At 48.9% G+C, this 288,358-nt stretch overlaps 1 protein-coding gene across 1 annotated transcript; it reads left to right on the top strand.

Moving 5' to 3' along the window:
• The first annotated feature begins 7,386 nt into the window (after nt 1-7,386).
• On the top strand, nt 7,387-173,202 carry PAX5 (paired box 5). Its single transcript, XM_030884263.3, has 8 exons — nt 7,387-7,472; nt 14,847-14,911; nt 18,257-18,385; nt 52,320-52,495; nt 93,155-93,284; nt 130,387-130,488; nt 166,176-166,262; nt 173,065-173,202. The coding sequence occupies exons 1-8, from the start codon at nt 7,387-7,389 to the stop codon at nt 173,139-173,141; spliced, it is 852 nt and encodes a 283-aa protein (XP_030740123.2). The 3' UTR covers nt 173,142-173,202.
• The last annotated feature ends 115,156 nt before the right edge of the window (nt 173,203-288,358 follow it).

Here is a 288,358-nt window from a genome sequence, read left to right on the forward strand (position 1 = left end):
TGCCACTGTGTTTTGGGCAGAAAATTTAAATTGCCAGTAGTATAGGGAACAGGCCGTTACAGATGGCTCCAATGCCTGGACTAGTAGGTTATCTCAAAAGTGTGCTAGGTGCTTTTAGCTTCCTTTTTGTCCTCTCAGATAAGCTTGTACCAATTTTCAATTTACTTGCCTCTTAAATCCAGCCTATTATTGAAAGATCCATATAACTCTTTTTTATTAGGTGCTCCCAACCCCAGAACAAAGCTTTCTTAAGCCCCTTGACTAGGGGTGGCTGCAGTCTTTTTGTTTTAGATGAACTATGTAGTTGTGTTCTTAACTGTAAAATTCTATTCGAGATGGTTTTCCTTTTTCTTATGTCTGGAGTGTTTTAGAACAATTAAAACTGTTTAAAGCTCATTTTAAAAATCAAAAAAGAAATTCAGCTTAGAACTAGAATTAAGTACTGTCGTCACCTATAAAATGGGTTTTTTTCCCCCTTGAAATCAACCTGAACTTGAAAATTTGGGGAAATATTCAATTTGGACTATCATGGTAAACTTCAGTGAATAGCTTTGGCAGTTTTTAGGAAATAGGTTATGTTATGGGTAGTGTTTCCCCCTCTATTTCAGATACTGTTCATGAACACGGATAGTAGTTGAGTGCTGGGGGGGAATAGCTGAGATGAGGTGGCTACCTTATGTTTTAGAGTTGGAGTGTGTGTGTGTGTGTGACCTCTGAGATGCCCTGGCTTCCCTGGTACAGTCAAGTCCCTGTCAAGTCCCAGTTTAGGAGGAGATTTCCCCCTCCTTGACCTCTGAGCTGCCAGCAGCATTGGTGAATGCTTGGACTTGGCTTCTGGCTTTTGACAGTCCTCAGAGATGTCAGTTAGTGGCTGATTAACAGCTACGAGGTCAATGGTGTTGCTACACTGGATCACTCTGTGTTTACTGGTTTGGCTCTTCATTTACTTAGATCCCTGTTTCCCTCCAGATGGACCTTAATGTAAGAGAAGAGAGCTTTTTGGGTGCAGGAGATACTTTCCCGAGCTCTTTTTACTTAAAATCCATCCCAGAGCCCTTGTAAAACCTGGGACTCAGAAGCCTTCTCCAGCATCTTTATTTCCCCTGAACCAACTTAAAGCTGCTTGTTGATTGCAAAACAATCCAAAAATTCCAGGGAAACTCCTTTATAACAAATCCTGATACACTAGAGTGAAATGTGATCCTTTGACCCATTTCTTTCGTGTGCTCTAAGAGGGTACAGTGGTCAAGTCTGCATGTCAGCCTCACCTTTTTTGTGTATTTTTTTCCCCATCTTTATTGAGGTATGAGTTGCACCTTCTTAAAGAAAGGGTTTTTATCATGGCAATGGTTGGGTTTTGTCTCAGTAATCTGCAGATACTATTAAAAAAAAATGTTTTTTAAAGTCCTTAGCCCCTGAATCAGATTGCTGATTTAAAAAGTATTTTCCCCCCCTGAGATCTAGCTTTATTAGAGCAGTCCTTTTCACTTTTAAAGATATTTGTTAAAAGGAAAGAGTTTCATTTTAAAAAATCTCTTTAAATTTTATGCATTTGGAAATGTATTTTCTCCCTAGGATCTATCTTAGACCTCAGCATCATGTATATAATAAGTTCTGTCCCTGGTATAGTTTGAGGTCTTCATATATTCCATTGTTAAAAAAAATTATAAAGAAAATGCTAGTTACTAAAGGAAACATAGTATGGAGATGCTTGCTATCAATAGCCCAAATGACTGGCTGAAGATGGACAAAGGCTAAGGTTAATTTTAAAAAGCAATCTGAGGTGTTCATGTAGCCTGCATGATCAGACCCCAGGCTCAAGATAGCCAGCCCGCAGCCATTTCTGATCAGAGGGACTCTGGGTACTCAAAGCAGTGTTTCTGCTCCTGTGTGACTGGTTCTAACCACCCTTTCTCTTGCCTTTTGTTTCTGATCTGTTTCAGGACATGGAGGAGTGAATCAGCTTGGGGGGGTTTTTGTGAATGGACGGCCACTCCCAGATGTAGTCCGCCAAAGGATAGTGGAACTTGCTCATCAAGGTGTCAGGCCCTGCGATATCTCCAGGCAGCTTCGAGTCAGCCATGGTTGTGTCAGCAAAATCCTTGGCAGGTAAAGGCAGACGCTTCAGGCTTCCCTTGATTTTTCAAATAATGACCTAAAACATGACCCAGAAGCTGTCCAATGTGGCAGTGTCATAGTGAGAATCATGGTGGCGCTTCTCTCACATGCATAGCACTTTGGAGTTTGCAAAGCCCTTTTGAGGCCATTCAATTCAAAGTAGCCCCAGGAAACTCCTGTTGTGGAACGGGGTGACTCAGATAAGAGGGTGACATGTTTTCTGAAAACCTGGTGAATTATTCCAAAGAACCCAGAAGTAAGAGGTTCTTGGGAATTTCCCTTCACATCTTTGGTGAGCTCAGGGCCTTAGCAGGGCTGGGTGGAAAATCTACAAGTTATAAAATCACATAACCAGACTTCAATGTTTCATTTTAATGTTTTCAAAAAGCACATTCCATTTTTAAAAGTCAGCTGTCATTTTCAGTTTTGGGTTATCATCTACCTTATTATTTTGGGCTGTAGTGTTTTCCTTCTGTATGTTTTGTTTCCTTCATAGTGACAGGCATCCTAAATATATATGAAATTAGAGAAGGGGAAAAAAAAAACCCCAAACAAACACTAACTCTCAAATCTGACATTTGAAAGGTGCCACTTGACCCGGCGATTTGCTGCAAGCAAAATACTAACAATGCCAATTCTCCCAGAGGGCTCTGCAGCCTCTTAATGCGCCTGTTTTTTTTTCTCGGGTGAGATGGTCCAGGGAAGCTTGTTTTGAGATGAGGAGACAAATCTACAGGGCGAAGTGACTGATTCAGGTCCATCTAGCCAGTCAGCCAGCACTCGGGCTGGGAAGAGGCCTTAAGAACTCCAAGACCATCTGCATCTCACGGTACTCCCAAACCAAAGCCGCAAGTGTGTTTCCAGGCATGTGAAGTTGTTATAGGTCTGCCCTGGCAGCCAGGAACATTCTCGGGTTTAGCTGTCAATGCTCTCTCAGGATTTCTCTTGCCAGGTCAGAAAACAACCTTTGGCCTGTAGCTTGCGTTACGGTTTGCGAACAGGCGCCTGAATAGAAAATAAATATTTTGAAGTATGTCAGTGCCATTGTGATTTTCTGCTTACTCTTTCCCTTCCATCGGCTGGAATTTAAGACATCCTCTCAGATGGAGGGAACAACAGTATTTAACCTTGAGGAGACTTGCTGGAGGCCGAGAGAAGAGGTTTCAGGGCCAGGGGTATGGCAGCCCCTTTAGAGACCATATCCCCCTGTTTATTCCTTATGCCCCTGCCCGTCCCAGGTCACTCTAGTCATGGAGGCTGTGCACTCCACTCCTGTTTAGTACTCAGCAGCAAACGAGCCCCAGCCCGAGTTCAAGGAGAAGGTCAGGACATCAGCGTGGTGTTTTTGTTAGATGGTGATTTTAGGCAGGACGATGAGAGTGAAAGTCGAAGGAAAAAGAAAAAAAACTAGAGGAGAGGGAGATAAAGAGAAAGAAAAAACAAAACAGAAAAGAAATGGACTGATTTATAAAGAGAGAGAAACAGAAAGAGAAATGAAGACAAGATAGAGAGAGAAAAGAAAAATATTTTAGACCATCTCTGAGTGAATCTTAGATATCTTCTTGGGAAGCCTTCTCATTGTACGGAGGTAGAGAGAAAGAGAAAAAAGAGGCCCTTCCTTTGTTTTTGCTGAGATGTCTTTGCTGAGCCGACATTTTGCTTGCTATTTGAAATCTTCTCAGGGCAAGATGCTGAGCCCTTCTCAGAGGGGACATCCAGATGCCGGGTCCTCACGTTCTGGTGCCCGGGAGCCCTCCACATCTTCCCTGGGGGACTGAAGGAGAGAGACAGTGACCCTCCCAAGCCCAGCCGGCAGCCTCCCGCGGCCCGGAATAGATTTGTCACTAGGTAGAGTGGCACTCGGAAGTTACGCGCCGCTCGGGTGCCTGGCCGTTTAAGTTGTCAACAATAAATTGGAATTTCATAGCTCATTATTTTCATAACTAAGAACCACAGTGGACAAAATGTCACTCTAATTAGAACTGCCTTTTAAGAAACAAGTTCAGCCCTAAAACAGTGTGACTGGGAATTTCTGAACTGGGGTTGTTCCATCCACTGATTTTTTTTTTTGGTCACCGAAGAATTTGATGGGCACACACAGGGTGACAGATTGTCGAGAGCGTGTGGTGTGTGGTGGCTGTGGCTTTCAGAGGCTGTATGGCAAGGCAGGCAGGGTCCCTGGGGCAGGCAGAGTCATCTCGGAAAGGTGGCGGTCTGCCAGGAGTATGGGCATTCAGTCCACAGAGCTCAAGGCTCTGGAGGGGCTCGAGGGGCACAGCCCGGTGGCATTTAAATCCACCCAGAAAGCTGGGCTGTTGTCTTCTTTCACTGGAGCCTGGCTGGGAGGTTCAGGCCATTTGGAATTGGGTCGTATGTTACACAGTAGTAAACACTCAGAGGATTTTAATCCGCAACACGTGCTCTTTATGTTTTGCAAAGCTTTTTCTTAACCATTCTGCATTTCTGTCTTCACAACAGCCCTGCAAGGTAGGCAGGGCGAACATCCTCCCCTTATTATATAAATGGGATAACTGAGGCCCAGAGAGGTTGAGCTGGTCAAGGTCACACAGCGAGTTAGTATTAGAGCCACTGACTGGCACCTACACCTCTTCACTCTCAAATTAATGTTCTTTGCGCCGAACTGCACTGTGTGTTAGTGGCTATTGTTCGTCTTATTGTGTATAAGCCAAAGTGCTGCGTGCCTGTTTTGCTGAGATGAAAGGGTGGTTGTTTAGTCTGACACAGTTGCCAGTTGGGGTTTTCTGGAGTGACAGGGCTACCTTCTAAGTGCCTGGCCCATGTGTCAGTCAAAAGGAAGACAGAGACCTCTTGTATCAAGACCATAGCCTCCTATGGTTGGCCGTGTTAAGGTGGGATGGATGGAGAGCCATGGGCACTGCCATCCACAGCCATACAAGCAGGACAAGTGCTGGGGGGTGAGATTTCATCCTGCCACCCTCTCAGAGTTTCTGCATGAATACTGCAGTCCCATTCAGCTAATATATTTGAGCGCAGGGTTGTCTGTGTGTCTGAACCCCTGCCCCAAGATAGTGCTTTGTCCTAACAGACCCTCTGTGACTGTCGATTAAGTGAGTGAATGACAAGATGCATATGGAAATGCCTGGTAAACAGTAAAGCTCTCTACAATTGCATGGGATCATTATTAGTAGTATTAGTATTATTTTAATTTTTACAACTAAAGCAGCAGTTTGTTCTAGTGCAAAGAGCACTGGATTCAGAATCAGGTTTGAAAGCCCAGGACTGCTTCTAAGTTCCAGAAGGGAGTTGGGCAAGGTACTTGATCTTCTGATCATCGGTTTTCCCTTCTATAAAACCATGCTGGCCTCTCAGGATTGGTGTGAGGATGAAGATAATTCAAGGAAGACTCTGTAAACTTTAAGGCACTCTGACTAAATAGTGAGTTGTTGTGTTGATAGTAACAGATATTTTTCTATTGTAAAGTTGAAAGGATCTGCCAAATCTGCAGAGATTGCTGTGTGCTTTGATTTAGATACTTTTTTTAGACTTTTGGCAAAAGAGTATTTTCTTGGATATTTCTAAAACCTATTTGTGACTAATAACAAATTTTTAGCAATTAGAGAATGAAAGAGCACAGATTGAGTTTTGCTTTATGGTCCAAATTTGTACATGACTCACTCTTCTTAGTGAAAAACAGAATTTGTGCATCCACATCACTGGTCCCAAATTATTTCATCTGTTTCTAGAATGTTCACTAACTTGGCCGTAACCAGTCTTACCCAAGCTGAGAAGCATCTCTTTAAATGTAACCAGTCATTGTTCTGGGTTACCTTTCCCACCCATCACATGGGAGAATCACCGCTTTCCCTTACCTATTATAAACTTTTGTTAGGTTTAAAATTTTCCAGCAATTTCTAAAATGTCTTTTTCATTAAAAAATTTTTTCAACTGCAAGATAATCTTTGCAAGAGGAAGTCAAGAATTCCTCTGTCAATGTTGAGAGAGACGTCCAGTGAAGGCTCAGATTCAGAAAAGGAATCAAGTAATTTTTTTCCCCTGAAATATTCTTTCATGGCATTCTTTTCCCTGGTCTCGGTTTTACTGTAACTCTGACATCCTATTTGCATTAACAAGGAAGAGCTGATAGCATGGAAATGTCCTTGGAAACAGTGATTTACCTCAGGGGCGGTCCCTGGAAGAGCTGCGGTGACTTGTGGTTGGGTGTTTTTGTTTGTTTGTTTTTCTGATTGCTTGGGTTTTGACTTATACGTAACTCATATTTCTAGCTAATTCTGGAATCCAACACTCTTTGTAATTTTACACCAGGGTTCTTGTTTATCTCTTATGGAAAAAGAAGTTGCACTTTGGGGGACAGTTTCACAGAATGAGTCTGCTAGGGGATGGGAGAGCTGGCAAATTAAAGGCACAGGGCAGCTTTCTGGGGAAATTGTAGCTCAGGAGGCTGGGCCACAGTCCTAGTTTGGCCACTGGGTCTTGGGTGAGCCCGGGCAAGCCATTTAACCTCTATGGATCTCTGTTTATATCTGTAGATGGAGACCTATTTGTTTATTCGTTCACTCATTCAGTCATTCAAAACTGAATTTTGTGCTTTAGAAATTCAAAATTATGTGCTTTAGAAGTGTTGTGGGGATCAAAGGGGAAAACCAACTTGAAAGATTTCTGTAAACTGTCAATGGTAGATAAATGTGACAGAATTAATTAATTAATTAACTAATTAATTAATGCAGAGCATTCCGACCAGCGCTGTCCAATAGAAATGTAATGTGAGCCATGCATGATATTTAAAATTTTCTAGTAGTATAGTACATTAGAAAAGGAAAAAGAAAGAGGTACAATTAATTTTAATTCTATAGCTTATTTAACCCAATATATTAAAAAGATGATCATTTCAATAGGTAACCAATAGAAAAATCATTAATGAGATTTTTACTTTTTTTTGTACTAAGTTTTGAAAACCTGGTGTGTATCTGATACTTATAGCACATCTCAATTCAAACAAGCCACATTTTAAATGTTCAAAAGCCACATATGGCTAGTGGGTACGTACTGGACAGCACAGGTCTGGACGTTTCCTGGACAGAATAATCCATTATTTTGTTACCAACACCCATTTTCCAGGTCTCTCATGGCTAAGCTCCTCTCTCCTTGGGTCCTAGGTATTATGAGACGGGGAGCATCAAGCCTGGGGTAATTGGAGGATCCAAACCAAAGGTTGCCACACCCAAAGTGGTGGAAAAAATCGCTGAGTATAAACGCCAAAATCCCACCATGTTTGCCTGGGAGATCAGGGACCGGCTGCTGGCGGAACGGGTGTGTGACAATGACACGGTGCCCAGCGTCAGTTCCATCAACAGGTGAGGGGCTGGTGCCTGTGGGAGGCTAGGGGTCTGGGTTGGGTGGGGATACTGGGGGCTCTGCATGTGCCTTTCCTGAAGATCCGGTCTCTCCTTTCACCAAGTCTCCATAAGGGTTATCAGACAGGAGGGATGCTAACGGGGCTGAATGGATCGCTCTATCACCCTGTCTTCTCTCCAAAGTGGGCAGGCGTCCTAAGCCCAGGGAGAGGAGGCTATGCCAACACTCTGGCTGCTGCAGATTCTTCTGAGCCCAGAGTCATTTCCATCACTCCCTTCACCACTTGCCTCCGCATGTGAAGCACCACACAGTGAATTGTCCTGTTAGGCCTTCACAAATGTCACTTCCTTGTGAGCCCATCCTCAAGGTTGGCACTGGCCCACCTCAGGGCTTCCCAGCCTCCAGTTTGCGCAGAGTTTGAGCTATTGAGTGTGGGGAACAGAGCCCGGACTTGCACTTGAGAGATTTTAGCTCCTGTGCCAGCTCTGCCACAAACTCAGTGTGACCTTGACAAAGCTATTCCTCTCTCTGAGAGCCCAGGACTTTGGTGGTGCTGATATGGGTCTGTGATTTCCAAGAGTGACATCCAGGATGCTAAGATGCTGTGGAGTTAGGGGGTTGCCCTCTCCCCAGTTGCCCCGAATCTCACCGGTGGGGAGAAAGATCCAGAGAAATACCATGAGTACCAGGCTGGGGATCTTCTTGGGAGCTCCTTCTTTTTTCCAGTCTGGTCCAGAGTGCATCCAACAGAGCTCTCAGAGCTTCAAAACTGAATTCCTGAAGGAAAGTTTTCTACCGTAGATGGTACTGTCTCAACTCCATTGAAACCCATAAAGTCAAGGATGAAGTTGTGAGATGACAGAAATGATTGATTGTTCTCTAAAACCCACAAAGAAAAAGGAAGCCAGCAGACTGAAAACCTGAACAGTTCCCATTTCTCCAAGGCCACGCCCTGCTCTTGTCAGTGCAGAGCCTGTCTGGGCATAGGGGATCCCTCACCCCCAGCAACTGAGGTGATCAGACCAGCTCCCCTTCTGGTCCTGACATTGTTCCTTCTGTGATGACTCAAATGCACAGAATCACTGTGTGATTTTCCGTGTTGGTGTTTGGAGTCCTGCTATTTCATAAAACATTAGCCTGTTTTTTGTTTCTTCTCTCAGCAAACCTTTACTTTGGCTCTGACATCCTTCAAGGTGCTACGAAGAGAGAGGGGAATCAGGCATATGGTCTCTTAGTCTCCGTTCTAGAGGGGCTTCTTGTCCAGGGAGGGACTCTGGCCTTCACTGAGAAGTCTGGACAGCCCACCATAGGTACAGAATTGCTGGAGAGGTAGCAATTATTGTGGTGGGTTTGAGGGGCATCACTCCTGTTCTTTTCTTGCTTATGGATGGCTTCATGTGCTTTCTGAGTCCCCTACTTCCAGCTCTTTGAAAGATTTCCATGACACAAAGCAACGTGACTTTTCTGCCTACCTGTGTCTCCAAAAGCCCTAACATGGAGTGAGGACTGCTCTGCTGAGATCAGTGAAGGAGTAGTCAGCCTGCTCTGCAGAGGAGCCTCTAGCAAACTGGTGGTCAGGCTCTGGAGGCCCCGAGATTTTTCAATCTAGGTTACACGTGTGGTTTGAAAGATACCTCAGGTTGCCCGTGGGGGTCACAAACCTTAATGCCAATATGGGGTCAGACAGATGATGCAACAAGGGAAGTGGCCCAGGCATAAGGCAACAGGGGAAGGTCGGTCTGTGGCAAACTAGGAACACAAGCTCTACTGAAGGGGCAGTTGCCTCTCGGCTGTAGCTGAAAGCTGCCAGGAACGTGGGCCTGGTGGCAGCCAGATATTTTTTCCGTTCTTACAGAGGAGCCAGAAACTAGGACTTGTGTGTGCATGTATTTGTACGTTTGTGTATATGAAATCTCTATATCTTTAAACAGTGACAACTAATGTCAGTGAGAAAATGCCTTTGCGGGACAAGCATAAATCACTTTCAGGGCCCCAACTTCTATCTTCTGTCATACAAGGAGAAAAACTGTTTTGTGATGAAGTTATTTTAATGTACTTTAGAAAAATAGAACTAGCACTTGAAACCAGTGAGTGTGAACTTTATGAACTATCCCCCTCATTTATGGTAAAGAACTAATATTGCTTTATAAAATAAGTCTAAGTCAAAAAGTAAGTGATTTGAAAGAAACGTGTGAAGCAAATATAGCACAGTGATTACAGATGTGGTGAAGGCTATGAAGGGGGTACTTGAAAGAGTGTCCAGGGAAATCATGGCTCAACTGATGCTTTGTGCCCAGAGTTGTGCTGTGTGGAGGGTCAGACTGCTAGTTGCTGGGGCCATGGCTAGCCTCAGGGGCCTCCTGGGTGTCCCAGGCCATAACGGTGGCCCGGTGGCTCCACCGGCTGTACCTCTAAGGTGTTGCCACATCTGTGGTCTCCTACAGCCCTCAAAGCTTAACTCTCTCCTGTGACAGGTATAGAAACTAAGGCCCAGATGGGGAGTGCACAGGAACAATGATTTTGAGCTAGAGGTGGGAGTAGAGCCCAGGTTCCCCGATGGTAAGAGAAGGGATGTTTCTTTCCACCACTCTCCAGTAGGACTCTGGCAGGACAGAACTGAAGATCTGTGAGGAGAGACAAGGAAGGGCAAACAGCCATCCCTACTGCATCCCCATTCCATTCCTGAGCCTCACAGCCTGTATGTTTTTCTGCCTGTCTGCAGGCTTCCTCTGTGATCTATAGCCCTTTCCTGTGCTCCTCTCTGGGGCTCCTCCCGGGAGCAGTCTCTGGTTCCTCACCACATTCTTCAGTGAGAGCTCTTTGGTGTCTTTAGCAACAGACTGCGCAGTGCAAATAAACTAAGTGTGGAACAGTCTTGAGTTGCTGCATCCACCCCCCAACCCCGCACCCACAAAGCCTGAGCCATCCCAGCGCACAGTTTTATTTTCCATATAAAGATCCCACTGCATTCAAACAGATGCAGCTTCTAAATGACTGTCTTGCAAATGTTGCGTAAGAGGGTCCATAGCTCCCTCTCCCAGCCCCTGCTTCCCCGGGAGGCAACGTCTCACTATTCCAATACTTCAGACATCTAGGGAGGGAAGGGTGTCTGGATCTATAGCTACTCTGGTGGCCACAGGGCCCTCTCCACCTTCCCCCCCAGAAGTGTGTGCCTTCCTGCTGCCTTCTGGGGATCCTGCCTGGGAAACCATGACTGACATGGGGTGAAGCAACACTGAACCAGTTCTGCTAGGCTTGTGGGAGATTCCCTGGGACACAAAGCATCATGTTTATGTGGCTTCTTAAGGACAAATACATGCTGGGGTGTTGCACAACCTGCATGAAGGTTCTTGGAATCCAGCCAGCCTGAGACAGTTGGAGGTGACTGTCTTAGAGCTGACGCCAACACCGGGTGGAACGGAGTCTTCCTTCTTCGTCTGTTCCAGTCCCGAGGCTCTACACCAGGGGCCGAGTGACATTCCCAGCTTAGAGTGCCAGCTCTATTTAGTACCAACCAGTGGTTGTCCTGTGAGGATGCGGGGCCAGTATTCTGGGTGTTCTGATTTTTCAAGAGAAGCTAGAAATCCACGTCTTTATGTAAACGCTACCAACTTACCAATACTGGCAACTAATTCAAATGAAAATAAATATACTGTGCAGGCCAAACAAAACTTGTCCAGGGATGGATGTGGCCTGGGGATGACCATTTGTAAACCCTGCTCTTCATCCTGACTTGGGCAACAAGCCTTCTGGGCTCGTTCATCCCTTCCCTCTTTGTTCTCTGCATCAGCGCAGGTGTGAGTGTCACCTGTGGATTCTCTCCCAGCTTGGCCTAGTTGGTCTCTTGGTTTCTGGATTCTTAACACAGCTGATGGCCCAGGATTCTTACTGTATTATGGCAGTTTGATCAGTGAGGTAGACGTGGGTAGTTCTTTCAGTCTTATAGCCCCATTTCTTTTCCTAAGGCCCCACGGTTTTCTCTTTCAGTGGAATTTTGTATATGGTGTAGGGGAGGTGGTGGCTGGGGTGCGGGTGAGAAGACCTAGCCTTTCAAAGCAGCGGGGGTGATGTTGAAAAGGGATCCTTACAAATACCTGTAATGTCTAACGTTCCTCGGACTTTGAATCTTCGGACTCTAGATGGATTTTGAATCCAAATGGGCTTTATGCCTCATACAGGCAGTATTTAGCAGAGGGACTGCTTCCTTTGAATGTGGCTCAAAGAAAAGTGCTCGGGCATGGGAGCTGACTTGCTGTGGGACCTTGGGCAGGTCATCTGAGCACTCTGGGCTTTAGTTTCCTCATTTATAGGAATTCTTTGACTGCTGAGCTTCCTTCTCCATTGGACCATCTAGGATGATCCTATGGCATCCAAGGTCGTGCTAATGCTCAGCAAAGTAAAGGTTGCACCTCTTAGCGCTGACTGTCAATTAGCTCTGAATGTCTCTGGTTTAGAACTGGTCCAGAGCATGGCTCTTATTGTGATGAGTCCTGATGTTAATTTTTTAATTTTTAATTTTTTTAGAATTGTTATGATTCAATTATAGTCTTGTTCTTCCCACTCCCATTTCTTCTCAATGGAAAATGATGCTCTTTGTTCTTTGCTTGGCAGCTGCTACAAGCAGATGGGCAAAATTTCTATCTCTGGGGATGGGTTTGGAGGGTTCCCTAAGATTCAAGTCTTCCTTATAAAGGAAAGCCCCACTACAGCCTTAAAATAGGGTATGGGGTTGGCTACCTTCCCCTCCCCAGCTCCCAGGGGGATCCCATGTGTTTTTAAGGCGTTTGTGGAAAATATGAATCTTTAAAGGTTGAAGCTAGTCATTAATCTTTTTGAAGATAACAGTGAAAATAACAACAGCTAACATTTATCGAGAATTTACTATGCAGCAGCCACTGTTCTACGTACTTAATTAATTTAATCCTTGTAATAACCCTATGAGGCGGGAATGATTCTTAGCTTCATTTTGCAGATGAAGAAATTGAGGTACAGAGGGGTAAGTAATTCACCCAACATTATACAGCTGGCAAATTGCAAAACTGGGATTCAAACGCTAGAAGTCCGGATCCAGAGCCTGTTCACGCCGCTGCAGCTGCCTGTCAATGCTTTATAAAAATTGATAATGTTTTACCAATGACTTATAAATATTTTTAAAGAAAAATAAGGAAAACATAATTTTCTTTGCTTACGTAGAAAGTTAATGGCAAGACAATGCTTTGAAAAGTTAGGACTTTATACGGGACTTCAACAGGAAATAGTTACAATCTATTAATATTTTACCATATGTTTGTATGTACATAAACCATAATATAGACAAACTATATTTAAATCTGGCATATCCGTATATTCACACATCTAGCTATATCTCTGTAGACACACATACATGTATACAGAGAAGGTGACCCACACAAAAATCCAAAATTAGGTCAGATGCTAGCTTAATTCCAGGTAGTCAAAAAGACTGCCTCAATCCCAGGTCTTTTTTAATACGCTCCATGTTTTCTTAGTCAAAATAAATTATTTGAATATTGGAGAAAACAAATAAATGCTCAGTATATTTGGGGCAGCACATATGCTGACTCATCAGAAAATGGCAAAAGGCCCTATGCTGAGCTCAAGTGGCCATGGCTCCAGAGGGCCTGTGGCTAGGCTGTGGTGTGAACAGAAACATCCATTCCAGGCTATCAGCTGAGGATACTGAGCACCCTCGGTGCCCAGCACTGAGCTGTGAGATCACAGAGGTCAGGGGCCCCGGCCCAATGAAGTTCAGGAGACACTTCTGTTCTCCGTTTCCCTGTGCACAAGCAGTGCAGCTTGAAAAGAGCTTCCAGAAAGAATGGTCTGAAATGTGAAAAAGCTCCTTATATAATGCTGAGGGAAAAGAGCAGGACAGAAAACTGTATACACGGTTTAATCCTGATTTTGTTAAGAAGAAATGGATATTTCCAAATATGCACAGGAATGCTACCATAAAGGAAATATACCAAAATGTGTTTTTAGATGTCTTCTTTATACCTGTTGTCCAAATAGTCTACAATGAACACAAAGTACTTTCATAATTAGGAAAAACTCTAATAAATGTTATTTTAAAAGGTCATAGTTGGGGCTTCCCTGGTGGCGCAGTGGTTGAGAGTCAGCCTACCGATGCAGGGGACACGGGATCGTGCCCCAGTCCGGGAAGATCCCACATGCCGCGAAGTGGCTGGGCCCGTGAGCCATGGCTGCTGGGCCTGCGCGTCCGGAGAAGGTCATAGTTGGAGACTGGAATAGAACTTTTCCAAAGAAATTGCACATTTTATTACCACCTATCCTTCTCCCAAGTGCCAGGGAAGGAACTTTCTTGCAGGCCCAAAAGGGACTTTTGGTCTGGCCCTGGTCAGCTGCTGTACGATGCATCGGGCTTGAGGTCTCATGGAGGCCTCACATGTTGTCCCAGCTGGAAAGTTACAAACTAAGCTTCTCAGAGCCCAAGTTTCTGCAGAAGGACATCAGAGCTGCCAGGTAGCAAGGGGAAGGCACTGCTGCTATTATCCTTTATATACAATGGACTTTTCCATAAGATTTTTTTTTTTTCCAAAAAGGATTTGATTACTTAAAGTAAGCAAAGATTGGTCTGTTCCAACTCCCTCATTGTACCAAGGCCTTCAATGGAATGGACTTGCCCAGGGTCACAATCCAGTTCATATTAGAACTGAAGCAAGGTCTCTGGAAAGACAGTCCAGGACAGCCCTGGGTCCCAGCCCCATAGAGCCTTCCACTGTTTTGTATAATTCAGGCTTCCTCTTAGCAAAGCCAAGCCAGGCCAGGCCTCTTCTGGCAGCACTTTAACCCTTTCTAGTTTTGTAGCAACATTCACATCCCTCCCCCTACCCCCTTGATAATTTCTGATGGGCAGGGATGTTATTTTTCCTGTGGCTCTCTAAGGCAGAGAAACCAGAGTGTGAGAGCTGCCAGGGGACAGGGAGGTCACCTGGTTCAGTGCCTTCACTCCACAGATGGGAGGTTGAGGTCCAGGAAAGGGATGGAACTTTCTAACCCACTCAGTGAGTTCCTTATGGAGCTGAAGCTGCTCCAAGAATGGGATGCCTCTTTGTAATATTAACGCATCAATCTCTTCCTACAGAAGAGGCACTTGAGGGCCAGAGAGGGGTGCAAGTTACCCAAAGACACCCAGGGAGGTAGGGGCTGAGTTGGAACTAATCTATAATTCTTCCAAACCCCCAACTCGGGACCTGGGTTCATAATCCGCCCCCACTTCTGCCCCAGCTTGGCCCACGACCCAGCTGGATATGGGTTTCTGGCATCGCTAGTTGAGATCTCTTCTCCTCCATCATGGTAAATAGCCATTTATTTTTTTTCCCAACTGTTCACAGGATCATCCGGACAAAAGTACAGCAGCCGCCCAACCAGCCGGTCCCAGCTTCCAGTCACAGCATAGGTAAGAAGAACTTTTAAAAAAAATTTAAAAATCTAATGGGCTCCAAATACTCTAAAGAACTTTTAATCATTCTTATGGACAGATAATTCTGCATAAAACACTTCGGCACACGTACTAATGCGCCTTCTTTGTCATTCTCCAAGGGCTGAACCTGGTAAATGAATTTTATAAATACTGCTAAAAGGTTTTGAATTTTACTGATTATTATGATAAATAGCTTTCACCATGAGACAGAAAATTGAAATCTAAGCCAAAAAAAAAAAAATCCACTAATGGGGGTCTATAGAATGTCAGATAATTAAAGTAATAAATCAAGAAAGGGATACTTATTCATAACATTTTCTGCATCATTAGTCAGTAAGTAGTTTTGAATGTGTTTTTTTCTTCTATCAACCAGCCCTTCTACAATTCTTTGTGCACTTGCAGTCTTGAGTGAAGATGTGGCAAAACTTCCCAAACTTTCTTTCTCTCTCTCTCTTGCTTCGATCTCATGTGCTCCGTGAACTGTCAAGGGCTGCCAGTGGGGTTTCTGACACTCATGGGTGAAGTCTGAGAGTGACCATGACTCGTAAGGAGAAGAGTCATATTTCCTACTACCCAGGAGTTCAGAAGTTTCCCTTGCCTTCCCTTCCCTGCAAAGATCGTGAGATGAAAGTGACCTGTGTCTACACAAGGTGTATGATTTCTCCACTTTGGATAAAGGAAACACCTCTGGTTAGTTGGGGGAAAGCTTATTTTACTATAAGAAAGCGGGCCACCATTCAGCAAGCCTCTGACGGTTCTGGCTGCCACAGGCCCTGTCAATTCCACTTAATCACACCTTAATTACACAAAGATTGTGTACCCTTTGTTGCTCCTTCTTTGACTGAAAACTTGAACTCCCCATGGTGATGGGGGACAGGCAGAGGCCTGGCTTATAGTTCCAGCTTTGTCATTAAGTCAACCAGTGAACTGTGTTAAGCCCCTTCACCTCTGTGAGCCTCAGTTTCCCCATTTGTGGAGCAAGGGGCACAAACCCAGTGCTCTCTGAGGTCTCTGATTCTTCACGGTTGCTTCTTTGAATAAAGGTAAGACAGAATTCTTCCCTTCCATAAAATAATTCTTCATTTAGTAATCCATCCAAAAAGCGTTTGCTAAGCCCCTGCTATGCAGCCCGTGGTGGTGGAGACTAATGTTATAAGGAAGGTAGGACAAAATCCCCCTTCTCAAGGGCTTCTCGGTCTAATGGGGGAAAATAACAAGGAGAAGTCTGCAAAACACTGAGATTAGGCTCAAGAAGAAAGTACAGGGTGCTGTGGGAGCAGAAGGGAGGGAAAGATCAGCTTTGTTGAGCTGGAGTGGAGAGGGTTAAGGAGAGCTTTCTGGGGAAGTGTTTGTGGCTGGGATTTCATTTGCAGCTTTATTTCAGGTCACATAGCAAAGGAATATCAAACTTAGGGTAACTGATAATATTCTTTCAATTGGGTAAGAGGAATAACTACATTTGACAGTCAGCAGAATGCCTTATCTCAGAAATGTGTATAAAATCCATATCTTATTTGTGTACAGCCCCTTATAATTTATTAACTTACTGAGGAGTAAGGAAATGGAAGCTCTAGAGAGATGAAATAACTAGCCCAAGGTCACATGGCCAGTAAGAGGCGGAGCCAGAATTGAAACCTGAGTCTTTTGAGCCGGGTGATTACAAAATGTTGAAACACATGTCATCGGCTCTGTCAGCAACGTGGTGAGCCGTGGTTATACGTGGTGGTTGTTTAAAGTACCGAATGACTGGTGAGATTCTTTCTTCCTCTGTTCTTTGCACCTTAACACAGAAAAGGTTGTGAGATTTGCATAAATCTATTTTGAGGAGCTTCATCTGGTGAAGGAAAAGAGAAGTTAACGATTTCTACTTCTGTGTCTCCTAAGGAAGATCTAAAATCAAACTCAAATATGAGAAGAAAGGCACTGCTCCCTTTAGGTCTGTAGGAGCAAGAGCTGGATGTGCTCCAAGGAAAGCAACAAACAGCTTCTCAACCAATCACCACCATTTCTAGTAATTTCCTACACTTTAGAGTCAAAAGCAGCTCCACCTGCCTCCAGCTAGTTATAGCCGAAGGAAATGTGTCTGAGATTGGTCTGTAGGTTTTAATGAACCAAGGAAGAATTCCCACAGCCCAGAAATGGAAATTCAGCTGCACAGCTTGAGAGGACCCTGATGACCGACAGGTCTCCCCCTTGGATTCTGGGGCCAGGAGTTAATGTGAAACTTGCACAAACCTCCCCTCCCCCATTCTTATTTTTAGGAACTTAGATACCTGGTCTCAGTCACAATAAGTCACCAACCCACATTTCTGGGCAGAAGAAATCTAGACTTTAAGTCAGTAGAACCAAGGCTGAGCCCTGGTGCTACGGCTTGTTAGCTAGATGACTTTGAGCCAATCACTTTGCTGTGTGGAGGCTCAGTTTCCTCACCTGATGAATGCGGATGAATAATAGCACTCTTGGTTATTGCAAACATCAAATGAAAAGCACTTTATGAATGTGAAGCATATTATTGTTTTTCATTATTCATTAGTGAGGAGCAGATTACTATAGGGGTTGACTTTAGTTCTTGGGTTCCAGTCACCACTCTGCATCTTATTAGCTGTGTGACTTTGGGCAAGTCACTTACCTTCTCTGAGCCTTGGTTCCCTTACCTCTCCAGTGACCTAACTTATAAGTTTGTTCTCAGAATTAAATGAGATGATGCCTGAATGCCTGGCACAGAGTAAGTTCTCAGAAAAAATTATCATTATTATAAATCAATATATATATAACATATAGTATATTAATATTATAAAATTAATATAAAATATTAAAATCCAGGTAAAGTGGAAGGAGAAAAGACAGCGAGGAACTATAAAAAGACAGATAGTCTGCATTTGGTGCTTTGCTGGCTCTGTGTATGAGTGTGCAGATATTTATGTCTGCGTGGATGGATGGATTTGTAAGTAGGGAGTGAGCCTGACTGACGAGTAGGTCGTTTCTAGCACTGGCTGGTGGTGGGCCCCAGCTCCCCCGTTTCTCTGCTCCATCCGCCTGCTTCCTGCATCCTTGGACAGGCTGGGGTTTGAACTGGTGCCCGTGGTCCCTTCTGTAGTGTCAGTTCTCTTCGGGGCTGCTCTAATGGCCCAGGTTTGGCCGCTGCCCTGTGGCGAGTGTCCTCAGCACACACCTGCCCTGCCCTGCTCTCTCTCAGTCTCACCAGCCCCCTGTAGGGGGCGTGTCTTCGTATTGGCCCGAAGGCGGGGGCCGACCTTCCTCCTCCGCGGCACCGCCCCCCAGCCTCCCGCCGGGCCCTGACCGCCTTCTCCCTCTGTGCAGTGTCCACCGGCTCCGTGACGCAGGTGTCCTCGGTGAGCACGGACTCAGCCGGCTCCTCCTACTCTATCAGCGGCATCCTGGGCATCACGTCCCCCAGCGCCGACACCAACAAGCGCAAGAGAGACGAAGGTAGGAGACGCCGGCGCTGCCCGTCGGGGATGGGCCTGGTCGGATCTGTGGGATCTCTTTCCAGGCCTTCAGTCAGGGGCGGAAGCACAGACGCCCTCCGAGCACCCTTTACCTGCAGAGCGCTGGCGGCGTCTGGCCCAGCTCAGTCCCGTCCTGACCACGGGGAAGGGGCTGAGCCCTCCGGGAGAGGAAGAGGGCCCCGGCTGGGACTGGACTTCTCGCTGGCCTCCTCCCATCTTCACCCCTTTGGTGGGAAAGCCGGGCCTGGCAGAGTCCTTGGGGCCTGTGCTTTGCGGCCTCTTAGAAGCCCTTGCGTTTGCAGATGTGATGCCCAGAGGGCAGGGTGTGGAGGGTATGAGCACAGCAGCAGTGTCCCCCTTTTGGGGGGAGGCCTAGGGGAGAGGGAGGGGCTGGGCAAAGTGAGAGGGGCACACATGAGGTGGCAGGGTCAGCGGGTGGGCTCTCCGAGGGTCTGAGCACACCTCTTTCAGAAGGCCTTCAGTGCGGTGATGGGGGGGCCGTTGAGGAAGTGAATAATCTTCTCCTCTCTGTCCTTGGGCCTGGAAGGAGGGAGTGCAGGGGGCCTCCCTGGGATTAAATAGATGACAATCTTCCCTGTTGGTTTTTCTCAACCCTCGGTGTGCCGCCTGGGCCTCGGGAGCTGGCCGCCTCTGTCCTGGACATGGGCCCACCTTAACCTGGGTCTCCTTTCCCTGGATAGGCTGCCAGCGGGCTGACATTAATGGGTTTGAGAGGAGAAATGACCCCTGGGAGTCTGTAAAACCTTTGTCAGGAAAGGAAAAAACAAACAAACAAACAAAAACGGGCTATAGTCTAGGGGCTGAGAGCAGGGTGACAGAAATCTTGATTCAATTATTCTGTTCCTCAGCACAATTCCCTTTCTCAGCTCCCTGTAAAGGATGTATGTTCTCACGAGCACATGCCTAAGTACTTAAGACCTGTAACTAGAAAATTGAGTCGGCCCAGCGGTGGATTGGCCTGTGGTGTGTGGGCTCCAGGCCATGCAGGAGCTGGGCCCGTGGCCTATGTTTGGAGCTGTGGAGTACACGGGGGATGAGTCACGGCTTCTGGAACCTGCCTCACCTCTCCGCCCCCTCACCCCCCAACACTCGGAGCAGATGTGGGAAGTCTTTGACTCAGGGTTGCTGTACTGGGTACTGCAGGAGACAGTGGGCCTACCATCTCTGTTGGTTTATGGGGTTGATGGTGTCATCTTTTCTCCCCTTGTCACCTGGACTCTCAGCAGATGTGCCCAAGCTGGGGCCCACTGTGTTTGATCATGTGGAGGGGCGGGTATGTGAGGCTCCCTCAGAGGTTGAGGGATACAGGCAGAGAGTTTTGAAGAGAGAAAAACATTGACTTTGATGTTTACCGTGAAACACACAGGTCCTGAAATGGGGGGACTGTGTCACTGTGTTTGTTGAGTGCTCTGTTGGCTTTTGGCCTCTGATCAGTGGTCACTATTTAGCCTCTCAAGCTGCTTGAGAAGGTGTAAGAGTGGTCAGGATGTGAGTGTTGTTCATCTAGACTGCTCTGTGCTGGGCAGATCCTTCCTGGAGGCTGTGGCTTATTTGTGGTATTGATCTTTAAGAGGGACAGTGACAAATTAGGATGTGTCCAGGTGGGTATAACCCGGATGGAGAGGTATTTGGAGAATACCTCAAGGCTCTAGGGATGTTTTGGTACCAAGAAGAGGAGAATGAGAAGGACTGGATTGTTGCCTTCAAATATTTGGAAGGCTGACATGGAAGGCAAGAGGAATGAGACTTTGCTGTGTGGCCTCAAAGGCCAGTGTGTGGCAGATGCAGAATAGATTTCAGCTCAGAGTAAAAAATAACTTCGTAAATATGCAAGTGGTCTACGGCCAAAGGGGGCTGCCTCAGGAGGTAGTGAGTGCCTTGTCACTAGAGGTATGTTAGTAGAGCCTAGGTGGCCATTTGCTGGGCTGCTGTATAAGACTATCAAGAATCAGATGCAGAATTGGATGATCTTTGAGATCCTTTCAGTTTTGGAATTTACGATTGAGCCCTGATCCCCAGAAAGACTTGGGAGGTGATCCAGTCTGTGGTCTGGATTTGATGGTCCTGAAAGCTTACAGGATTGGGAAGATTGAGAGACTCAAGCAAAAAGCAGAGCCCCTGCCTGCCCCCCGCCCTGCATCACTGAGAGTGAATATGGCTGGGCAGAGAGGTGGGCAGAAGTGCCCTTGCTCACATCAGCAAACTACCTGGGAGCAGTACAGTGTGGTGCTCCCTACTGCCCTTTCCCATCCTCCCTCTATAGCTCCCTGCATCCTTGCATTGGCTTCAGGAGGAGTTGAAGAGGCAGAGATTGCCACCCCCTTTTTATAGGGGAGGAAACCAAGGCCCCAGGGAGTTCCATGATGTTGGCAAAGCCACAGGGCCGGTATGGCCAGGTGGTGGAGTGGGGTGGGAAGGAGTGGAGAGAGCCCCTGAGGCCTCAGCTCCCTGGCATTGTCCAGCCACCTGCTGCTCCTCAGCCCCTCCAGAGAGATGCTTTGGAGGTGGAGCAGCCTGGGGCTGGGCAGAGCCTGGAGGGTTTCAAGCAGAAGGGCGTGGTCAGCAGGCTGGATGCTGCCAAGAGTGTGGTGAGAAAGTAAGAACCAGCCACTGGGGAAACACAGGGGAAATGCTGGTGCGCTGGATTCCGGCCCGTTGAGGCTGCAGACCATGGCACCATTTTCCTCAGGAACCGTCAGCAGCCTGAGGCAAGGGCCATGGGGCAAGAGAGGCAGTAGAGGGCCAAGAGGAAGATGGCTGAGGGTCCCCATCCCCATTTTTCAGATGAGGTGACTGATGTTCAGCAGGGTGGAGTTGCTTGCTCAGCTCTGGTTCACAGTCATCTTCCACTTGGACTTGGGTTTTACCCTGTGGGCATGGGCTCAGGGCAGGGGTGGGTGGTGGGAGAGTTCCGTCACAGAGGACCTGCCCTCTAGACCTTGCAGGCCGGTGGGCAAGATGGGCAACCCGAAGTCCCTCTGATGGGCAGTGTGTGGGGTGATGCTGTGCTGGGAGGATGACACCAGAGAGGGAGGGCAGGGCGGGCCAGGGAAGGGCTGACATTGACCAAAAGGATCTGGTAAGGGCTCTTATAGGAAGTGGCACTTTATAAAGGGAAAAATATTTTATACGGCTTGTTTTTAAACTTAAATGAATTAAAATCTAATAAAATGAAAATTTTAGTTCCTCAGTTGCACTAGGCACATTTCAAGGGCTCAGTAGCCACATGTGCCCAGTGGCTACTGTATTGGATAACATGGCTTGAATACAAATGCTTGGCACATAGTGGGTGCTCAATAAATGCTTCTCCGTAGAATGGGTCGGTCACGTGCCTGTAGAGGGTTCACAATTAGTGAGGATAATGGTGGTGGGGAGAGTCTCTAGTCTCCTCAACTAGAAGTGTTCCTCTTGGTAATTTTGCCTTCCGTGGAAAGCTCTATTTGAGTAAAGAGTTCTGTAGCAAAAACAAACAAGTTAGAACACTGTTAGACCAGTGGATTGCCAAGGGCCCTTGTAATCTAGAAATTCTAGGATTCTCCTTGGGACATGTGCCTCCAATACCAGCCTTGGGGATGTGGCCACTGTGTCCAAATCTCAGATGAACGGTTCTGCGGCTGAGGCAGCAGATAAGGTCCGTGCGGCCTCTGAGGGCAGAGCTGGGGCTGGTTAAAGGAAGCTACAGGGAGGAAGATCATGGCTCAGTGCAAGGAACAGCTTTCAGACAACACCCAGGCTGGGCCAAGGTTAGAAGCATTAGCTTAGAAAGGTAGTGAGCTCCCTGTCATTGGAGGTATGAGCAGGGGTGAGGGGCAGAAGAGTCAAAGAAGGCATTTTGGTTTAGACTCCACGACTTTTTTAAAAGTAAATTTATTTATTTATTTTTGGCTGTGTTGGGTTTTCATTGCGGCGCGCGGGCTTTCTCTAGTTGCGGTGAGTGGGGGCTACTCTTCCTTGCGGTGCGCTGGTTTCTCACTGCGGTAGCTTCTGTTGTGGAGCACAGGCTCTAGGCACGTGGGCTTCAGTAGTTGCAGCACGCGGGCTCAGTAGTTGTGGCTCGCGGGCTCTAGAGCACAGGCTCAGTAGTCGTGTTGCATGGGCTTAGTTGCTCCACGGCATGTGGGATCCCAGTCCAGGGCTCGAAGCCGTGTCCCCTGCATTGGCAGGTGGATTCTTAACCAGTGCACCACCTGGACTCCATGCTTTTTAGGCCTGTTACAATCTGGGGGACAAGTGCTTCTGTGACTGCTTGGCATCTGGAAGTGGTTCTGCCTAGTTGTTTTCCCTCCTGCTGCTTGACTCTGAGTCCGCCATCACGTGGGCTTGACTGGGCGGGGCCGCATCGCCTGTGTTTCTACCCTCAGCCTGGCCCCTTGGCACAGGGCCTGGTGCCCAGAGGGCTCAGGAGGCTTGTGGATGGTGAGAGTCAGGCTGGGGTGCTGCCCAGGCATGAGAGGCAGCTTCGTCTCTTGATTGGACTGTCCTGTGAGGGTCTGTGGAGAAAGCTGTGGCATGGGCCTACAGTATCCTGCGGGGCTAGGGGGACAGAGCCCGGGCAGTGCCTCCCTCCCCGGAAGGCCCAGAGGAGGTCGTGGCGGGGCTGGACTTGGCGGAGCAGGCAGAACTGTGAATAGCGACCATGGGTGAAAGGGCAGCCCCAGGCCCTCTGTTCCTTTTTGGGCCTTTGATCTCTGGTGGGGCCTCCTTCCGCCGTCTCCAGGGCCCCCATTCAGGTCCCCTTGACCTCCCCCTCCCTTCATCCCCCCAGTTTGAAAGGCCCTCAACACACCGAGGTCAGCCGAGTGCGAATGCCTTTCACTAGCTCAGAAGGCTGGCCAATCCAGCACCAGTGTGGAAGCTTCTTTGGGGGCAGTGGAGGGCACACTGCAGGTGGAATTTCTGGGCACTGGACTGCCCTCTGCCTGCAGAGGGCACAGGAAGGGGCCTGTCCTTTTCAAAAGATGCCAAGTCCAACAAGACCCTCATGGGGAAGTTTGGGGGGCATTTAGCGGGGGCTCCTGTCATGACTATGTCTATCCCTCTTTCTGGAGGTGCCTGTCTCCTCTCTGTCTTTGTGTCTCTCCCTGTGTCTTTTGTTTGGGGGTACATCTCATCCAGCGCCCTCTGCCTCTGTTTATGTCCTGTTTATCGAGACTTCCTCTGTGTCTGCTTCTGTCTGCTGTTCCAGCTTTCACTCTTTCTTTTTCTCATATTCACTCTCTTCTCTTTCTCTCTCTCTCATGTGCACTGCCCCACTCTCTCTCTTTTCTTGTATTGGCTCTTGCTCTCTCTCTTACTAGCTCCGCCCTCCCCTTCTCCCAGGCTGGGAGCCTCAGCTCAGCCCTGCGGACCTCCATGGGAGGCATTTTGGGGAGGGAAGGGGTTTCAGAAGTTCACAGACCATGCAGGGCCCCAGGGACCCTCTGACCTTGGGCAGGCCCTGGCCTTCCTCTCCTAGGACCCTCTTCTTTTACTGACACTCAGACTCTGTCTGTTGCTCCCGGACTCAGGACCGAAGGCACTGGAGCAGGAGATGCAGAGACTGCTCTCAGATTTCCCAGCAGGGACTGGGGTGTGTGGAAAAGCTCAGGATTCCTGAGTCAGGGGGGAGTTGTAGGCACCCTTGCGGCACCACCATTCCAGAGATCAGTGATCTCTGGAGACCCCCAAATAAGGTGAGGTGTTGAGGCAAGGACCCAGGCTCACAGGCCAGGGACCAGCTGGTTTGAGGACTCTGAGTGGTGAAATCTTTGGCAAGTTACTCAGTCTCTCGGAGTCTGCATTTTGCCATCGGAAAGTAGAGGGGGCACAAGTTTTGTGCGTTATTGTGAGGATAAAATGAAGTCGTTTTGGCAAAGGGTTTAGCTCCAGGGCCTGGTGGTCCTAAGTATTTAATAAATGGCCCCTGAAGGAGACCGGGGCTTGAGCGTGTGAGGCCGGTCCAGGCTGAGGGCTAGCAGGCTCCCGCTGCAGCTCTGTTTGGCAGCTGAAACTGGCTGATCCTCCCCTGCCCCCCTCCCTGACTTCCTGTTTGTAACAGTCAGCCTCTCTGGGCGCCAAGGCTGAACAACAGCGCCCCCAGGTGGCAGCTTCAAAGGGAAGGGCCCCTGGCTTTCCTTTGCTTCCTTTTCCTTCAGGACCTTCACTTCAACCCCTTGATGGAAGGATAAAAGGGTTAAGCCTCAGTTTTCCGTGAAGTGACATCTTGGGTACACAAGGTGGTGGAGACCTCCAGGATGGAGGACAGAAGGCAGAATACTTGGACCTGGGAGGGCTGGGCCTCTAGGGGTTTGGGGTCACCAACTTGGTTTTCACCAGCCCTTGTCAGAGCTGGAAGGGCCTTGCAGAGCATCTGGGATGTGTCACCTAGTCATTATTCAGATGGGAAAACAGGCTTGGAGAAAAGAAGGGGTCTGACCAGTAAAAATGACATTTCACATGGTAAAAACCCAGAAAACCTAGAGGGACAGACAGACTCCTCAGAACATCCTTGATATCCTACTGCCATTTGACAGGCCAAATCTTAGTTTCTTACCTCCCCTCCTTTCCTCCATTCTCCTCGGCCCATCTGCTGCCCCCACTGTTGAAAGCTATGAGCAACCCTGACCTGACCCCATCAGCCTATCACCCCTGGGCCTCAACTCTTGACAATGAGCCCTGACCTTCCCTCCCTGGCCTCCCGTTCCTCTTCCCCATCCCTTCTGTGCTTCCGGCCCCCGCATAGTCTCTGAGCTCTCCTGTCTCTGGGCCATTATCCAGGCAAAGCCCTCCACCTGGAATGCTGTCCTTGAGGCTGGTCTGTTGACCTGGCCTGGTTTCCAGAGCCAGTCCACTCCCTGGGGGATTTTCAGTGTTGAGCCGTTGGTCCCTCCTGACTGGCTGGGGCCCTTGGCTTCATCCCGGGCCAGCATGGAGCTTTGGAGACCAGACAGACTCTGCAGAGAGAAGGAAATGACCACCACTTTGTCTTGGTCTCTCCTGGGGCTTCAGCAGGGCAGGTCCCCTCCCTGCCCTCCACAAGGTGTCCCCTGAATGTACCCTCAGGCTGGACATGTAGGGGACCCTTCCCTGAGTGTTTTTTTTTGTCGGGGCAGGGGCCCGGACCAGCATGCTTGCTCAGAGGGCATCACTTTGAATCTGATTGCCAGCCTTCTCGTCATGCTTTACTTGGCTTGTCCTGTATTTAAAATGATTTTGAGTTAGTTACCAACATTTAAAAATAAGATTTCCTATCTGGATGTCTAGCCTTTCTTGGAAAAAAAAAAATCAGATCTTGTGACACTGGGCAGGCTTTCCTACACGGCAGCAATCGTCCGGGGCTGCTGGGCCTGTGATCCTCCGGGTGCTCTGTACTCACCTTGTTCACGGCGTTTGTGCTCTAATTTTCTCTACCTGAATGCCTTTGAGCTTCTGGAATCCTAGTATGGACTCTGAAGAACACGTCTGGTTGAGTCCAGCCTGTGGCAGCTAAAGCCTATGGGAGGCAGGGCCCTGATCGAGCTGGGTGGGGCTGTGTTTGTGTGTGTATGTGTGTGTGCATGTGCGCGCGTGCGCGTGCATGCGGTCAGGGAACTGGGCAGTCAGGCTCTCAGGCCGGAGGTAGGTGAGGGAGGGAAGGCAGTAGGGCAGGGCCAAGCAGCCCCACCCCTTGGCAGCCCAGAAGAACAGTGAGACGGGAGTCATTCAGTTCACACCTGCCAGATGGGTAGTCCAGGCACGGGGGCGCTTAGTGGCAGTGATGCTAGGGACCCATCTCCCAGCCTGGCTGGCCACTCTCCCGTCCTTCCGGTTTTGCAGTCATTGGCACCTCAGCCAGGCAGACAAGTGTCCGAGGCTTCCTCGGTAAAGCAGGGGACTTGAGGCCAGGTGGTCAATCAGAGGGGCTCCTTGGGCCTTTCCCTGGTGCCTAGGGTCTGTCCCTTGGGTGGGGGGTCAGGTTTCGGTTCCTCCTGGCCCCTAGGTCCCTGAGTTTCACTTTGATTCAGTGACTGAGGTGAGAGCCAACACCCCGCCCCCACCCCTGTTGTTTGCACACCTGCTTCACCCAGGCTTCCTCCACCCCTCCCCCACCAGCTTTTCCCACGGGACTGTGCACTGGTGTCCCAGAGAGCCCTGGGGGACGTAAAGAGCAGGGGCCACAGTGTGAGTCGGCTCTGGGGTCAACCAGAAGGAGAGCTGTGCGGTCTCATCCCTGGCAGACAGGCCCCCTGCCAGGGCTGTCTGGAGCTCAAGGTGGAGTGGACTTGGCTTTCTCCCCCACTCCGCATGCCCTGGTGCCCTGTGGGGCAGAGAATCCCATGGTCCTTTCTCTGTCTTTGGAATATGGTTAATCCTTGGCTGCAGAATCTGCAGTTCAGGACTTTGCAACACTCTGAGTACTAGAGGCTCATGAGGTGGGGAGGGAGCCCAGAGGAGGGAGCCTGGGGCTCTGGGTTCCAGTCCTCAGTCTGTGGCTGACTTGCTGGTGACCTTGGGGAAATCCCTTTCTCTCTCTGGGCCTCAGTTTCCTCATCTAAAACATGGGATCAAGGTTCTCTTTGGTACCAAGATTCTGATCTGCTCCTGGTCCCATCTCAAGTCCTCTTGGCATTATTTTAAACAAGTGGTTCTCAGACTTTCAGTCTTGCAACCCTTTTAAGCTCTTAAAAATGATCAAGGACCCCAAGGAGCTTTTGAATTTATGTGGGTTAATTAAAATGGACAAAATTTTAAAATATTTATTAATGTATTAAAAATAGCAGTAATAACATAAATAATGTGCTGTTTGAAATAAGAAAGGACAATATTTTCCAAGCCAAAACATTTAGAGTGACATTGCTTTATGAGTTTGCAAATCTCTTTAGTGTCTGGCTTAATAGAAGACAGCTGGGTTCTCATATCTGCTTCTGTATCCAATCTGTTGTGATATCACACATCTTAGAACCTCTGGAAAACGCCAGTGTATACTTGGAAAAGCATCAGAGTGGAGAAGGCCAAGAATAATTTTGTATTATTATGAAAATAGATTTGACCTCACAGACCCCTTGGAAAGGTCTTGGGGATCACTCAGGGGGTCCCTGGACTAGACTTTGAGGATCTCTGCTTCAGGCTGCTGCAGACTCTGAGCTTACTTATCACTCATACAGAGAGGGAGAGCAGTTAAGTGGTTTTCATTAAAAGAAAAGTGCCATCAGTTTCTCCTGTTCTTTTTTCCTGAAGGCAGTGGGAACCATGGCAGGCTTCTGAGCTGGGGAGGGAGTGACAAGACACGCTGGGCTTTGGAAATCGTCCTTTAGCAGATTAGGGTGTGCAGGGCTTCTGGGTCCTCTCCCAAGCTTGAACTTCCACAGAAAGGCACAGCTACGGAGGCTCCTTTTACTTCCAGTGGAATATCGTAGGGTTTGAGGTCTGATCTCCGTCCAGCAGGCTTCCTTTGGGGCCAACAACAGCTTCCTAGTGCTCCCTAAGAGCCCAGGGAGTGGGCGTTTGGGGACCCAGCCACCTCTCCCCATCCCAGCTCAGCTCTGTAGCTGTTCAGGGCAGGCCCGTGAGACCCCCACCCAGGGCATAGTTTTGGTGGGGAAAACCCCAGCAAATAATGTTGATTTGGAATGAAACAAAATAAAATGAAATAAAGAAGTAGGTTTGGTGTTTATCTTGACTCCTGGCCTTTGAGGAAAAGCAGGTGTGAAAGGCAATTGAAAAAAAGGGAGATTTTTGTTCTGATTCTACTGGGGCTTCTGAGTTTTTCCAGAATGCCAGTGGTTGGTCACGTGTGTGTGTGTGTGCGTGTGTGTGTGTGTGTAATTTCATTTTGAAATTTCCAGTTTTCATTTTCATTGGTACAAGTTTATCATTTGCATTAGTCCTTCCTTGGACTGATGGACTGAAATGGAGGAGAGGAAGAAAAAGAGAATTTCCTAAGGTCATTTAGAGGACTTGAAAGATGCTAGAGGAGATATGCTTGTAGTGAGATGAACTGAGCTATGAGAGGAAACAGAGAAAGGCATGGCCCCTAGAGAGACTAGAAAAGCGGACGGTAAAAAGCGACAAAGGGGTCAGACTCTTCCCAGCACCAGCCACCAGGTGGCACCATCGACCCAAGACAGCTTAGTTGCTGTCCAGGGTTAGGGACAAGAGGGGTGACAGGACAGTGTGTACTGACCATTTCCGAGCTTGGTATGCTTGTAACTCGGTGGGCGGCAGCAGTGCCCAGGTAGGCTGCCCATTTGCCTGAGTTTCACTTCTCTGCCAGCATTTAGTCACAGCAGTGGGAGACTGGGCCATTGCTGTTGGGGATCACTCCCGTCCTTCCTCACCTCCATGGTGCAGACGTCTTAATACAAACCTTTTTGGGAGTCAAGTTCTCGGTTCTAGTCTAAGCCTTTACTTGCTGGCTGTGTGACCTTGGGCAAGTCACTTCTCTCTGAGTCTTGTTTTCCTTGTGTTAAAATGTGGATATTTGAACAGATGACTTAAGGGATCTTTTGGGCTCTGACATTCTGTGGTCTGATGTGCCAGAGAGAGCACTGGAGTTGGAGTTAAATTCAGGATCTTTCTCCATTGGCTGTGTGACCTTGGGCAGCTCACTTCCCATCTGTGGGGATTGCAGTAACATCTCCCTCACAGTCTGTTATATGAAGTAGCAGGTTGGAAAATGCTTTGAAATCTCTTTTGGTGCTTAGGAGAGGGAGGGGTTGCTATTTATTTATTTTTCCAGGCAACTTAAGTTAGCCAGAAGCAGGTCTTCTATCATCCTCACAGCTCAGAAAGTTTGTGCCTCTGCCTGTGACCACAAATCAAAGCCTATGGTAGGTGTTTTCTCAAGGTCACTGCATCTCTGTCCTAACTATTTCATGAATCTGCTCCCTTTTTTTGGTCCCCACTGCTACTGCCTTAGTCCAAGCACCCTCTCTTCTCCTTTGGACTATTGCTGTAGCCTCCTAGTGTGTCCCCACCTCCAATGTCACTGACTTCTCCAAACAGTCCACCTTCCGTATAGCAGCCCTAGGGGCACTTCGGAAATACAGTTTGGATCGGTGACTCACCTGAAGGGTTTTCACCCTTCAAATCTGCCCATTGTTCTCAGAAAGCATCTAAACTTCTTAACAAGGTTGCTAGGCCTTCTGTGGTCAGACCCGTGCCCATCTCATGAGCCTCGTCCCTCCCCACCCTCCTCTTTTCATGCTCACCCCAGTCATACCAAACCTCATTCCATCCCTTGAGCACCACTTGTTCTTTCCTGCTGGCAGCCTAAGGGTTATATGCACGGGTTGTAGTCAGGCAACCAGGGTTCTGGTGCTGACTCCACCAATGCCTACTCGTGTAACTTTGGGCAAGTTATTTGACCTCAGTTTCCCTCTTTGTAAAACAAGGACACCCATTGTGCCTATGATTGGGTTGTTACGTGGGTTGAATGAGGTAATGCATGCGCAGTGCCCTGGAGGACCCCGATGCATGATATGTGCTCTATAAAGGATGCCTTTTATGGTAATGTGTTCCCACCGCCTGGAAACTGCCCCCCTTCTCCACCCTACCATTTACCCAGCTGACGTTCTACAACTTCAGGATCCAGCTCATGCCACTTCCTAAAAGTGGAGGCTTCCCCGAGGGTCCCTCCTAACTGTCAGCTCCCCTGGGCCCACCTGCAGCGCACAGAGCCTGCCTGTTGACAAAAGTATCACATTTGTCACTCATCTCTCTTCCCTGTGAGACTGGGAGCCCTGTGTGGGCGGGACTAGTGTCTGTAGTGGTCACCATTGTGGCCCTAGTGCCCAGCACAGGGCTGGTTCTTGGTAACAAATATGTACTGAATAGGGACTGGATGTCACAGAAGCCGGGAGCCCATCTGGTCCGTAGGTGCAGGCTGCTGAGTAGAACCCAGAGCCTTACACGTCAAAGGCTTCTTCCTTTCACTCCTCCCTGACTCCATCGTCTCCATCCTCCAGCGCTGCTGTCTGGCTCCCTAGAAGGGATTTCATGGCAACCATTCTAGAGGGGGAGGGAGCTCTCCCGTGGTCTAAACACACACACGCGCACGCACACACACACACACACACGTGCATAGCTCTGCATGCTGGTGCCTAGGGCCCTTGTTCTGCCTGCCTTACCTAAGCATATGCTCCAGGTGTATATAGATCACAGCCTCAAATGGGAACTGTGACTCTAATGGTTAGCATTTACTGAGTGTTTGCCATATGTATTTTAAACTATTAATGCATTTAATATCGCCACTGTACCAGGTGAAGCTCTTATCATCCCCATTTTATAGAGTTTCAGAGAGAGATCCAGGAAATTGCCCAAGGTCACACAGCTCCACCGTGGCACAGTTGGGACCAGCCCCTGGGCAGCTGGCTTCCAGAGTAGCCTTACCTGCCACCCTGGTCTGCCTCTCACAGAGTGTTGCACAGGATGGCATCAGTGGGAATGTCCTCAGCTCTCTCCAAAAGGGGGCTTTGAGCCCACCTTTTATTTCAGTTCTACCATCCCCGTCACCCTGCCAGGCTGAGCTCAGGGCGACCTTGGTGCAGAGCCCGCTTCCTCACTCAGGTACTCAGCCATTTCTGAGGCTTCCCCTGACACTGCTATGCATGCTTCCCTGTCACATCCTCCAGTTGGTCACCTTCAAGTGCAGTTGGCTGATCACATATGGACTTTACACCACAGCAGGGTAGCACAGTGGGTGGACTGGAGTTCGAGCCCAGCCCTGCCACTTACTACCTGTGCGAGCTTTGACAAGGGCCTGAACTTCTCTGAGCTTCAGTTTCCTCATCTGTCAAAAGGGGATAATAATTCCTGCAATTCCTGGTAATTAAAAAACGTTATCTATAGTATTTTGATCAGCTCTGGCACATGGCACATTTTAAGAATATTTAACTCATCAGAGCAGAGTTTCTACCCTGAATCCAAATTCCTCAAGAAGACCTTCTTAAGAACTTTCTAAATTCCCAGCTCTTTTGTTTTCTCTTTCTCTTGCAGGATCTTAGTTCCCCGACCAGGGATCGAACCTGGGCCACGGCAGTGAAAGTGCCGAGTCCTAACCACTGGACCGCCAGGGAATTCCCATCTTTCTCTCTTTTTTAAATGATTATTTTATTTATATTGCTAAGTCTAATGATAGGATTATTCGGGCTAGGGTCAGAAGAAAAAGATGTACACACCAGAATTTACACTGGCAGAATTTTAGCTCCGCTTTTTTTCAGAAACCAACAATTCAAGTTGTAGCTGAGGGCAGCTTGCAGAGGCAGGATGAGCCTGTCACAGGGTGGAGAGGCTGGGTTCCTGGCTCCAGTTCACCACTATCTTGCTGTGTGGTCTCAGTCAGGTCCCTACCCTCTGGGTCTTTGATTTGGATGCAATGAGCCCGGATCACCCTTCCATCCCCAGATTCTGCCCCGTCCCTCCTCCCTGCTGTTCCCCCTCCCTCCTCCATCTTCTCTGTCTTCGTTTCCTTTCTGTGTGAGACACAAACGCCATCCAGCACTTTTGAATGGGACTTTTGTTCTGCTAACATCTCTTTTCTGAAAAGAACGATTGGTCAGGTTTGTATCTTTTAAATGCTGGCACATTTCATCAGTTAAGAACCTGCATACCTCTCTCTCTCAAGACAGAGCTTTAAGGAGGCAGACAGAAGCAGCAAAGGGGGAGGTTTATGGCAGACAGTGGAGGAAAATCCACCCAGTCTCTTTGGGGGCCTAATGTATGGTCCTTCCCGAAAATGCCATCTTTCCTGGGTGCCCCCTTTCCTGCTCTCCCTGTGACCCTAAGCATTTTCCAGCTTGACTCCAGTTATGACTTGCGTACTACTCTATAGCTCCCCACAGAATGGGGAGAGGGGACGAGTGGGACCTGTGCCTGCCTGAGTCATTTTTCTCAAGGTCTCTTTGAGGTAGGGCTTGGGGCACAGGATCAGGAATCACAGGGCCTTGGGTTTGAGTGCTGGTGATCTTGGGCCAGCCTCGCTGGGCCTGGGTTTTCTTACTGGCACAGAGAGAGCAGAATTCCTTCCTCAAAGTCTTGTGCCAACTCAGGAGGAGCAATGTGTGAGAAAGTGCTTTATAAACTGTCAAGCTCTATGTAGGTATGGGTGTCGTAGTTCATTTCAAGTGCCTGCTCTGTGACCTTGGACAAATTCCAAGGGTCCATTTACCCTCGGAGAACTAACTTCTCCAAGGGTCCATTTACCCATCTGTAAAATGGGGACTCTAATCCTTAGATCATACAGTGAATGTGAGAATTTCATATGGATGTAAAACAACTGGCAAGAACAACTGTTCTTGGCAGTGGTGAGACAGGCTGGGACCTGGGACCCTTTGCTGCAGCGCTGCAGTGCTTGCACCTGGACACACCTCGAGCAACAAAATACAAAGAAACTGCCTGGGACTAAAAATAACTGTATGCATGCCCAGTTGGGGCAAATTCTGGACCCAAAAGATAGAAACCAAAAAAACCCAACTGCCACTTTTGAAGAGCCTGGAGCAAAAACAGGGTGTCGGGAGCAAAAGTAGGGTAATGCGGATGCCCCCTGCCCACACCACCACCTAAGGGGTGGGCAAAACACCTAATCCACCCCTCTGGCCCGACCCCTGGACACAACCCTCCCGTCACCCCATGTGAGAAACAAGCTTGCCCCCTCTCGGGGAGCGAGCAAGAGAACCTGTGGTTTGCTCTCGCGGCCCCCCGCTGCAGCAAGGGCCCCAGTAAAGCCTTGCCTGAATTTCTTGTCTGGCCTCTAGTCAATTTCTATTGATCGGGGGAAGGCCAAGAGCCCTGATCGGTAACAGTGGCAGGTGCCCAGGTCTAGGTTAGTGCCCTGTCCCTTTCCCTTTCTTATTTCTTCACGGTGCCTCCCCTGAGAGTACCGCGCACAATAATGAAGCCACGGGCTTCTGAAGCCTGGCTGCCCATTCCGAAACCCAATCGGCCGCTTCCCTAACCTGTGCCTCAGTTCTCTTGCCTGTAAAAGAAGGATAATAATACCTACTGCAGAGGGCTGTTGAGCAGATTAGCCTGTGCCCACGCATGACCCGGCACAGAGTCGGCGCCCAGTGAATGTTTGTGATTCTGCTGACCTTGCTCCCTCCGCGCACCCAGAAAGAGGCCCCCAGCCGCCATCTCCTTCAAGCCCCCTTGGCCGGCGAAGAAAGCCGGGCGGAGTGGAGCGGAAGGGGTATGCTCAAGGTCGTACCAGGAGTCCCCTGCTAGGATCTCTGGGGAATTTTCAGGGATTCCGCCGTGCCACCCAGCGAATAAAGAAAGCCCTTCCAAGAGGCCGAGGGCCCTGGGGAGAGGCCAGAGGCCAGACCCCGCTCCTCCGCCTCGCTCTCGGGGCGCCCCATCGGCTGGGAACGGAGGGCAACTGTCTTCCAGGAGGGCATGGGGGTTTGCTGCGCGGGGTGGCAGGAGAAAGAAATCCAACCGCGTCAGAACATGGCACAAAAAAAAAGGGAGAGCGCGGCGCCCTCGGCAAGGAGGCGGCCCGCCTGCCCTGCCTCCGCCAAGCATTTGCAATTTAATTGACATTTGGCGGCAGGAAGCCAATCAGTATAAGTCAATTGACGTGCCGAGATAAAACTAATCGGCGGCCGGCGCTCACCCCGCCGGCACAGCGTGGCGGCCGTGGTGCCGCGGGCCCGGCCCCGGCAGGTACCAGAGTTGGCGCGTGTCTCGGCCCGCGAGGGGGCGGCGGGCGGCCCTCTGCCTGCCGCGCAGCCCACGGCGGCCGGGATAGGTCCGTAATGAATGACTTTATTTGCCGGGGCCCTGCTGAGAACAATTGAGTTTGTTATGGTAACAACGGATGCCAGCTTTCCGGGCCCCGGGGAGCGCTGGCGCGGCGGCAGCCGGGAGCTGGGCAGAGGAGCAGATGAAGCGCGCCGAGGCGAGGGGTGCCGGCGGCGGGGGACCGGCCCACAGAATGTCAGGAGCCCGAGGGACACTGTGCGCCCCGGAGCCGGCGGAGGAGAGGCCGGATTGCTGGGCCTCCTTGGACGGAGGTGCTGGGGTGGATGACGCACACCACTCTCGCCTTGGTCCGCAGTGCAGAATTGGGCTGGGGGGGGGGGTTCATAAATTCCTTGCTCTCTTGTTGGACTGGCCCGTCCTCCTGGCGTTCCTGCGGCCTCTTCTTCCATCTGCTTCTGAGTGTAAAGGTTCTTCTGGTCTTGCTGAGTGATGCCCTGACATCAGTTTTTTGTCTTTTGCTCCAGTGGAAAAGTAGAAAAAGACACAAAGTCATCCCTGCCCCCTGGGGCATGGCTTGACAAATTCAGGTCTGCATATCAGCCCATCACATGTGGTGATGCTGTCTCTGAGCCCTCTGCTCTGGAGAGAGGGCCTTCCTTCCATCTCTGTCCCCTGTCTGTATCCCCATTCTTTGTGGCGTGGCACCTCCCACAGGAAGCCCTCCTTGTCCCCACAGAGAAGGCTGCCAGCCACATGGCCCCCTCTGAGTCCCTGCGGCCTTCTTCTGCCTCCCCCATCAGTTGGTGACTTCCAAGGGCAGGGGCCACCTCTGATTCCTCCCAGTTGCTCCCTTAGCGCCCAGCTTGGGGACTGGCACAGAGCACGGGTGTGGAAGGGGTGGATAAGGAGATGCAGTTTTTTCTTCTTTTCAATCTCTTGCTTTCCCTCTAGTTAGAGAACCAAGGCGTTCCTTTCCCCCTCCCACCCCCCTTTCTAGTTCTGTTTTCAGGCACACTATCATTCATTCATTCACTCAACCAGTATTTACTGAGAAGTAGCCATGTGTCAGATACTCTGATATGAAAGGCCCTTGACTTTGGGGAACTTACTGACCAGTGAGAGAAGATAGTGCAATGCACGTGATAAATATGTGTCAGGCGCCTACTGTGTGCTGAGTAACGGCCTGAATTCCTTGAGTTGGCACAGGCTTAATAAGGGCTCGCTGAGGACTTTGCCCCGTCATTGCATTCAGTGATCCTTGGTGCCACCCTGTGACAACCACTCTTATTCAGAAATGTACAAACTGATGCTTAGTGTGTTTAAGAAGCAGCACGATGTTGTGGAAGGAGTCTAGATTGGGAATCTAATGCTAGTTTGCTGTGTGAGCTCTGTCCATTTTTTTTCCCCTCTCTGGGCCTCAGTGTCCTTGTCTGTAAAATGGGGGAATTGGAATTGATGGTCTCTGAGGACCAGTCGAGTGTGAGTCATCCACAGGGGAGATGGAGGCAGGACCCAGGTCTCTGCTCCCAGCCCAGTCTTGCAATGTGACCAGTGCAGCTGACGTTGAGACTGAAACACACTCACTGTGTGACAGGCACCGTGTACAACGCCAGCCTTAAGAAATGTAGGTACTATTACTGTTTCCCTTTGGCAGATGGAAAAGATGAGAGGTTAAATTAGCAGTCTAGGGTCATGCAGCTAGTAAGTTGCAGGGCTGGGATTCAAACCCAAGCAGACTGGTTTCAGAGCCTGTGCACTTAATCACTCTGTTAATGGCAGAGGTAGCACGTAACCCCCCCACCCCTGCAATCCCTCCCCTGCGCTTACACCTCACCTGGTCTTAGTCCCACCTCCCTTGCTCTCCGAGCTCCAAAGCTCATTCTGCATGTTTGCAGGGCAGCAGGAGCACTGATTTGTCAAGGTGTCTTTTCTACCCCTGGCTTTTTGCTCTTTTCCTTGGTGCAGATGGCTGAGAGAAGACCCAGCAGGAGGGGGAAGCTGTTGTGGAACCTGGGTCCCTTCTTGGCTCTGTCCTAGCTGGATTATTGTATCTGGAATTGGGTTGCTAAAAAGAAGAGGGGGAATCCAGTGTTGTCTTTTAGGAACAAGCTCTTACTATTCATGCCTGAGGAAGTACATTTATTTTATAGCTAATTTTGGCACCTGTCTTCCTGTTCCTCAGAAGGGGTCTGGAGAACTCTTTCTCTCCCCAAAAATACCCTTTTTCAGAAAGACAGATTAGGGTGATAGTCTCAATATGAGATAGTCCTAATTGGCAGAGCTGAAGGGGCCTTGGAAATCGTATACAGTGAGTTTAAATCCTGTCAGATTAAAAATTGTTAAATCCTCCCCTGTTTAAAACAACTATTTTGTAGTGCTTCCTTTGCTATCCTAAAATGAAATTTAGAGAAAATATAACCTACCTATACACATAATTTAAAAATCAATATAATGCCCCAATTGTAACAAAAAGGGGAAAGAAAAATAAAATCATAATTAAATGATGTATTTCATTATGTAAATGCTCAGGCCTGATTACACCAGAAGACATAATAAAGTAGTCAGTTGCTTGCACTTATGCGTAGAATCACCATGAATGTGGCAGCTACAAATGTGGACAGCTGTGTTTTCTGGCAATACAAATACCTATGGTGGTGTTGCCATCAGCAAACTGATTTTCTGAAATTGTGAACATGTCTTGATAAAATTGCAACCAAAGCGAAGCATAATCTTCCCTCAATTTATGGGATGGTTGTATTCCTGGAAAATTCAGTGTAAATTAAAACACCAAGTTTGTGTATGTAAGTAAAATAGTGTTAGGTTCATGGCTCAAATATTTATAAAGAGAGTTTTCACCAACTTGAATGTATGATGAATCATTCCAAAGATGTGTGGGATGCAGGGCGATCCTTCACTGGTCTGGACTGGGGAGCACCCTGGCTCTGCCCACTAAATGCCATAACTCCTCCCCAAATAACAGTAAGTCACAGATTTCCGAAATCTCTGATTTGATCACCCTTGTTGAGATCCACTGCAACAAATGAGTTTCTCTTTGGGGTCTCTTCCTTTGGGAAGTTCTGTGACTCTGTGAAAAAGCAAAATCTGCATATATCGTGCATTTTGTGTGGAGGACCCTGTGCTGGGAAGGCAGAGATGCGTGGCCTGATGTGCACCTGGGGCTCCTGCATGGGTACCAAGCTCCCAGGGAAGCACAGTTGGTGAGAGCCCCACCTACATCTTATCTCTGTCTGGGATACCCTCTGCCTCCTCTCTCACGCCTCCAAGTCCAAATCCTGGCTCAAATGGCAACTCTTTCCTCCAGGAAGCGTTTCCTGACCCTCTCCCTGACCCCTAACACCAGACAGACTCTGTCTCTTGGCGCCCACTGTCTGCTCTTTGGTGCTCTCGTAGGGTACTTTTCGATGCTTGAATCCTAACTCCATCTCTAGGCTTCTTCCCCCTGCTAGAAAATGGGCTCCCCTTACAGGGCTATGCTTGGGGTCGGAGCACCAGCAAAAGACGAATGAATGCTTGAACCAAGGGATACAGCTTAGCCAGGTGCTCCTCTCTGAACACACCTTGTCCTTTTTTTTTTTTTTTTCTGGTACGCGGGCCTCTCACTGTTGTGGCCTCTCCCGCTGCGGAGCACAGGCTCCGGACGCGCAGGCTCAGCGGCCATGGCTCATGGGCCCAGCCGCTCCGCGGCATGTGGGATCTTCCCGGACTGGGGCACGAACCTGTGGTCCCCTGCATCGGCAGGCGGACTCTCAATCACTGCGCCACCAGGGAAGCCCCACCTTGTCCTTTTTAATTAGGCAAATGGCTTCCCTTTTCATGTTCTCACTCCCTGTCCTCATCGGCTGACCCGAGATGTTTGCCCTGCAGATGATACTGTCTCAATTTGCAGTCCCCCTGGCTTGCTTGCTCTGACCCAGTGCTGCAGGCTTGGCAGGATTTATTGACCCCATTGCACAGATGAGATGAGATGTGCTGTGTAAGGTCACACAGCTGGCAAGTGGCAGAGCCAGAGCTGGCACCTGGTATACTACCATCTTTGCAATTTAAACTCTTCTAAGGCTGGGCCTCCTCCCTGGGGAGTCATTCATCCATTCACTGGCTCCTGACTGAGAGCTGGGCACTGGAGCCTCAGTGATGGTCAAGGCCTGGCGGCCCCCTTTGTTTTCCCTGAGGGAGTTCTGTCTCCCAAGCCCTAGGCCAAGCATGGAAAGGCTCTTCATCAGATGCCCCCAGGGAGGGAGTGAGCACTCCTTCACAATGGGAGGCTGCCAAGGAGTGGCTGTCTCCTTTGTACCTGTTTTTGTTTTTGCTTTTTTTTCACTTTCAATGAAATATCCACTTTTACCTGTTTATTCTACACGTGTTTATTTTGTGCCTACTATGTGCCAGACGTTATTCTTGGTGCTAGGGACACAGCAATGAACGAGACAGACAAAACCTCTGCCCTCATGAATGATATTCTAATGAGGGAGAATAAATAAATAAGGAAAATAAACAGCATGTCGTTAAGTGCTCTGGAGGAAAACAAAGCTGGGTAAGGAGATAGAGAATGAAGCAGGGCCGGGGGTAGGGTACATGCTGGTTTGTGGAGGGTGGTCATAATGATGAGATGCCATTTGAGCAGAGACTCTAGGGGAAGGAGGAGGGAGCCAAACAGATACTGGGGGAGGAATGTTCCAGAGAGAGGGAACAGCACATGGCAAGGTGTGAGTGAAGCAGGGGTGTGCTTGGCATGATTGAGGGACAGCAAGGAGGCCGATGTGGCCAGAGCAGAGTAAGTGGGAGGAGGGGAGGTCAGGAAGGTGGGACTGCAGGCCAGGGGACCCAGATACAGTAGGGTCTTGTAAGCCATGACCCACTGTGGATTTTGCTCTCAGTGAGATGGGGCATCAGTGGGTGGCAGCCCAGAGCGTCTAACAGGGAAGTTCAGAGGTGTGTCTGTCCTCCACCACCAGTGAGTCTCTTAACCCTGGCAGACTTCCCCTCTTCATCATCTCCTGGACCTGCCCCTGAACCTGGGTAGCCATTCCCGCCGTGCGCTCTTTCCTGGGTGAGGGCCTCCATCTGGCCGCTGGGCCTTTTCTTATCCCCCTCCAAGAGGGTCTCTACTCTGTGGCCACAGCAGCCACATGAGCGCCTCTACCCTCTACAACCCTCTACAACCTCTACAACTGTTCTGTGTCTGGACTGAATTGTAAGTGTATTGACAAGGGCCCGACTATTTGGAATACAGACTGAAGGATCTGGGAGGTAGCGTCTGGGGCTACTGGAAGGTGTACGGGGAGGGGGGGCAGCGTGATGCAGTGTGAGTCCCAGAAGCCCTTCCCCCACCCTCAACAAGCCCTTCATCTAAGCCCCATATCTGGCCTCAGCAATGGCTCCCCCCAGAGGCGCCTACTTTATTTATTGCTTCTCCCCAGCTCCCTGTGGGCAGAGGAAAGTCCATTAGTGTGTTTGCAGACTCTGCCAGCTCTAAGCAGATGCAAGGCTTATTTGCAAACTGTCATTGCCCTGGCCTCTTCCAGAGACCTGCATGCTGGGCTCAGCTTTGTGGTTCCAAGAGCCTCCTCCCCCAGGCAGACAGCCGGGTGGAGCCCCTGTGCCCTGATTTCCCAAAGCACAACATCTTAGCTTGCAGTTAGGAAAATTAAATTAACTGCCATGAAGGAACCAAAGCAGCACATTGGGCCACGTTGAGAGTGGAGAGTGAGGTTCTCTGTTGATAGGAGCTCATTGGCTTGGCGTGAATCAAGGGAGGTGTTGAGGGAAAACATGAAGAATCCTGGGCTGAGGGCCTGGGATCCAGGTTTGAGTCCTGACTGGGATGCTGAGTGTCTTGGTGACTTTGGAAAACTGTTTACTGCCCTCTGGGTCTCAGTTTCTAAGCTATAGAAGGTGCTGCAGCTGATCTTAGAATCCATCGTAAGCTCTAAAATTCTGTGAACCGAATTTTGAGGACGTTTCCTTCGTCCAGGTAGTCAGGGACAGAGTGGTATACCCAAAATGACTCCACAGTTCTGAAATTGCCTGGAGGTCGGCCTCAGCCGGGTAAGAGGCACTCAGGAGCTGAGATACCAGTGCTCTCAGGCCCAACTGGCCTGATAGCTCTGCTATGTGACCTTGGACAAGCCGCTTCCCCTTCTCTGAGCCCATTTTCTTGTCTGTAAATGGGAATGATAATCTCTTGCCCATCTCCTGAGGTTATGGTGAGAATCAGAGAAGCTGATGAATGTGAAAGGTCAGCGTGAATGTATACTTGAGGAGTGGCGATTGTTATTGTCGTTGTTGTTACCATTTCCACATGTGCCTTACTCTGTCTGGGCGCATACAGCTGCCAATTATAAGAACATGCCACCGCTGAGTACAGAGCCCAAGCACATCAATTTAGCTATGTAAAAGGGAATGATGGTGCTTCCGTGCAGAATAAAGAGCCTCTCTTATAATTTGTGCTTTTTCAATTCCATGCCATCATAAATCCACCACTCGTGTGTATGTCTGGTGGAAAAACACATCACAGATTTACACAAAAGCCTCTTGAGTTCTTTTCAGCTGGGACAGGAGATGACACACGTTGGCAGACAGAGGCTGATCTCTGTGTATCCAAGAGGAGTCAAGCCAGTCCAAGTATATCTAACAGGTCAAGCTCTGAAATGAAGAAGCAATAAGCCAGTGAAATGGTACTATCACCGAAACATGATTGATCAATTGAATTCTATCAGAGACAGTGGACAGTGAGATTAACTCAGGCCTGATAGGTTCAATGAGTTAAAGCATGATGTTCATTTCAGCTTCATTTCACCAGTCTTTGCTTGTGAAATTGGTCAATCAATAGAGGTTGAAGATCATATATATATATATATATATTGGGGACCATCTTTATGGGCAATATAATCTTGGTAGTTGGCTCCTGGCTGGGGCTGCCTGCCTTGGGTAATGGAGACAGAACAGGGACTCCATCAGCCCCATCGAAATGGCCTGATATCTTCTCCAAATGAAAAGTATTTTTGGATCTCTGATGATTTATCTTTTTTTCCTCCCTCTCACTTTGATCTATGACAAAACCCATACCCATCTTGGAGAAATATAGTGATTTCTCCCGAAAACATTTGTGCAATGATCAGATAGATACACTTCAAAATATGAACCTTCTTTGTAGTTATATTGTCCTCAGAAAAAAATAAAGACAGTAATTTAAAAACTCAAATGGGGGTAATGCAAAGATATCAGAGTAAATATGATTTTAAACCCTTTTATTTATTTATTTCTGCACAGTGGGGGATGGGGAGAGACTGCTGTGTGCGTGAAAGCCGAAAAAGGGATGCATGCCTGAGAAGTCCTTCTAGGTATAACTAAAACGAAGCCTTTAGCATTCTTTGATCTCATTTGAAAACACAATTCACAGAAACAAATCACCCTTTTGCTCTTAGTAATATTTCATTTGCTTTGGAATATTTTCACTATGGTGGTTAACATCCTTCCTAATTAGTGTGCATATCTCTCTGTAAGGTGGAGTGATTAGGTACTACTGTACGAGGTAATGGACTTGGACAGTACGGATTAGAGAGAACAGACTTGTCCTGTGGAAATGCATAAGGTATTACTTCCTTCCTGCCTGTTCTTTGAGGTCATCTTGATTCATTTAAGCACAAAGAAATCCCGTCTCTTCATACCAACACCATGGGAGCTTCAATACTGTATTTGTACTGTTTGTACATCAGAGTATATGTTAGGCTCTGGATAGTAGATAATAGTACCAGGCTGCTAAATGGGGAGGAAAGAGCCTTGCACACTTTACTCCCTCCCCTTCCCCCAGTTCCTGCCCTCTAAACCTACTGACTTATAGCCATTCCCTGGTGCACCAGGCTTTTTTGTGCCTCCAGACCTTTGCATGTGCTGTGCCCTCTGGTTGGAGTGCACTTCTTGCCTGCCCCTTTCTTTGGCTAACTCCTTCCTACTCATCCCTAAGACTTGGGCTTCATCTTTTCCAGGGGGCTTTTCTGGATCACCCCTGCTCCCAGTCTGGATTAGGTGGAGTGGTTTAGTGTAGGGGTGGGAGCAGTCTCTGGAGCCGGATTGCTTGGGTTTGGATCCCAGCTTGTCCATCTCTTAGCTGTGTGACCTTGGGCAAGGTGCTCCCTGTGCCTCCCTGTGCCTCAGTTTCCTCATCTGTAAAATGGGAGGGGGCAATAACAGACTCGACATCACTGGGTTGTTGTGAGGATTAAACAGATAAGTTGCTTAGAATAGTGCCTGGCACAGAGTAAGCTCTGTATAAGGAGTGGCTACTACCGTTTTGTTCCCACGGCTGCCTCTGCTTCTCAGGTTTGCTTCTGCCTTTGGCTCTCGGGGCGGCTTACCGTACTGCACTGGAACTTTTCACTTGTCTGTGTCCCCCACTTGAGGACAGGGGTTAGAACTTACCTCTTTAGCTCAGGTGCCAAGTGCTGGGCCAGACACTCAGCAGGAGTTTGGTGCATGCCGCTCAGGAATGAATGGATCCGTGAGGCTTGGAACAGGAATCAGGGGCCTCATGTGTTCCTAGGCTCAGCTCACCTTGGACCTACCTTCTGGCCCCAAACAAATCCCTTTGCCGTTTCTGAGTGTAGAATCATCAGTCCTTTGGGGTCTTTCCCTCACTGACAGCCTATGACTCATCGGGTAACACACGGCACAATCAGATTCACTCTGGTCGAACCTGAACGTATTCGGCAATTTTACAATTTTGCGTTTTCCTTCCCGAGAAGAAAGATTGAGTGAAACTAATGGCTGAATAATGGTCGTTCCAATGGAATTTTCCTCCATGCCGTTCTGATTTTTCTCAGCGTGCTGCCCCGGTTTAGGATGGCATTTATAAAATCACCTGGAACATCGAGTTTGGTTCTGGGCTGCCGTGGGACCTTTCCAGCCCTGCCACCCTGATCCCCAGCACAGGGCCTGGCTCACGTAGACGCTCTAGAAATGTTGCCAACTGAAGTTAGTTGTCCGGGCCTGGAATCCTTTCCTCTTATCCCAGCACCTTGTCCCTTCCCCTTATCTGAGGTCTGGCTCTGATGTTTCCTCCTCCAGGACCCATCTCTGTGCTGTTAGTCATCTCTGAGTTACCCTAATCATTCAAAACACCATGCAGAGAAGAGAAGCTCTGTGAATTATTTTGTGTAGAAGAATTAATGGCATTTTGTTGTTGTTGTTGGACTCTGAGCACTATGAGACTTGCTGTGTTTTCCTTTTGGTGTGTGTCACCAGGAAGCTTAGCGCTCAACTGAATTTTGGTAGTTTATCATCCTCTTGTTTAAAATTTTGTGAATTGCCTCAGCACTTTCTTAGAATGTAGAACATAAACTCTTAGTTGCTTCACTCTTTCTCCTCCGGGATCACTGATATAATGGAGGTCACTTCCAAAGGTTTTCTCCGGAGTTCTCTGATGACGCCAGACACTATCCTGTTACTGAGTTCCCTTGAACCATTCGGACCTGCAACCCCTCAAGTCTTCCCAGGTCACTCATTCAGTCAACAAACATTGATTAGCATCTCCCTTGCTTGAGGTGAGCCAGACATGGGCTTTGTCCTCAGAGAGCTTATACTCTTAGCAGGGAGGGGAGGAAATACAGACATACCTTGGAGAAATTTCGGATTTGGTTCCACACCACCCCAGTAAATCAACTATCGCAATAAATGGAGTCATACACATTTTTTGGCTTCCCAGTGCATATAAAGTTATGTTTACCCTATACTGTAGTCTATTAATTCTGCAATAGCACTATTTCTAAAGATGATGTATGTACCTTAATTAAAAAATACTTTATTGCTAAAAATGCTCACCGTCATCTAAGCCTTCAGTGAGTCATAATCTTTTTGCTGGTAGAGGGTTTGAACTATCATGAGAATGACCAAAATGTGACACAGAGACACGAAGCGAACAAATCCTGTCGGAAAATGGCACCAATAGACTTGTTGATGCAGGGTTGCCACAAACCTTCAATTTGTAAAAAATGCAATTATCTGCAAAGCTCAATAAAATGAGGTATGACTGGGATAATCCTAGAAACAGCTCAGGTTTATTGAGTACTAACTACGTGCCAGGTACTATGCTAAGCATTTTACATATATCCTCATTCAGTTCTTTCATTGATCCCATGTATCATTATGTATTGTTCCATTTTATGGATGAGAAAACTGAGGATTAGAGAGGTTAAAGAAGTTTCTCAAATATCATAGGCTTGTAAGAGACAGAGTGAGGATTTGAACCTCCCTAGTATGCTGTATCACATCCATCACGGTGCTCAGCTTGACTCTTAAGACGTGTTAAAAGGTGTGCAAGTGCTCTACCATGTGACCTTGCTGTGACCTTGAACAAGTTACTTATTATCTCTTCCACTTTCTTTAGCAATAAAATGGGGATTCCAAGAGGATGGACCTCACAGGGTGGGTTGTGAGGAGTGAAATCCAGGATAATAGTGGTGGCCCATGCAACTTGCTGAGGAGACCTAGAAGACAGGGTGATTAATTGAGCCTTGTGCTTCAGAGAGGCTGAGGCTTTGATGGGCAGGGGTAAAAGATGAGTCAGCAGAGGGAATGGAAAGAGCAGTGGTGTCAGGGAGTGGCATCAGGGACACTTGGGGAATGAGGAGTAGCTTACTGGGATGGTGTTGGGGGATGATTAGAGGGGTGACCTTGACTGGAGGGGCAGGTCATGGAGGCCTCGGAGGATTGGGCTTTGTCATGGGACAGCCTTGGAAGGGTTTTCCTGATGTAAATGATGATGACAATAGCTTACGGTGTTTGGACACTAACTTTGTGCTAAGTGTGTCACAGGAATTATCTCATTTAATCCTTATAAAAGCCCTAGAGATGGTCCTGCTTACCATTGTTCCCAGTTTACAGATGAGGAAACAGAGGGCTTTAGTCTTAGTAGCTGACCTGAGGAGTAAAGGGAAGTGGAGAGAGCATTGGATCTGCAGACAAGAGACTGAGGTCCAAGTCCCACCTGAGTGATCTCAGTTACTCATCCTCACTGAGCCTCAGTTTTCTCATCTGTAAAATGGGGTAAGAATACACATCTCACCCAGATGTTCTGAGGATCAATGAAATTTAAGGATGCGAAAATAACTTGGCTCAGCCCTGGCACGGAGCAGTGTTCTATCCAGTGGCAGATCCTGGGGCTTGGAGAGCCTGTGTTCCCCATTATCTCTGTCACTACCCCTATATTCTTAGCTAGGGACAGATGATGCTCTCTCACTTTCAGTGGTATGCAGGGCATTTTGCTGATGTAGCCCCAGAACAAGTACCCTGTCCACCCTCACCCCCCCCCTTTTGTAACCCATAGTCATGCCTATCACCTCCTATGGAGAAAATTCTGGCGCCACTACTGCCCTCAGCAAGCTTCCATTGCATCAGAAACAATTTCTTAAAGCTGCAAGTTAGCATGGTCTGAATTTGGTTGGTCTCTGCTTTATGGATTGCTTTAAGAATTAGCCATGGCAGCCATCTGAGAAGACCAACCCCAAGCTCCCTGGACTCACCTGACCCTAGCTGGGAATGCCCCAGGTCACACCAGTTCAATGTTCCCAACCTCCCTGGCTCTAGACTCCTGTGGCAGATGACCCACCAAGACCTGGCTCTGTCCCTGTCTTCATTGGGGGAGGCAGGGCTATGAGCATGGTGGGTGCCAGAGTCCAGAAGCAGCAAACTGGCTGGAAGTCAGCCTCCGTGGAGCACTGCCAGCCAGACCGGGAGAAGACCTCAGAGCCTGGGGTAAGGGTGGGGCACGGGAGTTATTTTCACGATTTCAAAAAGATTAAGGGTGAATGCAGCCCAGTGAAGAAAAAAAGATTTCTCCTGTCTCTGACTTTCTCCTAGAAGCCCCCCCCAAGGACCCCCTCTCCTCACATGTCCATTCTTAAAGTAAGTATTAGCAAAGAGAATGGGATCTCCTGGGTAGGTTTGGCCATCATTTAGGGGTAGAATGAATATTGGGGGGTGTCCCCTACAAAGACTGCACAAACAACCAAAATGGAAAAATAGGTTAATGCTCATTTAATACTATTTAGTTGACAAAATCCCGGTGGCTTTTGGAGGAGAAAATGGTTAGAAACAACTGACGCAGCCTCCTTAGTTTATTGATGGGGCATGTGAGGCCCAGAGAGGGAGAGGAACCTGTCTGGGCTCACACAGCAAGTAAGGGCAGAGCTGGGGCTAGAACCCAGGTCTGCTGGCTCCCAACCCTTTTCCCACTGGGCCCTGCCACTGCCCTGCCATGCTGAGGAGCAACTGTGAGGATAAAGGAGGCTGTGTCAGGGCTCTGGCTTGGGCTGGGCTCTGCAGGGAAATGGGACTCTGAGAAAGGCCAGAGACTGACCCAGTAGCTCCAGCCTCCTTTCCTGGGCTCTGGAGCCACCAGCTGGGGCTGCATCCCAAAGGCCATGATGCCAGAAGGAATTATGGAGATTCCTGTTTGTTTTTATTTTCTTTCTTCCCAGGGAGCATCTGCAGACATAAGGTACATGACGATTTTTAAAGAAACAAACCAGAACCCTCCAAGAAAAATGCAAAGCCCCTGAATCTGCTGTGCTCTGAAGAAAACGCAATGGGTTTATGATCTTTTAAGACACACAGGAGACAGCTTTCTCTTGACAGATGGGAATCTGAGGCTATTTTGCTTCCTCCCTCTTTGCGTGACCAGACCCGATTGTGTAAAGCCTTTAGCTTCAAAGCCAGGTTGTGAATAACATTGGTTTAACCTGAAATTTAAAGCCAGCATTTCTCTGCTCCCCGAGATGGAGCTTCCTGCCCCTTGCTCCCCTGAAGCTAGCTTCCAGAATGTTAATTCTACGAGCCATGGTTGACTAAGCCCAGCACTGGGTCTATTACATATTATTTGATTTGGAGTAGAAAAAAAGATTTAAAGATACCATGCCCCCTGTATACCTTTGTACTTTTGCCCATGTCTGTCCATATATTTAAACATACCATTCACATTGTGAGTTCAGATTTTTCTCCCTGGAATACAATGGGTCCGAATGCTTCTGGAGCCTGTCTCCAAGATCACATTCTCCATTGAAGTGAGGCAGCACCTTTGTGGATGAGAAACGCTATGGAAGCGTCCATTGGAGGCCTGGAGCTTCAGACCTGTCCTTGTGCAGGGTGTGATTTTCTGGTGTTCACTTTTGTAGCCATCTCTTTGCATGTAATCTGTTTCACTCATGCTCACCCACTGTCTGCCGTACCCAGAGATGGGTCAGCCATGTCCCTGGCCTTTGAGAACCATGAGCCTTTTTGTCAGAATATTTGTCTTGGTTGACACTTGCACCTTTACTAGTCTGATTATTTTTCAGTTAACATTTGCCTCTTCCACTGGATGTAACTCCACGAGGACAGGGCTGGGCCAGCTCATCACTCTGTGCCCAGCGTTAGCCCAGCGCCTGCTCTCTAAGGTTCGTTGAGAGAAGAATGAACCAATGAATGAATGAATGGGTCAAATGGAAGGACTGTGACTTTTACAGGCCAGACCTGCGGAGTGAAGGTGGTATTACTAATTTGTTTATTCCACAGATGTTCTCTGTGGAGGAGACAGAGATGAATTAATTGTGGTGTTTCTCCCCAAGGTAGCTGATAGTGCTATGTGAGAGTGAAGGGCCCAGGGGCTTGACTTCTAAGATGAGGGAGAAAGTGGTCAGATGGAGCAGTGACTGAGGCATGAAGGAAGACACCCTGGAGGAGGCGGCATGTGTGCGCATGATTAGTGTTCGTCCTGGCAACAGGGCCCACGCCAATGAGGAGTGATTTACCTTCCATATGGGCTCTGTGGATCACCTGTGGCCGACAGGCTGACTCTGGGCATCACCTCCAAATGTGCACACATGTAAAATTCATCTTGCCAGTTCCTAGTCTTTCCAGACCTGGGGAGCAGGGCTTAGAAAGCACAGCCTGATCTACAGGAACTAGCATTTCAGGCCCTGGGACTGAGAAATGTGGAGGGCGATTGCCTCCCCAGCCCCCTTCCGTGGCCCCCCTCCCCCCAGCGAGGCTCAGATGACCTCCGTGGCTATTGTGGCCTCTGTGGCTGCCTGACAGGACCCCCGCCTGCCTCTCCAGAGTCTCCTGGGGTCTCTTCTTCCCACTCCCTCTGTCCCTTTCATCTCCTCTGCCTGGCACACCCCCTCCATCCCATCCCCCACTTTGCCCTGCTGACATCTTGTCCTCTGCTCTCAGTTCGAGCATGACTCCGCTTTGGGCGACTTCCCTGACTCCTCCCCGTGAGGTCATTACACATGGCCATTTGAATATATTTCTAGGCACTTTTCCTACTTATCACAGTTTGTAATCATATCTGTTTGTGTGAGCACTTGACTAAAGTGGGCTGCCCTTTCTAGTTTGCAAAGAGGGGCCTGTCTTGGTCATCGGTGTATCCTCTGTTTTGTGTTTGGTTTTTTAAAAATATTACCTGGTGCAGAGTAAACTCTTTATCAATATCTGTTAAATGAATGAATAAATGATCGTATATTTAGGAGTGCCCCAGGCCTTCTTAAGGAAATGACAGACTTTCTGTGCAAAGTGGCCGGTAGACTTCACCTCCTTCCTGAGGAGAGAAAGCAGGTGCAGGTGCTGGCAGGCGGGAGCAGTCAGAGGGGTCAGGATTGGGCCGAATGCCTGGAGAGGTGCCTCTTCCCAGCTCACAGTCCTCCATTCCGAGTCTCTGGGTCACCAAGACAGCCTGGACACTCTCCCGGGCTCCACCCATGGTCCTGTGGCTGACTGTCGGAAGGCCAGAGTGGGACGCGGTGAGCCTTCCTTCTGGGAGACTCAGAGCAGGCCCCAGCGCGGCTGCCTGTGCTGAAGAATGCGCGGTGTCCTGGGGGGGCGCTGGTCCTCCAAGGACCCCCAGTGCATGCACTTGAGTCAGCATGTGCCCTGAGCCTTAACTCTGTGCCAGGGTCTCCCTGGTGACCGGACAGTGACCTTGCCCACAGGAGCCCTCAGCCAAGCCATCTCCTCAGAGCTTCCTCAGTGGAGGTACAGCTCTGCCTTTCCAGAGCTCTGAGCTGTGCACAGAGCCCAGCCTGTGAAGCCCATGGGAGAGGATATCAGCGTGAGGACCGGCTGGCTGCCAGGGAGAGGCCTCCTCCAGGGGCAGAGATGTGGAGTGTCTGAGGGGGCAGCCTGAGTGGGAGGGAAGAGGTGGGCACTGCCCAAGGGGGCTCAGCAGGGAGAAGCCTTGGCAGGAGACGTCAGGAGCTGGCAGATAGGAAGGAGCCTTTAATAGGGTCTGGCTGGTAGGATGGCGGCTGGGGACTATAAGTGAAGTTGGTGACCAGGGAAAAGTCTCCTAAAGTGGACGTGGTCTCTCTGACAGGGAGAGACTCAGTGGGAGCACTGGGGACCCAGGCCAAGGTCAAGCTTTGGCAAGAGTGACTGGGGCCAGGATAAGTGGCCAGAGCAATAGCCGAGGAGGAGCCAGCTGAGCCTCCTTCCCGTGTGTGTGTGTGTGTGTGTGTGTGTGTGTGTGTGTGTGTGTGTGTGTGTGTGTGTGTGTGTGTGTGTGTGTGTGTGTGTGTGTGTGTGTGTGTGTGTGTGTGTGTGTGTGTGTGTGTGTGTGTGTGTGTGTGTGTACCTGTGCACGCATGGGCTACTTGGTGGATGCCAGCCAATGGGAGAACACTGCTGGGCAGACACAGGCTGGGCCATGAGCTCCCACATCCTGCTAGTCTTGGTGCCCTTGTGGGAATGATCCCCATGGATATAGGCCGTGACGAAAGAGGGGTCTCTGAGGATGATGTCCCGTGGGCAGGAGCAGGGACCTGTCTCGTGGAAGGCCAGTGTCACAGGCTTCCAGGGGAGGGCCTCAGGCTTTAGACCGGGGGACATCAATCAGAGAGACCTGCTCCCTCCTTGGCCCACACATTGGGGTGTCTGGTCATTCAGTCTACAGCCAAGCTTAGGTATCCTCTTGGGTCAAAATTGATCTGGGATCCATTTTCTCAGGGGCGTCCCAAGCCACCTCTAAAGGCCCTTCCTGTCGAGGATGCTGAGGTGCTCTGAGCTTTCAGCCGCCACAGGGGACTCTGAAAGGCCAGCACTCATGTGAATACCCAAAGCTGGTGTCTTTGTTCAAATGTCAGAGCCTGTATTGCAGTTGTCCTGGGTAGGACAGTTGGGGAAACACCAACCTGGGGCAGTGTCTCAGGGACACAATATCCCGCTGCTTCAAGCTCCTTGGTTCAACTTCCTTCCTCACATGGGTGGGGTTTTGACATGATGGATTAAGCCTAGGGTGGCAGTGGACTGGCAGGGTGGGGGGTGGAAGGGGGATTGGGCAAGGCCTTGGGTAAGGGCACCTGCCGGGGAGAGATCTGACACACGCTGGTTTCCCACGGGGGCTTCCCAATGGCAAAGGCAGGCCTCACCTCCGGGCCTGGCTTCCAGCAGTGTCTCTGGGCAGCCCAGCACGAGCAACTCGGTCCCAGAGGGCCCTGGGGAATGATGGCCCTGCAGGCCATTTCCTCACTGGACTCTTTCATCCTCCTTGTTTTCTCTCATTTTGAATGGTTCAAGCCCAAAGCTCACGAAAGATATTTCAACCGTTTAATTTTTAATTGATAATTCGTAGTATTTTCTTTGAAATGTAGGCATCATCACAGTGAAGAGCTAACAATACAGAACCCATAGAGAACTTAATCCTGTGCTTTCTTAGTAATTTACATTTTGTTGAATAGGCAATACATTTAAAGTTCTGTAACGAAACAAAACAAAACAAGCATGCTTTGAAAAGTCTCCCTCCCCTTTGCCTCCATCCATTTAGCTCCTACCTCCCTGAATGGGTAACCACTCTAAATGTTTCTCGTGCTGCCTTCCAGAGCCATATATGTGTGTGTGTGTGTGTGTGTGTGTGTGTGTGTGTGTGTGTATATACACACACACACACACACAATGTGTGTAAAGTCTTATTTTCTTCCTTTTTTACACAAAACGTTGTATATATATTTTTTGATATATTTATTTATTTTATTTACTTATTTTTGGCTGTGTTGGGTCTTCATTGCTGCGCGCGGGCTACTCTTTGTTGCGGTGCATGGCCTTCTCATTGCCATGGCTTCTCTTGTTGCGGAGCACGGGCTCTAGGGCGCACGGGCTTCAGTAGTTGCAGCACACAGGCTCAGTAGTTGTGGCTCGCAGACTCTAGAGCACAGGCTCAGTAGTTGTGGCACATGAGCTTAGTTGCTCCGCGGCATGTGGGATCTTCCGGGACCAGGGCTCGAACCCATGTCCCCTGCATTGGCAGGCGGATTCTTAACCACTGCACCACCAGGGAAGCCCAAAACGTTGTATATTATACATGCTGTGCTGCATCTTGTTTATTTATTTTTCATTTAACGATGAATCTTGAAGATCTTTCCATATCAATTCACAGATGGAATCCTCTTTCCTTTTTGTTGCCATACAGTATTCTACTGTGTGAGCATACCATAACTTATTTAACCAGCTCCTACAAATAAACTCTTGGGTTGTTTCCAGTCTTTTGCTACTAGAACCTTGCATATATATTACTTCCCATATGTGTAAGTCTAACTGTAAAACAATTTCCCAGAGGTACAATTGCTCTGTCAAAGGGAACTTGCATTTGTGATCTTGATAGATTTTATCAAATGGTCCATCACGGGTGTGTGACCGGTAGACTCCCATCAGAATTGTGTGAGAGCATCTGTTTCCTTGCAGCCTTCCTAACACAGTGTTTTGTTGGCTGGTCACATGATGTGGTGGCAGTTGTCCTGGGGAAGGGCGTCAGCTCTGGGACCAAACTATACCTCCAAGGGGATCTTCAGAGCAGGAGAGGCAGTAGCACCTGGTGGTTAAGCCTCTGAGTCAACCCAGGCTCCAGTCCTCAGGCAAATCAGTTAATCTCTCTAGGCCTCAACTTTCTTATCTGAAAAATGGGGGAAATAATGCCATCTACATAGGGTTCATTGTGAGAATTAGATACAATGACACATGCTTCATGCAGGGCCCGGCCTGTGACCGTGGGAAGCTGGCTCTGGCCTAACCAGCAGGGCAACCTTGGCCAAAGACCCCCGCGTCTGAGCCCCTGTTTGTTTCCTCTCTCATCAGGGGCGGGGCTGGGCTCGTGGGTCTCTCAGGCCCTCTTCCCAATCCAGGGTCTGACATGTCTTCCCCAGCAGCTTGCGTGACCTGCACTCACCCCTGCTCTCTCATGCTCATCAAAGGTATTCAGGAGTCTCCTGTGCCGAACGGTCACTCGCTGACAGGCAGAGATTTCCTCCGGAAGCAGATGCGGGGAGACCTGTTCACGCAGCAGCAGCTGGAGGTGCTGGACCGCGTGTTTGAGAGGCAGCACTACTCGGACATCTTCACCACTGCAGAGCCCATCAAGCCCGAGCAGGTATGCCCCCAACTCGCTGCCTCCACACCTGCCACCCTCACGCAGGCCTGGGTGACCCACCCAAAGGCATTCAGTGGGGGGTGGGTGAGAGTGCCAGCTTCTACTCAGAGCCGGGTTTCTCGTTCTCCGCCACACCTGGCCAGTGGCAGCATCCCACGAGGTCTGGAGCGTGTGTCTGGGGCTTCTTCAATTGCTTGCCCTGGTGCCTCCTCTCTCTGGCCGGCGGGGGGTTGTGCCGTGTCTGGCTGCTCTGCCAACTGCTGTGGGGTGGTGTCTTTTCCCAGGGCTCTTTGCACAGGGTGGTGTAATGATCTTCTGGGCCATTTGAGGTGGTCTTGGGTCATTATCCTGTCAGTCAGGGTGCAGGTGGAAATATGTAAGCACCGTCTGGCCATAAACCAGGTTATGATGACACTGGTGTGTCCCCTACTGTCAGCCTTCTCGTCACGTTGTCCTGTCATGCTTTTAGAACTGAATCCAAGAGTCTGGAAATAAGGAAGTGTCTCATTGGACAAACTCGCAGCTGGGTCATTTGCAAGAGAGGGAAGGAAGCAGGATGATCCCTTGCTGAGCTGCTCCCTGCTCTAACCTGGGCCGAGAAGCAGTCACTGCCTGTGGCTGCAGAGATGACATCAGAAAGGCTCTGCCCAGTGAGAGGCTCTTGGGGCCTGGATAAGGTCCCCCCAGTACCAGATTCGATTCAGGAGACTGTTTCCTGATGCCCCGTCTGTGACAGGCTTTGGGCTGTATACCTCGCAGGCACGGGCGGCTCAGACTTGGCTCCTGCCTGCCGAGAGCTCCCACCTGGTGGGTGGGTCACAGAGGCCTGTGAGTAGTAACTTTCCCCAGCACTTGCTGGCTGGTCCTGGTGGGGAGGACTGGCCTGCTGAGCTTCCTCTACAGGCTAATTAGATGATGCTTCTGAAGTTTTCCCAAAGAGCCACTCAAAACAGTATAGGCTGCAGCACAGGCTCCTGTGGAGAGAATAGGTACTGGAGGGGACCTTGGACGGGGAGGAGTGAGCAAGGCCTCAGGGACCACCATCCTATGATAGTCTGGCTGTCTCTGTGCAGTTCCTATGAGGGCTCTCACAGACCATCTAGCTACTTTGTTTTCAGATGGGGAAACTGAGGCCCAGAGAGGTAAAGAGACTTGTCTAAGGCCACCCAGCAAGTCATGTATTCACTTAACAAACACTGATGAGTGTTTATTATGTGCAAGGCACGGAGCCAGTCACTAGGTACATGAGTGAACAAGACAGGCTTGGACCTGCCCTCAGGGAGCCTACAGACGTGTAGAAGAATCACAATAAAGAAGGATTACTCAAAGGGTCACGGATTACAGATGTACTAGGCACTGAGGAGGGGATGTCTGAGGTGCTCTAAAGGTATAAAGCAGATGCTGAGCCAGCCTGGAGGCCACAATGGCTTATGCTGAGCCCCGAAGGGATGCGGTGGGGAGAACGTGCCTGGCAGAGGGAATAGCGAGTGCAAAGATCCTGAGGTCAGGGGGAATGTGGCAGGAGTGAGGAATGGAAAGAAAGTGCGGCTGGGCTTCAGGGAATGGGCTGGGGAGGGTGGGAGGAGATTTTGGGGAGCTGGGCCTGGTCTCGTAGACTGTGCTCAGGATTTCAGTCTTTCTCCTGCAAGTTGAGTGACACCTCCTCTGGGAATGACATAGTCATATGTGCTGGTAAGAGCTGATCTCACACGCTCTAGTTCCTGGGCTTCAGGGAGTCTGTTTCCATCACAGGCAGCCTCTCCCACTCAGAGCCCTTCGGAGAGATGGCCGAAGCCACATTCCATCTGACCCAGGAGGAGAAAGAAAAGAAACTCAACCCGGAACCTTCCTTGGATGAGGCCTACATTTCCCTCCAGAATCTGGGAGAAAAGTTACCTGCAAACCTTTGACAATATTACAGAATTTTAGAGCCAGCAGGGACTAAAGAAGCAAGCTATCAACCCCCTCATTTTCTAGAGGTCCAGAGAAAGGATAGGGTTTGTTTCAGGTCACCCAGCAAGCGAGGGCCATACCTCTGCACAAAACCTCTGGCATTTCTATTAAGCCCTTATTTACTTAATTCAGACATCAGGTGTTAGGGATTGGGTTTCCGTGTGTTTCATGTGATTCTCATGGAAACTCAGAGTCTAATCATAGTTCATCCAGCGTGGAAGGCCCTGGAAGCCTGGGCAGACTATAGGGCTTCGTATGTGACAGGAGTCCATCCAGGTATCCATTCACTCACTTGCTCAGATGCTCAGATGCTCATTTATCCCGCGTATTTCTTACATGCTGGCTGTGAGCCTGGCACGGTGCCGGCACCCAGGGCAGGGAGGGCAGTATGAATCAGGCATCAGCTCAGCCTCCAGCCACACAGGTGCAGTGTGACATGGATTCAGAAGCTGCAAGGTGAGGGAGAAGGTTCTATGGACCCTGATGAATGGAGATGTTGCCTCTGCTGGGAGCACAGGGAGAAGTCATGCAGGAGGCGACACTAGGGGACAGGTCATTAGGCCCATGTAGAGATGAGCCTCAGGGGAGGAGACCTGAATCACAAACTCTGTTTCTAGCAGTGTGGCCATGCAGTGTCCTTCAGAATGACGCGGACACGCCGAGGGCCTGTCTGACCGTGTGGGTTCTGAGGCAGGGCCTGCCGATAGGATAATGACTGACTCAGTGCTTTCTGGTTAATCAGCTTCACCTCCCCGTAATGGGGTGTAATGAGGAGAGATGGGAGGTGAGGCCACGGGGCTGCCGGGTACACACGCAGGCACTGGACTATGAATGACATACCCTTGCTCCCCACTCCCAGTCACTTTGGACGAATGTCGGCCGAGCAAGGGGCCACAGGCTGGTAAGGGATGCGTCAAGGGTACGGGTTCCTTGAGCCCCTCGTGCCCGCTGGCGGCCTTGCTTTGTGAGCCCAGAGTGCATGGCGGCGGTGCCAGGAAGGGGCCCAGAGCTCTGTCTGCTGATACTGACCTCTCTTCCATTTGTGAACATCTGGTCTCCAAGGTCTAGTGGCAGTTTGTGGGGAAGAAAGATCGTGTGCCGGCCTTGGAGGTGGGGGAGTTTGACTTGAGACCGGCTTCTGCCCGGCGGGGCAAGTCACTTTTTCTCTGGACCTCCGTTGCCATATCTGGGACAGTAGTAATTGTGGTGGTGACAACAGCAGCACAGCAATAGCCTAACAATAGCGGCAGTGATCCTGTACAGTTTTCTAAGGTCTTTCACATCCATCCTCTCATCGGACTCTCCATGTAAATGCCTGCTACACAGGTTAAGCAAGATTTGTGAGCTCCATTTTACAGATTGGGACATTTTTTCCCAGACTGTTCACCCCATTTTCAGGCCCAAAGGGGACTCGTCGAGGATGCAGAGCTGGAATCTGACCTCAAGATCTTTTGTCCATCTTGTGCAAGATGGTTACATGGGCCTCCATGTCCCCAAACAATTCTAGGGGCCAGTTTTCTGACTGGCCAGCTTTCAGAACTGGCCTTTTGCAGCTAGAGTCCGCTGGTCATTGTAGAACCCTCAGATTCTTGCCATAGGCTTGGGTGGTCAAGTCCTCCTTAATCACCCACCCCTAACTGCCCAAGGGAAGAACATTCCTCTTCAGGGCCAGGCTGGAGTCCCACCTGTCACTTCCACGAGCTCAGAGCCCACCCTCACCTGGCTGCTTTTCCTGCCGAGATCTGCCCTGGGTGGGTGGGCCCAGGCTTCTCCCTTTTTAAAATAAATTTATTTATTTATTGGCTACGTTGGGTCTTCATTGCTGTGCTCAGGCTTTTTCTAGTTGTGGCGAGTGGGGGCTACTCTTCGTTGCTGTGTGCGGGCTTCTTACTGCGGTGGCTTCTCTTGTTGCGGAGCACGGGCTCTAGGCTCATGGGCTTCAGTAGTTGTGACACGCAGGCTCAGTAGTTGTGGCTCGCAGGTTCTAGAGTGCAGGCTCAGTAGTTGTGGCGCACGGGCTTAGTTGCTTTGCGGCATGTGAGATCTTCCCGGACCAGGGCTTGAACCCGTGTCCCCTGCATTGGCAGGCGGATTCTTAACCACTGCGCCACCAGGGAAGTCCCAGCCTTCTCCCTTTCATGTGGGAACTTAGTAAACCCTTGTCCCTGGGTGGAAGGGGTTAATATATACACACTCCTGGGGCAATGAAACACTTCCTTTTCAAAATGGTTATTGAAAAAGCAATTCTGTTTTCCCTACATGTGGAGTGAGTAAAAATCACCTTGGAGGAGAAGAAAAAAAAAAAAAAAGGAAACAACGGTGGGTGGTATGTGTGCGTGTGTTTCGAACAGTGGCATCTGTTTCAGTAAAAGTCGCATTGACGCTGTGGTGGGTGCTGAGCTCCTGGCAGGAGCTGGTCCCTCCTCTGGCCACCAGGAAGGCCGCCGCCAAGCACAGCCTGCCGTATTTACTCTCGGCAGACTATTAACCAACACTAGGCTATTAATCTGGCTTTTGAGCCTTCACTAAAGCCCATAAAAGCTCACAGTTGTCAAATGGAGTTCATTTTAATTTCCTTTCAATCACAGTAAATTATTCAGGTGATAAATCAGCTGGAGCAGCCTCCTGGCTGTAATAGAAACCCTAATTCCTGGCTAATTATCCAGCCCATTGCTGCCAACAGATCAATACGGACGCAAAATGGAACAGGCCCAGGGCCCTCCCTCCCATCAGGCCAGAGACAGAAAGACAGCTGGGGAAGGGGGACGTGCTGCTGACCTCCCAGGAAGTTCAAAGGTCATGGAAGGTTAAACTGGGAGAAGTCCTGTCCCTTGTCTAACAGAGAAGTCACCAGAAATGCCTCCTGCTCTCATAAGCTGCTTTGCCCTCTGAACGGTGGCATTTCTCCAGGCTGGTGGGCCTGGGGCTGAGCATTGCCTACTCTTGTGGGTGTCCTCCTCCTGGGAAGGGGCTGGTTTGTGTTTCTGAGCATGATTGAGCTTGGTCATCAGAGACGGCTTGAACCCTCTCTGAGTCAGAAAAAGGGCTGGGGACTGTGGGGAAAAAGATGAGGTGGTAGACATGCTTTCCTTCTTCAGGGAGCTCCAGGAGAGAGGCTAGGGAGAGAAGGGAGCGAGGAGACAGGTGTGCCAGGCTAAGAATGGGGGAAGGCTTCCTGGAGGAGGTGTCATTCGTGCTGTGCCTTGAGGGATGGGCAGAATCCAGCTCTGTGGAGAAGGTAGAGTTGGTTGGAGAGGGCATTCTAGGCAGAAGGAGCGGCACGGATGAAGGCGTGGAGGAGTGCAAGTACAGCAGGGAACTGCAGGCTGGTCTAGGTGGTTGGAATATGGGCTGGGTGAAAGAAAGTCAGAGACAGAGGGGCTGGAGAAGCAGGAGGACCCTAAACCCCAGAGGGCTGGAATGTGGAGGTGAGGAGGTTTGGCTTTGCTTTGGGGGCAGTTGCCCTGAAGGGCCCCGAGTCTGTAGCCTGGACTAGTCTGCTCTCCTGGAAGCAACCTTCAGTGGGGCTCCTGCCTCTTGTCCTGTCCCTGCTGCACTGTTGGCTTTCTCTTCCTGAAGCTCATCCTCACATACTAGCCCCTCGTGGTTTCCCACTGCTCAAAACCTCAATCCCAGCTCTTCATCTCCCGCATGACCCTTCACCACTCCCACAGCCCTCTGCTTGCCTACAAGATGCTCTTTCTGAAGCCGGGCCTAACCCCTCACTACTCCACATGGGCTGGGCTCCTCCTGTCCGAGGGGGCCACAGACGATGGGCTGGCGTGTGCATGTGTGTGCGTGCGTGCCTGTGTGTATGCGTGGGCACGGGAACCCCAGGGATGGCTCTGAGCATGCAGGGTGGCAGGGACTGCGGTTATTATTACTTTCTTGATGTTGTTGTTCTCACTCCAAACTCCTGCTCACAGTTTCTCCAAATGGAACATTCTTTCAGTCTGTTTCTAAATCTATGCAGTCCAGCCCCAGCAGGAGTCCTGCCTGCCCTGGGAGGCCCTCATTGACCCACTTAGCCTGCACTGACTTACCTCTTGTCTGAGTTCATAAACGCACTGTGTTCTAATCATTACTGTAGTAATTGTTGTAGCGACTGTGTATTCATTTCTTACCATGGGCCTGGCTCTGTTCTGAGGAGAACACTTCTAGCCCCATCTCATTCCAAAGTCACAGAGCTCCTATTATCCCCACTGTGCAGACAGGACAGCTGAGGCTTGGTGAGATCAGTGCAATGACTCAGCCACAGGGCACAGTGAGTGTGGAGCCAAGTCGGAAGCCAGGTCCAGAGTCCAGGCTGGTAGCCACTGGGTTACCCCCAGTTGTAGCACAATCAGGCTGTCCACTGATTCTTCTGGGTGGGCAGTGTCCTACAGATACACCCTGAGGATCCAGTCGGCTCACCCTGGGAGCTGTGCATGAATTAGGAAGTGCTGGGTCTGCCCGCAAACCAAGGTGGTCTCTGGAGGTATGAACCAAAGTCGGGACAGTGACTGTCCCCTTCTACTCTGTGCTAGCTGTGCTCCTCTCTCCCTGCCCTTCCCCTCGTAGGGCTGTGCTCAGGGCCAGGCTCCTCCACTGCAGACAAAATAGAGTTTGCTCAGAAGAGGTGATTAAAAATCTTACCTAGGGGCTTCCCTGGTGGCGCAGTGGTTGAGAGTCCGCCTGCCGATGTAGGGGACACGGGTTCGTGCCACAGTCCGGGAGGATCCCACGTGCCGCGGAATGGCTGGGCCCGTGAGCCATGGCCGCTGAGCCTGTGCGTCCGGAGCCTGTGCTCCACAACAGGAGAGGCCACAACAGTGAGAGGCCCGTGTACCACAAAAAAAAAAAAAAAATGTTGGAGGGATGACTGGAGAAATTAGGGCTGTTTGGTATGAAGAAGGGAAGGCTTGGGGGTGTGAGCAGGGAAGGAAACAAGCTAAGAGAACTTTCTAATAGCCCAAGCTTTCTCACAGTGGAGTGGGCTTCCTTGGGAAGTAGTGAGCTTCCCGTCACTGGAGGAATATAAGGAGAATCTATCCTTTTTCATATATGCTGTATTAAAAGTTTAAGAATCCACAGAGATGGAAGATTGGGATGGATATATACACACTACTATATATAAAATAGATAACTAATAAGGACCTACTGTATAGCACAGGGAACTCTACTCAATACTATGTAATGACCTATATGGGAAAGAATCTAAAAAAAGAGTGGATATAAGTATATGTATAACTGAATCACTGTGCTGTACACATGAAACTAAAGCAACATTGTAAATCAACTATACCCCAATTAAAAAAAAAAAGAATCCACGGAGGGCTTGATTAGCTAAAAGTCAAGGTCCTTCCAACCTGAAAGAATGATTCTAAGGTAAGAAGAGTGAGAAGGTCCACTGGGAAGAGGGGAAGCAGTAGGAGAGGCAACAAAAGGAGAAGATCTTTTATGCTGCAGCATGGCAGGGACACTGAAGGGCGGCTTCCCCTCAGGGATCCTCACTAGGGTAGGCAGAGAGGCCTGGGTCACAGGGGCCATGGCTCTGAGCAGTGAAGGGCTGGAGGCTGCAAGGTCTTGGGAGGCCAATGATGAGTCCAGCTCCTCCAGTGCACAGAGCAGGGCTGGGGTTTCTGGTGAAGACACCAGGGCCAGAAGTCTGGATACCAGTGGCTGGTGCCAGCCTCAGGGCCCACACACAGTACCAGCATCCTCTGCCCAGGAGTTCACGGCCAGACGTCCCGGGAGTAGGGAGTGGAGCGGAGGATTAAACAGTGTCCTGCCAGCAGGTGCCACTGCCTGCAGGGGGGCTGGCAGAGTGTGAGGCATAATTGAAGGTAGAGGAATTACTAATTTAAAAACCCCGAGGGCTTCCCTGGTGGCGCAGTGGTTGAGAGTCCGCCTGCTGATGCAGGGGACACGGGTTCGTGCCCCGGTCCGGGAAGATCCCACATGCCGCGGAGCGGCTGGGCCCGTGAGCCATGGCTGCTGAGCCTGTGCGTCCGTAGCCTGTGCTCCGCAAAGGGAGAGGCCACAATAGTGAGAGGCCCGCGTACGGCGAAAAAAAAAACAACCCCCCCCCCGATAAACTTTCACATAGCCTTCTTGCTCCCAGCGACCCTAAGAGGTAGAGTGTATGCAGTATAATCTTCATGTGGCAGATGAGGAAACTGAGGCAGAGACAGATTAAAGTAACATGCCCCAAATGATGTACCTAGTAAGACTGCCACATTCCCTGCTTCCTGCCTTTTGTGGGTGTAGACAGTTCTCTGGAGTCAGCTCCCTGACCCCTGCAGGTGTAGACATCTGAGTGACTGATTTCATTCAGCAAATATTTATGGAGTACCTGCTCTGTGCCAAGTACTGCGCTAAGTGCTGAGGACACAGCAGCAACAAAGATGTGGTTCCTAGAATTTACCCAATAGCAATGGAGACAGATTCTTTTTTTTAATAAACTTATTTATTGGCTGCATTGGGTCCTCGTTGCTGCGTGCAGGCTTTCTCCAGTTGCGGTGAGCGGGGGCTACTCTTCCTTGCAGTGCGTGGGCTTCTCATTGCAGTGGCTTCTCTTGTTGCGGAGCACGGGCTCTAGGCACACGGGCTTCAGTAGTTGTGGTACGTGGGCTCAGTAGTTGTGGCTCGCGGGCTCTAGAGCGCAGGCTCAGTAGTTGTGGTGCACGGGCTTAGTTGCTCCGCGGCATGGGGGATCTTCCTGGACCAGGGCTTGAACCCATGTCCCTGCATTGGTACAGTTTATCATTACCAGTAATTACAGAACATGATGGGTGCTGTGAAGAGACAGAGCAGGGTGTGCTGAGAGTAAAGAGTGGGACCTCATTTAGATGGGAGGTCAGGAATGTCTATCTGAGGATGGCGCCTTTGAGCTCAAGATAGGGAAGGGTGGTGGGAACAGTGTCCCAGGCAGAAGGAACAGCCTGAATGAAGACCTGAGGCTGGAAAGTAACCAAAAGATGTCCCGTGGGTAAGCATGGTATGTGGTATGTGGTACAGTCAGGGAGGTGGTGGGGGACGGCTGTGAGGGGACTTGCGGACCAGGGCCAGGGGCTTGGGTTTTATCATGAAAGTAAGGAGAAGCCTCTGCAAGATTTTAATCCAGGGACTAGCAGGATCTAATCCAATATGGATTAGAAGATTATTCTGGCTGCTGTGAGGAGACTTGGAGTGTTGGTAGGCTATTGCCAAGGTGCAGACAATGTCACTGCATCCCTGGAAATCGTTGCCTGCCCTGTCTGGGGCTGACCTTCTCTCCAGTCCATGGCAGCGCCCATGAGAGGAGCTAGAGGAGGGTGGAGAGAGTGGTAGTGGCAGGAGAAGGGCAAGAATTCTCTACCCAGTTCTTCCCAGGATGAGAGGGGCTAGAATCCTGAACACTGAGATGCTTAAGCGAGATTTAACTTGGATATCATCTTGCCTTTGAAATGAGATAATGACAAGTCTTATGCTGGAATTCTTGCTTCCTAGATCTCTAGAGGTACTGGGTGCCTCTATACCAGCCATACTGTCCCTTATCCTTCTACTGTCATCATCTCAAAGTGACCCAAGGGTGAAAATTACATGGACTATGTGGGATCTCAGCTTTGCTCTGAGGATCTTGCCTGAAGAGGCCCAATTTTCTGCCCAAGAAAAATCATGCCTGTTTTGCAAGACTGGGGAATGTTTGAGGGAACACTGAGGAAGTTGCCATAGTGTAAAAGCATGGGATGGACCGCTGGGCTTTCATAATGGCTCTTGGGCTAGTCACTTCTCTCTGGGTCATGGTTTCTGCATTTGGGGTGGGGGATTAGCCTGTGTCATCCTTGAGACGCATTCTAGCTCTAACATTCTGTGAGAGCTAAAACAAATTGGGAATTCATCTCTTATTTTTTTTTTTATGGTTTTCATTAAAGTTTTTTTTTTAACATCTTTATGGGGTATAATTGCTTTACAATGGTGTGTTAGTTTCTGCTTTGTAACAAAGTGAATCAGTTATACATATATGTATGTTCCCTCATCTCTTATTTTTATTTTGACTTGTTCACATTTTTTTTTTCCTGTCTGTTCCACTCTTTTAGATGACAGGCAAATTCTGTATATGTGGGGTTTAAAGATTACAAGTGAATTGTCAAAGAGCTGCCGGCACCTTGCTGGGTTGTTCTTTCATTCATTTATTCATTCATTCATCCAAGAAACTTTTACAGATGTGCCATGTCAGTGACATTGACCACCTGTACTGTGCTGTGTGGCATTAAGTAACAGCAATAGATGTAGCCAAAGATACTATGTGAAAACTGATTTTTGGGTAGAGATATTTCCCCCTAAACAATGCTAACCAATACTTGTAATAAAGAAAGACAAAAACGCTAGCAGAATAGGTAATTCCAGTCCTACAGCTTATTTGTCTTGAGAGTGCACCACAAGTTTGGCTTAAGGAATTTGGCTATTCACAAAGCTCTTTAAAAAAATGCAAACATTGGGCTTCCCTGGTGGTGCAGTGGTTGAGAGTCCGCCTGCCGATGCTAGGGGACACGGGTTTGTGCCCCAGTCCAGGAAGATCCCACATGCCGCGGAGCGACTGGGCCCGTGAGCCATGGCCGCTGAGCCTGTGCATCTGGAGCCTGTGCTCCGCAAAGGGAGAGGCCACAACAGTGAGAGGCCCGTGTACAGCAAAAAAAAAAAAAAAAAGAGCAAACATTATTTTGTAAATTACAAAAACCAAAAAAACCTCCATAGAATTTTTCGTTCCGATAACAAGGTCTGACCTATCCCATCTTAAACAATAGAAATACTGGATCAAGTATAACAATGAAAAAAATATATATCTAAATACCTAAATACATATATATATATATGTCTTTGAGGTTTAAATAAAGAGAGCGAAATCCTCTGGTGCTGGAAATTTAGAAGGAACTCAGAGCCAGAATTCTATATGCATGAGCTAATGTCCCAGCGGCCCAGGATATTGTTCCTAGTGAACAGGGGCTGGAGTTTTGATGCTGGTGTTAAGACAGAAGATACACTCTTAGACCTATGTAATATGGGAGTTGAAACTGAAACTCTTGCTAAAAACTTGAAACCTGGAAGGACCATACTTTCCATGAAATGAACAGTAGGCTGAGGGAAGCAGCAAGGAAACTTGATTCTGTATGAGACTCAGGGGAGAACCAAAGTTTCCTATGACAAGTTGAAATCCAACTATGGCACATACAGGTGTTGCATCTCACTTTATATTACTCGCAAGAAACCCAAGAAGAGAAATTAATATAAAAACTGGGCTCATGTCAGTGAAATTCTTGAGATGCCGAGCAGAAGCACATGAAAAGTTCTCATCTGGATACTTTCACAGTCCATTACGTATGATGTGCCTACAGAGTTAATGTTAATTACTGAAGATGAGCTCACAATTAAAAAATTGCAAACCACAGAAGGGCAAGTCAGGAGACATAACCAGGAAAATTAGTACTCCAAGAACCTAAAATACCAGGCAATCTGAAAGAGACAATAAAATGACTAAAGAGATGAAAAAAGGACTAGAAACATTAAAAAAGAACAAAACAACATGAAAAAAGAATAAGCAGATTAGGAAAAGAACCAAATAAATTATCTAAAAATAAAAAATTTTGTCATCAAAGTTAAAAATTCAATTGATGGGTTAAATAACAGGGTAAGACACAGCTGAATAGAAAATTAGTGATTTGGGAGACAGAACTGAGGAATTTGTCAGGAATGCAGTATAGAAATCTAAAGAGTTGGGAAATATGAAAGAGAGGGTAAGAGATAAAACACTATTTCATGAGAAGGTCCAATATACATCTAATAGTTGCTCTGGAAAAGTAAATAGAAAAAACAGAGATGAGGCAACATTCGAAAAAATAACAGTTAAGGAACTTATAGAACTGTTGCAAGACACGTCATTAGATTGAGGAAGCATACTAAATCCCACACAAGTTGAATAACAATAAATGCACATCTAGGCAAAGCTATAGTAAAATTGAAGAACATCAAAGACAAAGAGAAAATTAAAAGCAACCAGAGAGAAAGTATAACTTTTAGATTGACAGGATACTTTTTAAAGCATCAATAGAAGTCAGAAGACAATAGAAAATGTCTTCAAATGTTAAGAGATAATAACAATTGATATATCCTCAGATAAATGATCATTTAATAACAAAGGAAAATAAAAACATTTTAAGACAAAGGAGAGTTTACCACTTACACACTCTTGCTGAGCTGCTAAACAATGTACTTCAGTAAGAAGGATATGAGAGACTTCCAGTTTTGGCTCTGATGTATAAAGAACTTGGGAGTCATCATTCCCATATTTGCAACAAGAAATAAAGCTGAGCAAACTGAACAACAACTATTCTCGACCCATCAGAGAATTAAGGTTGCAGGGCAAACAGCTACAGCAAAATCTGGAAAGACAGGAGAATACAGAGAGTTACAGCTAAGATCTGCCAGATTAACATAAAACCTCATACTAAAGGCCTATTTACCTCAGTTTCTGTACCCTGTCTGTACATGGTGTCCAGCTTTCAAAAAAAGTTAGGCAAGAAAAAAACACAGTCTGAAGAGACAAAGTAAGCATCAGAACCGGACTCAGCTATGACAGAGATTTGAGAATTATTAGACAGGGAATTTAAAATAACTATGATTGATATGTTTAGGGCTCTACTGGAAAAAGTAGACAGCATGGAAGAACAGATTGACACTGTAAACAGAGAGATGGAAACGCTAAGAAAGAATTAAAAAGATGCTAGAAATTTAAAAAAATACAGTGACAAAAATAAAGAAGCCCTTTGATGGGTTCATCCATAGATTGGACACAGTCAAGTAAGGAGTCAGTAAACTTGAAGACATTTCAAAAGAAACTTCCCAAAATGAAATACAAAAGAAAAAAAAAAAAGAGTGAAAAAGCAAAGGCAGGGATGGGATGAGTCAGGAGATTGGGATTGACACATATACACTAATATGTATAAAATAGATGACTAATTAGAACCTGCTGTATAGCACAGGGAATCTATGTAGTGCTCTGTGGTGACCTAAATGGGAAGGAAATCCAAAAAAGAGGAGATATATGTATACATATGGCTGATTCACTTCACTGTACAGTAGAAACTAACACAACATTGTAAAACAACTATACCCCAATAAAAATAAAAAAAGAAAAAGAAAAAGCAAAGGCACAAACCAAAAACCAGAACAGAACACAATCCAAGAATTATGGGATAATTTTGAGAGGAGTAACATGTGCATAATTGGAATATCAGAGGGAGAAAAGAGAATGAAGAAGAAATATTTCAAGTAGTAATGGCCAAGAACTTTCCAAAATTCAGTCAGATAATCAAACCACAGATGTGGGAAATTCAGAAAATGCCAAGCAGTAGGTGTAAATATCAAAATATTTAAACCTACACATATTGTTTTCAAACATCAGAAAACCTAAGACAGAGAAAAACCTTGAAAGAAGCTGGAGGGGGAAAAACACCTTACGTAAAGAAGAACAAGGATAAGAGTCACAGTGGATTTCATGTCAGAAACCATGTAAACAGGAAGAGAGTGGAGTGAAATATTTAAAGCACTGAAAGGAAAACCCCACCAACCTAGAACTCGATATCTTGGAAAACTGTACCCCCAAAATGAAGGAAAAATGAAGACTTTCTGTCAAACAGAAATGGAGTGAATTCATGACTAGCAGACCTATCTTGCAAGAAATGTTAAAAAAAATTTTTTTTAGGGAGAAGGAAAATGATATAGGTCAGAAATTCAGATCTACAAAAAATAAAAAGGAGGGGAGTCAGAGAAGGAATAAATGAAGATAAAAATTCTTTGATTTTTCTTATTTTTAATTGATCTAAAAGGAAACTGTTTAAAGTAAAAATGTAACAATGTATCCATATGGTTATTACATATGGATAAGTGAAATGAATGACAGTAATGTCACAAGGGACAGGAAGGGGGAATTGGGAATACTCTGTTAGAAGGTAACTGTCCTACAATTTAAGAAGTACAATGTTATTTGAAGGTGAATTTAGATTAATTATAAATGTACACTGAAAACTCTAGGGCAACCACTAAAACTATTTTTTTTGACTTAAAAATCTTTTTAAAATTGTGATAAAAAACACATAATGTAAAAATTACCCTCTTAACCATATTTAAGTGTATGGTTCAGTAGTGCTAAGTAGATAAAATGGAATCATATGGCATATTTAATTAAATCCAGAGAAAGAAAAAAAACAGGGAAAAAAGAAATAAAGAACAAGTTCAATAAATAGAAAACATTTACAAACATACTAGATATTAATCCAACTATATTAATAATTGCTTTCAATGTTAATGGTCTAAGTGTACCCATTAAAAGAGTGCATTAAAAAAAACAAACCACAAGATCCAACTGTATGTTGCCTATGAGAAGGATATGAAATACAGAAGGAAAGAATGGAATTTAAGAAGCAATGGTAACCAAATAACTGATAAACAAAGGATAATTTAAATAACTGTTGATTATAAACATAATGACTAGTTTGGGGGATTTAAAAACAAACTAAAAAAAGACAATAATAATATATAAGATTGGGGGTAGGCTGCTCTGAGTTAAAAATTCTAAGATCCTTGTATTACTCAGGTGGAGGATAGATATATTGATCAACTGTGAATTTGGGTATGTCAGGGATGCAGGTGAGCAAATTAAGGGTCATCATTAAAGGCATAGTAGTGGAATGTATAACTTCGGAACCATAAGAGGCAAAGAGATATATAGAGTACTCAGTAAGCCCAAGAGAAGACAGGGGAGAGGAAGAAAGAAGCAAAGAAAAAGCATGGTCAGTTAAAAATACAAAATTAGATAGTAGATGGTAGAAATAAAAATATTTGAGTAGTCCCAATAAATATAAGACTGAATTTGTTAGATAATACAGAGGTTATAAAAAATAACCAAAACTCAGAAATATGCTGTTTATAGGAATTGACCTAAAACAAAATGGTACTGAAAGGTTGCGAGTAAGGAGATAGGAAAACTAAATAAAATATGATAGAGTAATATCACTCTCAGATGAAATTAAGGCCCAATGTATCCTCAAAGACAAAAAGGATAATTACTCAATGATAAGAAGAAAATGATATAGCAATCTTGAACCTGTATATACTAAGCAACAGAATCTCAAAATATTTAAAGCAAAAATTGTCAACGAACAAAGGGAAAAAAATCCCATAATATTTTTTGGAGACTTTAACATACCCCTCTTATTAATGGATATATCAAGCTGACAAAAAATTGGCAAGGACATTTGTAAGTTTTGCACAACAAAATTAACAAGCTTGATCAAATAGACAAACGAAAGCCAACAATTCGAGAGTACAGGTGCTTTTCAAACACATGGAAGAACACTTACAGAGATGGACTGTGTGTTGGTTGTGAAAGCGAATCTCAGCAATACACCAAATCCACATGATAGACCATGTTCTTGATCGCAGTGCATTAAAATTACAAATTAATAGTCTAAAGCAAATTACGGCTTCCAATCTTCTCTATGTTTGAAAGTTAAAAAACAAAATTAATTTTCTGAAAAAATCCGTAGGTCAATAAAGAAATCCTAATTGAAATTACAAAATATTAGAACTGAACAACCAAAACCAAAAAACAGCACTACCTATAAAAACTTGTGCAATAAAGCTAAAGTGGTACTTAGAGGGAAATGCATAGCTTTAAATGCATTAATTTAAAAAAGAGGATAAAAGAGTAATGAGTTAGCATTCAACTCAAGAAGTTAGAAAAAGAGCAGAAGATTAAATTCCAATTTGGTAAAGCAGAAGTAACACATATGAGTTGCAAAAAAATTCGAACAATACAGAATCATGCTAAGTAGAGGTGAAAGACCCTCTTCCTACTTCTTGCCTAATCTGTGTCTCAGGGAGCCAGCGTTAACTAATGATAGAAGAGTTTCTAGACTTGTATGTATGGCTATGGGTGAATAGTTCTAGCTATAGTAAGAGTGAGTAGACCTCAGCGTAGGAATGGTTCAGTGGTTTCATAAATAATAACCTCCTAGTTATAAAAGTAAAATTTCAGAAAACCATGGCAAGTGGACATGAAGATTAACAGAAGCACTGGTGAGAAAAATCTAGGGGTTTTAGCTGTCTGTGAACTTAGACATAGCTGCCAGTGAATGTGAACTCTTCTGTGTTGGTCAGGCCACACCTGTGATGTGGGATTCCAGGTGAGTGCCTCCCCTTAAGAACGATGTTGACTAATTGGAAGATGACCAGAGGAGGTGACCAGGTTGGGGAAGTGACTACACCTCTAACATTTACTAAGCACTTAGTATGTGCCAGGAAACTGTGCTGAAATCTTTATGTAGCTCCTTACTCTATGCTTTATGAAGTGGGTGGTGTGGAATTATTCCCATTTTACAGGTAAGAAAACTGAGTGGAGAGAGGACAACTTGTCCCAAGACCCATAGGTAGAAACATTTGGAGCCAGATCCTGAAGCCAGGCAGTCAGAGTCCAGGGCCTGTGCTTTGAACCACTATTTATCCTGCCCCCACTTACACCACCCTGCTTCCCCATCCCTTAAACCTGTCTTGTGAGGTACTTGTGGAGGAAGTGGAACTTGCCTGGAGAAGGGAAAACTCACTGGATATACAAGAGTGTAATCTTATCTCAGAGGGGTTCCCATGGAGGAGAAGACTTATTTGTGGCTCCAGGGGGCAGACCTAGGACCTAGAGGAAATTAGAGACGGGCAGCTTTCAACCCAGTCGAAGGAAACTTTTCAAACAGGCAGAACTGCACACATGTGGATTGGTTGTGGGTTTCCTGTCACTGGGAGTGCCTGGCCTGGGCAGTGTGGCCTCTTGGAAGGAAGGCTGAAGAAAGTCTTCAAGCATTGGAGAGGGGCTTGGAAGAGATGACCAGTAGTTTCCTCTCCAGTTCAGAGCTTTGGCATTCTGTGACAGATGGGGTTGTCTTTCCTCTCTTCTATTTTGGAGAAAAGATGGATTTATTGACCTTTTCCTGATGTCTTGGCTGTTAAGCACAACAGAATGAATTTATTGAAGACCATCACATAGAACAACTCAGTGTCAGTGCTTTTTTAAGAGGATATGGCCATTCCAGGGTCGAGGTAAGGGAATTGGTGATGTTATTACCATTTCAGTCCACCAAAAGGGCACCACCTTTTTATCCACCTGTTGTAATTTCTGCGGGTTCCTGGCAAGAGCCAGCTCATCAGGAGGAGGGTGTGAAAGGAAGATGATGAGAGGCTGTACTTGGAAGGAGCTTAGCGGGTGAGGACTTGGAGGTGGACCTCCAGATGACAGGATAAGGTCTTACCTGTGGCCATCCATGGGGCTGGGCAGGGGGTTGGAGATCAAGACCAATGGAGTCAAAGAGGTGTGCTCAGTGAGGTCAAGGGCAGGTGAAGATGACGGTGGGAGGGCCCCAGGAAGGGGTCATCTGTCAGGAGGGATGCAGGCAGTCCACTAACAGTGTGGAGGGACTGGCTTGGGCCCACTGGTGGGGTTCTGAGGAGGAGATGGTGTGGCAGGATGGTGTCGGGGAGCAGTGGCCTGGGATTGACACTGGGGAACAGTGAGTGTGCAGACCCCTCTGCCTCTCCTAGGAAGTCGCTGCAAGAGGAGGGAGGCGTGCTTTCCACTGGGGCGGAAGTCAGGGACCCACATCTGCGGGACCGCTGGGGGAGGTACAGTGTTGTGGTTAAGAGCACAGGCTTCTGAAGCAGCTGCTCGTGACTTCACAACCTGTTAAGTTACGTTTTGTTTTTTTTTTTTTTTGAGCCTGGGGAGATTCTGGTAATAAGTGATGGAGGTTTACCTCTAGAGTCTGTGTGATTATTTCTTTATTCCTGGACTTGAGCACGCTGGGCACTATCACTTAGACAAACATTAGCTTTTCTTCCTTTGTGTGCAAAGTTACTATTTTAAACCTATTTGGCTTTACCACTGCTTTTACCTCAGTTTTCTCATATCATGGGATAATAACAGTTCTTGTGTCATTTTGGTTGTACACATTAAATGAGGTGAATGTCAAAAGGGCTTAGCAGAGGGTCCAGCTCATAATAGACACCGGGTCAATGTTACTTCTATTGTTGTTGTTGTTATTATCATTATCATCAAGGAGCATTTGTCACAGCTGAGGTTCCACAGGGCAGAGAGACAGGGTCATGGTGGGAAAGGGACCAGGGCTGGATGGACAGGAGGGGAGTTTGAGAGGAGGCAGAGAGACGGGGATGCCGGGTGGGAGGGATGAGAGACGGACCAGACGCAGTGGTAGAACATTTGCAGGAGTTGCTGGGAACTTTCTCCTTCCCAGGCGTTCCCTGTTTTCACTGTTTGCCTGGCTACAGATTACACAGCAAATGAGTTTAAGCTTTGAGGGGAAAATACTATTAAAGTAATCAAAACAATTTGTATCACTTTTAGAACTTCTGCCTGAGGAGCTAAGAAACCTCCGTAATAAATTATTAATTCTGGGTTGTGTTATAAGAATCTTCCCCTACAAACAAGCAAATTAATATTTTCCTTTTGGTACAACAGAGGAATTCTCCAGTCCCCTAGATCTGTCTTGAAGGGAGAACAGGGTATTCCAACCCAGACTCTGGTACTTCTGAGCTTGTGAATGTCCCTTCTGGCAGGAGGAGCTGGGACCGCCAGCACCTGTGATCGGGATCTCGGGGACGCCTGCCCCTCCCTGTCATGCTCAGCTTGTCTGGGAACTCAGGCAGCACTGCACTGGTCACCCAGGCTGGCCACAGGCAAGGTGGTTCAGAGTGAGGGCTCTGGAGTTCGCCTGGTGCTGGGACCTGGTGCCTGTACCTACTGGCTGTGTGATCTTGATCACGTTGCCCAACCTCACTGAGCCTCAGTTTCCCCATCCACAAGAGGAAGATGGGGATGTTAGTGTGCCAGAGTTGGTGTGAGGATAGAACGGGAGGCTCATGTGTGCAACGTCTTGGATGGCTCTTGGCACATAGGAACACTCAATAGGTGTTATTTATCCTTATTACTTACATGCTCAGAGAATGCCTGAATGATACAGACAAGGCTCCTATCCCTACAGAGCTATAGTCAGGGGGCTGCACAGGAAGCGGGTGGGGAGGAGTTTGAGTAAGAGGGTGCTGGAAGGAGAAGAGGAAGAGTGAAAGCACAGAGTCCTGTGCATGTATAGTCTGGGGAAGGGGCAGTAGTTTCAGGTGGCTAGAAAATGAGGGCTACATTTGATGACTTTGAAAAGCCTGTTTTAAAACACACACGCACACACACATGCGTGCACACACACACAGAGTACAATATAATATGGCATGTAAATAATACTATAATATCTGGACAGTGCATATGGTTCAATACTTCATATTATCTCATTTAATTCTCATAACAAACCCTTCTAGCTTGGTGTTTATTTTCATTTAAAATATAAGGAAACTGAAGGGATGCTACTTGATATACAGCAAGGTTTAAAATTTTTACATTACATTTGATTGGCAAGACACATGCAGTAGGTTTGGTTACACAGTGTGATTTTTGTCTTTTCAACTTAAGCGCTCATCACTTTCGGATGTTGTGGTATGAGGATTGGTGGGGGGGGTGGATAGGGCTGTGTCTGGAGCTGCTGGGAAGGGGATTATTGCTCCCCTGTGGGACACTCTTTTAGGAATAGGTGTATTAATTTATACAGATTGTTCTCAACGAATTCATTTATGAACAGCATCTGGCTGTTAAATTATAGCACATGGAATAAATCTGGAGAAATCCTGTGCCGTCTCTGCCCTGTGGACAGCACTATAGATTCTCTTGCTACTATCTTTTTCTGGGCTTCTGATCCTCTTTGGAAGGGACATTTAGGTAACCATTTCCCTCCTGTTTTGGCTCTGGGCATGGCTGACATCATTTATTCTTTGTGGTTTGGGAGGTTAGGAGCTGAGAAACAGAAAGTGGGCTGTGGGGCTTTCAGATTCTGTTGGGGACTTGCCTATTGGTAATAAGTTGTCTCAAGTGTCTCCTGGGGATGCCTCATAGCTCACCAGTGACTTCCTAATATCGTAAAATGGACTCTCACCCCAAAGAGCCTGGTGAGGCTGTGACCTATCACCAACACCTGGTTTCCCCTTCTGTTATCCAGTTAACACATTTAATCCCTTCAGCAGCCCTGTGAGACGGGAACTTCTATTATCTTAATTTTACAGATGAGGAAACTGAGGAACAAAATGACTAAGTAACTTTCGCAAGGTCACGCGGCCGTTGGGTGGTGGTACTGGGATTTGAAAACAGGCTCTTCTGTCTTCAAGAGTTGCCCAAACAATTGGACCAGCTGATCCAACCTGCCTGAAAGAACGGCTGTAGGCCAAGTATTCTAAAATAAAAGTTACTGTTTTTAGGACCTGTTTCCCATGTTTGAACAGATTTATAAATAGCAATCCCTTTTAACAAGCTACTTGTTTTGGTTATCTTGGAATCGATTTCATCCTAGAAGGTAATAGAAGTGGCATTGATCAAAGCTAGTTGTCCAAAGGGAGTTTTATTTCCTTTATTTTTTAATGACAGAGATGGGAGTGGCTACACCTGCCCCAGATATCTTCTGGGACATAACCCTTGTGACAGTGCTAAGTGGAGGAGAACTGTGGGGTCTCCATCATCGAGATATCTCTGTGTTGGAGTGGATCCAAAACAATTTTCTAAGGAGATTCCTGTCCCTGCGGCAGGTAGCTTCTCTGCGTACCTCTGAGACTTCAGCCCCAGGTTCCTACCAGACCCTTCAGTGTTCATAAGAGGGTGTCAGCTGCCAGCTGGGTCAACTTTGAACTGTGCGCACAGAGGAGCTTCCCTCCTGCCACTTGTTAGAATCAAAAGCTTCTCATTATTATCAGTTTGGTTCAGAGAAAAAATATATAGGAATGATTACTTGGAGAACATATAATCGATGAGTCTTCCATTTATTCTAAAATGATTCCCAGATCGGGCCATTCAATTGAGTAACTGAACTACCTGTGTGATCCCCTTAGAGTTACTTTTAGTGAGTCGAGGGTGATGCCTGAACCTGCGTGAGGGACACCCTAAGAAACAACCTGCGTTCATCATCCCTGGGTCTGGAGGAATTCACAATTTCTCAGCCTGCTCTTTAGGGAGGGCCTGGGGAGAACCCCTTCCTAGCCTGAAAGCAGTGAGAACCTGTGAGCAATGGACAGTTTGCATCTCACGGACTCTGTGAAGTAACACACCAGGTTCCTCTTCTCCAGGTGGCAGCAAGGAGGGCTGGCTGTGGTCCCTCCTTGTAGCAAGCTCATAAGCCTCTAGCCCCAGTCTTGGTGTTGATGGTGTGGATGGTGTGGTGTTTGAGCGTGTGGGCTCTGGAGCCACACTGCCTGGGTTCATTCCCAACTCTGTCGTCTGTCAGCTGCGTGGTCTCAGGCAGCTTCCTTGGCCTTGCTAAGCCTCATTTCCTTCATCTACAAAATGCGAGTAATGAGGGCTTGCCTCCGAGGACTGTGTGATGGTTTATGTGAGGGTCCCTGTGCAGTGCAGGGCCCACCTGGGCAGGTCTTACGTGCTCACTGGTGGCTCCAGTTGACTATCGTTGGTTCCATTCTATGCTCTCCTCTTGCTTTCCTTTCTGCCTTTCCCCGCCTCCTCGTATTTTTTTTTTTTTTTGTCCCATTGTGAGCTGCCGTAAATCTTTTCTGGAAAGTGATGAGGTATGAAAGAATGAGTGAACGAATAAATAAAGTTAATACAACAATTGCTAATAGGCACACTTGTTTGGACTCTCGTCTATTCTTCTCAAAGTCTTTCATGTATCTTTTCTGATTTTAATATGAAAATTCTCTTGCCGTATTATTTTACTCTGAATCCTGACACAGAGATCCCTAGGCCTTCTTTTTGGGTATTAAATAGCTTGCAAAGATGTGGCTCTTGTGTGCTTGTGTGAATGTCAAACCAACCCACAAATCCTCAGCATTGTCTTCAGTCGAGTTGAACTAAGCGAGTTAAGATCAGCTTTATCTCACCACGAAGTTCTGCTTTTCAAAAGAAAGTTTGGGTGGTAAAACTCCAGGCTCATGTTCTGGAGGCTGGGCGTAGCCATTTAAAATGAGAGAGAGGAAACGATGGGAAATGAATTGGAGCTAATGCCTGTGGGATGCTAGGAGCCAGCCAGCAGACTGGGGAGGATCTGGGCACCTCAGAGCCCCCCTCTCTGCCGCAGCTCCCCCCTCGGACTGCACCCACGTCAGGTAATGTCCCTGGGAGATATATTCATTCAGTCGTCCTGCAGACAGACCAGAGAGCCACCAGGCAAGATGATCCTGTTCATGTCACAGGAAATGGGGAGACAGGGGTGTGAAGCGGTTGAGGTGGGGATGGTGGGTCTGAGCTGGAAAAGAATACGTGGATTTGGCTGAGATGGGGTGAGCACCGGGGGAGAGTAAGCTAAGACAGAGGAGGCTCTGGGTAGGGGGAACTGAGGGCTGGGCGCAGAGGAGACGGCTGGGAGAGGAGGGTCAGTGGGTGGTCCACATTTTGCAGCCTTCCTGGGGTAGAATCGGTTGTGCTGAAGGTAGCTGACCGGCCATGAGACCCTGCCCGTTGGCCATAGCCTTTCACGGTAACTGGTGCTACGGTGCCCATGCACCTTGGGAACAAAGCCTGTTTGCACTACCACTAGCAGCATCTCTGAGAAAAGCTCAGCCTCCAGCATCAGCATTTGTGGCTGCATGATCTAGGTTACAGTTCTATTAATTGTGTGACCATGGGAAATTCACTTCATTTCCCTGTGCCTCAGTTTCTGCATCTGCACAAAGGAAGAGTAAAAATGACAGTACGTCTCTGATTGAGTTGGAGCAAAGCTCAACATAAAAGCTGTGCTGGGCTTGCCTGGTGGTGCAGTGATTAAGAATCCACCTGCCAATGCAGGGGACACAAGTCCGAGCCCTGGTCCGAGAAGATCCCACATGCCGTGGAACAACTAAGCCCGTGCGCCACAACTACTGAGCCTGCGCTCTGGAGCCCGCGAGCCACAACCACTGAGCCCACGTGCCACAACTACTAAAGCCCGCGCACCTAGAGCCCGTGCTCCGCAATAAGAGAAGCCACTGCAGTGAGAAGCCCTGGCACCACAATGAAGAGTAGCTCCCACTCGCCGCAACTAGAGAAAGCCCACGCACAGTAATGAAGACCTAACGCAGCCAAATTTTATATATTTTTAAAAAATACAAATATATTTTTTACTTATAAAAATAAATAAATAAAATAAATAAATTTTTTAAAAAAGCTGTGTCAGCATCTAAGCACAACACTTGTAACCTAGCAGGGGTTTGTAAATGTCCCCATCCTAGATCTTCTTCAGGGCCCACCCAGCACATCAGCGGGGGATTCTGTCCATGTAAGGTGCTCAGAAGTTTCCTGACTGCTTTCCTACCAGTGACCTTATTTGATCCCTGTTCACACTTTTGGGATACAAAGGGCAGACAGACATTCTTATTTCCATCTTGCCAATGAAGCAATTGAGAGCCAGAGAAATGGCTCCTGTTTCTTTCCTGCTCCCAATGGCAAGTGTTGCTTTTCCTGAAACCTGAGCTCTGATTTGGGCCAACTTACTTCTCTGCAGTGAGCAAGTTTTTTTTTCCCACACCAGGCTTCAAATCTCCATCTGAAAATGATGAATGGGGATACCCCACATCTCCTCCAGCTCAGACACTGTCTGCAGCTGCGGGTCTGATGCAGGAGGGCCTCAGTCCTTCCCTGAGCTGAGGAGTGGGGCAGGGGTCTAGACACACAGGTGGGCACAGGAATTCATGCATCTGGCCACCAGCTGCTGAGTTCGCTGCCCGGAGACTCGTGCTAGACAGGCTGGGTGATGCAGAGGTGTGCGGGGCACCCTTTAAGACAGATGGGGTCCTGAGGGGCCCATGGGCACAGCCATGGCCCTGGTCAAGTCCAGGCAGCCCGTGCTCATTGCCACTTACCTGACCAACACTCTTTATTTTTTTATTCAAAAAAATGTTAACAGGTAGTACATGCAAATGGTAAAAATTTCAGACAATATCAAATGTATACAGTGAAAAGTAAGTCTCCTCCTGACTCCTCTACCTGCTACCCAGTTCCCCTCCTGGGAGGCAACCACTCTTGGCAGTTTCTTCTGTATTCTTTAGAGATTTACATACAATACTTTGGTGAGGGTAAGGTATATGTGTGTATTTATGTGTGTGTATATATATATATGTGCACACATATATATGTGTATATTTATGTGTATGTGTATATATATATATACACATACACACACACATACATAAAACTCCCCTCCCATTGTTCTATTTTTGTTCTTTTCCATAACAAATATTTATTGGCAATTGTTCCACATGGATAGAGTGCTGCTTCATTCTTTTTAACAGCTACATAGTATTCCATTATATGGGGGGTATCATAACTTATTTAACAAGGCTCTTGTTGGTTGCTTCCAACCTTTTTCTTTTTCAAAAAAGTCTGCAGTGGGAATTCCCTGGTGGTCCAGTGGTTAGGACTTTGCACTTCCACTGCAGGGGGAACAGATTCAATCCCTGGTTGGGGAACTAAGATCCCATAAGCCTCATGATGCAGCCAAATAAAAATAAGTAAATTAAAAAAAAAACAAAAAACAAGGCTGCAGTGAGCATCCTTGTCTCTATGAGACTATACCTGCGGGATAAACTCCCAGAAGTGGAATGGCTGGATCAGTGTGTGTGCATTGTGAATTTTGAAAGATAGAGCCCTTGCTCTCCAATGAGGTTCCTCCCTGAAGTGAGAAGACCTGTTTTCCCCATCTGCCCACCCAGTGTAGGGTCAACCCCTTGAATCATTGCTAATCTGACAGATCAAAAAGGATACACTGTGGTTTTACTGGGCTTTTCTCTTATTATGAGTGAAGTCTGGCTGCTTTTTTTTTTTCTTTTTTTACGTATACTTTTTATTTTGGAGCAATTTTAAATTTACAGAAAAGTTGCAAAGGTAGTACAGAAAGTTCTCACATACTTCTCACCCCCAGTTTCCCCTATTGTTAATGTCATATAACCACAATCCATTTGTCAAAACTAAGAAACTAACATTAGTACAATACTAATAACTAAACTCCAGACCTTATTTGGCTCTGAGCAGTTTTCTCATTTTGGCAAGGGTGAGGTCAATGTGTAAGCTGAAGGTGGCACTGCAGGTGCCAGAGCCATCTACCTCCCAAGAGATTGTGGGTGCCTGTGATTTACATCATTCTGTGGGCCAGCACAGCCCACAGACCAGGCCTCCTGAGCTGGAAAGCCAGACTTGATGGAGAAATGATGTCATGCTGTTTCTCTCAGTTCCTTTGCATGAGAAACTTGGGTATTGTTGTTAAATCATTGGGTTGGCACCTTTTTGCCGTTCCATCAGCATGTTCGTTGCTTTTGGTATTCCAGTAGAGGGGATAGGGTGTGCCAGGGCATAGAGGTATGAAAGTCCATCAGCTTTAAAAATCCCAATGACGCAAGTACTACTTCTCTTCCAGTAAAATTAACACATTACAGATAAGGCTTAAACTAACAGCTCCAATCTCAGTCCCTCTTCTCCCTCCCAGAGGCAACACTGTGGTTGCCTTCGTGTGTATCCTGTCAGGACTTCTCTGGAAAGAACAAACTTTTGAGGGTGCTGCCAGGGGTGGCTGGAGATGACAGGGGGCAGGTGTAGGGAACTCTCCCCCACGTTCTTTGCACGCACTCATGAGGAATGTTAATGTTCATCCTTCCCGTGCAGACAGCATGTTATACTAACGAGGAGCTTCATGGCACCACCTCATTTGACTGTCATAGCAGCTCTGGGAGGGAGGTAGGGACGGTCTTAACATGCTCTTCTTGGACAGACCAGAGGTAGCTGAGGCCCACAGCCAGTAAGAGGCAGAGTTGTACTTGAACTCTCTGCTGTTGCTTCCTGAAGGATAGATAACAGCAGTCGTACCAATAATGATGACGGCAAAGCTTGATCAAGCGCTGGTTACTTTGCACACATTATCTCATTTAACCCTCAGAACAACTCTGTGAGCTGAGTACAGTCATCGCTCGGTATCCTCGGGAGACTGGTTCCAGGTTGCCTGCAGATACCCAAATTCCGGGATGCTCAAGCCCCTTGCAGTCGGCCCTCTGTATCCGCGGATGCAGAACTCGCAGATACCGAGTACTGTACAGTACCGCCTGTAGTTATTAGGCTCGCTCGACAGATGAGAAAGCTGGGGTGCGGAGGGGAGGGGCAGTCAGTCGAGATGCATTGAGCTGGGATTCTCACTCAGCTGTGTCTGCCTCCTGAACCTGCAGGCTTTGCCGCTGTGCTAGCCATCCCCCATCTGTGCCCTTCTCTTACCCCACAGCTGCCTTGCAATACGACTTAGAGTTTATTGGACATTTTCACTCTGTAATTCACAGAGTGTGCTTCTGTGCCTCATCCTGCCTTAATTCCACTGGGCTGTGCCTCCGTCTATCTCACCTTAACCTGTTTTCAGGGCTCTTCTCATCCACTCACTACCTGAGCCCAGGATCTTCTCCTCTCATTGCATGTCTTTAGGATATTTCCCAAGCACCTGATGGGAGCCAGGCATTACTCTAGGTACAGCAGGGAACAGAACCGACAAAAATCGAAAATCGCTGCTCTCATGGCGTTTCCATTCTCCTGGAACAAAGACAGTTTCTGACCTGAGGCCTGGGTGCTTCTTCAGGTCTGAAACCCATTCTCTCTGTGCTGGGCTCTGAGCATCCTGCCTTCTCGCAGTTTCCTGGAGCAGTGGCACGTTCATCTGTCCGTTCTAGAGGCCCCGGATGTTTCCCCCTCAAGACCTACCTGCTCTTCCAGTTGCCCAGGGATGTCGCTGTGGGCTTGGGGCAGGTCCCCGGCTGCTCCGGAGGCTCGTGCGCAGGCGTGATTTACTGCACCTGCCCTTGCCACATGTCTTTAAAATTACAGTGCCCATTTCCTGCTGAAATAATTTCCACAAAGAGTGGCTCCTATTACCGCAAGAGGCTTGCAGACGTCATGATTTATTATTATTTATGGTCCCAAGGCCTTGTTTATGCAAGACGGGTTAGGTGCGTGCGATAGAAATGCCATTATGCAAATGACATTGAATGTCCTTACTGCGCCTAAATAATTTTTGTGTTGGACGATTAAACCTCATCTGTTATTGATATGGGCTGCAGTCGGGCTATTACAGAGTCCCAACAGTACTTACTCCCAGTAATGGGAAAATTGAGAGAGAGAAGCCAACACAGTTGCCTCAAGTGAGCCGTGATGGTCTGGAAGGAGTAGAACATCTCGGAGGCCCGTGCTGAGGGAGCCTGCAGACTCCTCGGATAAATAAGGAAGGCTGCGCCGGGCAATAAATTAAGCCTCGGGTTTGAGTGGGTGCCTTGGAGGATTTGTGGCCTTCCAGTAGTGTGATTTAGCTATTTGATTTAGCCAGGGGACTAGGTAGCCCCACTCCGATTTCCAGGGTGGCCCTTGCGCAGTGAGCTGCCACCGTGGAGGGGAGGGCACAGGGAGGAGGGTGGTCACCGATGATACCAGGCATCCAATCTGATGCGCCAACACCACGGCTGCCTGCCATCTGGCCCCTGAGCACACCCGCCTGCCTTCCAGAGCTCGCCCTCACTCTCTTGTTCTCTCTCTTTTTTTTTGACACAGCTGTGAAGTCCCATTTTGATCAGTGTTGATAGCTTATGAATTCCAAAATTGACAAAATTTACAGAAAAATGAGGATAATCCATCTTCCTTAGCAGCCTGTCAGGAGCTGGCCATACTTCATAATCCCCAATTACAGATGCTATTTTCTGACATTTACATGCAGATATTAGAACCAAATGAAAATGAGAAACAAAGAGAGAATGGAAATGCAGCTATTTATATGTATAAAAGACAAACAGGTAAATTCAAGACATTTAGATTGGATTTGGAGTCCCTTTAGGAGTCTGGAAAGAGACAGCTTTGAGCACGTGGGGTTTCAGAATAAAATGGTCAGACACGTGGCCTCTCCAGGCCTGTTCGTAGCCTGGCAGTTTGGGTTAAAAACTGGGTCAACTCTGCTGGAACAGCTGGGGATGCTTGGTTTGGTTGGGGCCACGTAGGACTTCCCCCAGGGTCTTAGGGAGTCCTTGGGGGAGCACCCAGAGCTCATGCTAAGCCATCAAGTACACGTACATTTCACAAATGAGTGAGCTTAGAACCTTCAACATTCGTCTTTAAAAATGGTATGTTTGTGCGGGGTAGCAGGCAATGCCACTAGAGTCAGCTCCCTCTCCAAGGCAGATTTCAAAAAGTTGGCACATTCTGGGGACCAATTCATAAACTCCCCCTGAGTAGAAGATGCAGGAAGATACCACTTTTTGTCAGAGGGCTCTGGCCAGATGCACAGTGAGTTGCACCAATAAACCTGTAAAATGGGTTATAAATAATAAAATTAATGGGGAGAGAAGGAGTTCTGATGCATGGATCATCCGCTTCCTTCTCGGCTAATCTGGTGAGAGAGGAGGGTCTGGGAGGAGGCTTTGTAATGAAAATGTTCTTCCCATAAAATTGAAGGGAGAACAGCCTTGTTGCCCTCGCAGCTGTAGGTGGCACTGGCTTCTGGAAAGCCGGGGATATTAATTAGCAGTGCTTTGGATTAAAGTCTCCCAACCATGTCGGGTGATGCGATTTTTTTTTTCTTTGTGAGCTTGACATGGGTGGCAGGGAAAAGTCTGCTTGGGGGGTTCCCAGCTTACTGTTATTACTGAACTTTTCTTTTTATGTGAGGGATCAAACCTCTTCCTCTGCTGGAAATGAAAATGAGAGATTTCAGGGTTTTCCTGGGCAGCTGGGCAGAGAGAGGCTGTTATGTTGGAGCAGGCAGAGGAGGTGGAGATGGTTGGATGGGGAGATGTGAACGTCTCTGCCTTTGGCTTGAAAGCTTTTGTTTATTTGTGGGAAGCCTCTTTCTAGCCAGCAGTTTTAGTATTATTTGAGGTTTGATTTGTGGTTGAGAGGTGAAGGAAATAAAAGCAGGAGGCTAAAGTTAACGTGTGTGTATGTGTATGTGTGTGTGTGTGTGTGTGAGAGAGAGAGAGAGAGGGAAAGGAACTGTTAAAAATCAAGCTCGAACCAAGCCTTCCGAAGTGTATTTCTTTACATGTCCAGTCTCAAGGCCAATGGCTTGCTTGTTTAAATAAATTATAGGTATTAGCACAAAGAATGGTTATTATGCTTTCTTTCCAGGTATGAAATGCAAGATTCATGAAATTAACACGACTGCAAAATGCAAACATATTTTCAGTAATTAAAAGCAAAGGCTATTAAAGAAGTTAATCTTGATAAAGAGGCATATAAACAGAAACACCATTGTTATTGTGCTAGTTTTGTCTCTATTATTTACATTAGCTAAAATTTGGGCTTACACATAATAGCTCAAACCTAAGCCTAGTGTCTCCTTCCTTTAGTTTCTCATCTTTCTAAAACCAGAATGTTGCCTTCAATAGAGAACACAGCGCTTGAACCGAGCAAACAGTCCGATGCCTGATTTTTCTCTTAACAATGCTAACAATGTCACGTTTTCCTTTATTTCTCTGTTGTTTCCCACTAATATTAAGATTACTTGCTAACACTGACATCAGTCTGAGCACAGCTGTCCTCTGAGTTTATCATTTAGGCTGCCCTCTGCGACTAAGTGGGGAGAATAAATGATGAGGTTCATACCATCACTGGCCGAACCCACCTGGAAACATTTCATACTGGAGGTCATTCTAGAGCAGGGACGTGAAGGGGTGGAGGGACAAGATTGAAGGAGAGGAAAGGAAAGGGCAGTCAGGGAGAAGGACTGGCCTTGTCACAGGTAGAGAGTCGGGAGCAGGTAGGTGTCTGAGGAGGTTGTGAAGCCTATGAAGATGCTCCTGGCCTAGCAGTCAGTCTCCCTCTCCTGGGCCCAGCGTGAGGCACTGTGCAGTCGTGGTGAAGAACACAGACTTTGGCATCAGAAAGGACCTGAGTCTTAACAGCCCCTGAGCGGCTCATTCCACTCCCTATTCTCAGTTTTCTCATTCGTACCAGGATAGAGTTGATGACGGTGGTGTCTGGTGGCGTTCAGGATCTCAGACTTGGAGTTGCGCTGCTGGGGGGTGATTCAGACATATTATTTTGGCCCCTTGTGCCTCATTTGCATCCTCTGTAAAGCGGGAGTAATAATACTTACCCCATATGGTCGTTGTAAGATTAAATAAATTAATAGGTTTTAACACCTAGAACACGTAGCTGGTGTGTAGTAAGCGTCCAGGAAATGCGAGTACTCCTGACTTATTCTGTGTCTGAGGGTTTAGATGAGAACTGGTAAAGACGTCTGAATTGGAGCCTGAAATAGCCGTGACAGGCCTGGTCCTCTCAGCCTTCTTGTTCTGGTATTTCTCTCGCACGATGTCTGTTTGGCTCTAGCAAACTTTGGTGACAAAGAGGACACACCCTCCCGAGGCTGCCTGTTTGCCTTTTCAGAATGTTGCCTGTTACAAAGTTCTTTCTGACGGGGAGCAGAAGGGGCAGAGAGATGGCCTTTGGCCTGAGGAGTGTGTATATGTGGGAGTGTACGTGTGTGTGTGCGCACGTGCGTGTCACCACTCAGAGGTAGCAGGGCAGAGCTGGTGGAGAGGGGCATCCAGGCTTACCTCCGTGCCCCCATCCTATTGATCTTGCAGTACAGAGGGAAGTCTTTTCATTTCTTTATGGACCCAGGATAGCCTTTCTGTCTTCCCGCAGTGGGGAAATAAGTCTGAAAGAAAATGAGCTATGAGCATTCTGGGATGTCCCCCACTCCTGTACCAGGTACTTTAGGATGGGGGACCTCCCTTTGCATGCCCCCTTTCAGGCCCCTAGGTAGCCAAGAGGCCTGCATTCCTTTGTGGGTAGTGGGTCTCCCTGCCCTTCTCCCTTCCCTGTAGCAGGGTTGAACAGCCAGGCCCCACCATGAACTGCCTGGAAGAAGCTGGTGGAATTTGGCTGCTCCAAGATAGAGCTTTGTTTTTGGAAATCTCCCTCTTCTTCTCTACATCAGGATCTGGATGGCAGAGTCTGAGCAGACCCTGGGGCTTCCCAAACAGGGAGTCCTCCCCTCCCTCCTCCACACGAGTCTCCCCCCCGCATCCCCCCACCCCACTGCATCTTCTTATCATTCAGGGGGCCTTGGCTGCTGGGTCCCAGCTCTTGTCCTCCGGAAGTGGAACTCTGTGCTCCAAGCTTTGTCATTTCTTCTCTTGCATTTGGGGAGGACAAGAGTCGGAATGCTCCGAGCCCAGGGCCTTCTCTCCCTGCTTTTCTTACAGATTTCTTGAGGTTCAGGGTGGGCCCCAGATTCCTTTGCTCCTTCCCTCTCTCCCTTCTCAGCTTCACTCAGGATATGTCCTGCCCAGGCCTACTGGTGGGACCCAGGTTCAGATCAGGCTGCCCAAAGGAGCCTCCTTATCTCAGAGGGAGAGCAGACATGCTGCCAAATGACTGGGACCGAGTAGCAGGGGACAAATGTCCCAGATGAGGTGCGGGGAAAATGCCGCGGGAATTCAGAGAAGGGAATGATTTGTTTCAACCAGAGAGATTTATGGAACCATCCAGGAGGAGATGGCATTGGAAGTGGGCCTTAGAGGACAAGATTTGGACTGGGGTGAGGATGGAAACAACGTGAGCAAAGGCATTGAGTGGAGGGACTGGGGCGCTCAGGAGTTCATGTGTGTGGTGTGGCTGGAGTAGAGGGTGCCGTTTGGGAAGTAGGTAGATCTGAGTTGAAACTGGAAAAGTAGGTTGGGATTTGGATTGGGGCCTGTATGGTTTGGGTCAACGTTACCTGGAGGCAGTGAGGAGCCAGGGAGGGTTTACCAGCACAGAACATTCGCTTACAACTAGCATGCTGCTTAGGGGTGGGGGAGAATGAATACTTAAAAAACTCATCTACAAAATCACTTTCCATTTCAAAAGCGCTTGTGGTGAACTCTGCATTGACTGTGAGAAGAGCATGAGTTAACCAGGTGATGAGGCGACAAAAAAAAGCAGAAGCAGGCTTCTTAGGCCCCGAGAGGACATTCTTTGGAACTGGGGCCCCAGAGAGCACACTCAAGACCAACGTGGGGAGGCCTTAGCACTTTGTTGTAGCCAGAGCTGTGTGGCCACCAAGCGGCTGCCTCAGGAAGTAGTGAGTTTCCTGTCACCAGTGAGTTTCGAGCATCAGCTGAAGATCAGCTTCCATAACCCCTGAGCTCCTTTGGGCCCTGAGATTTGGGGCTCACTAAGATTCTCTAAGTGGCTAGGGCGGGAGAAGGGGGCCTCCGGATTAGTCATTTCTGGAAAAGTTTCTCCTGGACAGAAACCACAACACCTGATTTCAGTCTCCTCTCTGGGGCTTCCCCTGCTGTCCCACACCACCTGGAAGGGTGTCTGGGGGCGGGCTGGAGGGGCGCCTGCCAGGCTGTAAACAGAATAGGGAGAGATGAGTCAGTTAAACCTTGCAAATCTCTTCTTGGAAGCCCCTTGATTCCACTGCAGACGATGTTGACCCAGGCATGGGCACAGTTCTGGAGAACCAAATGAATAACAAGCATGTCTCATTCATGCCTAGGGTACTTTCTGATGAATAAAAGCACTTTGCCATCACTTACCCTCTCAGTGACCCTAGGAAGCACCTGTGATGCTGTTGGCAGAGCCAGGCCACAGTACCTGTCCCTGTTCATTTGGTTCCACAGGCATTTATGTCACATCTGTTCAGAGCTGGGCACTGGGCCAGGAGCTGCTGTCACAAAGATGAGGGAGACACAGCCCTATCCTCATGAAGTTCACACTGTAGTTGGGGAATGAGAACCCTGAGCAATTAAGTATACAATGCAGAGTGTTAAGTGCAGTGGTAGGGATGTGCCCACTTTGGGGTTCTAGGAACACAGCGGAGGGGAAATCCAGGATGGCTTCCTGGAAGAGGGAGGCCATTCAGAATTCTTGGCAGTTCTTCCCCTCAGACAATGCTGACAGTAGCACTTTGTAGATTATGGGGTACTTTTTTGCAGGCGTTATTCGTAGTCCCTCCTTTCAGCAAACATTTTTTTCAAGTTTGATTCATCTTTATTTGGTTTAGTGGAGATGCAATGCTAAAACCTAATTGTTTTTTGTTTTCTAACTCTTTTTAAAATTAAACTTTTTATTTTGAGATAATTGTAGATTCACCACATGCAGTGCTAAGCAATAATACAGAGGGATTCCATATACCCTTATCTAGTTTCCCCCAATGACAACATCTTGCAAAATCACACTGGGATACTGGTGTTGATAAACTCACTGGTATATTGGCCCTGAGGACTAAAAATATGAGAACAAAAAGGCTTGCCCTCAGCACTTGACTTTCTTATCACTCCCTGTGTGCCTTCTCACGACCCTGTGAGGCAGGTCATATATCCCCACATTACAAATGAGAAAAGGAGCCAAGAACTGAGGTGCCTGGCCTGGTCCCACACAGCAAAAACTTGGCTGTCAGACTTGAACCCTGTCCTCCTGTCCCTAGGGCTGGTGGGCTTCCTCAGCCACACTCCTGCCTGTCATCAGTCCAGGCCCTGGGGACACAGCTGCCCTACTCCAGCCTCTGTCCTCCTCTGGGTAGGTGTGTAGGTGGGCAGGTGTCTGGTCCCTCAGGATGGGAGTGGTTGGCCTCTGGCCCAGCTCTCGAGGGCTACCTCTGGCCCAACGGTGAGCCTGGAGGAGCTCAGCAGGTGATGGGGAAGCCTTGTGGCCCCAAGTGGCCAGCTGAGGCAGCCAGCCCTGCAGCCTGTCCCCCTGCACTGCCCTGCTTCGTGCTGCCCTCCTTCTCACGTGTCTGTGTTTCTTTTCTCCTCCATGCTATGGCAGTGGTGCCCCGTGCTGATGAGACAATACTTGGTGCAGCCCCAGGCAGTCCTTTTCCAGGTAATTTCCTAGGGACCCAAATGACACCCAGCACACACTTTCCTGGGGCACGCGCCTCCTTGAGTCCCTGCTAGGATTCCTTGACCCTTCGTGCTGTGTAGTTTCCGAAATGTGATCCCTCTCCTTATCTTTCAGATTTTCACAATCGCCCCGGCAGGCAGGCAGCAAGGGCTTAGACTTAAATCTCATTTTATTAATAAGGAAAATGAGGCTCAGAGAGCTGGCCCAGCTTGCCTGAGGTCACGCAGGTGAGAAAGAGGCAGAGCTGGGGCAGGAACCCCGTGCCGTTGCTCCTAGTTCACTGTTCTTTCTACCACGGGATCAACCGCTATAAATGATGCAGATAAAAATTAGCTAAGGAAGTCCATTCCCCTCCCTGAATCAGTTTTTCCAGGTTGGGAAAGATGACCCTGAGCATCCTTCTAGCTCAGACATTTGAGAGTGCAAGACTGTGTGTTATCTGGAGCATGGTGTCTGAGAGGAGGGTGTGCATCCTTGGCAGTGCTTGAACTTGAGGCCTCCCAGGAGTTTGTGGCAGTAGGCAGAGAAGTTTTGTTGTTTTTTTTAATTGATGCAAACAAAATGTGGAGCCCACCCATCTAAACTATGCTTGACGGATGATTGCCTATCTTTTTTTAAAAAAAACCTTTTTGTTTTCTATTGGAGTATAGTTGATTAACAACGTTGTTAGTTTCAGGTGTACAGCAAAGTGATTCAGTTATTCATATACATGTATCTACTCTTTTTCAAATTCTTTTCCCATTTATGTTGTTACATAATATTGAGCACACTTCCCTGTGCTATACAGTAGGTCCTTGTTGGTTATCCATATTAAATATAGCAGTGTGTACATGTCAATCCCAAACTCCCAATCTATCCCTCTGCCCCACCCTTCTCTCCTGGTAACCATAAATTCATTCTCTAAGTCTGTGAGTCTTCTTCTGTTTTGTAAATAAGTTCATTTGTGTAGTTTTTTTTTAGATTCCGTGATATACTGATATTTGTCTTTCTCTGTCTGACTTACTATACTGAGTGTGACAATCTCTAGGTCCATCCATGTTGCTGCAGATGGCATTATTTCATTCTTTTTAATGGCTGAGTATATTCCATTGTATATATGTACCGCATCTTCTTTATCCATTCATCTATAGATGGACATTTAGGTTTGTTCCATGTCCTGGCTATTGTAAACAGTGCTGCAATGAACATTGGGGTGCATGTATCCTTTTGGACCATGTTTTTCTCTGGTTATATGCCCAGGAGTGGAATTGCAGGGTCATATGGTAGATCTATTTTTAGTTTTTTAAGTAACCTCCCTACTGTTCCCCATAGTGACTGTACCAATTTATGTTCCCACCAACAGTGCAAGAGGGTTCCCTTTTCTCCACACCCTCTCCAGCATTTACTGTTTGTAGATTTTTTGGTGATGGCCATTCTGACTGGTGTGAGGTGATATCTAATTGTAGTTTTGATTTGCATTTCTCTAATAGTTAGTGATGTTGAACATCTTTTCATGTGAGTAGGTAGAGAAGTTTTATCCCAATTGGTTGCATTGGAGTGGATGCTCTGTGAATTGCTGACCTCGTTCATTTCCCTTCCTGGGTCATAGTCAAGGACAGCACCAGGGAGCCCTGATGGGAAGGGAGCAGAAGCCCAAAATGACATCCAAAGAAAGAACTCCAAAAGCCTGGAGAAGTAGCAGTGTGGAACACAGCTGTTGCCTGTGGCTGTCGGAGGCTGGGGGCTGATGGAGGGAGGATGGGGGGCTATGTTCCCAAGGACATAGGTGCACCAACACAACCCCACTGTTCAGCCCTTGGCTTCCCAAGTAGCTATGCGATATGGAAAGAGATACCACTGTTACCAAGAAAAGAGACCCCAATAATGTATTCTCTTCTCTTCTCTTTCCCTTTCCTGGTCTTCCCTCCCGTTTTCTTTTTCTGTCACTCTTTCTACCTCTCCCAGCCTCCATTTTCAAAAAGGACTTGTCCTGCAAAATAAACAATTACATATATCTAAGTTAGTTAAGGCTGAAAAAAGTTCAGAAATTGTGCAGAGGAGAGAGTAAGATCATTGCAGGAGGCGCCAGCATTGATGTAGTTGTGGTGATTGAGCACTGAATTTGACTGGTCTTCCTGGCAACCAAGACAAAGAGGGATATGTAGTGGTTTCCAGTGTTCCTATTGTTCAGTCAGAGGCAAATTAACCATTTGTCAGGAGAAAAAACTTCTTTTCTGGTAATGAATTATAGGAGAGATTCACATGGAATTTGAATATTCTAATGGACACGTCTCCAGAGTTTGTTTGGTTTTTTTTTTGAAGTTCTTTGTATGGCTGTTTTCTTTTATTGCCTCTAATCAGTGCTAAATGCCTGATATTCTGTCACAGACCAGTGAAGTCACTTCCTCAGGGACTTCATCTCATGGTGGACAAGGATGCTGTTTTCTGATCACCTGACTTGATGAAAGGTAGAGATGAGAGGTTAGCATGTTATTTGGAGCTCTTGTTTGAACACTCCCCAGCTAAGTTTTGGATGTTGTGGAAAATGTCATGCTGCTGGACCATGCATTCATTCATTCAACAAGCACTTAGGGGGCTCTGGTGCTGTTCCATGCTCTATGCCCTCAAGGAGACCCGGAGGGAGACAGACGAACAGCCATTACATGTGGTGGCAAGTATGAAAATAGAGGTCTGTGCAAAATGACACCAATTATGGAAACATAGACAAGGAAATCATGATTTATTGGTAGGAACGTGGGGCCCAGGAATGGCTGCACCAAGGAGGTGACATTTGAGCTGGGTCTTGTGGACAATGTAGGAGTTTAAGTGGCTGATGAGATGGGCCTCCCAGGCAGAGGTAGGACAGTGCTTGGAGTGGCTGAGGAGCAGCCAGTGGAACGAGGTTCCAGGGATCCCAGGAGACTGGGGAGAATGCAGTTGCCTTTAAAAATCTAGGCAGCTCAGGGGGACAGACAGTGGTGAGAAATTAGGGAATAATTACACAGCAAATGAAATGACAGCATCCCCTGATTCATGCAGGAGCAGAGCAAGAGCTGTGGAATCCCAGCAAAGAAAGAGATTGGGCTCAAGGCCAGCCCTGTTAGGTGGGGTGGTGGGAGGCACAAATGGCAAAGGCCAGTGAGAGCTGGTTCATGAATCCAGCTGTCCCCCTGAGCCCCAGCTCTTTAAGAAAGTTCACTTTACCTTCTGGCAACCATCGGTGGTTGGGAAACTGGGTTTTTGGACCTCCCACTGCACGTGTTACACAAGTTGAAGATTTTCATGTCTTGAAAAGATGATTCAAAGCCAACTTTCGAAGTGACTGGACAAACCTTGATACTGAATTTATTGGCTAAAACAAAATCAAATAACAAAAAGGCCCCTCCATCTGGACATTAAAATAAGAGGCAGGATTGGCCACCCTCTCCCCATTTTCTTAAACCCAGGTCGGCTATGTTTTCTTGGGAATTAGAGGCTTTCCCTTGTGGACCCAGCTGCCTAGCCTGGAGTCTAGGAAGGGGCCAGGCCTGGTAGTGAGGTGGGGAGAGCTGCAGGGATGCTACTCTTGGCTAGGATGCTGCCTGGCTCTCCTGAGGATAAGGGGTCATTCATTCATTTGCTCATCCAAGGGTTCATTGCACAAGCTCTTCAGAGTCGAATCCCAGCTTGTCTACTTTTTCATCTCCACCTCTTTCTCCTGCAGGAGGTGCCTTGTTCTTGGATCATTCCTGTCTCACCCCTAAGCGTTTCTTCAGCTCTTCTCAGCCTGAGGGGGGTGGTCAGGGATTGCTTGGGTCCAGGATAAATACAGCCTGCCCAAGAAACCTTTCCTCACCACTTCCTGCGCCGTGTAAATGAATGGCTCTGTGCCCTTGTCCCTGTTGGACGGAGCTTCAGGGCCACGTGTCTTTTCCCTTGAGGTTTGTGGATAAAGGTCAGAGAGCATGTCTGGTCTTCACGTGCCATCTTGCACACAAGAAAAGCTCAATAAATGCTAAGCATCCACCATGCTCAGGCCTCCAGTAGGACACAGGAACATAGGGAAATGGGAGGTGCGGTCCTCACCCCGGGGTCCCAGAAACCCCAGAGACCCTCACAGGAGGGACCTAGGGACCCTAGGGTCACAGGAGGCATCTTGACCTCCTGTCTCTGCACACGACAATGCACTGAAGGAGGAGCTTTCATTGAGCTTTACTTTCTAATTTTTTAAGCAAATTAGGGGGCTAATGTCATGACCACGTCCCATTCCGCGTAGGGTAAAGTCTGGACAGTGACCTTTTCCCAACAGCTCCCTGCTTTATGGAATGAAGAGTCTGCTGGGTGTGACCTGTAGCAAGACATATATTGTCATCTCCACCTAGTACACGCATATCCACTTACATGGAAACAAAGATTAAGGAAACAAGACTTACTCTTTCTATGTGTGAGACTCTTAGAAAATTTCTCTTCTAGACTACTCTATTTTCTGTTTTAAAAGGTTGGTACTAGCAAAGTGATTTCATACCTGTTAAAGGGTTAGAACACAATAGGAAAATCATTAGGGTAATTGTGGAGATTTTGGAGTCAGATGTACCCAGGTTTGTATCCTAGCTCTGGCACCTGGAAGCCGTGTGATATTAGGCAAGCACTTTCCCTCTATAATAGAAGCCTCAGTTTCTTCATCTGTAAAATAGGAATAACACAGAACCTACTACATGGGGTAATTGTGAGGATTAAATGGGATAATATAGGTAAAGCTCCTGCCACAGAGTAAGTGATCGGTAAATGTGAGCTTTGACAAGGTCGTGAAGATTATGGTTTTTATTGTCCTGGTACCACTGGGATTCCTGCTTCCTGGCGAGTGGTAGTCATGAAGGACTTTCTGGAGGAGGAGGCATTGAAGCAAGGCAGCAGGTTGACCAGGACCCACTGCTGTCCTCACAGCAACCAGGAACTCTGTGTGAGCATCCCAGGACCACTTGTTTCCTTTTCCATGAAGGACAGACTTGCTCCCAAGGATTTTTGGCTGGACCTAGAGCTGACCATGTTAGTTAGATACCTTTGCCTTTCACATTTAGGTCTCTAATCCACCTGGAATTGATTTTTGTGTCTGGCGTAAAGATCCAGTTTCTTTTTTCCCCCTTGTTTCTGAATGGATTACTGGTTACCCTGCATTTTTTATTAGAGTTTTATCCTTCCCTGCTGATTTGTACATCACCTCTCTCATATATCAAGATTCCATATATGCATGGATCCGTTTCTGGACTTGATTCTGTTTCATTGGCCTATTTTTCTGTGCCTGTGCCAGTCCCATACTGTCTTAATTACTGCAGCTTTATAGTGATTCCTGATGTCGGGGAGGCCTGTCCCCCATCTTGTCCTACCCGGGCTGGCTTCAGGCCTGTGTTCGTCTCTGCGTGTTTCAGAATCAGCCTCTGCTGGAGACGGGTGGAGAGCCCCGGGAGCTCTGGACAAGAATCTATCTCAGGGTGCCTGGGCCTGCAGTACCTCCTGGGCTCACGGCTGCCATGCACCCCGCTTGGCATCTGAGCTGCCCTGGCAGTACCTTCTAATTCATTTGCAGAGAAAAGTGCCAGGAACGTGCCTGAGCCTGGGTCCCCTCTGCCTGCCACTTGCCTGGTGGCTCCTCTGGTTTCCCTCCCAGTGGCTCAGTCCTCATCATCCTTCCCAGGGTGCCTGCAAACTTCTTTCAGAAGACTGCTCGCTTCCCTGTCCCTCTCTGCCAAGGACATAACCCTGGACAGACAGGAATGTGTCCTCCACTGGCAGTGCCAGGGTGGTAGAGGAAACTCCCTGTGCCAATGCTTGGCACAACTAGACTCTTTGGTTTGGGTGTTTGCAGATATTTCTTTTACTGAAGATAGGCCGGGGGAGTGGGGGTTGGAAGAGATCTGTCACTCATGCCTATACCGTAGTCTGTCCTTGAGTGGGAAGACAGGTTGGCATCTTCACAACCTTGCCTGGAGACCATTCTGACAGTGGTTTGGATGCCAGGGAAATGACTCATTGCAAGCTCTGATTTCATGAAATGGCTTAAAGAAAGGAGCATGACTCATGGGCCAAATGCACGTGGTTAGTGTGGACTTGGTAAATCAGATGTGCGCACCCTACAGTTTTCAGCATACAGGTGTTTACAGGCTTCTGGAATTCAAAAACACTTGCCAGCTGTGACTCATATGCTTTGATATATTGGCTTTTGGGTGGGAGTTTATGGTGAACCATCCCCTGTTGACCCTGAACAAAGCCTTCTTCCCCTTGTGCCTCAGTTTACTCATCTGTGAAATGAGGATTTGGATTGAGTGATGGCCCAAATTCCCTTTAACCCTTGTTTCTGTGATTCTGCATCTGTGGTTTAAGAGCACAGAAATCAGAAACCTTTCTTTCCGTCCTCTTGTCTACAAGACTCTTATTTCTGCCTTGCTTTTGCTTATGGATGTCTCTGTCCTCCTCCTTGCATTGAGGAGGATGGTTGTCTCTGGCTAGCTGGGGCTGGGTAAGGGAAGCCTGCAGGCCATAAGGAAGCTAGGTTTGAACTCTTGTGCAGCTGCACTGAATCTTGTCCACCTCTTCACTTGGGGAGACTTGCTGATTCTGGATACCTGCCTTGTTCTGTCGAGCTGAATCTGCCCTCTCAATACCGGGGGTCCGTGAGCCCCCTGGGGGCCTTGGCACTGGCACGGGTTAGCTGGCTGAGCCCAGAATGTGGTGGTGGCATTTGGCTGGGGTGCTTTGCAGTCTCAGTGCTGAGGTGTCTGTCTTGTTTCCTCTTTCAGACCGCCGATTATTCTACCATGGCCTCGCTGGCTGGAGGGCTGGACGACATGAAGGCCAACCTGACCAGCCCTACCCCTGCCGACATCGGGAGCAGCGTGCCGGGGCCACAGTCCTACCCCATTGTGACAGGTGAGGGCCCCTGGGGCATGGGGGGTGAGTGGCAGAGAGAGAGAGAAAGGACGTGTGTGTGACGAGGAAAGCGGCTTCTTGGTGCTTTTGGACTTGATTGGCCATCTTTGTCTTAATGAGGTTATGAGGTCCTGGAACAGGTCAGGCAGGGGACTGCTGGGGCCAGGAGTTGTGGCTTCGATGAGACATGGCTGTAGACGCTCTGATAAAGCCAGAGGAGAGCAAATGGCAAACGGACGATGGGCTGGGAGGGGGGCCAGGGAAGCCTCGTGTCAGAGGGGCTGGGTGATTTCGGGGCCCCTGGAGGTGGGGCTGAGTGTTCAGAGCGCTGGGATTTAACCCTCTCAGGAGAAAGGCAGCCCTGTTTGGCGTCAGCCTGGAGGATGAGTGGGATTCCTGGCAGATTGTAGATTTCCAGGCAGAGGTGGAGTTAAGAAGGGCAGGAGGTTTAGGCTTCCTTTCTGGAAGGCTCGGGACGAGCTGCTTTAGCTGTCAGTGTAAAGATGAAGAGTTTGGGCCCTGGAGGCACACTGCTGGGTTTGAACTTGCCATTGACTAGCTATGTAAGTTATATAAGAATTCTGGGCTGTGGTTTTAAAATCTGTAATATGGTGATAGCACCCAGCCCACAGTGTTGCTGTGAGGATTAATGCTGTAAACATATGAGGTGCTTAGACTCTGGTCTAGCACACACAAGCACCCAATACATGTTGCGATTATGACTCCTCTCATGGTGGCTGGTCACGTCAGGCTCACTGCTGTGAAGGGGCTGGGCCAGGAGGGTGAGACAGGCAGACACCCCTCCCTGCTCCAGCAGCACTGGGATAGTTTGGACGGACAGACTCAGCCACCAGCTCCGGGAGGCTGTCCGACCACGCAGGTAGAAGGCAGTCTTGGACACTTCACATTAACAGACAGTGAGGGGCTAGGGATCACACTTTGGCCAGAGCCTTGAGGTCCAGCCTAAGGTAGCGGGATGTCCCTGTAGGTTGGTAGGCAAGACACAGGAAGTAGTGCCAGAGACAAGGGGTTCTGAGAAATGTGAGTGGGCTGTAGTTGCATCAGGGCTGGATTCGGGTTAGAACTTTAGGCAGGGGTAGGGGCCGGACGAGACAGGCTCTCTCATAGCCTCATGTAGGTCCCAAGGCAGGAAGGGCCCGGCTCTGAGACTGGGGCTCGTGGGGCTCAGGCAGGAGCAGCCAGGACTCTGGGCACCGCATGGAGATCAGTTAAGAGGCAAGAGTGACTTGGTCCCCTGTCTACCTGAGATGGGGCAAGAGCCTGGAGGGCTGCTGAGCCTGCAGGTGGGGGGGTGTCAGTAACGGTGCAGGGATGCGGGAGAGGAACCTCAGTCAGAATGAACTTTTCCTAACATCACAAGTGTCCCATGAATCCTCTCCCCTGGGGTCATGAGAGCCCGTGACAAGACCTCTGACAGCATCCCCATTTTACAGATGCAGAAACCGAGTCTCAGGGAGGGGCAGTGACTTGCCCAATATAAGGGGTAAAGGGGAGAGCTGGAGCCGGCCTTCAGTCTCCTGGGTCCTTATTCTTTCCAAAGAAGCACAAATAATTGGGTAGGGGGGTGCGGTAGGGTAGAAAGAAGCCTGGACTAGTTAATAATAATAATAAGTCACTTTACTGAGTAGTTACGGAGTACCAAACATTCTGGTAGGTGAACTTGTTCTACCCTTGGAGGAGCCCTGGGAGGTGTGTACTGTTATGTCACATCCACTTTGTAAACAAGGAAATGGAAGCCCGGGGCACTTAAGTAGCTTGCCAGAGATCACAGCTAGTGAGCAGCAGAGGTAAAATTGAACAGCAGGCCAGTACAGTCTGCCACTCTACCACACAGATAATCTGGGGGCTAATCCTGGCGCCATCACTTCCTTGCTGTGACTTTGGATGTGTCTCTGATCTCTCAGGGCCCTTGTGAGGATCACATGAGATCCCCGAGGGGACTGCTCTGCAGAGGGAGGGTTTGTTATTAGGGTTGGGGTTCATGGGTTTAGACAGATCACAGGAAGACATATTCTACCATCTGCACAAGCCTATTTAGATGGAAAATAATCCAGTAAACGCTGAGACTATAGTTGCATTTCCGAGACTCTTGTCTACTGACGTGGCAAACTGGTGGCCAGCTGCCCAAAGGGCTAATCTAGCCCACAGATATGGTTAGTTGGCCCCATGTAGGACTTCTTATAAATTTGAGTCAACATTGAAAATTTATAAATCTGGATCTCTGGCTTCCCTTGAAAAATCAGAGGATCTGGCCAGACTGGGCCGTATTCCCACATGGTCGTGGTAGGCGGGGCCTTAGTGGCAGCAGCCCCTGGAGACATGGCCCCCACCCACCTGCTTTCTCATTATCTTACAAGCCTAACCTGGAAAGGAATTTGAGTTGAATACTCCTGATTTAGAAAGTTGGTGCTAAAAGCCAGCTGGGTGGTTTAGCTGTCCAGGATCTGCAGAAGGTAAGTGTGGATGTGGGCTGGGTTTTCAGGTAAACCCTTGACCAAAGACTTGTTTGTATTATGATCAATCTATTTTAAAGTCACATCACAGAGCAGAAAAAGAATATAAATATCTCAAAGTCAGAATTATGCCTAATGTTGAAATACTAAAATTACTCTAATTCTAAATATATAATACTTATATAATAGTATAAAATTATAAATATAACCATTAGCTTTCTTGTAAGTAAATAATAGCTAGCTAGAAAAATAATAGGGGAAAACATTAACAATAGCATCAAAATAAAAAAGGTAGAATGCTGAGGAATAAACTTAACTTTAAAACTCCACTAAGGAACATAAAAGAATAAATGGAGAGATATAGCTTGTTCTTAGGTAGGAAGACTCAGTATCATGAAGATGTCAGTTCCCCCAAAGTAATATATTAATTCAAAGCATTTTCAATCAAAATGCCAACTTTTTAAAACTTGTCAAAATGACACAAATACTGGATAAATAAACACTCAAGGTAGCTAGAAAAATTCTGAAATAAAGAAATGAGTAAAACATAGCATATTTTAAAATGTTATGATAAAGTTACAACAATTAAAACTGTTACTGAAAGTGAAGTAAATAGGCAAATGAAACAGCATGGAGCATCCAGAAATAGATCCAAATATATGTGGGTGTTTACAGATACAACATTGCAAATCAGTGGAGAAAAGGTAAATCATTCAGTTAATGGTGTAGGGACAGTTAAGCCTGTTGGATCCATACCTCATTCTCTACATCAAAAGAAATTCCAGGTTGATCAAAACTTTAAATTTAAAGAATGAAATCATAATAAAACTAGAAAAAAAATAAGGGAAATTTTTTAATAAACTTCGAGTGGGGAAGGCCTTTTACAGTCTGTTCCAGGGAGGACTTCCCTGGTGGCACAGTGATTAAGAATCCGCCTGCCAATGCAGGGGACACGGGTTTGAGCTCTGGTCTTGGAAGATCCCACATGCCGTGGAGCAACTGAGCCTGTGCACCACGGCTACTGAGCCTGTATGCTGCAACTACTGAAACCCACGCGCCTAGAGCCAGTGCTCCACAACAAGAGAAGCTACTGCAATGAGAAGCCCACACACCACAACAAAGAGTAGCCCCGGCTCACTACAACTAGAGAAAGCCTGCATGCGGCAACGAAGACCCAATGCAGCCAAAAATAAATAAATAAATAAATAAATTTATAAATCTGTTCCAGGGAATTCCCTGGCAGTCCAGTGGTTAGGACTTTGCGCTCTCACTGCTGAGGACCTGGGTTCTATCCCTGGTTGGGGAACTAAGATCCCACAAGTCGTGTCATGTGGCCAAAAAAAAAAAATCTGTTCCAAATACAAAAGGCAAAGAAAAATGATATAAACGACTGCTTAAAACAGAAATGTTTTATATATGTATGTAAAAACACCCAAAAAAACAAAGAATAAAATACTTTTTTAAAGTGGAGCACAGATGACAAAAAGCTAATTTCCTTAATATATAAAGAGATTTTGAAAAACAAATAAGAAGGAAAAAATCAGTAGAAAAAACAGGTAAACCAAATGAACAGGAAAAAATACAGATGTCCAATGGTATAGGAAAAGACATGCACTTGACTCATAGTTTTAAAACTACAAATTGAAATAATCATGAGATACTCTTTTTTTTTGGCCACACCACGCAGCTTGTGGGATCGTGGTTCCCCGACCAGGGATTAAACCCGGGCACACAGCAGTGAAAGCCCACATCATAACCACTGGACCAGCAGGGAATTCCCAGGAGATACTTTAATAAAACCCATTAGCTTATCAAAGATTGAAATGTTTCTTGAGGTCCAGTGTTAGAGAGGATATGAGAAACAGATATTTCCATACACAGTCATAGGTGTATAAATCAGTGCAACCATTTTGGAAAGAAATTTGTCAGTATCTGTCAATATTTTAAATGGACATACCTACTATCTAACTCAGAACTTTTATATGCACTTTAAGGACTTTATCTCAAGATATATTCACACAGATGCACAGTGATACCTAAATCCATATAATAATGACAGAATTATTTATAATGAAAAACAAATGGAAAAAACTCAGTGTTTATCAATAGGGGTAGGTTAAATAAATTATGGCTCCTTCCCACAATAAACTACTCTGCAACCATTAAAAAGAATTAAGTAGAGCTATCTGTGCTGACATGAATAAATGTTCAAGATATATTTTTAAGCAAATAAACAATTTGTAGAGTAATATGTTTAGTATGATTCCATTAGGGTGAAAAAATATAAAGGACATACACACAGAGGCATGGACACACATGTGTAGATCAGATGTATGCATACGAGGATTCGGGAGGAGAAGATCGCCAGCCTCTTCCCCTGCTTAATGGGACCCTGTAGTGCTGTGCTGACACCGGGGTTCTCTGCTCAGTCCCACCCAGTGTCCCCTAGGGAATAACAAATATTTACATTGCCCCTTTACTCTCCTGAATTTAAGTTCATAAAAAATATAGTCTATCTTCACAAGTAATTTCAAATAAAATCAAAATAATACCCTAATTATAAGATAAAGGAGAAGTGAAAGTGAAATTGTTTATAATTAACTGCTGTGTACTTTGATAAGTAAATATTTGGCATGTCTAAACTGCCAGACATAATGGAGTAGCCCATGGCTCGCTCCATGCACAGGATCATCACGAATGCAACCATCCCGAACACAGACTTAACTGTGTTTCACATACTGTGAGTGGGATTTTACGAATAGGTGAGGAACTCTTGGCAAAGCTCCAAATAAAACAAAGTACAAGCTTTGCTCAGTTTACACAGTAGTTGCATTCCTAGAAAATTCAGTGTTTATTAAGACCATGGAAACTGCAAGTTCACATTAATATGAGAATGAAGTTCCGTTCTAGATTTAAAGAATTATAAGCAGATTTCTCTCCTACCACCTACATGAATGTTGGGCAGGACATGAAAATAGTGCAGGATAAAGGCAGATTCTTTGTTGTGTGGGACTGTTCCACCACAAGCCAATAACACCTGTCAATCATATAAAAGCCCCCAGAAAATTTCAAAACACCCTCTGGGGGCAGTTGATGATCCCAATGAGAGCTATTAGAACACCTTGAAGGAATGCCCCTGAGAGCTGTTAGGATGGGCCTTCGTGTCACCACGTGGCATTAATTTAATTCCACCTGTGCTCGTGGATGTGTTGACACAGTCCTGAACTCTTCAGGGAAGGGCTGAGTCTTCCAGCCCCACCCGTTTTCCTTCTCCCCTCCTCACAGGGTGCTCAGCTAGACTGCCAGCCTGGGGTCTAGGAAGCGGCTGGTCTGTGTACTGCTCCACCCTAGCCCTCACACTCCCGCTGCCCAGGGAGATCTCATTAGAGAATGAGTCCATGTCTCTCCATCATTTATATGCCATGTTAAATTTTAAGTTAAACTCCTGCTCTACCAGCCAGGGCCACGGTTTAGAAACTGCTCACCATTTGCAAAGCAGTGACATGGTCCGCCCATTCCTACATCTTCAGCAGTTTGGGCCTGTCCTGATTGGGACTAATTATCTGCAGGTGTATCCTTGGGCCACAGGCCTGCTGATGGGGCAGCCACTGTGCCTACCTGCCAGGGAGGACAGCAGGTGGATACCAGCAAAGGACCTGGCAGTCTTGCCCCTGGCTGTGCCCACCTGACCCTTTGCCTGGGAAAACAAAGTAACGGGGCTAGCCTGTGTCCTTTCTGGCCCCTTCCCCTGAGGACCGTCTCTTTGCATCACCAGTTGGAATGGCAGGTGGAGACTGAGGGAGGCTTCTTCTGATTAAACAACTTTGGGAAACACCTGCCTGGTGCATGACCCAGGTCCTGGGGTCTGAGGCATCCCCTGGGCACTGTCCCCTCTAAGCAACAGGGAACATACATGGGCCAGTGGATGAGCACCCACGAAGACAGACAGATGGCTGCCGAGTCCACAAGACCACCAGCTCTGATTTGCTGGTATCCCCCAGGCTCAATGTTTGGAGTCTCTGTATCCCAAACTTGGTACCTGAAAGCAAGTAAGTCCATCCTCTTCCACCTTTCTCATCTGAGCAATAGCTGAGGGCTGAAGGAAAGAGCACTAGACCCAGGAGTCAGAGGAACAGGTTTAAGCCTGGACTTTGCCACCTAACTGTCCTATCATTCAGCAAATAGCTTGTCTTCTCTGAGCCTCAGTTTTCCTCTCTATGAAATGGGGATGACAATTCCTGCCCTGCCTGCCTCCTTTGGCTGTTTCGAGGCTATAATGAGACAGTGACGGGGAAGAGTTTGAGAGCCACTAAGGGGGCATCTAAGTGTGTGTGGGCCAGAAAGGAGATCTGGAATGTCTGGGATCCAGGGTTGGCTCTTTCCAGCCTCCTTTGGGGCAAATATCCGACCACAGACAGGCAGGGTGGGAGGGTCCTGCAGAGCAACTGCTCACATCACAGTCTGAGAGACCCTGGTTCAGAGGTGGGAGGTGACCTACTCAAGGCAACATCCAGTGAGTTAGAGCTGGATCTGGGGCTTATCCAGGGCCCTGGCTTCCACAGCCTGCTGCCAATATGTGGTTGGATGGACTAAAAAAAAAATCCCAGTTTAAATTTCCAGAAGGCATTTCTTTTAGCATATGACTGAGAATGTCAGCAGCAAAGCCAGACTGCCTGGCCTTGAAGCCCAGCTTCTCCGTATTCTAGCTGCGTGACCTTGGGCACATTACTAGCCTCCATGCCCAAGGTCCCCATCTGTAAAATGGGCCCCAAGATAGCACTCCCTCACAGGTTCCCTGTAAGGATTTCATGCATGGTCCACGCAGTCTTGGCCTGGTGCTTGGCACATGGTAAACACTTAACGAATGGTATCTATTAGTATGTTCCAGGCCTTTCTGAACGACCGTTTGCTTATCTCTCTGTGGGGAGCACCTCCTTTGACCTGTTTTTTATGAGACTTTTTTTTTTTTTTTTTTTGGTTATGCGGGCCTCTCACTGTTGTGGCCTCTCCCGTTGCGGAGCACAGGCTCTGGACGCGCAGGCTCAGTGGCCATGGCTCACGGGCCCAGCCGCTCCGCGGCATGTGGGATCTTCCCGGACCGGGGCACGAACCCATGTCCCCTGCATTGGCAGGCGGACTCTCAACCACTGCGCCACCAGGGAAGCCCGGGAAATGCCTTTTAACTGTATAAATGAATGAGTGAATGAGGTGCTGAGAGGATGGGGCCATTTCTCAGTTCTTTCTCTGCTGCCAGTTGGGCCCAGCCCATAATCAGGCCTCAGGGACTCTGGAAGTTAGTGGAAACTTCGAGGTTGGGTAGCCCGACCCGTCACCCAACCCTGGGATCTATTCTATATCAGGACTTGGTTACCTCTAGTGATGGGGATTTCACTAGCTCAAAGGCAAAGAATCTTGAAACAGGACTTACCTGAAGCTGCTCTCCATTGAAGTGATTTCCTTTCCCACTGGCAAGGCAGAGCTGAACTGTCAGCAATGTCTGAGCCGGCATCCATGCTATGAACTCAGACCCAGGCACTGGCATTCTGGGTCCTCAGGGTCCAGCCCAAATAGTGCTTTTTAAACTAAAAAAAAAAATCAGAGCCCACATTTTACAGATCAGAGGAAGACAACCCAAATGTCCATGAGAAGGGGACTGTTCAATAAAGAAGAGCTCACCCGTAAGATGGAGTACTGTGCAGCTGCAGGAAAGAACGAGGAGGTGCTTTATGTCTTGATTGGGAAGATCTTGGAGATATATTATTCATGAAAAGAAGCAAGAATAATATATACAGAATGCTACCTTTTGTGTAAAGAAGGGAGGGGCAATGGGAATGTGTATTTGTTCACACAAGCATACAGAAGTTCTGGAAGGATACTCAGTAACCACGTTTGGGCATAGATGATGAAGTGGGTGTAGGAAGAGGACTTCTTACTGAATATCATCTACGTTTTAAATTTTTTGAACGTTATATATATATTAATATATCACTATCAAAAATTTAAATTTAAAAGTTCCTTTAAAACTAAGAGATTTTACATAAAGGCTAAAATGTCTAACTTGTTTTGAAAGATTGGAAGACTGTCCACCAGGGTCCACGTTCCCACGTGGCCACACGAAGGGAGCGTTGAGAAGGGGCCATCCCTTTACATCAGCCGTACTCTCCTGTTTGTCCCAGACTCCACCTGGCCAGCTTCACTCACTGTCCTTGCCTGCTGCTCCCTGTGAGTCTTCAACCTGCCCCAGCCCCTCCTTCCTGTCTCCTCTGACACCTATTCCTGCCCAATAGAAACCCAGGCCAGGAAAGGCTGACCACAGGCTGTCCAACTGGCCTTGCCTGTCCCTGATTCCAGGCCTTTGCTCACGCTGTTCTGTCTGCCTGGAACGGCTTTCCCCAGATATCAGCTCAGTGTTATAAGCCATCCAGTGGGGAGGGCCTGGAGTGCCGAGTGTGAGGTTTTCCAGAATGTGTGACAATCAGGCATTTCAGCCCGGTGCAGTGATGTCACACTCTGTCCAAACTAAATGTTGTGAACCTGCTTCAGGGGACCACAAACAGAGAGAAAACTCAGCACCCAAGATTGGAACTTTCCCCAGAAAAACAAGGCTATTTGCATTCCAGAAAGATTCAAGGTGAATCCAATTGGGGATTAAAGTATTAAATAGACTCACAGTTACAGATTCTAGAGAAATCTAGAATTTTGGAATCTAAATGTTTGGAAGGATACTCAGAGGTTCAGAGAAGCCAGAGGTCTGATCATTTTAAAACCCAAATGAAATTCAAGCATCTCTGTAATTAAAATGGACATCAAAGGAAAATATGATTTGCTTTCAGGTTAGCACAGTGTTCCTAAGAACTTTTTGTTGAATAAATGAATTATTGTTTGTGTAAGGAGCAGTGTCAATTAAAAAAAATAATTTCAGGGGAAAGTACTCCAGTTATTTCTGACCTTGCATTTTGTAGGATAAAAATTAACAAAGGTGGATGGCCATCCTGGTAATGCACTCATAGATTTTTACACTTGCGGGCAGCTTGGAAGCCGACCTTTCCAAATAGCCTTCGAGCAGGTCTCTGGGCCTCCAGCTTCCCAGCTGACCCTGCTGTGATCCATCTTCTTAAAATAGCGATTTCATTAGCTCGTCCTCCTGGTCAGAGATCTCCACTGCCTTGCCATTATCTGCAGGAGAAGACACACCAAACTGTAGCTCCTGGCAATTAGCAGAGCGGTTGCCATTCATCATTCCTTCATTCTCTCATTCACTCACTCACCTCTCCATCAAAACCCAGCTCCTCCTTCACATCAGACCTTAGCCTAGGCTGGGTCTTGTGGCTATAGGGTCTCTGCCCTCAACATACCCATAATTTGATGAGGGAGGTAAATGTGGATACATGTACAGGGCAAAACAAAACAAATAAGAAAGAGAAATACCAGGGAGAAGCCAAGTGCTTTTGAAGGCGTGGAGGAGGGAACTATTGCTTCTCTTTGACTGTGGGGTTTGAGAACATTTTGTGGGAGACCACATGGAAGCTGCTCTTGGGGAGCCACGAACTCTTGGTTTCTCTGCTCTGAAGCTTGGTCTAGTCTGTTGCAATACCCCCAGCTTTACTAATCCCTTTTAAATCACGAAGGAATACGTGCTCATTGTAAAATAAATTCGAATGGTACGGAAGTATATGTAAACATGTGACTGTATCCCTTCACCCCGTTCCTAGCCTTTTCTATTGTCAGCAGAGTTGATGGTTTGGTAAATATCCTTCCAGAACCTTTTCTATGCATATAAAACGGTATCAGATTACACACATGTAGTTCATTTCCTACAAAGGGGTTTTTGCTCTTCATACTGTTGGTCAGTTTTTTAAAAATTTTGTTTCATGCTTTATGGACACCCAACATGTTGGTAGGTCCAGAACTTCCATCCTTTCTAATGTTCTGGATGAACCATAATGAACTCTTCTCTAGTAGTATGGGCTAAGGAATTCCTACCTCAGAGCTAAGGGGTGAATCCCTCTCAGTATTTGATACCTGGGCTGCAGACAGAGAAGGACAGGGTCCAGGAAGGGAAGCGGGATGGGAACCTTGGCATCCACGGGCAGCCCAGGACTGTCAGCTTAGAGACAGCAGACTGGGGGCCTGGCTGCTGCCTCCCACGTGCTCAGGGGTATGGGAGGAGGAGATGTGGCTGCTCTGAGCTCATCAGGGGAAGCCACAGGGAGGCAAGCTGTAGCTGAGTGCAAAGAATTGTTTTTTAACAGTTTCATCTCTCTGAAGCTGGAATAGGCTGCTCTGGAGATAATAACAGTGATAGCTAATGTTTATTGAGCATGTGTTATGTGCTTTGGTTCATTTCACCCCTTACTCTATGAAACTAGGTACTATTTTTGTCCCAACTAACAGTTAAAAAGAAATTGCCTGAGTTCACACAGCAGTAAGTAGCAGAGCTGGTTTTCTCCTAACCCCTGTACTGTACTGCCTCTGGTGGTAATAAGCTCCACATCATCAGAGGTATCCAAGCAGAGCTCTTTCACATTCACCTGCAGCACAGTTAGACTGGCGGCCCCTGGGGTCTGTGGAAGCTGATCAAACTGTAGAATCTCTTGTACAGTCTCTGGAGCCAGACTGCCTATCTTTGGGTCTCAACTCTTATCCCACTTATGAATGGGTGACCTCAGTTGCAACTGTGTGTATGTGCCTCAGTTTGCCCACCTATAAAATGGGAATAGAAACTTGTTACATGGATTAAATGGGTTAATATTTCAGAAGCACTCAAAACTCTGTCTGGAACATGGTAAGTGCTGAATAAGTGTTGTTTTAAACATCTGGAGCTCAGGAAAGCAGCCTAAGCCAGAGAGCCAGGTTTTGGGGTCCTCCACAGCAAGGGGATGGAGAAGGAGCTTGCCAGGGTTGGGATCTGTCCAGCGGGGAGCGGGCCTGATGGCTCCCTGTTCTGGATGTTCCACTGGCCTCCTGTATTCGTTTCCAGTTGCTGCTGTAACAAATTACGATGAACGTCACGGCTTAAAACAACACAAATTTATTATCTTACAGTTCTAGAGGTCAGAAGTCCTAAAATCAAGGCTGTATTCCTTCTGAAGGCTCTAGGGGAGAATCCATTTTCTTGCCTTTTTCAGCTTTTTTTAAAAAATATTTATTTATTTATTTTTGGCTGTGTTGGGTCTTTGTTGCTGTGCACGGGCTTCTCATTATGGTGGTTTCTCTTTGTTGCGGAGCACGGGCTCTAGGCATACGGGCTTCAGTAGTTGTGGCGCACGGGCTTAGTTGCTCCACGGTATGTGGGATCTTCCCGGACCAGGGCTCGAACCTGTGTCCCCTGCATTGGCAGGCACATTCTTAACCACTGCGCCACCAGGGAAGTCCTTTTCCAGGTTCTTGAGGTTGCCCATGTTCCCTGGCTTGTGGCCCTTTCCTTTGTCTTCAAAGACAGCAGGGTATCATCTTTTGTCCTCTTTGACCTCTGCTTCTGTTGTCACATCTCTCTGGGACTCTGACCTTCCTGCCTGTCCCCTATAGGGACTCTTGGTGATTATATTGAGCTCACCCGGATAATCCAGGATTGTCTCCACGTCTCAGAAATCCTAGATTTAATTACATCTGCGAAGTCCCCTTTGCTTTGTAAGGTGACATATTCACAGGCTTTGGGGGCCATGATTCTGTCTACCACACCTCCCCGGTGCCCACTATAAAGGTCTCCTTGAGGACTCTGCATCCCCTTGTATCCCGGGAGAACCATGATCTGGGAGGGGATCGGCACCTTTTTTGCTGTATCTGCCTGACTTCTCCCCACCACCTTTGTGAGCACTGGCTGGTCCTCACTGTGTCTCCTCCATCTGCCCCAGTATTGTGACAGTCGTGCCCTCCCCAGGTACCTAGGGTCAAGAGACTGGAATATTGGTGCTCCTTGGAGATCATTCACATCACTCCCTCATTGAGCAGATGGAGACACGGAGGACTGAGAACTCAAGTTCTCCCCACATGAGACAGCTCCAGAACCCACGTCTCTTGGCTCCCCCTCCTTGCCAGACTCAGCCTTCCAGAACAGAACTTTCCCCCTCTCCTGTCCTCATTTTTCAGCCTGACTGGTCCACTGCCATGCACTGGTTCTATGCCTGATGGAATCCTTTATTCAGGCCTTTTTATCACCTTCCAACTCAATGACACGCAGTCCTGACTCCAAGCCTTTGCTTCTGCTGGTTCCTCTGCTTAGGATGCTCCTGTCATTTGCCCAGAGGTGACGGTAGTCTGCTGAGAAAGGAGGAACAATGGGCTGACTTGGATCAGGATCACAGATCTTCATTCCAGCTCTGCCATAACTCCCTGGCAGAGGAGTTTGGGACATGCTTTCTCTCTCTGAGTCTCCGTTTTCACATCTGCCCAATGGGAATTTATCATCCTGGCTCATCCTTTCCTTGCAGGACTTCAGTGAAGTGTACGTGAGCTGTAAGAAGCTATAGCCTTTCTTTTGACCTGACTGTGCCAGGTGCTCAGGTCCTGTGTCCCCAGCAGGGGGGTGAGTGTGACCTGGTGCAGGGCTTTGCCTGTGAAAGGCTCTCATGACACCTGCTGAGGGCTGAGGAACCAGCAGGGCTGCCAGTCTCTGTCCATGTGACTTCAGGGCATGTCTCCAGGGAGCAGTCCTCAAGCGCCGCCTCCTTCAGGAAGCCCTCCCCAATTACCCCACAGTCAGAGTGATATCCCCCTCTCTGGGCCCTGGATCAGCCTACTTGTTATCCCATTGTGCCTTGACTTATGATTCTTTGTGTGCAGCCTGACTTTATCCTTAGACTATGAGGTTCTGAATTGTCTTCTGCCTACCATGGGGCATGGAACATTGTAGGTACTCGGGAAGTGTTTGTTGAATGGATGGATGGATGGATGAACAAGTGAGCTGTCTAATATGTTGGGTTGCTACTAATCACCCCAAACCGTACCCATCTAGGTTATTATCAAGGTTATTGACATGATTCACACACTCACACACACATCTTTGATGAGCAAAAGGGACATTTGAATGCAAGGTATTATGACAATTATTATTTCTCTCCAAATGCATTCGCTTCTACTGGTTTGCAGCCTTTTTTTTTCCCCACCAATGTTCACAGCCCAGAAAAAAAATCTCTCTCTAATTTATCTCTATTAGCTTTTATTTTCATTACCCAAGAGGCTATAGAACGTCTACTCCCACCCCTAGATCTTCTATAAATGTTTGGTAAGGCTGGTTTTGGCACGAGTCCTTAGGGGGCACCTGCTGCCTGTCCACACTTTCCCATCCAGAGGAGTGTTTGCCTTTCTGGAGCCACGAGCTCCTTTTGTAACCCTCTGTTAACCCAGGTCCAGGATGGTGTCACATGCCCACCTCAAGGATAGGGTGGCCAAATAGCCTGTTTGGAGGGTTGACCTCTGGAGTGGGGACTAAGGTAAGGGCTCTTTCCCCAGAGCTGGTCTCAATCCTGAATAAGATCTCGTAAGGCAAGAGTCACCAGCAGGCGTGATAACTACTGCTTGCCTCCCACTCACCAGGCAACAGACATTGTTCTAAGCACGTTCCATGTGTTAACTTGTCTAATCTGCAAAACAACACTGTGAGAAAGTTAGTTTTATTATCCCCATTTTACTGATGCCAAAACTGAGGCACAGCAGAGCACAGCAACTTGCTCAAGGTCACACACCTCCTAAGTAGTGGAGCCAGGTTTCAAACGCATACTGTCAGATTCCAGAGGCCACACACCTGACCATTGTGCCACACTGCTCCTCGCCAACCTGCTGTGTCAGGGGCAGTCAGGCAATCTGGCCAGAGGAGGTCCGAGTCGGGCAGAGCCCAAGTTAGAGAACAGACCACAAACAAGGCTGTTGAGTAGATCAGGGCCATGCATGGGGGGCACGTGTGACATGGCTTGTCTTGATCCTGGGTGCTATCTGGTTGAAGAGCATCGGGCTGACTCTCCCTCCAATACCCAGCACCGTGTAGGTCAGCCTGCACCCAGGCAGACCTCAGCAGCACAGTAGGCCCTCAGGGAAGGTCCGTTGAGTGGATGGGCAGATGACAGTGGCACTTCCAGCAACTCCCCACCTAGACCCAGTTGCTCTTTTGTTGTTTTGTTTTCAGGAAAGAAAGCAAAAGAAAAATAATGGTCACTGCTTTCCTTAAACAGACTTTCTTCCTCTTCCCCTGGACAAGTGCCCGTGGGGAGGGTCAAGCCAGTTCAGCCCTGGTTCTCTTCAGGAAGAAGTCAGCTAAAGCAACAGCTCTTCACACAACACCCAGCACAGCTTCCTGCTTTCTCATCCTCTATTGCCCTGCCTGCCTGAGAGCAAAAAAGACATTAAGCAACAGTCCAGGTGGTCAGGGGTGGGAAGCCTTGGCCCAGGTGCTTGGGCAGCCCGGCAGGGATCCACCACAGGGTGGCAGGGAGGACACTGGGGTGGGTGATCAGGCCCCGCTGGGCTGTCCTGGTCCTCACGCTGAGAGCGGGCTGGGGTGGGAGGGCTCGCCTGATTGACCGGGGCCTTGGGGTGTATGTCCTCTCTTGGATTCCTGGGATGGAAGCATCATGGTCAAGGTGGCTGGGTTTGGGGAGGGGCAGGGGTGGCAGAGGGTGCCCCGAGGGGCTCTGAGCAGTGTCTCTTTCCCAGCTGGCCCGGCAGTGTTTCGGTGTCTTTCACAACAAGTAGTGTCAGCCCTGGATAATTATTCAAAAGGTGTTGCCAAAAGGAAGACCCTAGCTGTCACGAATAGCCATCTGTGCCAATATGGGGGTAGATTACAAAAGGTACCTGTGGTTTTATTATTATCTTTAAATCTCTTTTGTATAATGAGGCTGATGGAGTAAAAGATTCCCACAGAGCTCAGCCTGGAGCCACGGAGCCCAGAGTAGGGCTCCCTGGCCTCCCTCCTCTGGTTCTGCAGCTCGGGTCAGCCGGCTCCTACCCCAAGGCTCCCAGGGTCTGGTCTTAAGGGCCTGGCCTCTGGGCTGCCTGGAGCTCGCCCAGAGACTGCGCGGCTTCTCTGTGGGCTGAGCACACCTCCGGCAGGGACTGGCCCTGCCCATGTCCCCGCCCCCAGAGGAATCCCTTCTTTGACCTTTGTAATTATTCCTGTTCAATCTTCCTTCATGTTTTTTCCTTCCCCTTTTCAAGGTGCTCAACTCCTGCGCTCCCTCCAGTGTATTAAGGATGTGAGTGAAATTGATGACTGGGATGTCTCAGGTCTTTATGATGATGAATGACTTTCACTGCCAAAGCTTTTATTGTCTGTGATTTGGGAAGAAGGGGGAACTGATATATCAAGGCTGCCTGTCACACCATTTAATACAGTTATAAATCCTGACGTCACTAACTGGTGGTCAGGAGCTGGAGAATTCCACCAGCCGCCGCTTTGCTGAGCCTTTATGGATTTTTTTCCCTCTCGACTTTCTTTGCTTGACTGTCACAGTTGTGTTTTGGGAGGGGGGATGGGAACAGCTGGATGGTGACTTTAAAAATCTCAGGGGCAATCTGGTCCAGGGGAGAAAGTGGGAGGCCTCCCCACTCTAAAGTAAGGGGAAATGGCAGGCCTTTGATTCTAAGGTGAGCAAAGAAATTGTTCAGTGAAACCAATTCCTAAAAGTATGCTAATAACTTCTTGCCTGTGCACCACCCTTTACAGTTGACGGATTGATTTTAACAGCTGTTATTTTTCAGAGCTTCCTTCCATCCTTTGGGGGTGGGGGTGTGGCAGGGAGAGACTTGAGCCCCATTTTGCAGAAGAGGAAACTGAGGCTCGGCAAGGTGAAGCGACTTGGCCAAGGTTATGCCACACCAGGCAAATGCAGAGGGCAACTCCCTGGATGAAGTGACAGAGCATCACTGTTAGGGATGGTGGTGTCAGACAAGGCATGGTATCAGGCAGCCCTGGGTTCCCATCCTAGACTCTACTGTCTAGCTGCCGGTCATGGGATGGTCACTTCAACTTTATAACCCTCAGTTTCCTCACCTGGAAATGAGAATAACACTCTTCTCATAAGCCTGTTATGAGGATTCAATGAGATAATGCATGGAAGAGTCTTAGCAAGGTTCTGCCCCCATCAAAAGTGCCCAGTAAATGTTTTTAAAAGATGGAACTACCATGAGAGAAGCACGTGGTAGATGTCACAGGAGCAGAGGAGGGCCACCTATGCCTTCCTGAGCTTGTGTGGGGAGGTGGCCAAGGAAGGCTTCCTGCAGGAGGTGACACTGGAGTTGATTGGAATGAGTAGGAATTAGCCAGGCTCGGGAGGGCGGATGAGGAAGAACATACCAGGCAGAGGGAACAAGTGAGAGAGGCAGAAACAGCACCAGGTGGGTGAGGAAGAGCCAGCAGCCCCAGGAGTGGCGAGTTGTGCAGCTGAAGATGAGAAAAGGTCAGACCACAGAGGCTTCCGAGGACCTGGGATCGTAACCTCTGGATCCTGGGGCTCCTTGAGGGGTTTTAAGTAGGGGGCGGCATCTTCCAAGAACTCTCTCTGGGGACTTGACAGAGGGTGAACGTAGTGTGGACGAGACCAGCAAGAAGGCTGAACTCATCGAAGATGGGTGTAAAAGTCCAGGAGAGAAAGGAGGAGGACCTGCACCGAGGCCGTGGATACGAGTATGGAGGAAAAATTCTGAGGGGTAGAATTGGCGATCGTCAGATGTAGGGGATAGGTGAGACACGGAAGTCAAGGATGGCTCCCCTGGTTGGAGTTTGGGGGACTGGGTGGATAATGGAGCCACCAGCTGAGACAAAGATGACAGGAAGAAGAGCTGGTTTGGATATTTTCTGGTGGCCCAGGGACGCCCAGGTGGAAACGTCCAGAGGGTGATGGAGGAAGGGTTAGGGCTGGTGATACCAATTTGGAAGTCATTGGCATGGAGGAGATGGGTCACCTAGTGAAGATGCATAGATAGAAAGGCCTGAGAGCAGCAGAGCTCTAGGAAGAAACCGGAGAACAAGGATGGCTAGAGAGAAGAGGCCATGGAGAAGTCTGGGAAGAGGTGATTGGTGAAGAACAAAGCAGACCATGAATGCGCTCCATCTGGGAGCCTAGAGCCATCACAGCCCTGAGGTGGGAACAACAGAATTCTCTCTGGCTGCTTAAGTAGAACTTAAGACTCTCAAGAGGCCCACAGGACCAGGCTTGGAGGCTTCACAGCCAGGAACCACACCTGAACCACACCTGAAACAGTACAGAACTGGTCTCGTGGAAACGCCACACCTTGGCCTGTGGACACAGAGCCCTCAGCTCACGTCGCTGTCACTGGATACCAGATGTCACCAGTAGAACCTCTATCCCACAGGCACCTACGTCTCTGCGTCACTTGCCTCTAGACTAACGACTCACACACGTGTGTCTACTGGACGGAGCCAGGATGGCGCCTGTGCTCCAGCTGCAAGGGAGGCTGGGAGGTCAAGCTCCTGACTTCTGCTGTGAGGAGCCTAAACTCTTAAGGTGGAAAATTCCCAAAACAAAAGAAGGGGGCTTCCCTGGTGGTGCAGTGGTTACGAATCCGCCTGCCAATGCAGGGGACACGGGTTCGAGCCGTGGTCCGGGAAGATGCCACATGCCACGGAGCAACTAACCCCGTGTGCCACAGCTACTGAGCCTGTGCTCTAGAGCCCGTGAGCCACAACTACTGAGCCCAAGTGCCACAACTACTGAAGCCCGCGCGCCTAGAGCCCGTGCTCTGCAACAAGAGAAGCCACTGAAATGAGAAGCCCGCGCACCGCAACGAAGAGTAGCCCCCCGTTGACCCAGCTAGAGAAAAGCCCGCACACAGCAAGGAAGACCCAACACAGCCAAAAATAAAATAAATAAATTTAATAGAAAAAAAAGACTGTGATAAAATGTATTAAAAAAACCCCAAAAAACAAAAGAAGGGTGTTCAATGGTGTGAGTTGGCCAAAGATGTTTGAAGAATTAGGGAGCGAGCAAAGAGATCCAAGCTAGCAGGACTGAGAAGCACCATGGCTTTGGCGGTTAGGAGGGTCTTGTTCTTTGAGTCATTTATTGACTACAGTTAACCCCTCCCATAGGATTTGAGGCATCGTTAAATTCAGACCCAAGGACGTCTGCACACAGGTCAGAAAGCACCCAAAGAGAGGGGGAAGTGACTGTACTGGTCACCAGGAAAGCGCTAGAGAGAAGCTGCAGTGGGCCCTGGAGCCTGGAGGTGGGGTTGGGCTGTTTCTCCAGGATTTGATGACTCTTGCTGAGTAACTGGACTAAAGAGTAAGGGAGAGGGAAGAAGCAAGGACCCAGTGGCCCAGTCCCAGCCCCAGGGAGTTCTGGGGGTGACTAGAGGCACTTCCCTTTGCTAGAACTGAGCTTTGGCTGGCGGCTTTTCTCCAGTGGGCGTGATGGAAAGTTATCACCCATTGGTCTCAAAGAGAAAGCTTCCTGTTCTTAAGGACACAGACTCCCAGTACCTGACATAGGGCTTGGCCTAGAAGAAAGGCTTGGAAAGGTTTTCTGAATGAATGAATGAACCAGTAAGCATTTCTTTGGCCCCAGCTGAGCACCACGCCGCCTCCACGGGAAAACAGATGAATGAGTGGGACACCGTCCCTGCCCTGGAAGGGTTCAGTCTTGTGTCTTCTACTGACAGCCATCCTGGGCAGCCTGATGAGCGCTGTGACGTGGAGCGCGCACAGGGGTTCCGAGAGGACTAATGGGTGGGCAGGGCAGGGCGGGGCGGGGCATCTGAGAAGGTTTTCTGCAGGAGGTGGCGTGAGTGGTGTTTGCCCAGAGCCGCCAAGGCAGAGCAGCAACATTGCTGAGGTTTGGAGGCAGCTGGGGGAAAGCAAGCCATTTGGGACTGGAGCCGCGGCTGGGGAGCTGGAGGCTCCACTCCTCCAGCAGGAATGGAGGACAGCGAGGAGTCTGGACTTGATGCTGGGGTGGTGGGGGTGAGGAGTGCAGGGTGCATCTGCAGAGGGGCTGGGGTCCTGGAGGAGGCTGGAGCCAGGCAGGGAGACAGTTGAGGGGTGGGTGGTGACAGGCGTCTGCGCTGGGGCCTGAGCTGGCCGTGGATGCGCAGGGGCTGTGACTTGGTGATACCTCCCCCAACGCCCACCCAGGGGCACCGGTGGGAGAGGCTGGGCCGTGGGTGCCAGGGTGTCCAGGACGGGACTTCTTGGTCAGGGGCGCCCTCATGATGCCACTCCAGACAGTGGAGTCACGCGGGCTGCCTCCTGCTGGTGTGTGGAGCGCAGGCAAACCACATGAGATCCCATCTCGCTCCTAATGTGCACCCGAGGACAAAATTAGATTGAGAAGTAAATGGGGCCGAAAATTTCTAAAGCATTTCCCGTCAAGAAGCTGTGTGATTGCGCGTTTTAATTCTCCCAGCCCTCCTGCACGGTGAGGTTCATTTTGGTGGGGACGGCCGAAGCAGAAGGAGCTCGTGATGGGAGGGGAACCTGGGCCCTGGGGCCTGGGCAGGAGGGGATGGGAGAGGCCTTCGACCACGTGCTGGCCATGAGTCCAAGCTCCACGATGACCTGGTTTAGACCTCAAATAAACCTGTGAAATGGGTATTATATCCCATTTTGTAGACAAGGAAACTGAGTGGCAGAAATTAGGGAACCTGCTGAGACCACAGAAATAGTGCTTGGTTGCCGGGGGTAGCAAACACCGGCCCTCCGGACTTTAAAACTCAAGCTGATGCCACATTGGGTTGTATGTTTGAATGTTTCCATTTTTTCACCAGAAGGGGCTCTGGCTTCTTCCTCCCTGTCATTCTCATTTCCTCCATCTCTCCTTCCTCCATGTCCGAAGCCCAGGAACCCTGGGAGGCAGGGCAAAGGGTATATCCCCATTCTGTGGATTTGGAAAGCGAGGCTCACGGAAGTGCAGTCATTTGTTGGTAGCACAGAGGGAAGAAGCCAGTGGCACATTCTGGGAAGTCTGATTCTTGTGTGTGTTCCCCTACCTGGTCCTGTCCGGCAGGTTCAATAAACATAGAGATGTGACAAAAATCGCACACACGCACACACGCGCACACACACAAATCGCACGGCAGGTTTAGATACAAATGGGCAGGAACCTGGCTTGTTCACCAGTGCCCACACCTGTTTGGATCGGGGGCTGTGGGAGCTGGAGGGCCTGGGCCTACTGTGTGAGGCAGTCTGGGAAAGGCCTCGCCCTCAAAGGGGCTTCTTCATTCACCTGCAGTATATAGGCAATTAGTGATTTTCCAACAATTAAGTTTTTTATTTCTGTTTTGTTTTGTTTTCGTTTTTGTCAAGAAAACTTTTGTTCAGATGAAATCTTCCTGGGAAGCCTTTATGTAAACAGTCAGAATTGAGGTTCAGTGGCTGAGAGGGTGGCCATCCCAGAGGCCCCCCGAGGAAGGTGCCCCAGGAAGCCCCAGGGAACACAGCTGGAACCCCTGCCTGGTTGACCTTTCGTGTCCTTTGGGCTCTGGTGCTCTCCAGTTCCAAAGTGGCTTTCAAGACAGTGTGAAGGCTACTCACACAGCGTGTGTGTTCTCTTCTCAGCCTCGCTCTCAGTGCCACATCTGGGACCTGATCCTCCTACCTTACACCCCAGATGCCCACCCACCTCACCCCAACTTCTGCCTGTGCCTGAGGAGACTCAGACCAGTCCCAAGCACGCTGCCCCTCGAGGCTCATTCACTGGCATGACGGGACCCACCAGTACTGCCCACCGGCCCTGACAGCCCGAGCCCTGTTCCCGATCCCCCTGGAGGAACCTTACCCCCTGAGACCCAGTTCCAGTCCTGCCGCCTCCAGGAAGCCTGCAGTCCGATTACAGGAACTGAATCTCAGGGCTGCTCTTTGCTGCATGTGGGATCTTTGCTACTCTGAGCCTCTCTAAGCCTCGGTTTCCCCAGCTGTGGTCACTGAGATGGTGAATAACTGGCAAATTGAACCCAGGCTCGATGGACTCGTGCACTTGTCCCCACGTGATGCCCCTGCTCAGTAGGGCCCGTTCCGTGTTGCACGAAGCACTCTCACTTCTGTGATCCCATTTGGGTCTCCTGATGGCCCAGGAGAGGGGCAGGGCACGGGCAATCCCAGAACTGGCAATGGCTTGCAAAGAAGAGCCCAAGCTACGCTGGGCTTCTCAGAAGCCCCGGCAGCTGACTCGGCCTCTCTGGGAGGGGAGTGCTGGGGAGGGCTGGGCTGGTGTTTCAGCAGCCTGCGACGCAGGCCAGCGGCACAATTTAATGCGTGTTCTCTGCAGCACATTAACTTGCCGTGTACCCTGGGAGGTGCCTCTGCGGGGTGGGCTTGGTTTTCCTCGGCAAGCAGCACACCTGCCCAGCCTGTGTCTCGTGTGGGCCCCCTCGGTGGTGGTTTCCAATCTTACTGTGTTGTTTGGGGAAACAATTGGAGGGAGAGGGTGTCATCTGGTTCGACTCTGTTGGTTCTGGGCCCATATCTCGTGACATCCCCCGGCCTGTTACCCTCTAGACCAGAAGTGGATGGGCCAAGGCACTGATTTAGGATTTGTGACAGGCCTTGGTCCCTTTTCAAGAGATCAGAAGCCTATCTGAGGCTTTTCTGACTTCAACATGTACCTATTGACTATTTCTTAAAATAAATGGGCTGTCAGCCCGACGTGGAAGGAGGCTGAGAACCTGATAATACACATTCCTCAGGCCTCTACCATTGTCTGATCTCCTCCCAGGTGGGTGGCCTGGGATCGGGACTCTGGGTTCACAGATGAGAATGTTCAGAGAGGGGAGGATCTGCCTGAAGGCCCAGTAGGACGTGGAGGGCGTTCTGACTCCCAGTCCAGGGCTTTTACACTCGGTCCTCAAGCCCTGACCTCACCCTTTAGCTGGAAAGGTCCAGTAGGTGCTTCCCACCATGCTTGACTTCATTTCAAACCCACCCTAGATTTGGAGCTTGGTGGTTAAGAGCACAGGCTGCCTGGTTTCTAATCCTGCCCCACAGCCCTGCCTGTGCAACCTCAGGCAAGTTACTTAACCCCTCTCAGCTTCAGTGGCCTCCTCTAAATACTGGAGGGAATTAGAAGCGTAGCTGGGAGCACTTACATGGGCCAGGCACCTTTCTAAGGGCCTCGCCTGTAGTAACTCTTTCATCCCTTTTTTTTTTTTTTTTTTTTACTACTTTTGGCTGCGTCGGGTCTTCGTTGCTGCACGCGGGCTTTCTCTAGTTGCGGTGAGCAGGAGCTGCTCTTCATTGCGGTGCACGGGCTTCTCATTGCAGTGACTTCTCTTGTTGTGGAACATGGGCTCTAAGTGTGAGGGCTTCAGTAGTTGTGGCGCACGGGCTCAGTAGTTGTGGCTCGCCTGCTCTAGAGTGCAGGCTCAGTAGTTGTGGTGCATGGGCTTAGTTGCTCCACGGCATGTGGGATCTTCCTGGACCAGGGCTCGAACCCGTGTCCGCTGCATTGGCAGACAGATTCTTAACCACTGCGCCACCAGGGAAGCCCCTCTTTCATCCTTTTAAACACTCTAAGGAGGTGGTGTTATTATTAGCCCCATTTTATAGATGAGGAAACTGAGGTGAAATCTTGCCGAAGATTACAAAACAACTAGTCAGGAGCAGAGCTGGGATTTGAATCCAGTAGTCTGCTCCCAGAGCCGGTGCGTGTAACCGCTAGGCTCATCCTCTCAGTATCAGCAACAGCAATAATAATACTTCTACCTTGCAGGATTGTTTTGATGATTAAATGAGACAAGGCGCATAAAGCACGTAGAAGAGTACCTGGCAAATAGAGCTCAGCAGAGCTCCAGCCATCGTACGTGAATTCAGCTGCACGGCGGGGACACCCAGCGGTGGGTGGGTGAGCTTTCTGAGACTTTCCACCTTCGTGTAGAGTATGGCTTCCTTCTTCACTTACCGTCTTTCACACTTCGTTCTTCAAATGATTTATGGGGCACAAAGGAAGACAGGCGGCCCGAAAGGGCAGTGCGCTTGCGTAGGGAGTGGGCAGTGAGGGGCTCAAGCCAGGCACTCGCCTCATGCACAGTCACCCCACCAGGGAGGAACTGTTGCGGAGCCTTCCTGCTTCCTTACACATGTGAGGAAAGGGAGGCTGGATCACTTGCCCAAGGTCACACGGTGGGTAGGAGTCAGGACTGGGATTTGGGCTCTGGATGGGCTTGTGTTTTTAGCTAACGGTGTGGTCTTTGCTGGGTTGGCAGTGGGGAGCCATTGCATGTTCTGACAATGGCTTGAGGAGAGCAGAGCCACACTTTCAAACACTGATCTGGCTGTGCTTTGGGGTGAGCTATGGAGCTATGGTGGCACCACTGAGTGTTTGCTCTGTGCTGGGGGCTTTACATGCATTTGTTAACTTAATCCACGCAGCAACACGATGAGGCAGATCTTCATGTACAGATGAGAAAACGGACACAGAGAGGCTAAGCAACTTGCTCAAGATCACACAGCCAACGAGGGTGGACCCAGGGTCAGAATTGAGACTGCCAGGCTGTGGCCTCTGTCCCTAACTACCATGCCACACTGTGCCCTTTTACAAAGATTTAAAGTCCCCCAATCTAGAAGGTCACCTCAGGGGAACTCGTTGATTTCTGTGTATTCACTTATTCATTCCACTTTCCATTTAGTAATCGTCTAGTTTATGTATAAACCAATTCTTGGGAAGGAAGAGACTCCCAACCATTAGATTTGGGAAGTGTGTTCTGCGTTAGCAGCCTGGGGTGGGTAAACGTGATGAGAATGTTGTCAGCCCTGAGTCAGGGTGGCGGGGGGACTGGGACACCTCCAAGTTTCAGTCCAGCCATGGGACTCCATGGTTCCGAGACATTGGGAGGCAAGAATACATTTTCAATATCCTCCAGCCAGCTTGGGTGGGTGCATACCATAACCAGGAGTGGAGGTGAGGAGGGTTTCCATCAGCAGTCGTATCTCCTGGTGGTCTTTTCCATTGCCATGCACCGTACAAGGGTTCTCCAAGGACCCATCCTGGACTGAGATGGACAATTGGGCTTTTCTCCATCTGCTACTTTTTTTTTTTTTGCGGTACGCGGGCCTCTCACTGTTGTGGCCTCTCCCGCTGCGGAGCACAGGCTCCGGATGCGCAGGCTCAGCAGCCATAGCTCACAGGCGCAGCCGCTCCGCGGCATGTGGGATCCTCCCGGACCGGGAAACGAACCCGTGTCCCCTGCATCGGCAGGCGGACTCTCAACCACTGCGCCACCAGGGAAGCCCATCCATCTGCTACTTATGATTATATAGGTCCCAAGCCAACTTTCAAAACACTGGTTTGTCATATCAGTTTCTCAGATAAGAGATGCACATAATCATGCTGGAGAGACAGAAGTTCACCCTCCTCCAATGACAGCACCCAGGTTCATCTCCGTGAATCAGCATCCCTGAACCTCGACCGCTGCAGTGGCGAAGGCTCTGGAGGTCTGCAGGCAGGCAGTTTGCCCTCCGCCAAGCACCCCAGACTGTTGAGGTTTGGGCTTCTTATGTCGGATTATATTGTTTTCCCGTCTCCATCCTTGCTGCTCACCTGTCACTTCTCCTAACATCAGTTTGCCTGGCTCTATAAGTCTCTCTCCCTCTTCTTATTTTGCTGTTTTCAATCTGCTGGCAGCTGGGAAACCAAGCCACTGAGCTCGTTGGAACTGTGTGCAGATGAGGACCCGGCCTGCCGGAGCTGGTACCCAGGGGGGCTCTAGGGACAGGCTTTGTGCCCACCTTTTGGCTACTCACAGCCAGATTGTCAGGACTGAGGTTCCCTGATGGCATATTTTGGATGGGCGGGACATCACTGCATTTTCTGTCCGTGCAGGGCTGGTTGCTGGCGTGGGGGAGGCCTGGTGGGACCATAAGCTGTGGATCTTTGACTTGGCCAAGATGCTTCTGGCATCGTGATGCTGTCCTTGAAAGCAAGGAGTTCCCACCATGACAGCTCTGGCCCAGAGCTGCTGAGGTGGGAGCAGCGGGGGGGGGGGGGGGGGGGGGGGGAGTGTGCCCTTTGTGCATCCTAGATTCATTATTACCTCCCCTTCAAGACCGTCAGTGAGCCCCTTGGGGCACAGACAGTGTCTGATTCTTAAGAAAAAGTTCATTTTAAATCAGAAAGTTCATTTTGAATAAAAAGTAATACATGCATGTGGTTAAATATTTAAACCATACAGAAAAATATAAAATGAAAAATAGTTCTCCTTTGCCCAACCTCAGCCCTCCCATCCGTAATCGCTCACCCCAAAGTTAACCGTGTCTTGTGTATACTTTCAGTAACATGTTTATGCATCTATCAGCAGATAGATTTATCCACTTTTTACTGGCACAAATAAAATCACACTGTGCACAGTGCTCTTCTGCACTTTGCTTTATTCACTCAATAATGTATATTGGAGCTCTTTTCACAGTCCGCACACTCAAATCTGCCTCATTGTTTTTCAGAAGTGTGCAGTATTCCATCACAGGGAAGTATCATAATTTATTTAATCCAGCCATTATGATAGACACTTGGATTGTCTCCCTCCCTCCCCACCTTCCCTCCTTCCTTCCCATTAAATGTAAACCTTGGTGTACTTTTCTGTGTGTTTCCGTAGGTAAAGTCCTAGAAGTAGAATTGCAGGTCAAAAGGAGGTGTGTTTTGTTTTTTGCAATTCACCTTTTGAAGAAGAATCATGAGGGGAGGGGGGTGGTAAAGGTAGGGACTCTGGCATCAGTTGGCCTCAGTTTGCCTCCAAGTGCCACCATCTTATCTGCAAATTAGGGATTATAAAGGTTTATATCTCCCAGGGTGGCTGTGACGCTTAAATGAGATCATACATACAAGCACTTCGAATGGTGCCTGGTGCATGGTAAGAGCTGAATAAACAATCATTGTTATTGTTGTGGATATTATTATTATTACTGTTATTATCATCTCCAGGTCCTCTGGTGCTAGAACTCAGTAGGGATCAGATAATGCATGAATGAATGAGTGAACAAATGAATGAGTGAAGACCTGAGCTAGCCCACAGTGGCCCTTGCTGTTCTCTTGCTGTAAATACTGGCTTCTGCCTCTCCCTGCAGCAGCACCTGTCCTGGCAGGGATGCCCGGAACCATGAGCGCGGCAGAGCCACTTTGCAGTCTTATTCACTAGAACCCTGCCTTTGTTGGTTTATTACGTTGGATCAACAGTTGCTAGTTGAGGCAGATCATGTCATAAATGTACATGGAAATATTGACTGAGCCCCAGTATCTGCTCTAAAATTCCAGGCAGATGAAATTCAAACATTTTCTTGAAATTGTAACACAGTTGTTGGAGTCCGGAAGTTCCCAGTGATTCCCGGGGAGCAGATGAGGTCGGTTGGAATGAAGGAATGGGGAGGCTTGAGGCTGCAAAGTAAACAGAGCCCTGAGGAATTCTCAGAGTTGTCTTCCCTGCTGGACACATCCAGATTAGATCTTTAGCCAGGGCAATTAGAGGAGGGCTAATCAGAATTAGTTGAAAGTGGGGATTAAGTAATTTGGGGGAAAGAAATTGAGGGTTATTCTTTCTAAGTAAATAACACCGCCTAAACTAATGGCTGATAAACCTGTCATTAGGAGCTGGGGCCAGGTCTGCTTTAATGACTGGATAGGCCCCTCTGCAATTAGCACATCATTGTGTGCAGGCAATTGGACTACTCCCTCATTGCCAGCCTTTCCCCTCTAGGTGAAACACTCCCCCTGCACTCCCCAGCTCACACACCCTTTGCTTGTGGCAGTTCTGAACAAAGGGAGACTCCGGAGCAGCCCCTGTTCAAACTGTCACACATTTCAAACGCCAGCTGGAAAGAATGAGCCTGGTGGCATACGCTCTTCGTGTACACACACGCCGGGGGTTTGTGCAGCAGGATTAATCCCCTTCCCAGATCCTGGGTGTTGGGTTGTTCGTCTCTCCCTCTCCTACGGTGGCAATTGTTTACTGTCACCTGCTTTGGTGTTGGTTGAAAATCTTCAACTCATCTCACTCACGGTTTGTTGGCTTTTTCCTATAACGAGTGTCAATGTATAATTTTTTAAAAATTAAGAACATAGCTCATGTACAAATAGAGAATGAACACATGAAGATTTTACTCAACTCGTATTAATGAGCGAACCTATAAAAAGATAAAAGTGGTTCCAAGAGGGCTTCCCTGGTGGTGCAGTGGTTGAGAGTCCGCCTGCCGGTGCAGGGGACACAGGTTCATGCCCCGGTCCGGGAAGATCCCACATGCCGCAGAGTGGCTGGGCCCGTGAGCCATGGCCGCTGAGCCTGAGCGTCCGGAGCCTGAGCGTCCGGAGCCTGTGCTCCGCAACGGGAGATGCCACAAGAGTAAGAGGCCCACGTACCGCAAAAAAAAAAAAAAAAAAAAGTGGTTCCAAGAACATTTGAGGAACAGGGTTTATATTGTCCATGGAGAAAGGCATTTTTTTTAAATGTTGGAATAAAATTGCTAGATTAGATACAAAATTGGTTAATGCCCTACAGGGCAATAAACCCAAACCTTTGGGGTTATCTTTTCTACTTGATAGAAATCTACACATTAATGTGTAACTTCCCTATTTCTAGGTTCTAATCAAACAGTAAAGAATCATCAAACACAGGTATATTCTCTTAGAAGTATGATCCTTGGGTGTGCCTGTTAAATAGTGCCCCGTGACATTGAAAGGCTATGCTCCCCACCTTTATGACCTTTTCTTTTTAAGTTTTCATAATGTTTCTTAACATGCAAAAGGCTTTCTCATGGTTCTGTGACTCTGAGGAAGTGTTTTCTGAGAAAATGTTGTAGAAGTAGAAGTGTCTGCAGTTCTGGTTAAATTATTGAACCAAGATAGAATCAAAAGTGTTGGCTTCGGAGCCCTCACTGAGTTCCTGCGCGATTCCAAGCTGTCCTTCAGGGTGAGCTGAGCGGTTTGGTGGCTGGATGCCGGGGCTCTGGAAGAGCAGCCTTGACAGGCCATCCAGACAGACGGTAGGGCAGGGACAGGGCAGGGGCTGAGGGGAGGTTGCCAGGAAACAGAGTGAAGGGAAGAACAGTCTGACCTGGCAGGTCGGGCCAGGGAGGAGAGGGCACCAAGGCAATGGAGAGTCAGGAGGGGCTTGGGGACTGACTGGGCTTGAGGGAGAACGGGTGTCTTGGAAGCTGGCATGGCTGGGAGGCTGGGGCTGTCCCCGCCGCCCCCAGAAACAAGGAAGATGCCAGGAGGTTAGGATGGCCCCAGGGAGCTGGCTGTGGTTGTGCCCCAGTTTCTCAGCAGTCGCCTCCTGCAGTGCTTTTCCTCCATCCCCTGGCCTGTTCTGCCCAGCACGGTGGTTACTCTTTCGTAGTTACCTACACCCAGGCAGGGCTCATGTCCTTAAAAGGCCTGGCAGCTGGTGAAGCTGGTGGGGGTGTTGGTGTGGGGAGGTTCAGACAGGATTCGAGAGCTTTGAGGATAGGAAGGGCTGAGATTGGCCGTCTGAGGGCTAAACATGGGCTTCAGATAAGTTTTCTTTGGCCCTCAGTGTACATATTAGAAACTGGATTTGAGTCAACATTCATGTAGACAGGCGATTCCCAAATGAAATGAAACCAGCTTCTTCTGAAAACTAGCCACAGCCGAGTAGGAGCTGCTTTCCGGGCCAGGTGCCTGGTCGCCCTTGTGGACATTTGGTGAGGGGGCCGTGGCAATAAAGTGCAGGTCGACGGCCCCCATCTCCTGCCGTAAGTTCCTTTCCTGAAGACAGAAACAAGACTGATGCTTACCCTCCTTTCACTAGGATTTAATCCAGGGGCCCCAGGGTACCTGATGCTTTAGGCAGGAGTGCTGAGGCTAGGCGGGCAGGAACTTCCATCTCTATAGCAGCTGGCCCGGCCTCCATTTCCAACAACACAGGGGTAAAATGAGGCCTCTGACCTATAGGATGTTGGAGCAGAAAAATCCCTCAGAGGCCATCTGTTCCCACTGCTTGAGTGTTCTGATGGGAAAACTAAGGCCCAGAGAGGTGGCAGAACTTACCTGAGGTCACACAGCAAGTCACCATTGCCCCGGCCTGGGGTGTGCAGGCTTCCTGGGCATGAAGAGTCCCCAGTGGATATGATCGCCAGTTTGGAAGGGACTTTGCCTTCCCCAACCAGCTCCGCCATATTCCCTTAGAGCTTGGACTTTGTGGGTGGAGACTCCCCTCCTCTGGGCAGAACCTCCAACCCAGGGATGTCAAGGCTGGCAGACCCTCTCTGACCATTGAACCATCACCAGCATCCTGCTCCCATCTTGTTCACAATAATTCATGCCTTCTCAGTGGCTTGCTTTCTTCTTTCGCTCACACACACAGTCAGGCAGATAGAGGGGGAGTTTGGTTGGTGCCCTGCGGTATTCAAAATGAAGGGTTTGCACACTGTCAGGGTAATGAATTCTGTAAGGGTTTGAAGTGAGGGGATGGGAGGATCTCCATGTCATGTGTCTGGGAGTGACAACCCCCAGTGGTTAATTACTGCCACACGATGAGAATGGAGCTGGTAGCAAAATGAGATAAGTTCATTATGAGCTAAATTTGAAGTTAATTGGATTCAGATTTCCCCCCATTAGTGTACATAGGGAGAGCCTACCTAGAAATGGCCTGTATGAAAAAGAAAAAGTTGCATCCAAACAAAAAAACAGATAAATCAGGGCTAGTTATCTTGTGGAGTCCATGATGAAGGGCTTTCTGAGATGTTGATGAGGTGGGAACCGAAGTTTCTTTCAGACGGGAGAACCAATGTCTTTTGATTAATTTCACCTTGGCAGACGTTTTCTGAGCACCTACTGTGTGCCCGGCCAGTGCAGGGAAGGGAGGGATGTGAGCAGCTCTTGCTGTCTGGGGACCTCCAGTTTACGGGCAGGAAAAGGACAAGTGCCCAGTGCACTGGGGGAATGTGAGGCATTCTGGTGCCAGAATGCCTAAGTTTGGATATGGCTCCATTTCTTACTAGCTGTGAGACCTTGTGCAGGTACCTAACCTCTTTGTGTTTTAGTTCCACATCTGTAAAATGGGGATAATAGTAGGACTTACCTAACAGAGTTTCTGAGGATTAAATTAAATCTACAAAACACAGTGAACAGTGTTTGGAATGCTGCCTAGTGTTAGAACAGTGCCTGGCATATAGTAAGTGCTGCAAAAAAGTTAACGATCATGATTATCAGCTGTACGACCTTGGGCACATCAACTGCTTGAGGCCTTCATTTCCTCATCTGTAGAGTGGGGAAAATAATAGTACCCACATTCTGGGGTTGTTGTGAGTGTTGACTGAGATAAGGCATGTGAAGTACTGGCCCAGGGCCTGGCTCATGGGAACCTCTAAGGAAGTTGTTGCTCTGTTGGTTGACTAGTCACCAAAGTGGCCCAGATTCAAGGCAAGGGGACATAGACCCCTTCCCTCTACGAGAAGGCTAGCAAAGAAGACATGTTTTGCAGACACGTTTTAATACTGTCACAGTAAGCACCGCATTGTTTTGCTTCCAATAAATACGCTCTGTTTCCGATTACAAAAGGAAGACTGAAGCTCAGATGATTGTATTACTTTCCAAAGGTCACACAGCTGGGAAGTGGTGGTGCTAAGTTTGCACCCAGACCTGTGTGATTCCAAATTCCACACCCCCTGCCCGTCCCAGGAGTCCAGATTTGACTCTGGAGGCAACTGGGGGCCTGTAGGAAAGTTGAGCAGGTGAAGGTGGCTTCCTGCCCCCTGGAGCCTGACACCCTCTGCGCTGGCTTGAGCATCTCCTCCCTCGGGATGGGTCTGGCCTCCAGAGGCCACTTCCTCCACCAGTGTCAGCTAAGCCAGCCCTGCGCCCTCTCCCCTTCACTCGTTTGTATTTTGAGCATTCCAAACTCACACACCTCCAGGGCCAAGAGTCTACTTTTGTCCCTTCCCTACCATCATCCCTCTGTGGTTTTCCAAAGTTAGTCATTTGGAACCTGAACTTGAAGTTCCCTAAGGGTTCTGACCTGGGATTGTGTGGAGGACAGCAACCTGCTGCAAAGGCGCGGGGCAACCAGGGTTCAGTTCCTGGCTTCCATCACCCGTGCCAGGTGCAGCCCTCCGGCTCCTCGATCTTCTGCACAGCTGCACGGCACCCCAGTGTGTGTGCGCACCACAGTTTATTCACCCAGTTCTCTAGGCTTGGGCCTTTAGATCGTTTCCAGTAATTTGTAGTTAGAAATAGTGCTGCAGTGACTAACCCGTGTGTATGCATTTGCGTATTGCTGAAGGCGTATGTATGTTCAGGGTAAATCCCTAGAAGTGAGATTGCCTGTTAGAAGGGTAAACGCTTGTGCAGTTTTGTTAGGTGTTGCCAAATCCCCCTCCACATGGGGTTGTACAATTTTGCATTTAATTTGCATTTCTAGTATTATGAGTAAACTGAACGTCTTTTCAATTTGTTTGTCATTTTACATATATATATATAAATATTTTTGGTGAGTTTTATGTTCACGAATTTTGGCCATTTTTCTACGGGACTTTTGTTCTTTTCCCTTTGATTCTTATGTGCTCTTGATATATCAGGATAGTAGCCGTTTATCTACGGTATATGCTGCAAATAGTTTCTTCCAGTCTGCCATTTATCATTTGACCTTGCTTATTTTGTTTTTACCAGGCAAGAGGTTTTTGGTCTGTTTTATTAAGTAATCCAATTTATCAATTTTTTCTTTTATTGAATATTTTTTCCTTAAAGATAATTTTATTTGGTTTCAGAAACAGTTTAATACTATGTCCTTCCTACATTTTTGGTGTCAAATGACTTTTTCTTTTTAAAGATTATGCTGATGATAGATGGCAAGAATAAAAAATAACAGTGCTATTGAGATATACTTCACACAATGCACCCATATGAGGTGTACAACTCAATGATTTTTAGTGCACTCACAAAGTCATGCAACCATCACCATGACCAATTTTAGAACATTGCACCCCCCCCAAAAAAAAGACCTCCTATCCATTAGCAGTTCCTCCCTTCCCCCTATTTCCCACCCCCAGACTAAGGCAACCACTAATCTACTTTTTGTCTCCATAGATTTGCCTATTCTGGACATTTTATATTAATAGAATCATACAATATGTAGTCTTTTGTGGCTGGCTTCTTTCACTTAGCATAATGATTTCAAGGTCATCCATGTTGTAGCATGTATCAGTACTTCATTCCTTTTTATTGCCAAATATTCCATTGTATGGATACACCATATTTTCTTTATCCATTCATCAATTGATGGATATTCGAATAGTTTCCACTTTTTGGCTACTATGAATAATGCTGCTTTAAGCATACGTGTACATGTTTTGTGTGGACATATGTTTTTGTTTCTCTTGGAGTGAATTACTGGGTCACATGGTAACTCTATGTTTAACTTTTTGCGGAACTTCCAGACTTTTCTGAAGTGGCTGCACCATTTTATATTCCCACCAGCAGTGTATAAGGATTCCAATTTTCCACATCTTTCCCAATGCTGTCAAAAATCTGTCTTTTTGATTATAGCCATTCTAATGGGTACAAAGTGGTGTTTCATTGTGGTTTTGATTTGCATTTCCCTGATAGCGAATTGGCCATTTTTGTATATCTTCTTTAGATGAATGTGTATTCAGATCCTTTGCCCATTTTTACACTGAGTTGCTTGTCTTTTTATTATCGAGCTGTAAGTGTTCTTTAATTATAGCCAATGCCTTTTCCACAGCTTTGATATAATCTTATGGTTTTCCTCTTTTGATATATTAATATGAATTCCCAATGAATGCTTTAATATTGAAGCGCCCTGGCATACCTGGCATAAACCTTATTTGGTCATGTGTACTCTTCTCTCTATATGTTGCTTCATCAGTGAGATAGTAGGGTTTTTTTGCATGCATATTAATAAATTGTGAGACTGGCCATTAATTTTCATTTCTGTGCACCTTTGTTCAGTCTTTAAATCAGGATCATTTTGCTAGCTTGGCAAAATGAAGATTTTCTTAGTTTTATGTATCCCGGATCAGCTTAATAATAGAAGTATGTGTTCCTTGAAGGTTTAAAAGAACTTGCCAAAAACAAAAACAAACTTGCCCAAGAAGCTAAATGGGTGAGGCACCTTATTTTAAAAAATAATTTTAAACAACTTTTTCTGTTTTTTCTAAGACGATTGGGCTGTTCATATTTTCTACCTCTTCTTGAGTTAGTTTTGCTAATTCATGTTTTCCTAGACCGTTGTCCCTTTTGACGAGATTTCCACATTTAATAGCTAGAGCGTCCACGCGTTTTCTTATGTTTTTAAAATATCATCTCTTCCATATCTCTGCTTGTATCTTCTCCTCATTCCTGACCTTGATATTTGTGTCTTCTTTTTTGAATCTTGCCCTAGGTTTGTCTGTCTCATTGGTCTTTTCAAAGAACAACTCTTGGTTGTATTTATTATTTATTATTGTGTATATTTATTATTGTGTCTGCTTTTCTGGTTCCAAATTCATTATTTTCTGCTTTTCTTTATCGATTCCTTCCTCCTCCTTTCCTTAGGTTCATTTTATTGCTTTTTTATCTAGCTTCCTGAGTTGAGTGCTTTGGTGAGGCACTGCATTTCTGCTTTTGGGATCAGGGTTTTAAAGCATATATAACAGTGGCAGAAACCGTTGAGGTTCAGATGTGACCAAAAGGACAGCCCCTGTTGAAGAAAGAACCAAATCCCAGGAGACAGGAGAGCTGGATTCCAGTCCCAGCCTTGCCTCAAATCAGTAGAGTGTCGTGGGCAAGTCCCTTCCCTTCTCAGGAGCCTCTTATCCATTTCAGGCAGACAGGTGGATGTGGACCTCGTGGGGCTTGGCCCCAGGAGCCCCCCTGCACCAGGCAGCCTCCTATCAGGATAATGCCTGCATCTTTCAGGAGGCAGATCTGGCCTCCTGCTGGTGTGGTCCTGGCTCCCACCTCAACACATATATCACAAAAACCGTGTAGTTGAATTTCCTTCTGCACGAGGGAGCCAGTAAGCCATGGTGACACTGTGGCCTGAAGGCAGGGCTCAGCCTGCTGTCCCAGCTGAGAGTCGGGTGGACAGAAGCACAGCCAGGTACCTGTGCAAGGCAGTGGAGTGGACTGGCTAAACACATGGTCTTTGCCACTGGATTGCTTGGGTTCAGACCCTGGCCCTTACTGTGCAACCTTGGACAAATTACTTGACCTTTCTCCGTCTCATTATCCTATAAAGTGGGGAAAGTATCGGTACCTTACCTCATGGGGTTGTTGAGGGTTAAATGAGTTGATGATTTAAAAGGCTGAGAACAGAGCCTGGTGTTTACAATTTCTATGTAAGTGTTTGTGGTTTGAGTCTGGGGCCGGGGCCGAGTGGTTGCTGCACGGGTTGGTAGGGAAGCCGATGCATTAGAACAGCCCCAGCCTGCGCTCTCTCTACTCGTTTCACAGTCTGGCCCCTGGCACCACGATCTTGCACCGAGCATTCTGACACTTGTGCTCACTCTGCTTCCTGAGACATCTTTTCAGTGGCCCTTGGGTCACCAAATCTCTGTAGCAAGTGTGGAGAAGACTGTGTTGGGCCTGGGTGCTCCCCCAACCCCCAACAGGATGCTGCTTAAGATAGAGGTGGCTCCTGGGCTGATGTTAGGAAACATGGGCCAGTTGCTCCCCTCTCCCTGCCGTGGGTCTCAGCGTTTTCGTCTGCAAAATGGCACAGGGGTTGGTCAAGAAGAGCTCTGCGAGCCCTTGACCCCAGATGGAGGGGAGTATTATGGCCTCCAGAGAGTTCCTGCTTCTCTAGCAGGGCCTTTCATCCACTTAAACGTTTGTAGGCCTCCGCCATTCCAGCTGTGGGGTGCAAAGACTTGATCCTGGAGCTTAGACTCTGTGCGGAAAGGAGCTGCCGTGGAGGGCTGTGGTTGCTGGGTCAGAAGAGGGAGGGGATGCGGGGGGGCGGGGCGGGGGAAAGCCTCTTGAAATCACCATGTAAGTGTGGTCAGTTCTGTCAACCCCACTTTTCTGTCTGATCTCAGCTCTCATGGGGAGTCACGTGCAGTTCGGGGGGCAATCAGGACTCCAGGAGGTAAACCTTGGGGCACCTGCTGTGCTGCAGCAATGCCGCATGTGAAGAGACACGAGCCATGCTTGTCACAAGCCAGATGCCCAGTCCAAAGCCAGGGAGGTGCTGAGCAGAGGGCGGGGGCAGGGGGCCTGCTGTTGAGCAGCTGCCTTGTGCTCTGTAAGGGTCTGGAAGACAAGCAGAACCTGTGAAATGAGGCAGCCTCTGGGCGCTGGCTGGACAGTCTTTGAGGGACTGGCACTAGAAGGGCTGTTCTTTCATATGGGGACCAATTTATAGGCTCATAAATGGTCGCTGCCTTGGAGTCTCTGGGGGGCATTGGTCAGAGATGGTCCCTCCTCTTTGGCCACCTGCTAGCGGTGCTGGAGCTCAAAGTCGTGTACTGTGTCCTGCTGGCAGCACCCCACTGGGCCCTAGGGGAGGCCCCTGGGCCCCAGCCTGGCTCTGCGGGGTCAGGGGCTGGTCCCCCACACCGCTGGACCTCTTCTGGCCTTCAGTGTCCACATCCAGAAGAGGGCAAGGTTCTGCCTTCTCTCCCTCCCTCATCCCAAGGCCGCCTTCTCTCCCTCCCAAGGCCACCTGATTTCCCACCCATTTCCCAGGATGGCTGACAGCAGGGGCATCCCTTTCTTTTAGGGGCAACTGCCGATTCCGCCCACCAGGGTAGGGTCTCGTCCTCAGAGCTCAGCAGGTAATCACTGCGCAGTCCCATCTCCCAGGGTCTGGATTGTTGGTCTTGTGCGTGAGCACCTGGGTACATACGTGTGACTGGCAATGTTTGAAGAGCTGTAGCCCTGCTCTTTCCCTGAGCGGCAGACCTCAGTGGCACTTCCCTTACACAGTTCTACCACTTTGGGGTTTTCTTCCACACGGCCTGGAACGCAGACCACTTGGCTGCTGCATTCATTCACACATTTTTTCATGAAGACCTACTATAGGTGCTAAGCCCCATGGTGGAGGCAGGTGTTCTGGGTGCTGAACAAGGTGTCACCCCTGCCCTCAGGAGCTGACAGCCTGCAATGAGGTGGACATGTGCCCACTGGATGTCTGCCCCCGAGGGCTGAGGCCGTAACCTCCATGTCCCACAGTCCAGAACAGCAGTGTCTGGTGTCAGGAGGTGCGTCCTGCACCATCACTGAATGAATGACAAGCTCTAGGCCCAAAGAGGAAAAGTTCAGTGAGGACCAGATACAGGTCTGAGGCAGGAAGAGCCCCACCCACTGTCGAGGAAGAGGAGGAGGGAGGCAGTTGAGCTGGTCTTTGAAGGCGGGTAGTGTTGGGCCGTGTGCAGAGGGCACAGCAGAAGAAAAGGTGTGGGATGGAGAAGTCCAAGCCCTGCTTGGGGAGTAGAGGGCAAGGGGAGCTGGTCAGAGCTCCAGTTTCCCAGGGGTGTGGCAGAGCCATCCCTGCTTCCTGCTGAGTGGAACCTGGGCGGCTGGAGGGGTGGGTAAGTGTGTGTGTGTATGTGTGTGTGTGTGTGTGTGTGTGTGTGTGTGTGTGCGCGCGCGCGCGCGTGCACATGCACGTGGACTGGGGGCACATTGGTGTTAAGCATCCAGACGTGACAAATGTGCAGATGTCCAGGGAGCTGTGGACATGAGCAGCTGGCCGTGGAGATGCTCACCCTGTGATTTGTTGCTTTGATTCCTCAGGCCGCGACTTGGCGAGCACGACCCTCCCCGGGTACCCTCCGCATGTCCCCCCCGCCGGACAGGGCAGCTACTCAGCGCCAACACTGACAGGGATGGTGCCTGGTGAGTTTGCACTGTCTGCGTCTCTGTAGCAGGCGACGTTCGGGGTTCCGGGGGGCATCCCCGCAAACAGCACAGATGACCTCTCTGCTTCTGAGAAGTGGACCTGAATAAATGAGGCAGAGGTCTGCACTGTCGGCCTCTTTCTCTGCAGCTGGGTTGGCAGTGGGGCTGGACCAGCCAGCGGCAGCACGTCTGAGGACATCAGAGAGAGGGGGGCCCTTGACTGTCGCTCACACACCCCTCACTGGCTACACAGGAAGCCTGAACACGGAGGGGGCCGGGATCTGGCCGAAGGTCAGAGAGGGGCTGGGACGTGCCTAAGTCACCCATCAAGTAGGAGGCAGAGCCACGACTAGAAGCCATGACCCAGCGTGAACCACCCTTAGACCAGGCAGGAGGGCCCCTGCTCTGGAGCCTCCTCCACACTGCAGGGGCAGTGTCCCCCCACCCATGGACTGGGGAGTCTGCAGGCCAAGGGAATGTGCCCATCTGGTGCCCATACCCCTCCTTCTAGCCCACCCAGGGGTCCTGCCCAAACAGCCCTAAGCCTCTTCCAGCCTCCTCCCAGCCCACGTCCCAGATGCGTGCACCCCAGGGCCTGAGGACCGACTCTTCGTGGACGGTGTGGACAGAGCTTGGACGTGAAGGCTGGGCGTCCACACCTGTGTTTGAGGCCGGGGTGAGGATGAGTGGGCTGGGCATGGGAAAGGAAGCTAGGCAGACCAGAGCTTGGGTGGGCTTTCCCCACGTAGCCAGAGCCCGGCGCAGGCGCCCAGGAGTCCCAGAATTCTGAACTCGCTCCTGGCCTTCCAGGTTATTACAAAGATGTATTTAACAAGGTAGGAGGACAGAGCATATTTCATTTAATGGCTTGTTAGCTTGATTTATGACTTTTAAATATGAGACATATGGAAAATGGCCTCCGTGTGTACTCTTGCCCTGGGCCTTGCCAACGCAGGGGAGGCCTGCCGGGTTCGCGCCTGCAAAGCCTTTGCCTTTTCTGCCGCCAGGATGGGCCGTGGCAGAGCACAGGGAGACACCATGCTCCGGGCAAGCGGAGGCAGTGGGACACACGCCCTCCTGCCCCCCACTCCACCCCCACTCATCTCTCAGCCCTCAGCGAGTTAGGGCAGCCTTAGGAGGATCCTGCCTATCCAGTAACGGCCCCTCCCATCTGTGGGGCCCTTTGTCAAGTGCAGAGTGCTTGCCCAGGAGCCCTTTGGTGTTACAACCTTGTGAGGTGGGCAGGGTCCCGAGGTTTCAGAAGGAGACTGAGACTCAGAGAAGTTAGGGAACTGGCCAAGGCTGCAGAGCTTGGTGGTAGGAGATATTGAATCTGGGTCTTCTGCCCTCCAGTTCAGCACTCCTGTCCTCTGCCATCGTGTACATTCAGTCTGTCAATGCACGCTTTCAGTGATAGCAGAGGGGGAGGCGGCAGCCCCGGGCCCTGTCCCGAGAGCACATTGGCAGGTGAAGCAGACGCCACCCGGCTGGCCCTGCTGGCTCCCTGCTGCCAACCCCAAAGAGGCCGAGTTCAGAGGAGCAGCTGAACTTTCCCGAGATTATCCAGACAGAGCCTGGCCTCCAGCCCCTGGGATTCTCCCAGCTCTAATTACCAGGCTCAGGATACAAACGGCTGGGGGCCTGGCAGAGCCCCCAGCGGGAACCGATGCCCATTAATAGTGGCAGCAGGAATCACAGGCCTGCACAAGGGTACAGTCTAACCAAACCTGCCGGCAGCAGCTGGACAGGGGCAGCCACAGGGCCAGCCGGGTGGTGTGGTCCCCTGGGACTCTGCAGAGAGGGAGGGCACACAGTGAGGAGGAAGGAAGACAAGCATTTTGGCAGGGGAGCCCCACGTCTCCCTCCTCCCCTTTTTCCTTCTCTTTCTGCTTTCTCTTCTCGTGCAGCTCAGCACTCCTTCAGTGCCAGAGCCGGCATCAGGGCTGGGACTCCACGCTCAGCAGGCAGGTCCTCAGTTCCTGTTCCTCAGTGTCCAAACCAGCATCACATCTCTGGGACTCTGTCTCCAAAATGATTTCCAAACTCATTCTTGGAAGGCTTCATGGGGCAGTGCTGGCCCGCATGCATGGTCTTTGCTGGAACTGCCCAGAGTTGGCCCAAGGCAGAGACGGCCCACCTTTCAGCAGAGCAGGTCCCGGGCCTGTCACTCAGGCATCACCATAGTCTGGCCTCAACTTGCCTTTCTGGCCAACTCTCCCAGCCCGTCCCCCTCCCTGACCGCTCGCTGGTCCCCAGCAGGCCTCTCAGACGGTCAGTGTCCCTCCTTATTCTGTGTCTCTGGCTTAGAGCACCTCCTGCCTCAGCCTGTTGGGATCCAGCTTCACCCTCCAGGGCTGAGCATAAACATCACCACCCCTGTGCCTCTGGTGAGGCCCTGCTCTGGGGACAATGCTTTACATTTGTTTGTTATGCCACGTGGACCAATTAGCTTTGCCACCAGGAGGTGAGCTCGCTGAGGCCAGGCCTCTGCTTTAGTCGTCCTCTGCACCCCTCATAGCCCATAACACGGAATAGGTACTTTTTTGTGAGTGTTGGCTGAGGGCGGAAGGGAGGGAAAATTCACATTGACCCGCATATGAGTTTCCTGTGGCGGCTTTAACAAATCAGCACAAACGCGGTGGCTTAAAACAATAGAGAAATTTCTCTCACAGTCCTGGAGCCCAGAAGGCTGAAATCGGTATCACTGGGCCAAAATCAAGGTGTGGGCAGGGCTGTCCTCGCTCTGGAGGCCCCAGGGAAAGACCCGTTCCTCTCCTCTGCTACCTTCTTGGGGCTCCTGGCGTTCCTTGGCTTGTGGCCGCATCATTCCAATGTGCAACTCTCTGCCCCATCTTCACATCACTTCTGTGTGTGTGTGTGTGTGTGTGTGTGTGTGTGTGTGTATCAAGTCTCCCTCAAGCTCTCTCTTGTAAGGATACATGTGACTGTATTTAGGGCCCACCCAGATAATGTGGGGTAATCTTCCCATTTCAAGATCCTTGACTTAATCACATCTACAAGGACCCCTCCCCCCACTTTTTTTGGTCATATACGTAATGAGCCCTGGTTCTAGGGATTAGAATGTGGATATACCACAACCTGTGTCAGGGTTTCAACTTTGTAGTTGTTCAGACTTCTGATTCATAACCCCTGGGGCTTCTGGATCTGGGAGGTATTCATTCAATTGTGACCGCAGGCGATACCATTTCTAGACCCGCAAGGGCATTTTGGCAGCGTTTGGAGAAACAAGCTGAGCAAGGTTTTAGGTGAATCATTTATCCTGTTTTTGTATCGCTGAGGCTGTTACACAGCGATGGTCTGTTTCGCTATATGGAACAGTCCTCCCTCCTGGCCTGGCAGTGAATCCTGAGGGAAACTGAAATCTTCTGAGCTGTTTTTCCTACCCTAGGTTTTCGGAAACATTTGGCTGCCCCCTCTTCCATTTATAAAGGAGGCTTCCATGGATAAGGTCTGCTTTTAGGACAAGTTGTGGAGGGATCATGTCCAGGGAACACTTGGGCAGTTGAACTCTGGGGCCTGGAAAAATAGTACATTTTCCCGTACTGCCAGCTTGGTGGCTTCAACTCTTGTTTATTTCGAATTTGACTCCGCCATCAGGGGTTGTCTGCCCTTTCTGGTTCCAGGGTGTTTTCACACCCGCAAAACAGGGCTACTTGGCTTTCTCTAGCGTTGGTAGATTCAGTTCCTGTGGCTCTGCCAACCCCATGTAGCCCTTTGCTTCGTCGATTAAAGCAAGTGCGGCACGTCACGTCAGCTCAGAGTGGAGACAGTTTTCAGGTTTTATCTTCATCAAATGCCAAAAGTTTTGCACCAAAGATTCCATAGTGTCTTGAGCAGTATAACTAGTTGATTCCCGCCTGAAGATATTTGCACAACCTAACGGATATTGACATGGCATTTGAAACTCTTAAAAATTCTAGGCTGGGGGAAAGAAAGGGGCGTTCACTGCCCTTTGGCTTCAGTGAGTCTAAGAAGCAAAGGAACCAACTGTCTTTGAGATGAACCTGGGCGCCCCCGTGTATCCTTTACTGGACTCCTCTTGGGGGCTTCAGGCCAGAGTGCCGGGAAATCCTGCCGTGTTTGCCTTCCCTGGGCTGCAGCAGACAAGCAGCTGTTTGATGGGAGGCCCTAGAAGGAGGCTGGCAGGCTCCTCTGCCCTGGGCGCCCTACTTGCCATGGATTGGTGTACATCACTTCTAGATGCCATTCAGTTAAATTGCTCAATCCACTGATGGCTTTCTTGAAGAAGTGGGAGGTGAGGGTGAGGGTGGAGCAGACCCCTGAGGCCAGTGAGGCCGTCTGGGCAGGCACAGGGCCCCAGATTCCAGCGGGAGGAATGACGGTGCCTGCTTCCCTCACACGGGCAGTTTCCTCTGCTTAGCGCGCTCAGCCCCCTCTGCTGCTGCCGCTGCCGACTGGCCCAGCCTGCCTGGCTCCCTCTCACTCCTGCGGTTTCACCTCCTCTGAGGGGCCTTCCCCATCACCAAATGTGTTAGTTTCCTCTTGCTTCTGTGATGAGTTACCACAAACTAGTGACTTAAAACAATGATAATTTCTCATCTTACGGTTCTGGAGGTCGGGAATCCAAAATGGGTCTCCCTGGGCTGAAGTCCGGGTGTCCTTCTGGAGGCCCCAGCAGAGAATTGTGTCCTTGCCTTTCCCAGCCTGTAGATACTCTGCATCCCTTGTTTTGGGGCCCCACGTTGGGCTGAGTCTTGATCGTGCCTCCATATTCCAGGTTTGCTCTCTCCTGGCCCCCTCTTCCCGTTAGAAAGACCCTTGTTGTTTTATTGGACTCACCTGCTTAATCCAGGCTAATCTCCATATCTTCAGGTCAGCTACTTAGCAACCTGAATTCCCCCTTTGCCATATAACCTGACACGATCCTGGGTTCCAGGGATTAGGACGTAGACCTCTTTCGGGGATGGCGGTGTTACTCTGCCCACCACACCATCTGAACCAGAACCCCATCACACCCCTCTCAAAGCATCCTGTTCTTTTCATTTGTGATACTAAGCACAATGGAAGGGATTTAATTAGCGGTTTACTCCTTCCTCATGCAGTTTCCTCTCAGGTCTATACAGTACAGAAGGGTTATACAGCACACAAAGTTCTGTCTGTTTTGCTCGCCGCTGTGTCCCTGGTTCCTGGCAGAGTGCCTGGCCCATAGTAGCACTCAGGCAACAGTTGATGAGATACAAAAGGTGGTGGAGAGGGGTGGTGGTGGTGATGAGAGCTGGGCTGCCGGGGAGAGCTCAGCCCAGTGCTGGAACACTGTAGCCAAGGAGGCTGGGCTGCCCGAGGGCCCACACTGGCAGCCACGTGGTGAAGCGGGGAGACCGAGTGGTTAAGAGCATGGGCTCTGGAGCCAGACTGCCTGGTTTTGAGCCACCGTCCTGCTTCTTACTAGCTGTGTGACTTGGGGCAAGTTACGTAACTTCTCTAGACCCTAGTTTCCTCCTCATCTATAAAATGGGAATGATGATGATAATAAGAGTGAGATGTACATGTAAATGATGTACAGTTGGCTCTCTGTATCTGTGGGTTCTGCATCCATGGGTTCAACCAACCATGGATAGAAAACACTTGGAAAAAAATTCCAGAAAGTTCCACAAAGCAAAACTTGAATAGTGTCAGCAACTACTTACATAGCACTTATATTGGATTAGGTGTTACAAGTAATCAAGAGGTGATTTAAAGTATACAGGAGGATGTGTGTAGGTTATATGCATATATTACATCATGTTATAGAACAAACTTGAGCATCTGTGGATTTTGGTATCCAAGGGGGTCCTGGAACCAATCCCTGGCAGATACTGAGGGACGGCTGTAATAAATGTAAAAACTCTTAGAACTTTGCCTGGCACATATTAAGTGCAGTGTAAGCATTAATTATTATTATTATGCATGATTGCTGTCATTTATTCAGGGGTCTGAGCTGGGTGTGGTGGTGAGGGGAGAAGCCTAGCAGGCAGGCCTAAACCGGCGTCAGGTGAAGAGCGCTCCAGCAGCGCCCACAGCCCATGGGGCCCGTGGATCAATGGGAAATCCAGTTAGAGGAGAGTCCAGTCACAAACAAGAGCATTGCCAAGCAGGAGTAGGGCAGACTCTGAGTGCCAGGCCTGGAGAAAACGGAGAGGCACCTGGGGCTGGTCCAGTTGAGAAAGGTGTCCTGGTAAAGAGGGCCATGAGCTGGGCTGTAACCGGAGTATCCTTGGCCGTCTGAAGAAGAGGGTGGGGCAGGGGGCTGAGAGTGGGTCCCGCTGGCGACTGGAGGGGGTTCACGTGGGCGGGAGCATGGCCCAGCCAGCCCAGCTGGGTAAGTGGGGTTGACAGGAAGGGGAGATGGTTGAGGAGGAGGCCGGGGGCCAACAAGGTTAGGGTCTGAGCTCGTCAACTTTGGAGACCAAGCAGACATCCCGGTGAGGTGCTCTGCAGACAGGTGGCGAAGCAGAAGCCCAGAAGCACAGGGGCAAGTCTGCCCAGAGAGAGACGCAGAATTGTCCCAAGAGAAGTAGGGGCCCTGTGGAAGGAGTGTGGCTTCAGCACTGATTAGCTGTGGGGCTCTGCATGAGCTCTGTGACCTCTCTGAGCTGCCCTGCCTGCTGTTTTTGAGGATCATTTGAAATGAAGGTTTGCAGTTACTGAGGCACCAGCTGTGTGAGGTAGGAAGGGTATTGAGGTCTGGAGGGGAGGAGAGGAGGGCTTCTTTTGTCTGTAGCAAGCCCCTCCCTGACGGAGCATTGCTCGCTCTGTGAAAGGCCTGCAGGCTTGAGGCGTCGGGGGGACCAGCACCAGGCGGGGAGGCAGAAGCTTGGATGTTGGCCGAGCTCAGCCAGGGCCTCACCGTGTGGTCTGACACGCCGTTTCCACTCTCTGGGCCTCGCTCAGCCTGTAGGGCAGGGGTACAGTACACTCTGCACAGTTCCATAGGCATGGCCGGGACCCATGGATGGGAGTCAGAGGGACACCTTCTTCAGCCTTTGTATAGAGACCCTTCTCCAAAATTAGAACTGAAGGTATGGGGATGGGCAGGCTTGGGAGGGGCCAGCAGAAGCCAGTGAGGACTTGGCAGAGGGGCTGGAGCGTCAGGTAGGAGACTGGATCAGTGCTTTGTCCCCAAGTGCCTCCCCCGGCCCCAGCATCAGAGTGTTAGCTTAGGGGATGAGTGGCCTTTGTTTTTAGGTCTTACTTCCCCCTGATCAGGGCTCCTGCTGGTCCTGTGGCCTGGGCACTTTCCAAGCTCCCTCCACACCTTTCCACGCCTGCCCTGGGCTCGGGGTGCACACCTGTTGCTCGTTCCTGACTCTTTGCTGCCCTCTAGTGGCCTCCAGTCACTCTGCCACACCAGGAACGTAGACCCCAAGGAATGACAGGCACAGCTAGGATGAAATGACAGGTGGCCATTCATTTGTCCATTCATTCATTCTCAGACAGTTCCTGAGAGACACTGGGTGCCCGTTCTGGGCTAGGTGTGGTGTTACAGACACAGCCCCTGCCCTCAGGGAGCTCACAGTCCAGTTGGGGAGACAGATATAAAAAAAATCATCCCTGCATGCTGTGTTTAGAGCTAAAATCTACGAATGTGCTGAGGAAATGAAGGAGAGAGACTGCTAGGGACAATGGGGCGGAGTGGGGGAAATCAGGGAAGGCTTCCCTGAGAAGGTCATTTGAGCTGCACATTGAAGGGTGAGTTTGTCAGTCTGAGAAGTTGGAGGGGCATTGCTGGGTGAGGGACTATGTGTAAGAAGACCCAGAGCCTTAACCCCTGGAAAACTCTGTGGCACGAAGTGCTGCAAACAGCAGCCTTGACAGATGGCAGGCTTGGCCCAGGAAGATCTGGACGTGAGTCAGAGGCAAGGCTGCTGTGCCTTCGTAGAATGGAGAACGAGGGGTTTGGAGTGGCCTCATCTGGACAGTGCACGTGACTAAAGCCCCACGTGAACCCTGCATTGAAGTGACGCTGGGACTGGGGAGAAACTCCACGTGGGCTTTATGAGTGCTTTGCCGCATTGGGGAAGAAAAGAATTGCAAGAGCAAAGGCTCAGAGATGGAAAGCACGCTGGGGCATGAAGGTCCTACTGGAACTTAGGAGGCTTGGGTTTTGATTCCAGCTGCCAGACACTCACAGTGTGACCTTGGGATGTGGTCTTGGGACTTCTTGCTTTCTCTTAAAACAGGAGGCAGGGGGTGAGAAGATTGAATTAGATGCTCCGTAGGGGGCTTTCTGGTCCTGCCACACAAGGGCTTCTAAATCTGCGATGTCCCTGCCTGCTGGTGTCACCCCTCAGCTGAACTGGAGGCTCCCGAGCCTCGCCACCTCTGTTTGACGTGAGCAGCAATTTCCCTTCCAGTTTCCATTCAGCTCTGGGGCTGGGACCTGCTAACGCAATGGCCCTGGGCTATCATATGTAATTGGGTAATCACTTCCAAGGAGTGGAGCTGAAGGAAGGGTGCCTCAGAATATGCTAATCCCATACACCCATAGCTGTGTCCCCTAACACTGCTGTGACAGGCGAGGACGGCCTTCTGGGCATGCCACATGGGATGGGTTCTTACAGACTTTGGAGTCTAGAACCTCAGGGCAGGAGAGGCAGCAAAGATGACCATGATTTGTTCCCTCATCTAAGCAGAGTGTCCCTTTGGGGAGCACGGAGGTGGGAGGCAGGGCACCTCAGCCTTTTCTCACACACGTCAGGCCCATGGCAAGGACAGGCTGCCCAGGAAGTGGCCACAACTGGGGGAGCTCGGAGCAGGCACTGAGGACACCTTCACCTCCTCTAGGCTACTCTGGGTCCCACCCTCTTGTTAGTTTCCCCATGTCTGCTCCATCCATCCATCCGTCCATCCATCCATCCATCCATCCATCCATCTAAACCACCCCCCACCATATCCTTCCTTTCCTCTTCCCTCCCTCCCTTCCTTCCTTCCAACATTTATTGACCAACTACATGTGCCGGGTATAGCCTAGGGATATGAGGGGGAGAGCCATGCCCTTGTCCATGGGACATGGACACGAAAAGTTCTCAGCCTATAGTGCATACAGGCGAGTCAGTAGGGCCTATGGGGACAGGGGTGGCAACAGGTGACCCCAGGGACTCTGGGAGCACAGAGCACAGAGAAGGGGGATCCAGCCTAGAATGGGGATGTCAGGCATAGAAGGCTCCAGAATTTCCCCATAGAGGGGTTTGTTGGGGGGCAGTGGGCATGTCTGAAGCAGCTTTTGCATAGAGTTTTGCTAAAATTAAGCAGACACCATTGTCCACATCAAAGAATGGGGAGACCAGGGGCAGAGCTAAAGCCTCCCAGTGGTGCCGCCCTGGGTCAGGGGAGGAATCTGGGAAGAGGCGGTTCTCAGGCTTGATGCTGTTGGAGCAGCATGTTAGCTGGTGGGAGGTGGAGTGAGGAGGGGAAATGAATGCTTCAATCTGGGGCAGGGATAGTGAATATAAAGGTTCTGAGGCATGCTTAGCTTCTGTACATACTGGAGTCCTTCCAGAAACCAAATCGAACCTACGGGGGTCATCTTTGTTCTCCTACCTTTGATCCACTGGAATCTGCAGCCCTTGTCTCTAAAACTTCATCAGCTGTCAGCCCTCAGCTGAATGGACTGCCACCACTAAGCCTGTGGGTCACTCCACCTGGGACACTTCTCTCCTGAGAACTTCTGGCAGCCCCCAGAGCTTTCGGGGGCAGAGAGAGCAGTGGGGCTTGACTCCTGCCCTCCAAAAGGAAAATGCTTTGAAATAAAGCCAAATTGCCTCCGTCCATAAGTTAATTCCACCAACAACCTGGCCTCAACCCACATGGTGCTTTACAGTCTATAAGGGAGGCATGCCTGTCACCCCCAGTGGCAATTTGAAAGCACTTTTAAAAAAAATATTTATTTATTTATTTTTGGCTGTGTTGGGTCTTCGTTGCTGCACGCGGGCTTTCTCTAGTTGCGGCAAGGGGCTTCTCATTGCAGTGGCTTCTCTTGTTGCGGAGCACGGGCTCTAGGGTACACGGGCTTCAGTAGTTGTGGCACACAGGCTCAGTAGTTGTGGCTCGCCGGCTCTAGAGCACAAGCCAGTAGTTGTGGTGCACGGGCTTAGTTGCTCTGTGGCATGTGGGATCTTCCCAGACCAGGGCTTGAACCCGTGTCCCTTGCACTGGCAGGCAGGCGGATTCTCAACCACTGCACCACCAGGGAAGTCCTGAAAGCACCTTTGAGGTTGGAATGTTTATCCCCATTTCAGAGGCAAGCGAGCTGAGTTCAGAGAGGTGCCGTGCCTCGCCACGGTGCACAGACAGTCAGGGGAGCAGCTAGGCCTGGTGCCTGGAACTCTGGTTCCGAGTTCACCCAGCCCCTGGTGCCCATAGAGAGTGAGAGGGAATGGGCTGTGGGCCCAGGAAAAGGCCTTGGTTTCCTTGGTGCTCCCTCAGGGCTGTGGATGGCCTTCCTGACCCAGAGATCTTTTATGGCTCGGGAGAAGTCCTTCCCAGCTGGGACACCAGGGAACCAAACTTCAGGTCCCAGTACATCCCCTTCTACTGCCCACCTTCACCTGTCCGCGTCTCAGCCATCCTCCTAGGCCCCGGTCAAGTGCTGTCTCTCACAGGAGGCCTACGCCCCCCACCCTGGGGCTCATCTCTCCCCTGAGCACCGCCAGGGCACTGTCCATGGCCTGCCTCGCTCAGAGCTGGAGTGACCGGGCTCTCCCAGCTCCTGGTTGCTCCTCCAGGAATCCTCCACCTGCCCAGTCCCTGCACACAGCAGGCGCTCCATGGATATGGGCGGGATGTATCTGAATCGGGCACATGCCCTCCCGACCTTGTCTGGTCCAGAGTCGGGGGCTTGGGGCCCGACTGTATAATTAAAGGGGCTTCAGCTCGACTTCCACACTGGCTCGCTCTTCCCATGTTTGCTCTGGCTCCTCACTGGAAGATGCTGAGACAATGGCCCTTGTTACCCTCTGTTTGAGTTATTTATTTTTTTCACTTTTGCCTCCTTCCCCTCTCGGGGGACTCGCCTCTCGCCCTCATCCCTCATGTTTTCCCTTTCACTTGACTGTCACTCTCATTGTCCTCCCGGGGCCGGGAGCGCAGGGTGACAGGCAAGGGGAGCCCAACCGGGCCGGGGAGGCTGGAAATATAGTCATTAATGGGACCCGAGAAGCCCAGATGTCCTCCCTGAATGCGGGTAATTTGTTTTTAATGAAAAACCACGCGGTGACCCTGAACAAATGAATTTTCTTTATAAGGAGTCTATGTGCAACGGCACAGATAAAGGACCCGAATCAGGGAGACTTAGATCCAGGGCTGAAAGAAAGAGAGAAAGAGAGAGGGAAGGAGTGGGAATGAGAGCAAGACATAAAAGAGGGGGGAAAGGAAATTTTAAGATGACAACTGTGTTATCATGTCCTTGTGTGTGAAGCGCAATCCCAGGTCACACATGCCTTGGGCATTGTCCTGCCAGAGCAGGATGCATGACAGTTGTGGCCATTTTGAGGTCTTGTTCACAGCAATGAGAAGAACATGAACCACCATCTGGACAGATCTTTACAAAGTACAAGCCTTTTTCTTGTGTGATCTCAGCAGGTCCCCACCATAGCATCAGGAGGGCATGGTTTTTAGCCCCATTTCACAGAGATGAAAACCGAGGCTAAGGTCACACAGCTAGCGAGCGGTCGGGTCCAGATGATAAGGGAAGGACTTTGTCAATTTGGAGTTTGACTCTTAGAAACACAGTGCTTTCTCTGGCGGGACCCAAGAGAAGGGTGCTGCACGGGCAGCTCTGAGATAAGGGGAGGTCCTGGGTCTGCACTGAGGAGTGTTGGATTGAAGCAGATCCCCACAGCCCCAGAACTTTGTGAATATGCAGACTTTCTGAGAGTACTTTTGGTGGGGGGTTCCTGGAAAGAGAACTCCCCAGGAAGGAGTCGGAGCCATTTGCAGAAATGGCTGCAGGAGAATTGGAATCTGGACAGCAGCCGTGTATCACCTACCACCACCCAGGACCCTAGGAGGGGAGCGTAGAGCAGGTACCTGGGGGCAGCAACAAAGGTACTGGTTCAGCAGAGGCCCTGCCCATGGCGTTGGGGGAATCTGCCCGTGGGCAAAGCACTGCAGGCAGCTAGTACAGGTCTAGGTTGGGGTGCATCTGTGGGGTGTTGGGTGCGGATCTGTTCTAACACATGCCTCGAAGAGGGCTGGAGATGGCCCTTGTACACTCTATAGCTACTTCTCCCTTTGCCAGGGATGGACAGGGCTGGACTGACCTTAGAAATCAGCAGGGGAGTGTGCAGATGAGGTCTAGGAAAGGACTTGTTCGAGGTCACACAGCAAGTCAGAGGAAGAGCCACGCTGGCTTTCTTTCTGTGGCAGCAGTCTGTCCTTTTGTCCTCCACCCCCCCCACCCCCCACCCCCCACCCCGGGCTGGTGGGAAATACCACACCCTCTAGCTCTTCACCGAAGCAACAAAAAGGAAGCTTTGTGTCTCCTGACTTCACGCAGGCCTGGCATTCCTGGGGTGGTCCCTGGGTGACCTGGCTTCTAGAACAACTCAAAGCACGACTCCCGCTCCACCCACCCCAACGTTCTCACGTTCTTCCTGAGCCCAGATCTTCCCCAGGCCCTACCTGGTCAGCTGCAAGAGCATCTCCTGGGATGCAGGCTGTGCCCGTCCCCAGGCCAGTCAGAGCTTCAGACTGGGGCCATGCTGAGGCCCCGACTCCCCCTGCTCTCGGCTTTCCCCACAGTCAGGCGGCTGGACGAAAAGAAATGATTGTTTTCTTTCCTGGGTTCAGTTTCCCTCTGGAAGGTGTGACCCAATTAGATAATCAGACAAATAGAAAAATCTGGCCATGACCCCAGCTGCGGTTCTAAAGTCTCGGCTCACATTTAGGTCCCTGCCTCCCGTACGCCCCTCGGAGAGCCGAGAGCAGGGCCGGCTCGGGCTTCCTCGGCCACCTGGAGCAGACCTTCCTCAGTGCTGCGCTCCTCCGTAACTGATGATTTTTTTCCCCAGTGACTTCCAAAATGGAGTTGAGGCAGCCTCGTGACCTTTCAGTAACATCAGCCCGAACCTGAAATCCCCGTCATGAAATCAGAGGACTGCCAGAAGGTCACAGGCAGAGGCCCCGGAGGGAAGCAGTGGGCCCCGCCCACAAGTGCACTGGTTTTTAATAGGGTCCCACCATCCAGCTTTGTGCCCGCCCCGCCCTGCAGCCGGAGCTACCCACTCCGAGCTGCTGGGAGCAGGGAGCTCACTTTCTTGGAAGAGGCTTCTATCTGGATACATTCCAGAGCATGCTTCCAAAAACATACTCTTAATCAAAAAGAAGATCACCTGAAAAACTGGGGCAAATTGTGATTGTCCAGCAGTGGACAATTATAAATGCCAGGAGGGGTTGCCAGTTGGCAAATAAATCCTCTGGTGAGGTCTTGGATTAATTACATCACCAATGAGCTGACCGGGGTCTTTTTTTTTTTTTTTTTTGCGGTACGCGGGCCTCTCACTGTTGTGGCCTGTTGCGGAGCACAGGCTCCAGACGCGCAGGCTTCAGACGCGCAGGCTCAGCGGGCATGGCTCACGGGCCCAGCCGCTCCGCGGCATGTGGGATCCTCCCGGACCGGGGCATGAACCCGCGTCCCCTGCATCGGCAGGCGGACTCTCAACCACTGCGCCACCAGGGAAGCCCCGGGGTCTTTCTTAATTGTCCTCATTTATGGGATAAGTTCTGGCCTTCCTCCGTTCCTTCCTTCCTTCCTTCCTTCACTACCTCCCTCCCTCACCTTCCCCCCTTCCCTTATCCCCGCCTCTCTTTCCTTCCTCCCTTCCTCCTTCCTTCACTTACTCTCCCATTCAGTCATTCATTCATCAGACAATCCCTGAGCTCCTCCTCATGGGTGCTGAGCCCAGTTCACAGAGTGGATACAGAAATCATTGAATTTCTCAAGACCTCAGAGCATCTGTGAGGAGAATCACCCATGTTACCTGCTCAGAATGGAAAGAAACCAGCTTGAGTGTGGCAGGTTTGTGGGACTGCTAGGCCCAGGGCCCAGGCAGGGACTCCTGGGGGACAGGAGGGTGGGGTTTGGGGGATGCAAGGCTGGACTGCAGACAGGAAGGGATCCCCTGGCCTAAGGCTGTTTCACCCTGGGACTCCCTGAGAGGCTCCCATGGAAGCCTGGCCCCTCGGAACCTCCATCCCTGAAGCGGGTGCCAGGCCCATGTGTACAAACAGGGGTTCAGTATTTAAGAGCGGGGAGGAGCAGGGAGCTGCCCTGAATGGCTGCCCGCTTTGGAAATTTCTATGCATTTGTAATAACAAAATTACCATAATTTGCTCGTTAACGCAGCTAGATCAGTCAAGCATTGTTCCAGCGCGGGCAGGGAGGCCGCGGTGCCTCTCTCTGCACACTCTCCACACCCCAGCCAGCCTGCCAGCCCGTTAGAGTGCTGGAAATTAGCATGCAAATGGTCCTAATTCGGTGGGCGAGCTGTCAGGCAGCGCCTCTCCGGCCTCGTCTCCGTGAAGGCCCTGACAGCCCGGCTCCGGCGCAGGCCGCCCTCCTCACTCCAGCCAGGAGGGGCTCCGAGGGGCACCTCCAGACTGACAGCTTGGCGGCCTCCCTCCCTCCGTCAGCGCCATCAGGCCTGGCGGCAGGCTCCCCTGGGAGCAGGCAGGGCCTGCCACCATGCCGGCCAGCCAGAGGAAGCGAGGAAGCGGGCGGGCTGCTGGGGGAGGCCGGCCGGTGCTCAGCTCCACCAGCCTTGACTGGATGGAGCCGCGGGGCAGCGCGAGGGTGGAGTGGGGCCCCCTGACCCAGGGCCCAGGGAGCCTCTCAGTGTGTGGGATCCGCGAGTGGCCCCGTGGGGACCCTGGGGCACTTTCTCCCACCTGCACACCTGTAAGGAGCAAGTCCAAGTCCTGCCTCGCTCTCCCATCTTTGTCACCCAGGCCTGACTTAACACATCCCTCTCAGCCTTCGAGTACCTGGAACATCTCCGTCCAAATCTATGCGTGGAATTCCTCCAGCTGGGAGGGAGATCTGGGGGAGGCTGAGAAGGTGTGTGGGGTGTCTTGGACGCCCTGGACCAGGACTTGGCACCCGTGGCCTCAGTCCTGCCTCCAGTCACCTTCCCCACTTGGCATCTTTATGGTGGAGACATGTTAATGGTCTTCCTCCAAGGGCTGTCGTGAGCATAAAAGAGACGAGAAGTCCCTGCTTTCTAGAAGTGGCTGACATCTAGGGAGAACGTCTGTGGCTGGTCGTTTCCCAGCCTGCTTGCCCTTCACAATAACCTCACCAGGTTGGTGTTGATGGTACCCCATTTCCCTGCCAGAGGAGGAGGCCGAGGCCTCGGCTCACACAGAGTAACTTGCCCAAGTGGCAGGGCCAGGATAGAGTCCAGTCTTGATTGCTCAGAGCCCTTTTAACAAGAGAAAAGGCAGGACCCTGAAAGCCAGATCATGCTTCTGTCTCCACAGTGAAAGTGTGATGACACCGCCTTGCAGGCAACCTGTGCCTCTTAACGGTGCTTGGCACATTCTTAGTACTAAATAAATGTGGGCTGAACGAAGAGAACCCAGGTGGCCCAGGTTTGACAGTCTTTGGGATCCACTGTATCCATCTTTGTGTTCTCCTCCTGATCTGTGACAGCAGAGTGAAGAAGCTACAGCAGGAGAGAGAGGCGAAGCCACAGAGCTTATCTTGAAGTTTCCCCCAGGCTGTTTCTCAGGACCTTGCTCCTTCCTCCCGGAGGGTGGATGTGGCCCCACTCCAAGATTCAGGGTATGGCAAGTGGAGAGGGGGCTGGATTTCAGTCCCCGCATGCCCAATTAGCTGGTTGCTCTTGTGCAGTGAACAACCTACTCATCCCTACAGGGCTGTCCTGCCCCTTTGTCTGTTTTAAGGGAATCTTATTGGAACTCTTTAGCCCTCAGATAAATGGAGAGGTGAGAGAGACCCTGAGAAACTCAAAACCCCAGCTAGCTGCTGGCTGTCTGGGGGGCAAAGGAGGCTCATGAGCCTGAGTGTCTGCTGCATCACAGCACGACCCAGCACGGAGCCTGGCACAGGGCAGACGCTCAGTGAGGGTTTGAGAAGCCACATTTAATAATGTGTGGACCAAGAGAGGAAGTGAACACACAAAAACGTGCAGGGGTGAACTAAAAGCCATCCATCCTGCTTACCTCAGACCAAATAAATGCCTTCAGCCATGGGTGGCTTTTCCTTTCCACCTACTCTTTGGTTTGTTATTTGGGGGCTATGGTGTGAGCCTGATGGAACTTTAGGTCTCCAGGTAGCGACCTCTCAGTAGCTGCTGCTGGGCTGTTCAGCACATGTCTTGGAAAGGACTAGCCCCCCAGACACAGAATCCCAGGCTATTCTCATCCCGGGACCTGGGCACTTCCGCAATTCCCGGGATGAGACAGGATGAATGCTTGCAAACTTCATTTCTGCTGGAGGAGGAATTGCCCAGGCTCCCCCTAGTGGAGAATCGGGACACATCGCCCTCCTGCGTGTGGCGTTTCTGGTGTGGGCAGGACAAGCAGGACCGCCCCGCCACCACACCCTTCCTCAGTTTACCCGCAGTTGGTACATCCACACTCTCACAGAATCCTCACCACAAACCCGTGGGTGCCCTTGGTTATCACTTTTGTTATAGGCTCAGTGAGAGGAGGGGACTGGCCCAGGGCCATGCCGAGCCAGGACTGGAATCCAAGGTGCTCCTCGCTACCCAGCAGTCCCTATCTGGCCTCACACTATGAGTGTCCTTGGCTTTGGCCAGCTGACCACCTGCTTGCATGGCCACACAGCCTGGCCCTTCCCAGCCCCATAGCATTAAGCTCCAAATGGCCGGAGGTGCCCACTCCGTGGGTAGGTCAGTCTTTCAGTAAATATACGCAGAATCCTCCTTACTGGTCTCCCCAGTGCCACCCTTGCCCCCTTGAGTCCATTCTCACCATAGCAGCCAGAGTGAGCCTGTTACAATCTGAGTTGGGTCATGTCCCTCTTTTGCTCACTCACAGCAGAGGCCAAAGACCTTACCTGATCTTCCCCTTCCCACTTCCTTCCTTGACCTCATCTTCTACCTGCCCCCCCCTCACTTTTCCCCTCCAGCCTCACAGATCTCCTCACTGATCCTCCAACACACCACCCACTCTTCTGCCTCAGGGCCTTTGCACTTGCCGTTCCTTCTTCTCAGAGTGCTCTTCCCATAGATATTCACATGGTGGCTCTCACTTCCTTTGCCTCTTTATTCGAAGGTCACCTTTTTGGTGAAGCCATCCCCAGCCACTCTATCACCTCCTTATGTTTTCTCCTTAACACACACTCTATGCTTTATTTTTTCCTATTTATTATCTGTTTGTACTGCTAGAATATAAGCTCTCCGAAGACAGGGACATGTGTTTTGTTCATGGCTGTATTCTCAGTGTCCAGAGCAGTGCCTGGTATCCAGTAGGCACTCAGCCAACATCTGCTGAATGAATAGGCGGATGAAGCATTGACCGTCTGCTGTGTGCCTGGCATCAAGGTAGACACACACCAGGTCTCCCCGGCACACCTGGGGGCTCCCCCACCTCGCCTGCATTTATCCCCTTAGGAAGCTTCTTCACTCTTCCTTCCTTGGCCCCCAAAGACATCTCCCCTCCCCTCTCCCAGGTCCCTCCCCACAAAGCTTCCTCCCAGCCAGGTCTGTGGGCGGGGCACAGAGAACACGATGAAAGTGTCAGTTGAACTTAAGAAAGAAGAGGACTCCACTGGCACAGCAAACTTCAGGGCTGAGTTTCTCACCCATGGGGAAACTGAGGCCTGGACTGGGGAAGACCCTTGCTCCAGTGAGTTTGTGGTAGAGACGAGACCTCACTGGGGCTCCTGCCTCCGGTCCAACCTTGACAGTTGTGAGAATTAGCCTGAGGGGTGTCCTGATTCAGCTCCCTCCACAGAACAAGTGCCTCATCAAACTTGCTGAGTACCTGTGGCAGGTGCCCAACCACCTGCCAGTCCACCCACACCAGCCGGCCCCTCTTAGCGGTCAGCTGTTTGAGGATAACCTTCTTAGAGGCCGGCCTTCTTAGGGGGCTGGATTCAGAGGGCTGGGGGACTAGACACAGTGTGCCTCTGAGGATGCTGGGAAACTCTTTAACGTGGGTCAGTGCTTCTCAGACTTTACTGCACACAAACCACCTAGGGATCATCTTCCAGAGCAGATTTGGTTCAGTGAAACTAGACTGGGGCCCAGGACGCTGCAGTTCTAACAAACTCCCCACTGATGCTGCTACACTCTGAGTAGCAAGTGCCTGTCCACGACTTCTCAAACTCACTGCGCGTGGAATCACCTCAGAAGTTCAGACCAATACTGACACCTGGCCCCACCCCAGAGATTCTGATTTAACTAGTTTGGGGTGTGGCCTGGCCGTCTGGATTTCCTAAAGCTCCCCAGATGATTCTAACAGGTAGCAAGGTTTGAGGACCCGGGCCTGGATCACTGTACGTTACTCCTGCCCTCTGGCGCATCTCTGCTCAGGGAGAGCCCTACAACTTAAAGAGCAAGGGATTCGTTGACCCGGTGAGAAAGGGTGAGGAGCTGGGAGGCTACATCCACTCCATCAGCCTCGGGAGAGGGGACCCCAAGGATTGAATGGCGGGCACAGCTGCTGATGGACAGGGGCGCCGACACCCTGAGCCCAGCAGTGGGGAGGGATGGAGAGCCCCGGAGCCCTTCCAGGCAGAGGAGTGACCAGGAGAGCTGAAGCAGCTGGATGGCCCCGCAGAGCCCCATCTTTGGCTCCGTGCTTGACCCTGACTCTGATAGAGAAATAACCCCCTTCCCCTCCTCAGCCCAGGCTGCCTCTCTCCCTGTATCTGTGCACTGGCCCCCAGCCACCCAGGACCTGAGTAATTGATGTGTATGCTGCCCCCTCCCGCGGACCGCGAGCTCTCTTGGTGGGCAGGGACCGTGTCTGAGTCATCTCTGCCTCCAGCCCCGGACCCTTGGCTCTGGGGGCGGGAAGGGTGTGCAGAACTGAGTGCGATCCTTGGGGTGCACTGTGGCTCTGAGCCGCTCTGCTGCAAGTTCCCGGCACACAGCAAAGCCTGCACGTCGTGGTAGTAATTGTGGAGGTAAATCTTGGCTGGTCTCCTCGCAAACACTTGGTGAGGCATTCCATAAATCTGTCAGCAGCAACATTAAAATTTGATGGCAGGCAGCGCGGGTCGGCTCCGGCACTGTGACTTCCCAGCAAGGTATGACACCGTCACCTCCCTCTCATTAGTCAGCGGCAGGACGCTCAGGCCTCCGTGCCGAGTCAGGCGCGGCCCTGGGGGGAGGCAATTCTTCAGAGGAGGACCCCTGGCTGCTCTGAGGGACAGGCCAAGGTCTTGGCCACAGGAAAGTAACTCAGCCTTGGGCTGATGTGAGCTGAGAGAAGGCATACCAGGAGGCTCCGGGAATGTGCTGGGAGGTGAGCGGGGCTCTGAGTTGCAGGGGGCTGGGGCCATTTTTTGAGTCTGGGAGCTGGTAACAGGGGCTGGGGACTTGTTCAGCTTTATACGCGGCCTGGTGGAAACTGTCTATTCGCCCACAAAAAGACCTCGAAGAACCCTTTCAAAGGGCATGGGGTTGGACTCATCATTTCAGCAAGCAGAGGGGCGATTGAGCATGAGTCTGGGAGAAAAAGTGTTCCTTAGTGCAGAGAGATTGGAAACCAATCTTGTCTACTTCCCACCTGCCATGGTTCACTTGGGGAAACTGAGGCTAAGTGAACCTCCAAGGCGTATATCCAAGGTCGCACAGTGGTAGAGGCAGAACAAGATTGGGACCCTGACTCCTAGTTCAAGGCTTCCCCTACAGTCAAGAATTTGGAGCATTTGTTGAAATATGAGAAAATCATCTGGAAATATAATTTTCATTAAAAACAAGTCCCAGTGCATCCATTTTTTCAGCTGTCACACAGAGCGTGTGTTATGTGCCAAGACCTGGGTTAAGCATCAAATAGCCCCTCACGTCTGTAGAACACGTTTTGATTCACAGAAGACTTTGAAATGTGTTGATACAGTTTAGTCCTGTGAATGCTGCAGTGCCACACTGCAAATGACCTCAGGTTCAGAGAAGTAAAGTGACTTCTCCAAGGCCACTCAGCTGAGTGGCCGAGGGGTTTTGACAGGGACTGACCGGCTCCAAGCCCATGGTCTTCCCCTGAGCCTCAGTTATCAACACAGAATGGCAGCCATGGCTGCTCTCACTACCTGTGCAGAATATCAGTGCCCACCTTTTTACCATAATTTACAAAAGTCATAATGTGGTTCAGAGCTGTCCAAGGGTTTCAGGGTTTATCTGTCAATGTGCCTCATTGGCAGTTGCCTTGACGGAGCTGAAAGAGATAAGAGTCAGGCCTCTGTGGCCCATTCCACACCAGGACACATTGTGTCCTGCGGAACTGCCTCCTCGCCCCCAGGCTCCCTTCCATGGGAACAGTGGCAGTGCACTTTGATCTTCAGAATGCAGCCGGGGCTGGTGGGAGGTGCATACGAACAGATTTCAGTAACCCACTAAATGATGCTGCTTCAATGTCCTTCAAAGCCCAGATCACAGTCACTTCTTACAAGAAGCCTTCCTGGATACCCCAGCCAGAATAAATGATAACTTCTGCTCTGCTTCTAAGTCCTCCTCACCATTTGCTGGTGCCTAAATGCCTAGTTCTGGATCTAAGGAAGCCTCTTAGATGCAGGGTGTGCCCTGAATACGGGGCCTGTGCACCATCCCGAGTGGGGGGAAGGGGGCCTAGCAGAGAGCTCTGAATAGAGCCACTGTGAATGCTGAATTGAACGGATAAACAGAATTCTTGTGACTCTATTAGACATCCATCACAAATTTGTGAGCTGATTTTCTCTGGAATGCAATTTAGTGTCATCCCCGCAGAATTCTGTAGAACCTGGAGTCTGGACGATTAGGCTTGGAATGGGGGCTTTTGGCCACCTCCTGGTCACTCAAAGAAAGTCTTCAGGTTTCCAGACCCAGCATCTTCTGATGGCCAAATGAGTACTCAGGAAAAAACCTGCCCAGTTTTCCAACCCAGCTTCGGCCCCCTGGAATGCAGTCTGGTCCTGGTTTCTGAGCTGTAACTATCAGTGGTTTTTGCTCTTTTGTTTTTTTTAAACTTCTTTGTTCTTTTGGAGTGAGCCAACCTTGGTGCTGTCATTATGTGGCAGTGAGGCCAAGAGAGGCCTGATGGGGGTCCTAGCCCTTCAGGATGGCACTCATCCAGTGTCCCTTTCCACCTGTGGGACCTGCACCCTGGCCCCTGCAGCAGACATAGCTCACCTCTCTTTTCGGTGTGTTTTGTTGCCTTCGTCTGTCTTTCTGTCTCATGCTTCATGCCTCTATCAAAGAGCAAGGACCAGTGTTTCACTAATGCTTTGTAGCATAATTTCACGATCTGTTTCTGTTGAAAGCACCTGGCTCAAGGAACAGCTGTCGGACACACGCAGTGCTCACTCAGCCAGCATTTGTACTATGGGTGGAGCCAGGCGCTGGGGGCCAGCCGGGGCCACTGGGATCTGTCAGTCACACATGATCAGTCCTGGCTCCTGCCCTCAAGGAGGAGCCACAGACTCACCAACAGGGGAAGCAAGATAGGGTCACAACCACCCTGAGTCTGCGCAGGAAGTGCTCTGGGCCATAGCCAGGGATCCACCCAGGGTTGGGGGCTCACGGGAAAGTGAGGACAATCAATCCAGAAAGGCCTCCTGGAGGAGGTGGTATTTGAGCTGGGTTTTGACAAGGTGGGGGATCGGACATGAGGAGGGAGAGGAAGGTGGCATTTCAGATGAAGAGCAATGGGGCAGTGGGAGGTATGGCTGGGAAGCTCATTGGGACAGACCCTGCAGGGCCTTGAATGCCACTGTGAGCCTTCTGGGCATTACCTTGCAGGCTTGGTCCTCACACGTGTGTTGCCTGTGGGCACTCCCAGGTAAGGGCACACTAGAAACCAGGAACTCCCCAGTTCTGCACACATACTCACAAATCAGGTGTTGTCTTGCACCCTAGTGAGACATTACGTTGTCTTGTGCATTGTTTGCTTAAATGAGAGCATTGAGACAGAATTTTGGAATAATACCACACCAAGAGAACAGATTAAAATTGAACCAGAAGTGCTCAATGTGAGTCAGAGCATAGCCATGGGTCTCACACTGAAATACCTACGGGGCCAGGCACGTCACAGAAAGAGGGGAAATCAGCATCGGGAACAAGACAATTGTATATTGCTTGTTCTGTAGCTGATGACACATTTGCCCCTTTAAAACACTAGGCAGCCAGGGAAGAAATGCACAGTGTGGCGAATAAACAAACAAAAACCAAACAACACTGAGCAGACCAGCAATATGTTTCTGTTGGCCCCGTGTGGTTCGAGGGCCCCAGTGTTGCCTCTGATGGGTGGCCAGCAGGTGGGGTCTGTGCACGTCCTGTGGTCTGTGTTGGAGGCACTGTAATGTGACTGTGGCCTTGTTTCCCCTAAGTTCCCTGAAGGGTCCCTGCATTCGGGACTTTGTAGTTGCAGACAACAGGAAGTGGGCTGCAGGCACAACAGCCTCCTCTCTACTGGGGACCAAGTCAAGGCTCAGAATGGTCACTCCACTGCCTCATGGTGGAAGAGCAGGGACTCAACCCCGGTCTTCAGCTCCGTCTCGCTGTGCCCCTGCCAGCACCACCATCTAACTGCAAAGTCCACGGCTCTCCAGAGAAGCAGAAATGAGACATTCTGCATTCTCCCCCTCACTCTCACCCTCTCCCTTGGTTTTTCTCCTCTCTCTGTTTTTCTGAAGGGCTTCATGGCTGGCCTAGCTGGTGGGAGAAGAGGTTTTTCCCAGGAACAGATCGATGGTCTGTGTGCTGGGCTGTCCGGGCTGACAGGGCTGACCTTTACCGAGTTTGCTTGGGTTTTCCTTTCTCCGTTGGGAGCCCAGGAAGGTCTTGCTCTGGAGAGAAGACAGTTGAGAAACCTTGGCCTTCAAGGGGACCAGATTGGGGGTGGGTGCAGGGAAGATAGGAAAGGGGGGATCTGAGCCATGAAAGCCCTTTGAGGTCAGTTATTTCAATCTCTCCCGTACACACCGCCTTTGCAGATGAGAAAACTGAGTCTTGGTGAGAAGAAAAGACTTGATCAAGGTCACTCAGAGAGGCTTGACGGAGCCCCAGAATCCTGCATGTGTGTGCATGTGCACATGGATATCTGTGAATACGTGTGTTATATATATTGTATGTACACACGTATATGTGTATGTATCTATCCAGTGTATATATGTGTGTATTTTATAATAACGTAGGTGGTATATTATATAAATAATATGTAATATATTTGAACGGCTGGCTGTGCCTGTGTTGGGTGCTCTAGTCAGGATCACTCTGGCCATAGACAGTGTTGTATATGCCCAGGTACCCGCTGACCCCTGAGCCACGGTGCACCATGCAGTTCTACCAAACCACAGGGAAGGACTGTAGAAGTCTCATGGTCCTTTTCAAATCATTCCTTCTTCCTCCTCTTCCTCTGCAGAGATTTTCTCTCAAAGCCCAGTTTGAATCCTTCAGAAATAGAACTTGGCTGCGAAGTCACTTTGAAAGACTTTCTGTATGTTAATTACAGCTGGCCAAGGTCTTGAGCAGAGGTGGGAGCCCACCATCTGCAGATGGGGTCGGCCCCCAGCACGCTCTGCAAATCCCCATCATCTGGCAGGTGTCGTTTTGGGTTAATTAAGAGCTACACTGAGCCCTTTACCTGTCACTTCTGAGAATTTTAGTGAGAGTGAGAATTTTTGACTTTCTTGCCATCTCTGAGCTTTTAGCAAAGGGGAAACTGAAAATATCTCTGATTCTGCCGACTTTCCTGGCCCTGGAATCTCCAGGACAGCTGCATTCAGTGCCTTTTCTTTTTTTTCTTTAATATATATTTATTTATTTTTGGCTGTGTTGGGTCTTCGTTTCTGTGCGAGGGCTTTCTCCAGTTGTGGCGAGCGGGGGCCACTCTTCATCACGGTGTGCGGGCCTCTCACTGTCGCGGCCTCTCCCGTTGTGGAGCACAGGCTCCAGACACGCAGGCTCAGTAGTTGTGGTGCACAGGCCTAGCCGCTCCGCGGCATGTGGGATCTTCCCGGACCGGGGCTGGAACCCGTCTCACCTGCATTGGCAGGCGGATTCTTAACCACTGCGCCACCAGGGAAGCCCCAGTGCCTTTTCTTGTGGCCCCCTTTAAACTTTTAATTTCAGTCACTCCTTTCTAGTTACCTAGTTATTGGTTTTTACAATAGTTATTGTTATTTTACAGCCAGCTCTTCTATGTTTGAAAGATGGTGCTGTTTTGGGAAAATCCACCATTTATCCTAAATTTCTTAAGTCTCTGATTTCTTTTTGGGCCTTTGAGGAGAGAACAGCTATTCCTCAGCTTGATTCTGTTTAGTAGCTTTGGAAGGGCTTTCCATTTGCCACTCAGGGGCCTTTCAGCAATCGGGCGGCCCTGGCACATCCCATTGGTAAGGTTTACCCTAATCCTAGCCCAGCCCTGTTGCCTTCTGATGACGTGTTTCCGGTCCAGTGATGTGCTGCCAGTTACCTCACTTCTGTCTGATGCAATCTTGATTTCCGGTTACACCAGCCACCATTCCACGCCCCCCCCCGCCCCCCCCACCCCCCCCCCCCCCGCCACCGCCGTGACCATGAATGAATGAACCAGATAAGAGGGAAACATCAAAAGACGAAAATAATACACACACACTTATATTTGGTTCAGGAATTACACGGTTTATAGAGGGATCAGAGTTACAGGTTCTTAGTAAGGTATCTTGACCCAATAAAGCGAGGAAAATAACATTAGGAGTAAACTCTGCCCAATCAGTTGGGGTGTAATTATTTGTGAATCGGATCTCTGGATTCCAGCGTTTGCTGGATTCTGATTTTTGCTCCCAATCAATTTCCACTGTTACCTGACCAGTGGAATACTGACTAATAAAAGACTTAATAGGCGTTTCAGTGAAGGCCGCAGGAGGTTCTGCAGGGACTGGAGTATTTTTCTGCAGAATCATCGGAGGTGGATGTTTGCACCCAGAGCCTCCCATGTTAGGATGAGGCTGACAATTGCCATCAGTGTCAGGAATTTTCGCCCAAATAGGGCCCTGGAGATAGATGTCTTTATCCATACATACCCGACCAGGCTGTACACCCATATATAAGGGCACTTACTTTTGTGGTTTATTGCTGGGGGTGTTTTGACTCGATGGAATTTTTCTGCCAGAAGTAGCTGCATAGATATTTGTTGTTTCAGTCTCATCTTCTTTGGTGAAATGTGGGGTAGGTGCTTTGTTGGTGGTCTGCATTATCAAGCTGTTATGTACACCACCTTCCCTGCATTGTTCCAGTTGCTTATGCCATTTGGTCTGGGCCTTCAAAAGCTCTTTGCGGGCTTCCCTGGTGGCGCAGTGGTTGAGAGTCCGCCTGCCGATGCAGGGGACACGGGTTCGTGCCCTGGTGCGGGAAGATCCCACGTGCCGCGGAGCGGCTGGGCCCGTGAGCCATGGCCGCTGAGGCTGCGCGTCCGGAGCCTGTGCTCCGCAACAGGAGAGGCCACAACAGTGAGAGGCCCGTGTACCGGAAAAAAAAAAAAAAAAAAAAAAAGCTCTTTGCATTTGCCAACCAATTCTCCACTGCTTGGTCCTCTGCAGACATGTTAGGTTGATTGTTTTCTTTATTGGTTGAGAAGCCCTGTATGCATTGCCACGGGCCCAGCTCATAGTTAGTGTATTTTTGCCCATAGTTACTCTTCTTAATTTTTGTGGTTTGAATTGTGCCATCTGCTGAAGTTTGGTAGAACCCATATAGGTACCGGTCGACAAGGGGGTTGGAGAGATGAGTCACTCTTTGATTATGCACAAGGCAAGAGTGAAAAGGGAGGTCTTCAAAGGCATATTGAAAACCGAAATTATTGCCAATGCGAAGCATCTGACTGGAAAAGTATTCTAGGCAATAAAAAGCTGAGCGTGGAGTAGGGGATGTGTTCCCTCTGCTCTTCATATGCACAGTGCAGTACCAGTACTGAGGCCACATAAAAACATCACCGGGAAAAGCGGGCAAGCACCCCTCGGTGGCATTTCCAACCACGTATGGCAGCTGGTATGTGTCATCTGCAAAAATCTGGATGGTTGACGTTAGGTTATTGGCAATTGTCTTTGTGCCTGCTGCCTCCATGACCTCCTTAACTTGTATGTTGAAAATTTTGATTCTACGAGCCTTTGGTCGGATGCCCCAGTAGTTGTTGATGAGTCGCTGACAGTCTTGGGGACTCCAGTGGCACTGGAATCTGTTGAAGTCGAGGTAGGCCCAGGGGCGCTGTAACCCAAGTAGGCGGACATGTCAGAGGCATGGCCTTTAATCTGCTTGTAGAGATTGTTGTCATAGAAGGGGAACACCCAAGTTCTCGTGGAACGAGTGGTGACGAGATTCCCTTGCCATTGAGAATCACATGCCAATTTCCTGAGGACTCTCCAATGCCTCTGTTGCCGCCGCCTGCATCTGAAACTTCTGCGTCTTGCGTAGCCATCTCCAAATTACTGCTTCCTGCGCTTCTCACAGCAGCCACTCCAGAGGATCCGCGGGGGGCCAAAGGGGTACATTCTCCTCCTCGTCCTCCCGCGGGGAGACTGGGCTCTCCAGGGCTGGTGTCTTTAGCGGCTACGGGGGTGGGGTGGGGCATGTCTGTGAGGCCCATAGGTGTCAGCAGGCGCTTCTTGGCCTGGAAGACACCTCGAGTAAGGTTTCCACCAAAGGAGGTATCTCCTAGGAAAGAGTCTATCAGCTCTTGTTCTGCTGAATTAAAAGTGAGATAAGAGTTCTTTCCCTCCTCGATTATTTTGTCGTAGGTCATGGACTCGCATGGCTGCATCCACCTTGTTGACCTGACAGCCCTTAGCAAGGCCGTTAATAGGGCCAAGGTACTTATAGCCAGGGAGGACAAGACTCATTGCAGAGTGTTTAGGTCATCCTCCAGATCCAGACAAAGCTGGAAGCCACTGGAAGCCACGGCTGCTGTTGGTTTGGTTTAGGGACAGCGCATCCAGGTTTTGAGTTGCACCAAGTAGCCGCTGCCCGGATAACATTCATAACAGTCAAAACTGTGATGAGCCACGCACGTGCGATATTCCCGCGTATGCTTATTAGATTGATCCAAAACCACCAGCTTCGCCAACCCCTTACGTTCCTCGCACGACAGGACAACAGCTCTGTCACGGCTAAACTTGCGCTCTGGACACCTCACCTTTATTTCAGCCAGACCAGTGGTGTCAAGGCACTGTGAACAGGTCAAGAGACTCCTCTTGTGTGTTTTCCCTTGCCTCCTGGGGGGCCCCTATATCCCTGTGTCAGCTGCTGATTCAGCAGATGCGGCAGGGGACGAGGGAGGAGCTGGGGGAACTTCGGCACTTTCCAGCTGACATGGGGAACTTTGAGCTGCTCACCAAGGCCATGGAAATCCCCTCGCTACCGAAACTACAGCTGGTCTATTCATAGCACTCTCAGGTAAGTGGGGTTTGTTAGCGCCTGTAGGAACCTCGAACACCGGTTCAACTGGTATAGCATTGCCATGGCCCCACTGGAAAAATTCTCTTATCTCCCATTTACTTATTTCCCCAAATCATGCCTGAGTTTTACTGTGAACCTAAAAAGGAACATTCTTTCCTCCAAAGGTTCCTTATGTTCCAGGGTAGTGCTGTTCCCATCAACCACAGTACACTTATATATATTACTGGTAATAAGTACAGGCGTTGGTTCAATTTGCACAGAACCTTTACATTTTTGATCAACCCCGCATGGCCGACCCACCCAAAATGGCTTTAGCAGACTCTACAATTTTACTGGTCATCTTTCCTTCCTCCCACCAAATCACCATCTTATCTACCCAGTCATTGAAAGGAAAGTTCCCATTAGTCCAGTTTCTACAGCCATAAAATGGCACAGCACGGGCAATAGCCTCCACGATGCTTGTCTTGCTGGTGGTCGCAGGTCTGTAGAACCAGATGGCGGTTGCACTTGTTGAACTCCCGCTGGGCCCAGCGAACTAGGATGTTCGCTGCCAAGACGGGGTCGTACCGATTCACCTGGAAAAGTTGAAACACCTTGTTCCTTGTGATGTCCCCGACTGGAAGCTTGCCTAGCAGGTAGCCTTCGGCCGACTTTGTCAGGAGCATTTCGGCTCGCGCGTTCTCCAGTGCTGCTCTGTTGAGCTCGGTTGAAAGCTGCTGCGAAAGGATTCTTTGTCTTCCGTTTTCGACTAGCCAGTCCACACCCTCGCTGTCTTTGTGAGTGGTCCTGTTAAGAATAACAGGTACCGGGCTTCCCTGGTGGCGCAGTGGTTGAGAGTCCGCCTGCCGATGCAGGGGACACGGGTTCGTGCCCCGGTCCGGGAGGATCCCACATGCCGCGGAGCGGCTGGGCCCGTGAGCCATGGCCGCTGAGCCTGCACGTCTGGAGCCTGTGCTCCGCAACGGGAGAGGCCGCGGCAGTGGGAGGCCCGTGTACCGCAAAAAAAAAAAAAAAAGAATAACCGGTACCTTGTTACTAGGGCCACAGGGCTCTGGCTGCAGATCTTTCTTCCACTGAGCGATCAAAGCTGGGCGGCTCTCCGTATGGAGGGTGGCTGGAGAAAAGGCTGGAATGTTAGTCCATGCCCAGTGAGCCTCCGGATGCTGCTTAGTGAGGAGATAAAAGACAGTGTAGCTGGCATCAACAGATTTAGTCAGCCCGCCTTGTTTTGTTTTAGTCACAGTTACCCAGTCCTCAGTGTTCGGGGTTATACCCTCCAAGTCATCACGCTTGATAACTTCCTTAATGTGCTTGATAACGTCAGCCAAGCACAAAGGACTTAACTGTTCCCTGCTCTCACAGACAATGCAGATGAAAGTACTCACTGCCCTCTTCTAGTTAACAGAAGGAGAGATGTCAGGGCTAATCTTAGAGCTCCGTGTTCATGGGGAATGACTTGGTCAGATCCCCAGATAACTGGGTTCTCATGGTCAAAAGGCCCCCTTCTCCGGCAAAAGAGAACTTTCCTTCTCTGGGGTGAAGATAATGTTCTATATCTTCATAGAGGTTTCCGCTACACAGGTGTATACATTTGTCAAAACGCAGCAATAGTACATTTAAGATCTGTGCATTTCATTATGTGTACACTTTACATCAAAAGAAAAAACTTTTAAACAAATAATGAATTTCAGTTAATGATACACAGGCTGAAATACTTAGGGGAAAATGTATTGATGTTTCCAGTTTACTTGGAAATACATAAAAGATAAGATGAATGAAAGGCTGGAGGGAGAGATAGATGATAAGCAAGTGTAAGAAAATATTGATGGCGGAATTAGGTAGTGGGTACACAGTGTTCACTGTAAAATTCTTTCAACTTTGCTGTGTGTTTGAAAATTCTCAGACATACCAGAGGTGGGGAGGGTGGTGAGGGGAGTATTTTCTCTCCCCCGCTGGCCCAGCCCAGTGATGTCTTCCTTGGGATGGTGGAAGCCCGGGGACTTGGAAATAGGCTGGTGTTCTGGTCCTGCCCTGGTCCTGCCCTGGCCCTGCCTGGTGTGTGGCTTGGGGGAGGGGAGGTTGAAGGAACTTATCTCTCAAGTTTGTCCAGTTCAAATAATCTGGAACTATGAGTCTCAGCAGAGGTTGGTGAGGTTTAATCTAAGATAAGTTTGTGGTGGGGGGAACGGGCATATCTTACTTCCCATTAATTCTGGGAAGAAGTGAGTTGCTTGGAGTTGGGTAGGAATGAGGGGAGTGATCGCTAGTCCCTCGGATACCTAGTGAGAAGCCAAGTCCCTCGGCCCCGAGCCCCTGAGTTCTCTGCTCTAAAATCTTGGATGGGGTTATCATGAGATGGAGTGCCACGCCCTCTAGATGCTTCCTAACTGCACTCAGACGGGGCGTTGGAGGGGGGGACGGTTAACTTCCGCGCGCTCACGCCTGTGGCTCAGGCTTCCTGACATCACGGAGTTCTCGGGCCCTGTGATCCACACTGTTCTTGGACCAGTCTTTCACCTCAACCCCACTGGCTGCCCAAACGTGGCACGCAGCTGCTTCCTTCGGTTTCCACGCGGGGAGAAAGCACCAGCCCAGTCGTATTGGCATTTGAGCGTGTAGCAGGCTTTACGTCCCAATGTGGGTGACTTAAAACGGGAATTAGACGCCCACTTCTTGAATGTTCTTCGCTCCTCGCACCCCACGGGGCACGGACGTCTCCTTTTGTCTCCCGCTTTCTCCTTCTTGATAGCAGAACCTCCCTCGGTTCAGGTCGTTCAGTCCTCCACGCACCACACGTGAGCTGTCACCATCCCCACCCCTGAACCCAGCTCTGGGCCTCCTTTTGCATATCCAAGAACTCAGCAATGAAAATAAATAAAGCTCTAAAATTCCTTTTAGGGACTGATTCAGTCTTCCCTCACTCCCCAGCTTCCCCAGTCTCCTTGGCACAGGAGCAGGTAGTTTTGTTCTTCCAATAATATTATCTTGTTTACCTGTCACCAATCCTATGATGTAGGTGTTTTATTAGGCCCATATTCAAGATGACAAGACTCTGCCCAGAGAGGTTCCATTACTTTCCCAAGGCCACGCAGTCAATAAGTGGCAGGCTGACTACAGACCATGGGGGCAGGCTCCCTCTCAGCACTGCCACGGGAAGCCCACACCCACCCTGTGGGCAGGCTCCTCCCTGCCCCCTCCCCACTTTCTGGTGGCCCAGCACAGTGCGGGGGCCTAGCTCATGGTGCCAGTTACAGGCCTGGTCTCAGAAGGTCCAGTCTTGCTTTCTCCTCAGGACTGCTCGCTCCTGGGGGACTGAAGATGGAGAAGATCATGACCCATGTTTCGTTGTTGAGAGTTCTTGGGGCTTCTGTCGGAGCACCTCCAGACACGGTCTCTGAGGAGGGTCCATGTGCTGTGTGCTTCCCAAATGGAGGTCTCACTGCCTACTGGGCATGAGCTGCTGGGCATGAGCTGGCACCGCAGTCAGGCCTCATGGAAGATTTTCTTTTAATGCATAAAGAAAAGGTTTCCCAGTTTAAAGGGTTGGCATTTTTGAGAGATGCCCAAAGCACGGATCAGTTAGTGGAATGAGGCAAGTGTCCTGTGGTGTCCTTGGTGCTGGGCAATCATAAGAGAAGCGTCTATTGTGCAAGCTCTGTCTTGGGCCCTCTGGCCTCACCTCTGGGTGCCCCAACGATGATCCAGAAGTGGGGCTTTCATATGATGCCTGAGAATCTCATTCCTGTGCTGGAGGAGCATTGCTTCGTGCCTGTGGATGTTGCAGCTGTGTTGTCCCTCGGGCTCCCGTTCCCTCTCGCTTGGATTGTGACCACAGCCTCCCAGCTGGTCTCCCTGACCACGGGCTCACCTCCTGCAGCCCATCCTCCAGGTCCTGGTCCTCCTGAGTCTGAAGGCTTCCCGGGTCCCAGCCCTGAAGGGAGAAATGCATAACGTTTCTGCTCCTCCCCACTCTGCTCCATAGCTTGCCTCTGCTGGGGCCTCATGAAGACCTGGCTGTGTGGGGGTCACACTGTCCATCCCACCCCAGACTTTTGCTTGTGCCCGGAATGCCCTGTCTGCCTCTGCATATCAAACTCCTACCCATCCTGGCTCACATGCTCCCCTCCACCCAGAAGGCATCCCCAGTGCTTTCCCCAGACCTTGTCTTGGCTGGACCAGGCTCTCTTTTCTAAGCTGCGGTCCTAAGATTTGAAGGAAAGAAGGTGAGTGTGCCTCAGGTGTCGTGATGATGGCGAATTCAAGCAGGGGAGACGCAGTAGGAGATTGGAGCCTCCAGACCGAAAGAAACTCATCATCAGGTGGGGCCCACAGAGCCTCAAGGAGAGGCCTCCCTCCCTGCTGGGAGCACTGTGGCCCCTGAGAAGTGAAATTCAGGCTCAGCAGATAGGAATGGCCTTTAGACATCACTTGGTCTGATCTGCCCATTTACAAATGGAAGACAAAGGCCCAGGGTGGGAAGGCAGTGTCACATGGGCAGAGGGCCCTGGGCTGGGAGACAGGAGGCTGGACTTGGAGTTGCCTCCTGGCCTGGGCAAGTCCCCCCACACCTTCCTGAGCCTCCATTTCCTCACATGTAAAATGCAGACAGTTGCACCCATCTCGTGAGCTTCACAGGACTGTCAGGAGGGTTAAATGAGATTCTAGATGCCAAGGAGGCCTTGGTGACCGATGTCAGGTCATTGTCATGTGACTGACATTTGCTGAGCAGTCACTGCGTGCCAGACACTGTGTATCATTCATTCAGTCTTTACAGTGACCACGTGCAGTGGGATCTATTAATTGTCCTGACTCTACTGAGGAGGAAACAGGCGCAGAGAGGTTGAGTAACCTGCTGATGGTCACAGAGCTACGAAGAGGCAGACGCAGGACTTGGACCCAGGCAGTCTGGCTGAAGGGTTCAGTGGCAGCATGTGGGCTTGAATCTGGGTGGTCTGCTGCTTCCCAGCCATCTTTGTGGCCGAGCTAGTCCGGGTCCACAGACAGGCAGCTTTCTTGGCAATTGAGGACCTGGTCTCCCCACAGCTCATGGGTGAGGACTCCCTAAACCCAGCCAGCTGCCTGTGTGGCACTTCAGATAATGACACCATCCTGGAGTCCCCAGCATGTGGCTGGACCAGCCCTGAGGTCTGCCTCATGCCCCAGAGACCGTCAAGCTCCCCTTACCCAGAGGGCACACTCTCACAGGGCATTTCATAGGACAGGGGCCCCGCCGAAGGTACCTCCATGCCAGTGCTCTAAACACAGCAGGCAGGGTGGGTCCCTGGGGGTTCATTTCTTCCACCAGGAACAGGATGGCGTGGTGGATGGAACCTGGGCAATGGATCGGATAAACTGGTTTGAATCCTGGCACACAGCAGGTGCACAATACACCCCTGGCTATCAGTACTAATAATGGAAGCAGTGAAAGCCGTCATCTGTGAACGAATGGGAGGAGTTCCCATTCTTTCATTCATTTAACAAATAGTTTTCGGGGCCTGCTAGACATTGAGATAGAGGCATGAACTCCCTGCCCCCATGGAGCTTACATCCTAGTGGAGGAAGCAGAATTAACAAGAAAGATAAGCACAATAAGTTAGATATGTTAGATTGTGATCAGTTCAATGGAGAAAAGTTAAGCAGGGAAAGTGGAAGGAGTTTCCATTGGAAATGCAATGGTTCAGAGGTGACATTGGAGCAAAGCCTGGAAGGAGGTGAGGGAGAGAGCCATGTGGACAAGAGCGTCGTGTTACAGGTAGAGGCAGCGAGCTACCGGCGGTTCATGGAGCACCGACTGTCTGCTGTGGACGGGGTGTTACACTGGGGGTGGGTGGCATGTGGGTGCTGAGAGGAATCAGACACTGACCTGCAGACAGACGCTTCCATGTCACAGGAGAGTCCCGTGCAGGTCAGGGCAAATCTGGCGCTGTGGGGCACAGCGGGAGACAGGGTGTACCCCAGGAGGGGCAGGAGAGGGGCTTCCCAGAGGAAGAGGTATCTGAGTGGGATTCTAGAAAGTCAGGCAGGTGGGGACAGGGTCGAGGATGGTGGGCAACACTGACAGGTACATCCTCTCGAGGAGTTGGAGCTGTTTATGGCCCTTTGCCAATTTGGGGACAGAGTTGAGGGGAGGGTGTGGGATGGACAACAAGGATACAATTAATTAATTAACTCCAGCTGAACAGGCCCAAGACTTGCACTTTTGGGGGCTGGAGATCAAGGCTTCCTGAAAGAGGTGGCCTTGGAGCTGGGCCTGGCAGACAGGCGCGATGCTGCTAGATGGAGATGCAGAGACGGCCTTTGCTGGTGTAGTCCAATGCTCCGGGCCAGGCGCAGTGCTGTCAGGAAGCGCCTCTGATGGGGCAGCTCTGTGGGTGTCCAGAACCCTGGGGAGAGGGTGGCTGTCCCCCTTCTTCAGGCAGCTTGTGGCTCTGCTCCCCCACCCGACCCCCCAGGAGGAGGAGGAGGTGCCGTGGCGCTGATGGAAATGCAGAGGCTGGGCTGCTGTGGCCCAGCACTGTCACCATGCTCTCCCTTGCACGCTGGAACCTGACACCCTGACCACTGAGGCATAAAAAACAGAGAATTGGAAGGCTCAGCCTGTCAGGCTGGGAGTGGCCCCCAGAGAGGCCAGAGGAGGAATGCATGTGTGCGTGTGCGCGCGTGCGTGTGTGTGTGTGTGTGTGTGCGCGCGCGTGTGCACGCGCATGCCTTGTCTGCAGTTGCCTGTGGAAGTGGGGAGGAGGCTGGCTGGGCCCGGGGGGTGGGAGCGGCGGGCCCTCGGGCCTGCTTTATTGTTCTTGCTGTACCTGGTGGAGCCCTGGGGCCCCTACACTTGGGCCGAGGCCCCCAGAGAGAAAGCAGTGCTCCAGGTCCTGACTTCTGGCTGGCTGTCCTTCTAGAGGCTCCTGCCCTTCGGCCCTTTGGCATCCCTAACAAGAATCCATGGAAGCATGGATGGTGCAAGGGTGGTCTCATGGGGCTGTGTGACTCCTGTCACCACTGCCAGGGTGGGGCCCACATGCTCTGTAACCAGTAGCCTAAAAAGCCACTCAACAGCCAGCTACCTATACAACTGCTGCCAGGCACTGGGGCTGCCACACCCCAGGAGCTGCAGCCACAGGGAGGAGACAGGAGGGGCCTGTCCTGCTACAGAGCCAGGGCAGCAAGTTTTGAGGGCAGGGATTTTGAGCTCCTCTCCTGACACTGGCTAGTGGTAAAGAGGCTCTCCTGTGGCTGGAAGTGAGGGCACAAGGAAGTGCCAGACGCAAGCGTCATGGCTCCACGAACAGCTGGGCAAGAGTGAGCCATCCTCAGTTACGGCTCTGCCCGCCCACACCCACTGCTCTCTCCACCTGGCGCAGCTTGCAGCTCTCGGTCCTTTCCCCACGCCCAGGAGGCCCCCCCAGTCGCTCTTCCGTGCTCCCCCAGCCCTTCAGCTTGTCCCTTCATCTCAGCAAAGTGCCGGGGGCCTGAGTTTGTCTCCTCTTCCCCATTGGACTGAGGCCTGGGGAGCAGTCCTCTCTGGATTCACGGCACAGAGGTCTAGACTAGAGTTGGGGTCATCTTTGGCTTCCCAGTCCAGAGCCACTCAGGAAACACATGGAAGTGGCACTGCACCCACACTGGGGTCCTGGAGTGGCCTCTGTCAGCGCTGAGAACCAAGTCCCAAGCCCCAGACTGCTTGGTTCTCAGCAGTTGTATAGGTAGCTGGCTGTTGAGTGGCTTTTTAGGCTACTGCTGAGAACCAAGCAGTCTGGGCCTTTGGACTTGGGTTGGGTGAATCCAGGCTGTTTTGTGAGAGACCCTGGGCATCAGTCTTCCCATCTGTAAAATGGGTCAATAAACCCAGGGAACACCTGGCACATGGTAATCCAATGGTACACATGTGAGAGGTTGGTATTCAATCCCACTAATACGAAAAAGGTTATAGGGGAAAATGTAGACCATGCCAATGACAGCTGTCCACTTGATAAGGGGGTGGACCGGACTTGCCTTTCTTGGTTACACAAAGTACCCGCAGTTTATGAAAGAGACAAATACCATTGGCATTTTCCGAACCTGACTTGACATTTGGTTCCTGTTTCTCTCTCCACCCACCACATGCAGGGAGTGAGTTTTCCGGGAGCCCCTACAGCCACCCTCAGTACCCCTCGTACAACGACTCCTGGAGGTTCCCCAACCCAGGCCTGCTCGGTGAGTACTGGCGGAGGCCCTGCGGGGCCCCTGGGCCATCAACTGCCCCATTGGGCTCCCTCATTGGGCGAGGGTCCCTCAATATCCTCAGGTCCGGTCACTGAGGTGGGGTGGGTAGCTCTCCCCAGATGCTTGCAACGTGGGAGTTGTGATGGGGCTTCAGGACAGTAAACACCACTCCAGCCCTGCTTATGCCCTCAGTGCTCCCCCCAATGTTTTAGTGGATAAGGGAAAATGGCACAGAGGGGGAACAGATTTAAAAAGGCCATTGAGGGAGAAGGAGAAAGGTAGGAAAAGTGCCTGCCCAAGAGTAACATATTTCTTAAGAATCATTGAATATTTTGGTGAGAAATCTCTAAACAAGAGCAGCCAGGAGACCAACTTGGATTGATTAGTAGTGGCTATCTGTCTTGGTAAGGACTCTGAGGCATGGATATTGATTAGTGATGTCTGCCATGGACACCACTAGAGCCAGCTCCATTAGAAATGGGTTGCCCTGTGGCTGAAGGCCTGCCAAGTCATGCCGTTCCGAGCTCAGCTGGTGCCCAGACTCTGCCCAGGCCTCAGACTGCAGATGGTCCATGGCTGCGGCCAGCCTGATCTGTGTACATCATCAAAGATATTTGGGCCACCCCAAAGACCAAGCAGGGCTAACTCAGCCCTCAAAAGGCCAAGGAGAGCCCTTTGTTTTGTTGCAATGAACTTACATGAGACCAGCTGGTGAGTGCCAGCTGGAGCTGAAGATTCTGGAGCATGAAGCAGGGGCTCAGTGCTCACAGATGTCACACACCCTGGGGGCAGAGCCAGTGAATCAGCCTGTAGGCAGCAACACCGATCTCTCCCCAGCAGTCAGCTGAGGAATTTCCACTAAGGTCAGGCATGGAAGGGCCTCTGAGACCATCCAGGTTTATCTGTACAGCTTAATAAGGCCTGCTTAATTAAGAACCTGTTACTTCCCTGGATCCTGAATTATTTCAGGACTGAGAAACATAGACTTTATCAAAAAAGCAAGAACCTGGTGTCTTCAAACTCAAGTTGCTAGGCATGGGTCTGTGAAGGAGGCCATGAAGTCACAGCCTTGGCCCCTTCCCCAACCTGCTTTGGTGATTAGGACAGACAATGACGTAGACACCATCCCTTCCTGGCTGCAATCCTCCCATGAGTTTGAGCCTTGGGCCGCCCAAAGCATTTTGGTGTAGCTTGCAGAACTTCAGGTGAAATAAGGAACAATGCCAACTAGCACTCCAGGCCCTGTGCCTGAATATTTCATTTTATAGCAGACTGGGTTCTTGCCATCTGTGGACTCCTGGAGGGGCTGAATCTGGGGACTGATTGCTCAGACTTCTTTTTTGGTTTTGGTAAAAATTACTTCTAAGTATGAGGTAAGGTCTCCGCTTACTTAATGCTTTTCCTTAAACAACCCCCCTGAGAGGCCCTGGGTTCTGAGTTGGCCCAGTTGTCAGTTTCAGGAGGCAAACGCTGACCCTGAACCGAGTCTTTCAGCAGGGGTTGGGGTGGAGGGATGGGTCAGGAGGCCTGAGCCTGGGAGCCACTCCCTGCAAATCAGCCTCATAGAGAGCCCTGGTCCCAGCGCTGCTGTGAGACCCACAGGGGATGTGGCACAAAGGAAGCCTGGGCCAGGCTGCAGGAGGGGTTCCTTGTGATGGGGATATGACCCCAAGGAAGCCATGTTGACCTAGGGCCTCCACATATGGTCGTGTACTGCCCAAGGGGACAAGTGGGGGCTGAAATCGAGCCCATGCATGGCACAAAGCCCCAAGCCCTGGCACAGAAGTATGGCTGCTTTTTCTAATTTTTATGAGGTATCTGATAGGCTGATTTGCCTGGGAGTTCAAGAATCAGAGAAGTGAGGAGGGAGCTGCTCAGGCAAGCATAGCAAAGGGATGGAGTAGGAGGTAGGGCCACAGGTGGGGGACCTTGAATGCCACACTAAGAAGTCTGCACCTGATTTTGTGGGCAGCTAGGACCCCAAGGGGATGTCAAGGGGAAGGTGGGACTAGACCACATCCGAGGCCTTTGCCACTCAGGCTGGAGTGAAATCCAGTTCATATCCCCAATTATATGCATGGACTATGTGTCTGGTGTGGAAAAGTTGTGGACAATGTCCCAGGGAGCTCACAGGCTGGGGGTGAGAGAGCCTCAGGCAAGTGTATCTGTGCTGGGATGTGCTCAGTGACTTGAGGGGGTCCAGAACCAGTGTGGAGAAGAGGAAAAAGAATCAAAACTCTGTTCATCTAAATGAGCACTTGCTAATTATACAGGCACTGGGAAAAACCCCTCATGTGGGTTACCTCATTTTATCCTTTTAACAGTCCTAGGGGGCACAAGGTATCAATATTATCTTTACAGATGAAGAGTGAGGCTCAGAAAGGTTAATTAACATACTTGAGGTCACACAGCATGCAGGCAGCAGAATGAGAACTCAAACTCCCATCACCCTGACTTTAGAGCCTGTATTCATAATCAGTGTGTGATGTGGTACTCTTACTCTTCCTGACCAATTCAGTCTGAACAGTACTACAGCCAGGAAAAGAGGCTCATTTCTCCATAGTAACAAGCCTGGGAATCCCAAATACTCAGACCTTGTATGCCATGAGAACAGCGCTGATCTATTTTTGAAAGCCAGGTTATTGTATTTATCTGTCAGGCTTTCAGTTGCAAACAACAGATTCCACTCTGGCTGGTTTAAGCAGAAAGTTAATTTATTAAGGAATATTGGGGGCTCCCAGAATCTCCAGGAGGACCAAAGAGACAGGCATGGGACACACAGCCAGGAACAACTCCAGGGCTGCTCTAGCGTATACGCCTCCACTGTTGGTACCCGCAAGCAGCCCGCTCTGTGCTACTGCTTCAGCTGGGGTGCTTGAGAGCTCTGCCCTGCCTCTGTACCCACCTCCAGCAGGTAGAGTCTGTCAGCCCACTTCCTCAAGCTGCTCCCCTCCCAACTGAGGTCAAACTCAAGAGATTCTAATTGGCAGGACCCAGGTGACGCCCCTGTGCTCTAGCAGCAAAGGCAACTGGGAGAATGAGTTCTGACTTCTAACTCAAAGAGGCAGGCCTCATACCACAGAAAACTCTGCAAACGCAAGAAAAGTTTAAACAATGTTGGGCTGTTACAAACATGAGCAATGGCCCCTGCTCTGCCCAAGTCTGTAACCTGGGGAATCACGGTCAGGTCATCAACCAATCTGGGCCTCAGTTGCCTCAGGTGTAAAATGAGGATAGTGGCCACTGGCAGCTTCATTCAAGCGGGAGCTGAACACGATGCTCTCTTGAGGCCCGGAATGCAGTGATCCCACTTTCCTGAAGATGAGTGAGATGCCAGGCTTGCTCTGCCAGTCTTGCAAATAAGTTTCAGGCCCGCTCCCATCTACCAGCCTGCCCTTTCCCCAATGTCTTCAGGGCTTTAGCTGAAAGAATCCCACTGGGCTGGAGAAGCAGAGTATTTCTGCTACTTGGGGAGGGTGCCAGTGGGGAAACCTGCTCTGAGGTGCCTCTGTGCTCTGCTAGATCAGTGGGAGCTGTGGAAACAGGTGGGACCCTCACACACCCTGCCCACACCTGGATGAGCAATGCCACCTAACGAAGCTGCAGGAGAGCCTCCCTTCCCGCCAAGCCTCCTCCCCAGGAGCTGCCTGCGGTCTGCCCACGCCCAGCCCAGCCAGGGTGGCCGGGATCCAGCATCCCACTGGGGCCCCGGGCAGGCGGGGCGGCAGGCTGGCGGCAGGAAGAAAGGCCGCTGCGGTCAATTAGGATTAGAACCGGAGCGCCTGTGGCCACTGTAAAGGGATTAGAGAACGAGTAGGAGCCCGGAATGACTGTGTCAAGAAGTAAATTGATGATAATGTGAATTAAAGAGGAAAAATGACAGAAGAAAGGACAAGTTTATTCTAGTTGGAGGTCTAATGGGCACCAGGAAGACAGAGCGCTTTGTGAGGTGATGTTTTCATTTCTCACGGTAAATGCAAGCGTTTTTGATTTTTGCCATGGAGCCCTCGCACTGGGGTCACTGGACAGCCTGGCCATGAGATTAGGCTTTGAGAGGGAAGCGAGTCAGAGCCCAGGGTGAGAGCTGGCCCCTGGGAAACTCTGAGGCCTGAGCCAGGATTTCCTGTCCCTCATTTGCGGGGGCAGCCCCTGTGGTTTTCCTGCTCCTGTGCCATGCTCGGGCCCATGGGGCTGGCCCTCACATCACACACACACACACACACACACACCCCTCTCACCTGGGATGCTGGGTTGGCACCGCAGATACTCTGTGGGTGACTGGTCCCCTCCCTCAGGAGAGAGAGCAGAGGAGGCTGCCAGGTGTCTGAGTCAGGGCTCCAACCAGGGAGGTGACAGAAGGCAGCAGAAAAATCCATCTCTGGGAATACTTCAGCACGGCACTGGTGTCCATACCTTCCGGAACAGCACAGCAAGGCACTGCCTGCGCCCCCATCGTCACTGCTGCTTGAGCCATTACTGCCTTCCTGGGGGCTGGGGAGGGAGAATTTTACCCACTAAATGGGGCTGGGATTGGAGGGGCGGTGGCACATGCTAACCCTGCCCTCTTGATTACCTCCTAGCAGCGTGACCCTGGGCAAGCTACTTATTCTCTCTGTGCATCAGTTTCCTCATCTGCTAAATGGGGGCAATACTAGTGCCTACCTGATAGAATTGTTGTGGAAATTAAAAGAGTTAAAGCATATAAAGGGCTTAGAAAAGTGTCCATTTCCAGAGCACCTTCACATCCTTACTTCGTGGTGCCCTCGTATAGCCCCACTGTGACCCCCCTTTTAGAGATGAGAAAACTGAGGCTCAGGGGAGTGAAGCCACTTGTCCAGGTTCACTCAGCCAGGAGTGACAGAGCCTGACTGGCAATCTTCAGGCCTTGGTGCCCAGTTACGGCATCTGGGAGAACTGCCGGGATTGGTTTGGATTTGGGTGAGATTTCAGAATAAGTATGAGGCACCTCCCCTGGGGAATTAAGACGCTTACTATTCCTGCCCCAGCAGACACGTGGTCTACAGTGGCTGACAGGACCCCAGCTGCTATCCACTTGGATAAACACGGCCCTCCGACATAGCTGTACAGGCTGTGAACTGTGTCATGGAAGAAAGAGTCCTGAACTAGGGGCCGACAACCAGAATTCCACACCAGGCTCTGGCCCTGAGAGGCTCTGTGGCTTTGGGCACATGAGTGGTTGAGCCTCAGTTCTACTACCCTCAGCCCCACCTGTAAAAGGAAGAGACAGCCTAGTGTCTCTAACTTCTGTGGTTCTGAGAATCTGCTCGTCCCCTTGAGCCCCCCAGACCCTTTTGTCCCTGGAGAGGAGTTTGAACACAGAGCAGGGCTCCTGCAGGCCTCATCCAAAGCAGGCAGTTAAAGAGAGCAGCCCCGAGACAGTGGGAAGAACCCAGCATCAGTAAAAAATGCCCCACGCTGGCTTTGTCTGGAGGTCACAGGAAGCAGGGCTGCCCCCTGCCCTTCGCCCACGTACTCACATATCCAAATCTTCATGTCCTCCAAGTTCAACCCAACCCGCTTCCTCCAGGAAGCCTGACCCTGCCAGAATAATCTTGCATTCCCAGAGCTCTTTTCTCAGAGCTCTGACCCCCTTCTTGACTCTGAACACTGGCCTGCATTTGTTCATTACTGCCCAGCGCTGCACCCAATAGGGTTGGAAAATAAATGAATGAATGGGCAGGGTCTTTACTATTGTTGGTTCACTCAGTGCTGTTGCTCATTTTCTCAGCAAACCTAGCCGGGCACGTGCCATGTGCCAGGCTCCAGGCTGGGGGCTGGCGATAGACACCGAGCAGAGCAGAACCCAGCCCCTGCCTGTGTGGGGCTCTCCGTGCAGGCGAGGGGGAAGAAGCACAGAAAGAGATGATCAGAGCGCGTGGTCCAGCCTGCAGCACGGTGTGGGCTCAGGACAGGGGGCACCCCAGAGGAGGAGACAGGGGCTCTCGGACTTGAAGGAGGCGGCACTATTCAGCAGACAGGAAAGGGGGTGAAGGTGCAGCCAACGTGCTCCACGCAGGAGGCAGAGCGTGGAAAAGGCGCGGAGGCGTGCAAGTGGATATAATGGGCTAGCTCTACCTGCCCCGTAGGATTCAATCAGACAACGTGTGTAAAGGGGCAGGAGGTGCTCAGCCTGTGGTAGCTGCCATTAGGCCTCTGGTATACTTGAGATGGCTGCAGAGTGTGATTTTGCAGGAGCAGGGTGCCTGGGAGTGAGCCGGAGGGGTGGTGGTCCTAGAGGGAAATCCAGAGGTCGGCAGGGCTAGGTCACAAAGCTTCCACAGGCCAGACTACGAAGTGATGACTTTTCATCATCTTGCTCAGAAACTGGCAAACTTTTTCTGTAAAGCGTCTGATAGTACATATTTTAGGCTTTGCAGGCCATGTGGTCGCTATTGTAGTACTCAGCTCTGCAGTAGCAGCATGAAAGCAGTCACAGACCATACAGAAACGAATGGGCAAGGTTCGGTCCCAGTCAAGCGTTAATTACTGAAACAGGCAGCAGCGTGGGGGCAGGAGGGGGGGCAGGGGGCGGGTGGATTTGGCCTCGGTCTGCCCACCCCAGCTGTAGCTGGTGAGGAGGGCCTGAAACCTATGACCAGGCAGCGGCCCTGATCAGGGACTGAGATCTTAGTGAGAGAGGACAGTGGCCTGGACTGGGGGAGGGGGAGGAAGAGACAGAGGCAGGGGACACTGGTGGAAAGGGGACCCCTGGTACGGAGCTGGGGGTACAAGGTCTCCCTCCAACCTCCGTGGCCTCTTCTGTCTCTTCCAGGCTCCCCGTACTATTACAGCGCCGCTGCCCGAGGAGCTGCCCCGCCCGCAGCTGCCACGGCCTACGACCGTCACTGACCCCAGGAGCCAGGCAGGCGCCAAGCACTTATGACACATATCACTGAAGGCCATAGCCTCCCAGCCCCCTCCGAACACAGCCAGAGGGGCCCAATGAGACCGAACCCCCAGCAACCCCCCACTCGCCTGAAACTCCCTTCCCCTTTTCCTGCCAGGGACTCTGGGCTTCTATGGTAACGCTGTTGGACTTCTAGACACCCGTCCATTTCTAAGAGTCAGTTGATGAGCTTCTCCCGATGTGACTGGGTCTCCACAAACCAACAGACTGATCTGCAGACAACTGCAGCCCCAGCCCAGCCTGCCAGCCCCCTAGCTGTCTGACCACCTGCCCGTCTTCCTGCCCCAGGCCTGGGAAGGAGAGTTTTTGCTTTTGTTGCTTCAACAGCACCCGTGTAAATACCTTACTGCTTTTTTGTGGGCCCGAGGGTCCAACTGAGCAGACTGCCCAGCCATTATGCATCCAGCACTCCCACCGTGTCACAGGATGACTTAGACCTGTGCACAGAGCATCCCCTCTGCTCTGGGTGCCCCCTGAAGGTGTGTTTGGAGATGCCCTTGAGACTAAGGATGCCCACCCCCAGGCCCCAGCTCCCTGCTCATTGCTACTTCTTTAATATCTGGACTAAGAGTCTCATTGGGTTGTCTTTGCTCTAAGCAACCCCCCCCAAGACCCCTCCCTGGCTTCCTGCCCCCATTTCCCTGGGCCCAGTGCAGTGCGAGCAGCTCTTTTCCGTATCAAAGGACTCAAAAAGAACTGTCTAGGAGATTCCTCAGCTACTGTTTTAAAGTAAGATGTCGTCCAAGGTGCTGATTGCATTGTGGACTTGGAATGTTAGGGCTGGACGGGACCCAGGAGATGATGGTCCAAGGCAGGCCTGAGGCTCTCCAGACCCCCAGCCCCTGGAACCACTGAACTGAACTGGGATGTGTTTCCTGAGGTGTGCCCAGGCTCAAATCACATTGGACACCTACCACGGACACTTCTCCCACCCTCCAGGATGCCAGTGAGTGGATTCTGGGCAAGCCTGTCCCTGCCACATAGACAATGATTAACAAAAAAGACTTTGCCTGGACCAAGGACCACAAACACCTACAGCAGTCAGCCACAACTTCCCGACCAGCCCCTCCCCGGCCTCATGGCACCTAGTGTGCGTCTAGGAACAGAGGTGCTCTGTGGGGGCGGCTGCATGACTTGCATAGTGGGTACCTACCTGTTGATGCAAGGGGCTGTGATGGTCAGGGCCATGGCCAAGGGCCTTGGGAGCCTGGAGTGGGAGCTGGGATAATTCACTGTCGGCTGGAGTGGTCAGAAAAAGCCACCTGGGAGGATCTGGGGGACAGATGAGAGGAACAGGACAGGCAGTGAGGAATTGGTGTGTGAACTGGGAATGGTTTTGAAATGGAGGTACCAGGGCCACCATCTCTTTGCCTGGGGCCTCAACTCCTTGCACAGTATCTCTTGCCAACTCAGAAGAGACAGGTAGAGGCCCCATCCAAACATGGACTGAATTACCACAATGACAGTGGACTTTGCCCTCTCCTGTGACAGTGTGCCTGATGTCTGCATGTCACTAAGCTGGCAGAGAGCTGGGGCAGAGGGAGCCCGCACTTGAGGTTATCAGGTCTAAGAGGTCTTGTCCTGGCCGCACCTCTGCCTGCCTTGCTGTGTGTCCTCAGGCAAGACCGTTCACCTCTCTGAGCCTCAGCTGCCTTGGTAGAGCAGGGTCCCCTGCAGAACTACCCGACAGCTCTCTCCTTCCCTTCCCTTCTCCCGGGGCGCTGAGGCTGTGACACGGGCCTCTGGGCAAGCCCTCCACGTCCGAGCAGGCATCGTGGGGCACTGGAGTCCTGCTAATGTTTGGGCCAAGTGAAAAACAAAGAGCACCTGGGGGGGTGAAACTCAGCTTTGAGGAAGACCTAAGTCAGCTCCCCTTAGGGGAAACTGAGGCCCAGCTTGGGGAAGCCCAGGACCGTGCAGGGAGACAGAGCGGACCCCCTCTGGCCACCACCAAGTATCCCCCAGCCCCACAATGCCCTTACAAGGTGGTGGGACAGAAGAAGAAACCGAGGCTTAGCAAGGTGGAGTCCCCAGGCAGTGACTGGTGGAGGTGAGGCTGGGACTCGGCCCCCTGACCCCTGGCATGTAGCGATGCTCTCATCCCTGGGGCAGGAAGTCAACAGTGAGGGCAGCAGGAGATGGTTCTGGGCCACCACTTCAGATGAGGTGTCCTGGAGCTGCTAGAACTGCCGAGGAAGCCCAGTCACTCAGGGCAGCAGTGGAGCCAGTGAGCTCACCGCAGGCACACCCACCGCCCTGGAACCTGCTGTGCCAAGAAAGGAGGCAGCTGGGGCCAGAGCTCGCCTCCAGGAGCCCAGATGAACCAGCTCCAGCCTCCACCTGCCGGGCAAGGTAGGAGCAGATATGTTACCTGGACCCTCCCACCTTCCCTCCCTTCCAGAGAAAGTGGTGGAGTCTGGGGTCTGCAGCATCGGCCTCTTGGCCTCTGGCACCCAGATCCTTGGATCCTGATGCTCCTATGGTCTCAGGCTGTTGGGAGGAGGTCAGCCTTCCCTGAACCGGCTACCTAAGGCACACGCCGTCCTTCCTCGGCAAAGCCCACCTGGCCCCAAGTGCACCACTCTCCCCATCCTGTTCCTCCTCCTGACCTGTGATGAGCTCCCTCCATGCTTTTTCTCTCTCCCCTGAGGCTCTGCAGGTCCTCAGATTGCATTTATATTGATTACTACCACTTGATTCCTGGGCTTCCAGGCAGAAGCACAAGCGCACACGGACGCACGTGCATGTTGCCACACACGTACCTGCTCTCACCAGCTGAGTTCCCCACGCTGCCCAAGGAGCTTCCTGGGAGCTTGGAGAGGAAGGTTCCAAAGGACACAAGCCGTTGAGTAGATGCCAGAGAATTCTGAAGGAAAACACAAGGCCAGGGCTTTCACCAGCATTGTGGCAGGAGGTCTGGGGCATTCCTCCATGGGCCTTCAGCCCTGTGTTCCAGCTCTTTTTGAAAAGGACATTGTAGATTTTACGACGATTTTTCATACCATTAGTCTATCTGAAACCAAGAAAAATATGATGACATATCAAACCCAACATCCCTTTCCCAAGGCGCCTTAGTTAGGGTTAGCCCTTTCATAACTGATGTTTGTATGGTGCTTTGCAATCCTTGACCATCCCATGGGGCAAAGATCACAATGCCCATTTTATAGATGGAAAAACTGAGATTTAAGGCTCACATGGCAAGATAGAGGTAAAGAGAATTCTCAGATTTCCAGGACTCATTCTTTCCAGATTCACGCTCCTGTCATGGGCATGTGTGGCTTAGAAACACCCTTCAGTCCCCTAGAAACCCCCAGACCTGCAATGAGGAAAGAAAAAACAGAGACTCAGAGGCTGGCCTGACGTAGGGGCCAGGGGGTTGGTAGCTTTGCTGGTCCAACTTGATTCCCATTAACACTGAAAACTGCAGAGTCTTTGCCACATTCACACCAACTCTTCTGAGGTTTCATCCCGACTCATTCCCTGCTGTGCCTGAGACTCAGAGGGAGTTGGAGCTTATCCAAGGCCACAGCACAAGCCCTGACAGGGCCTGGACGTGGGCCCAGCTCTGACTCCCAGGGTCCAGGGCTCCAGCCTCATGAGCTGTCCCCACACTCCTCTTGTCTTTGTCCTTCTTGCTGTGGAACAGACTTCAAATCTGGCTGTGACAATATGCAGCAGTCCCCAGATTCGGACCATCGGGGTGCCCAGAGCCCTGGGAAGCACAGATCACTATCTCAAGGGCCCTGGACCTGCTGCTTCCCAGGCCATGCAGGTGGGGTGACCTTGCTGCTTCTGCAGGGCACGGGCAGCCTGGGCAGTGGGGGCTTGCCCTACCCAGTGGCATTCAAGTGTGAAAACTTTTTAAATGCTCTGTCAGCCAAAAAAAAAAAAAAGTCTGTGGGTAAAATCTGACCCACGGGTCACCAGCTTGTGACCCCCATTCTTTGTCCAGTGCCTCCTTTCTTCTTCACCTCCTTGTCCTTCATTGCAGATGAAGGACATCGGGGGAGATGGGAGCACAGAGAGGTAAGAGATGAGGTTCAAGTTGTCCAGCAGGTCAGTGTCAGGAACAGGCACCCCCAGTACCTAACTCTCTCCCTCCCACACTCTGGGCTCTTGCAGGCTGTTTGGGCTTTGCAGGCGGGATGGGTAGACCGTCGGAGTGGGTAGGGATAGGGGACTGTTGGCTTCGAGGGGAGGTCAGTGCTGCCGGTGTCTTTCACATGCCCAGGGAAGAGCCCCAGATGTGGCCACAGGGCACTGAGGGATGAAATCCCTTTATGAGAAGTCACATCCAGAGCGTCTGCCCTGCCTTGGCAGCCTCTGACTCCAGCTACCCCTTTCTGGATGACATTTCAGTTAGAATTTAGCTCCAAGCCACGGAGAGGCAATCTTAAAAACAAGCCAAGCACTCCTGACAAATACCTGGAAACAAGGTGTGTCTGAGACACAACTGCCACAAGGGTAGAGAAAAAATCCAGGCCCCTGGATAGGCCAGGCCCAGGCCAGAGTTGGTGGATCCACAGCACCGGGGGCTAGACCAGCTCCCCAGCGGCCCCGCTAGGAGGCGGCTCTGCGGCCTTGGCCTCTCACCCATCCAGGAGCCGCCTCTGACGGTTTCCAGGCACGCACACCAGTGCTCCTGGAGAATACATTCCTTTAGTTCTTTTGGCCTCGGAGAGGTCCAAGGCAAGTGCATTTCTTAAAAGGTAACAAAATACATTACTGGAAAGTTGGACAGTCAGGCCATGACTCCTAGCCTGCATTCTGCCCCACCTCCTGGCAGCCCCTTTGGCCCCTTGTCCCCATACCTCAGGATTTCCTCTTGCATATTCATGGCAGAGCCGAGGTGTCCATCCACCTTCCCCACTGTCAGCGCGGCTGTGCCTCCAGAGTGGCGGCCAGGTCCCAGGGGGCCGACTGGGAGCGAGCCCCTTGCCTGCCCGCTCTCCTGACCAGGGACCTGCAGCTTCTCTGACACGGGCTGCTTGCTGACAGCAGGCAGGCACCAGCCTATCTTTCATTCACTGTAATTTCTCAACACTGGGGTCCCGTTCCTGGACCCCGCGGATCAAAGGGGACCTCAGGGTCACGTCCCTGCCATTCTAGAGTTTCAATCCACGTGTTCCCAGGGGTCCTGTTTAGCTCATCTCCAAGTTAAGGGTACATATAACTACCAGTCAGTAAGTCTATTCTTCTTCCCACATCTTAGACCCCTGAGCCACATGAGGAGAAAATGCAGCAGTTTATCTATTTATTGAGGGAATCTTGATGAATTGTAAAAGGGGGTCAGTCTCAGGTGGTATATTTGGCCTCTGGGCAGGAGGGAGAGGGCAGGAATCCTGCCCTTCACCTTCGGACAGCTCTGAGCCTGGCAGGGAGAGAGAAGTGTGTGGAACAGCAGGCGGAGGGACCCCTTGGGAGTTATGTGCCTCCCTCCCTGACTCTGCGGCCTGGCTGGAGGAGGCCCAGCTGCAGCCTCACCCATCCCAACCTGGACCCACCCACTCCTGCAGCCAGAGGGGCCCCTCATCCCCACAATTGCCACTCTCATGACAACATCCCTCATCTCCAAAAGCACCATTAAGAACAAGTGATTTTGGATGATGGATTTTTGATTTACAAACGGTGCATTTCCCTTGGAGTGGAACAGAAAGGAAACCATTTAATGGCTCCCTTATTTTCAAGCATGAATACATTTTAATGAAACTATTTTATTGTATTTGAGGAAATGGAGAGTTGAACATTCCAACCAATCAATAGCCAATGAATTGCTATAAAGCTAAAAAGAAAATAAATAAGTCCTGAGTCTATTTTAAACACCCTGCAAAGCTCAGAGCCTCCGAATCTGGCCTCCCCTTCCACACGTGCCCAGGTGAGTGTACACACGCACGCACAGGCATGCGCACCCCAACACCTCAGACGTACTTGAAACTCAGAGAAAGCACTGAGTCTCCTCATGCCAATTCTTGCCTGCTCTTCTCACCTTTGGTCAGAGGAGATGAGCAGACCTGGCAGTAGCCTATCCCGGGGCTCAGGAAGAGGCAGGCCCATGCCCTGGTCCCAAGCCGCCAGCACAGTGTGGGGTAGCGGGCAGTGAGGCCACACTTCTTGGCCCCAGCTTCCGGGCCTCCAAGTTTGGGCCAAGAGTGGAAATCTGACTCGGTTTTTGCCCTGACTCTTGCTGGAAGATGCTGCCCTGGTTTTTCAGTCTCTAGTGGCCTTGGACATGGAGTATTTGTAGAAATGCTGATTACATTGCAAATGGAACTCTTTGCCAGGAAGACACGTGGATTTTGCTTTTCATTCTTTGCAACAGTTGACTTTGTCTTAGGGACTGACCTTCCAGCATCAAAGAAATACATATCTACTGTTACCGCCAAAGTTTGTGATGCCTGCATAGACGCTTACTTGTAAAAAAAAAAAAAAAAAAAAGTACAAAAAAAAAACCCCCCACAATTGAATTGCCTTTCAAAGTAGGAGATGATCTGTCTCCAACAGATTGACAAAAAAATGCTTCTTAAAAAATGTGTATGTTTTGTATTCTTTTTTTCTAGTAGAAAATAATTGACTTGAAATATTGGTGGTTTTTTTTTTCTTAGTGATGTGTGTTGCTTTTGTGTGTAATAATATTTGAATGTAATTACAGCAGTGCCAATTTGCCAAAGATGTTGGACATATTTTTCTTTTGTTGGGAGGAGGGCAGGGGCTGGGGGTGGGACTTGGGAGAAAAGAGGGATGGGATTTTGGTTTCATTTTTAACTTTTTTTCTTGTCAAACCTGGAATTTGTGGTTTTATTCTAAGTTAAATGGTTGACTGCAACACATTTATTTTAGGTTAGTTGGAGAAACCTGCAATAAGATTGGCGTAGTTTCAATATCTGTGTGACTTTTCATGAGTGACTGTTACTTGTGAAGAATTGATTTTATGTAACCTTTATGTGAGATAATTATTTGTAAATATTTGCCATAATTTTATTGGTTCCTAAAATAAAAGTAATTTTTTAAGTTCAGAAAAAGAATTTGGTCTCATTTGTTTTTACAACTTCAGAGATGGTCTTTGACAACTCTGACAAAGCCCATTGGGCTTGTGGGGAGTTTTATTGGCTCTCCTGATAAAATCAGGGTCAGAACAAATCCGTGCAGCTAGAATGGTGTGCTGTGGCTTTGGACTGTGGCCTGGGCAGGGGCAGGAGAGGCAGATTCCCCACCCTCGAGAGGTTCCAGGCAAGTTGCCAGCAGCCGTGGCAGTGGGGAGTGATGGTTAAGCCCCCCGCCGGATTTGACTTCTGGCTCTGATTCACTGGCTGGGGATCCTTGGCTAAGTTCTGTAACCTCAATTTCATTAGCTCCAGAATCGTCAGTAACACCCACCTCATTCATTCATTCATTCAACAAAGAGTGGCTGAGCATCTATTCTGTCCCCAGCACTAGGGACACAGTAGAGAACTTGGCAAACAAGGACCCTGCTAACGTGAAGCTTATTTTCTAGGGGGTTCTCGTGAAGGTTAACACGCACGAGTACATGCTCAGTAATGGTGCGTGCATGCAAACATGCTCTTAACCTTGATCTAGGGTGAATCTTTAAGTTGCCTGGAACCTAAGCAGTCTGGGCGCTTCCCACACCTCTAACGTGCAGCAGCGCTCGGAAGCCACTCGTGCCAGGAGACCAGAGCCCAAGAATCCACGATCCTTCTGTGGGAGATGCCCTGTCCCTACGCCTTCAGAGCTGAGCGCTTTGGCTGCACGGGAGCCTGGGGTGGCTTTCCATCAGGGGGCAGGGCAGCTGCAGCCCGAGCCCTGCCCCTGCTGGGCGGTGTCAGTCTGCAAGGGCAGGCAGGGACCGCTGCGCCCGTTGGCACAGTGTGTGCGACGCAGTAATTGCCAGAGATGGAGTGGGTGAGTGACTGCGTGGGGCCATGGGCTGCGACTCATTCATATTTAATAAAGCCGGCTGAGCGGCCTCCATTCATTTTGGCAATGGATGGTGACGGAGGTGATTCCTGAGGGAGAGAGAGAGAGAGAGATGCTGCGCGGAGAACTGGTCCAGCATCCTCTCCTCTCCACGCTCAGGACTGAGAGGCACAAACTTCAAAGCGAAGCAGCAGCATTTGGGAACTGAAAGTTGGGCTCCAAACCTAGGGGAACCGGTGAGGCAGAGCTGTGCTTTCATCCCTGAGGCTGCAGAACCTTGTCCCTGGCTCTCCTGGAACAGAGGAGACACCTCTGCCCTCCATATGGGGCACCAGTATCTGCAGTAACCAGGGCATGTGCAACCCCCTCACGACGCAGGATGGAGGTCTTGGGCCAGGCCTCCGGTAGGGAGGGTGGAAATGCCACCCTGAACACGCTCAGGCATGTTCTGTCTCCAGCAACACCTCTGCCTTCAGCGACCATCACCAAGAGAGGCAGAGCAGATGCCTGAGGCCTGCCATGTGAGGCTTAAGCCTCAGGCCCATTTGTTCCTCAAACTTTCACTGCAGCCAGGCCCCATGCTGGGTGCTCGGGACAGAGGTGACCCATTGGGAGGATGAGATTACACATGGGCCGTGAAAAAGGTGGAGGGATAAAGGCTCCTAAGAGCCGGAGCTGGGAGTCTCAGCTCCAGTTCTTTTTTTTTTTTTTTCTAGTAAAGCAGAGTTTATTATTCCCAAGACAACAATCATAAGAATAAAGAAGATGTGGCACATATATACAATGGAATATTACTCAGCCATAAAAAGAAACGAAATTGAGCTATTTGTAATGAGGTGGATAGACCTAGAGTCTGTCATACAGAGTGAAGTAAGTCAGAAAGAGACAAATACTGTATGCTAACACATATATATGGAATTTAAGAAAAAAAAAATGTCATGAAGAACCTAGGGGTAAGACAGGAATAAAGACATAGACCTACTGGAGAACGGACTTGAGGATATGGGGAGGGGGAAGGGTGAGCTGTGACAAAGCGAGAGAGAGGCATGGACATATATACACTACCAAACCACAATTCAGTCCACAGCATCACCTGAGAAAAAACAGACCCCCAGACCCAAGCCCAGCCTGGATGTGCCCTTCACACATCAACTCCTCCTTGGCCTGTCCAGTGCCACCTCTGTCCAGGGACGTCTGCCCCTGTGTGTCCAAACCTCCACACAAGCCAGAGGTTCTGTTTCCCAGATCTCAACTCCCAGTGTAGCCCTCAGGAAGATCCTTACCTCACATCTTACATTCAGATAAATCCCTCGTAGGTTAAACAAATACTTTTAATTTTTTAAAATAAAACTAGGGGTTTATAGATAAATATATTTCAAGTCTCCATATGGAATGTGACTTTATAAGCTTATAAAGAAATGTCTTAAGGGAAAAAATAGAAATATTTGATTTTCTCTTTTTTCACTTTTCTATATACAAAAAATTTTTTTTAACAGAAACAAAAGACAAATAACCTGGGAAAATAAACATGAAATGTGAAGAGGTGCAATGCCCTTAATATATGAAAATGCTGTATGCAATTATATGAAAAATACTACTATCTCGAAGAAAGAGAAATGGGTAACGGACATGCATAGATCACTCATAAATGAAGTAATACTAAATATTAGTAAATGTCCAATCCAAGATTAGAAAAAACATGATTCAACTTCACAAAGATCTTTTAAAAATACCCAGTTTGGGTGAGGGTGCAAGGAAATGGACACTCCTCCAGGCTGCCTCTGGGCCGTCCAACACTATGAGGCCGCAGCGGCCTGTTGATTGCCAGACCTGGGTGCTGGCTCTGGGGACACCCAGAGGAGCAGGGACTCTAAAAGAGCACAGCGGGGGTCTTGCACCCACGCCTGCCTACTTCCACCCCCAGGTCTGTGGTTTTCCCACTAGGCTGGCTGCGTGCAGTCACAGGATGACATTTACAGCCCAGGTCAAGTAGGGAACATGGCGTTTCAAGCCCAACAGTGTCATCTGGAAGGGCACGCGCAGCAGAGTTCCCACATTATCCACAAACATGTGTAAATATCGCGACAGCTCATAATGTAACCAAGAAAATCACTTCCCATTGTTTCCCTTTCAGTGATATTTTCTGCTTGGCTGAGTTTGCTTAGCACACTGGAAAGGCCAACTCATCAGTTCTTGTTGTTAATCAAGAGCAGTAATTGTCCAAGTTCAAAGCCTTCTGACTTAGACTCTGCTGAATAGGATAACAAGTTCCAAAAATGCTAAGTAGTAGTTTCTATAAATGGGCCTTTTTAATAGAGAAGGCCCAGAAGAAGGTTTGGAAAGAAAACCTTTCTAGAAAGTGGAATTAAAACATTGTGCATACTTTATAGAGCAGGGCAGATAAACTCCTGAAATGCCTAGAGGTTCTTAAAGCATGGACGGACGATGTGGGTGCAGACTCATTTCCTCATTAACTGTGTGAACTTGGCGTACTGGTTAAGGTGATGCCTGCTGATGTAGCAAACATAACCCATAACTTTCAGTGTCTTAACAAAATAGCAGTCTGTTTTTCACTTACACAACGGTTAAGTGTGGGCGTTCCTGATAGACAGGCAGCCTTCCACAAGGTGACTAAGGGATCCAGGTTCCTTTTATCTTTTGGCTCTGCTATCTTTAAGGTATGGCCTCCAAGGTTATCCTGTTTATCTGCATCAAGCTTGCAAAGAAGGAAAGCGCATGGAGGATCATGCCTTGGGAGGTTTTCGTTTCCATTCACATTCAGTTGCCCAGAACCCTATCCTGTGGCCACACCCAATTGCAAAGGAGGCTGAGAAATGCAGTCTAGCTGTGTGCTGAGGAAGAGGAGATGGGCCTGGGGACAGATAGCCAGGCTGTATCTTTATGACACTCATGAATTCCAGAGAATTTCAACCTCAGCTGCACCCAGTTCTTTTCTACCAGCTCTGGGGCAGTGAAGGACAGAGAGGCTGAAGCAAAAGAATGGCTGAGCCATGCCCAGCTGTCTGCTCCTCACCTTTGTCCTACCCTCAGTTAAACTCAAACTGACACCAGGCTTGGAGGACAAGTGTATTCCTGGCCTGAAGAATTGACGGTGTCCCATGGCTTGTCATCAGCAGCTATGCTCCTGGTCCACTCTGATCTTCTGCCCTGCTTCTAAATACAAGACTCTTTGGGTTGGGTTGTGAACGATAATACCTACTAGCATTTCTTGAGCACTGTCTGTCTCCCAGGCACTGATGCTTAGTGGACTTTTTCCTGTTGTTCCAAAAATTGCACAGCCAAAGCCCAAAGTTGAAGCTAAAAGTTCATGGAGCCACTAACAGTTGAGTCCAGTCACCTCCTGCAGTGCTGAGAGGTGACAATTCAGAGAACGGACCTGACTGCCCAGTACCACTCCCCTACATTCACCCTACCACTACAAAAATAGAGACAGAGAGGAAGTGGTGGGGAGCTTGGGGGAAATGCAGGTTCAGGAGCCCTGTGGACAGGGCTGCTGCTTCCTCTCTCCAAAGCCAAGGGAAAGTGGCTTTAAGAGAATCCCTTGGAAGTTTGAAGGTATCTTCAAGGAGAGACTGGGATGTCACTTCCTGTGTGGGTATATTCTTGGCCAGCAGACCTGGTGGCCTGCCCTTGTGTTTACATGCCTCACCTTGGCATGCCTTGACGCGGCTGAAAGTTGAATACCAGAAAAACTAAAATTCCAGGAAAAAGCATGAATCAACTGGGGTGACTGGGAACTGCTGTCAGGACCTGCATTTTAAAGTGAAATGCCCATTGCTTTCTTCTCCCTTCAGCCAGTAAATGCTCCTTGATCTCTGCTCCATGCTTGGTGGGGGCTTGGGGCAACGTGAGTTGTATGTGTGTACATACACATATCTCTTCATTTAAAATATTTTCAGCAAGAGGATCTAGTTTCTTAATAAAATTTCCCCTTGAAAAAGTCGAATGTTTTCTTGGCAAAGCTAGGAAGAATACAATCTTTTTTTCAAACCCTTGTTAAGTACTTATTTTACTGCCTATAACAGAATAGATAGGCTATGAATGACTGAAAAATCCAGAATAACAGTGGCTTCTACAAGACGTAAGATTTACTCTCTCTCTCACATACGGAGCCTGGGAGTTGGTAATCGGGGTTGATATGGCAACTTGGCTGCAGCAGGCCCACAAGGACCAGACTCGGACATCCTCGGCTCTCCCTGGACTACATCCCTCAGCCCCGAGGTCCAAGATGGCAGCAGCAGGACAGAGGAGATGAAGAAAAGAGAACCAGCTGTCTCCCGGAAGCTGGCACCTGACACTTCTGCTTATATCCCCCTGGCCAGAACTGAGTCACATGGCCACATCTAGCTGCAAGGGAGACTGGAGAAGGTGATCTTTATTCTGAGCGGCCCTATTGGTCCAGCTACAACTTCTGTTACTATGGGCAAAGGAGAGGGTGGCTATTGGAACACAAGCAGCAGTTTCTGCCATACCACCATGTCTCCATTGCCTACAGCACACTGCTTGGTTCAGAGAGACTCATTCCTTCATTATTTATTCAGCTGATCGTTATTGAATAAATGTTTGTTGAATTGAATTGAAGGGAGACAGGAGATAGGGTGGACTTGGGTGAGGATGACAGAGGACCCAGACCTGCTTCAGAAACTCTGGGGGGATCATCTAAGAACCCTACCCCACCCCTCAAGAGAACAGGCATCTTCCTGCCTAATTCGTCTCACACCCATGTCAGAAGGTCCTCACGTGGGGTTCAGTGTCTCCGTCCGCACAACAGGGTAGGGGACATAAAGCTGAACCACATGTTCTCCAGTCCTTCCCTCTCAAATGCTCGGTGAGACTGCGGTTCTCAGTGAATCAAGGGCAAGAGACCAAACAGTGACCAGGAGGACTCAGAGTCAAAAATGAGAGATCAAAGGTGTGGAGGGCTCCGTGGATCTGGCCTTCCACGCTGTGATCTTCATCCCTAAAAGCACCCTCTGAAAGCCCCTGGCCACTGGATTCTGCTTAGCCAACCATCTGGATCTCAGTCAACACTGGTGTCCATCCTAGGGCTAGGAAGAAAGTGGAGAATAAAATTGCAGAACTCTGGCCACAATGAGGCACCTGGCATTGGAAATGAACTCCAAGCCAAAGAAGTGTCAGGCTGCCAGCGGCAACAGACTGCCTGTCTGTTGAAAGTTTCTAGCAGGAACTATTAAAAATGGTGGCTTGGGGCTTCCCTGGTGGCGCAGTGGTTGAGAATCTGCCTGCTAATGCAGGGGACACGGGTTCGAGCCCTGGTCTGGAAGGATCCCACATGCCGTGGAGCAACTAGGCCCGTGAGCCACAACTACTAAGCCTGCGCATCTGGAGCCTGTGCTCTGCAACAAGAGAGGCCACGACAGTCAGAGGCCCGTGCACCGCGATGAAGAGTGGCCCCCGCTCGCCGCAACTAGAGAAAGCCCTCACAGAGAAACGAAGACGCAACACAGCAAAAATAAATACATAAATAAACTTTAAAAAAAAAAAATGGTGGCTTGAGGGTCCATGAGGGACAAACTGTGGGGAGTGGGGAGTGAGGCTTCCGCAAAGAGAAGCTTGCCTGTCTGATCCAGGAAGCTTCTTTTGAGGAAGAATGATGTTTGGATGAGAATGTACCAAAAGGTGTCATTATTTGGTCTTCAAATGTTTTAGGGACATTGCACAACAAACCCACCCAAAACATGGAGCTTGTTAAGAAGTGCTGGGACATTTCTTCATGATTAACAAACTGGCTTAGGGGAAAGAAAAACCAGATGTGGGCATAAACAGACACTACTCTGCATGGTATATAGTAACATTATCTACTTTTCTAGAGACTGGGATTAACTGGTTTAGTCAATATTTGATGGTTATTAGAGAGAGTTCCTTGAGAGGAAGAAGTTAAGACATTTGGAACTAAAGCATTGGAAAAACTCCCAGGCCACTTGGAGGTTTGAAATGAATCAGGTGAGTTTCAGTGGAGAAACAGACCTGGCTATGGACTTAGGGGAGTAGAGGACAGCCCCAGGAGCTATGTGGAGATCAGGGCTGCTTGGGGACTCCCCAGAAATAGAACCTATGCTTAACCAAGGAATGTTTTTTAGTGGAGAACATATCTATGGAATGTTTGTCCCCTCACAGCCCTAGGTTGCACAGACATGGTCACAGCCCCTCTAAAATGTGGAGGAAAAGAGGCCAACTAAGGCTTGCTGACAGTGGTCCAGAAGCATCCTTCAGTCCTAGGCCAGCCAACAGTTCTTTTGCCAGGATACTAGAATCTCCATCCAACTTCCCCAGCAATTCTGAACCTGGTGAGGGTTGTAATTTTCTATCTGAAAATGTGTGGTTTGAAAAATGTGTGGTGTGTACACTGTCGCAAAACAAATAGAACTGAGATTTATGTTTCACAACTTCCATGGTTTGTTTGAGTTTTTCCCATATGTCTTTGACAGTCCTATCACATTTCTGACACTGACTTTTTTTTCTTTCTGGGAAGCTGGGGCGAGGCAGAGAGCAGGTTTTCCCTCCTTCTCTACTAAGTCTGGCTTGGGAGTATGTGTGTACAGTTTATTGACCCACACATGTATGTCTCTTGTTGAGAGAATATTTGCATGTATGTGGGTGTGTGGTGCGCTAGGCTCCACTGTGTGTGTGTTTATATGTTAAATGTGGTCATATGTGTTTGGATATGTTTCTGTGATGGTGGTGGTGGTGGTAGTGGTGTGTGTGTGTATTTAAAATAGAAACAATTAGCCAATTAGATGTTATTCCAAGTCAGTGTCATTAATGACCAAACGTTTCTCCTTACAGTGTCATGCACTGATGTGTAATGGGTCTGCCAGAGGTTGAAAAGAGTCTCTGTGTTCTCTGTGTCTCAAATGCCATGTGTTTTCAATTAATTTCACATGTGTGTTTGCAAATGTGGTGCTTCAATTAAATAGGTGAAGAAAATACTCCCAATTATTAATCCAGGTCTATTTCTTCACTTTATGCTGCAGAGTCTTCATCAGGAAATGCTGTTAAACATGACATCAATCCCAATAATTTAACTAATTCCTTTTTCATTGTTAAAGCAGATTTACAACTTTGGAAATCTGTTGGTGTGGGTTTTTTCCCCCCCATTAGAAAATTCATCTATATCCTAGAATCAGTAGCTCAATGTAAATTCAGTGTAGAATTTAGTCAGTTATTAAGTGGATTTAAGTGGCTGAACCCTGGTGTAATCTGACCAGTAATGCATGAAGGAAAGAGTTGGAGGTGTAAAAAATGTCAAATAGCTTTCTCAGATGCATTAAACTATTAATAAAGATAAAACGATCTTTATGTTTGGGGTTTAGAACATCTCTTTTATGATATCGAGAAGCCACTTTGATTCACGATTCAGTGGCTTCAAGGTCTGGTGCCATTATTCAGAAGGTGTCAGGAAGAAAATGGAGACAAGCACCTTGGCAGGGGAAGAGGTGGAAAAAGAAACTGAATTTAGGACTGCCCAGCCCGCTGGATTGGGCAGGGAGATGTGGCAGTGAAGGCATGAGGTAAAGGCAGCTGCTGATGGTGTCCACACCCTGTGGAGCCCTCTGTAGAGGAGTCCACTTGGTCCTGAGACGTGCTTTCTTGTGGCCCTTCTGGGGTGTCTTGGCCTCCGTGCAAAGGGGCCAGCCTGAGGGAGCGAGGGGACAGTATGTGGGGTGTTCTCCATACTCCCTGTTTGTCCCCTACCCCACCAGGCCTTCTCTTTCCTCTGCCCTGCCCTGTATCCCAGGAGGTTGGTCTCTGTGGCCCACATCATGCAGAATGCTGGTCCTCCAGGAGACAGCAGCCAGAGGCTGGAGGGAGAGAAAATTCATCAGAGAATCCAGCCCCCACTCCCTCCTCGCCTCACCCCAGTTCTGTGTGGCTGCCTTCTAGAGTTCCATCCTCCTGCAGCCCCTCTTCTACAGCTCCTGCTCTTTCTCCAGGTTCTGGCAATGACGTTCCCTCCCCCTGCCCCTCAGCCCAGGGTTATAACGGTCCCCACGGAGGCCTCGCCATCCACATCAGTCTCCTCAGCCCTGCTCACTCCTCTGCACAATCTCATCACTGAACTCTTCTCGGTTGAACTGTGAGTGGGCTGACCATTTTCTCCTACGACCTGACTGATTCAGAGGAGCCTCTCCAATGAGAACCAGACTCTGACCCTTCCAGAGAGAGTCAGCAGGATGGGGAAGAAGGGAGCCGGGAAAACGGAGCCTTGACACAACGCAATTGTCCCGTGAGGGACACTGGGGCCAGGCCTCTCTGTCCGAGGCTCCTAAGGCACGGCGCTGCTTGTGCTCCATTTACTCTTCCAGCAAACCTGGGTTGGGCAGCGTCCCTGCTAGTCAGGGCCCAGCCCTCCTGGAGCTCACAGTCCAGTGGGGATGCAAACAGACAGATCCCGTGTGTCAGGCGCTACTGTAGGGAGGTTCAGGGCTCTGAGACGCACACAGGAGGACAGGCCCTGGGCAGAAGGACCGGGGGGGAGGGAGGATGTGCTGGAGGAAGGAATTTCTAAACTGAGAATCTGGAGGATGAGAAAGATGTCTGAGAAGAGGAGCGGGGGGAAGGGCCACAGGGAGACTGGTGATCCTGGCAGAGAAAACAGCACGCACAAAACCCCAGAGATGAGAGAGAGCTCCGGCATTTGACAACTGCCAGGGGCGCAGGGAGCTGCTGCGCATCAACAAAGGAGGGGGCTCCAGGTAAAGCTGGAGGGGTGCAGCGGTGGAGCCTGATGACCTCCCCCTCCCTACCCCTCCCCAAGCCCTACCAAGGGGCTCTGCCTTTATTCTGAGGGCCACGAGGGCCTCTGGAGCAGGGCATCGACTGCCAGGTTCACATTTTGAAAAGGGCCCTCAGTCTACCGGGTGAAGAATAGAAATGACTAGAAGCTGGGGTATTCCATCAGAGGAACCAAGGCGAGACAAGTGGGCCCACGTGGTCTAATTCGAAACCCCCCGGTCCAGATGGGGACGCGAGGCCCAGAGAAGGGCAGACCTCACTCAGGTCACAGGGAGACAGTGGCCCAGCCTCCAGGCTGCTGAAATCAGAGCTAGAGGGAGAAGGGGGTCTAGAGGCCCCCTCACCCCGGGAGGAAGATCCCTTTGGGAGGAGTTTTAGGGGCAGGCTCTGAGGCCCTGGCCACCCACGTGTGTCCTTGCCAGGGGTGGATGGCCTTTGGATGAGAGGGGCCCTACCCTGGCAGGACCTAGACCCTCACCTGGGGGCACCCTGGGCACCTCCGCCCAGCGCTAGGGGCTCAGCACAGGTGACTGGCGCTTCCCACCGAAATCATGTGAATATTAAGCTAATCAAAGCTGTGCCTGGGAAGGGATGGGGCTGGGAAGGCAGCACTAACGAGCGGCAGCATGTCACTCCCTCCACCCTGAGCATCTTGCGCTGTCCCATTTGTCTGGCTGTAATCTACATTTCAAATGATTACATGGGAAGCTGAAGTGGTAGTGACAAGGATAAACGAAGCTTGTTAAACTAATAGCTGCACTAATGCCCAAATATGTGAACTTCCCGACGCAGGCCGCATCCCAGCCTGGCGGAGCTGTCAGCCCCTCTCCCCCGGGCTCTGCCGCCAGCCGCGGCCACATGATGAATGGCCCTGTCGACCAAACTCATCCGGGGCCCAATTAAACAGGCAGAAATGAACTGGAGCCGTCAGGCAGCCGGGGAGGGGGGAGGCTGAGCCAGACGCAGGATGGGGGGAGGTTGGTGGGGGTAGTTAAACCTTATACAGACGGGGAGAAACCGAGAGAGGGAGAGAGGGCAAGGGGGCGGGAGAGAGAGCACGCAGCCCGGGAGACGAGAGGGCCAGAGACCGGAGAAAGCGAGGTGGCCACAAAGAGAAGAGAAGCCAGGGTGAGAGGGGAGGAGAGAGACAGAGACACACTGAGATGGAGCGACATAGAGACATCGAGAGACCAAGAGGGCAGAAACAGACACACAGAGACACGCACACACAGAGAGGCAGAGAGATGGAGAGACACATGCAGAGACAGAAAGGGAGATACACCGAGGACAGCGGCACCCCAGGGAGGGCAGAGTACCAGGTGGGGGAGGGGCGGGGGGCGGGGAGGAAAGAGGGTGAGAAGGAAATACATCCCGGCAAGTCAGGCAGCTCTGCAGCGGGGAAGTCGTTCTGTCAGAAAATGGTCATTTAATGGTTTGCCGAGCCCGCGACAGATATGTCATCTGAGTCGGCTCGGCGGTAGTCCCAGGGCATTTCATTTATTAATTACCAGCTTCCAGCAGGCTCCTTCCATTCCCTGCCTCGTGCCCATCAGCAGCTCAGCCCCCAGGCTGGACGCCCCGCAGGCGCCTCGCCCCATTTTCCAGAGGCCACGGCTAAGGCCAGAGCCCGGTGCTGAGAAGGCTCAGAGTCCAGGGTTCCCACCACCCACCAGGGGTTCCTACCTCCCCAACCTTGCCTCCCCCCACAGCCTCCCCCCACCCCCACTGGGCTGGACCTCAGGACCAAGGAGGGGGGAACGGGCCCCTATCCCCTTGCCCTTGAGGCAGAATTCAGACTCCTTTTCAGTCTTCAAGGCCCTGACGTCTTTGCCCCTCATCTCTGGCGCCTGCCACTTGCTCAGTGCTCCAGCCATTCTGACCTTTTCTTTCCCCATATCTCTGACTAGAATATTCTTTTGTACCACTGGGACTTGTAGGGAGATGTCAAAGGCAAATTGTACTCTTGAGGGGTCCAAGGATGAGAGTGAGCCCCACATCGCGGGAGGTGTGCACAGAGGCTGGAGGAGCACTCTCCTGGCTGTTAGGGAGGAGCTCCAGCACAGAACGGGACTCTTGGCTCAGGGACCTTTCAGGACCTTCTAGCCCAGGGTCTCTGTGACTCTGTGAATTGGCTTCTTAGAAAACACAGCTGGCAAATGCCCTCTTTGTAGCCCCCTGTCAGGGGAGTGGAGCCAGGACCAGGCGTTTCAGGAATACTGAACTTTAGTTCATCCCTTACCCCAGCACTAGCCACACGCTCCAGACTCCTCAGTTCTAAGACAGAAGCTGGTGGGGGCAGGACTCACATGCTCCCTATGGGGCATCCCGTGCTTGTGGGAGCAATGGGTGTCTCCTGCAATGTGATTTAACTCAGAGAGAGCTGATCTTGCAGGAGGGGCCCAATTCCATGAGATCTACCAGCAGATATCAACCCTCTCGTTGTAGAGATGGGTACACTGAGGCCCAGAGAGAGGAAAGGACTTGTCTAAGATTACAGAGTGAGCTGGGGGCAGGCCCAGAGCCAGAGCCCAATCACCTAACCTCCCTCCAAGGCTCTTCCCTCAAAATAACAGAGCCACCGACCCCTCTGCATTAAAACCCCTTAGAGGAGCAACTAGACCTCTACTGAAAACAGAGCTCCATAGCTTTAATTAATCTTGTCATATCAAAATTATTGACCATGCCTGACTTCAAAGGCTCATTTAATAGCCAAACATGGAAACAACCTAAATGTCCATCAACAGATGAATGGATAAAGAAGATGTGGTACATATATACAATGGAATACTACTCAGCCATAAAAAAGAATGAAAAATGCTATTTGCAGCAACATAGATGCAACTAGAGATTATCATACTAAGTGAAGTAAGTCAGAAAGAGAAAGACAAATACCACATATCACTTATATGTGGAATCTAAAATATCGCACAAATGAACCCATCTATAAAAGAGAAACAGACTCACAGACATAGAGAACAGACTTGTGGTCGCCAAGGGGTAGGGGGATGGGGGAGGGAAGGACTGGGAATGTGGGATTAGCAGATGTAAACTATTATGTATAGGATGGATAAACAACAAGGTCCTACTGTATAGCACAAGGAACTATATTCAATATCCTGTGACAAACCATAATGGAAAAGAATATTAAAAACTGAATGTCTATATAAAAAAAGCTCATTAAAAAAAATATATATAATAGGGCTTCCCTGGTGGTGCAGTGGATAAGAATCTGCCTGCCAATGCAGGGGACACAGGTTTGATCCCTGGTCCAGGAAGATCTCACATGCCACGGAGCAACTAAGCCCGTGTGCCACAACTACTGGGCCTGCGCTCTAGAGCCTGTGAGCCACAGCTACTGAAGCCCGTGTGCCTGCAGCCCGTACTCCGCAACAAGAGAAGCCACTGCAATGAGAAGGCCGTGCACCGAAACGAAGAGGAGCCCCCGCTCGCCGCAATTAGAGAAAGCCCGCGCAACGAAGACCCAATACAGCCAAAAATATAATTAATTAATAAAAAAAAATAATAATTATTATATTTATAAACATTATTATTATTCTTCTTTCCTTAAATGACCCAGCCTCCCAGATTGCCAGGTTGAACACAAACACACTCCTATGGGTCACTTGCCTTAGAGTGGACAGCCTGAGAAAAGGACCATAATGGCTCTGGGTTATTTTTGTCAACTCAGCTTTGCTTCCACTGGGGCTCTGCTCTCCTCCACTGTGTGTGATTTGGCTGGGGCTGGCAGTCAGTCTCCAGACAGGCCTGACCAACCATAGTACCTCTTCCCTCTGGCAGCAGTGATTGGTCCAAGAGATGGACATGTGACTTATCAGGCCCAATCAGAGTGCTTCCCTGGGATTTATACACTGACACACAGAAACTCCCTCTTTGTGCTGCAGTGTAAGTCTAGAACTTTCAACAGTTCTTTTCCTCACCTGCATAAAGGAAGCCCAACTGCAATGGGAGATAATGAGTCCAATATATAGATGGAAGCAAACCCAAGAGATGGAGAGAGAAAGAGAATCCTGATGACTTGGTTTAAGCCCTGGACTCAGCCATGCCTAAAGGCAGTGTCATCTCCTATAGGTACCCAGTCTCATAGCTCAATTAATTCTCTTTAGTCTTTATTTTAGACTGAGTTGGAATTCTTTTCCTCGCACCTTAAAGGGTCCTAAAACTAATACAAGGTCTTTTCTCATATCAGCCTGTTTCATACAATAGCACACACACAAACAGACCTCTGCTCTGGGTCACTTTGGGTACAATTCTCACACACATTTCCTTGCCACTAAGGAAGAAAGTGCCAGCTGCAGAACCCTGTGTCCCTTACTCCCTGCCTCTCTTGCATATGCGGTTTCTCCTTGGTGGGCAGAGGAGAACTAGCCCCTGAAACCCCTCTCTGAGCTCCAGGAGACCAGAAGCTCTGAGATCCTTTTGGGTTACATACAGAGCTGTCTCCAGGAGGGGGATGAAGGAGCCCCTCTCACTCAAGTTTTCTGATCACATCACTCTCCTGTTCCAAAACCTTCAGTGACTCTCCACCACCAGTGGGGGAAGTCCAAATTCCTTAGCCTGGCATTCAGGGCTCTTCACAGTCTGCCCTAGATTCCTCATCCTCTACTCTTTTCTACCTCTGGGTCTTTGTTTGTACTGTTCTTCCTCCTTCCTCTAGAAAATCCACCTGTGCGAGTCCTCCCTGTCCTACTAGGTCCAGCCCAGGCACCACCTCGTTTTTTTTTTAATTAACTTATTTATTTTTGCCTGTGTTGGGTTTTTGTTGCTGCTTGTGGGCTTTCTCTAGTTGCGGCGAGCAGGGGCTACTCTTCGTTGAGGTGCACAGGCTTCTCATTGCAGTGGCTTCTCTTGTTGCAGAGCACGGGCTCTAGGCGCGTGGGCTTCAGTAGTTGTGGCTCGCGGGCTCTAGAGCACAGGCTCAGTAGTTGTGTCATACATGCTTGGTTTCTCTGCAGAATGTGGGATCTTCCTGGACCAGGGCTCGAACCTGTGTCCCCTGCATTGGCAGGTGGATTCTTAACCACTGCGCCACCAGAAAAGTCCCCAAGCACCACCTCTTATAGGCAGCCTTTCTCATTCCCCTAGTAACAACGAAACTTGTTCTGGGACCTCCTCTAGCATGTTATCTGCCTCTCATTTGTGGCACCTCATACAGTCTTTCTCACATTAAATGTATTGTTTTTCCTGCCTGACTTGTTCCCCTTCCCCATACCACCTCCAGACCAAGTAACTCTTAACTCACCCTTTAGGCCTAAACTCAGAGGTCACTTGCTCAGAGAAAACTCCCTTGGCTGCATCCCGCTGAAAAACTCTGTTCCTTTGGCTTTTTGTGCTTACAGAACTCTAAAATATTCTTCAACTGTGTTTATCTTAAGTTATAATAAAATATTTACCACTGTAATGATTTGATCAATGCCTGTATCCCCCTATTAGAACATATGCTCCTATGAGAGCCATGACTTTGTTTTGTAGCTAAAATGGTACCTAGAACAACAATTGACATTAGTGGAATTAGTATTAGCAGAATCAATGACTGAATGGGTGAATGACTGAATGGGTGAATGAATGAATGGATGAATGTCTCCTTTAGCCCCCTACTAACTGGGAGCTCACTGGAATCCAGAAGTATGTCAGTAATCTTTGTATCCCTCATAGCTTCTAGCATGTGGTCAACACTCAGTGGTCAGTGAACATGAATTTAACAATCAGCAGATGCATAGTTTATGGGAGTTCCTGGACTCTACCCATAGCTATACGTGAGCCAGGAACTTAGGTTCTCAATACAAGCTGGGCCAAGAATTAAAAAATGTTAATACCCACAGAGAATATTCTCTAATCCAGGCACACTAGGGCTGCAGAAATGACTGAAAAAAGTCCCCCTGCCCTTGGGGAACATATAGTACAGTTGTCCTGGGTGAGTTGTTCTGACCCATCACCTGTCCAATGGGGTATGACATCGTTCTCAAGTTTTATTGCTACAAGATGGGATTACTCAACTCCTCAATAAACAAACAGCATTACACAAGCGTCATGCACACACATGCAAATCCAGAGTAGACAATAACCCCCAGTGTGCTGGAGTGTTTTATAGGATGGCCAAGGGAAAGCAAGCCAGGAGTCAGCTTTAAAAACAATAACAATTGGCATAGCAATGGAGAAAATTGCTACTTAGATAGGATTTTACATTTTGCAAAGCTTTTTGCAATCAGCACAATTTCTCCCAACAATTCTTGAGGACAGGTTGTTTTTGTCACTCCCATTTGTAGGCAATGAGAAGGTAGTGGGGGAAAGTGACAGAAAATGCTGTGCTTCCCCTTTACAAAGCGCAGTCTGAAAGGAGAACTCTGGCTTAATTGAATCAAGCAAACACTTTGTTTGAATGTCTACTATGTGCCGGGCACTGGGAATCTGGTTATACACAAGACTTGAGTAAGATTCTGAGCTCTGGCTCACTGCCGGCTTCTCTGGGGATATATAGCCTTTGTCTCACTTAGAGAAGAAGAGCAACATGTTCTCTTACATTGCCTCCACCTATCATTTTGCTTAGTCATCTCTCTTAAGACTTCATGCAATTGAATTAGTCAGGATAGGCTAAATAATGCTGCTGTAACAAATGATCCCCAAACCTCAGTGCCTTAAAACAACAAAATTTTATTTCTACCTCAAGCCATATGTCCATTGTGGGTCAGCAGTGGGGGCTTTGCTCATTGTAGACATTCAGAGATACAGGGAGATGGAGTAACTTTCATCTTAAACGTCACTGGTTAACATATGAGGAAATTGGTTAATGCTAGAGGAAAAAGAGAGTTCTGGAGACTCTTGCATCAGTAGTAGTTCAATGTCCTGGTACAGAAGTGATACATATCATTTCATCACTCACTTATTGGCTGAAACCAGTCACATGGCCCCACCTAACCATAAGGTATCCAGGAAGTGCAATGTCACCTTGTGCCCAGAAGGTCAGAGGACCAAAAGTACGTGGCAAACAGCACTAATAACTACCATGCAAGTTAAATTTCATCTCATGCCAGAATAAAAAAGAGTTAAGCCAAATTTTTTAGTTTCTTCTTAGGTCTGGAAAAATACCAACTCTATGGGTAGAAGGGATTTTTACAACTGATTATTTGTGCGTTTTATGAAGAAAGGCAAAAAACAAACAAAAACAACCCCCCCCACACACACAAACAAAAAACAAAAAAACTTGAGACCTGTGCAAAGACTGACTTTTACCAAAATCAAGATGCATTGAAGGGAAAACTCTAGCTAGTGCAATAAGACAAGAAAAATAAATAAAAGGCATACAGATTGCAAAGGAAGAACTAAAATTGTCTCTATTTGCAGATGACGTGACTGTGATCCTAAAGAATCTACAAAGAAAAAAATTGCTGGAACTAATAAAAGAATTTATCATAATATATATATAAATCAATTGTACTTCTATACGTTAGAAGTGAACAAATAGAAAATGATATTAAAAATGAATACAATTTACAATAGCATTTAAAAAGTCAAACACTTAAGGATATATTTAACAAAACGTGTGAAAGCCTTCTACACTGAAACTATACAAACTGTAAAACAATGCTAAAATAAATTTAAAAGATCTAAATTGAGTAAATTAAAACTTGAATGAAAAATCATAGACTAGAAGACTAATAGGAATATTATTACAATATCAACATTCTTCAATTGATCTAAAGATCTAATGTAATCTCAATCAAGATGATTTTGAATTTTATTTGGAAAGGCAAAGGACTAACAGTAGCCAAACAATCTTGAAAATGAGTTACAAAATGAAAAGACTCCTACCAGATTTTAAGACTTACTGTAAAACTACAAATATCAAAACAGCGTGATTTTGGTAAAAGGATAGACAAATAAATTTTTGGAACAGAATAGAGGGTCCAGACATAGGTCAACACATACACTGACTTGAGGAAAGGAAAATGTCTTTGACAAGTGGTGCTGGAAAAACTGGACATCCATATGAAAAACAAAGAACCTTCCCTCATCTCACACCATACATAAAAATAAATTCTGAATGGCTTAGAAAACTCAAAGTAAAAGTGAAAACAGAAAAATGCAGAAGAATATCTTTATGACCAAAGATTTCTTAGAAAGGATACAGAAAGCATAAAGCATTTAAAAAACTGGGAAAATGAACTTGATCAAGTTTGGGACTGACATGTACACACTGCTATATTTAAAATGTATAACCAACAAGGACCTACTGTATAGCACAGGGAACTGTGGTCAATATTATGTAACAACCTAAATGGGAAAAGAATTTGAAAAGGAAGATACATGTATACGTATAACTGAATCACTTTGCTGTACACCTGAAACTATCACAACATTGTTAATCACCTATACTCTAACATAAAACGAAGAGTTAAAAAAATTTTAAAAGACTAAAAAAAGGAGAAAATGAACTTGATCAAAATTAAAACTCATGTTCATTAAAAAACTGCCATCAAATTTCACAATTTGTATGGAAACACAAAAGACTCCGAATAGCTAAAGCAATCTTGAGAAAGAAAAATGGAGCTGGAGGAATCAGGCTCCCTGACTTCAGACTATACTACAAAGCTACAGTGATCAAGATAGTATGGTACTGGCACAAAAACAGAAATCCAGATCATGGAACAGGATAGAAAGCCCAGAGATAAACCCACACACATATGGTCACCTTATTTTTGAAAAAGGAGGCAAGAATATACAATGAAGAAAAGACAGCCTCTTCAATAAGTGGTGCTGGGAAAACTGGACAGTTACGTGTAAAATGATGAAATTAGAACACTTCCTAACACCATACACAAAAATAAACTCAAAATGGATTAAAGACCTAAATGTAAGGCCAGACACTATAAAACTCTTAGAGGAAAACACAGGCAGAACACTCCATGACATAAATCACAGCAAGATCCTTTTTGACCCCCCTCCTAGAGAAATGCAAATAAAAACAAAAATAAACAAATGGGACCTAATGAAACTTAAAAGCTTTGGCACAGCAAATGAAACCATAAACAAGATGAAAAGGCAGCCCTCAGAATGGGAGAAGATATTTGCAAATGAAGCAGCTGACAAAGGATTAATCTCCACAATTTACAAGCAGCTCATGCAGCTCAATATCAAAAAAACAACCAACCCAATCCAAAAATGGGCAGAAGACGTAAATAGACATTTCTCCAAAGAAGATATACGATTGCCAACAAACACATGAAAGGATGCTCAACATCACTAATAATTAGAGAAATGCAAATCAAAACTACAATGAGGTATCACCTCACACCAGTTAGAATGGGCATCATCAGAAAATCTACAAACAATAAATGCTGGAGAGGGTGTGGAGAAAAGGGAACCCTCCTGCACTGTTGATGGGAATGTAAATTGATACAGCCACCATGGAGAACAGTATGGAGGTTCCTTAAAAACTACAAATAGAACTACCATCTGACCCAGCAATCCTACTACTGGGCATATATCCTGAGAAAACCATAATTCAAAAAGAGTCATGTGTCACAATGTTCATTGAAGCTCTATTTACAATAGCCAGGACATGGAAGTAACCTCAGTGTCCATCGACAGATGAATGGATAAAGAAGATGTGGCACATATATACAATGGAATATTACTCAGCCATAAAAAGAAATGAAATTGAGTTATTCGTAGTGAGGTGGATGGACCTAGAGTCTGTCATACAGGGTGAAGTAAGTCAGAAAGAGAAAAACAAATACCGTATGCTAACACATATATATGGAATCTAAAAAGAAAAAAATGGTTATGAAGAACCTAGGGGCAGGACAGGAATAAAGACGAAGACGTAGAGAATGGACGTGAGGACATGGGGAGGGGGAAGGGCAAGGTGGGACGAAGTGAGAGAGTGGCATGGACATATATACACTACCAAATGTAAAATAGATAGCTAGTGGGAATCAGCCGCATAGCACAGGGAGATCAGCTCAGTACTTTGTGACCACCTAGAGGGGTGGGATAGGGAGGGTGGGAGGGAGACACAAGAGGAAGGAGATATGGGGATGTATGTATATGTATAGCTGATTCACTTTGTTATAAAGCAGAAACTAACATACCATTGTAAAGCAATTATACTCCAATAAAGATGTTAAAAAAAAAAAAACACAACTGCCATCAAGAAAAGAAATAAGGACTTCCCTGGTAGCGCAGTGGTTAAGAATCCACCTGCCAATGCAGGGGACATGGGTTCGATCCCTGGTCCAGGAAGATCCCACATGCTGTGGAGCAACTAAGCCCGTGCGCCACAACTACTGAGCCTGTGCTGTAGGGCCCGCGTGCTGCAACTACTGAGCCCGTGTGTCACAACTACTGAAGCCCAAGTGCCTAGAGCCCGTGCTCTGCAACAAGAGAAGCCACTGCACTGAGAAGACTGCGCACCACAATGAAGAGTAGCTGCTGCTCGCCGCAACTAGAAAAAGCCCACGTACAGCAACAAAGACCCAATGCAGCCAAAAAATAAAGAAAATAAATAGGTAAGCCATAGAATGAAGAGAAGATATTCACAACACACTTTTATGATAAAAGACTATATCCAGAAGATATAAACTCCTACAACCCAACAATAAAGACAAGCAGCACAGTTTTTAAAAAAATAGACAAGATCTGAGTGGACACTTCACAAAAGAAGATATACAAATGGCTAATGAATACTTGAAAAGTCATTTAACATCATTAGTCATCAGGAAAATACAAATCACAATGAGATATTACTATACACTATCCAGAATGGCTAAAATGATAAAGGCTGACAAGACCAGATGTTGGAGATGTACAGCAACTATAACTCCCACAGTTTGGAGTGTAATATGGTACAACCACTTTTGAAAAGTATCTTTGCAATTTCTCCAAAATTTCCTTGGTATTCATCCAAGAGAAATTAAAACATGTATCTACAAAAAGGTTAGGTCAAGAATTGTCACAGAAATTTTATAATGATAGTTAAAAACTAGAAACAACCTACATGTCTATTAACAGGAGAATGAATTAGTAACTGGGGTATAGTCATACAGTGGAATACCACTCAATAAGACAAAGAAACAAACTACGTATACATACAAGAACACGGATGAATCTCAAAAACACTACGACGAAGGACAGGGGCCAAACACAGAAAGTGTAAAATATATGATTCCATTTATCCATTTATTGTAGAATAAGCAAAACTGGCCTGTGTTAATAGAACTCAGATTAGTGTTTGCTTTCGGGGGAGAGAGGGGATTGCCTAGAAATGTTTTGTCTTGACGTGCATTCGTGAAAACTGATGGCATGGTTCACTTAAGATCTTTGCACTGTGTGCAAATTATACCTCATGGGTCAACCCCGATATGCAAGGAAAGCTGGAAAATGTTGTTCTCCTGATGCTCAAAACAAAACCAAGATTCTGTCACTAAGTAAAGAGGAGAATGGAAATTGGGCAGGAACCACACACGTGCGTGCATGTCCACGCACGCACACACACAGACTTACATATGATGTGCCAGACCTGTTCTCGTAGCATCATACATAAGCCCATTCAATCCTCACAATGACCATTATTAAACCCATTTTGCTGATGACAGACCTCTGCTACAGAGAGTGTTGAAACTCAGTGCCATGGCAAATGGAGACTGGATGAAGGAGTCAGAGGTGTTCAGTCTGGAGAACATAAAATTAAGAAAACCCAAGAGCTGATTACAAATTCCTAAAGATCACAGGGAAAGGGGATCAGAGCTCTGAGTGGCTCCAAAGGGTGAAGCTAAGATCAATGGGAAGAAGACAGAGTGTCAGGGTCTAGTTCTACAAGAGGAAAAAATGTTCTAGCACAGCCACTCTTTCCTCAGAGCCCCCCCAGAGTCCAGTGAAGGAGAGATGGCTGATAGCATCCCCATTCCACAGACTGAGAGACTGAGGCTGGGGGAGGTCATATGACTCGTCAAACACAATGACAGAGCCAGGGCAAGAGCCCAATGCTCTTGCTTGCTCACTCTGTCTGTCCCCAATGAGTAGCATCTGGGATGCAGGATGACCCAGTGGGTAAGTGTGGAGAATCTGGGGTCACATAGACCTGGGTTGGTGTCTCCACCACTAACAAGCTGGGTGACGCTGGGTTGATGAAACTTTCTGGGCTTTAGTTTTCTGATCTGTAAAATGGGACTGATAATCATAGTAGCTATCTCATCAGATTGATGTGAGGACTAATTGAGAGGATACACATGCGATAGCGCAGCATCTGGCACACAATAATTGCTCAGTAAACAGTGGTTATTATTGTTTGCCCTGGAGACCCAATCGGTGGCATGGTACCCAGCACCAGTGGCTTGACATAGACTTAAGTTCTCATCCTGCAAGATAGGAAACATCTGGATCTTGTGCAATGTTTGCCACACCAAGGAGGACTGGAGGCCTAATTAAAATTGCTACTCTGTTTGCATTATCAAATGTCAGGGTTTTTTTTTTTTTCTTCCCACAGAGCAAAGATTTTTCTTATCAAAAATCTATTCACTAAAATGCTAATGATCATCAGTGATTAGAAACTGCTGCTCAAATTTTGAAAGTTCCCAGCGGGCCTCTCAGACATGGCTTGTAACTTGTCAGTTGAAGAAATGTTCTCAACAGATCAAACTTTGCTGTATATGTTAAAAAAAAAAAAGATTTTATTTCCTTAACGCTTCATTGTGTGGGTCCAGGAGGGACTTTTGAGTTAAGTGACAGAGACCACATTGTTAGTTGTGGGGTGAGTTCCAATAGAAGTCTCTCAAGGCAAGATATTCTCAGATAGGCCCCTAAACTGCTTACAAAAGTCTGTCAAGCTTATCTTAATTTCAATAAGCACTTAGTTTGCCAAAGAGAAGCACATCAACAATTTGCTTATACTATCTTCTTTTTGTCCTTCCACTCCTTTTTCTTCTTCCTCTGCCTTCTTCAGGAGGACGCATCGACAAGGCTGTGGGCTTCAACAGGCAGCAAGGATGCCAGTGTCACCAGCTGCCTCAGTGGTCAGACCCGTCTGGGTCCCAGGGCTTCCGGGGCTGGCTGCACACAGCCCCAGCAGAGCCAGCAGGCCGATGATGGGGTGGGTGGGTTCCTCCTGGACTCTCGGGTGCCCTGTCGCGTGTGGGCACAGTCAGACACTGGGGGCCTTGCTTCTCACAGTACCCCGCACACTGCTCGCCTGGCCTCTTGGCCTCTCTAGGTTTGGGCAGTTTCCAGGGTATGCATGGTATTTTCCAGGGTATAGACTGGACTGTGTGGAACAGTCACTGCGGATACATGAGAGGTTTGGTACCCATTCACCCAGCAACAACAGGCCAGCACAGCCAGAGGGTGTGAATTCAAAGGCACATGGTCCCGAGTGGTGTTTAGAACATGGATTCGAGTCAGACGGGATCGGGTTTAGTCTTGACTCCCGCACTCTCTCATTCATTCAACAAATATGTATTAAGCACCTATCATGTGCTGGGCACTGTCCTGGGAGCCGGTGATAGAGCAGCAAACCAAACAGATTTTGTCCTTGCTCTCCTGAACTTTATGATTTGGTGGAGGAGACAATAAGCAATTAGGCAGGTAAATAAATTAGCAGTTACAGACTCTGATTAGTGTTTCAAAGTAAATAAACAGACTTATGATTGATAGACCTTAAAGTCTGCTTCCCGGACCAACAGCATAGGCGTTACCTGGGAACCTGTTAGAAATGTAAAATCTCAGGCTCCATCCCAGCCGTACTGACTCAGAACCTCTGGGGTGGGGCCCAGCAATCTGTGTCTAAAGCCTTCCAGGTGACTCTGGTCCATGCTCAAGTCTGAAGACCCGGGTATAGAATGATGGGGTGAGGGAAGAGCCTCTTGACTGAAGGCGGTCAGGAGGCTGGTCTGTGGAAGTGATGCTCAAGGCTCAGGCCACAGGGATGAAGAGGATCCATGTGAGGACCCAGAGGAAAAGCATCTTTGGCTGTGTGCATTTGGGCCTCAGTTTTCTTATCTGTGACTTGAGAGTCATAATAGTTCTACCACCATCGAGTTGTGATGAGGATTCAGTGGGTAAAGGCTTGGCACAGACTTTGCCAAAATGTAAACTCACCATTAGTGATGATTTTTATCATTTAGAGTGTGACCCCACCAGGTCCCAGCTCTTGGGCCTCCACCACTAAGAAAGTGGCAAGAAGGTTTCTTAGAAGCCTGAAGGCCAGCCCAGGTCCCATCCCCCCAGCGTCTGCTCTGAAGTGTCAGTGGAGTCAGGGCCACAGGTGGGAGACACAAAGCTTCAAGGGGTCTGCATTCCAGAAGACTGGGCAGCTTCCACCTAGAACCGCATCCCTACCCCTATTGCCTTTTTTCTATTTGCAAGAACTCCAAAGTAGTAGGGCTTCCGTGCATTTAAGCAGCACAAATCCTAGTAGATCTTCCCAACAAGATGAAGCGAGACACTTGGTTGAAAATACAAGAAGTCCCCTCGTCCAGCCAGACAGCATCCATACCTCGGATCTCACCTGAGCCTACTACGTGCACAGTTGCTGATGTCGGGGGCTTGGGACCTCATTGGGGGATGTGACACATAAGCAGCTGCTGGAAATACCAAGTACAAAACACTATCAGGGAGGTGTTGGGCGTTCAGGGGACAGAGAGATTGATTCCTGCTGGGGGGTTGGGGCATCTTCCTGGATGTACCTTCCCTTGGGGACATCCATCATTTCTTGCAGGAGCTTCCAAGTCTAAAGAGCTTATTATTCCCTCCTGTACCATGTTGCTCTTGGGACTGTAAATCAAAAATTCCATCTCGCAGAAATCCTCAATTCTCACGCAGAGGAGAGAAAGAGAGACTCAGAGTTGGTTTAACCTCCCTGACAGCCCGTTTGAAGGAGAAGATGTTTGAGAGCCCTCACCATGCTTTAGAACTGGGAGGTCCTTAGGGAATATCTAGGCCAGTTGTCCCACTGTAGAGATGAGGGACTGAGGCCAGAGAAGGAAGCGCAGTTGGCAAGGCTTCACGTTGAATCAGGGCATCGCTGGGACTGGCATCCTGGCCCTGTGCCCTCCACACCCCTGAGAGTAAGAGCTGAGCAGGGAGGAGGTTTGCCTACAAGCACTGGTCTGGATTTGCTACCAGGAGCTCCTGGGACTCCTGTGCTGGGTCCTTTTTATTCATCGGTTACCACTGATTTCTTGTCCTTACATCCAGAACCTATGCCCTCCTGCCTAGAACTGCCTCCCGCACCAGGGGACCCAGACAAAAGCCCAGAAGTTGAAGTGGGGGCCACATCTCATCCACACAGTTCCTCCTGCATTTACCCTGTTTCATAGCCTGTGACCAATTCCTTCCCCTTGCCCTGGGCTTTCAGCCCCAAGGGTCTGGTGGTGGTTGTTTTTTTTTTTTTTTTTTTTTTTGGAGTAGGGGGGTCACTGCACTTTCTGCTGCCAGCTTCTCTCCTCCCTCCAGACTCCCAAGCTTGTCTGCCCTGTGTTCCTGTCAGTCTCGCCTGCCCACAGCTCCTGCTCACCAGCCGAGTCCTTGGCCCTTGCCTGGCTCTCCCAGGCCAACGAACAAGTGACCCCCCCGCCCCCACCACCATCTCCAACAACTTCTCATTCTCTAGTGGCTGCACCAAGAAGAAAAAAACCCTACAGAGTACCAAAAGAGACTACCAAATTCAGCATTGCTGTGAAAGGGAAATTAATAAAGCTAGAAATGAAAAACATAAAAATGCAGGTTTGACTAATGAAAATTACCCTAGTTAGAGTCAATGAAGTGAACTTAGGTTAATTGATCATCCAGGTAACAACAATTATTTGCATCATTATCATGTGTCAGAGTACCTTCACTGTAAGTTTAATTTGATGATACCACTGAGCTCTGGTACAGTATCCTGGGACTTTATATTAGCCACTCATGTGCCTTGGCCATCTGCTCCTAATTTTAAGTAGGGAGAGGATATGTTAGTTTAAAAACTATTTGCCATACTCAGATGTCATGATATTTGTTGTGTTCATAAAACTGTCACATCAAAGGATCACGGAGGCTATCTAAGTCAACCTCAAGCCCAAGGAAGGAACTGTACCCATGGCTCCCTGGGAGAGGTCATCCAGTCTACTCTTGAGGAGTTCTGGTGATGGGCGCTTACTGCCTACAAGGAACTCTGTTTTGATCTTTAAACCACATTAGTTGAGGGAAGTTTTTTCTTAGGTGGAGTCCAAATCTGCCTCTTTGTGTCTTATACCATTGGTCCTGGTTCTATTGATCCAGAAGTTAGTGAAAAGCCTTCCTGTCATCCTCTTCCACATGCCAGACCCTACAGTAGTTAAGGACATCGAGATTGCTAGACCCCAAGAGACAGTATGGTAGAGTGGTGAAGAGCCTGACTATTTGGTTTCAAGTGCTGATTCTAGCACCTGTTGGCTATGATTATGTTGAGAGAGTCATGTAATCTCTCTATACCTCAGTTACCTCAACTGTAAAATGGGGATAATAGTACCTGTTCTCACAGGGCTATTGAGAGGATTAATGACTTAATACATGGGAGGCATTTAGGACAGTGCCTGGCACATAATAGCTCCATATACATGTTAGCTACCATTATTTTCTTACTCTCACAGACAAAATACTCTCCATTTATTCACCACTTTCCCCTTAAAGATTACTAAAGACTCCTTCATATGGAAACAAGTGAGAGTCCTGTGAGTTTCTAAGATCATGTACAAGAAAGAACAGAGGGTTATTATGAAACCTGAGTTATTCCAAGTTAAGTGTGGAGTGCAGTTGCTTAGCACATAGGCTCAATAAACAATTGCAATTATGGTTATTGGTGCTTATTCAACTATTCTAAAATAGAGAAGAGAGATTGTTGGATGATACACATGTCTCAAATCTAACTGACTTTTGAATAACTTAGATGTGTACCTAAGTGAAATGTCTTAAATAAAGATTAGGCATGTGTGCAGAAAACCGCTCTAATTACTCAGCTCATGCAGACACATTCCCGTCTTTGGAGACTCACAAAGTCTCAGTTACCGCTTCCCCCAGGTATAGTGCTTCATGGTGATGAATGGGAACTGATTCTTGGAATACAAATGCAATTTCCACGAGGCCTCCGAGGCAGCAGCAAACGCATTAGGTTGGTGTTTGAAATGCATGGTCTTGGAGAGAAGGCCTGAGGCTGCCTCGGAGAACAGCCAGCTCAGCCTTGAGACTCCTGGAGGTGGGAAAGTCTTTCTCAAGCAGGAGTTCCAGGAGCATCAGGGACTCCCCGGGTCCCAAGCAAGGCAAAAGCGCTAGCTCCAGCTATTCCAGGCACAGCAGCTTTTTCTGGGCAAATGGACCATGCTGTCTAGGAAACTCCAAAAGCAACAAACGCTTTATTTCCCTCTTGGCCCACATCTTTTTTTTCCCGGCTGTCATTGTCTGAGTGCGACTAGACCTTGGTGTGCATTCTCTCATTAGACTCAAGATGCCCACCCGAGGTTGGTAGTTTTGTTCCCATTTTACAGATAAGGAAATTGAGACTCACTATGTAAACTGTTCACCACTATCCCAATTCTCACTGCCCCACACTCTGTGAAGATAGTCACAGCCAGACAAGCTCTAGCCAATGAAATGAGAGTGGAAGTGAGGCGGTTCATTTTAAGTGAGTCACTGTGCTCTCTCCATGGGGCCTTAGTCATTGGAGAAGCCGCAATGAAAAGAAGCCTCCATCAACCTGGTTTCTGGAGTTACTATTATGGAGTTACCATTATGACCTTCAATGAAAAGTAGCATGAGCAAGAAATAAACCTCTGTCATTTACAACCACTTAGATTTCAGAGCTGTTTGTCACTGCAGCATTCCCTAGACTACTCTGACTGATGCAAAAAAGGTTAAATAACATGCTTACAGTTACACAGCCCTGGAGTTGGAATAGGAAGCCAGGTCTGTCTGATTTCAAAGCTTGTGCCCCAACCACTACATGATTACACTGTCCCTCTCTTCCTATCTCCCTGGCTCTCTGGCTCCCTGCCTCTCCATCCCAGCCTGCAGGTTGGATAACTGTGCTCCATGGGTATGTTGTCCCACTCCACTCTGACCAACAGGAAGTCAGAAATCCCCTCTGGAAATTCTCCTTGGTTCCCCATCTTTTTTTTTTTTTTTTCCTTACAAATATAGCCTAGGCCCCAAGGTTGAGGGAGAGAGTGAATGGAGTTCCCCTCTCGTACAGTTCCCTGACCATCCTCTTGTGTCTGTTGCCCTCCCATCCCGAGGGACTCTTCCCCCTAAAACTCCAACCTTACTAGGTTCCTCACTTTATTAAAACCATTTCATGTCTCCCCATTGCCCTCAGGAGGGGCCTGGCACACAAGGCCACCATGAGCTGGTCCCTGCTTCCTTTCCAGCTTTTACTCCTGTCTTTCCTCTGCATGAGACCCTGGTGCCAGCCACCACCCATAATGAAAGCTTATCACCCCAACCTCCCAGGCACAAGCATGCAGGAATCCCCTCCTCCCTGATCCTTTCAATCTTCTTCAGCCAGTCACACACATGTCCATGTACACACGTGTGCACGTGCACACCCCCCCACACACACATGCACATCGGCTGCCCCTGCCTCCATCCTCCAGCCCCTCGTACCCTCCCCCATCACTGCATGAGTCGCTCTGCATCATCCCTGTCTGTGTGAGCTCTGTCTCCCCCCAGACTGAGGCTCGCAGGGCAGGGACCACATCAACTTCTTTCTGCATCCCTGGAGACCCCACAAGGCCAGACCCAGAGTGGGGGCTTCTGACATTGCCGAAGAGGATGCTTAAATGGCAGCTACCCAAGGACTAAGCTTCCACAGCGGACCAAAAAGGGCACTTTGCAGTGTCCCCTCCACCTCCCTTGAACAAATCCAGCTGAAACAAACAAAAACAAACAAAACGTGCTCTTTTCTCTAAGCCCCAGACTGGTTTTCCCCCGGCGCTATGCTTTCAAACATCATCTGCTTTCCCACTCCAAGGTCTATCTATCATGTTCGCCAGAATCTGTCCCCGCGGAGCTGTGGCATGAGAATCATCAACATTTAACACAATCAGAGCTTGTTCCATCGTGGGGAGGTTGGGGCGGGAGGCTGGCAGGGCTGAGTCCGGCTTGGCTTCTCGACTGAGCACGAACGCCTACAGACGGAATTCTCCCATGAGACCCTCCTCCTCCTTCCCCCTTTCCTATTTGCCTTTTATCAAGGAGGTAGGGTAGGACCAATGCAAACCTTGGCCCCCCATTCGAGGGCTCGCCTCTCTCACCCTGGCCATCCATCTCGGCCTCATTTAAGTGTTCTTACCTACCTGTCACTCCACAGCAGTCAGTGGCCAGGGAGGGGAGAATATAGGTCATTTTTACTTCTTCGTGCCTTTAGTAGCAACTGTTGTGCCCGAACATTCAACTTATGTAAGAGCAGCTCACGGTGGAAAATCCTAACTTAAAGAATCCCCGTGGAACTTCAAGCGGAATGGCAGGCACGGAAGAGGGGAGAGACAGGAGAGAGAAGATGGCAAACAGACCTGTAAAGGTTTAAATGATGTCTATGTTTAGGATCTCCTTTCCTTTAAGTTTCTGGGGTCAAACCTTTACTCATGGGCCAGGGCAGGAGTGACAAGGTGAGTGTTGGAGATCTGGACTCCTCTACGGTGATGTCCATGCCCGAAGAAAGGCCACTTCTGTACTAAATTGTGGCCAGGGGCATGCTCAGGGCAATTCAGGTTAAGTGTTGGGAAACAGAGGTGAGAAGGAAGGATAGAGAGAAACAGTGGCTGCTTTCTGGAATTCCTCCCCGTCTGCTTTTTGTCTTTCCTGGGTGGACGTGCCCCTGTTCTGTTTCTGTGTCACTCCCAGGCCATTGAGCCGTGGACAGGGTAGCCACTGAGGTCCTTGTTGACCCTCTGTAAATGTCCCCCAACTTGGGGCTGAGACACCTTCTCAAAGCTGCCCCTTGCAGGTGCCTGATTTGGGAGTGCAGAAGAAGAGCAAGGCAGTGATTAAGCCTGGACTATTCCCAGCTCACCGCAAAAACATCCAAGTTCCAGACACGTGGCTCCAGGCGGCACTGAATCCCCTGGGCCTTTGAGAGAGGGTGGCTTCCCCCAAACCACCAGAACAGGCTGACTGATTGAGCTGAATTCATTTTTCCTCCTGAATACAGAGACAAGTGCTTACAAATTGAATGAAATTGATGCAAGTGAAGTTATTCAATTTCCAGTGGCCTCACTCCGAGCCTTTAGCCTGCTCCCCACGGTTAACGGCAAATAATATTTGTTTTCTCCCTGTGCAAATGTAAAAGCGTTTCCAGCGCTCTGAAAGGCCCTCTTTTGGGTATTTGCACTGAATTCCATTTCTGTAAGCACTGGCTGAGGCATTACTGGTCCTGATACCAGGCAGTTGGCTAACGTTCCAGAGTGCTTACTACGTGGCAGGCATTTTTACATGTATGATCTCTTTTAATCCCCATGAGAACCCCCAAGGGCCATCTTACCCCAACTTCGCAGATGAGGAAACTGAGACTCAGAGAGGTGAAATGGCTTTCCCAAGGACACACAGCCAGTCAGCAGCGGAACTTTCTCCAAAGCCACGCCCTTTCCTAAGGCCCCTGTCACCCATGATACCGCAGGTCAGAGAAGTGCGTTAGCCAGCTCCAACTTGAACTGATAGTGAGTTGGCAAAGCCCAGCTCAGGCCCTGGCAGGAAACATTTACGAAGGAATAAATGAACAATTGAGTGAATTGCTGCCACTTAGGACAAGGCTCCCTTCTCCTCCCCCGTGCTCCATCTTTCTGCTTCTCTGATGCTGCCCTCAGAGCCCTGGAAATCCTTGAAAGTCCTTGAAAGTCACATCCCTCACCCCACAGCCACAGGGCATCCTCGAAAGTCACATCCCTCACCCCACAGCCACATGTGGTTACACAGCACATGGGACCCAAACATCGACAGACCCATGATGATGAAACCTCAGAAGGACTATCTTGACTCCTTGGAGAGCCTGTTTCTGAACGTGCTCAGTGGCAGTGCCCAACCATGACGGTCCAGTTGGCAAGGCGGCACACCACAGCACTGGCAAGCTCCCCTGGTCATGACCTTGACCATCCTCTCAACAGCATCAGGTGGCAGGCTAGGGAGGATTCCCATTTGAACAAAGAGGGAACTAGACTCAAAGAAGGAGATCACAGCAGAACTGGGGTCAGGTTTCCTGATGCCCAGCCCACTGCTCATTCCTCTGCCCCCCGACTCATCTTCTTTTCTGACCACCAAAATCATGGAGACTCACTTACCCTAGGCCCTGGTTTTGAGTGAATAGGAAAGAATACATGATTGATTAGTAATGTCTGCCACGAGTGAAGGTAAGCGTGACACCAGAGGTGAAGTATATTTATGGATCCTTCCCCAAGCTAGTTTTGAAACTGTTTCAAAACTGTTTTGAAATTACTTCCTTCTTCCTGTCTCCTTAATACTACCTGGGAAGGGTTTGATAAACAATTTAACATAGACTTCAAGATTGCAAGGGGACTGTTTAATTTGCTCAAGAGACCCACTGTCCTCAAGGACTCCAGTCCATTAGCTTTTGTCCAACCAATGACAAGTGAGTTTTCTATATTCATTAAAGCAGACTTGGGATTTGGCTTGAGGGGCAGTGAACTGGAGAAGAAATAGTACTGGACTCAAGAGAAATGTTCCTGATTACTTTCCGTACATTTCGAAAAAGAATAAAATGATGTTTTCTAAAATCCTTTTAAGTCAGGCTTTTCCTGGATACAGGCAGGTGTACCTTCCAGTGGAAACCTGGGGAATGCCCAAAGGAGCCCTCAGATCAGCTCAAGCCGGCTCTGGTCATTCCACTAGCCACTCCCCATCTGCTCCCACAGGGCTGTGCTGGCAGAGACAGAGATGGGAGAGGCCCAGCTGCCCTCGGAGGACTCATAATCTAAGGGGCACCTGCAGGTGAGAGCAGCGAGAGGCAGCACCTGTAGGTTACTTTCATTGAGGCGCTGAGCTTCTCCTGCCCTGGCTTCAGAATTCAAGTGATCTCAGCACAACATTCATAGGGATGCTGCTAGGTGCCAGGAGTCTGGAAAAAGGCAAAAGATCTCACCATGCTCTGGTGCCCCTGCTCTGCCCCTGCACTTTTGTTTCAGCCACCCCATGAGTGAATGGAGTCTGGGCTGCTTCCTGGTCCCCTGATGGGAATAACTCCCCAAATGCCACAGAATAAGGTCAGAAGGCTTTCGAAGTGGCTGCTAGTCAAATGGCATCTCTGGGTCAATTAGGAAAGAGCCCTGTACTGGCAGGAGACAGATGGCTCACTCAAAATGGGTGATTGGAGAGAGTTTAGTGAAAAGATGGTTTACCAAGGTGAGGCCAGAATTAAGAAAAACCAGCAAAAGATGGTGAAACACCCTAGCAAGAGAGGGTGAAAGCACCCTAGCAAGAGAGGGTGAAGGGACATCAGGAGAAAGCAGTTATGGAAACCCCAACTGAGCCACATCTCTGGTAAGAGGCACCTTATAAGAGCGGGGGACCTTGATAGAGGGTCACAGCCACTGCCAACCCAAAAAGGAGGGAGATGAGGGAATAAATACCCCACCTCTCTCCATCAGTCCGCCTGTCTCCTGCTGGTGCATCCCACTGGCTAAACAGGAAGCCGGAGAGTAGGAAGTCCGGTGGATGCAGGGCACATAGAAGTGCGGGGGGGGGGGGGGGGGGGAGGGAGAGAAGAGCTGGGGGTAAACAGAGGTGGCCAGCAAGTACCCCTTCCTCCAGACTTTTGCTGCCATCTGCCGGGGTGTCATGATAAACATTCTAATCTATGATTACAATGTGGGTGGCAGCCCCGAAGTTGGTCTGCGGTAGCCCTGCTATAATCAGACTTGATCCCAGGTCTCACTCTTCCCAGCACACAGCCCATACCCTGGCTCCCCAACAGCCCATACTCTGGCTCCCCAAACACCCTGAACAGAAATCCCGACTTCCCAGCATTTGCCCACATTGCTCCCGTCTCTGCAATTTCCTCCCCATCTTCAGATATAACTAATCTAGAAAGCACGGAGAAAATGCCACCTCCTCCCTGAAGCCTGCCCAATCCCACCAACTGGAAGCCATATCTGCTTCCTCAGGGATCCTCACAGAACCTCCCTTATACTTCTCCCTCAGCGAGTTAATACCAGGATGATTCATGAGTGGGCCGCCTCGCTCTGTTTTCAACTCTCTGTCTCTCTGTGTCTCTCCTCTGTCTCTCTGATCGCTCTCTCTCTCTCTCTCTCTCTCATACACACCTTAGGCTCCTCTTAGGGAGTAGATAGTGCAGCTTGTTCTTCCCTAAATTCACCCAAGTCCCTTCAAACAGCCAACTCTGTCCTAGAGAAAACACCCGAGGCTGTTGGCCACGTGCCCCACTGATGCAGTGAAGGAGCCACAGGCTTCAGAGTCCAACAGGCGGCGTGAATTCTGGCTCTACCCCCAACCAGCCTTTAGTTTGGGGCAAATGACGTCACATTTCTGAGACTGTCTCCCCATCCTAGCCATGGGAATAATAATCTGTACTTCGGGGCTGCTGTGAGAATTCAAGGAGTCCGTGTACGTGGTGTTCACTAAATAATAGCTTCCCTTTGCACACCCCAATACACTGGGTGTTCCTCAAGGGCACATCATGTCTGTCTTGACCCAGCTCAGCCCTCAAAGTCGGCCCAGCACTCTGGGGGTGGGGTGGTATAGTGTACTGGTTAGGGGGGCAACATGTGAGCAATCCCTGTGTGGCCTTGGGTAAGTTACTTGGCCTCTCTGTGCTCTATTTCCTTATCTTTAAAACAAATAATAGTAACAGGATAGGTGTTCCTAGCTAATAACCATGCAGGGCTTACTGGGTACCAGACACTGTCTGTTGCCTCTAGGAGGAAGCCTTACAAGTCAGTGCACAATTTGTTACTCTCTCTCCCTCTGTCAAGAGACCAGCAAGGACTTCCCTGGTGGTCCAGTGGCTAAGACTCCGTGCTTCCAATGCAGGGGCCCCGCGTTCGATCCCTGGTCAGGGAAATAGATCCTACATTCATGCTGCAAATAAGATCCTGCATGCTGCAACTAAAAGATTCCTGCATGCTGCAACTAAGACCTGGTGCAGGCTAAATAAATAAATAAATAAATATAAAAAAAAAAAGACAGACCAGTGGTCTTCCACATAATGGCTGTTCTGTCAGTCTGTTCCCCAGGTGACAATGGCAATAGCACAGACCATTGCCCTTGCTGATCCAAGAGGAACACGTGGTGTGACTGAGGCCACTTTAAGCCACTGAGATCTACGAGGCGCTTGTTACCAAAGCATAACTTAGCTGACGCTGACTAATACCCGTGGGGCCTGTTATGGTCCCCATTTTATAGTGAGGAAACTGCAGTATCTGTGTCATGGACAAGCCTGTGTAATATTCAGGTTTGTCCATGTAAACTGGCCCATGATAAGCCCTTATTAAATTCTAGCTATTATAGATGCAGACATAGGCACAGATACAAACATGGGGATGGCTCTGGGCCAGTCAGTCTTTCCAGTGGATGGCTCGAGGAAGCCCCAGACCATCTCAGCCTGGAAGGAAAGCCAAGGTCTCCACAAGCACACTGCTGCTGTTCCAGCACAGGCCAGAGCTTGGAAATTAGCAACCTCAGCAAATGCCAACCCTCCCCTTGGTTCCTCCCGTCTGTCTGGCCATCGACCTTGACTCACTAGCAATTGCTCCTGGCTGCATGTAAGCTGGCAGCCATGGATTTTCTTTCCTTCTAGGTTAAATTTCTGGCTATCAGTGGGTAAGTTTCTGTCACCTCCAGCTCACCTGCATCTCACAGAGCCTGGGAGAGCTGGGAGGCTGAAGGGGACCGTGACAGTTAGGGAGGGGCAGGGACCCCCAGGCACTTTCTCAGGCCCGTATTCCCTGGTCACCTACATCATGTCCTAATCATTCCTGATTGACAAAGGGTAACATTATCGAGCATTGCATTTGTACAATACTCCCCAGCTTAGATTGAAAACATTTTCCTTTTCTTTATATATTCAACACTCACTGGTCACTGGGCACTGTACTAGGCTGATATGGCTGCCCCACCAATTCACAATTTTAGTAAAAACAGCAATAATAATGGCTAAGCTTCTGAATGTTTATTCTGTGCCAGGCCTATGCTAGGCACTTCACATGTTTTATCCCACTTAATCCTCCCCACAAGTGTATGAGATAGGGGTTAGGAGTCATCATCATCGTTTTATAGATGAAGAAACAGAGGCCCAGAGAGCTTGTAACCGGACCGAAGACACAGCTAGAAAATGGTGGAGGCAGGATTCAAAGCCAGGTTGGTCTGGCTCCAGAGCCCCAGTGCCCTAATAGTAGTGAATACAAAGGGTTGTGAGGCAGAGAGGGAAGCTAGGATCTAGTTTACTCCTCATAACAGCCTTGTAAGTAGGTCTTAGCATCCCTGTGTTGCAACTGGAGTTGCTGAGGACCAGAGATAGATATACACAAGGTCACACAGCAAGCAAGCAGGGAAAGAAGAGTCGTCACCCAGCACACGTCACCAAAACCTCCTCTGTACAAGAATCAGCAGCCATGGAAAGTGGAGACAGGCCTGTAATGCAGAAGGACACGATAGACCAGTAAGTGGGACATAAACAGGGTCTGGAGGGAGCACAGAAGAGGGGTAATCAAGGAAGGCTTCCCAGAGGCGATTACATTTGAATAAAGACAGGAGGGAAGAATGGCACAAAGGCTATGCACTATTTATACTGGGGGCAAAGGGTATGGGGATCAAGGTAGCCTGAAGCTGGCGTTGTCTGCACCGCTTCTTGGCCGCCATAGTAAATTCCCCTTGCTGAATTTCTCCTTTCTTTCAGTCAGGATACGCAGACCACTCCAATGGGAGGGAAAGTTTTGGTCACTCTGATTCCCTATTCCCAGACCATTCAGAGGACAGCCAGGCTGGGGGTGGTAGTGCTGGTGGCCTGCAAGCTCACAGAGGACACACCCATAATGACCTGGACAAATTTTTGAGCCACATCCAATTTCTCCACCTTATCCAGACCTGTCTTCTTGCATTTTTAATTCCAGCTTCATTTATTTTGTACCCATCTGTCCCCATCTAGGAGGAAATCAAGCGAGAGTAAGAAGGGAATAAAATAATAGGAACTTTTTAGTCTGGAGCAGTCATTAAATGCTCTCTTTGCCCATCAGACTAGTATTTAAATAGAGGAGGGGTCTGGGGCGGGCAGAGGGCATTGTTAACAACTGCCTCAGTGTGGCAGCAGGAGACAGGAATAATAGACTTGGAGAATGTTTTCATGATTACGCTGAAGTGATGAGAAACAACGGGTCCCAAAATGGAAGTAGTGGCACTCAGAACCGCTCCGTGGATCCTGCAGGCAGCAGCAGAAACTCTGCCTTGCTTCTTTTCTAACAGGACTGAATTAATTCGGGGACTGCGCGAGCCTTGTGCTCCCATTTCGATTACAGACAGACCTAGTTTTTGTCGAACTCATTAACTAGCAAGTCTGCAGGGACCTGGGCTTCCAAGCCTTGCTGGTCAGGCCCCAGGAGCCGGTTTCCCAGGAATCCAGGCGCCCGGAGTGTGGGCAAGGCCTGCGCTGAAGGCTGGGACTTGGAGGGAAGCTCTCACTGTTCTCGCAAGTCTGAGGGTCTGTGTGTGGAGGAGGCATTACCAGCAGCCAGGCCGTGACAACTTTGGGACTCAGCACCAGGGGTAGCTGGACATTGATGATTTGAGTTCTGAATTTCCTGTAAAAGGTCATCCTCCCTGTAGCGACATATCATGTCAGCAGGCAGCAGGAAGGCGCTGAAACCCAAAATGGAAACATGGGGACATGTTCAAAGGCTGCCTGGTCCTCGAGTTCAGCTCCAGGACCCCCTCCTCCAAGAAACCTAGAACATCCCAACTGGTCAGGACCCCATTCCTGTGTTTCTGTCCCTATCCCAAGACATTCAGCCCTTCGTACCCTGTGTAGCAGGTATTTCCATTTCCTATCTCCCTTATGAGCTGTGAGGCCCCAAGCAAGTTCTTTGATTCTTTGTATGCCCAGCCTCAGCACATAGCATGTTCCATGTTTACTTGTTGAATCCAAGAATGAATAAATGAACGAAAAGTGGCTGTAGGCAAAAGAAAAAAGGAAAAAAAGTACAATATTTCATGGAAACATTGCCCACAGGTTAATAGTAAGAGATGAATGAAGATAACCCAGTTGAGTGGTGACATACTTACACATTCTAGGCTGGGCTAGAACCATGTAGAGGCAGGCTCCCCCTGGGAGTAACAGAGCATCACAGTTAACCCAGACTTTGGAGCCAGACTTTAATAAACCCAGACTTTATTTCCTAACTATGAACTTAACACTCTGAGACTTTGGCCAAGGTATCCATCTTGCTGTGCCTTAGTTGCCCATCTGTAAAATGGGGGTGATAAAATACTATGTACGTACCTCACAGAACTTTTATTTATAAGGTACTTAAAGTGGCGCTTAGCACAGAGTGATGAGCCATTACCCCCACTCCTCTGTGACCCACCCAGCGCTTGCTTTTCTGTATCTCATCCTCCCTCTCCCACCACATACACCTCACCGCTGATCTCTGCAACCAAGCTGTGCTGGGTCTATGGGGACCCCTGGTGGCAGAGACATGGAACTGTCTGACCTCTGCTGTTTCCACACCTTCCTTATCTAACCCTGCCTGAGAATACTGAATATATCAAGCACACGCTTCTCCTTGCCTCTTACTGCGCACAACTCAGTTTATGCCACCTCAGATGCCCTCTCATACAAAAACACACATCCTCTCTAACTTTTGTCCAGTTGTAATTAAACTTCTTCCTTTGTCTCTATGTTTTGTTCTCCTCATTCTACCTCGTTTTGTTCCACCTGAGAGCCTCAAGTGTGGTGTGGCTGATAAGCTTAATAATGCTATACTGGGCTTCCCTGATGGCACAGTGGTTAAGAATCCGCCTGCCAATGCAGGGGACACGGGTTCGAGCCCTGGTCCGGGAAGATCCCACATGCCACAGAGCAACTAATCCCGTGTGCCACAACTACTGAGCCTGCGTGCCCCAACTACTGAAGCCCGTGTGCCTAGAGCCCGTGCTCCACAACAAGAGAAGACACCCCAATGAGAAGCCCACGCACCGCAATGAAGAGTAGCCCCTGCTCGCCGCAACGAATAGTAGCCCCTGCTCGCCGCAACGAATAGTAGCCCCTGCTCGCCGCAACTACAGAAAGCCCACGCACAGCAACAGAGACCCAGTGCAGCCAAAAATAAACAAATAAAAATAAATTAATTTTAAAAAAATGCTATGCTGCACTGTCCAGTATAGTAGCCATTAGCCACAAGTGGCTATTTACATTTAAATTTAAGTTCATTAAAATCAAATAAAATTAAAAAGCGGGTTCCTCTGCTGCACTGCCCACACTTCAGGTGTTCAATAGCTACAGGTGGCTGGTGGTCACTGTATTGGATATAGAAAATTTCCATCATTTGTAGAAAGTTCTATTATACATCACTGCTCTATATTCCTCTAAAGAGAGAAATATAATTTCAACTTCCCTTTTTTTTTTTTTTGGCCAGGCTGTGTGGCCTGCAGGATATTAGTTCCCCAACCAGGGATTGAACTCGTGCCCCCTGCATTGGAAGCATGGAGCCTTAACCACTGGACTGCCAGGGAAGTCGCTCGACTTCTAAAAGGAAGAGACATAATAAAGAACTATTATTGTTTTCTTATCTCTCTATTACATACACAGCTGGCAAGGGGACAGCTATCGCGTGTGAGGGCTCCACCTGCCCCTGCTCCCAGGTGATTGGACCAGGGACTGACATCTTACGTAAGCTGACCCAGCAGATTCTCTCACCCAAGACTTTGGAATCAGACCCCCCTGGCGCTGGCCAGTTACCGCAGGGATTGGAGTAGGAAGGCCTTGGCAGCCCGCAGCTACCATTTTATAGAGGTCTCGATGGGTCACGTGTAAGCAGATGAACAAGCAGACAAAGCCAGTCTGCAGAGCCAGCAGAACAAAACAGGAGATCAAGAGACAAAAAATAAGAAACCAAACATTCTGTAGTGGAGGGCTGAGGGGGTGGCTGGCAAAGTGGAAAAAATAGATGCCTGAGGTCTTTCCACTTCCTGTGGGGCCTGTCTGTACTTTCTGTAACTGGGTGCCCTTCCAGTCCCCAGTGTCTTGACAACTCCCTCTTTACCTGGGCTCCAAATGTTTTTCCACACCTTGTCTCGAAATGGTTCTTGACCAGGCTCTCCGGCGTCTCAAAACAGAGCCCTGACAAAGTGATGGGTTGAGTTTGTCTTTGCCATCCTGCTCGCAGGATTAATTTGTGTAAACACTGTATGATGTCCTCAGGGACCCAACAGAGGAAACTGCAATGTTCAGGGACTCAGCAGTTGTTATTAAGCATTTCCTGGGTTTCTCCACCATGCCAGGCCCTGAGTAAAGGACGGAGGGGTGTCCGTCCCCTTCCATTTCCAAATCCTAACCAGACTTCAGGGGTCTGCTCAGTGCCACCACTTCCTGGAAGCCTTCCCAGATCTATGCACATACACCTCAGTTAGAGGTGAGCTTTCCCTCTCCCAGACTCCCGTGGGATGGCCTCTGTACGTCTGCTTGGGCATTCCTACTTTCTGCCTCTATGTCAGCTCTTTGCATCCTGGGCCCATGCTTTACTAGCATGTGAGGTCCCTGGGGATAGAAGCTGGTTCCTGCTCACCTAGCTCACCTGCTCAGCACCAAGCAGGTGATGACTATTTTGGGTTGAATTACTTGATAAACATTTAGACCATATTTTGGTTTCCAACGTATCTAACCTAGCGTGTGTGCTCATCCAAAGCTGTGGAGTCAAAAACCAGGTCTCCAGAACGCTCTGGAGTGCGACTGGGCACAACTCCTCACTTTGTAAAAGAAGACACGGGGGCTGAGAGAAGTAGCTGATAAAGGTAGCTTGACTTTCTGCCTTCCACTCCTGTTAATCTCACTGCACCTGGAAGTCATCCCAGGTGCCCTCAGCTGTAATAAACATCTCCCCACTCCCAATGCACCCCTAGCTCTTTGAGATGTTATTTTGAGCGATGGTGGCGAAGGGGGACATCCCCAATAAAGAAGTAAGGAGAAGCCCCCGTTAGGTCTGGATGGCAGGTCTCTGTGGAGATCACCTGAGTGAGGGTTTGGGTCAGTTTCACTGTTTGACTGATTTGCTTACTGAAGTGATTGATGGGACATAATAACCTACACGTTTGGACCTCTAATGAGAAGAATTCAGGTATTTGTCCTGAGTGCCCATGGTGTTAAATAGCTGAGGAATGGTTCAGCGTGATATCCAAGAGGATGGGTTCTCCATCAGCTTTTTAGGTCTAAGCTGTCCTAACTGAGAACATCTCACACAAGGATCAAATGTTCATCACCAAACAATTATAAAAAATTTTGTTATAATGGGGAACCAGGCCAACTTCTGATACCCATGACACAGGTTACAGGTAAACTAAGTTCCAATAACTGGATCACTAAAACATTAGTGCTGGTTAAATTCTGGTTCCCTCTTCTAGATCAGGGATAGTGTGTGTGTTTCATCTCGCTTATCAGTGCTCATCGTTTGGTGGCAGCTGCTTAAAGCCTGTGCTGAGGAGGATTCTGAGGCCCAGAATAAAGTGGTGATGAATGACTTGGATTTCACAGAGTGAAAACTGAGACGCCGAGGAAGGTCACTTCCAGGCAAAGGGGTCAGGACAGGCAAAGGCTCAGCCTCATGGTTCATCCGAGGAAACATACACACCAAGTATCCTGGGAGCACTTGGCTCCTGATCCAAAAATGACTGCAAGCCTGGATGTCCGGGTGCAGTCCAATGACAACAGCTGGGAAATTTGGCGTGAGAGCATTTGGACAGGAGAGGCATGCTTTGAGGGCAGCGGTGGCCCAGAGGCCCCTGTCAGCTTTGACAGCAGGGAACCCTGAGGAGAGACAGCTGCGGTACAATTCTGCAAGGTCACTGTGACCCCCCCTCCTGCCAGTGGCTCCCTCTTCTCACCCAGGGCGGCAAGCTCACGCCTGCTTCATCAAGAAACTCAATGTTCATTAAGGCTGCGATTCCCAGCCTGGCAGGCAGTGCCAACGGGTGGTCCCCTAAGCCTTTCACATGTCTGTGTATCCGTCCATCCCCGAGACTGTCTAGGTCTCCAGACCAAAGGAAGCACTGGGACGTGGCATAGTAGCCCTCCCCCCCAGATGGCTCCCACAGCAGTGGGTGGAGGGGTTAATCTTGCCTCTGGCCTCTTGGTGGCCCCACTCCATTCTCCTCTCCCACCACTCCCCCACCTGCAGGCGGACACTCGACTTCAGGATTTGAATAAAATAAAAACTGACAATGTAGGGCCATGTTCAGGGCCGAGATACAGAGGCTTCATGCAATTACCTTTGTCAGAATTCATTTTGTCAGCACCCCTCTCCTCTTCAGGTTGCATGTTACTCATATCTTTTGAAAGTTTGAGGAGTCAGAATAAAATGAGGGAAGGACCATGAGCAACTCCAGGTTAGAACAAACTGGCCACAAAGCGGGCAAGGGCAAGGTTTGTTAACCCAGAGGAGTGTGGGGAGAGGAGCCCCCCATGCTGCAGAAAGTCCCAGAATCACAGCGGGAAGGGACCTGACAGGCAACTTGTCTCCACCCCGCACCGCCTTATCAAGCCCCCGCCCCCAGTGAGGGACGGAGCCCTTCATAGTTTAGAGCGCTGCGACATGCCGGGGGGGGGGGGGGGGCGTGGGGCGTGGGCAGCCCCTGCAATGTTCCCTCAGCGTCTGGCCTAGAACAGTCTAGGAAAAGGCAGCCCTGGGTCTGACACAGCCACGCACAGGTTATCCCCACGGTTCCCTGTATCCTTCACACATGTGTGCATCTCCCACCAATGGAGACTGTGTGCATGTGACCCCAGAATGATCGATCCAGCCCATGCTTCTGCCCTGCCCTCCAGACCTGGGTGTCCAAGTCCACTGGCCTTGCCTGCTGGGAGGGCTAATGGGATCTCGAACTTAACAGTGGAGGCCTTCCCATACCTAGGCTTCCCTGTCTCAGGTAACTGCAGCTCCGTCCTTTGAGTGGCTCACTCTAAAATCCTCAGGATCTTCTTTGCTTCCTCTATTTCTTCTAAACCCCACACTGAATGTGTCAGCAAACGGGATCAGCTCCGCCTTCAAAATCCATCAGGAATCTGACCACCTCTCACATCATGTCCGCTGGCACCCCACCCAAGCCACATCCAACCATCGCCTGGAGAGTGTGCTCCCTGCCCCTCCCCTGCTGCCTCACTACCCACAGGTTCCTCTCCACACAGCAGAATGAGCAACCCCTTAAAAGCCTAAGCCCAGGACTTCCCAGGTGGCGCAGTGGTTAAGAATCCACCTGCCAATGCAGGGGACACGGGTTCAAGCCCTAGTCCAGGAAGATCCCACACGCCGCGGAGCAACTAAGCCCATGCGCCACAACTACTGAGCCTGCCTGCGCTCTAGAGCCCGCGAGCCACAACTACTGAAGCCCGTGCGCCTAGAGCCCATGCTCTGCAACAATGAGAAGCCAGCGCACCGCAACGAAGAGTAGCCCCTGCTCGCTGCAACTAGAGAAAGCCCATGCGCAGCAACGAAGACCCAACGCAGCCAAAAATAAGTAAATAAATTTTTTTTAAAAAAAGGGCTTCCCTGGTGGCGCAGTGGTTGAGAGTCTGCCTGCCGATGCAGGGGACACGTGTTCGTGCCCCGGTCCGGGAAGATCCCACATGCCGTGGAGCGGCTGGGCCCGTGAGCCATGGCCGCTGAGCCTGCGCGTCCGGAGCCTGTGCTCCGCAACGGGAGAGGCCACAGCAGTGAGAGGTCCGCGTACCACACACACAAAAAAAGCCTAAGCCCAGTTATGTCACTCTTCTCAAACCCTCCAGTGTCTCTCTGCACCTCTCAGTATAACAGTGGTGTCTTCACCTTGGTTTACAAGGCTTGGCTCCCAAACACCCATCAGGAATAAGGGGCTCATCCCCTGGATGCGGGAGCGGCACCAGCCCACAGCCCATAGCCCTCACCCCCTCAGGGACTGCCTCAGCTGAAGAACGTCCCCTCTCCTCAGGTCACACCCGCTTCCTAGGGCGCCTGCACCCAATGCCTGATCAACACTGGGGTGTAAGGTCCAGCTGTCTCACCCCAAGTCGGGACACCTGAGAAAGGTTAGCCCACCTTCACACCTCCCTGCATTGGAGGCCTCCAATGAGACTGTCACTGCTCAACTCCTGTTCTGCGTTGTCCTGCTTCCTCCCCTCCACCCCACTCCCTCTTACAGGTGTTGATCCCAAGAGCACCTCTTAATAAACCTTCTGCCTGGGAATCTCCAGCTCAGAGTCTGCTGCCTGAGGAACCCAACCTGTGACAAAGACCCTGTGACACCTGGCCCCTTTTCCTTCTCTGACCTCAATTCCCACCCCTCTCCCCTCATTCCCTCTGCTCAGCCACTGGCCTCTTTGTTCTTCATTGATCAGACATGCTCCTGCCTCGGAGCCTCTGTCCTTGCTCTTCCCTCAGCCTGGGAGGCTCTGCCCCCATATCCACACTCCTCTTCTCCTTCAGGGCTTCACTCAAACACCACCTTCTCTGGGAGGCCCTCCCTGGCCATCCCATCAGCAATTGCAAAAGACCTGATGCTTCCTATCTCCTTCCCTGCTTTGTTTTACTCCTTAGCCCTTATTACTATCTAAGGCACCATATACTGTATTTTGTTCATTGTCTCTCTCAACTAGAGCATAAACTCCATGAGGGCAGGGATCTTCGTCTATTTTGTTCAATGTGCCTAGAACAGTGCTTGGCACACAATAATATGTGTTGATGGAACGGATTAGATTCAGTGTTGTGAAATCTAACCATCGATTTGTCCATCCATTTATATACATCCATCCATTCTTCAAGTATTTATTCCTCTGGACGTACTAGATGAGGTATTGTGGGAAACTGACAAACAAACGCCACAGTCCTCTCCACCAGTGGTTTCATGGTCTGGGAAGGACTGGAAAACCAGGCTGAGAAGACTCAGAGGAGCTGAAGATCCCTGCCAGCCATGAATGGACCATGGGGGCTTCCTAGAAGAGGGGCATGGCACTGCCCCTTGTAGGACAGGGAGAACTTGGAAAAATGGAGGGAGGACACCAAGGCAGAGGGAGGGTGGGATTGAAGGTGTGGGTCTGGGTGTGGGAGAGGAGCAACTCAAAGAGGATAGAGCTTTGCAGAGATTCCTGGGAAGGTCAGTGGTGTCAGCAGATGAAGATGTTGGACTTCTGCCCTGTGGACAATGGCAGAACCCCCCAAAAGTGTCTGGGCAATAGACTGATGTGGTCATAAATGGTCCATTTCATAGGCTGACAGGGCAGTCATACAAAGATGGAGGAGAGGACCCAGAAGGACCATTACAAGCAGGTTATATGAAAGGAGCACCAGTGCAGGTGTCCAGAGAGCGGGGCTCCAGTCCCTGGGTCATCACTAATTACGCAGGTGATGTTTAGTCACACCAAACCACATTTCCTCCCTCTTGGTACCTGTCATCGAATCTCAGAATCACTGAGCTGCCAGGGACCTCAGAGGTCACCTAGTCCAGGTTTCCAAACTCCAGGCTGGGAAATCGATTTACTGAGCTGAGAGTGTTTTTAAAATGAAATAGAAGAGAAGGGCTATGTCAGAGAGCATCAATTGTGGTAAAGGTAAAATTGCTTTGCGAAACGTTTGTTTTGGGGTGTGTGTGTGTGTTGGTTCAAAATATAAATCCATTTCCGTGGGTCACAGTAATAAATATTTGAAAGCCACTGCTTTAGTCCGCTCCCTCCACACTGTGTGAATTGCCTTTACAGAATTCCCAATAAAATGCACGGCCGCTCTTGCTCACCTCTGGGAACAGGATGCTGACAAAGGCAAAATCCCCTTCCACTGTTGACGGCTCTGTGCACGAGAAGCACTTCCTCATCTCAAACTGTCTCTTGTTCTCCTGCCCATTGGTCTTCCCTAGCTCTCTCCCCCAAATAAACCTAATCCCACCTTAGATAACAGCCTTAACAGAGTTGAAAACAGCTCTACAAGCCTCTTGGCCAAGTTCTTTCGAGGCTTTAGGCTCATCCACTTCTCTTGCCTTGTCCAGCATCCCTTCTCTAGGAAGCAAGACTCAGGTCTTCATTGTGGGCTACCACCTCTGCCCAACCCGTAACCTACATGGTTTGAGGGGGCCTGGTCCCAGCCCCTGACTCCAGAGATGGCCAGTGTGAGCATCACAGTGCCCTTGCCCATGGGGACTGGCTCCAGAGTGGACACATGGTCCAAGCAAGCCAATCAAGGGCAATCGGGGACTTCTACAGAAACTGTTAGAAAAGATGGTATGATGCTAAGACGTAGACTCCAAGCCCAGAGCTGTACTGACCATCTTTTCCAAAGCCTAAGGAAAATCTGCCATGGAATGAAGGCAGCACAAAGGAAAGTAAAGGATATGAAGAGAGAGGGAGGGAGAGGGAGAGGGAGAGGGAGAGAGAGGGAGGGAGAGAGAGAGAGAGAGAGAGAGAGAGAGAAAGAGAAACACAGGGAGACGGGGTGGGGAATAATAGCTGCTGTTATTGGCTGAACTGTGTTCCCCCCAAATTATGTTAAGTCCTAACCCTCAGTACCTCAGAATGTGACTTATTTGGAAATAGTGTCTTTACAGAGGTAATAAAGTTAAAGTGAGGTCATTTGAGTGAGTCCTAATCCAGTATGACTGGTATCCTTATGAAAAGGGAAAATCTGGACACAGACAGAGGGGAAATGCTGTGATAACACATTGGGACAATGCCATGTGAGGATGGAGGACTGGAGTGATGCATCTGCAAGCCAGGGAAGGCCAAAGATTTCCAGCAAACCACCAGGAGCTGGGAAGAGGCAAGGAAGGGAGTCTCTATAGATTTCAGGGGGAGCAGGGCCCTGCTGATGCCTTGACCTCAGACTTTTAGCCTCCAGAGCTGTGAGACCGCATATTTCTGTTGTTTCAAGCCACCCAGTTTGTGATGCTTTGTTGCAGCAGCCCTAGGAAGCGAATACAGCTTATATTTATAGGGCCTTTACTGCGTGTTCCACACAGATCTTAGTACTTTACAAACGTTAACTCATTTAATAGTCACAGTAGCCCTATAAGGTCATACTATTATCATACTATTATCCCCACTTTACAAATGAGGAAATTGAGGCACAGAGATGTTAATTACCTTGCCCAAGTTCATATAGCTTATAAGAGGTGAGGCCAGGATCAAAATGCAGGCAGTGTCTGACCACTAGGCAATGCTGCCTAGTGAGATGGCGTCCTGATGGCGCTGTTGCAGCTCTGGATCAATGGCCACAGGCCAGTTAGGGGAGCCAATAAATACCCATGTTTTTGCTTAAGCCCTTTGATTTGGGTTTCTGTCCCTAACCAACCCACACCATGGGCATCCCAGCTCTGTAGACCTTGCTCTACAACGTGGTTCCCAGACACTTTGTCATCTTGCCCTCTCCACCCCTCCCCTGGGTACACTGCCACTGGGGTATGTCCTTAATTTCTTGCCTTGTTACAAGCTAAGTTACTTAAAAATGACACACTGGCTCTCTGGATGGTTCTCATGAACCAAAAGGCAGACAGTGGCTAGCAAGGAGCAGCAAGAGGGCTGAAGGCTGAAGGGAGTTTTCTGAAAAATTCATCAGGGAAATTCTCCTTCCTGAGTTTGAAGCTGAGAGAATTAGAAGAAACAGGAATGAAGGCACACATGCAAGAAGTTCATGTGGGACTTTAGGGAACTGGGCATCAGCAAAGCTTTGTGGGTTGATGGGAAAGATGTAATGGAGGGGGAAGGAGGAGGGGGATGGGGAGGAAGAGGAGGAAAGCGTACTTCTCCAGCATCCCCCTTGCCCACATGCCTCTCCAGGCCCCAACAACCATCTGTCTCCAAGCATCTCTCCAATCTAGCCCCTCATCTTCTACAAGACACCCTGGAGCTGACAAAGTCTCAGAAAGATAGTGAAAGTGCTCAAAAAGGAGGCTTCCTGATGAACAGTAGAACTTTTCAGTCTGGAGCACCATGGGCTAAGAGAACACCAGTTTACATACTAGAGAACCCAGAGGGCCAGTGAAGAGGGAACCTGTCATCAGCTCCCAACCTAGTGCCTAGGAAGCTCCCCATAGAAGGTGAAAGAGAAAGTTTCAAGCCAAAAAAAGGTCTATGAATAAAAAAAATGGGTGATAAACTTTGATAACTCAGAATGTCATGCTGTCAAACTGCAACACGTTGAAGACAGATTTAGAGCGTTTCAGAGGCCTCTGATGGAAGGAGACAGTTTGGTAATGCTTGTGGGTCTTCTTGTTGATGACAGACAGGGATGGATACAGACCAAAGCAAGAAAGAGACAGGAAACTGGAAGGGAGGACAGGAGACAGAAGACGTGGGACAGGAGAGAAAGAACAGAAAATGAAAGGGCAAGAAAAGACATGGAAAGGTTGGGATAGAAAGAGAACTCGTGGGGGCCTGGCAGAGTGACAAGTACCGCCATGAGGTAGATGAGGGCAGAGATGCCCAAACAAGGGAAGGGCCCATGCAACAGCGTCTAAGGGCACACAGATGAGACCAATGAATGCTGCAAGCAAATGGCTCTCTCAGCTGATAACCCTCATTAAACAGAATTTCACAAACGGCTTAATTTGAATTTCCACTACTTGACAGATTTCAAACCCAGAACAATTATTTCTGATGTAAAGGATCAATAAACAGTTGCCTGAGCTGAATCCCAAGGAAACAGGGACGCTTCCAACAGGGTTGCTAGGATAAAAACTCCTTCAAATGCCGAATAAACACTGACTTATCTCTTTTTAAAGAACTTTTTTGTAAGGCAAAGGTTAGCTTTGCAAGGAAAGGCAGGAAGAAAATTAATCTAACTTACTGTGACCTCCGCCGGCTGGGTCTGAATTACATTTCCACGTGGCCTGTGAAGATCTTTCACGTCTCGCGCTCCATTAGTTGGTGTACTTAGCAAAGGTAGCGTGATGAGCAGACGTACTTTCTAGTCCAGAACGTGATCCTGCCGCACGGCCCTTTCCTGCTTCCCTGGTGTGTCTCTGTTGGAGGTCACTGGTGTGGGCATGAGCCATCCTGCAAGGCCTCATCCAGAAGGCTCCTGAGAACGACAGATGTTACCACTGTCACCACAGCTCCGGGACGGCACAGGTTTCACATGGTTCCCATGCTCAGGGCTGGAGACAACTGAACAGAAGCGCTTGAGTTTCTAACACTCCTAAGGGGAGATTCACGTGTACCTTTCAGGGAACTGATTTATAGTGAGAAAACCTGCAAGCAAAAAGTCAAAGGATGGAGGAGCGGGAGGAGGAGATAGCAAGGGAAGCCGGTGTGATAGGAAAGCTTCACAGCCCCTCAAACGCAAAGCTTTCTGTCTGTTGGTCTCACCCACAGTGAGGTTCACATTCACATTCTCTTTCTGCGTTGCTCTATTCCTTTTCCTTCAGAGTGGGGTCAGAATTCACGCCTTTCAGAAGATGGCACAAGCCAAGAGGAAAGACACAGCTTATGCTGGATAATAACAACACACACTCGTATTCCTTCTTCAGCAGCTGAACCTCCTTGTGCTGGGAACAAACAGAGATGAACTGGGAACTGGGTCTGACCTTGCCCTCAAGGAGTTTAAAATCAAGGAGAGGTAGGTGTATATATTACTGACTGGCACACATGGCACTGGAGACGCCCGCCATGGCCTCCCCACCCACCAGCCTCCTGAGAGAATCTGCCCCCAGGTTGGCGGTGGTTGGATAAGCATGTTCTGTTTATGAACTGGAATTCCGCTTGTCCTCTTTCTGTCTCTCTCTTTCCCTCTCTCCTCCTTTCTCTGTCACTTGCTACATAGGAAGTCATCTAACCATTTGTTGGGCTGTGTTTTCTCCAGTCTCTTCCCCCACTACTAGTTTGGAAGTTGTACATTCTATTCCCAATGTTTTAGTGTTGTCCCTTTAAACACTTAAATACATATTTAACTTTATACTTTTCTAACAGCCTGAAGGGAGCTGGTATCTTCATCTTCCTGCCTTCACATTCCCTGCACTCCAGACTTCTCTACAATTGCAGCTTGTTTACAAACACAAAAAGGCATTGCAGTTGTGTTTTCATTGATAGTTATGTAGAACAGTAAGAAAGTTGTGGTAGGAACAAAGGAACTGTGGTGGAGACAACCAGGGGGGCGTTTGGGGTCCAAAGGCAGGACACTGGTAGCCAATCAGACACCCACTCTTCTTGAGAGAGGAACTTCAGGCCGCCTGCTCTCCGAGCCTGGCCACCAAGAGTCACTGCTCCTGGCCTTGGAGTCACTGCTCTCCGAGCCCAGTGACTGAGCGAGGGGAAGCCTTTGTCCAGCTCACCGTGGGGCTCCCCTTGGAGGGTGCCCCCCACCGTGCTCCAGGGGCTCCCACGCTGTTCTTTGGGGTAAAATGCACACACAGGAGGACCTGGGCTGGAAGAGCACGTGGACATCTCTGTTACACCCACTCAAAGGTTTCCAGCTCTCTCCGTTCCTTCCGTTTGTTGCTCTTCCATCTTACTGGGCCAAGAATCACACCAAGTGACAAACCCTCTCAAGAGAAAGAGAAACTGTGAGATGAGATGTGAAATCAGAAGAAAACTCAGAACCAGAGACTGCAGCCTTGACAGAGGCCCTCATATCCCAGCGAGCTCTTCAGAGGAGCCACCCAAGGTTCCCCCACCTTGCCAGCCTGTCTACTTACATTTGCTATTCTTCTGGAACCAGCTATCAAAATGAATAGAATATTTTTTGTTCCCTAACTAGGACATAGAGTGATCTTTTTAAAATGTAAATTGGATTATGTTCTTCCCTTTCGCAAAGCCCTTTGATGGCTTCCCATCTGCCCCTTAAAATAAAATCCCAATTCCTTGCCATGCTGCATAGGGCCCTGTGTAGTCTGGCTGCTGGTTGCTTCTCCCACCTGAGAACGTGCTATTCTCCCCTGCCTCCCCCCACCCCAGCCCTGCACAGCAGCCCATTGGCTCCTGGGAACTGCCAGTCTCATGCCCAGCTCACATCCTTTGCGCACGCTGGCCCCTCAGCCTAGAACACCCCCCTCCTCTGACCCTGGCTCACCCCTGGCTCACTTCTCCTCATCCTTCCATTTTCAACTTAAATGTCACCTCCTTGGAGAAGCCTCTTTCTCCGATCACCCATCAAAATTAAGCACCACTGCCCATATATTTTCTTTTCACAGCACCATCTTTCCTTCTCTTTGTAGCACTTCCTTCAATGCATGAATTCTTATCCATTTGCTTGTTTTCTTGTTTATGGTCAGTCCTGCCCCACCAGGCTGCAAGTTCCCCTGAAAGGGACCCTGTCTTATTCACTACTGTTTCCCCAGCACCTAGAACAACGCCAATATATACAGGCCACTCGATAATTATTTGTTCAATGAATGAATTGGTTTCTTAAATACGCACTTACTGAGCATTCCAAGGTTGTGGTCAAGAGCAAGCAAGATCATACTATGCAAATATGAATGGTTATCATCATCGGTATCATGACTATTTCTAACCGAGATAAACTTGCAGGCCAACCACCAGCCGGTCTTGCCAGGCTGGTTATCTCCAACATAATCCGAACGATAGCAACCATCGAAAAGGTCAAGTTTTCACCACACTTTGCCCAAGGATCATTTACAGTCCAGTCATTTGGATTAATCTCTTGACTTAGGTTTGATATGTTTTTGTCAAGCAAGCAAATATATATTGATACTTGCAAAGAGCTTCCTGCATGTGGTACCTACTAAAATATGGCTGCATTTTCCATAGTAATTGTCTCTAGAAGCTCATTCCCAGCTGTGCTAGGTCATTTAGCTAATCTGCAGTAAGTATGGTATGGATCCAAGCAGCAAGGGAGGAGCACATTAGCCTGGCCCACAGAAGGGTGACTACTTCGGCTGCATGGTCACTTTACAGACTTGGCTGAAGTCTCCACGCTACACGGAGATGGTCTGGAAGTCAGCCCTCTGCCTCACCTCGCCCCCAACCACCTCCATGCACATTCACACAGGCAGTGGGATCTGAGCTGGCCACAAGGGGAGTGGCAATGTGATGACAGCATCTCAAGGAGACCTTACCATGTCACTCTCATGAAAGGGCTCTTATCATTCATTTCTTCATTCCTTCATAACTGACACTGTCTTATAAAAACGATAATATGCAGTGCTCGCTAAGATGCATTAAAATTGATATTCTTATATGTTGCTTATGGAAATGTAAATGAGCATAATTATTTGAAAAGCCCATTTGGCAGAATACATCAAAAAGTTCATATTCTTTGACCCTATAATTCCACTTCTTTGAATTTATTCTTAGTAAATAGTCATGGATGTGCAGCATTGCTTTAAATAATTATAAATGTCCAAAAACAGGGGATTGGTTAGCTGAATAAGCTATTGTACATCTTTTCAGAGACTACTTACTCTTCAGCCATGGAAAAGTATGTGATTTATTAAGTGGAGGGCTGAGAGGGCGAGCAACTTTCAAATAGCGTGGATAATTTGTACACCATTATCCCAAAGTGTTCAAAACTAAATTTGCATATATACATAGAAAAACTACTGGACTGATAAAAGGGGGGGGGTGGGCGCCCAGGAGATGTTTCTTTATTCTCTATTCTGTCAGTGTTTGAAAGACTTCACAATTTTTAAAAAATGAAAGAAAAAAATTGAAAAGATATACATCAAAATATTAACAGCAGATGTAGGATTCCAGGGTATTTTTTACTTTCTTCTGAGAGATTGTCTGTATTTTCCAAGTGTTCTTAAATGAACTTGAATTCTTTTTAGGATCCAAAAAGATAAACAAAAAAACTTCCTTTACAAACAAAGCAACGTTCACACAGAGCGCCCAGTTGGTGTGCACCTGCCACGTGCAGGGCCTGAGAAGCTGTGATGGAATTGAGAGCTAGATGGGGAAAGAGAACAGGCAACCAGGCAGGAAGAACAGCTTGGATGAAGACTCCGAGGGGGGGAAACACGTACAGAAAAGGTGGTGAACCCTGCTGTTTGGCTGGTTAGGACTCATAAAAGATGTGGTGGGAGATCAGACTAGAAGGGTCAGGAGGACCCAGATTCAGACAACTAGGAGCCATAAAAGTGGGGTGGGGAGGGATGCGTGGGGAGCCTCTGTGTTGGAATGGTCCCTGCAGGATGAGTGGAGGGTGGTTGGATGGGCCACACCACAGGCATGGCATCCAGTGGAGAGGCTGGAATGTGGCCAGGAGAGAGATAAGTGGGCAGTGGCTGTGGGACCACCGGGAAACATCCCCCAAGGCCCAGCACAGGCTGGGCCCAGCACTCCCTGGAATGGTGGTTACGAGTTCAAGCTGAGACACCAGGTAGCCTGGGTTTGATCCTGGCTTCACTGCTCACTAGTTGTGTGGCCACAGGCCAGTTACATCACCTCTCGGTGCCTCGGTGTTTGCATCTGGATAGTGGGGATAATAACAGTACCATGTCGCAGAGCTGCAGGGAGGATGTCAACAGAGGTGCAGCACTTGGCCCAGGGCCGCGTACAGAGTAACAGTTCAAGTTAGCGGGTGTTATTTACTCTGACCCGACGTCCACTGATAGTGCCCTGAGTGGGCACTATGTTGCCTGCAGGGCAACCTGTATCAGCGAGGGGCACAAGCCAAGGCACAGGGTGGGCTCTGTCTCTCCGATCCTCCCCCCAGATGTTGTCAAGGAGTTAACAAGTTGACAAAGTCGAGATGAAGGAGAGACTGGAAGGATGCTGTAGGGAGTGTCAGTGACCCAGCCTCTGCTCCCAGCTTTGGCACTAAGTGCCAGATGGGAAGTCAGGTGAAGATCATTGTCCCAGGATGCAATTCCTAGGTCCCCAACTGATGACAGTGCATGTGGGCGTGGCCTCCCCTCCTGGGCCCAGGACGCATTTGTTCTGACTCCACCTCCCACCTGTGGCCAGGAGATTAATGGGTGCAGCCTATTTCATCTAAACTGACCCTTCACAGCACCTGTTCTGGGGCCAAGGTCCAACCACTTATAAGGAAATAAAGAAAAACTCCAGTTACCCACCACACATATCTTGCCTCTACCAGGCCCAAGGCAAACTGTAAGTGGCTTCTTTAAAAATCAAGAGTTGGAGGTAGGGACTTCCCTGGTGGCGCAGTGGTTAAGAATTCACCTGCCAATGCAGGGGACAAGGGTTCGATCTCTGGGCCGGGAAGATCCCACATGCCACGGAGCAACAAAGCCTGTGCGTCACAACTACTGAGCCTGTGCTCTAGAGCCCGCGAGCCACAACTACTGAGCCTGCGTGCCACAACTACTGAAGCCCGCGCACTCTGGAGCCCATGCTCCTCAGCAAGAGAAGCCACCGCAATTAGAAGCCTGTGCGCTGCAACAAAGAGTAACCCCCACTCGCCGCAACTAGAGAAAGCCTGTGTGCAGCAATGAAGACCCAAAGCAGCCAAAAATTTATTTATTTAATTAAAAAAAAAAAGTGTTGGAGGCAGAGGTGCTTTTGGTCTGAGTGGGCCGGAGAGGCTGGTGGGAGGAGCCGTGTCCCCAGCATCCCTACCTCCTCTCCTATTTCCAGAACCACAGAAGTGATAAACGGGCTCACTCCAAGGCAAAGGAAATGCACAATCAATCCACGCCTTTCGGGCTGGGCTACAATTTAAGGAGAGGAGGAGAGAAGATAAATAAAAAGGCCTATTTTCTAGAGAGCCATTTAAGCCCAGAGAGAAGACATAATTATGTGCGCACCAGCTCTGCTTAAATTCGGCCCCAGCTCTCTCAAAATTGCCCTCAGATAATCAAAAGGAAGTGAAGAGGAACAACACAGACTCGAATTCAGAAGAGCCTGTGGTAATTAGCACCCGATGCCTGGCCCCCGCTGTCAGGCAGAGCAGTTGGTCACCGTGGGGCCTCCTGCTGTCTTCTAGTGGCAAAGGAAGATACGTTGGCTCTTCCTAACTCACCTCGAAGTTGGAAAGCACAGTACTGACACATCCATGACTGTATTTCTAAAATCATCCCTCAAAGAGATAAACGACTTCCTCTAGCCGTGCTGTCCGACCTGGGCCTGGGAATAGATAAATTTATTTACGCGTGAGCTAAATCTCCATTTTTCTCCTGGCACCATCTATAATCCCATCTCTTTCAATGTTTGAGGCACTCGATGTGATGAATGTGCCCCAGTCATGGGACGAGAGGTGAAACCCTCACTGGGAGCATCAAGCAGCCTATCTTAGGGCCAAGCCCATGTGACAACCTGCTCTGGGGACACCTGGGTTCAAGAAGCCACCACACAGAGGGTCCCCTAGAAAGAACTACACTTGTTTCCAAGTAGAAATGCTTTCCTTTCCACTACAGGCCTGTCTGCCTGGGCCTGGGCAGGCTGAGGGCTGCCTCTAAGAATGGCAGGGCCCTTCCATGACCCCATGGAAGTCATGTAGGGTCCTTCCATGTCCCCTGCAGCAGGAGACAAGAGCTGGCTGGGATCAGAGGAAGGCAAGACAGCAGCCTGGCTCCCTCCAGACAGTCCACTCCCTCAGCTCCTGCAGGAGGTAAATGGATCTAGACAAAGATTCTCTATTTCTGGAAATTCCTCCTAGGGATTTTAACAAAGCAAGACCACAAGAGTTTCCCTCCTCTATCTCCTCACAGCCCTCCCAGGAGCATGGGTCAGGGTCACCCAGAGCCCACAAGCCTCAGTTTCCTCATCCATAAAAAGGGGATCTTAATTCCTATCCTGCAAGGATTCTGAGAAGCCAAGCATGGACACAGGTAAGATGTAAGGGCCTTATTACTCTGTCCTAACCAGTCAGATTGCAGCAAAGCACCTGGTCCAGTGTGGCTCAGCCCCCGCTACATGTTAGCATCACTGGGCAGCCGTAAAATAAATAATAGACAAAACATGATGCCTGGCCTGTATCCTGGACCAATTACATCCCATCTCTGCCAGTGGAGCTGGAGTCAGTGTTTCTCAACGTGCAGCCAAGGCCGAGAAGCCCTGGCTTGGTTTGCTCGCTCGCAAATTCCTTTCCTCAGGCCCCAGGGTCAGCCCCTAATCAGGATCTAAATGGTTAACACATGGTTGGTTCCGTGGGCTCAGGGGCAGCCCTGCCCTGAGCCTCTCCTAGGAGAGGCAAGGGAATGATGACACACTGGTTGTGACACATCAGAAGGGACACGGGCTTGAAGCACGGACAGTGATGACAGCGAGGCAGATATTCTTTGAGTCCATACTGAGTGCTGGGCACTGTGCTGACTGCTTGGCGTGGATTGTGTTTCTCTTAATCCTCATCATGACCCTTGAGTTGGCACCGTTAGGAAGGCGATTTTACCGACAAGGGCACTGAGGCTTAGAGGGGTCAATAGCCATCTGGGGTCACATGTCACAGAAGGGAATTTTGCCTCTGTCCCCATTACTGGGGCACACTGCTCACCTTGCCCCTCTGTGCATCAGTTCCTCGTCTGTGGGTCAGGAGGGGTCCAGGGGAACCCCAGCCCCAAAGGTCGTAACTGGCCCCAGCACTGAAGTAGCTCTAGTGCAGTGTGATTTAGGTTCAGCCCATCAGATGCACTTAAGTGCATTTGGCAGGTGAAGGTGAGGCAAGGACTGTACTCCTGCTGCTTCTGCTCCTTCAGCAGGTGCAGCAGTATTTGCAGGAGTCCCCATATGCCAAGTAGCAGAACTTGGGCATCATTACTTTTCTGCTGTGGGTATAGCTGGTGGCTGCTCCCGCATTCCCCCGTCTCCCGACTGTGGCAGAGGCAGGGGCTCCTCTGGGAGCTGGTCTGCAGTGTTGTTCTGAGAGTCCTTTCTGGAGACCTGACTTAAATCCCCTTCTTCTTAAACAGCTAACGTTACTTGTGTTATGTGCCACTAAATGAACCCTGATTCATACAGGTACACTCCCACCAACTTACCTGGCCTCAAGAGTGGCAACCATATGAATAAGGGGGAGATAAGCTCTGCACTGAACCAGGGGCCAGAGATGGAGGCCTCTGTCTCCAAGGGACGCTTGGGTGAAACATTTGCCTAATTTGAGCCTCAGTCTCCACATCTTTAAAGTGAGGACCACAGTGCAGCCCACACCCATCGGGCTTTCAGCAAACGCTCACTGGTCCTTCAGAAGCTTAGTCTAACCAAGGAGAGGGGCTATTAACAGGGAAATGGGAGCTGTACAGTATCTCGGTTGTCTTGAGAGATGATTCTGCAGCAGTGGCACACAGAGGAGGGATGGTTCCCGGGGGTTGGGAGAGCACCACAGAGGGAGTCAGCATTGAGAGGTCAGGGACAGGGAGTTACAGATGGAAGGACCATTTGACAGAGACTCAAATCTGCAAGAGTCTTAGGAGTTTGAGAAACAGTAAACAGAAACAGTCTTAGGAGCTTGTAAACAGTAGGGCAGAGCAGGGGAGAGCCAGGGGGAAGAGTCCTCGGGAGGGCAGGTTCTGATCTTCTGGGGCCGTGGTGGCACCAGGTAACCCTCCCTACCTGCCACCATCCATTCCAGCTCCTGCCTCTTCACAACCTGACATCCACAGCCAACCTGTGAGGTGAGAGGCAACTCATGTTTGTCCCATTTTATAGAAGAGGAAGCTGAGTCTTAGAGGCCCGAAGCTGATACAAGGTCACACAGGGAGTTCAGCGGGGAAGGAAGAATGAGGACTAGCTCTCTCCTGCTGTCCAGTCGGCTCTTCCCCAGCACGCCCGCCCCCTGTCAGTCTCGGGGGGCCAGCTCAGGGGGTGGGGCCGGACCTCCTGATGGAGCAGCTGCAGCTCTGCAGTCACCTGGTTGGCAGAGGCATGTTTGGGGGCCTGAGGAAGAGTCCTGGGCTTCTGCACAGAAAGCCAGAGCCACAAAGACAGAAAGCCCTGGAGCAAGGGCAACACAGGGCTCAGCCTGCCGCCAACCCCACAGTCACTCCAGTTCTCATGGTTTTAAGGGAAAAAGACATGGAACCTGATCCCAGTCTTACCCCAGCTCTGTCACTGACCCTGGGGAAGGCTCATCCCCTCACTGAGTCTCAGCTTGCTCATCAGTAAAATGGAGATAATAAACCTCACTTTGGTTACCCCCAGGGTTTTTGGAGAGACAAGTATGATACAGGATATAAAAGCCCCTGGTCACCCATAGGACCCAGTTGTCTGGGGCCTTCACTTGAGGAATGGGGTTGGGGGGCTCTTCACACACGCACCCCACGTGGGCATTTTCTCTCTTGCCTCTTGTTTCCTGTCTCTGCTTGGTTCGCCCCAGCCCCACCTGCCCAGCCTATTGAGCATCTGCCTGACATTGCCTCCCTGTCCTTGTCTTTGTCCTGAGGGGGAGGGGAGGGGGGAGGGGGGGCAGGGGAGGGGGGAGGGGGGGCAGCCCGACACAGGAGGAAAGGCCGCCAGCAGCGAATCTCATTCCTGCTCTCTGGGCAGCAGAGCCTGAACTCCCCACAAGCTGGGTTTGGCCATGAACCTGGGCAGCCGAGGTGCTCACCCTTTTGTTCTGGGCATCTTAACACCGTGCAGCCACTGCTGCCATTCCACCGCCAGCCCTGTGAGGAGTTCCATCCCATTAACTCCTCCACGTCACCATGGCAACACAGGCTCCCGACTCTCCCAAAGATACGAGATAGGAGTGCTGCCACCAAGGCTGGCCTGCACACCCTCCCCAGATACGCAGGAGGGCCAGAGACCTCAACTCATTTCCAGTCAGGACAACCGTGCCACCTGAGCTCCTACTATGCGCCCAGGGCCTGCCTCCAGACATACATCCCCACCCAAGATGAAGCAACCCCTACCCAGCCACTGATGTGTCGGCAGATGGCTTTCAGCTAATTTTAGGTTTTCTCTCTGTGTACCTGCCTTTTCTCCTCACAGCCCCGAAATCCAATCATAGCAGAGCTGGTGCTGACACAGTGATAGTGTATAGCAGCTGTACCCCGCCATTTCTCATTGGCTCCTCAGTGTAAATTCTGAAGTACACATGGTGGTTCCTCCCATTTTACAGACGAAATTGAAGCTCAGAGAGGTTAAGTAACATGCCCAAGGTAACACTGTCATTAAGTGGGAGACAATATTTAAATTCAAGGCTGTTTTTAGACTCACAGACTTAGAGAATGAACTTATGGTTACCGGGGTGGGGAAGGAGGTGGGGACGGATAGACTGAGAGTTGGGGATTGACATGTACACACTGCTATATTTAAAATAGATAACCGGGGCTTCCCTGGTGGCGCAGTGGTTGAGAGTCTGCCTGCCGATGCAGGGGACACGGGTTCGTGCCCCGGTCCGGGAAGATCCCACATGCCGCGGCGGCTAGGCCCGTGAGCCACGGCCGCTGGGCCTGCGTGTCCGGAGCCTGTGCTCCGCAACGGGAGAGGTCACAGCAGTGAGAGGCCCACGTATCGCATAAAAAAACAACAACAACAAAAAAAAACCAAAGATAAAATAAAATAGATAACCAACAAGGACCTACTATTTAAAAATAAATAAATAAATAAAAATTTTAAAAAATAAGTTCTAGGCTGTTTTTTACTTGGTATATGTGACACTTACGTAACTCTTACGATATTCCAGGCACTGTCCTGTGCTTTATACATATTAAGTCTTTTAACCCTTGGTTAGGTACTGTCAATAGCTCCACCTTACAGATAAAGATATCAAGGCAGAGAGAGGTTAAGTAATTTGCCCAGAGTCATACAGAAAGAGATGGAGCCTGGATTCAAGCCCAGGCAGTCTGGCTCCTGAGTTTGTGTCCATAACCACTATACAGATGGTCCCCAACTTATGAAGTTTCGACCTAACGGTTTTTCTATTTTACAATGGTGAGAAAGCTACACAGACTCCATACAAATTGTACTTCAACTTTTTGATCTTTTCCACATATGGTATGATATTCTCTCCTGATGCTGGGCAGCAGCAGCCTCAACTCCTTGTCAGCCACACCATCACGAGGGTAAATAACTGATACACTTACAACCATTCTGTACCCAGGCAACCATTGTTTTTCACTTTCAGTGAAGTATTCAATGAATTACATGAGATATTCAACACTTTATTATGAAATAGGCTCTGTATTAGATGATTTTGCCCAATAGTAGGCTAATTTAAGTGTTCTGAGCATGTTTAAGGTAGGCTGGGCTAAGCTATGCTGTTCGGTAGGTAAGGTGTATTAAATGCATTTTTGGCTTAATGATATATTCAGCTTATGATGGGTTTATTGGGACGTAACCCCATCGTAAATCGAGGAAGATCTGTACTACATTTGATTATAATTCTAGGGCTCCTCTCTCCCAAGCTGCACCCTACCCACCCTGAAGTCAAGGAATTGGCCACCTGACCACTCCGGTAGCTGTGCCTGGCTTCTCTCACTGAGCTGCTCCCTCAAACCAAGCAACTGGCTAGTTTGAGGATTTTATCTCCCCAACCTTCCTGCAGCTTTCTTTTCCAATTTCCCTCGCTCTCAAAGTAACCTCATGTTTCCACTCACTGCTCTGGGCTTTAAAACGCTCCCATTTGGAAGAACAGCCGGGAATTGTCTTGCTTTCAGAGAAGAGCCTTTCAGTGCCCTGGCAGGGGAAGTCCCCCTGTCCTTCCACACACAGCCTGTCTCCAAAGACCATTAACGCAATCACTTAACGAGAGGCCAGCGGTTTGAAGGAGAGAAGAAATCATAAAATCCATCAAACCTGTATTTGTCTCATTAAAAGTGTTTCTAATTTATAATGTCCTGGAATGCAGATGCCTCCCAGCTGTGCGGGCCTGGTCATGCTGCCTGGTGCACACCCCCTCCACTCCCGGGCCCCCCTCCCACCTCGCTGGGACTGCCATCAATTTCTGCTCATCAGCGGCACTTACAGTAAATGGATTCATTTGTGGCAATGGGAGCTGAGAGACAAAGGTGACAATATAATTAAGGTTTTTAATTCTATGCCTGAACAGTTAAGTCCAGAACTCATGATAATTAGCTGGCTGTAATGAAAGATCTTTAATCGTTATTTTCCCTTTGTTTCCTATAATTGTTCATTTCGGCCAAGTACATTTGTTCTTTCATTTGAATCTGGCTGCACAGTTTTATGTCACTTCCATTACTCCTATAAAACGCCAACGAAAATATGTTGTGGAGCTTGTCATTTACAAAGTCACGGCAAGATAGCACCGGGAGCTCATCTGCGCACAACTGCTGACCGGGGGCCGTGGCTACTTTCTGGAGGAAAGAAACCTGGGCTCGAGCAATCCACAGGCCTGGGGATGTGGCTACATAAAAGCAAGCACTGGCAGGAGAAGGAAAAACAATGGGCCCTGCACAGCTGAATTAGCCACAGGAGTTGGTGTGCAAACTGGTTCATGGAAGAGTGATTATGATCACACAAGTTCCTGATTCTCAAATGCATGTGTTGGTTTTTTTCACATTTTAGCATTCCTATTAACAGGATGCATCTTACAATGGATGTGCGTAATTAATGTCATGTGTACCTTTTGTATTTCCTGAAAAGTTATAAGTGAATTGACAGTGTTTCTTATAGTTCATGATACCTTAGAGTTAGGAAAACATGGTAAAAGCGTCTTCCATACAGCAAATATTTCCCAAGGACCCGCTACATTCCAGGCAGGGTGCTAGGAATGCAGCGGTAAGTAGAAACTGACCAGTCCCTGCTGTCATTGTCTCCACAATCTGGAGGGTCATCATCAACTCAGCCTCCTGTCCAACCACAGCTGGCCAGCTGGACAGGATATTTTTCACTTGCTGTGGACTGTTTGGACCCTGTTTCAACTATGGGTCCAGGTAACCAGATTTCTGGTAGGCAAATGCCTCTCAGAAACCAGAACATCAAAGCAAGAGGCTGGGGGCTTACAACAAGGGAATGGAGGAACCCAGGCATTTGAATTCTGTCCCACAGCTGCCCAGGATTGGAGAAGAACCCAGCTGGGGAAATTGGGTGGGAGGATTGTAATAGGAAAGGAAAACAGGCCTCAGACAGGACCTAAGGAATGCACTGGGATGTGGGGGGCACCTGGGCAGAAGGCCTGGGTGGCTTTTGACACAGTCCGTGTCCTTTCTCTCCTCTCTCCACTCCTGATATATGAGTCCTGAAAGTTGCGTGCCGCAAGTGAGCTCATATATTTCCGGAGAGGATTGGGGCTAAACTGGGCCTCCTCTGATGCAGTGCCCTTCAGCTCGAGGTTCTAAACGTTGCTTCCTCTCAAATTCCCTTTAGTTACCAGTTACCAGGAAGAAGAAAACTAGGCCACCCCAATAAAAATCTTCTTGCTCTTCCCCAATCCATTCTACACACAAAGTCAGAGTGATTGTTTTGAAAACACATGGCCTTTCCTTCCCTGTAAAAATCTTCAGAGGTTTCCCAGTGTCCTTTGGAAACAATCTAAACCCCTAGAAACAGCCAAAGGAGTCCTGCATTGCCTGCCCTCGTCTGCCCTCGGCTTGGGCCTTCCCCTGCAGCCTGCTGCTCAGCCCTGATGTGGCCAGCTCATTTCAGCTCCGGGGCCTCCTCCCATACTGCCTGCGCTGCCTGGGGGTGTCTCCAACCTCCAACCGCCCTTTTTTGCTAGGCCAGTGGCTCACTCCAGAAGTCACCTTGGATAGGCTCAGGCACCAAGTACCAAAAAGGCCAAGGGAAGAGCTGCCCTTCTTATCGGGCAAGAGGGTCTGAAAGGCAGGAGCTGGTTGTGGGTCTCAAATGCATCCCTTTGGGCCCCTCACCAGAGCTCCTTACAACCCGCAGAATAAGCCGAAAACTGGCCCTGGCACAGGTAGGGGTTGGGGAGGGATGAACATGTTTATAAGTCAAGTGAGGCCCCAGCATACCCCCTTCTGTCCCTCCTGCACAGCCACTGCCTGAGCTCCCATGGCTGCCCTCTCTCTCCTCGCTGGCCTTCCGACCTCCAGTCCCTTTCGAGACCCGGCTTCCTAAAACCTCACCGGGTCAGGACCCTTACTTAGAGAAAATCAAGGGCCCTAACCCTGGCACCCAAGGCCCTAACCCTCTCCCGCTGATCCCCTGCTACCCCCTACCCTGAACTTTCTCCTTTAGCAGAAAGTGGCTCTCGCTCGCCCCATGCTGTGTCCTGCCTTGAGGTCTTTGCTGATGCTGTCCTCTCCACCCAACAGGCCTGTCCCCTTCCCACCACATCTGGCCTGCTGCCTGCCCTAGACTGGGTCAGATGGCCCTCTTCAGGCACCCATGGTGCTCCCATCAGTGCGCTCTCCACACTGCTTTATCTTTATCTGCCCACTGCACTCCACCTGCCTGCACAGAAGCAGATGGGCTCGTCCACCACTGTCCCCCAGTGCTAGGATGGGCCCCGACCCAGATCAGGATTCACTGTGTTAGGAATAAATGAATGGAGATGGGGAGAAGCTGGCCAGTACAGAGGCAGCTGGACCCCACCAAGCCGGGCTCTTCAGCCCTCCAACAAACGTCTTGTGAACCCCTTCTCTGTGCCAGGCCCTGGGCTCGACACTGAAACACTAAGTCAAGTAAGAGAACAACCCAGCCTCAAGTTACAGTTTTCCAGGGAGCTCACAGGGTACAATGGTTATGAACACAGGTTCAAATCCCACCTCTACTACTTACTAGCTGTGTGTCCTTGCACGAGTTTCCCACCCTCTCTGTGCCTCAGTTTCTTTATCTACAAAATGGGGACAATAACAGCAGCTACCTCAAAGTGTGATTTGAAGAATAAATGAGAAATATATGACAAAGTGGCTGAATAGTGAATAGTGCCTGGCCCATTACAAATGCAAAAATAACATTAGCTCCCCCAGTTTGCTGCTGGTCTCTGCCCTCGGAGCAGCCTCCCTCAAGCCCACACTCTCGTGCTCCTGGTCCCTCAGGGAGCCACTGAGGCAGAGCCAAGACAGCACAGGCTGAGGAGTCACCCAGATGGGAATGCAAGACCTGGCTCCACCAACTAGCTGTGTGACTTTGAGAAAGATACATGTGAAGTGGACCATTTCCCCCAGAACCCAGCCAAGCATCCGTTTTCCCTTAGGACAAGCAGAGAGGGAAAGAATAACTGCTCTGCCTGCTTCACAGAGCCTTGTGAGAATAGCACAAGAGAATGGATGTAAAAGTCCTCTGTGAGCTGCACAGAGATTATCCCAATCAGAGCACCGCATCCAGGGGGTCAGCCAGGTGGGCTGGACTAGGCTGGTGTGTGCACGAGGACATACACACTACACCAGAATCCAGGGACGGGAAGCCACTGGCAGAGGGAGGGAGGAGCAGAGGGTGACAGACGCTTGACAGCTTTACAAGCAGGGCCTCAGTGAGCTTTGGGGGCACAGCCTGGGGTGGCCCCATCCTCCGATCCCTGGTGCTGATTTCTGGGGCCCTTCCCCCCAGCACCTGGCAAGCTCATGACAGCAAGTGCCACTCCTGAGGACTCACCCTGGCCGCAAGGCTGTTCCCGTGCCCTTGAATCTATTAAACGGAACAAAGTGATTAATTATTTTATTGTCTTTATGGCATCAGCTTTAACTTGCTTCCCATCCAGATTTCCAATTACATAGGCCCAAGTCTTAAACTCAGGAGGACATGTATTATTGAACTATTTACAATCAGAGTTTTTCAGAGCAGAAAAAACTCTGCCAGGCAAGAGCTACACAACCAAAATTAATGATTCAGAGACCAGAAGACAATCTTTCCATAATCAGAGGGGTGTGGGATGCAGTCAGGAAAAGAATGGAGAAGTGAGTCTAAATCAAAGATGCCAAATCATTTTCCACTGAAGGGCACAGACTTCCCCACAAAGGGGAAGGCAAATCAATCGGTGGGTGGGAGTTGGGAGGACACGCCCATGCAAAATGCAGTGAAATGTAGTTGGAGTTATCCTTTTTCTTCTTTAAAATACTTATGAATTTTTAAATTGAGATGTAATTGACATATAACATGTTAGTTTCAAGTGTACAACATAATGATTTGATATTTGTATGTATTGTGAAATGATCGTCACAGTAAGTTTAGTTAACATCCATCACCTCACATAGTTACAAATTTTTTTTCTTGTGATGAGAACTTTTAAGATCTACTTTCTCAGCAGCTTTCAAATACTCGATAGTGTTACCAACAATAGTCACCATACTGTACATTACATCCCCAGGGCCTATTTATTTCATAAATGCAAGTCTGTACATTTTAAACCCCTTCATCCATTTCACGCACGCCCGCCTCTGGCAACCACCAATCTGTTCTCTGTATTCACGAGTTCATTTTCTGTTTTGTTTTATTTTGTTTTCAGATTCTACATATAAGTGAAATCATTGTCTTTGTCTTTCTCTGCCAGACTTATTTCACTTAGCATAATGCCCTCAAGATCCACCCATGTTGTCACAAATGGCAAGATTTCCTCCTTCTTTATAGATGAATAATATTCCATTGTGTATATTTAATGTACACCGTTGTGTGTGTGTGTATATATATATATATATATATATATCCCACATTTTTAGAGTGTTTTGATGAAAATGGTGTACCCTGGGTTACTTTAGTCACATGAACTGTTTTTGTTTTTTTTTTAAATATTTGTTTCTTTCTTTATTTATTTGGCTGTGCCAGGTCTTAGTTGCAGCATGCAGGATTTTTAGTTGCTGCATGTGGGATCTTTAGTTGTGGCATGTGGGATCTAGTTCCTTGACCAGGGATCGAACCCAGGTCCCCTGCATTGGGAGCACAGAGTCTTAGCCACTGGACCACCAGGAAAGTCCCAACTCTAGGTTTAAAATGGAGACACATCACTACTGATAACCAGGGTAGCCACTCCGCCTGATAACTCCAAACATCTAGCTGCTTCCAGCACCTCCTTAATTAGTTCTGGAAAACTCATGTGTTTTTACCAGCAAGTCCTATCAGCTACCACTTCATCCCCTCCTTCAGCTCCTGCCAAGTCACAGGAGAACACACACCGCTGCCTCGGAGCCACCTTTATGCCACCATCCACTGGGAGGCACCATCTCCACAATGGATGTGCCAGAACATTCTAGGGGGTCCACAGCCTGTCTGTGTCCCTGTGGGGATTGCCTCTCCCCCAGTTTTGTGTTGCAAGGAGGCTTGTGTTCCAATGATTTGCAGAGGTTTTTTTTAGAACAGGCCTTTCCATGTTTACCCACTGTAACTCCCTCCTCACAGGCCCCAGACAGGAGTCCATGATGGATTTGGACAAGGAGAAAAGTTCTCAGACAGATTCTCCTCCTTGCTAATGATTCCAGGCCTATTGCCATGCTGAGTTTGTCAGCCTGGCTTCCTCAGTACACAGGCAGATTCCTGGAGGACCCTCTAATCAGTCACCCAGATGGGCTCAGCTCAGGATCAAGCCAGGTCCCTGCTACAGGAACATGGAGGGGACAGGAACAGTAAGATCACGTCTGTGTTGGACCAGGCTGTGTCCTCCCAGAAACCCATTAGGTAAATGCCATTAGCCCCATTTCACAGAGATGAAACTGCAGCTCAAAGAGGTTAAGTAATTTTCCCAAGATTCCACAGCTAGTAGGTGGCACCAGGCTCTACTAGGATCCATCCCAGGTCTTGGATGCCAAGATTCAGTTATGACTCTGCCTCCTGCTGCTTGTTTAAGAATATATAAGTTGACAATCCATTACCAGGACTTTGTCTAGAAAAAAACTATTTTCAACATAGAAGAAATAAATGTTTTGTTTGTTTGTTTTCTGCAAGGGAAGCAGAGGAAAGGACTGTCATCAACAAACCCAGGCACGGGTCTGTTCCCTCCTGGAGTGCATGTTTGCTTAAGTAAAGCTGCAGTCTTAAAAAGATGAGCCTAGAAAATGCACCTTCTTTTATTTTATTATTTTTTTTAAAAATAAATTTATTTATTTATTGGCTGCGTTGGGTCTTCGTTGCTGTGAGCGGGCTTTCTCTAGTTGCGGCGAGCGGGGGCTAATCTTTGTTGCGGTGTGCGGTCTTCTCATTATCGTGGCTTCTCTTTGTTGCGGAGCACGGGCTCTAGGCATGCGGGCTGCAGCAGTTGTGGTACGTGGGCTCAGGAGTTGTGGCTCTCGGGCTCTGGAGCGCAGGCTCAGTAGTTGTGGCACACGCGCTTAGTTGCTCCGCGGCTTGTGGGATCTTCCCGGACCGGGGTTCAAACCCGTGTTCCCTGCGTAGGCAGGCGGATTCTTAACCACTGAGGCATCAGGGAAGTCCCGGCACCTTCTTTTAAAAGCCTTTTTTTTTTAAATGGTGGAGACTGCTCAGTTGCTCAGGAAACCTCTTTCCAACGCTCCTGAGCATTTAATCTAGACTACATTTCCCAGCCTTCCTTGCAATTGGGCGTGGCCACGTCCATGGTTCTAGCCAATGGAATGACAGCAGAGCTGTCTTCTCTAGTTATAGCTCTGGCCCATAAGAACCTCCCCACAGGACTCTCCGGGCTCTTTCCACTCTTACCAGTTTGATGCAAATAAGTGTCGTGACCTTGGACACCAAGGTTGAAAGTGGCAGGTCCAGAAGGTTATGGAGGCTGGGTCCCTGAACCAGCATGGAAGGAGGACCACCTACCTATCTAGAGTTGCCTAAAAACAAGAATACCCAGTCACATGTGAATTTCAAATAAGCAATGAATAATTTTCAGTATACTATGTTGGGGACAAACTGGGGAGAGAGGCAACCCCAGTCACGTTTCTGTAACTGCTCTGGGCTCTTAGGATCACTGGGTAAATAGCTATCATTTGGAACCTACTTAGACTAAAAAATTATCTGTTGTTTATCTGAAACTCAAATTTAACTAGGTATCATATTTTATCTGGCAACCCTACAACCTGTCAGAACACCTGTCTAGTATTTTACAGGAGTGAGACATAAATGTTGTGTTTGAGCCATTATATATTTGGAGGTTTGTTTGTTATAGCAGCCAGCATTCTACCATCGCTTCCTTGAGGCATCAGATATTAAACAGCCCAGGAGTCCAGCCCTGTCTGGACTAATCAGCATTTATGCAAGTGGATGTCTTGTCACCAACTCTTCCTGCCTGGACTGCTGTAGCTCGGTAGAGCCTATGAAGCTTTCACCCCTCTCTCTTCCATGGACACATTTGGAGCACCGGAGAGGAAGAGAGAACAGACTTAGTTCTCGCCCCACCCCGTACCCCATGGGTGACTCCACTTGGGTTCACCAATAATTCCAGGGCACTCATGAGCAGATGCAAACCAAGGCTTAGAGAGTCCAGAGACAGTAAATCTGGGGTGAAAGGGGTGCAGGTAAGCTTTGGGAAAAAGTAGCAGCAACACTGAGCCCCTCCTGGGAACATGAAAACAGCTACCATCTTTAGCACCCACAGAGCAAGTGCCTTGGTGGATAAGTGAGTGACTGGTCCATGCTGGGACAGTCTGGATAAGGAGTTGTGGGCAGCTCAGAGAGTCAGGAATATGGAATCTTGAAGTCAGGTCCTGAGGCCCCTGATGGGAGCTCCCAGGGAGTTATTTCCAATGTGGCCCAGAAAAAAGAACCAAGACTTTGGAGTATGAAGACATAGGTCAGGTACTGACTTTGCTGTTTTTGAACTGTATGACCTTAAGCAGGTTATTTCATCTCTCTGAGCCTCAGTTTCCACCTCTATAAAATGGAATAACACCAAACAAGTGTTGGAAAATTACCCAAGATAATGTACCCAAAGTACATAGTAAATGATACTTCCTCCCCTGGGGGGTCTGGTAGCTGGAGAGAAGATATGAAGGGGAGCTCACCTTCTTTATCACTCCCCAGTTTCCTTTAATATGCATGTCCTCCCCACTCCTTCTCTTCCCCACTGCCCATGGCCCATGAGCCAATGGCCCAGAGACCACTGCAGCCAGGGCTGGAATGTTTCTGAGGCCTCCATCTTTCCTTCTAGTCTAGGACCACAGAGTCCCCATCGCCAGAGAAATAGGGTTCCAAATAGAAGTTGGGCTCCAGGCCAGCCTCCCACACCAACTTCTCATAATATTGCTAAAACGCTGCCCCTTATTAGCAGAATGGACCTTAAGTGGGTGAGGCTGGGAACGCAATCACTGCCTCCAGCCTTGTTCCTCCATACCTGAGCCTCACTCCTGCAGAAGAGACCCCCTTGGGAACCTTGCACTCCAGGGATGGCAGGTGAGGCCTGAGCTCCAGCGCCCAGATGCTCATTTCTAGCATACCCATCACTCACCTGCTTCTGGAAATGCTCCCGTTGGCTCCTCTGGAGCCATTACCGCTCGTCATGTTTATCTGCATTTAGGTGCGGTGGGGATTCACACACTTCAATCTGTCTTTGCTCATGAAGCAATGGCCCAAAAAATGGTAATGACGCCTCTGCCGCCACAGCATTACTGCATTCTTTACATATAGGGTTGCTAGATTTAGCAAGTAAAAGCACAGGAAGCCCAGTTAAGCTTGAATTAACAGATAAACAATGAAGAATTTTGTAAATATAAATATATGCTTATTTGGGACGTACAGTAAAAAAAAATGATTCATTTTTATTTGAAATTCAAGTTTAACAGGGCGTCCTGTGTTTTATCTGACAACTCTACTCACCCAGCCTCCTGCTGCAGCCGGGTCATACCCAGCTAGAGAGTTTTCACAGTCAGGCAAGAACTGGGGGTTGGGGGCATCTCTCTCCTTGGACAGATTCCAATTCTGCACCCACCTTCCCCTTCCACAAGCTCCTTGCATTTTCCTAAACACACGCTGTCCCACCTGCAGGACTTTGGCCACACCATTTCCTCTGCCTGGACTCTCCATTTCTCTACCTTCCTGTTCCTTCAAAGCCGAGTTCCCGGGCCACCTTCTCCCCAACATGCCAAGCTTCCCAGCCAATTGATTCCTCCCCCTCTGCCCTTCCACAGCCCAGTGTCTGCCACTCTCTTAGGACCATGAACACTTCCACTGGAGCAGCTGCTCTGTGCCAAGCTCTGTGTGGGACACAGTCTCGGGCCCGTGTGTGGCTCTGCATGTGTGCATGTCTGTGTATCTGTGGAAACGTGCACACGAGCATGTGCAGGGATGAGGTGGGAATATCCTCAAATGTTTATGTTAAAATCAACCTCCTCGTGTACTCTGAAGAAATAGAGATCTGCACAAGATTATGTCCAAGGAAACTCATCCTGGCTTTTTTTTCTGAGAGTAAAAAAAAATAAAAATGACCTGAACATCCAACAGTAGAGAAATGGTTCCATTAGGAAACTCACATATAATGAAATGTGGTGTAGTCATTAAAAACGATGTTATGAAGGAATATATACTGACAGTGGTAAATATTCATGATGTCAAAAGAAGTTCATAAACCAGATACACTAGTGCCCTAACTTTTATATCCCTGTGATAAGACATGAATTTGAAATATTAATTGGTTTGTTCTCATTGTCTCCCCTGCACCCCTTTTACCCCATGCCTTCACCTCCCATGAGAGCATGTCATGCCCCACCCCATTCCCATTACCCAAGAGGGTAGTTGTCAGAATAGGACCAAAGAATAAAAGTCCCAGGGAATTCCCTGGCGGTCCAGTGGTTAGGACTCCGCGCTTCCACTGCAGGGGGCACAGGTCTGATCCCTGGTCGGGGAACTAAGACCCCACATGCGAGCATGGCCAAAAAAACAAAAAAAAAAAACCCAAGTTCTTAGGTTTTAAGTTCAGGAGCCATGGCCCAAGGTGTAGGATGGACAAGTGAGCAGGTGGGCACCATCCACCAGTTACCCCCTGCCCACCCAGATGAGACAAAAGGCACTCGGGCCTGAAGGGGGAGGGGGACTTTGCAGATGAAGATATAGCTCAGTTGCTGGTGCGGGAGAGCCTTGAATGCTGCCACCTGCCTGCCTTGGGTCCAATCTCACAGGAGGGGAGGAAATGCTAAAAGCCCCAGGTAAGTGTGGACACCCCAGAGCAGACAGCCTCTGAGCCTACACCAGTGGGGGAGGCAGCCGCTGGAGAACAGAACAGAGACGTGGTGCCTCCGGACCTGAGACACCAGTACTGCACCCCCTGCCACCACCCCATGCAGTTTCTTGCAGCCCCTGACTGCGTGGCAGGGCATTCAGAAAATTCTCACGTTTCCCAAGTGGGGCGCTCAGGTTGACTGAAAAGTCATGAGTCAGAGTTTTGTGTCCAGGAAGGCCCTCAGGGGCGGGTGCAGCCACACTCAGTGGGTTTCAGCCCAAAGGGGCCCACCCAGCTGGGCCAGAAGGGCAAGGGGCATGTAGGCCATGGAGATCCAGGCAGAGAAACAGTGCTCCCCCCACCACTTAGAGTCGACCTAGAGGGTGGGACAGAGAGGAAACCCTGACAGGGGGAGCAATCCTGAGTGTGACCGAGCTCTAAAACCTCAAGTCACTGAGAAGTCCCAGAATAATAATGACTTCGGTAAGATACAACTAGACTGATTTTTCTGCATCAGGCAGAACAGGGGTACAAGAAAAAAAAGCCCACTTATAGGAAAAATAAAGGTACATCTGGGTGCATCAACCTTGAGCTATGAAACTCCTTCCCACGGAGCGCACACACACTCCCATCAGACTAGAAGACCTGGCCTGAAATGCTAACGGCAGTTAACAACATCCAGGGACGGTGGCATCCCCGATTGTCTTGATGTTCTTCTGTGACTTTTTCTGAATTACCAGGACTCCTCAGTAGCTTCCCTGGAATGCTCTAGGGTATGACGTCAGGACAGACTAGACTGGCTGTCCAATCCCAGCCTCCAGGAGCAGATGTGATCACCCCCGAGGCCAACTCCCAGGAGTGAGTTTTCCAGAAGGGTTGTCTAGGCTTCACCTCTCTCTGAGCAACACCATCTCTCCCACAACCCAGTCATCACCCTAAAATTCTACATCTTATAGTAAGCAGTGGAAGGTATTAGCAGGGGAAGCTGGAGGAATAAACCTACAAATATGACCTTCATCCCCAATTCAGAGATGTTTGCTTTCCAGGATATTGGCTAATAACCTTGTGTGACTACATATCACCTCATTCCATTATGGTCAGAGGGCTTCAGAGCCATCAGGATCATTCCCAAAGCCCAACCTTAGAAGAGAAGTCAAATACCAATATTGTGTAGAATATGCATGTGTGAAAGGTGAGAAGTCCCAGCTCAGACCATTTATTGTCCCTCAGTCTCAAAAGAAGGTCACAACAGGCCCTGAGATGAAGAGAATGAACAGTAATAAGAGTAAAGCTCTTACACTGAGAACTTGGACTCTCAGCTCTGTGCTAGTTGCTCCATGCATTTTATTATTTCCAATAATCCATGAATAGCTACTCCTCTTAACGCTAAGTGCCTGTACATCCTGGTATTCCAAGACAGTCCTGGTTTATGCCTGTTGTACCAATGCCGTGTCCCAATCTGGATGACCTCAACAGTCACACTAATTATTATTCCTCTTTTATAGATGAAGGTATGGAGGCTCAGAGAAGTGAGGTAACTTCCCCCAGGTCACAGAGCTAGAATGTGGTGGGCCTGAGAGTTGGACCCAGTCTATCTGACTCTGGAGGGTGCAGGTCATTAGTCAGCAATAGAGAGGAACACAGTCAAGAGAAACAGGCAGGGAAAGGACCGCCAGACAGTCAGGAGCGACAGGAGAAATCGCCCCCCTTTCTGCCTTATTTTCCCAACATTTCAAAATAAACATGTATCCCTTTTACAGATCTCCCCATAAAAATAAAAACCTATATAGTTTGTCATGGGGATGCTCTTGCAGACAGTGCTCATTAGAGGGACACTTCCTCCCCCGACCCTGCTCAGGGAGCATCTGGCCAGGAGCCCCAGAGCCTTGTGCATCTGGGCAACCCCTTTTGCACCTGCTGTTGAGGGTGGGGTGGACAGAGATGCAGCAGAAAGGGCCCCACATGAGGGCCCCAAAGGCCAGCTTCTGGTCCCCTCCACTCTCCCTGTCTGAGCCACATCTCCTCATCTGTGAAATGGGAGTGATCATCCAGGTCCTACCTGCTTCCCAGAATTCTGCCAAGGGAACCTGAGGGTACAAGCTTGGTTAAGTGATATTTTCTAGAAGCCCAGGCCACAGAGGAAATCAAGCTGTCAGCATCCCTCTGCACAGTGGACATTGCCCAGCTCCTGTGATGTGACCATGGGACCTTGTGCCCAGAGCAGGCTCAGCTCACAGCTGTGGGGCCTCATTTGGCTTGGGTTGGCACGGAAGTTCCCCACTCCATCCTTTTTTTTTTTTTTTAATATTTATTTGGCTGCGCTGGGTCTTAGTTGTGGCAGGCGGGATCTTAGCTGCAGCATGCGTGATCTAGTTCTCTGACCAGGGATTGAACCTGGGCCCCTGCATTGGGAGCATGAAGTCTTAACCACTGGACCGCCAGGGAAGTTCCTCCATCCTTTATTTTTCATCCCCTCATAGGACCTTCAAGTAAACTGAAATGTAGTCCTCATCTGGGAGGAAAAGAAAACTGCAGCACTCAGCCAAGGGTGTATTGATCACGTTTCAGGCCAGAGACCCCAGACCCAATGTGGAAAGTGGAAATGGAGCTGAAAGGAAGCCATTGACAAGGGACCCCGTGGTGCAGGAATGGGGTTGATCCCACTTGCAGACCCTTCACAGAACCTAGCCTGGCTGAGCTGAGGCAAAGCACACACAAGCAGCCAAATCTCCTCAGGGACACGGAACTTTTCTCAAGGGGTTCCTTCTCCCCTTCTTTTTGTCCACAAAGAAGAAGCCTGACAACTTCCTGAGGAATACTTGCTCTGCAATGATGGAGGGACAGAGAGGGACCGCTGGGCCTCTGCTGGGGAAATGACCCCATGAGACTGCTTGTCCCACAATTTCTATAAACAGCATGCAAGGCTGGGTAATGGATGGAGCACTGGGTTATCCAAAGACCCAAGTCTGGAACATAGAAGCTGTATGACCTCTAAGCCTCAGTTTCCTCATCCAAGAAATGGGACTGTTAAACATGCTTTGCCTACAACCCTGAATGGTGAAGTCTCACTAGCCCACTAACAGGTAGGGAGACTAAGGCCCATAGGAAGGGGTTGAGTGGTTCATCTACTCACTAGCCCAGCGTCTTCTCCATTATCTCTTCTCCTCTTTTCATGCTCTTAAAAGAGATACTCTGTTACCTTATCCCCAGAACACTATTCCAGTCATATCTGACACTTGATTCAAATTAATTCACAGACAAAGTCTTTGGAGCCATTTTTTCTTCCATCCCTCCCCAAAGAGGGATGCCCAATTCCTGTCCTCCTTACCCACAGATCCCTCACAGCCATTCCAGCACCAGTCCACCCTGGATCTCCCTTTCTCATCTGTGGGTGACCTGAGGTTAGATTTTATAGATTCCAGGGCCACTGCAAGGGAGTGGCTCAGAAGAAGCCCACTGCTCTTCCCAACTCAGCTTCTCAAACGTGCGTCCTTCTCCCTCCAAAGAAACCAGGAGAACAAGGGGACGCCTCCAATGGGGACGCCATTTACAGACAACACTTAACAGCGACAAGAGCAGGGCAATGACCTTCATAGGAATCCCTCGTAGTAACATTTCAGCCCTGGCCTGCGACAGGCTCCACTGACTCCTGGACATAAATTACTTGTTCATTATCAGGCCCCGACATGGGGAAGGATGTCAGCAGCTTGACTGTGTTTGTGTCCTGTGGTAGGCGGCTGCAAGCTGGGCTGCCACTGTCCATGGTGCTGTTTCACACGGGCTGGCGCTGCTGCCTTCATTGCCAGGCAGGCTCAGGCCTCAAGCTTCCCACCAGCTTTGTGCCTCATGCAGGTAACCCTAGATTCTGGGCTGGGAGGCAGGGAGGATGCACAAGTCCTCATGACAAGGTGGCCAGAGGTAAATGGAGATGGCAATTCAGCACCAAAGTCAAGCTGCACAGAGCCTGACTTGAGTTAGTTCTGAGAGCTACCACTTACTGAGCTCTTGCTGTAAGCCAGGTACTGTGCTACATATATTAATAAGAGTTGGAATCCTTTGGTTGCAAGTGGCAGAAACCCAGCCCCAACCAAATTAACCCAAAAGGGAAAAGTTATGGACATTCACTTAAATAGTGAAACCACAGTAAAGACACTGGAATAAGAGATTATTGGAGCCAGGGATTCAAGTGCAATCAGGGCTCTCTCTCTCCACTTCTCTGCTTCTCTCCAAGTTTTTTTTCTGATGAATCAGCTATCCTCCCAAGGCCAGAGCCACGCCTGCAGGCAACTTCTAGCTTACATCTTATGTCTTTACAACAGAGAGGAAAGAGATCTTCTTTCCCAGCTAGAGTATGAAATCCCAAGGACAGACTCTGATTAGCTCCACTAATCTTAGCAGAGCTGCCCATGCTGGGGGTTCCCTCCAGGCTCTAGGAAGGTGACCCTCTAAAGTGAGCAATACCTGAATCCTGGCTTCAGAGCAGACCTGATTCAGAGAAGCCCACGGATGCCTGGGAGGTTCAGGGTCCAGGAGCACTAAGGCCATGGCTGTGCTGGCCATCATTCTGCAAGGTGGACGCCTCCACCCAGCAACCAACAGGGGCAATGAGGCCAGGGGACTGCCTGATCCAACCACGGTTAAAGCTGTGAGCCCCTCATCTCCAGGACCACATCTAATTCCTGGGGCCAAGGTTTGCTGAATGAATAAAGAAATGCACCAAAGGACAACAGAATCAGTGAGGGAGGAAAAGCAGCATTGACTGAACACCTGGGACAAGCTGGGTACTCCTTGTAGGTTATCTCACTTAACACCCAGCCACCAAGCCCAAGCAAGATGATCCAGCCGAAGCTCAAAGTGAAGCTTCACAGCCAGTGACAGACGGGGCTGTCTGGTCCCAGACCTCCCTTCACCCAGAGTCTACACGGAGAGTGCCATGAGGGAGGGTATGAATCTCCAGCTTTGCTCAAGGGAGATGCCTAGCTGGCTTGTGAGGTGTCCCCTGATGGCTGTAGCCACATTGGTGTCCCTTGGTCAGCAACTGGGGGAGACTGAAGCAGGCAAGGCCCAGGTGGAGCCCAGGGCCAGGAGGCCTCCGGGGCAGAGTGCCTCCCCATGGGCTGCTCCCGCCTCCCCACATTGGCCCTCCTAAGACAGGTGCCCACGCTGTGTTGCTGACAAAGGGCTCCAGCAGACAGAGTCCCCGGGCCAAGCAAACCCCGAGGTCCCCAAACTTTCCACTTCCATAAAGTGCTCTGATCTTGTCAAATTGCTACCAGAGGAGTCATAGCTGAGTGAACACTTGCCAGGTTCCCGCAGCTCTCCCGAGAGCTGTCACCGTCCTCATCCATCATAATTGAAGCAGTCCACCTGCTCCAGGCCTATCTTTCAAATACAATGATGGCTGAGATGCGATAGATGTGTCTTGTCATCACCTTAACTTTTTTTGGAGAATGCAAAGGTCAGAAGGGATCCTGGGGGCAGGTGAAGCCCTGATCTCAAGGTAGAGAGCTGACTGCCTCTCCCACTGAGCACCAGTCCTCACCACGGCCATCTGCTACATCCCTCCAGCTGCCTCCCTGGCATCAGGTCCAGAGGAGAGCTGGAGACTCCCTTTACCCCAAGACTTCCAGTTCCTGCATCTGCCTGCCGTCTCTAGTTCTGCAGAGAGACAGACTCCAGAGGGCCAACAGGGTTTGGCACTGACTTCCATGATCCCTAGACTCAGGATGACCCTAAGACACAAACTTTTGCAGGCGCCTCCATTCAGTCCATACCCATGACCACTGGCCTTGGACCCATTTGTCTGGTAAGAGAAATGGTTATCACTGGTTATCTACCCTCAAGTCTGTTAATGAGCGCAGTTGGTATGAATAGGTGCAGAGAGACAGATGGCACGTTGCCCTGCCTCAGCCCCAGCCCCAGCCCAGCCAGAGTCGCCTTCCTGAGCAAAGCTCCACCTGTTCATGGCCCTCCTGCTCAGAGGCCTCCAGGTCTCCCTCCATCTGAAGAATAAAGACAACACCCCTGGGCTTGGCACTCAAGGCGCCAAAGAAGCAGGCAGTTTGAGGAGCAGTAGGGGCCCCCGAAAGAAGCAGTGCTCACTTAGTTTAAGAAAGAATTCATTTTTTCACAGTTAGAGAAGTTCTAAGATGCAAAGGAGTGTCAAGGGAAGAATGAGTTCCCTATCTCCAGAGGCATTCAAGTACAGCCAGAAGATCTTCTGGAAGGCTGTTGCTGGGGTTCTAGAATGGATTCAAAGTGGGGAGGGGACTGGAACGGGGTGGCTCTTTGTGTGCCCCCAACCTGAGTTCTCGGACACTCACTCTTCAGCCTCATCTGTTGTGACCACCTCCAGGCCCTTGCTCAGGCAGGTTCTTCAGTCTGGAGCAGCCTTCTCCTCTGCTACCAGCACAACCCCTACTCAGCTATTCTTTGATTCAGCATCACAGTTGCTGAGCACCTACTCCGTGCTGGGGATACAGGGATCACTAAAACATCATCCCTGCCCCCAGAACCCCAACCAGCTGTCTCCCTCCTCCTAACCACAGGGCTGCTGAGCACAGCCGGCCAGCATCACACAACTGGGAAGCCCAGAGCATGGCCTCCACCCGCTCCCATTCAGAACAACTGGCTCCTGTCCCTCCATCATGCAGGCCGTGAGCAGGCACAGGGCTTCGTCTGCCCCTCTTGCCCAGAGCCCCAGGATGGGGTGGGAAGGGGCATGGAGAGGGCAGGCAGCAGACCACGTGGGCTCTGCACAGGGAACCAAGGAGCTCCCACAGTCCCAGGTTCACACTGGGCCACTTCCAGACCTCAGAACATTCAGGAACCAGGTCCCTGGTCTCAGTCAACGGTTCAGTGACTCAGGTAAATTCCAGTTTATTCTCCCCAGATCTGGGTCACAGTCCCTTGCCTCATCTAGAGAGGTCAACCCCTAACAGGCAGAGGAATTGGGACCTTGTGTCTCACAACACCCTACCTACACTGTGCCTGTGACTCTAGCATTGAAGCCATAATCATGTGGAATCTTGCAAGGTTTCTCCTGACAATAGGATTTTTATCAGAGCAAACTGATTCTCCTCATTGGTGTCACATCCTACCTACTCCTGCTCACCCAGGAAGGGTTCTGAAGTCCCAAGGAGGTGCCCACAGGCTGGGCAGAGGGAAGCTTAGAGTGGGAGGGGCTGGAACGAGTGGTCCCCTTCCCTCGTCCCAGCAGTGAGAATGGCACAGTGCCTGACACATAAGTACTTATAATACAGTTTGGTTATTATTATCCCCATTTTAAAAATAAGAACACTGAAGTTACACCCCTTGTCTGGGGTCCCACCGCTGGGAGTGGAGGAGCCAGAACTTGAGCCAGATCTGACTCCAAGCGCACCCTCTGGGCTCTACTGATGGTTCTCAGGGTACAAGTTCTTCCTGGGGTCAGTCCCTGCATCGGTGGTGTGATGGGAGAGGACTGAGACACTTGTTTTATGAAAAGTCCTCTTTCCAGGTGCACAGGCATTGTGAACATTCATCTTGGCACCAGGGTAGCGCCCTCGGCATAGACAGAGAGGCCTCCCTGCAAAAAGACTATTACCTGTTTGGATTATAATGCAGACCAGGGTTTCCTCAACCTGGTTCCACAGGGTTCCCCCAGTCCCCTCAGCCATCCTCACCTCTGCTCCCTCTTATGCTCTGCCCCACCCAGGGGGTCAAAAGCAAGTCCCACAGCTCCCAGGTCCTCAGGATTCACAACCTCTCATCTGGACACGGCAGTAACTTCCTCCCTGCCTCCTGCCTCCCCTCCACCCATGCTCCATACACAGCCTGCTATCTTCCCAAAGTTCCAGAATGCACCTGACCTTGTCACTTCCCTGCTGAGAACCCTTCCATGTGGGCTGCGTCCATCGGCCACAGAGACCTGCATATCTGGCTCCCAACTGCTTTCCCGCCTCACCTTCCCCCCTCTCTACCACACGACCACCTTCCAAGGGCTATTACCCCTGCTATTCCCTCTGTCTGTCACTCACCCTCTTCCCCAACTATTCCAGTCCCCTTCCTCCGTGAAGCCCGGCCAGCCCCCAGAGCTGGGGAGAAGAATGCTTGCTTCCCTTCCCCTAGCACGTTAGTCACGCCTTTTCCCAGCACTGACTTCCTCTGTCCTGGTGCCTTAGCCAGTGTCCCCACATCTGTCCCCTCTCTCGTTAGTGTGTGAACCCACTGAGGGCAGTCTGAGGCTTGGCCACCTCTACTTCCCCAGCACCTCGCATTGAGGGCAATCAACATTTTAGGAACGATTTCATGACAGTAATTCTGCCTTAATTTTGTACAGTACTGTACTTGTAAAAGCATGTTCCTATTAACTACTTCATTTTACTCTTAAATTTCTCCTCTGGTGATGGGAGACCAAATGTTATTCCCATTTAATGGATGAAGAAACTGAAGTTCAGCGAGGTTAAATGCTCCTCCGCCACCCAAGATCTCACGACTAATCAGTAGCAGGGCCTGACCCTGACCCAGGTGCTCAGAATCCCATTCCACCGGTATGTTCCGCCACACCCAGATTTTCTAGGCATGGTTAGAAATCCTTGAAAAACACCAAGGCATAGGAACGTTGCCTGATGACTGTGGCTTGGAAAATGCTATTCTGGTTTTTTGAAAGAGAAATATGGAAGGTGGCCCAAATCAGAAACCAGTGACCTTGACATTGACCCAGGCAAGATTGGCGGGTTGTGAGCAGCCAGAAAAGACAGGCATCGGTAGGAGGTGAGGGCCTGGATGAGATCTCAGCATCCACATTGACCAAAGTGAAGTGCTCATAGACAATTACAGTCGACCACAAAAATCTACGATTCTACTAGGAAGTAGAATCTGATGTATTTCCTGGTCAGTAACCTTTGGTCTCTACAAGATCCCCCCTGCCTGCTGAGTGTTCAGTGCTTGTCTTAGCTGACTTCTTTTAGCCACATCTCTGTGTGTGTGTGTGTGTGTGTGTGTGTGTGTGTGTGTGTGTGTGTGTAAAATCCTCTAAATTACCCAGTACCAGCCGCCCCATCCAGGGACTCAGGCCCTGTTTCTTAATGATGATTGATGGCTTTGAAGATGCAGTGGATCAATAGGGTCTGAATTCCTAAACTCTTGACAAGAGCTGGAGTCAATGCCTGCCACACAAAGCAGAAGGGGGCCCTGTCCCTCACCCTCCTGCTCCTTCAATGGTCAGATAAACCAGCCTCCTGGGGTCACTCAGAAAGATGGCGCACCATACTTCGTCTGCATTGCAGAAGCAGTTCCTCCATTCACTCAACGAATATTTAACCATCTTCTCCGTAAAGGACTGTACTGAGCACTGCTATGTGCCAGGCATTACGCCCAGCTCTTGAATGCATCCTCTCATTTGGTCCTCATGGCAACCCTGTGAGGAACTTATTGTTATCATCCCTATTTGACAGAAGGAGGAAGCCCAGGTGAGGTCCTTTGGCCAAGGTCACAGAGCTAGGAAGTGTTGGAGGCAGGATCTGGGGCTAGAGTCCTCACCCTGGCACACATAAAGTTTCACAGGAGGGAGAGATGACCTGGCCATGGAGGGAGAAGGGATGTAATCAGAGAAGGTGAGGTTTGTGAGCCAGACCTCCAAGGACAAATTGGATTTGAAAAAGAAAAGAAAAAGAGGGCGAGCATTCTAGCCAGACCCCATAACTGGAGCAAGGGCAGGGAATGCAGGCAGGAGCCCATTTCAGGAAAGGAGGAGGGTAACTGGGTCTGCAAAGAGCAGACTCCAGGGAGAGGGACCAGAGCAGGATGATGCTGGGAAGGTGGTTCAGGGTCAAAAGAGGCAAAACGCAGGAGCGATATTTTCCTGAGTGGGGAATAGGGAGCCACAGAAGGCAAGGTTTCCACGCAGGAGAGGATCACCACCAGGCAGGTGAGTCCAGAAAGCAACCTGGAGGTGCCCTCAACAGCAAGACAGAATCAGAGAGCAGACCCGGCCAGGGAGAGATGGAGAGACGGGCGTGTTTGTCCCCTGGCCCCAGACCCGGGTGTGGGCTGTGCTCGGTGGGTCCCTGCCCCGGCCGCAGCTCCTGGCTCTGGGGGGGGCAGGTGGCAGGGGCCCCGCGGGCGGCGGGGGAGGCGGTGTGGGGCGGCGGGCGGGAGGCTCCCCCTCGACAGGTAAGTGATTGGATTAAGAGGCCTGTCTGACAGGATGTCCGTTCAGCCGCGGAGGCTAATCAACTTCCCCATCCTGTCTGCTAATAAATCCTGCTCCGGGGACCACTCTGCCTGATGATCTCTCCTCGGGGACCGCCGCAGACTTCTCCCAGAGAACACTCGCGCAGTCCATTAAGGAGTCGCCTCGCGCCTGTCAGGCCCGCCGTCCCGGGGAGTCTCGGGAGGTGCCCATCACCCAGGTGCGCCCGCTCCGAGGCGGCCGCCGGGACGAGCCGCGCCGACACGAGCCATTGTTCCGCCACCGCGGGGCTGACAGCCCGCCCGGGTCCCCGCTCCGCCAGGGGCCGCGCTCCTCCCGGCGGCGGCCCCGGACCCGCGCTCGGCCTCTGCGAACAGCCCGGGCTCCTGCAGGGCTCCGCGTGCATAAGTTAGGAGGCAGCAATTGTTGGATCTATAACATCTATAGAGAAGATGTATAAATAAATTAAAGCTTTAATTATTTTCTTGGATTCGCCGCAGCTCAAGAGAGCTAGCGGAAAGCTGTCGGGGAAGGGCTGACTCTCTCCAGAAGTCGTTCTAGTTTGCTATGCAGTAATTTCTTCTTCCCTTTCTTTCCCCCACCCGCCAAAAGGCACCAAGGGGGCTCAGAAACAATGTCCTCTGTTGCTCAAGATAAAAAGTCCAGGCCTTTTGACTTGAAGACCCAGCTGCTTCCAAAATAGGATGAGTCCCCAACGCCAGCACACACGTGCACACACGCCCCTACCACCAGTTTTCTTTTCTGTGAATAGTGTCTATGGGCAGAGTTCAATCCCACATTTTCATCAGATCTGGAAGAACCTCCAAGGGCGTTATTAAATATGTGAAATATGCCAGAAATATTCACGCAATCCCCATCTGGCCCTGGGAGGAAAGAAGAAAGGACTGGCAAAGTGATAAAGTGTGTTTGTTTTTTAATCTAGATGACTTGTTTTACATCATTAAAAAGGACAATTATTTTTAAAATTCAGCCTGCACGCTTCAATGGTTCGGGAGGTCTGCCACCATGGAATCCATCAGGACCTCCCTCCACAGCCGGGCCTGGGTCCACCCTTGAGGCCAAGTCACATTCTTAAACATTCAAAACCATGGAGGCAATTGAGAGTCAGGTAAAAAGCCCTCATCTCGGAGTCACCTTTCCCAGGAGAAGGGGGGCGCTCCTGATCTCACAGGTCAGAGGATCCTAAGCTCAGGCAAAGGAATTTCAAAGGGTGATGGAGGTTAGACAGGGTTCGGAATGCCCAAACCACCAATATCTTTGAAACAAAGCACCAGTTATCCCATTATGAAAACCCTGCTGATTGCTCTCCAGATTACGTTTCACCTCTGCTGTCGCTGGTCCAGGGTCACACCCTAGTGAGGGAAGCAGCTGGGACTTCTGCCCCATCATCTGAGGCCAAACCCAGGCTCCTCTCCGGGACACCCAACAGTCAGCTCCTGAAACTGTTCCTCAGGCCCGTCCCTTGGTTTCTTATTCTGCTTTGAACACAGGCCAGAGGTCAGTATATTAAAGTGTAGGTCTACTTGAAAACATGCAACCCTTTTGACTCAGCAAATGGATTTCTAGGAATGTCTAGAAAGACAAGCAAGTCACCAAGAAAATTATGCGAAGATCAGTCTTAATGATGTTCATCATGCTGTTATTTACATTATGTTAAACCCTATGAATCTGCCATTTCTTAGGTCAAGAGCAGCCAAATGTCAGAAATTTCATGTTGTTCAGTTAAATTATATAAAAAATTTAGAAACACTTAAACACCCATTAATAGAAATGGTTGGCTGCATTTCCATACCCACTGAAAAACTACTTAGCTGTTGGAAATGATGTCACAGAAGTATACTTGGTAGAACATAAGGAATTCAGAATGATTTTCAATAAAAAATAATGCATACCATCTGATCCCTTTTCTGTAAAAATGAAAAATAAATATGAGATAAGGATAGACCCCAAGATGCTAAGAAGGGTTTTCCCTTGATATTGGGATTGCACATGATTTTCATTTTCTTCTTTTTGTTCATCTGTATTTTTTGACTTTTATAACAAATGTGCATCGCTTGTATAATAATAAAAGTAAGCAACAAAGGGTTTAACACACACACATACCACACATACAATAATAAAACAAAGTGTGGGTCCCAGAGCTGAATCTGAGATGTTGACCAAAGCTGAAGAGAGGAGACTGCCCTGTCGCAGCCCGGACCTGAATGCGCACCTCTGCTCTTTGCTGCTGGTGGGAGGCAGGCAGAGGAGGCCAGACAGGAACTCGGAGAAGGGGTGGTGCACTTTCTAGGCATTCAGGCAGCCGAGAGGCAGAAAAGGCCAGGGTGGACAGGGGTGGGTAGATGGAGAGGGCAGGGCAACCTAGACTCAGAAGAGCCCTTGGAGATGATTTTGTCTAACACCTTGGACAGGTGGCAGAGAGAAGCAAGGAGGTGTTTAGGGTACCAGGTAAGCTCATAGCAGAGCCAGGTTTGGGACTCAGCTCTTTCTAACCCCAGGCTTTGCAAGTGGCCACAAGACCAACCGAACAGAGTGGGGTGCATGGATGGGCACTGCAGAGCCATCCTGGGGGGTGCGGCTGCGTGGGTGGACAATCTCTCAGTCTAGGCAGCTCTCAGAGTGCAGCCCTGGACTTGGGGTCTCTAGGAGCACAGGTGTGCGCTGAGCCAGCTGTCTCCAGCCACGGTGTCCTGTTAATAACCGTGCTAACTGTCCCCACACACGTCAGCACTAATCTCCCACACAGCCTTCCAGGACCTGATTTATCAGAATGGAGGGCACGCTCTTAAAGGGTCACAGCCCACCGCAGATCTCCGCTCCTTTAGCGGTAAGTGGCGGAACATATTTTCTCTGCTAACACTACTGTATGTTAGAGGATAGATTATTTTAGGAATCAAGACTAAATTGAAACAAGGCAGGCTTGATTTTTTTACCCCAGAACCATAGGAGGGGGTCATCTATCAGCGTGACGCAGTGGGCACAGTACTAGAGAGTGACTGCAAAGCCCAGCGCGGAGGTCTCGGTTCCAGCACTGATTTGCCCAAGTGACCTTGGGCAAGTCACTTATCCTCACTGAACCTCAGCTTCCTCATCATCAAGGCAGGGGCCACTGTCTCCTGCCCTGGTACATCAGATGGTCTTACAAATACATCAGAGAAACACAAAACGGACATTTTACCAGGAAGGACATGCACACATACACATGGCTGGTAAATACAGAAAAAAATGTTCAAAATCCCTAATCAAGTCTTCCCTGGTGGCGCAGTGGTTGAGAGTCCACCTGCCGATGCGGGGGACACGGGTTCGTGCCCTGGTCCGGGAGGATCCCATGTGCCGCGGAGCGGCTGGGTCCGTGAGCCATGGCCACTGAGCCTGCGCGTCCGGAGCCTGTGCTCTGCAACGGGAGAGGCCACAGCAGTGAGAGGCCCGCGTACCGCAAAAAAAAAAAAAAAAAAAAAATCCCTAATCAACTTAGAAATACAGATTAAACCAGCTAGAGGAAATATTTTGTTTGTTTGTTTTTATTTTTTGCGGTACACGGGCCTCTGACTGTTGTGGCCTCTCCCGTTGCGGAGCACAGGCTCCGGACGCACAGGCTCAGTGGCCATGGCTCACGGGCCCAGCCGCTCCGCGACACGTGGGATCTTCCCGGACCGGGGCACGAACCCGTGTCCCCTGCATCGGCAGGCGGACTCTCAACCACTGTGCCACCAGGGAAGCCCTAGAGGAAATTTTTGATTATCAAATTGACAAAGATTAAAAGGTGATAAAAGCCAGCATCAGTGACTGTGGAGAGATACAGGCCTTTCAAACACTGCTGCTGAGAATATAAATCAGAATGACCTTTGTGGGGGGCAAACTTGGCTGTTAAAATGAGCTTACCCTCTGACACTGCAACTCCAAACCCAAGAATTTGTCCAGAGGAAATAATTAACTGTGTGAACAAAAATACAAGAACTTTAAGAATTTTATCCCAGAATCTGCTTATAATAGTGGGGGGAAGGGGTGATGAGAAAGATCTAAATATCTGATCATTAGGGATTGGTTAAAGGATGTTACAACCATCTGATGGTACCCAATTTATCTGTCAAAACCATTAGTGACACAAAATTATTCCTCTTTAAGTTTTTTAAAAGTGAGCTTCAAGACGGAATCCAGAGTGAAATCTATGGAGGAAAAAGTACTAGAAGAAAATACATCAAAATATGGACAATGGGGCGTCACTGGACGATGGGCTTATAAGTGATTTTTATTTTCTTCTTTTTGTTTATTTGCATTGTCTACATGTTCTACAGTGGCCATTACACTCTTAATTTTACAGCAAAAAAAAAAAAAAAGTTATTTAGTAACTATCCTTACTCTGTCTCCCCAGGGTGGGAGTGAGGATCAAACTGGAGACACTAAGGAAACTGGACCACATAGAGGATTATGATTCCACTGTCCTCCCCGAAGCCCCTGCCCTGGGTCAGAGTTGGTCACGCCCTTCTCAGTGCCTCCATTTACTTGTTTGTGTCGTTCTCCCAGTACCGACCTCATGCTACCTTCTCTTAGATTATTTACACACCCATCTCCCCTTGTGGCCTGAGAGGTCACTGTGCAGAAGCCACCATTTCTTGCCATCATCACCTGGTCAGGGCTTGTCCTAGAATCACTACCCAGTGAATGCCTGTTGAATTAAACTAAATGGCCATCGGCTAGAGCTAGATCACCTTGGATGCACAGCCTGCTTGCTGCCTTTCAGAGGGGTCAGTTGCCCTTGTCTGTGCCAGGCCCAGCAAAGCCTGGCGTGCAGCACACCCTCTCATCACCATTCTTCCTGGAAGGCTGCTCACAGCTTGCTGATCTGGTGAAACCTTACCTATAGCCTCTCCTCTGTGGGCAGTGGGGGTACAAGGCTATCCCAGACACAATTTCCTTGGAACCTCAAGACAACTTAGGGGGGAGATCAAGGGCCCTCAGCCCCATTTTACAGATAAAGAAACAGAGGCTCTGAGAATTAGAATGAGTTGCCCCTAGAACTACTTAGAAGAGGAGCCTGTGCTCCCAGACTCAAATCCAGTGCTCTTATGCTGTGCTCAGGGTAGCAGAAACCCAGACCCAAATGGATACTCTGAAGTCTTCACACAGTGACAGATTTGGATTCCAACACTAACCTTCACTAGCTGTGTAGCCTTTAGGCAAGGCCCTTTCCCTCTCAGAGTCTGTTTTCTCATCTGTAAAGCGGTCCTAATAATCTCTGTCTCTGAGGGTTATTGAGGGGATTACATCAGAAGGGGAAGCTCTTTCACACAGGATCCAGCTCAGTGTATACAAGTTCCCACGCTAGTCAGATGAGCCTTTGACAAAGGGCTGCCTCCAGACATGGCTGCCCAGGTGGGCTTTCTTCTGTGTTTCTCTGTGGGAGTGGCCTTGCTGTCCATGTGCCCTGAGATCAACAGGTGCTGCCCAAGAGGCTGACAGCAGACAGTGCCTCCTCCTCCACCCCTCACCCAAAAAAGGGCTCCAAATTCCTTCTACAGCTTCTTTACTGGGCAGAGAGGAGGGGGTGAGAATAAAAAAGTAGGAGACTGATGGAATGTGTCTCTGCCACTGACTCACTGTGGACACATCACTTCTATATAGTGGGATGAATAATGCCCCCATCCCCTCACCCCCCAAATATCACGTCCTAATATCAGGTGTAAATCTTACCTTACATGGCAAGATAGACTTTGCAGGCATGATTAAATTAAGGATACTGAGATGGAGAGATTAACTTCAATTATCTGGGTGGGCCCTAAATGCAGTCACAAAGGTCCTTACATGAGAGAGGTAGAGGGAAATTAGACACAGGCAGATGACAAGGTAATGTAACCACAGAGGCAGAGATTAGAGTGATGTGGCTACAAGCCAAAGAATGCTGGCAGCCAGCCAGAGCTGGAAGAGGCAAAGAATGGATGCACACATACACATCCCTTGGAGCCTCCAGAGGGACTGTGGCCCTGCCGACACCTATTTCAGCCCAGTGAAACTGATTTTGGACTTCTGGCCTCACGAACTGTGAGAGAATAAAATTGTGTTTGAAGCCTCAAGTTTGTGGTTAATTTATTATGGCAGCCACAAAAAACAAATGTACTTACCCTCTCTGGGCCCATGGGAAAGTTCTGTGATCCAGTGCTTGTAAACTCTCAGGGGCAAACAAAGCTTCCAGTTAAATAATGAAGAAAGTGACTCACTTCTGGGTTGTAGTCTGCAATCATCCGACGTCAAATGCCACCCTTTTCAATGCCAGAGGCCAGTGTAGGACTGAGCACAACCTTACGCCCTAGAAGTGGGTTAGGAGTTCTCAGAAGTGCTCCACCCAGCCCCAAGATCTTGCGACCTGCAGAGCTTATATGTACTCTTTTATGTAAAGGGCCCTATGGTTATTTATTTTTTTTGAGAAAAAGAGTTCTGATTCTCAAAAAAGAAAAAAAACTTTGGCATAGTCCCCAAGAATATAATTTTAGGAAATGAAATAGCAGAAAAATGAATTATAAAAACCACCAGTCTAGTCCAATCCTTCCCATACAGACCAAGAAACCAATGCCCAGAGAGGAGACAGGCCTCACCCAGGGTGACACCAGCAAGCTAGGACAGATGGAGAAGTGGCTGCTGTTTCATTTCCAGAAATTACATTCCTTGGGCTTTGCTTCCAGCACCGTCAGCCTCTGGACCAGGGCTACAGCTCAGGCCTTCTGGCTCCTCACACTCACACACACTCACAACACTCACAACACTATTAGATTTCTAGCACTCTGTGGTTTGCCAACTTTCATCCTCAGGAAGTCACCATTGTATTAGTTTCCTGGGCTGCTATAACAAATCACCACCAACTGGGTGGCTTAAAACAACAGAAATTTATTCTCTCACAGTTCTGGAGTCAAAAGCCCCAAATCCAGGTATCAGCAGGGTCATGTTCTCTCTGAAGGTTCTAGGCTTCCAGCTTCTCCTGACAATCCTTGGCATTCCTTGGCTTGTGGCTGCACCACTCCAATCTCTGCCTTTGTCATCACAGGACTCTCTCCCGTCTGTGTTTCTGTGTCTCTGTTTTCTCTACTAGTGAGGACACAGTCATTGGATTAGGGTCCACCAGTGTGATGCCATCTTGATTTGATTACATCTGCAAGGAGCCTCTATCACATCACAGGTCTAGGCAGACGTGAGTTTTGGAGGGACACCGTTGAACCCAGCATAGCCATCTATTTGCGCTCTTTATCCAAACAAATGAATATCAGAAGCTTGAGAGTCCAGCATTAGCCAAATACTTAAACGTCTGAAGCATTTTTTCTGTACCTCTATTTCTGCTCTGTATAGTAGTAACATGTGGCCTGTTCTACCCTTTCTATATTGTGCATTCCTCAGGGTGAAAAGTGAGTTCCCAGCCACCTCACATTGACCTGGCACAAACGAGGAAGTTGGGAACATTTGCTGAACAAATGAATGAAATAAGACATCGAGAACACAGCCCAAAGAATGTAATTTCTGTAAATGGAGCAGAAGCCAATTCTCCACCTCTCCTAGCTTGCTGGTCTCACAGCAGGCAGTTGAGTTGCTGTGAGGCCAGCAAGCTTCCAGGGTCTCTGCCTGAAGGAGGCACGAACAAGACTGGCATCCGGCAACCAGCCAGCAGGGGGCAAAGTGGTCTTATGGATGCAGCCCCTGAGGACTGAGTTTGGCTCCACTCACCCAGCAAAGATTCCCAGAATCAGAGTGCTTCTGATTGCACGGGCTGAGAAAATATCTAGTCCAACTCCTCTTTGTAGACATGGAGAAACTGGGACCCAGGGAGGAAGGGCCTTGCCCAAGCTCACATGGATAGTTGGGATCCAGTTCTCCAGACTCCACTCCCTGGTCAATCTAGTGCTGCCTGCATCATTGGTCTCCCTGGGACCAATCCTTAACAGGGGATAAAAGAGCTTATCAGTTCAACATGCGGCTTTTAAAGGGACTCCTCCCTGATTTAATTCTATGTACACAATGTATATCCCCTCTGACCTAGTGATACTTCTTCCAGAATTGGACCCCAGATGTGCACAAGGATGTTCATCGTGGTGTTGTTTACAAGACAGAAAAATTGGAAACAACATAAATTTCAACAGTAGGGGGCTAGTTTAATCAATGATGACATATCTGTTTATGGACTATTGTGCAATCATTAAAAATAAATTTTAAGAAGATACTTATAAAGAAAATGTTCATGATATAGAAACCTGGGGAAATAATACCTATAGTATGTTCCTAATATTCCAAAATTATACAGATGTGTATATATATCCTTATACCTAAGCAAAGATGGTCCCTGTTTTGGGTCACAGTTTAGGGCACTCCACATTTCATAAACATACACGCAAAGAGTTATTCCAGAAGACATGGGCACTTCTGTTGCTTGGGATCTGGTGCTTGGTGCTGCATAGTGTAGCCTTAAATATCAACTCAAAACTAACATCATTTAAGCCCTAGTAACTATGTCTCCTCTAGCCCTCTGTCTTTAAAAACAAACAGGGACTGAATCCCAGTGCCACAACACTGTGTGGGCTGTGCTGCTCCTGACACCAGAGACAGACACTGCCTCAGAGTGCAGGGAAGATTTGAGCAGTGGACGTGCTTAAGGAAGAGAAAAGACAAATTAATTTGTCAAATACTTCCTCTCAGATAGCATGAAATGCAATCTTTTCTTGCATAACAAAGTATTATCTCCCAGTAGTGCCAAGTGTCCATTTCCTTGCTTTTCTTCATGTTCTAATTCGTGGTTCCAGAGGTACTCACTAATTAGCACATTTGCAACAGCTGCACATAACAGCTGAGGAATATTTTGCAGTAGCACATAATTCATTTTACTCTTAAATTTGTATGCATGTAGGTCTAGACATAATATGCATGAAGCATGATGCCAGGTCTTTACATTGACAACTAGATGGACCTTGGCCATTAAAATAGCATCGAGTTTTACTATTTTGAATATTTAGCTTAATTTACTCAAACATTTGAAAATTAAAGTTTTCAGCTTTATTGGAATAATTTTTATATAAATTCTCAATATTTATTAATTATAATTCGAAGTTTGCCCACTCATCTTAATAATTTTGAATATTTTAGAAGAAAAACAACCTTTTTAGGAAAATGATTTAAACATGTGGTATATGGGACTCCAATAGTACTCTTGCCCTGGACCCCTCAAATGTACAGATTAGGCCTGTGTTTAGAAAAAATCCTGAGAAAAAATACATCAGAATTTTAAAGGAAGTTGAATATAGATCGTAAGATTGCCATGAGTTTTATTTTATTCTTTTATTTTTTTATTTGTATTTTTCCAGATTTTCTGCAATGAAAAAATATTACTTATCTAGTTGGAAAAAACAAGTAAGTATATTTTCAAGTGATGCATCTTTACCAGGTCAGCTCTCCAACCCCACCTCAACATGGAACTTTCTACCCTCAACCAGGATCCTGGGACAGGTTTCTAATTCTATCCCTCTGCTCCCACAATAACCCCAGTCTTCCAGCAGGAGGGACCCCAAGGGTGGCTCCACCCTCAGTCCACTCAGCGTTTTCCCCATCAGCCGACATTGGTGTCAGGTAACAAAATGCATAAAGGAGGCCCTGAATTTCCTATGGGGCAAACAGCATTCTTAGCCCAGAGTTTTCCCCCGAGGAGTTAACTCAGTGCTACTTCTGGGCACTAAGCAGAAACCAGTGCCCTCCCCAGAGTTTGCGATGACCGCGTCTCCCTCAGGACAGGGGTGAAATGTCCCACGACCTGACCTTACAGGATCCTCCTCTGGAAGATGATCAGGTGATCAGGCATACTGGAGGCAAAGGGGAGATGCTATTATGGTTCTGTTCTCCATTCCCCAGCAGATGGAATTTCCCCATATCGGGAATTGACAATAATGGGGAAAATGTGTGTTTCTTCAGAGAAAACAGCAGTGGGAACAGTGAGGCAGGATGTTCTCACTGGTTCCGATCCAGTCCCAGACTCTGACACCTGAAGCTTCCTCTGCCCATCCCCAAGCACCTTCACCACCCTCCCGGGTCAGGCAGTGAGCGAGGCTGAGTTCCCTTGTCAGGCTATCTAACTTGGAGGAAGCAGTTCCCAGAATTGGGAGAGGAAGCCTCTACACCTACAGGGTCCCCTAAAGGGAAAGCTGGGAGGACCTCAGAGCTGAATCAACCCCTTTTTTTACACATGAGGTTCAGAGTTCCACCAACCACTGGCCCTAGGTCACAAAGCAATCATGTCCCAATGGGAACCCAAGAACTTGCTCTTCTGGCACACTGGACAGCCTGAAACTTGCCTTCACATCGTGACGTTTTAAATTGAACACCGGATACCTGCCACATTCTTCAAGGAGACCTGCTTACACTTCAGGTTTCTTAGAAAATTATCTCCACCTCGACACTTGCCCTGAGCTGCAAATTGAGCAAAGGCAGAGACTGCAACGCCTGATTCACCACAGTAGCCTCAGCGGTTCCCAGCGTGCTACCTGGTTCGCTGATTCTAAACTGGGCCTTTTCTCATAGTTTCACATCTCTGAGAGTGGGCTACAACTTGCAACCAACCAACCGCAGATCAAAGTTTAACTGGCAGCATTTTTTTCCTTAATAGATTGATCATTGTGCACCATACAATTCATGCATCTTAGATTCAATGAAATATGGTGAAATGTGGTAATAGTGGCCAAAACATATTTGTCAAATGAATAAACGTACCAAGCACTGTGTAAGGGTCTACATGCATTCCATTTACTCCTCCCCAAAAATCCTCCTATGAAGGAAGCAATATTTTTCCCGTCTAACAGATCAGAAAACTAAAACCTAGAGCAGTTAAGACACTTGCCCAAGATCAAACAGCAATGGTGGAGCTATAATCACCCCAGGAGAATGCAATTTCCTTGTCAAGAAGTAGGGTCTGAGGGGTTCCCTGGAACATGCAAATTTCAGTGCTAACACTAGCAAAGTCCCTGACAAACCAGGATGGATGGTCACCCTGCCATCAAGTCCAAGAGTCCTCCATCCCGCTGCCTCCATCTTCTCCAGGGCCTGCACCTGAGCAGACCCCTAGGTCTGGCAGGATTCCCACAGCTGGGTCCCCTCTGACTCAGCGGCCCCTCCACTCTTCAGTGCCAGGGAGGCCACCTATGGCCTCCCTTCCCTTAGTGTCTGCCGTCAACAGGCGCTAGATCCAGATGTTCACTGGACTTGCTAGGCTGTTCCCACAGCTGACAGCACATCTGGCTGGGTTCTCGAAGCTTTGTTGAAATTACATACCAGGCTATGTCTCCTTAATTCCCGTTTCATGCTGCTATATGAATTTTGACAAGAAGCTCAATGTTTTTAGGTTCTGGGAAGCTGCTACTATTAGTACATTCAGACCTAAGCAGAAAGGGTCCTTTCCTTTGAGAAGCCTCTCAGCCCTGCTGACCAAGGTTGTAGGAATCCACACAGGGCCCAAGTTTGTTCAGAAGGTCAAGTTGCCAATGGGCAGTGCTTCTCAGGGGGGACCCCAACCTGGGGCTCTTATTACAATACAGACTCCAGGTCTTGGCCCAAACTTGGTAAATCAGCCTCCAGGTATGGAGCCCAGATATCTGCATCTGAAATAAACTCACCCGGTGGTTCTGATACGTGCCACAGGGTGTGAACCACAGCTGAAGACAGTTTCAGAAAATCCTGTGGCCCCTGCCTCATGTCACCTCACTCCAGACCCTCTTGCAGCTGGGCCCCCATTCAGGTGGGTCCAGGCTCCTTGGTGCCCCAACTATGGGGATCCTTGACCCTAGCTCCTTCCTTATGGGCCTGTCCCTGCTGTCCCACGGTTGGACAGGAGGCATTAAACAGCTCTGTTCCCCCTCAGGGGGTGATGGCTGCAGGACCTGGGAAGCCTGCAGTCACAATTCAAGTACTCATAGGAGCAGCTACCCAGAGCTGAGAGCTACTTTATGACGCGTAAGCATCTTTGGTGCCCTCTTCCCCTCCCCCGCTTCACCGGGACCTGGGCTCCCCATCCTCTCTGCCCCAGCCACACCTGCCTCTGCTCTCCCCTCTCCTTACCTGCTAGACTCCCAGGGCTCCCCAATGTACATCGTGGACTCCCTTGTAGTACTGGTAAATTTTACATGAGTAATGAATATATTGATCTGACCACAACTTCATAAATAGAGGCATGGGGTCTGGGATTTGCTCTCTGCTATATCCTCAGTGCAGTAGAGAGCTTGGCACATTGTAGGAACCAATAAATAATTGAATAAATCCCCACATGAACCTATGAAGCAAGAACTATTATTATCCCCACTTTCACAACTAAAGAACTAAGGTAGAGGCAAAGGAATTACCATCCAGAGACTAACTGGCAGAACAGAGCTGGAACCCACTCTTTGGGCCCCAGATCCCCAAGTTCTATCCCCATGTCTGAGAGGGTTCAGGAGCAGACAGACCTGGAGCTAGTCTGACAACTGGTTTGTCGTCTGTCCTGAGAACAGGCAATGTCTTCATTTTTAAATTTTCACCCCTTTTCTTGCTCCTAGATTTCTGTTTCTGCTTCTCTTTCTTTTTCCCCTCTCTCCCTTCTCGGACCTCCCCTGCCCATTGTGTCTGCAGCCTGACAGAGTCACAAAGACCCAGTGAGCTCTTAACGGGGAACTTCTCAAAATAAAGGCAAAGTCGTGCTGAAGACAGAAAAAGCCCATCATCAGGGCCAGGTGATTCACTAGCCCCAGTGAGCTGGGGAAACAGAGGCAAGTAAATGTTGAAAAGAATTAGTGCTTTTTTCATTTAAAGTCTGTCTTCAACATGAAAGAAAAATAAATTTTTAAAACACAGCTCCTGCAGATGAAGAAAAAGAATATTTGGAAAACTTGGAGAAACAGATATAATAATGATAATTGGAAAGTGGCTTCCACCCTTTAAAATGAATCCTGATGAGATGCATCCTGAAGTGTAAACAGATTTGAACAATAAACTTATTGAACCATATACAATTATTTCCGGAGAGAAATGGATGAGTGGTTGGTTAGACAAATGGAAGAGGTGTGAATGATTCTTAACATTCTGATCTGGCAAAATGGTCCTTGGAAATTAATGGAACAAAAAATTATACCGGGGAAGAGAAGCATCATCAGGAGAAAGCACTAAACATAGGAACCATGAAATGAAAATGCGTTCTTATGAATAAGAGAATTAATGAAATGAATTTAAGAAAAGGTCAAGTTGGGGAGAATATTGGATGGGCTGCAGTTCCACAAAGCCCCTAAATTTACTGTGGCATCTGAAGCACATGATTCTGGAAGTTCAAAGTCCCTGAGAAATCATCCATTCCATGCTTTTTCTATACGTGAGGACTTCAGGTCCAGAGAGGTTAATACCTTGTCCAAAGCCACACAGCAAGGTGGGTACCAGTCCTTATGCTGCATTGATGCCACATGTGGATCAAGGAAAGCCGCGCCTCCATTTACTCTGAGCCGCATTTAGTGACAGAAACTACACTTTAGAAGGTGCTGACAGGCAGGGCACAGGCGTAGAGGAGCTGGCTCAAGAGTGTCCATGCAGAGAACATGCTCTCTAGAGTCAGGGAAACCTGGGTTCAAATCCTGACTCTGTCACTTACCAGCTATGACCTTGCAAGTCACTCCACCTTTGGGAGCCTCAGTCTTCTCATCAGTAAAATGGGGCCAACATTGCCCACTTTGCAGAATGAAATGAAATATCCCAGGAAAAGCACCTAGTACATGGTAGGAACTCAATAAATGGTGCTGATGTTATAGGCATGACCAGAATTCATTGTCTTAAAATTCAAAAGTTACCAAAAACAAAAAAACTTTTAATGGCAAAAGAAGGAAAACAAAGCATCATGACAGAGTAAGTCTGACAAAAGGAAATGAGGAATGGAGTGTGCTCCAAAAGCTTTCTACCTTTCCTCAGAGAAGTCAAATGGCCCAGGATTGCAGAAAAAATATACTAAGACAGTGGGCACTGCCTGGGGAAATGCTAGGATCTCTTTACAAGGTGGTTCTTGAGATACTCTTGAGGATTTGGGCTGCCCTTCCCCAGCTCATGCCCATGAGGGTCCCTCTGCAGAACACTGTCCCCATAACTAGTGGTGCCCACTCTGCAGAAGAGTAGGGGTTTTTGTCAGGCCCTCTAGCCCACATCACTGGGTGTGGTTCAGGGGAAAAGGGCAAGAAGGGCCCTGATGAAGAGACTCCGCTTACCACCACAGGAGGACACCAGGGAGGCACTATCCTCCCAGGGCTGTCTCAGGAGCAGTCAGGTAGGGGCTGCCTGGCTAGGGTATGGGATTTTGCAGAGGTCATGTTTGAAAATATCCACAGGGCTTCTGAGATCTGCAGAGCCTAGAGGTGACTCCACCCAGCAGGGCCCCCGAGCAACCCTATTTGCAAGGGAAATGAGAGTGCCTGGTTAAGAACTGACTCCTGTTCTAGTCCTATGAGAAACCAAGGTTTATTTAGCTGGAATTATTTTTACAAAATGACGCTATGATGAGCTTAATAGTTTACTGCCCAGTAAACTATTATGCTTGAGCTCTGCACAGACGTGACCTAGGAACTCCCAATCAGCAGGACAGACAGACTCAGGCACTCCAAGCTAAGACTATATGGCCATAGCTCTCTAGATCCTTCAGATTAAGCTGCCTGTTTTGACTGAAGTAACTAAACAGCAATTGACATCCCAGTTCAGATTCTACCATGTTCATAAAGCCTTCCAGATCCCCCCCATCAGAAGCAACTCCTTCCTCTAGATCCTGTGACTCCATGTTGACCACTGTCTTTCTGGAATTTAAGACAAGACATGGAGTCTCATCTGTAGAATGAGAATAACAGTACCTATTTTGTTGATTTTGAGGGAAGTTTAAATGAGATTACTAAAATGCTGAGAATAGTGCCTGGAACTTACTCAATTCTAAACAAGCAGGCACTATTATGTTCTTCCTTAGGCTGGTCTGAGGCATTTACCAGGCCCACAGTCAGGGCTGGGCTTTGTGGTGGGCTCTGTGGATTTGGTCCTGGCTGAGAGGGCCTGCCAAAAGGCAGAGGATCTGGCTAATGGCAGAAAACCTCCGATCTGGTCAGCACCACGAACAGCTCTGTAGGCATCCTTAGCTGGACTGTGGAGATGCCCCAGAGGTTCACAGCTCCTGAGGGTATATAGACTTTCCAGGGGATATCTAGCACAGATAACTTTAAGGAAATCTATTTCTGGGTTCTCAACTTCCACATGAAACATTTCCTAAAACTGATCTGCCTATGGTGGAAGCGTCAGGCCACTTTTCCATTTCCATCTGCCCTTCTATAACACCCCTTCTACTGTACAAACAGACTCATGTATCTTTTCACCCTGAATCTTGTTATGGTGTATTGTCCTGTTGAGTCCAAACTTCTGGGACATCAAATAAAAGGACAATTCAACAGTGTTCTCAATGTCACCTTTAATCAAGGCTCTGTAAACACCACTCCCCAAATCCAGGGCCACCACATACAGTTGTGCAGGTTGTTCATTGCATAATTCCAGGGGTTGCCATCTGCATCATAGTCTATGTGAATGGCTCTCCCTGGAGTTTTGTGGTGCACAGACTGCATGGCTGTATGAGGTGGTCTTCCCCCATCCATCTCATTAAGAGAAACATTTCCAATAAAATTTAACTGTTTAATAATTATCAAAATTTGCAGTATATTCATGTTATTTTAATCAAGTTTGTATTACTAATAGTTGAAATGATAGCTCAATCCAGAAGAATTTTTTTTAATTCTTAGAGGCTTATGGTCACAGGAAATTAAAAAATTCAATTTATATACATCTTTTTGTTGCAGAGAAGTATGATAGGAAAATCAATAAAAGACTTTCAAGCATAAAAATATATTACATTAGAGTAAAATTCTGTGGGGGAAGTGGATTGGAAATATAATTTCCTACTGTTAAATAAGAGCTCATTCGTGTATTTTTTTAAAAGGCTGGTGGTGGGTATAAAATTGCTATGATATTTGTATTTTATTGGACACATTTAAAATAGCGATGTGAGAGTTTTATCTTACAATGTCTATATTTATAGTACACCAGACATTACATCCTTTGTAAATATTTTAAATTGTTTATTTAAAATTATTTTAAATTGCTTCAGATATTCTAGATGTCAACTTTTAAATGCTCAAGAAGGGATACAAATTTTCAAAACTATTTTAGGTAGCATTGAGAAAAAATGGTTAACCCCACTGATATCAACCTATTTTAGACAACAGCCTGTCCCAGCAAGTGGATGCATCCTCTCCACAGCAGAACACATATCTCACGTTGGGAGCACTAATTCTTTGCTTTTCTTTAGGCCAAGCTCAGGCTCAGAGACAGGGACGCTACTGCGTGCAAAGGATGGTCTTTGGCTACCAGAGCAGGTTTGCCTGGCTGCCTGCTGTCATTCCTCTCTTTGCCACAGAACTCGGGTTTTCTTCTGTGTGATTTTGTGCAAGGGTTCACCTCCCTTTGGGCTCCAGCAGTCTGGCTGTCAGGAAGATGAAGGGGTCAATCAGACCCTCAGGACTCAGATGATGGTTTGGGGCTCTGGCTTCTACTCCCCCAATGCTCCCTCACTGAGTGCTTGATACCATGCCTGGCACATAGTAGGCCTACAGTTAATATGTCTACCCATGTGACAACCTCAAATATGGAGAGATCTGCCTTTTCCCTATAGAAATTTCCAGAACAAAGCTTTCGACCAATTTGCGTGTATAAACTTTTAGGAATATAGATGAGATAGAGGTCTACTTATTTAATAAATTTTAAAATTTAATTTAACATATATGTCAAGTAACTTATATAAAACATATTACTATACCAATATAGTAATTATAAATTAATATGTTAATTGAAAATTAATATAAAGTCTTATATGAATTACAAATATATTTAGGAATACTGTTTTTCCAAGTTCACATTTAATTCATGAAACAATTATATTCATTCTCTTCACATACAGCTTTGACACTGGTATCTTTACCACCACTAGAGCCACTTCCCGAGTCATCTAACACAGCTTTCCAGAGAACATCATCTTCACTTCCATCCAAGTCATTTAAGATACAGGATGGTTTGCATTTTAGGATGATGCTGTCACTGGAAATTATACTCCTAGCCCCAAGTACCCATTCTCTATTCATGAGCTCTGCAAAGTAACCACTTAGACCCTATTGTTTTTTAAAGGGATCTTTAAAAGGCTTGTTTATAACATCCAACACTTGCAATTATAAGGAAAAATGACTAAATCTGTGCTTAGTGTTTTTGTCTCCATTTTTGCCTAAGTGACGTTTATAAGCATTTGAAGCATAGCATTGATTGAAGTTATTGGGAGCTAATATGTCATCCCCAAATAGTGCTTTGTGGGTTAATATTAGGTGTTTGAGAGTGAGCCCTGTAACATAAAAGACTTAGTAAGGACTTGAATAGAAGGTAAATCTCTCTTTTCTGAGAGATAATGGGTGAGTGGCAGGGTGGATGAACAGTTGGGTGTTGGGAGTCTTCGGCTAAATTCAAGACCCTCCCTCCGAGGTTGGGGCTTCACAGGGGCTGCCCTCCAGGTCCCAAGAGTCCTTCATTGGAATCTCCCCCAAGACTGGCCCACCAGTACAATGGGTTCCAGTTTGGGCAGAGGGAGGCTGAGGGCAGGGCTATCATCCCGACCCCGACCCAAGCCAGAGAAAGGAAGCCATGTTTACCACGTGCTTCCTCTGTACAGACAGCACCCTGGAGCCTTCTCCTCTGCTCCCGCGCTAACGCTCCCAGCCAGGCTGTGAGGTGGCTCTTTAGCCAGGAGGACACTGAGGCTCTAGGCATTTTTCAACTGCATTTATAGAGACATGAAAACTTGGCCAATAATTAATCTCCCAAGTGGTTACAAACTTATGCCCAGTGGCTCAGAGTTCGCTTTGGGAATTAGACATCCCGGATTTAAATCCTGTTCTTCCACTTAGGAAACGTATGACCAGTAGTGAGTCACTTAATCTTTCAAGCTTTACATTTCTTACCTATTAAGTGGGGTTAATAATGCCTGCCTCATAGGGCTGTCATGAGGATTAAAATAATGGTACCTAGCCCAGAACCCTGTACATCTGTAAGAACTTTGAGCTTCAAGACTTAAGCTCTGAGAGCAGAGAACATAATATAAAAACAACCAGATGTTCCTTGGGACAACACAAGCTTTCCCTGGGCAACAAGTGGTCACACTGCTGATCTTTGCATGTGTGAAATGCAAAGAAGAAGATAGCAAACTGGCCACCCACCCAGACACACAGTGATTCTAGCAGGGGGTTTGGTGTGTGACAACTATGTTAAAAATCATGTTTGCAACTTGATCTCTTATTTCAAGAACGGTACAGTTCATTATATAGAGAAAAAAAAGACAATTACAATGAACTCTAATTCCCAGGGATAACATTGGTTATTATTTTGGCATCCTTCCAATTCTTTTTCTTTGTTTGTTGATGGTTTTTTATTTGCCTGCTTTTCCTCTCTGATTTTTTATTTTTTAATTGTTTTTTTAAAGGGAATTTTATTTTTATTTATTTATTTTTGGCTGTTGGGTCTTCATTGCCGCACGGGCTTTCTCTAGTTGCGGCAAGCGGGGGCTACTCTTCGTTGCAGTGCGTGGGCTTCTCATTGTGGTGGATTCTCTTGTGGAGCACAGGCTCTAGGCATACGGGCTTCAGTAGTTGTGGCACGAGGGCTCAGTAGTTATGGCTTGCAGGCTCTAGAGCGCAGGCTCAGTAGTTGTGGCACATAGGCTTAGTTGCTCCGAGGCATGTGGGATCTTCCCGGACCAGGGCTCGAACTCGTGTCCTCTGCATTGGCAGGCGGATTCTTAACCACTGCACCACCAGGGAAGCCCATGATTTTCCTCTCTTAATTGCAAACATAGCATCATACCCTCCATATTATTCTGTAACTGGCTTTTCTCACTTAACACCCTGTCAACAGCTTTCTATAGCATTAACTATTATTTCACAACATTTTAATGATAATATAATTTACTAACTGATTGTACCATGCATTTTTAAAAAAAATAATTTCCTTTTTTTTTTTTGGAGGCTTTTGAGTTGTTTCCAATTTTTCCCATTACAAATAAGGCCTCTAGGGCTTCCCTGGTGGCGCAGTGGTTGAGAGTCCGCCTGCCGATGCAGGGGACACAGGTTCGTGCCCCGGTCTGGGAGGATCCCACATGCCGCGGAGCGGCTAGGCCCGTGAGCCATGGCCACTGGGCCTGCACGTCCAGAGCCTGTGCTCTGCAACAGGAGAGGCCACAACAGTGAGAGGCCCGCGTACCGCAAAAAAATAAATAAATAAATAAGGCCTCTTAGAATTTTACAGTGTATAAAACACTTGCTCCCATTACTTTGGATCTTTTCATTAACTTGAAAAGAGGACAATGTGATCATCATTCTTTCCACTTGACAGGTGAGAAAACTGAGGCTCACAAAGAAAAAAGTGGCTTGCCCAAGGTCACTCAATAACTGGTAAAGCAGCACCCAGCCTGGGTCTTCTGGACCTCCAGCCTGGCCAACTTCCAGACCCTCCTTCCCCACCCCACGCCCCGCCTGACTGCCTCACAGAGTCATAAATCCTCCAAAAGATGCTATGCTTCTGTCTCTTCCTCCCCAGGAGCATCTGGGCTTAGAGGGACCACTTAACTCAAACGAGAAACCCTGACCTCCTACTCCAAAGTAGCTCCTCAAACACTCTCTGGCCTGTCACCCAGTTTTATTTTGATCATTGTAGTTATCACTACTTATTATTTTCTTGTTTATTTACTTGTCTTTTATATAGTTCAGCAATTCTCAATAGGGCAGAACCAACCCCCGGTGATGGCAAAGCAAGTCATGGGTTGTCTCACATCCTTACAACATCTGAATTTTAACCAGACATCCATGTGGGTCAAAAACCACTCAAAATTATCTAAATCTAGACTCAGGCTCCATCTTACACAAAAAGGATCATATGCTTGGTTTAATTGGCGCTGACTTTTCCAGGAATGCAACTACCATGGAAAGCAAGTGATTACCTTACTTTCTTCAACTTGGAGTCTCCTCATTTCAGAAAATGACGTTCTCAGTGGCAATACCATTCATGATATTTGAGTCACTGTTATTACAGTTGTATCAGTCTGCATTTGTAGCTGTCACATTCAAAGCAATTCTAAGTATATTTACCAATATCTTTTTTTTAACCCTTATTTCAAATTGTCAAAGATAAAGAGAAAATGTCATCAACACTCAGTTAGACATCATCTCTTTTTTCCTTAAATTCAAACATTCGTTACAAGTAAGTGAGCATCCAAATGCTTCATGATGGTTTCTGGTGTACTTATGACCAAACATTTGAATACTGAAATACATATTACTTTATTAAAATTACTTTCCTCTTATTTCTCTATTACATTACAGTAAAAGGCTATGTTGATTTTTTAAATTATGTGAATAAGTGGAATGTGTTATCCTATCGATACTATGTATAAAATAGATAACTAATGAGAACCTACTGTATAGCACAGGTAACTCTCTTCAATGCTCTGTAGTGACCTAAATGGGAAGGAAACCCAAAAAAGGGGATATATGTATATGTATAGCTGATTCACTTTGCTGTACAGTAGAAACTAACACAACAATGTAAAGCAACTATACTCCAAAAAAAACTTTTTTTAAGTTTTTTGGAAAAAACAATGCAAAGAATGTACCTCTCTGGAGAAAGGAAGTATGGATAAAACGGTCTCACTCGTTTTCCAGATGCATTACTGTCTTGTACTCCTTTGGAGGAAAACATTTACTTCCTAATAGATTACCTCTAATAAAATCTTTATATGACCAAAAAAAAAAAAGTGGAATGTGTTACCTGTGAATTTAGTTTCAGAATGACAAAGGAGCCATTCAAAAGATTTGAGTTGCAAAGGGGCCTTTGGGTCTGATTGTGTTGAGAACCACTGTGTAGTCTGTCTCCCCCGCTAGAAGGTCAGCTCCATGAAGGCAGGACCTGGTCTGACTGAGTCCCCACACCAGCTCCTGGCACCCAGAAGGGTACTCAATAAAGACCAACTGAATGAAGGAAAAATGGAGGCATTTCAGGCATTGTAAACAATTGGATGGGGAAGATATTTATGGGCAGAGTTCAGCCTTTGACAAGTTGATTAGATAACATTTCTGAAACTCTTTTTCTCTAAGTACAAATTGGGGTAGGAACGCTGATCTGCCTGGATGTTGAGAAGATTCAAGGAGATCACAGATTTGAAGACTCCTGGCACAGGTCCTGGCCCAGGGGAGGGCTGAGTAATTGATTGCTTGTGTTGTTTTTGTTGTTAGATTTTCCAAACAGTAAACCATAACTCTCTATTCTCAGCTACCCAGCCTCCTTCTCTGCTCAAAATCTGGTAGCTGTTATTAATACATTTTCTTAAGAACCTCTTATTCCCATTTACTTCCTCCCACCTCCCCTACCCCAGGCCTGGGCTACCTTCAATAATCTCACTCTAATTGGAAATCGGAGCTGTCAGGATGACCTTCCTTTCCCCTCCCCAGTTCTCACCTTAGTCCATGCTCTGACAGATGCAAAGGTCCCCACGGCTCCAAGCAGAAGCCACAGACCACGAGGACGAGGAGAGGGCCAGAGTCCCCGTGCGCACCATGGCAGAGCAAGCCCAGTGCCCCAGACTTCAGCTGCCACACGGGGAGTGGACCTGGCCCCTCTGCCGATTCTCGGTGATGAAATGCCGCTGCCCCCGGGGAGCTGTCTCCAGCCTTCCACAGTGGCTCGGCGGCAGGTTTATCACACTCGCTGAGAGAAGACATAATCAATTCCCCAGCTGGCACTTTGCACTGAATACCCACTTTTTCAGCTTGATAGCAGGACTAAATTAGTTATTTAGCAACTAGGCCCTAATTTAGAGCGAGCGAGAGCCTTGACAAGGATCATTGTTCAAGGCCATCCCCCCTTTGCCTTCAGATAGGAGGCCCACAAATCCCCAGAAGGTGATAAATAGACAATTAGAAAATAGATATATTTGGTTAGATCTACAAGGCTCCCCGGCGCTGTCAGGCTCACAATGAAGGGGGCCGGGGTAAATTGGTGGCCAATGAACGCCAGCTGCACGGCCATCCGTCCTGCAGACACTCAGCCATATGTGGCCATTTACAGGCCGTCCTGAAGAATAGATTGGACCAATAAGACCAGAGGGAGCTAAAAATACTTGACAAAGTTGGCTGCTCTTCATTTAACAAGAATAAAATATCTAATGGGGTGTAATGGAGGCCATCAATCACCTACTGCCAGACACAGCCGTAATACCACACTTTTAACTATTAATGCAACTTTTTTTTTTCTCTAATAAGTGGGACAGGCACATCCGCTTTGTATACAGGGTGGATGTTTGGGGAGTGGAGATGAATGGGTGATGCTGGAGAGCTGTGGCAGAGGATGAATTTTGGCTTAAAAATAGAAAGAATGGTGGGACTGGAAAGTGGTGTAGCCACTGTGGAAAACAGTATGGTGGTTCCTCAAAAAGTTAAACATAGAATTACCACGTGGGACTTCCCTCGTGGCACAGTGGTTAAGAATCCGCCTGCCAATGCAGGGGACACGGTTCGATCCCTGGTCCAGGAAGATCTCACATGCCGTGGAGCAACTAAGCCCGTGCGCCACAACTACTGAGCCTGTGCTCTAGAGCCCGCAAGCCACAACTACTGAAGCCTGGGTGCCTAGAGTCCGTGCTCCGCAACAAGAGAAGCCACCGCGATGAGAAGCCCGCTCACCTCAACGAAAAGTAGCCCCCGCTTGCCGCAACTAGAGAAAGCCTGCACCCAGCAGCGAAGACCCAATGCAGCCAAAAATAATACAAATTTAAAAAAAAAAGAATTACCACGTGATCCAGCAATTCCACTCCTAGGTATATACCCAAAAGAATTGAAAGTAGGGACTCTAACAGATACTTGTAAACCAATGCTCACAGCGGCATTATTCACAATAGCCAAAAGATGGAAGCAACCAAGAGTCCATCAACGGATGAACAGATAAACAAAATGTGGTGTATATATACAATGGAATATTATTCAGCCTTAAAAAGGATGGAAATCCTAACACATGCTACAACTTGGATGAACCTTGAAGACATTATGATAAATGAGATCAGCCAGACACAAAAGGACAAATATTGTATGATTTCTCTTATATCAAGTACCTAGAATAAGCAAATTCACAGAGACAGAAAGTAGATTGGTGGTTGCCAGGGGGTGGGGGTGGGGGGATGGGGAGTTATTATTTAATGCACAGAGTATCTGCGTGGGATGACCAAAAAGCTCCCGCATTAGATACAGGTGATAGTTGTACAACATTGAATGTAGTTAATGCAATTTAATTATACACTTAAAATGGTTATAATGATAAATTTTATGTTATGTATATTTTACCATAATTTTTTCTAATTATAAATGAGAAACACAGAGCAGGCAAAACTTTTTAATTTGCCTTAAGAACGGAAGAATCTTGTGAGTTCACTTAATCTAGGAGTATTTTTTTAAAAGTCACCCCACAAGACTGATCTTCTCTTGGCAAGTCATGATTTCTTGGGGTCTCAGTTTCCTTCTCAATAGATGATAGATAACAACCCCTGACCCCTCTACTTCCCGGAGCTATTGTGAGGCCCAAATGAGATGAATTGGACATGAGCATCCTTCATAAACTGTTAAGCACTATTGTCTAATTTGTCACCATACCTCTTTCCAGTACAGCTAAGAAACACTTCAGGAAACCTACTAAAGGTACTTCATCCATATGGACTGATCCATCAATCTGAAAGATCCCATGGATAGGAAAGTCAGGTCCCCACAGATGGAGACCAGACCCTGTCCTCAACCCACCACCCACTTGGAGAGTCTCCCCCTTGGCCACTGCTGGTTTCATGCATTATTCAGTCACCGGAGTCACCCTACAGTGGCCCTGATGGTGTCCTTCACACAGTCTGAGTGTCTCCAGGCAGGATAGACAAGGAACAAGAAGCAGAATGACTTTGAACACACATGCAGAGAGCAGCTGAGCCAGGTGCTATGGCAGCGTGGAGCTGAGTGCTCTTTGCAGAGAAGCAGCAGAGGTCTGGGCGTGAGAGGGGATGATGATGGCTGCAGAACGGTGGCCCTCACGTTTCATGGTAATCTCTGTGGGTTGAGGGTTTTGTTGTCTTTTTTACCAACCACCCCCCCCCACCAGAATGCATATTTGGGGTTTATTGAAAAGATTCCTTCTATTCCAGCTTTTAGAGCACATTTACACCTTTCAACTCATTTGATCCTCAAAACCACCTTGTGCATAAACAGATTGCATGTTTCTTTCTCCTGAATCTGGCATGCCCTGCTTGTGTCCTAGTTCACCAAGTCTGAATTCAACTCAGTCCCTCTCTGATCACTGTTTTATATACACTCATGAACCCAGATGCCCTATATCCCCTTTCTTTTTCCATCCGACTCATGCTCAATTATTAATTCATTTAGCAAATTATACTAGTTAGGATTCACAAGAAGCAGAAAATCAACTCAAATGAACTTAAGCAAGAAAGAGGAAGTCAGTGTAAGGATTAAAGAGAATCTAATGAAACCCAAGAACAAGAATGCATCTAGGGGGCTTCCTTGGTGGTGCAGTGGTTGGGAGTCCGCCTGCCGATACGGGGGATGCGGGTTCGTGCCCCGGTCTGGGAAGATCCCACATGCCACGGAGCGGCTGGGCCCGTGAGCCATGGCCGCTGAGCCTGCGCGTCCGGAGTGCTCCGCGGTGGGAGAGGCCACAACAGTGAGAGGCCCGCATACCATTAAAAAAAAAAAAAAAAAAAAAGAATGCATCTAGGTCCCAGGGGCAAAACCCAGAAGCTCAATCTTGGTCACCACACTTTTCATCTCCCTTCTCTGGCTAGTATCTGTAATTTTCTCTCCCTCTCTCTCTCTCTCTCTCTCAATTCCCATATCAGTCTTCTCCAATTCTCAGGTTCAAAGGAAAGGAAATATGGTTGTCAGTGATTCCTGACCTTCACCTCTTCTGTTTTTAACCCCTAGGAAGAAAGAAATCTGGCCTTTCTTCTATCCCAAATCTTAAAAGCCCCAGGAGGAGGCTTATTGGCCCAGGTACCCACTCCTGAATCAACCACCATATGAATAGAATGGGCCAGGGTGGAGGGAGCAATCCTAAAAGAATAGGTTGGAGGATTAGTGCTAGGAAACAAAACACAAGGTTTCCATTACACAAACACCTCCATGGTCTACCAGGTGTGAGGCTTGCATTCATTCAAAAATATGTACTAAACACCTGCTATGTGCTAGCCACTGTGTTTGGTTTAGAGGTTTGGGTTGCATATGACACACTGAATTTTTTTCCCATTTAAAATGATGGAAAATTGGATCCCTGTTAGTGATTGTGTGCAAAATGTCTGATTTTCAGGAATGGATTACGGAAAGTACAGATGTGGTAGGAAAACTGAATTTGAATTGTTTTATAAATGCCTTCACTGAACTACAAATCAATACCCCTCTTGTATTAAGAATCAATATGATAATTGGTTGTATTAAGTGTTTCTGCATCTTCTGCAGAACAGTGATTACTCGTTTGTTCTCCTTAAGTTTCTACATCACTGAGCCACAGGTCTGGTTGTGCCTTAAACCCACCTGAGGAGCTTCTAAAAAAATATAGGTGCACATGTCTCACTCCAGACAAATTAAACAGAATCTCTAGAGGCAGGGTTCATGTACCACTATTTTTTTAACTCCCCAGATAATCATTAAGTACACTCAAGTTTGAGAACCACTGCTCTAAACGACAAATTCCTCCAGGAATTTAGAAATAGGAAGACACTGATATAAGAACAAGATTTATAAAACCCACTACGTTCCTCTTTATCTTGGCTACCAGCAAGCTCAAACAAACTTAGTTATAGTAACTCTTTTGTCCCTGGTTCTTACTTCAATTAACTCTCTCCTTTCTCCAGATGTTCAGATGCTGATTCTTTTCTCTTAATTCACTTGTATTACAATAAAATCCAAAATTTTCTGTGTTCTATCATCAGAATTCCACCCACTCTGACCAACCATTCTAGCATACATAACCACACATGAACATACACACACACACACACACACACACAAAAAAAACAGGGTTTAGCCTACTCCAGGAAACCACACCTCCTGCTTTTGACTTAATCATTTTTTTTCCCCTCTAGAAGTTTGATTGTCTTAAACATGTTCTACAGTGGTTAAACCTTGACTAATCCAATTTTCTATGAATCAGGGCTATCAAATATTAATATCAACCTACTTTCTGTGGCTTAAAAAAATATTTTACTTTGGGAACAAAATATATGGCCTCATTTATGCCTGAGTTCATCAACCAGTTAAAATTTTTTGTGTTGTTCTTTTCATCAGCTCTGACAAAGTGATATGGAATTAGACACCCTGTGAACAATTTCTTTGCTCTAATGTGTGAGCTGCGCTTCACTAGAGGGAATAAAATAATCCACTGTCATTTCTGTTTTTATCATATTCATTTTTGGCAGAGAATTTATTCACTCTTCACTATATAGTTATTTATGTGCTACAATCTCACATTTTTGCATTCCCCAGCGAATGCACCATTAAAACTCTTAATGTGACACCTCATATTTTTAGTAGACTAGAAAATAGTTACAATTTTAATTTAAATTGAAATGACTATGTAATAGCTGGACAAATCAGTTTGAGATCCCCAGAGCTCTTAATTGTAATTCTCCATTGTTTTCTATGCATAAATTTCTTTTCCAAAGTGTTCATTTTGAAATACTCACTCATTTTTTTCAGCTGTTCCATGCTCATTCCAAACTCACTTATTTAATAATTTTCTATGGTTAACAACTTCATGATTAAACTTTAATGTTAAATATAAATGGGTGAAATAATAAGCTTATTAGAGTGTTTAGAAAAGAAAGAGGATTGGACATTTAAGGAATGATGAGTTTAAGTATCAAGTGTTAGAATAGGAGAGATATTCAGTCTGGCCAAGAACAAAGCAGAGTCATAGATTTTGGTATCTATATATATATACATATTTACACACACAATATATATATATAACAGATATGAATGTATAAGTCTGCTCCAAGCAATGGACAGAGGAGCCTTAACATGATGGAATTCAGGGCTAGAAGCAGCTATGAGAGTATATAGCCTAACCTACTCATTTTACAAATGAGGAACAAAAAATTCAGAAAGGGAATGATTTTGTTTTTCAAAATCAAATGATGTCTTAGCCAAGGCACGACTAAGAGAAGAATCAGAGGTGAACTAAAAGAAGGGGGAAAGGATTCTACTAAAGGTGGTCAGACAGCCTCTTTTCTAGAATCTCTGCATCCACCAACACAAGAGTCAGACGGAGCAATAAAGGATATCATAGCCGCCCATTTGCTGTGCTGAGGATGTGTTTCACAGTATCTGATTCTAAGTTTAAAAACAGAAACAAAAGACAACATCCTGGGCTTCCCTGGTGGCGCAGTGGTTAAGAATCCGCCTGCTAATGCAGGGGACACGGGTTCGAGCCCTGGTCCAGGAAGATCCTGCATGCCGCGGAGCAACTAAGCCTGTGAGCCACAACTACTAAACCTGCCCTCTGGAGCCCGTGAGCCACTCACCGCAACTAGAGAAAGCCCACGTGCAGCAACAAAGACCCAATGCAGCCATAAATAAATAAATAAATAAATAAGATAACACCTGACCTCCTGTCAGATCAGATTTTATTTTCACTTGGTCTGGCAATGTTAAGGAGGTGAAAATATCTGCAACAGAAAACGGGTATAGGGCTTCCCTGGTGGTGCAGTGGTTGAGAGTCCGCCTGCCGATGCAGGGGACACGGGTTCGTGCCCCGGTCCAGGAAGATCCCACATGCCGCGGAGCGGCTGCGCCCGTGAGCCATGGCCTGCGCTGAGCCTGCGCGTCCGGAGCCATTGCTCCACAATGGGAGAGGCCACAACAGTGAGAGGCCCGCGTACCGCAAAAAAAAAAAAAAGAAAGAAAATGGGTATAATGCCTCTCAGATAAGCCTTGAAAGGTCTGCTCAGCTCTTTTGAACACTACTAGAAACAAGAATATCTATTCTTCCCCCTCCATGCCACACCCCAAATCCCTAGGACACACACACATACACGCATACGCACACAGTGAACCTAATGAAGGGTGACGGCTAAGCTGTCCCTCTACTTAATGAAGAAAATTGAAACCACCTAGAAAAGAGCCTT

This window comes from Globicephala melas, chromosome 6 (genome assembly GCF_963455315.2).
Source record: "Globicephala melas chromosome 6, mGloMel1.2, whole genome shotgun sequence".
NCBI classification, from domain to species: domain Eukaryota; kingdom Metazoa; phylum Chordata; class Mammalia; order Artiodactyla; family Delphinidae; genus Globicephala; species Globicephala melas.

Coding starts and splice junctions, on each gene's coding strand:
- PAX5 (XM_030884263.3), top strand. CDS start 7,387: ATGTTTGCCTGGGAGATCAGGGACCGGCTGCTGGCGGAACGGGTGTGT. Junction 18,386..52,319: donor CAAGCGCAAGAGAGACGAAG/GTAGGAGACGCC, acceptor TGCTCATCAAAG/GTATTCAGGAGTCTCCTGTG. Junction 93,285..130,386: donor GTCCTACCCCATTGTGACAG/GTGAGGGCCCCT, acceptor TTGATTCCTCAG/GCCGCGACTTGGCGAGCACG.